Raw genomic sequence first — 272,943 nt, 5'->3', positions numbered from 1 at the left:
GCCCAGGAAACAGTAACCTGGTATGCTTGTGCCCTCTTCCCCCCTTAGCCAGCAGAGAGAGAGAGAGAAACCTTCCACATTTTGGGGGAGGAAAGGTAATTTTGAGACCCCAGATGCAAGGGCTTGCGGGGAGCGTTGCAGGTGGACTGCTAGCTATGTGGTGCCCACCTGCAAGGGAGGGCAGCCATGTGCCAGGAAGGGGCAACCAGGCTGGGGCATCTGGCCATGACCACACCAAGCTCACACAGACCCACGTGCTGGAAATGACAGCTGCTGGAGGTTCAGAAGCACCAATGTTCCCTGTGGATCATCATTCCTCAAAAACATAGCTCAGGGTTAAAAAAAAAAAACCAAAAAAAAAGAAACCAACCCAAAACCCTGCAGATTTTCTATGAAGTGGAAATCCTCCTTTTCAGTCCATGTGGTTAAAAGCACAAGCCATCCACACTTCATCTACCAGAGGGAATGCACAGGAAAGTACAGCGGGAACTGAGACTCTTGACTGGCAAGACCTCTTTCCTCATCAGCTGTGCTATGATGTATATTTTGGTCTGGAAACACCAGGCATGTTTAATTTCTTATTGCAAATGTACAAATAAAACACAATTGTGACACAGGCAATGATTTTGCTTAGACAAACTTCATGAAAACTTGCAGAATTAGAAGACTTTAAAGGATGTATTTTTTTATTATTATTTTATATTTCTGTGCAAAAAACTGACAGACACTGGGCAGCATTACTTTATTTTTTCCTAAGCAGAACACACCCTGAATTTGATTAAGTGCATACTCCAAAATCCTGGAAAGGCACAAAGAGCAACTGCAAAGGGAGAAATGATGATTTTTTTGTCATCATGCATAGAAGACAGCTTTCTTTTTTTAAAACAAAAAAACCCAAAAAACATGTAAACCTACCTGCTAAAGAAGGATTGCAGTCCTTGGAAACTGCCAGCACTAGCTTCCGAATCTGACATGTACCCAGTGAGCTTAAGGAAGGGGATGCAGTTGGGGAAGTTTTGTTCTCCCTCCCCAGTTTCTGCCCTGCCACAGTTGCAGTGGTGCAAAGGGAGGCAGGGACCAAAGGGGCTGTGGGGTGTAGGGGGGACCCCCATGTCTATCTGAAGGGAGAAGTCAGCCTGGGCAGGTGGCAGTGCCAGGGGAGCCTTGCTAGGAGCAGCAGCCACAGGTGAGCCACATGGCCATGTTGCAAGAAGAAGGTGTCAAAAAATTCTTGCAAGTAGTTCTATGAAATAGAGCCAGGCCGGGCTACTTTCCCTGCCTTTAGCATTCTGTAAAGAGGTGAAATCTCTGTTGGGATACAGCAGAAGACCACTCAATTGGAGTGGAAGGAATTATGTGATTATAATGAATCCATAGCATGGATTATAATGATCGCAGACCTGGCCCAGGGAGCAAGGATATAAACATCTGGGCTGAGGCTTTAAGGCTTGTTGTTGGGAGATGTCAGTCACAGTGCTTCACGGTGAACTCAGGATGGGCTCCTCAGCACTAGCTTTACCTTGTGCTCGATGGCTATAACTCAGCCAAGAAGGACGTGCCAAAGAACATATACGGCTTTGTTAGTATGAGGGGGTCCTCCCAGAAGCATAGAAAAAATGGCAGCCTGATGGCCCCTCTGCCTCTCCAGTGGCTCCTGGCCAGTGGCATTTCTGCCTTGCATTGCCTAGCCGGAGGGTTAAGCTGCTGTGGAAGAATCCGTCCCACAGCAGATACTACCAGCAGGATGTGCACATCCTGTGCTTTGCAGCAGGCTTTGGGATTTTCTTTCACTCCAGCATTTGAATAGCATTTTGGAAGTTTCCTGCAGCACAGCTGTAGCCAAGGTAGATGTTTTGTTAGTTAGCGGACACCAGGCAGTGGTGTAAGAAAAAACATCTAAGTCATCTATGCAAAATACAAGTTCCTGTTTTTTCTACCCATTTTCCAGTGCACAGTGGTATAAGAGAAAGCCTTTGAAGCACAGATTTCTTGTTTTATAATGATAGTGCTCTGTCTCTTTACTTGCAAGGCTAGCATTTCCCCAGAGCTATCTTGTAGCTGAAGAAGCACAGTTTTGGTAGAATACTTTGGCTTAAAGTCAAAAAGACTTTTCTTCCCAAGTGCCCTAAGTCGCTCACAAATGTGGCCGCTTCCATTTTGCTGAATACAAGGGAAGAGATGCAACTTTGCTTGAGTCAATATATCTGTCCTAGTCTACCATTGCTTGTGCCAGTACAGGTTATTCTCACTCTGGAACCAAAAAACTGCACTAGTAAAAGGCATCTTTGTTTCAGTGCCTTGTATTACTGTGTGAAGGTGCAACCATTGAAGGAAAAATACCACATCCAGTTCAGCATGCACCAGTGAAATTTTCTGGTGCAGGCCATGGACTCCTAAGTAGCCTAGACACTTTTCAAAATATTACTCTTCATCCAAATAAAGTACAAGAGCAGCCAATATTCAGAGTAGGTGGCTTTGCTAGTAATGTTGCTTAAAGCAACCTCCCACATGCTTCCACCTCGGTGAGTAACTCCATAACTGAAAAGTCTGGAGGTTGTCCAAACAAAACAGTGTGTTTTTCATTGAGTGGAAAAAAATTACACAGTGTATAAATTTGTTATGAAGCCATGTTGTTTGCTATGAACTAACAGTGACATACGTGTGATTTCAATAAAGAAAACCATGATTTCATTAGTTAACACTGTGTGCAAGTCAAGCGTACAATGAAAAACAAAGCAGATCCAGTCAGTCATCAAAGAATTGTTCATCAATAAAGCTACACAAGCCTTTGCAACCACACCACCAGACTGGGTGGGCTTCTGCCCCCTCCTTCTTCCCTAACTGTCCCCAGCCCCTTTGCAGCTGGGTTTGCCCCTGCGGCTGGCAGCATAGGGCTGTGCTGAGAAGTGCTGTGGCTGTGGTCCCACTGCTTGTCTCTCTCCCAGAGCTCAGTGCCCATGTATGAGGCCACCGCATGGTATGATGCAGCGGTCTGGTCACTGTACCATCCCCTGCCTTCTCTTCTGGTCCTGCTTCTAACACAGAGACCCAGGACACATTCAACAAATGCAAGGAATGATCAAAAGAAAGAGGGAATATAGCCAGCTGAGTAAAATAGTGCACCAAGACTCCAGAGGTAGAAATGATGCCCAGTTCTGCCACAGACTGTATATGACTAGGCAATTTCCCTCAGTGTCTGAGTTTTCCATTTCAGTAGGAGATAATAGATTTATTCTCTCTGCTCCCTTTCCACTGTGAATTCCACAGTATGGGGAATGCCGCTTTGTAATGTGTTTTTGCAGAACCCAGAGCAATAAATGAACATCTCCACAGGACAGTATTTCCACCAGGAGATGAGGCTGTTTCTGGGGCAGGACTCAATAGCCTCTCAGTTAAGTAACTTGGTCACCCAGCTGACTCATTGTCAACTCAGGCAGGAGCCGGTTAGTAATGTATTTACCTCATTCTTGGAGAAGAACTTGGACAGGAAAGCAGAAAAAGAGAATTATGTCAGAATGCAGTTGGACACCAAAAACTAGTAATGAAGGAAGAAGGAAAAATATAAGTTCAGTGATGATAAATCAGGAGGAGAAATGTGGAAAAACGTAAATGTAATGGACTAAATGTAAAGTTGAAAAACTCCTTGTGGTTAAGCTCTGCTGGACCACAGTCTGAAAACTAATGGAACTGCAAATCTTGATGTGCTGCAGGACTGGAGATGAAGAAGCCATCAAAGGACTTGCTGAAAAGTAGGATGCTGAAGTAGTGTCCAGCAGGAAATACCTGAAAGCCTGGAAGGCTTGAGTTAGTCAGCAGGTTTATCTTTTAAGCAAACCCAGACCCTTACAGCTGCTGAGGAAGGTTATGGCAAGTCACTGGGACCATGTGGACCTGTGGACTGCTGTTACAGATGAGCCTGTGGTGCTTGGGAGGAGAGAGAAGGGAATGGGCTTTGCCTGAAAAACAAGGAGCAGAGCCATACAGCTCCAAAATATGACTACAGCACAGAGCAGCATTTGTAAGAGCAGACTAACTTGACAAGAGATGTATTATGGAGGATATTGGCTGGAACCTACAGCATCAAACTCACTAGCGGCTGAGGTGGCTGTTGGATGGGAGCATGAAACAACAACACCCTATGAAAAAATATGACCTGGCTTTTCCTCTCTCCATTTTCCCTGTTTTTCTCTTCTGGGTCTATGGTCCTTTCATGCCTGGTAATTCCCCAGGGGAAACAAAGAGATTTCATTCATAAATACCAAGATTAAATGTCTAATCCAGGGAGGAGAAGGGCTCCAGTGACCATGTTGAACTGACCTTCTGTAGGCCAGCTGCCAGCTCACTGGGGCTGGTTTCCATCATGTTTTGTGCAGGATGGACCCCAAGCCCTCCAGCTGCCAGACCCTCTGTTTCCTGTTGTGTTAACTTTAGTTGGGATTCTTTCTTTCCTCACCTTTGTGAGAGCTGGAAATGTGTTCCTGGTTTCCCTCACCAAAGGCAAGGCCATGGCCATAGCTGTTTTGCTGAAACAATCAGCCTGACACTCTCTTGCCGAATTCTGTTGTAACAGTATGCTGAATGGATGTAGGACAGTGGCTCAAAATCTGCCTCCTGGCAGAGCACTCATGTCTCTGCGTAGAGACAGAAAGAAAGGCAGCATCGATTTTCTCTTGCAAGTGCAACCATAAATGAATGGGAATATAGCATCCAAGAGTGACAAGGCTGGTACCATTGGAAGGTATCTTCTTCTAGAATAACTGAAGTTACGGAGTGCTAACAGTCTCAGGGCACATGCAAGCCTTCTCATTTTAAGTTGTTTTGAAAGATCATTTTCAGGGGTCTGCTGCCTTCCCCCAGGCTGCTAAAGGTGATGGAAAAGAAGTCCTGCCGACTTCAGAGAGGTTTGTGTGGGAATGTCCCTGACGTGGAAGGAAGTGTGAGTCTCACCGATGGTCCCAGGGACTCAACACAGAATAGAACTTTTCACACTGCCCAGCAAGCTGCCTCACGGTGGGATGACTAGGATGCTCAGGATGCTAATACCCACCTAGCCCTTGAACATCTCCTTGGAGGCAAAAAAGAAGGTGCCACACCAGTGATTTAAGGAATGCACAACGCCAACCATTTGCATCTATTTCATAAGAGCATTTGTTCATTACAGCAAACAAGTGCTTTTCAGACAAGCCAGTGGCCATTCTTAGGAAGGAAACAGCATTTGTTTTCCATGAAGTCTCCATCAGTTTTGCTGCAGTGTTCAATATACTGGTAAAAAGTACTTCTGCAGTAAGACCATTAACTTGTTTGCACAGATTTGCAGGTCTCACACCCTGGAAAAATCAGTTTTTGCAGGTTAACAGCTTTAAATTTTTACTGAAATAGATCATTTAAGCTGTTTCCAGAAGCATACGAGGAAACACAAAAAGTGGTGTTACTGTCATCCATAGAATCACAATCTTGTCTCATTTTCCTGTTAAAGCCAAATGATCCTATTGCAATCAGAAAAGCAACTCCATATGCATGTCTATAAAACCAGAATCAAAACGTGGGCACTGCTTCTACTCTTCAAATGGGAGCGAAACCTGCCTTTGACAACGTGTAATCTCTGAAAACTCATGAAAATAAAAACAAAGGCTAAAGTCCATATTAACATTCAGGTCAGGGACCAAGTTCCCCTGTGATAAGGACTGGTCTCTGAGCTGTCTCTGCATGGAAAGGTACAAGTGTGACTGCAGGACACTGGTAATACTTGCATCAGTATTGTCTTTGAACCTTGATTTCCTACTGTCCTTATCATTATCCTCATAACATTTTTGCTTTTTTTTAAAGTAAAGATTAAGTTCTTAGCTTGAAATCGTACAGATACAATGGCTGAGATTTTTAAAGGAAAGATTTCCACACTATTTTGAACATCTCAGACAGATTTAGTGCTAATGATGGGGGGAAATTAAAGCTTGTTCACAACCAGTACAAATCATAAACTGACACTGCAAATGTGTTTCTGAGAAACATTCCCATCCAGCTTCACCATCTCCTACAAACCTGCCACTACAATTTGTGGGCCATTCATGTCCTATATGTTTTGGAGACTTTTCAGAGTCAGGAGTAAGAAAATTTTCTGGTTATTAAAAAACTGGGGCTCTGAATTCAGGTAGTGATCCACATCCAGTGGGGGAAATGCCTGTTCCCTGGCATATTATCCTCCCTGGATAAGCCCATGTGAACTCTTGGAGATGCAGCAACATAATGGCAAACTTGCCAATAGACAGGGGGTTGTTCATGTTTTCAAAGGTAGGTTTCAGAGTAAGCAGAGCAGCCTGCTTTTCCTGCAGCTCCTTTTAAACGCTGTGGACATTTAAAAGCTCATGTTCCTGGACTGTAACTGCTGAAATGCATTTACCTTTCAGTTTTTCAAAGGTGTTTCACTATCCGTTGCTCCTCTCAAAATAAATAAAAACAGCTGAGAGTAAAACTAATTACTATTTAGTTTGATATTTATTGGTTTTACCTGCTACCTAGCTGGATATTCAACTATAATAAATTTTACACTAGACAAAGCAATTTTCTTTAGGATATTTCTTTTCAAGCAAATAATTTGACATCCAAAAGAAAAGTGAAAAGGACAACCAGAAATACAGGTGCAATGTTTGTCCGGTAAGTCGCTTCTTCACCTGTTCAAAAAAACTCTCCAGTTTGGCTCTGCAATGGGTTATTCTCAGGACATGTCTGCAAAGTCTGTGCACCTACTCAGGGGCTACTCACTCCCCCATGCAAAAATCCTCACTGTGTTGTGATGTTTACAATAAACAGAGGTCATGGGGTGGTGTGGAGAGCTTAGGAAATGTATAGGAGACTGGCTGAAAGATGGTTTTGGCATATGCTTTATTGGCCAAAAGGGATGATCTTAAACAGCTGGGGAATGCTCACAGCTCCAGGCATGAAGATGGAGCTGCCTTTAGAAAATACCTAGCATTCTTGACCTCCAAGAATTATTTCTGGGAGTTGCAAGGCAGGGCCCAGTATATCATCAGCCTTTACGAATCCCAGAAAGTGCCTCTCCCAACTCCAGCTGCAGCAGGAGGGCTGAGGAGCCAGGGCTGCTCTGTGACCAATTTCCATTAGCAAACTCTGAAGCAATAAACAGCAAATTCTGACAGAGTGAACAGAAGTAATTTAGGTGAATGAAGACGTGCTGCTGGAAGTCTTTCCAGAAATGATCCATCATACATTAGCACAGACATGTTAGGAGCGCTGAATATATTTCCTATTATTTTGTGAATGAGCACTAGTAGCTGATGTGGGAAGGCTAGCAGTGAGCTGAACAATGATTCTAGGAAAGGGATGGCATGATGACATTCACAGTATGGAGAGGTGTTAACAGCAGGAAGCGAGAAAATGTTGGGAAAAGGAAGTGCAGGGGCTGTAAAGAGGAAATGGGAACTGAAAGCTGAACCCACATGGACAGAGGGGTTTCTGTCTGTCTGACCCAGGGAGTGGTGTCACTACAAAGGGGTTTCAGAACTAGTGCTTTGGATATTCCAACCCCGTGCATACACTCTTTGCACCCAGGTAAATACCTCTCTCATACAGCTGTTTAAAACAACAACCTCATGGTTCCAGAGGTGTCATTTTCCATAGCCCTCGGCACTATCTTGTCTCTGAAATTGACACTAAAATTCATGGTGGCTTCAAAGAGAAGAGTTAGCCCAACACTGGACAGTTCTCAAACACCCACCCCCCATGCTCTGATTAGCTATAGCCAGTGACATACTATGACTCTGTAGGCTTCAGTGGTAGTCACAAGAGCCAGGGTTTCACTAACGTAAACCCAAACAGCAGCAAAAACACAGTTGCTGGTCTATTCCCTCTTGTTTTGCCAAAGAAGAGCTGACACCCCCTCAAAATCCTACTTCGAGGCAGTCTTTCAGTGGAAGGTAAGCAGATAGGTACAAGCAGTACAAGCAGCTTCAGCATGAGGACACCAACCAGTGTCAAAGGTTAATAGCTCCACAGTTTGCTGAAAACCATCATTCCTCTTCCTGCTTCATGCACATCTCTGTTGTGTTAGTCTTTGTATGCATCACTCCTAAATCCTGGTGATCTTAAGCAAATCCTGGTTTTGCTTTAAGCAATGCTGGTTTTCTGTCAGTGCTGATCCTGTGGCAATGCACAAAGTTTTGACAGAGCTCCTTAAGCTCAAACAATATGTTGAGGCAAACATCTGGTTGGTAACCCCACCTGATACAATAGCCCACCTTAAAGTGTTTTTACGTGTTAGTGTGTAACATTGTTAATACACCTCCACACCTAGACAACTTGAAAAGCATTAAGTGATTATTGCCTAGAGGAATTAATTCAAACAGCACATTATTTTGTAAAGGTTAAAGAAAAGAAAAAAAGCTGACAAACGGAACAAAAAAGAAGCAGCCAATGTAGATTGACACATCAGTTTGACTTTTCATTAATAATCGGGGGGGGGGGGGGGGGGTGCACGTCTCATTCACTGTATTTTCTTACGTTTTATGACACAGAAGTCCCTTTCAGAATGCAACTTCTCAAGGTCTGGCTGGAAAAAGAGCTTCTGGTGGCTTAAAGACAGTTCAAAACAATAGGACTTGGAGAGCTGGAAGACTCATACATCGGTGTGGGCGATCCAGAGGCAGCATTTCTAGGAGCTGTGTGAGCTGCTGTTCACAGGTCCCCTGATGCCCCTGTGTGTGGAAGCACTGGAGATGTGGTGCAGTTGTTTGGTTGGATGCTGTGTCCTGAGGCTGATCCCTCTGCCCAGGAATGGGGGTCCGGGAGCACACTGTCCAGAACCCCGTTGCTCTGGCTCTGCTGTGCCAGCGTCTGCCGCAAGGCTATGTCAGGAGCCTATGGCCACACAGGGCTGCACCACGAAGGAGGAACAAGAGGCTTTCAGGGTATAAGGCAAAAAAACCCAACCCTTTCTGCAAGCCATAAACACAAAAACTGACAGGCAAAAACATGGGAACAACGTGTCAGCTGTGTTCCCCCAGAAGTAATGTCAGGTTCCACCACAGGAGTCAAAACCAGCAAAACCAGCACAAAGACCTTTATTTTCCTTTTTTTAGAAGTGTCATTCATTGGTTACTATTGGATGGAAACAGCTTCCAGCCCCTATGCTGACACAAACACCAGTAGCCAGGAAATGCTTGTGATCACGACTGAAACCTGAGCTACTGGCAGACCAGAGAGGGGGAAAGGCAGGCAGCATCTGTCCTGAGGCACCTGAGAGGAAAAAAGAAACATCAATGCAGCAAGGAGAAAATGTCACAGTCTTCCACTGAAAAACCTTTGCACCCCACAGGGGCCAAAGCACTTTACAGACCAAGTACCTGTATGCCAGCCCTCGGGGTGGTAATGACTGCAGACCATGGGGGGAACAGACCAAATCTTGTGTGTTGGTAGAGGAGGATCTCTTCATCCACAGCTGTTGTCTCTCTGTGGTGAATCAGGAATCTGGAAATCCATTAACATTGCGTATCTTAGCTCTGCGTCCAGAACAGGCAGATTAATCATCTAGCTTATCTTCTAAATTATCTTGAAGTTAATCAAAACATGTGATTCTGAGGAAACTTTGAAAAGCACCAGAGGCATGTGAGTTGTGCTTTAAAAAGATATTTGGGGCTAATCACCTTAACAAGTCTCTTCCCACAGCTGGAAAATCCATATTTCAGCAATGCTATGGCCAAGGGATTACTGGAAATTCTTGTGGGATGGATTCTTGGAAGAAGGGGTGTTATTAAGCGACCTTTTCTTCCATAAAAGTCTAGAGGTGGTCTGGAAAAATCTAACTGCCTGTAAAAAACTCAAGGCAGCTACAAGGTAGTTTGACCATTGCAGATGCAAAGTGTCTTCCTTGAAAGCAGCGGAGAATTCCTCAAGTTTCCACCAGCTACAGATGCTGACTGTTTCTGTTGCCTCTCCACCTTACCTTCTCCTCATCTCTCTTTGACCATCCTTCTCATCTTCCAAGCGCTTCCTGACTCAGTGGTGCTCTTGCCAGTCAGTTCTGCTCCCTGTTGTGTTACCTGCTTTGACCAATACTCCTCCAGGTTGCTTTCCATTAGCAAATTTCTTGATTTTCTGGGTCACACCATCTGCAATAGCAGGACTGAAGATGAAACAATACCCAATGTTCCTGTCTTTCAGAACTTCCACTTAAGGTACACCTCTCTCCATTTTGAGCTCACCTCCCAGTCTTGTGAAAGAAGCTCAGCTGTAGCTCCGGTTGTCCCAAGCATAATTCCTCAGGAACATCCAGTCTCAGCATGTCTTTGTGTCCAAGTGACAGGATAAGAGCAGAATCAGTTTGTATGAACTAGGAAGAAACACGTCGGCAGAAGATTGACTTTTGCTGACAGCTCTCAACAAATTAGCTGCACTTCTCTACATGAAAACACGCTTATATTACTGTCCTGCTCTCTCCACTCTCTCCCTGCCCTCTTGTTTCCCCCACCTGTTGCATGTTGTGATAGATGTGGAGCAAAAATATCCTCACCCTTGCATGTTTCTGCAGCACCTAGGACCATTATGTCCTAACTTTAAAGAGAGCAGCTGTGCATCACTCAGAATTTCACAGCAAATTTAGACCTCTTGAGTTAGAGTCAAGGGATATGTTTTGAGGATTTGCTCCAGCAGGAAGAAACAAAAGTGAGTTTTGCATGTGTGTAATGAACACAGCAAAATTATATTTTTTTTGTTATAGATGAGCCCACTTTACTGAAATAAGTATCTGACATGCTCTAGTCTGCCTATTCTTGATGTTAAAGTGAGGGAAGAAGTCTGCTGTCAGAGAAATGGCATGCTAAACTCATGACCTGCATACTCGGTGTAGTGGAATGTCACATATGAAGTTCTGTCTCTTTGTTTCTAAAGCTCTTTAAAATGCTTTTGGACAAATATACATTTACACCTTCAAGGACATTGATACAATTACAAAACAGTTTAATGGATTAGTGAATATATGAATCAGGCAAGATGTTTTCTGATGCTCTCTGGATTCCACAACTTGAAATAATTTTGCTGGAAAGAACAAAGTCAGGACTGTGGGGAGCATTTAACGATTTGTGAGGATATATGATAGATGTGTATTTCCTGGCCAGTTTTTCTTCCTCTTTTTTTCACAGTGCTTTCATTTTGTTCGTGCACATCAGAGTTTCTCCCTTTTCTACTTCAAGTTTGCCTCTTCTGTAGCTGTATGCCATTAACAAAGGAGCAGCAGCAGAAGAAGAAATAGTTGTGTAAATGGTAATATAAATATCTTACCATTTATCAGACTCATTTGACCTGGTCGTCTGTGGCAGCCAGTTATACTGGTTTTAGTGGGACCAAATGAGCAGGTAAGTTTGACCTGGACAAGGAGTCCCAGCTTGTCTCTGTTGTAGGTATGGAATCACTCCTGCAGTCCCAGATAGAAGAAGAGTGGTTGTGCGCACACAGGGACTGTTCAAATAATATGGAAAGTTTGGGGATTACTTCATGCAATTTATTCAAGACTATTCCCAGCCCACTTCCTATCAGCAGTCCTGTTGATGAATCAAAACTCTTTGAGCTGGCAACTGCTTTCCACAAAACTGTTCAGGGAGGAATTTTTGGCTAGTCACAGAGGCCCTTTAGTTAGAAATAAATTTTCTATGTGTATGTGAATTTTATCACGTTGCAGTTGTACAACCATATGCAAAGATGAAAAATTGTTCCCAAAGTGACTCTAAAGAAGGGAAAAAAACAGAATGACCCCATACCAAGTCACTTCTTACAGCCACATGCCTTGAAATCAAAACTTTAGGATATCATTAGCAGGTTTAGTAATAACCCCTATTACTTTTAATGAAAAACTGCTACAGGGCTACAACCGCAATTCCTATAAATCAGCATAGCCCCATCAAAGTCACTCTTCAGTTTCTGAAACCTGAGGTACTACCCTGGGGAAGATTACAGGAAAGGCAGGTCATCTTATCCTGTGTCATCCTAGTGGCATTGGTCGATTCTGCAGACCGTTTAAATATCTATCCAGACAGGAAGCACACCATGCGCTGCAGAACAAATGCAGTCATCACTTGCATGAAAGTTTTGCTGGAAAAGGTTTATTACAGGTTACTGCAAGATTTTAAATGTTTCATGACTAATATGTGTCGTGGTGGTTTTCAAGTAACTCTGAGGTAATTGATGGCTAGAGGCAGTTCATTGCCCTTTGGACTCCTTAAAAATTGATTGCCAGTGACTAAGGCAAACTATTAAGCACCTATTAATAACTTCTTGTAAATTATTTGTATATAAGCCTCAATGAACACTATGACTTACATTTAATTTCCAAACCTCCTTTGTCTGCAAAACTCCATTTTGCAGCAAGCAATTGCTGCCTTTACTATTTGGAGCTTGTGGCACAATTCACAGATTTCAAGGGAGCTGCTCTCCAAGGATAGTATAACTTACACTGATCAGGGAAGGCAAAATCTATCTCATATCCCCTGTTATTCTAAAAGATTTTTTTTTTCCATAAAGGAGAAAATTGGCTGTATATTCAAGAGGAGATAGCAAGCAGGAGAAGTTTTCAGCCAGTTGCAATGCAGGAGACAGAGCCAGGATGGGTGAGGCACTGCGCCTGCCAGGCACTGGGACAGGAGAAGATACATGCTCCTTCAGATGAAAAAAACACTTGCTCTGCCCCTGGAAAATGCATCTGCACTCTCACTAAGTCATTAAACCTACCCTGCCTTGTCGTTACTCCTCTGCAGTAAAGTAAAAGCAGCTTGTCCATCTTTGCAGAAGGAAAGAGCATAACAGAAGGCAACAAGGTAGTTTTAATAGCTTGGCTCACAAAGTTAGGAAAAACCCCAGCACACAATTAGGAAATCAGATTTTCTGCACAACAGTTCAAGTTATTAGAAAACGCTCTGCAGAAAGCTCATGAAGAGGTGTTTAGCAGTAAACTACTTTCCATCTTTTTCTATGCACAGCTGGGTGCACTTTTTCAGGACTTAACCATCTTGTATCAGCACAGCAGAGCACCAAGGATGCAGCTGGCCAGCGAGGACCTCCAGAGACCCACTGTGGGAAGGGAGGTGTTAATAGCAAAGGCTGGCACAGAGCAGCAGTTTTGTGAGGAGGGGTGTGCTTGGGGCTCTTGAGCAGCGTGAAAGGGAAGGGTTTTTTTCTCCTACTCATATTGTATTCAACTGTAGGTAGAAGAGAGGAGCTCCTGTTTTATTATGCTGCTTTTTCTGAGCCAAATCCCTCATTGAGAAAGGTGTTAGGTTTTTCTTTTCCCCCTTCTGTTTCCTACTCCTTTGTTTGTTTACAGTCCCTTGCATGAAAGCCCAGGAGCGCTGGGTAGGGGCGTTGCTGAGGAGTGGTCTTGCAGCTACACAGTATGGGGTTTTGCTCAAATTAGACATGAGGCATAGTGCTTTGGTTTTTTAGCTGCACCCTGCCTTTCATTCTCTCCCTGCTTATGGACCCCTCCACTGTGTGTCACTCGTGATCCACAGCTGGGCAGTCCATGCATCCAGACCTTGAAAAATGAGCCCCTGGCACACTGACTTCACACTGCCCCTGCTTGCCTCCCCCAGCCCAAAGTGGGCACACACCACCCTTCAGTCTTCACAGGTTTCTAACGCAAGCACCTAGAAATCATGGGGATACAGGCAGCCATTAGCTTCCATGTTGGGTTTTGATGGCCCTTTTTGTTTTCAGTTGGATTTCTTTCAGTAAAACTTTCCAGGGCCTGGAGAACTTGGAAATGGTAATGGCTTCTTTCCTCTTGCCTCTTTCCCTATATACACTTGCTCCATCCAAATGCATCCGAACTAGCAGGCAAACGATGCAGACTAATGTGACTTATGTCTTGTGAAAGCTGGGGTTTGGCCAATAAGCCACGTTCTAAAGCTTTTGAGAGGACATCTAGCTGGCATCGTGGTTAAACACCATGCACTGGCATGTTTTTTCCTGCTGTCAGAAATGGAACTGCACCAGCAAAAGCAGCAGGAGAAAACCTGAAGAGGAGGAAAAAAAAAAGCTTTGTACAGAAAAGGCCAAGGAGTATGAAGCACCTGGCTGCCTAGGACGAATGATCCAGGCCTTGCATATCATCTGCTTGTAATAAAATAATAGAGGTCCTGAGCCATTTGCCATGTTACAGAGCCTGGTGGAACAGCTTGGCCCTGCCATTTGGCTTTTCAGTATTTTTCTGCTCCAGTAATTTTCCGTATCTTGCCTCTCTTTGCTTGTATCTCTGCATTTAGCTTTCCCTCTCTTCTTTCATTTTTGCATTGTGCATGAGAAAGCATGGTGCAGAGCAAAGTGGGCAGAATGATGGCTGTGGCTCTTTCCCATGCAGGCTTGGTGCAATGCAGCCAGACAGCAATAAAGCTGCTGGCTTTCATGCAGGCAGATAAGTGTTTTGGGTTTTGTTTTTTTTCTTGGAAACATGTGGTAAGGTCCTGTGTGGAGTTTGCCAGTTGTGAAATTTCCCAAGCTGCTTTATACATTCATCTATTATTTTGTAACATACTCTTCAAAACTGTCCCTGGCTGCCTTTGCTGACTCCCCTATGATTTAAGTCAGACATTCTGAATAATGGGTGCCGGTGTTTTTTGCCACTGAAAGACAGAGCAGGGATCCATTTTTCAGTTGGATCATTCTGTTATTTTGGCCTTAGGCAAGAGGGAGAGAAGGGGAAAAGGAAAGTATTTGTATGTATGCACAGACTTTCAACCATTTTCTGTTTCTGCTAGGAATGTATCCTGCTACTTTTCACCCATCTCTGCACTCCTGCCATGGATTTGCCTGTTCACACTTGGCAAAGATGAGACACTTTCTTTGTAAGTGGCAATAAGATTGGGCCCAATGCCCTCCAAGTCAGTTCTGGACCAGCCCATTTTGCTGAAATAAGGACCGTTCTGGCGATGCACCAATATTTTTAGCTTCTCCAGATTTGCACTACATTCAGGAACAAAAATAGCTGTGGTTTCCCAGCACCACACCCCCAACCTTAATTTTCTAGGCTTGTTTATGGGTGAGACCAGAAATTGATGGAATGAAATAATCTGAAAGAGTAGCTTCCCTAGCTTGCATGAATCCAGAAATCACACACATACCCCAGAGATCAAGCACAGTCATTTATGTACATTTCTGGAGAGAACAAAGTTTCAAGTCTTCAAGGTTTTTTGTAGTATCCCTAACAATTTCCTGAATACCTGCTTCTTTTTACATTTTGTTTCATTTTAACACAATTGTTCAATATAACTGCAGCAATTAAATTGGCTTGGAACATGTGACCTTGTTACATCTTTTGAAATAATTTAGCACACTAAAGTTTGATGTGAACTTAATATTATTTCTTATTCACTTCCTAGCGTGACAAGAAAATATATGTGCGCTCCTGTGCTTTTCCTGTTCTGTCCCAAAGCAGTTACGTCAACATTTTTTTGTATCTTTGGCAACATCTTTCTCCAGCATTTTGTGATTTAATATTGATAGCTGCTCTGACATGACTGTGTGTAATGAATCATGGTGTAACTGTATATGCATACTGTGAGATACTTAAAAACTGGGTGAGCGAATACTTGAAGACATTCAAAATCTGTGGTGTGAAACTCAGCATTAAAACCCTGCAGTGTGCAACGGCATCTGTGGCTAATTGTCAGAGGTTTGATGTGAGATCACAGCCTCAGAGCAACAAAGACCATGCTTGTTACACACAAAATTTTTGGACAACCCAGAGTTTAATGCGTTGCTTTCATATCAAAGCTTAGTGGTAATTCTAGACTCAAATATCCACAAGTCATGGCGTTGCATTAAAAGCCATGAATAGTAAAACAAATACCTTTGGGGCCTGCTGGTTGTCCCTCTTCCAGGTATTCCAGTATTTTCCCAGCATTTTCCTATCAGTTACAGGAAGGTTCAGAGCTCATGTCTGGACTTAGACAAATTCTCAGATCTATCCTAGGGGTATCTGGGGTGAAGACTTTAAGACTTCAACGGCAGCATTTGCTGAATTTGTAGTCTGAAATGGAATGATTCGGGACCCTTGTATTTGAAACCAGATGGGGAGGTTACTTTGGGTTACTTTTTCATCTCGTCTGTGGTCTACCCCAAGTAATCCCTGCTCACTCAGATCCCCTGTAGTCTGAAGAGAGCTAGGTGGTCAGGTTTTACAAGCTGACTTGAGAACACCAATCTGTGCTTTCAAACTGGGCTCATTGTACTGTCCTTCACCAATGGCATCTCTGTGGCAGTCTACAGAGTCAGATAAAGGAATCCCCCTGACCCACCTCATGCCTTCACAGACTTGTTTATGGACAGGCTATCTTTGCCCTTGCATTGCTTGGGTTTGTTATGTAGCAGGCAAAGAGCTAAAGCACTGGCCTGAGGCAACCTCACTCCGCAGCTTGCAGACAGGGCATTTATTGCTATTTTCATAAGGTAACAGCAGCAAAGCCTTTACATTTGCAGTTAACAGCATCACCGAAGCTTTCCTCTCCTCCCCTGTGGGGCATGCCCATAGCTTGCAGCAGTGTGTGGTCCGGAACACTGTGAGAGGTGAAGAGGTGTCTGTGACTTTTGAAGAGTCTTTTTTGACCTCTGGTTTCTGAGAAAATGCTTTCTTCAAGACCTGGACACCAAAGCAGTAACAATACAGAAGTGGATAAACTGAGAGGAAACCCTTGTTTAACATGGAGGCTGTTGACTTGTTGTTACTCCTTGGGATTTGTTTTGGCTCAGCTGAGGTTCAATCCTCCTCCAACGTCCTGAACATCTCCTGCCAGGGATCGGGCCTTGTTTTGTTTTCAGCTGACCACAATCTTTTACAGAACTCCTGGAAAAATTCCCCCTGACAATATTGTTTAATTGTTTATTTGCAAGCCTCCCTTGGCCAGCGGGTAGGGAGCTGAGGAATGGAGGGTGTCCAGGACTGCAAACACAAGCAACTCAGCAGCCAAAGCTTTGTAACAGCTTCCATCTTCTGTTGCATGAAACACAATACATGTTCCCCTCCGGGAGATGTACTTCCTCTGCACAAAAGACATTGTCCCCATTGTTTGAGGCTTGTCATGTCTCAAGGCTGTGACCCTCCTCTTACATCACGGCCACCACTTGGCCATATGTGGGACCTGCCAAGCAAGGACTGCAAGGCCTTGTGCTTCTCGGAGCAGTGCATGCAGAAGCTCCAGTGTTTTACACGCTGGGCAGGGAGAGGCACTTCTTTTTTGCACTGAATAATGCAGGAGGATCTTGTCTTTGGTTTTAGGAAAGAGTTTCCCTTCCACCTGTAGCAGGAGCTGAGCTGGAAATTTTTATGGCATCTTTAATGAAAAAAAGGAGTTGGAACTTGACCAGGTACATGTGAACGAAAGGGTAGGCTGGGGGTGTATGACTTCCCAAGGTTTTGCTGGGTAAGTTACATACACACAGATGATGATGACCTGTAATGGAAATGTGTTTCAGAAACACGGGGCAGACCTGAGGACACTATGTTTCTTAAACAAATCGTACAGCGCCTCTATGCCCTACAGATATAATCTAACTCGGGGAAGAGCATTGACTGAAGACCAGTTATTTTCTGGTTTTCATTCTGGTTTGGGAAGTCAGTGATGCAGAAAGAAGGAGTAAGGCTTGAGTTATACCAGGTTGTCCTCTAAGAACTCCTACCTCTACCCTGTCTTTCTTAAGTCCTTTAATAAAACTAACCTGGTACAAATACAGCCTTAAATAGAACATATATTGACATTCCTGACACTTGCTTGTCCTGTGAAAGGTTTAAGTTCACCCTACAGCAGGCATTCCACTCCAGAGAGCAGGCACAGAAGCATTTGGTAAGTCTAAGGACATAATATTGCCAACAGGTTCACAGTCCTACTGCTCCACTGTAGAAAACAGAGGACATCTGGTCAAAGGCTGCACAAAAGCTCCCTGGGAGTGCTAGGGAGCCAAATGGGCAGAGTGCCACATTTCAGCTCCCATTTTCTGTTAAAGAGAAGAGCTTGATCCTTCACACACTGAGCAATTCCCATGGGGTGCTGGAGCAAATTCCTGGCTTTGCAAAAGCCCATGAGGAAAGCCCTGCTGGCTTCCCTGGTGCCAGGGTGTCACAGCAGTCTCTGTGAAGGTCAGCTTCAACAAGCAGTTAAGGCTCTGCACTGCTCCAACAGAGCATTGAAGCACATGGCTGAAATTAAAGATGCATTTCTGTGTTTTGCTGGGTAGGGAATGGCAGTAAAATTGGGGCCAAGAACTGATAAGGAAAAGGTGGTATTTTGAAGTATAATATAAAGGTCAGTTTAAGTCATTGAGTTACACAGCTTTTTCTTCCTTTCAGAAAAGCACTTGTATTTACATGTGATAGAGACAAACATGAGCATGCATTTCAAAAGCCTCTAGCCCCAGAGACCTTCAATAAATGCAGTTTTGCCCTGCTCATTTTGTTGTAGTTCCTGACACAGTAGTGAAATTAATCTGTGTCTCTTCAAGAAAGTGCATATCTTGCTTACAGATATTTCTTAGTTTTGCAAAATATCTGTTGTGTTCACCATGGCTCTTCAGAATTTTTGTCAGACATCTAGTTTTATCATTCATACATATCATTTTATCTTTCTCTGCCTCTGCAAGAACACTGGAAAAGAAGAATACACTGGAAAGAGACCTGTTCTTCTACACTTCAAAAGACTGAGTCCCCACCAAAAACAGTGGTATTTTTTCCTCTCTCCCTCAGCGAAGAAAAAGTAACATTGTAGTGAGTCCTTGCATATTGTGGCATTGATTTTTGTAAAACATCTTCAGCATTTTAAATATAACTTAATTATTTTCCATTATTTTTTCCACTTTAACATTTGTCTCCAAAATCAGTTATGAAATTAGTAGTTCATTAGCCCCACAGCATTCGCATTTTATAGTATAAGGCAAATCAAGAGCTTCGAAAGGAACATGTTGGAGTCTGCCTCAACATTCAGCATTCTCTCCTTCCCTCCTGGAGACTCCTGACCTCCCACAGAAGAGTCATCAGCAGTCTCTATAATTTACTGCCAGATCAGAGCAAGCAGAGTGGGCACACAGATTTTGACAGGAAGATACGGGTGGAGAAGTGAGGGGCTGACACACCCTCAGGACTCATGTCCAGGATGAAGGAATTGATGCCATGCGAGACAGGGAAGTGTGAGCGGTCACTCCATCTGTATAGATTTGGCCGTACAGGTGCTCACCTCTGCAGCATGCGGTAGGACGGCACAGCTGCTGGTGCCAGGCTTTTTATGCATCGCCTCAGGTGTGGAGAGCATGAGCAGGATCAGGTACATTATTGGCATGTGAAAAAATCTCATGTACCTGCTGCCTCCATTCTTGTTGCATCAGACATCGTAGAGACACTGGGCATCACTCATCTCATCTTGCTGGACATCAGAGTCTCATGTGATCCCTAGTGCAACGAGTGTGTGCATCGCTCTTCGCTCACAACAGGCTGGGGAGAGAAAGCGTAGTGAAGCTTCACAAATTCCCCAGGGTGGATGTGGCAGTATAAATTAAGCAGAACTCAGGATTTTCAGTGTCTGATGGCAGGGTCCTTTTGTTCCTAAACACGTTAAAAGGTCTCCAACACCTTGAGTTTCTGTTCCTTGCAAAAGTCACAAGGAAACTTAACAAAGCTGCTTCTATTCCCATATTATTATTTTTTTTAATGTAGCTGAGAGCTGAGAGCCAAAACAACCAGCTAAAAAAGTAGGACTAAAGAGTCTTTCCACATAGACCTGAAAATGTGCAGAAGCAGCACTGACCAAAATACTTCCTGAACATGAGCCATGGCTTAAGACACGTAGTTACTCCGCAAAGAGTGCCTAGTGGATAACGCACAGCAAGAGGCTGCTGCTCTCGTGCCGTGGCTGTGTGACTCCCAAGCCCAGGCTTGACTGGGATCACAGCTCCATTAAGCTGAGTGCTGGAAAAACACAGAGTAAGAGTCAGCCTCTCTCCAAGAAATCTTGTCTTCAAGACCTGATCCCACAATTAAATCTGTGTGGATAGAGGCTTGTGTGCCCCCAGATTATAGCTGGAGCATTGCATAAGGGAAGGTGACCCAAAATAGGTCAGTCAGAACAAGACCTAAGCCAATGCCACACGCTGGGCCAAAAGGCATGTTAAGGAAGTAGCAAGAGAAGAGCAACAACTGGAAAGGGAGCAACAGATCTTAGCTCCTGCATTATCCACAGGCATCAGGTTTTTCCAAGTCTGACAAAGCTGTGGACATCTGACCAAACCAGGAACTCTATGCCCCTCTTGATCCCTGCCACTGAGCTTCCTGCAGACCAGTGCAGACCATAGGCTCAGACTTTCGGGCTCTGCTGGTGTCTCATGTGGATTGGATCAGGGAAAATGAGGTGATCTGTATCAAGCTTCTAACTTCCTCATGTGCTGGAGTCTTTCACCTAGTCACTGTAGCTCATCTTTTCTTTTCCTTTCTATCCCTTGGATTACTGGTGTGGAGTACCCATGTTCAAAACCAGTGTGCCAAGCCTTGAGTTCTTTTACCACGTGGTCATTAAAAAAAATAAAAAACAACTTCCTAATTTTTAAGACTAAACTTGTACTAAAAAATCCATGACCTCTTAGAAAAAACCCATCCATTTAAATTTTGAGGAAGGTGTTACTTTTTCCAAGGACCTGTCCTCCAGGTATGCAAAGTTGGCTCTTTCAGACAAGGACGGCATCCAGCTTGCAGCAGCAAATTTCTGGTTCTGCAAAGGCCAGCGTAGCCTCCAGAGGCTTGATTTAGTGCCTGCAGATGTGACCCAGACACAGATTGCTCCAAGGGAGATAAGGAGCAAGCCCTTCCCAGAGACAGTAAGCACCTTGCTGTTAAGTCCCTGGACTGCCCTACCAAGAAGGGGAGAGCAGCATTTGTCCCTGCAGGAGATGTTAGACGTGGCTACGTCTCCTCGTGAGGAAGCAGGGAAGGTAGTCGAAACACTGGAGTGACCTTTGGGCCTCTACCATTGGCACAGGTCTCATTGAGGCTGGGGCTGTGTGACCTGGGGCTCTGGGTGTATTCAGGCTTGATTTCCTACAACACGTAAGGGTGTGGGAAGAAGTTCTTTAGCCCCTCTAAAACAGAGGTGTGCTTAAATATAGATCAAAAAATGCAGTCTCAAGGGTCATGTTTTGAGCAGTGCTGGATTTTGCAGCTCTCCTCCAAAGTACGCTGTTGCTTTATTTGTGAAGCAGAGAGCAGGACACTGCTTTCCTTGGGCTCATAAATGATTTTGCTGGGCAATTGCTAGACTATAATTAGTCAGGCATGCTGAAGCCCCACCTCCCATATTTTGATCAGAACTGTCTTGCTAACGGCTCTGCATCCCAGTAACTGACAGTCTTGTAAATATTTATAAGCTAATTCGTTGCCCCGAAAAGCAACGGCTGTTACTTCTAAGAGCCCCACAGATGCTGCATGTGGCCTGAGCCTGCTTGAGTTGGCAGACATTGCTTCCAACTTGCGAGCACACACACAGACACATGAAATGTGCTGGCAAAGCAAACTGTGGTGCAGAAACAAAGCATGAAATGAAAGCTGTAAACCTTTACAGATCCCCCCCTGGAAGCAGTGTTGGCTAGCCAAGAGTGAGTTTTGTCTCCCTTACAAGATGTACAAGTAGAACTGAACTGTAGGAGCTGGTAAATGACCTTCAGTCAGCTTCTACCTCACGACTTTTGCTTTTCTGGCTCCTCTGATTTCATTCTTCTCCCAGAAAAATATGCTGTGCTGTCTTTTCCCTTGTGGCAGCATAGTCAGTGGCTGTGATTTGAGTGTGCAGCATATTTTGGCAGACCATCATCCCCTAAAGGATAGACACACACCCCTGCCAAGAAATCCGACCTCCACAAACCTGTTGTTGCTTTCCCAGCCCTGCACTCTTTACACCTGCGCAGCTTGCTCTTGTGTGAAACTGCTCACTCCGTTGCAAAAGCCATGGACCTCAGCAGTTACAGCTCCTCTTGTTTGGATTTTTTTGGGGGGGTTTGATGGAGAAACTTATTTCTTCCTGGCATTTCTTAATCCCATATGGAGGGCCACAGATGATTTCTGTTTATATTATTTTTTTTCCCTTTGTGAGTTTCTAACTTTCTGTGCTTCCAGCTGATAAAGATGCAGCTTGTAGCTTTATATGCAACCAAGAGCTAGTGACTACTTGCGTGTCAGCCTCAACAAACCTCGATGCTACCGAGTGCAATGCTTAACCTTATCTTGTCCTCAAGCTGCTGTTGCAATAAGAGGAGGGAGGAGAGCAAAGCAGCCTGACCCAAAGAGGTATTGAGTCATGAGAGTTATTGTTTTGTTTTCTCAGGATCTGAAGGGAGGAGAGGCGAGAAGGTCTCTGTTAGTAAGGACTGAAAATTTTGGGCAAGCAGTGTGAGAGCTGATGAGTTGATTCCCCCCACCCCTGTTCTCTTTCCTTCAAACAAATAACTCTAAATGAGAGATAGCACAGAAGTGCCCAGCCAGAAGCGCTGTCTGTTAGTGAGGATGCAACCTGTGTGGTCCAAGGCCCTTCCAAGTCTGCAGCACTATTAATTTTGACCACTATTCATCAAACAGCAATGCTTTGTGCCCCAGGACACCTGCAGAAATTTGTCACTGCTTTGTCAGAGAAAGCCAGGGAACAGTCAGTCCCAACAGCCTGTAAAGTGATATACCTAAGAATGAAAGAAAGCAACAGAGATCCTAACCCTCTGCCTCCAAGACAGTTTCCCAAACACTATTTTATCACAGGTTCAGTCTAACCGATTTAGTATAGTACCTCTGTGGAATAAGTTGGTTCATTCCTAGATGAAGGAGCCCATGAAAGGGCCTGTTTCTTTGTGAAATAACTTCTCCCAGAAAGGTTCAGGCACACCTATCACCTTGCATCCCCAAGGATTCTAACACCAGGGGAAAACATCTATCATGGCACTTCTCATTGCTTTCTCAGTGGTTGGGTTTGTGTTTAACTTGACTACAGTTCACTGTGTACTGTAGCTGTCTCCCAAGTAAGTGTAATGGGACTTTTCAACTGACAAATGAAAGCTGGATCAGACCCCATTACGCTACATATAATAGATTGAAATGTACCCTATTTTTTTTTTTTTTGCATTTTACCCAGGATTGTGAGAAGACAAAAAAAAAAAAAAAAAAAAAACCAACAAAAAAAACCCCAAAACAAACAAAACCAGGAGCAGGGTGGAGAACATGGCTGAGCATGTTTCAGAAAGCTATCCTGTTTGTTTGGTAATAGGTTTTTGATTCCTTGTCAGATATTTATGGGCAAGTCTCTGTGTCAAAACACCGAACTTTTGTGCTCAGAAAGGTATAAACTGCACACACCCCTATGGCAAGCTCTGTTAAGTATTCTCACCTACTGGCTCCACAGGAGTACTCTCAGCAGCTTATACAAAATACACTAGCTTGATCCAGACCCATTCATGATAGCAGTAGAGAGTTTCACTTTGCTCACCCACAGACAGGCTATCCCATTTTGTATGAGCCTCATTTTATAATGGGTTGGCTCTGGTGGGTCTTGCAAAATTTCCATTATGCTACTGTGGGTGTAGGTTTGAAGCCTCTGTTTAGACAGAAATAGGAAAATGTTTTTTAAACAAGTCCATGCTTCACTGAACATTGCTGGGCAACTCACCATGGCCCTAAGGCCACCCATTTGCTTGTTCAGGCTAGAGCTATGCTAGGTAAAACTAAGAGTAATGTATCTTAGTGTCCCACACACCCTTCATCCACTGGGTCTCCCATGGGGCCAGCACTATACTCCAGCTGTCCTGGGACTGGCCTTCAGTTAATCTTGGGGCTGATGTTTTGCCTGATCAGAGCTGTGGGTTACAGCTCCGCCTTCCCACCACAGGTTTAGGTGACAACTACCAGACCTAGCAAGGTAGTTCTTGTCTCCTTGTTTTTCACACTTGCTCTCCTGCTGCAGTGATGAGCGCTGTGTCACAAGCACTAAAGAGGCAGCAGACATCCAGTACCCTCCTGTCATTTTGACTTGGGAGCCTCACAGCACGGATTTGCTCTGGTGTAGGTGGCAGGCGGCAGTGTTTTGACTGTATCAAGACATACGTTTGATTTTAAAGAAGACAAACCTTATAGAAAAGGCGCTTCACCGGAGCTCGATGTAACCTATTAATTCAGCCAGGCAGCAGGCACCAGGAGGCTATTCCTTATGAAAGTACCTCCAAGGCAAGGGGAAAGGGGAAAGAGGGAGAGAGGAAATTTTCTTTGTCCATCTGCTACCAAAAGTGTGTGTCCCTGGGAAGATGCTCCAGGGGCAGCATTGGGCTATTTGGATTCCCAGCTTGCCAGAAATTTCTGTATCTGGAATTTGCCAAACTGTTTGGATCCAAGCATAAATTTGTCACCAAGAGATCTCTAATTACATGCAGGAAGCTGCCAGGGGAGGTCAGGTGCGGGTCACTTGTATTATATAACTCCAGCATGAATATGCAGCAACTCAAAAAGCTGCATTACGTGGTCAAAACTGTTTGGATTCACATCAGCATAGATGTTATAAATCTTTGCCTTGCATAACCATTGGCACTATGAAAACCCTGCTGTCAACAGTGAGTGTGGCATTTTCAAGCATGCTCTGAGCAAGCCAAATTCTCCTGCTGGCACCAGAATTAAAAGAAGTTTGACTTCAAGGGCCAGTAAGCAGCACTAACTATGCTAGGGAAGGGTGAAGGACGAGTCTCATACTTCTGCCTCACTTTTCCTTCCCCAGGAAATTGAGCGGATCAGGAAATGATCCCTGCTGTACACCACCATGCCTGTTACTTGGTAATAGCATCAACACACTTGCTGCTGCTTTGCCAGGACAAATTGCATTCCTCAGGATGACGGAAAAGCCATCTCAGACCATCTCAGAAGCAGTCACATCCATCCTGGGGTGCCTTGCAGGTGTCATCCTGCAGTATCACAGTGTTGCTGGAAGGCATATTTGCAGCAGGATGGTGTGCCTGCAAGCCATTTTCTTTCCTACCGTTCAGCCAAGTGCTGAGCCCAAAAGAAATGGGAAGAAGCTTCTGGAAATGCAGGTACACCTGTGCCAGCAGCGGGGCTCACATCCTTGCTGGGGCAGCTAGCGCTGGGATTGCCCGTTTTCTTGGCTGTGGGTGGAGCTGCCTGCCGAACCAGGGAGCCATCTGCAGATGAATCACGGATTCCCTTGGAAAAAGGCCTGCCCAGGGGAGAAGAGGCAGCCAGCTGCTTAGATCAACAGTTCCAGTGTTTGGAACTGAAAGAATCACATTTGGCCGCCATCATTTGAAGCCAGAGGACTGATAGCTGGTAGTGACTGAATGGAAAGAGCACCTGCTAAGAAATGCCGCTGATGATGCTGTGTCAATGTTTACAAGTAATGGCGTTGCCAAGTCTGCAGGAAGAAAATTACTTGGCCCTGAAATGTTGGTGCACCAAATGAGTGCAGTGCAGGGGTAGCCTTAGAGACATGACCAGACTCTGGAAACCAGTGGTGTGTGCATTCAGCTTTCAGCAAGTTTCCCTATGGCTGGCTCAGCGACAGAGGTTCCTAACGCATGTTTTCTTGATTTTAACTTGGAAAGTGACTGTGTGCAATCCCAGTCAGCACAGTGGGACCACAGGGCTGGACTCCCTTTGCAGTGCAGGTACTAGCATGGGCAGCTGTACAGCTTCAGTGCTGGCCTCTAGCAGCTGACTGTGCAGATGAGCTTGGCTCCTTGCTCTGTATCCTCTGGTCAGTTTTTCATTATACCTCCCAGTTATTTCCCTTCAATTTTTAATACTGGTGCATCTTTGTCAGCTGGAAACATGGTGAAGGCTTCAAAAGCTGTTGACACAAGTCAGTGGGTAGCAAGACTTTGAGTTACACCAAGAAGAGTTTTTCTGATCCCCTTGACCCTGCAGAAGCACACAAGGCATTGACCCATTGAAGGGTGCACAGATATTTGTTCAGCAAGTATTATAACATTATCCAAGAGACAATAAAGCACTACAAAGGGAAACAGAAAGTTAATTTCTTTTTGTCCAGTTACATGCTTTATGTCAAGCTCAGACCAACCAAATGTCCTTCAGGTAGTAGAGATCCGTGATCTGAGCCCAGATTTTACAACCCGGGCCCTTTAGCAAATGAGTCTCACAATAGAAGTAGTAAATCAGGCATCAGAAGGTCAGACATTTGGTATCCTGGCTCCAACCGTCATCAGCAGATATTTTAAGAAAAGTACCAGATCAGGTCACACCTACATCCATAAAGTAAGTCTTTTGTCCAGTGTTCCTCTAAAAGCTTTGAGAAAACAGAACTGTAAGGCACTGAAACCATAAAATGTAATGAAAGTAGGTGGGCCTCCCCTGTGTGAATTTGTGGGATCCTTTTTTCTTTTTCTTTAAATTTTTTCGTGCTTTTGACATCTGTAGCCTCCTGCACATGTAGTGGTGCCTTGTGTAAGATTTTTTGCTTCCTTGTTGTTAAGTTCATTGGGGGCCCCTTCATTCCTGTGTTGGCAGAAGCAGTGAATAATTATCAGCCCCACTAAACTCTGAGTAAAGTTAGAAGGGTTGCCAGTGAAGCCAAAGAGGATCTCACAGTCCCAAAAGTATGAACTATGCATATTTTTTATCATAGAGAGAGATACTTTTATCTCATGTGTAAGATTCTAATCTAACATTTTATCTCAAGTTATTTTAAAAATCTTCTTGCTAACAGATAATCCTTTGTCTGGAGTGGCACAAAAGGGCAAAAGTGTAGTAGCAGCTACTTGACTGTATGGTAGCTGTCCAAGGAAAATATTTGTGCAAGTCTTGCTGAGTCAGGATATGTTTCCAAATAGGCAGTGTGTCCCTTTCATTGACAGGATTTATCTCATGCAAGCCAAATCCAGTACTCTGCTGCCCTGAACACCCAGGGAAATAATGCACCTTGTTTGCAAAAGAGACAACAGTGCTGTTCAGCACAGCGTACAAGTGTCAGTGCCATGTCTGCATGCAGTGTGTTACACATAAAATAGATTGGCCAAAAACTTTATTGTTTTGTCTAGACAGGTGCCACCTGGTTCCCAGACAGTATTTCAAAATTTTTCACATCCCAGATTAATGAGAGGACAGATCATTAGCATGCTTTGCTGTTGACTTGAAGATCTCACATGCAAGACATACAGATACCAAGTCATCTTGTCCGTTCCCCTGCCAGTCCACGACTGTCGGACTGCAGTGTGCTACTGACACCAGGCAATAAATCAGGCCAGTTTCTCTTGAAATGGAGCCGAGCAGCAGCCTAGCAGCTTGCGGATCCTCTTAGCAAACCTCATCAGGACAAGTAATGACACCCAGAAGCAAGTGGCTTTGCATTGCTGGAGGTTTTGATCTGAACATTTTGTACAGTCCTCGCCAGGAGCTCTTTCTAAACAAGGCAGAGCCTCCCAGCCCCATGGAGACTTGCAGCCGTATCACACGTCTAGCTCCCACCTGGGGCAGAGTAGCGCTGGTCTGAGCAGAGGCAGCCAACATCCCACCAAAGGAGTAGTGGAGACATGCACCTTGTTTGTCAGTGCTGCCCACCCCATGGACATGCACCTGCCTGGACCCTGCAGTCCGATGAAAGCAGTGCAGCATGGGGAGGTGTGAGGTTCAGGCTGTTGGTTGGAAAAAACAACAAAGAAGTGTGCTGAAGAAGGGAAACTGCCATTGAAGCTGTAAGAAAAGAGCAGGACCAGGCACAGGGCGAGTAGTTTCTACTTTCTGAGGCCCTTGATCCCTACTGTGGGTGTGTGATGCCTCGCTCACACTATCCAACTCAAACGGAACAAAACCCAAAAGACAAAACCACCTATCAACTAAGGAGGAGCACATATCCAGTGTTGTAACACCTTCGTGTTGTGCATAAACTGATAAAAAAGGCTTGCTTATCTAAGTTCTCCATACAAAAAACCTATGTGACTTCTAGGGTATAAAATCTTGGCTTCAGAGACCACTCGATGAAGCTGCCTCTCAGCCAGCCTGAGATTCCCTACCACTGTCACACTGTGCTTTCCCTCTGAGCAAGTCATATGTGTATTTACTTTCTTTCGCTTGTAGCTTACTATAATGTTTTGGTCAAAGCTGTAGTCTATTTCTTTACCTTCCTGTGTGTTGTTTATTTTAATACTATCCAGGGTGATCAACATATGATCACTGCCTCCATTATATTACTAGGGATAGTGATTTGCCTGTGGGCATTTATTTATAGCATTCAAGAAAGCAATCATATTAATCACACTGTGAGTCCTAGTGTTTGTTTGCACTGCCCAGACCCATAACCAGTGAAGCCGATTCCCTGCTCTGAGCAGCAGGTGGGGAGTCTGCCAGGTCACGACAGGAGGAATGGAGTGGAGAGGGGAGCAGGGCTGTCCTGCTGCTTCCATTGAAAGGAGCTCAAGGTGTGGGGAGTTCAGGGTCTTGGACCACCAAGACAGCTCACTGTGCTCCAGAACAAGAGGAACGATAGCAACGGCACTGGGAGCAAATCCCAACCAAATTTAAGTGAATTCAGCACAGAAATGAGCATGCCTGGGGTATCGCATCTCTCAGGAAAATGGCATGTTCCTCCGGTGAGGAACACGCCGTTCCCTGCTGCCCTTTACATGCACAGGTCCTATGTCATCCTGCCTGCTCCCAGCCACCCACGGGAAGTTCCCCATTTTCACCATAACCAAAGCCCTCCTGTTCTCCAGTGTCACTGCTGTGAAGTTAGCACCGCTTTAAATAAGTAGTTAAATATAGCACAGCATGAGCTCACCATTCAGAGGGTGAATTACCCCCATTCATTCATATGGCACTTCTCATTTCTGCACAGGTCCCCTCTTCCATTAAGTTGTTTGTTTACATAAAATTTTGCTAGCCTATATAAACTCCCAAGCTGTAATATCTCTTTTACATAACAGCCATGGGGGAGGGCAGGTAAACATACAAGTGCCTCAACGTGTTCACTCATGCCCAGTATAGCGTGGTTATCTCAAAGTAAACACATTGGCCTATAAATGGCATGAGATTTAAAGCATCACAGCAAACAGAAAAAAAAAAATCTTTAATAATCAATTATTTAATTGATGCGTGTTAGTCCAAATTCATCATAAAACATCCTGTCGATCAGCTGCTAATGAAACCCTTACTTAATCTTAAATTTGCAGGACACTAGAAGATGCTGTGCTAGCACAGAAATATGTCAGTGGTATAGAGCGCAACCTTCACTCCAGGCTACCACCTCCTGCACTGAGAAAATTATAGGTACTGGCTTTAAGGGCAGCTTTGAGCTCCTCAGATACTACCCATTTTAAGTTTACAGCTGGCCACTGTGCCACCAGTATGGAGCGCTACCTCTAGGGAAGGTTCTTGGCTAAATACAGCAAGACTATATAAAAAAGTGATTTTCTAAATATTTTCCAGTGAATGAGTGCATATTTTCTCTCCTAAGGTTGAGAAACTTGAAAAACATCCATTATGTTATTATAGCAGGTTCTATGTCTTTGTTGGAGGTGGTAAATTGGCAGGACTTCTCTTTTTTCCCCTTTTTTTCCCTTCTTGCTGATACGTAAAAGATCCTAATTCTGCATTTGACAACCAGTGTTGGACTCTGATTTCTTTATGAAATACGAAAGGCAGTTTCATATTTACTTCAGAGCTCCACACTGGCAGCAGAGGGGGTAGCAGCTCCCACATCGCTGTAATGTCAGGGACTTGGCAAAGGCCTGTTAAGACCTCAAGATTCCTTTGATGACAGCAAGATGTCATTACATCCAGCTGAAGATGAGAAGTTTTAAACAGAGTGGAAATGGGTGAAGTGAATGTTTTGAAAGACACAATGAGAAATTTGCACGGAAGGCTGACTGAAACCTCTTTCTCCCTCCACACAAAGCGTGCTTCCTCACCCTGTCCGTTCCTATACACACACAAACACAAGCATATGCATTCATGAGAACACAAATAAAAGCCAAGGAAAATTAAATAATCCATTACATTCCCAACCACATGTTACTCTCATTGCTTCATTCAGGAGGGCCAACGTTACTGCTGTACTATCCAAAATACTCAGGGTGACTCATGACATTGGGGACATCTGCTTGTGCTGACCAGTTCAGGTGATCTCAGAGAGATTTGGAGGGAGGAGAGCCTGGAAGTGATCACACTGCTGGAGATGACAGATTCTGTCATGAGGTTAACCTTTTAGCCCAGGCTACAAAAATGTGTTTCTAAAGATTCAAAGACCACTTGGTTTTGTGATGGGAAATGAAGATCCCGCTTCTCCTCACACCTTGAAAAAAGTTGGTGTGTAAGAGCCAACCTTTTCATTAGGATTCACCCCAACGGAAAGGACTAAATAGTAGCTTTTCCTAGTTCATTATTGACTTTCTCAGTGAGGACTGCATTTACAAAACACTTTTTTTTTTCCCTAAGATTTCAAGCTAGACTATTAGCAGAAAACATTTCACATCATATTTGGACCAAAAAAAAACAGAGAGAGAAAGAATATACTATATACTTCATGCTTTGCCTAGCTAATAGTAGTCAGGAAGTTCAGTTTTACTTTCCAGTTCTGATTGTCAAATATTTGCAATTAATTTTAAAATAGTTAAAATTCTCATAGACTTACTGAATGAGTTCATGTTCAAGAATCATGTGCAGAAAAAGGAGTTCTGACTTTTTAGGTAAACCCATCAGTGACAAACTTTTCTGTGTGGGGTTCTACAGACACCAAACTCAATTCCCTTTTGACTTTATACTGCACTTCATTCACAGGCACAATCCAGGCACAAACACCAGCAGAAATCAGGAGTGAGACAGATGTCATTCCAATCTTGAGTTGTCTCATTCAGTCTATAGTCTCCCAGTGTGTTCCTATAGCACACAGTTTAACCCATCAAAACCACATGCCTTTGAGCACACATAATAGGCTACCTTACAAGGGCAATTGCATATGGTATAACCACTGTGATATTAAAGCTGTAATAAAGCTGTTTCAATATAATGAAATGCATCCGTTTTCAGAAACAAATCCAGTGCTGGAGCAAGAAGAGAACAGAGAGATAAGACTTAGTATTACCCCTTTCTGTTATCCCTTTATTTTATAAAATATTGCATGCATGAATTACACAGTTTGGGATAATAAGAAATGTACATCTCTGTTTGGGTTGTCTTTCAAAGCCATCATTCATGAAATGCATAACAAAAAATCACAGAATAATAATTATGAGATACCCTTGGAGAAATGAGACCAGACAGTTAAATTTTTTCCACAGTGTGTTTGAGAGGCAATCCCTCTAAACCAAATCTGATCACATTGCAGGCAATGTCTAATCGAATACGAATCGAATTTAACACGTATGTTAAATGCAACTGTTAAATAGTCATGGGAAACTGAGAGGATTTCTGCACTGTTTAGTTGATCAAATTTCACATTATGTCATCCAGGACAAAGCTGTATACATGCTGCAAATGATCTAGTCAGGGCACTTGCAGAGGGAATGGGTACATCAAATGTGCTACAAATCTCTTCTTCTCCTCAGGGTTCTCATGCAGTGCCACTGACTGCAAGGCTTCCTCTGCCATCTGTGGGAATGGGAACCGAAGCACCAAAAATATTCATTTCTGGTTCATGGTCTTTCTCTATATGAATTTTAAAGCCAAATTAGAGACTGCAAAATAGTTTTTGTTTCCAAACGAATTTGTGAGTAACAAATTTTCCTTTCTCTTCTACTGTCTCACAATCCCTGGCTTTATTCCAATCCAAAATTTGAATTATGCTGTAGTTAAACAGAAAGTGTGTAAGTTTCTGGAGTAGCACACCATATAACATACACTGAAGAAAGCAGAAGTCTCAAACAAAAGGATGAGAAAAGAAAGCTGTGAAAGAAGGCAAATTATGAAAGCAATTCAACCTCCAGCTTTTAACAGGCTGAGAAGTGTGTAACAGGAAGAAACTGAGGCTAAAATCCAGCTAATACACCAAGGCAGCAGCAGGTCTGTCTACCATTCAATACTCAAAGAACATCATGATTTAGGGACCTGGATTATGATGCAGGAGCGATTATCATCCCTGGAGAACATGCTGCAGAGAGCTTCTCCGTGAGTTGATCTTGAAATTATGTCTTTCCTCTTACAATGCAGGAAGCATTTTCCAACCCAACCTGCAGTCACTTACTACCACACATTGCGGTGCATGTTTATAGTGCAAAGGCTGCAATACTGGACAAGAAAAACTGAATTTTCCACTCGTAACTGCAGGCCCACGTTGACCTGAACATGGGGTCACTGAGATAAGAATTTGGGCTAGGAAAGTGCAATGAAAAGGGCTACCCTTCTGAGTTAGTGGAAGTCCTTCTTCCACAAAGTGAGGGAAACTTCACAGCATGTGACATTACAGGCACATAACTTCATCCCACATGAAAACAAGAAGAAAACCATGATTGTGGTTTCAAAGCGGTCTAGCTGGGGGAAATGGAGAGCAAGCAACTGAGGAAAGCACTGGGATCCTAGAAGGAAGAAAAGCAGACTGTTCTTCAGACTGTAAATGAGTATGTTCACATTAGCATATGCTGCAGGTTTTGCCACCTGTTCTTGCGCCCTTTTCTTGGTTTAAGAGACTTGGCTGATTCAGAGGAGGTGCCGAGTACCTGGACTCACACCACTACCCACATACAAGGTCTGGCCATGCCCTCTCTAGAAAGAGTGGCAAAACCCCTGCTTCCACAAGCACTGCAAGGCTCTTGAATTTACACCTTCCATTACGGAGATGGAGCAGCTGCTGGACTGTGCAGTGGGGCTCAGCTTGGCAGAGGCTGCAGGCACCTCTGCTCAGCTGGGGATACAGCTCACCCCGCATCCATTCAGACTTGCCTCCTCAACCCTGCTGCTGCAGCACAGGGAGGACAGCCAGGTAACTGACAAAACCTAACAGAATTCAACACTGAGGACTGTGAGGCGGTCATAATGTGGTAACAGGAGCTATGTAAGGATCTCCGGTCACTATTTTATTTAAACAGAGGGCTTTGGGGTTCTCAGGGGGATATTTTTTTAGTATCTAAACCTCAGTAAGCTCTTCTGTCATAGTGGCATGATGGTAGAGCTGCTAAATGAGAAAGATAGCACAGGTCATTTTGTGCTCACTGTGCAGATATCCAAGCATTTTTAGCGTTTCAACATTTTGCAGGCCAAACAGAGCTTCCTCTTTCTTCCCACAGTCTTGGGTAGTTGTGAGTTCTTTGCTTCAAGTGAAATTGACACCAGTGGTTTGAAAACACTGAACTATGCTCTTGTGGCCACAACCAGAATGAACTATGCTTATTTAAAAAGAAAAAAGAAGAAAATAACCTTATGATGTAGCAGACAACTAGCTCACATTACAGTAAAACAGCAGAGGAAGGTGCATGCTTTCCAGTTTTGTTCTTCACGTTTGGCAGAGCTTTTCAAGCCTACCTTCCAGAAAACAAGGATACTCCTTGTATCCTACAGAAGCCCTACAGAAGGCTGCTCTTAACTGCTGTTTCTTGAATAGACTTAACCAGTGTGTCCCAGTTATGGAAGCCACACCCACCGCTCACTCACTAGCACTCCTGTTCTGCCAGGATAATGCACATCCCTGCCTCTGGCTATATTTCGTATCAGTGATGAGGCTCTGGGACAACTGCTTCTCACAGCCAAAGGAACTAACCAGCACAACCTGTCCTCAGAGGAATATAATTTTCTCTGGTACTGAAGCATCCATCATATTAGGAGAACTTTTAGCAGAGAAACAACATTTGGTGTTTGGGGATGGGCTGCGGACCATGTGTAATGAAGGCAGTCTCATCTTTGCCCCACAGATGAACAGTCTACAACATTTCTCGTGTAGAGTGTGAACACACCCCTTTCCACCTTCTCCTAACTGGCAGGTTGTTTCTGAAGGCAGCTGATGGCAGGCTTCCACCTTCTTTACTTCTGCACCTGTAAACTGCAGCACAAGGAAAGGTGGCCAGCAAACGTTGTAGTAGGAGCTCACAGGGGTTAGGAGCTACTGTCAGGAAAGGAAAACCAGAAACAGGAGGCAAAGACTGGAAAGGAAAAGGAGAGAAGTAAGTAGCATAACCTGCCACATTTCTGCAAGAGGGGCTGCATTTCTTCCTGCTTTGGATGCAGTGAGGACCATACTGCAGGCAGGCAAAGGCAAACAGATACAACTCAGAGATCTACCAGGTGCGGGACCAGGCCTTTGGCCTGAATTTCTCCCTTAACTCCAATTGGCTTTGTTGCAGGGGAAGGCAGTGAATTGTAGCCTCGGGGCTGCAATTCACTGAGGCAAGTTTTTGGATGAGATCTTAACAAACATTAAATGAACCTCGCTGTGGATTTTCCACTTTTGAAAACGTTAAGGCTCCATGCTTGACAGGAGTTTGCCTGTCCATGTAACATGAGATGCAGGCAGCTGCCAGTGGTCCTGCAGGCTCCTCTTTTTACTCTGTCAATGTTATGTTCATGAGTGTCAAAGAGGAAATGGAAGTTAAAAGGAAAAAGAAAGTGCCCTATGGCTTCAGAAACATCCTTTTTCTACAAAAGGAAGTAAGTACGAAAAATAAAATAATAACAATATCCCCAAAAAGACTGATTTCTGCAATCATTTGTTTGGTTTTTTTTCAAATAATACTTGAAAACATTTAAGGAAGGGAGGGAAAAGGTGAACGCCAGGACCATAAATGCAGAAGGATATGGAGGGACCTGTGAGGAAGGGAAGTGACACCAGCAAAATGTTGGTTTGCTTTCCCTGGGGAACTCTGCTCCTGGAAATGCCTAACGTAGGTAATGAGTTGGCACAGCCACCACCCTCACCAAACCCAGTTGTCCGGGTTTGGTGGCCAGGGGACAGCACTGTCATTTTGGAGGTACAGTTCCACTCAGGGAGGTATAGCCCACTGTAGTGGGGTGCAGTCCACACTTCTTGCTTGGCAAAGGAGAAGTTGTTTCTCCTCCCCCTAAAGCAGGGCTTTGCGTAGAGCTGCTGCTCAGGACCCCACAGGCTGGTCCGAGTCAGCCTGGATGGGTGAACCCAGGGACGTCCCCAGGTGCACCCCTCAGACTGACGGGGTGGCCACAGCCCTCTCGTACATGCGCTCCAAGATGCGGTGGATGCTGGCAAAGCCTGGCCGGTCAGCAGGCAGCTTGCTCCAGCAGAGGCGCATCAGGTTGTAGAGCTCCAGAGGACAATTGTCTGGGCAGGAGAGTACGTTCCCATCCCTCACGTAGTAGATGACCTCTTCATGAGCCATCCCATAGTAGGGCTGCATGCCATAGGAGAAGATCTCCCACAGCACCACCCCATAGGCCCATACATCAGACTCTGTGGTGTAGCGGTTGTAGAAAATGGACTCAGGGGGCATCCAGCGGATGGGGATGGCATCGTTCTCATTTGCTTTGTAATAGTCAGCCGAATACATGTTCCTTGAGAGACCAAAGTCGGCTATTTTGACTACCATGTTCTCCCCCACCAGGCAGTTCCTGGTAGCCAAATCCCGGTGGACAAACTTGCGCTCAGAGAGGTACGCCATGCCTGCAGCCACCTGCTTGGCAATGCAGAGCTGGCTGGTGCAGCACAGCGCCAGGGGGTTGGAGAGGCTGATCCGTGCATCCAGGCTACCATGCACCAGGCTGCAGAGGTTGCGGGGTGAGCGGTCACGCAAGTACTCATTTAGATCCCCATATGCCATGTATTCAAAGAGCAGGCACATTGGTTTCCCAACAGCACACACACCTGGAAGAAGATAGACACAACACACCGGTCATTTGGGTAGCAAAGTGGGCTCTGCTGTGCAAAACCAAAAAAAATCCAAAAACACTTACACAAAGGGGAGACTTTCAACAATGCATGATGGGACGGAAAGAAAGGTGAAGCATGCAAGTGCCACCAAGTTTGCATGCATCCCTTTGTGTCTTTGAAGCTCCTTCACCAGGGATCTAATGCTGAGCTCTGTGGGAGATGCCAATAAATCATGCAGTTGCCTGATTTGTCTGGACATCCCAGGAAAAAGATATACATTTGGACCTATGATTAGTTAAGACCCCAATCCTGCTTAAGCTGGCATTAATGTAAGTATTACCTCTCCCCGGGTGCAACTGGAAGGACAAACTTTAAGAAAGTAACCTTTATCATTCTGATCCCTGTACTTCTTAATTCTTTTGTTTGTTGCAATTATACTTATAATGATATGGATGTAGGGACTACACATATGCAGAAGACTTCAGGAGTAATCACAAGGGGCATGTTCAAGGCTTCAGTGGGTTATCTGAAACGCAAAGACATTCCCACTACAACTTCTTCTGGATTTTTCTTTTTTTTTTTAACATATCATGCAAAAAAATGTTTGTTGCAGAAATTACTTTTGGCATGACAGATACTAAAAAATTAAAGAAAGACAAATTAAAAACAGACATCAGGAAGGAGACATTTACCACATCTAATAGATGCAGAACCTAGTCCCAGTGAAGGACACATGCCTGACCCTACATCAGCTTTACCTGGGGCCAGAATCAGTACAGGACCCCGCTCCCATCAGTTTTACAGAGCATACAGTGATATGGCAAAAAATATTTGTCTGCTTATTATTAAATTGCCAACGAGCAAAAGCCAGCATTTAAAATGTATGTGTTTTGCTTTCTTAGGGCCATCATTTAGCAATGGTTCATCCAACTTATTGTGAAATCTGAAATTCTTGTCAATGACCTAATACTTGAATCTTTGAGGAAAAACAGATAACTGTTCCCAGTGTGATAAAATCAGGATCTGACAAGCATGAGGAGTGTATGTGAAAGTTTTATCATCTAAGCTGTCTTCAACAACATGGCTGTTTTCTCCACACTCCCACAATATGAAACCAGTTTGTTCCTGTACCTTTGCCCTTTCCGGACCTAAAATGTGTTGACAATAAACACAATGTTTATTTGAGTTTGGGGCATTTCCTGCTTTTCTTTTCTGTAGCCAAAGTACTTGTAGCAACCCAGCTTTCCCAAAAATGGGATTTATCTATTTCCAAATTTTGTGGAACCTCCTATTGCAATGAATGATGATCTCAGCTGCCTGTTCACAGGGTTCCAATCTGCACACAACAGCTTAAATCAGAATTGCTATGTGAAGGTGGCTAGCAAATCTACTTCAGTCAAAAACTGAAAACTGACTGAATTAAAATTTGGTTAGCAGCTTTCTTCACAGAAGAACACCCTATTAGCCAAGCTACATCATTAAGACTTTCTGAAATACCCAATAAACTGGGGTTTCCTTTCCCTGGGAAAGGAAGGAAGGGATAATTTTTGCAGTTGCCTTTTTCTGTTTGTTTCATTTTGGTTTTTTAATGCTAGTGCGTGTTCAGACATCACAGTTTTAAGTGGGGACCCATAAAAGTAACAAGACTTGTTCCTCGTCTTTTTTTAAGTATCTGAAAAATAAATCACAGCTCCAGGAAGCTCGTGCCTTCCCTGAAGATATCTGTGCCAATGTTATTAAACTGGAAGCAGAGCTAGGCAGCAAGATGGTCAACAACGTACTCAGTGCAGGACAAGGAGACTCCATTACAATGCAAGATCCTTTTCATTCACACAACAGTATCAGACCTACATTTTGACACTTGTGACAGACATTTCAGCAGAGCATGCACTAGCACATCGAAAAGCTCACCTCTTTTGCAAGAGGCATCTTCTCTCACAAAAAAGACCAGCACTGCCATTTGCATTAAGCGCCAAGCCAGTCAAGCATGTGTGTTTGCACCTGCACCCCCAACAACCCCACAGCGGATTTGCAGAAGGTGGTACCCTGTACGTGGGCATTCAGATACCTAAAAGTTTGACGATATTCGGATTGTCAAACTCTGCCATGAGGGCTGCCTCCCTCTGAAAGTCAGCCTGCATGTCTGCAGATGCTTCTTCCTTCAGCATTTTCACTGCCACCATTGTAAAAGGCTCATATGGCAGCAGCCCTGGGGCCCTGCAGGAAGAGAGGAGAAAGGGAAGCATCAGTGATGGATGCATATGCACACTAAATGTAGGCTCTGTTTCTGGTGCAAATGGACAGGCTGACAGAAAAAAAAGAAAACAAAAATGAAAAAGTGGAAGGCCCCAGCATCGAATGAAGGAACATGAAAGACCATCTTCACTCTTGGGCATGTCTGCATTGCAAAGTACAGAGACATTTAATTTAATTGAAGGAGACTAAACCCAATATAGCTTTTTTTTTGGCCACTGCTCTTTCTGCATACAGACTGTTCACCATGATTGGTAAAGAGATAAACAAATAACAGGGTGGTGAGCAATAGCATCTACCTGGGTTGGTGTCACATCAGAAACTTCATGGAGGTCAGGATGGACTCTTCAGTCCAAACAAGTTGCTTTTGAGGTGTCATGGCTGAGCTTACCAGACTTAAAAACAAACCTATTATATATTAGAATGTTGAAAGAACCTCTTTTCACTGTGTTTTGTCCCATGCCTGGCACAATGATGGTATTGGTACATCTGGCTACTATTAGAGTGAAAGTAACGATTATAGTAAGCATGTTTCCCTGGTTTTGTAAGGAAAATACCCTTTTGCCACTGTTGGCATATGTGTGTGCCTGTAATTCAACAAGTTATTATAAACCCGTGAGCTAATTCCAGCTGAATTTAATGTGCTGGAGCTGAGGTCTAGGAAACAGCTATGCTCCTGCAAGTGGAAGCAGATGACAGGACAGAGGGGACAAAGTATACATGTGTCCTGTCTGAAGAGCAATGTAACGTGTGAATAGACCCATGTTAAGACACTGGTGAATCTTCATCTGGAGCTTAGGGACACAAATCTATCAGAAACAAAGCCTCCTGACTTAAAGCGATTACAGGCTCACTTTGTTTTCTTATCCGCAGGTCACTGTGCCCTCAACAAGTTTAATTACATGGGCTTGCCAAAGATTTAGAGGTAGCTATTGCCAAAGAAGAGTAACTTTCCACTCTTCAAAGATGTGTCAAACCTCAGATGTCCATTTTGTTGCCCACGCAAATTCTTCCCAGGGGTCCTGCAGTTAAAACGCACTCCTTACAGGTAGCCAGCCAGAGCCCATGGAGAGTGACGTGCATTTACGTGTCATGTTACTACGCTAGCCCAACTGCCCACCATTGCTCAAATACCAGGTTATTTTACTGCTCTGTAGCTCCAAGAGGAGGTTCCGATTTCCAAAGCAAACTTCCAGTTTCCTTGTCATCTACTCCAGACATATGGCTGTCACAACAGTTGCACTTGGATGCTGTAAATGTCAAATGTCAGAAGATGGCAGGGTGCCCATCAAGAAAGGAATCTCACAGGTGGCCAGATCACAGCTGAGACACTTGGGTGAGGCGGTCTGGCAAGCCAGAACAGAGAAGCAGACTCCACACTTGTCTACTACTGCCTTCATTTACAGCAAAATGTCTTCCTTTTTTTCCCCCTGTGCTGGCAATGAGGTTCCAATCTAGTAGGAGGGGAGAAATAGTGGCATCTACCAGCTTCTGCCTAATCTCAGTCCATGAGCAAGTCAGCAGCAGCTGTCTGCAGAAACCGGTAGAGCATTTAAAAGTAAAATGAGGAGAGTCTTTATCTCTTCCAAACAGCCTCATCGTAGATTACCACTCATCACTGGCTAGCAAACCTAGTGCAGACCTAGTGCAGTGCCAAAGCAGGGGCAGGCACAGCCCTGTTTCACATTCTTGGAAGAAAGAAACTCACCCCAGGCTAACGCCTGAAGTACATCCATCCCTCTACTCACCATCCATCTAGTCGTCACTGAAATTCTGTAATGTAAATTAACCTAAATGTAATTTAGGTGAGATTAAGATGCACAAAGCCTTATAATGGGCCTTCAGGCAACAGCAAATAATTTCATCCTTGGTAACTCATGTGTTAATTCAGCCCAGTTCTTAGCAGACCTGGGAAAACCACACTGACCCACAACAGAGGCAGACTCTGCAGTCTTGGCAGAGAGCTGTTGAAGTTGAACCCTTTGGTGTCTAGAAGACAGTCTTTGCACAAAGGGCTAGGGGGCACATCTACGCAGGAGCAGTGGGAAGCTGCTGCTTTTGAAATTAACCAGGAAAATTCAGGCAGCAGATCAGCACGTGGCGTCCTTTCTAGAAAACAGGTAAATGTCTTCTAGAACTGGGATGCATCAACAGAAATTACCTTGGGTATTCTCTCTCATTATTATCTAAATGCTTACGAGAAATGTCCACGGTGCACAGGATGGACAGCAGCTGTCCTTGCCTTCTTCACCACCAATGGATTTGTACAACACTGGCAGCATTTGGCTTTTAGGTACCTGCCGTTCAGAGAACTAACCAGCGGTGCAGTTAGGGATTTCACCCCAAGCCTACCAACAGAGAGTCTGTGTCCTGTCCCACATTTTCCTTAGCATCACATAGCTTCCATATTAGACATTAAATGATGCAATTAATACCTACTGAGGCTGGTGGAGACCAACCTTTACCCTGTCCTTCGAAAAAAAATCGTATGTGGGCAGGAGAGTGCTCTGAATTGCTAGCGGCTTGTTGTGTTGTGGTTTGGAGAAACATGCTTTGCATTTGGAAACAATATGAGACTTCTGTCTGAGAAATTCTGACCTTAGGAACAGCTTGTCACACGCAGAGATGATGAGGTGTGCCTTTGCAGTGGGGACCTAGCAGACTGCTAAAAAAGACCCCCATACCCAGGATTTTAGGCAGTCCGGGGCCTCGGGCTTAGCCTGGACCATACAGCTCCAGCTCTGAGAAAAAACTTGCATGCTGGTCTGTGTTGAACTGTACAGGGCTGGTGCTCCACTGGTGGCACGTGGGGCCAGCATGGTCTTCCCACAGGCAGAAGACCCTAAGTCAGCTGGCACAACCCAGTTGGGACAGACCCGAACAAGGTCTTGAGTCTTGCTTTAAGAACATCTTAGGATAACTGGTTACTTCCTCATCCTTTCCACTGTGAAGCTGCCCCCAGTGAAGATGGCAGCCTCTCAGGAGAAGCTAGTAAATGATAGCCAGACACTTCCTGTCCTAACATGTTGCTTGACCCAGGAGTGAGTAAACACTGAATCAGGACTCACAGCAAGCCAATTGGCAAAGGCATCACTGGCACCATGTGCATAGCTGTGTTTACAGGAGAGGGAGAAACATGAGACCAGTAGAAGTAAGAAGGTTGCTAAACTTAGCTTGAGATGTCCATTTAACACATGTAGACAAGTACATATTATCCATCTGAGATGGGAAGGCAACAATAGTTGTGATTGTTGCAAACTGGAGGGATACACAGCTGGCACTACTGGATCAGCAGTCTGCGCTGATCTGCCAGCGGTGCACAGAAATGCCGTGCCTTAAATGTTTCCTGGAAATATAAGGCCTTGAAGGGACTTTGACAGAGATATTAATAAAAATAAGGAAGCCCTTTAGAAGCAATATTTCTGGGGCTCCTTCCCTGAGCCACAGACAGCGGACATTTCTCAGGGTATGGTACTCTTCACTTTGCAAATGCTGGCTAAGAAGATGTGTTGCTTCTCCCCCCTGTCCTTTTTCTCCTGGTTTCCACTAAAAATAGCAAAAAGGTTTAATTAAAGGAAATTGCAGCACTGGGAGGGATGAAATCCACATGAAAGGTCTTTACACCACTTTAGCACTTGCTTAACCCAGTGCTTTTAGTAACACTTGAATGCCCTTTGAGAGTTCCTGCTTGATGTGGGTGAGAGTCATTTCCAGCCCAGAAAGGTCTGTGCAGCACTTAAATTATAATGAAGATCGCAGTACAGAGTCAAAGACTGCCTGCCCTGCTTGTGCACCCACGGTGTGGTGAAGACGCCTGCTGTGCAAGCAGGAAGGTGACACTCTGCAGGGTGGCATCCCAAGAGTTGTGCTGAGGTTGGGATGAGGGCTGCACTGTGTTCCTGCATTGGTTAGTGTACAGCGCCCCGAGCGCAGCTGCGGCACAGTTCCTGCAGCTTTGTTCTCGTTTCAAGCTCGGATGCGTTCGACTTTGCCACCCAGGCTAACAATCAATCACAGGCTAAGTGTCTGCAATTTTCCCACTGCGTGCCCTTCAAACTTTGTTATTTTTAGCCCTCTCTGTATTAATGAAAAGTATGCCTTCATTTCTTCCATTAGAAAAAATGCATCCCTTCATTAGAAAAAAAATCCATCAGAGCTATTGAAACTGTTTCCCTGCTCTAACACATTTAACCTGTGCATAACTCATTTCTTAGCAGATACATCAACAGCATAACTATAAACATTAAAAGTATCTGAAATTATGACTGCATTTTGCAGGACAGTCCTTAGGGTCCTTTGTCTTTGAAGTCCATGGGACTGGTTCCACCAGGCAGGTCTTGGCCCAGTGGGACTTTGATACTCCCCTGGGTTTTCTGAGGTCATCATACACTACTCCAGATAGAGCTACAAAATCACCCACATCCAAGACTTGTTAACTGTAAAGGACAAAGAAAACTATCTTGAGTAAACATGAAACTGGACAGTCTGTCCACTTTCCTTCAAGAACTTGGGGGTGAGACTTTCTGAGGAGTAAAGTACTGGCCAAAGACTGTCCTGAAGAAATTACATGCTCTGTCAAGGCTAACTAGACACTCTCCATCCACTTCAGTCTAGGCAGCACTGGGTTCATCTCTGGGATTTTCAACGAAACATTTTTCACATATGAAGAAGTGTATGGTCTCACATCCCATGAGATTTAACAGAACTGGGATCTCATCTAATATCTTAAATTTAAAACAGGCAACGATGGCTGCAAACTCTAAGAATAAAAAATGAGTAACTAAAGGGGGGACACACAAAAAAATAATGTTGGCCTAAGTAGGTTGGGTATTTAGGAGATTTTTGGTTTGGTTTGGTTTTGCCACTGAATCAAATGGAAACCGGGTCAGAACCTAACTGTAGCATGACATTTATAACGTAACATTGCCCTCTGTGGTAATTACTGACCAGTGTTGTCATTATAATGGAGGATACCACACACAGACAATTTGCAAGTACTGGGAAATGCAGGAATTTCACAATAGGTCACATGTCACAGGCAATACTCTTGGCAAAACCAGTGATGATAAATTTAGGTAAGCTTTTACACCAGACTTCGGTATGTCAGTAAGACATTACATATACTAGAGAGAAGAACAGGAAAGCCAATTGTGACAAAAGTTTAATATCAACAGGAAGCAGTGGACAACAGGAACAATTATTCAAGCTTGAGTGTACTGTTTGGTACACATGCATTTGATCTTGATCTGAGTAAATGAATAAATGATTTCCAGTGCCCAGATAAGTTGTTGTCCAACTGCCAATTTTTCCCAGGTACCTCCAGTTAAAAAGGACTCATACAGGCTGCTTACCTTGCTTGGAAGACTCTCCCAAATGCTCCTTCCCCAATATCTCTCACATATTCAATGTTGTTCCTGGGATACTCCAAGCTGAGCAATTTTGGATTGAGGAGAAGGGGCATCCGCTGGTACATCGGGTTGGGATGCAGCCGGTCCAGCAGGAGTTCAGAGGGCAGAGTGGTGAGCGTTGGTGTCTCTGAATCTCTGAAATGACAGAGCAGTTTTCAGTCAGTGTGTGCACAGCCTTTAACTGGGAGATAACGATCTGCATTTCCTCCAAGGCTAGTTTCTTCAAGGATGGAAAAGGGAGGTGCAGCCGAGCTGTTGAAAGAGCCTTGCAACCAGGTGTCATGCCATGTCCCCAAAACAGTCACCAGACCAGCATCTAGTCTGCCACAAGGACTTGCCAGAGCTTGCACTGAGCTGCCACAGGCAAAGGGAGGGCTGCTCACACCCTACCAGGCATTTGCAGGACTGTGCTCTCAGAAACAGGCAAGTCCTCTTTCAAAGCAGAATTTGCTGCCTTAAGGCCCAAGCCTTACCTTTTTTTGGTTTTCCACTGCTTTCTCCGACGGCAGCAAACCAGGGTGACAATGCCGAAAATCACAACCAGGGCAAAGCTGGAGATGATTGAGATGACAACAGTCATGGAGTATGTAGGGGAAAAGGTAGGAAGAGGGGGAAGATTTGGAGTCTTTCCATTTGGTTTTCTTGTTCCTAGTGATAATGAAGCTGTAATGCAAAACAAATCAGAATGTTATGCCTCTGCTAGTTTATAGGGCTTTCTCTAACAAGTATTTACAGAGTCAGACTGATGTCCTGGAAATTACTGACATTACAGATACAGCCGTATGACTGCATGAGAGGACTATAGTAGGGAAGCCTGGTTTGTAGGAAGCAAAACCCATTCTGGTGCCAAATGCAAAAACCCAGGATCTGGTGAAGACCAAGACAGAGTCCCCAATGTGCTGCAAACACAGTTCTGGTAAGGAATGTTTGCAAGAGTTACAGATGAGAGTTCACATCTGATGATCTCAACAGTATTCAAATATAGTAATGTCTGCAGAGAGAAAGATCAATGGTCTACAATATAGACCACAGTGTGTTATCATGTGTCCTAAAAGGAATCTGCAGGAAGGAGAGTAAGACCAAGTAAGTACACAGTGATACTTTCCTGAAATATCCCCTTGCCTCAACAATTTGCATCTGTGTCTTTATGGGGCAAATATGGTAAACTAGTGTAAAATACATTTGGCTGTATCATTAGAAAAAAATATAATATTCAGGTACCTACCTGCTGAGTACTTTCTGTGACATTCTAGAAAATACTAATCTGTACATGCAATGATCAAGAACAAAAAGAAATTTAAACTCTTCTTTTTAAGGCCAGCTAAACTAGTACTGACTTGTGTTCCCTTAAGTTCACGGTACCCCTGTGTTCTGTGCAAGCATTCTTATTTCCAAACACTGAGATTCAGAAACTGTTCATCTTGAATGAAAAATGTTTCAAAAATTGTTCTGTTTTTTGAACAAGAAATAACAGAAAGACTTAGTTTCAGCATCACAGAGCAAAGATGTTTCCATCTTTTTCAGATTTGTTTTTAGTTAGAATAGTTTTTTATTATTGAAAAAAAACTGCCAGAAGCAAAACAGCTTTGGAAAATAGCCCAAAACCCTACTTTCCCCTCAAAACGCAGTGTGGCAAATCCATTATTCATAATAAAACAGGAAATTTTATTTCATCCTTTGGCCTTATAATCTGGGGCAAGGTGCTCAATTTGCCTGTCTTCATTTTTCCATCTTTAAGGCACATGTTATACCTTCTGATAAAAGATGCTGAGTGAACCCGTGAGAAGAACCAGGACTGGCTGAATCCAGAAGACAGAACAGATTGGTGAGGCCTCGAGCACTCAGGATGCAAACACCTTGCACGGCCCCAGAACAACCACTGTGTCAGTAACCATAAATTGCAATTGCCTACCATCTCCACAAGGAGACACGCTGCAGTATTCCCAGATCACAGATGGGTCTCTTGTGTAGCACCAGGGACGTTCGTTCTCACCTCCTGGGTTGCGGCAGTAATTCTCAGCATCAGACAGCTCAGGGAAAACCTGAGGAGTCCTCCTGTGCAAGTGGGGAGCCTTGGGAGAGGAAGCAAACTGGATTAGCGTTTTGGTGTAATTTTTCCCGCGGGTGTCAATAAAACAAAACAAAACCAAGCAGCAAAGAAAGGCAGAGGTAAAACAGCCTTTCAGTAGTCTGTCAGAATGACAGAGAACATGTCTTGCTACAGGAAGGGAAACTTGCAGATTGAAACAGGAACAGAGTGTGAAACACCAGTGAACTCAAGAGTGATGGTAACCTGTCCCCTGCTTAGCCCTTCCACTGGGAGTGGGCTGCTCAGCTCTGGGAAACTCTTTGGAAAAGCAGACCTCAAGCATGGCTCTCCATTTGGCGGGACTCACACTGATTCGTACCTGATCACTCCACTTCTGGCAGGGAATACCAGAGGCTGTGACGTTGGCCCAGCCCTGGTAAAACTGGCCATTGCCTCTGTAGCAAGTTCCTGGAGGAAAAAAACACCAGCATGGGGGTCAAGGCATCTACAGACCATGCCCTGCAGCAAGAACTCACAATAAACTTCATGTCATTACACGAGATCATGAGGCAATTAGCAACAGATCTGAAATGCATAGAAGAACCAGACAACGGCAGGCAAGGAACTGCTTAGCCTCCTGCACATACTTAATGGATTTTGACCTCAATACATAAGATCAAATCTGGTAAAATGATCACATCCATTCCAAAGAGGGAACTAGAGCTCTTTCAGACTGAGAAAACAGGCCGTGCACCTGCAATGGTTGTGTTGCACTTACCCAGTCCACAACACTTCCACACAGAAAGTGCAGAATAGAACCACAGTGAAGCCACCCATGCCAAACCAAGGCAGAAAGCAAACTGCAGCACTGGTTGCATGATTCTCAGCCTGCACTGTTACAGAGGTGCTAACAGGAAGACACCCACATTCCTGGGGTAGGTAGCAGAGGGCTGGGATTCATAAAGTCCTATGGTGGTATCTCTCCTCCCTGCCTCTGTGCAGTGCTTGTCCTCTTAGACTGAATGTTTGGAACCAGCTTATGTTTTCCAGCATGCATGCATGCTACGTGTTTTAACTTATGTTCACAGATTGTCCTGTTTCTCCGGTAGGAGGAACATAGTAAATGCATCGTGATGGCTATCTGCTCTTATCTTCTTGCATCACCCTCTGTGCTCAGGATGGCAGTTATGAGTCTTTTAAAGAGCTTAGCTTTCTGAACTTTCACCAGGCACCAGGAAGTACACATGGGTGACTAGAAACCCATAACAACATTTGCTCCAGGTGAGTGAACTCAAACATAAGAACAAGTTCTTGTAGTCCAAGGTACCCAAACACCTCAGTATAGGAATGGCCATGGATGTCACAAACCAATTAATCCACCACAAATGCAAAGTAAAATGCTCTAACTTGTACTTCTTTGATTGATATGTAAAGCTACCATGTTATGTCTCACATCCACAACAAGCTAGCAGCCCCCACATGACAAGAACTTGTAGTTCTGTAGAGGTGAAAACTTGTTAAGCTGCCCTGGAACTTAGTTGTGTGTCTGAGCTCAGCATTTTAAATGTCTCACAATCAGAGGCAAGGAAAGCAATGATTGAGTACTAACCAACATGAACAAAATTTTGCACACATCTGAAATAAACATTAGTGTGAAATCTTAGAGGAACCATGTTGAGAACTTTAGGGGCAACAGCAACACTGAGGAAGCAACCTGATTCCATAGTGGCCTGGGAAATGTAGATGCTCTCATACATGATCTTACTACAATGAGGACAGAGGGAATAAAAAAGGTGGCCCAAGTGGTCTTTAATGACTAATTTTGATGGGCAAGCTAGAAAACATTTTGGTTCGTGCTTCCCAAACCTTTGTGCACATAACAGTGGGAAAAAAGAGGGGCAACACTGCTAAAATGTTACTGTTATGTCTCCCTGATTCATGACTGAATAGTGCACATCTGTGCAACGCCACCCTGGGAAAATACTATGAAAGCTGAACAAAAAGGTCACACATTTACACAGCAGATACGGGCCATGTCCTGAACTTGCAAACACCCAAGAGGTGGCTGAAACCATTCTGTGAATACACCACTCATTTGCTGGCATTCCTCTCTTGTGCTTCTTTCCCTAGGGAGAAGATAGCTGCAGCTGTGGTCTGTAAGCATTGGGCAGCAATGCTGGAGTGCCCATGGATTGCTGAAGTGCCTGTCTTCCAGGTGTGCAGCACCAAGCACCTGGGGCTTGGGTGGCCTGAGGAGCCAAGGCCTTCCCATAAAAGAAAATTCCCCAAAATTCTTGTTTACACTTTCTTTGCTTTCTCTCTCCGTGCAGCACTGCCAGATCTGGAGACTTAACCTGCTCAGAAGCATGGCAGGAGGGAGGTTCTGCCTTTTTCCAATGGGCCAAGTTCAGTGGCTGAGCTTTAAACTTTTTGTATGTCAGCTGGAAGACCTGGGTGTGTATGTTTCAGCCATGACCAGCAGCAGGGCACGAGGCTGACACACGTCAAAGCAGCACTGTGAGGGACAGCTAGGTCTCACCATTTGTCATGGTGGGGACATGTGAGAAACAGCCAGGCTTCAGAGATGATTGGGAGAAGAGTGTTTGGCATTTTGGGTATTAAGGTCTTTCAAGACCAACCTGACATAGGTAAGCACATCATTAACAGCATATAGGGCTGGAATTACCTTGATAGCAGTTTCCCCATGCCTTGGATGTGAAAGGTCAGGCATTCCCTGGTAATATAACATTAATCCAGCCAGCCAGGACCAGAGCAAACCACAAAAATACTGTGCAAGATGCATTCTCAAAAAAGAATATCATGCCCACCTCTAGAAACACAGAGTCTGGAGCAGTCTACTTACTGGTTATATTCTCCTTCTTAAAATCTGTAAAAAGACAAGACACAATGTAAGGAGGGGTTTTCCAGGATGTAATATATCTGGATGCTTGTTTATGAGTGTGCTATGGGAAAAAGTTCCCTCCCAGTGGTGCTTAAGCAGCTTGTTCCTTTGCAATGGCACCTGAATGGCAATTTTGACATCATTAAGACTGATTTTGGCAATGAGATTGTTATGACCCTCTCAATAAGGAGTCAGGCCTTATTTACATAGGGGATTTTTCCTGCAGCTCAGTTGAACAAGACAGGCTGATGCGGCTGTCATAGTTCTGTGCACAGGCACTGACAGGATGGTACCCACCACCAGACTTTAGTTGTAAATTATGGATTACATCCTTCCTCCCACTTCCCTTACTAAGAACACAGCTCTCCAGACAACAGGCATCGTGTGCCACCTTACCAAAGAAAGGGATGCGGGTGCAGGTGCTGGGGTCCTGGTGCAGGCTGGGCAGCCTATTGCATTCAGGAAGATTGAGAAGCATCAGTCCTGGCTTGTAAATCCCCTTCTGAGAGTTTTCCTCCATTGAGAGCCATTCCTTAAAGCAGTAGAGATCCTTTACAGCAAGGCAATTCTCTCTACATTATTTCGCAAAAAACAGTGAAATACAGCAGTCAATGGCTTGTTAACAATGGCTGCACTTCGCAATGGTGTGCAGGGGTTACACAGGCTGACAGAAATCCATTACCAGGCTACACTTCTTTGAGTCAGACTGTCTGGCTCATGTACCATAAAGGAAACTCTGTATAAAATGTAACAGGTTCCTTTAGGAAACCCACAAAGCTGCACTTTTAATGAAGCAGGGTTATGCTCAAAACATAACACACACCACAGTCTGTGACGAGTTCATTCGTATCTTTTCCTACAGATTTATTGCCATCTTCTATTAATAAACATTATGTCTTGGAGTTATCTTAGCTTTTTTTCAGTACATTCTAAAAATCTCACCTGTCTTCTGCAAATTGCACATTAACATGTCATCTACAAAAGACAGGAGGTGAGCTGCAATTCTTAACCTTTTAAAACTAAATATTTGCCTGTATTTTTAACCTCACAGAATCACCCATCCAATTCTATTCTTTTATCCACAAAAAGTATTCAGTTCCTTTTTATCTCTCAGCTGTGTGCAGCAAAATTCTTACAGTGCCTGGTAAAACAAGATACCTAACTATCTCCTACCTAGTGTATTACCTCCATTTACCTCCATAACAATGTGAAACATTCACTGACAAGAAGTGCTTTGGATGTTTGAATGTTACTTAGGTCAGAAACTGTGCATGAAGAAGGACAGAGCAGAAATACCTGCTCTGGGGGAGGAAGACACTGTACCATACCGGAAAGTTTGAGAAAAGTTTGAGAATGAAGATTTGTTGCATGAGTGAGTCAATTTATCAGTGATTTGCTTATTTATGTACTCGTTCGTGAGAGGATGAGTCGCAAAACCATCTTTGAGGTCATGTGCAGAGATTACTTTTGCTGAGCTCAGCTGAAGTCCTTTGCAGATCCACATCCTTCCCAACTGTCAGTGATGCAGAAAGGTACTGCTGGGGTCTATGGTGAAGGTTTCAGCCAAATTCAACACCTCCTGTGTTGATGAAGTCTCTACTTATACAACAGCTTTGGCAAGAGCATATGGCCATGAGTTTTGGTAATGACTACCAACACCGCAAACCCTCCAGCGTGCCTGAAGGATGGAAGCCATTGGGAATTCTACCAAGGCAGCAGCTTTTCTGCAACTGCAATGGATGCCCTTCAAGTCTGCAGGCTGAAGCCATTAAAGCCCAGCTGCCCCATGCTTGGTTTTAGCCACTGCTGCTTTATTCCTTCCTCACTTCCATAAAAGCCAGGATGCAGCCAGATGGTGTAATTTATCTTTTTTATGTTAAACAACATGTGGAATAGGAATGACCTTCTGAAGTAAAGAAATGTTTAGCTAGAAAAATGAGAAAATCTTGCATTTGAAACACTGATTGACACTTGGGAGATCTGGATTACATTAGCTGCCTTCAGTCCTGAAGCCTGAGCACCCTTAAACAAGCTCCTTATTCAGTGTGCAACTGCAAAATGCAGATTGTTCCTCTGCAATCCTGTCCGCTCCAGCATTAAAGGCAGGTTATCTTCACCCACGAACCCATCCCAGGAGTGTGGCAAGGCAGCCAGAGGGAGGGATGATTAGTCTCCTTGAGCTGGGTTCATACCATCATTATAACACTTAATCCTGACCAGCAAGAGCTTGATGAGATCATATGCAAAGATTGCTTCAGATTATTATTAGAAATCTTATGTCATGTAAATGACAGATGGACAAAGAATAGTAGTAGCAAAAGAGAACAAGTGGGCCAGTAGCATTTTAGGCACCACAAAGAATTGTTTAAGAGGAAATGGAGACACACAGACCTGACCAAAGTGAGAAATTTCCCAACACGAGTGCCCACTGCAGCCTGGTCACTTCATATCAGCAGTGGTTGAAACAGAAATTGAGGGGATTTCTTTTGCCATCACAGAAGCAACCAGTGGTAAAAGGCAGATGTCATCAAGAATTCTGGGATGAGATATCACTTTCCCATTAAAATCAGAAAAACTCTAATTTTAATCAAATTGCATCCTAATTCACTTTAAGTGGATTTTTTCCCCATGTTGCTTTCTTCTGTTTCACTTCATCTTGTTTAACCTCCTAATTATTTTTATAAAAGCTTTATTCAGTCTGCTTGTCAGTTGTTATTCTTGCTAGCTAGCTTCCAATCCAAAATTAACATAAAAAATGACATGGGGAGAGAAAAAGTGGTGCAGAGAATAAATAACAAGACAAAACCACATGGAAATATGTCAAGGGAAATACGTCCCTCAAAAACTGGGAGAATTCTCTGGCCTCTGAGATAGATTAAGTATTTCAGCTGAAAACTGGCGTAGTCTAGCCAGTTTCTGCAGAGAGGTATGAAGTTGTCAGTTAAAAACAGATAAGATAAATAGAAAGTAACCAAGGCCATGTGAAATGTGTTCAAGAACCCCAAAAGGTCTCAGCTGTTCAGAAGTACATATTAAATGTCTGACTTATCACAAGGAGTATTGGGTTAGGGCTTTGCAAGAACTCTTGTCCAGCTGAAGTCTTCTGGGAACAGGAAACGGGAAGGATGCCATGCCAGGGCTCTTGTCATGAAGAAAGCTGAATTTAAATCTGCATTAAAACTACAGGGGAAAATCATTACAGGGAAAAAAACATAATGCTGGCTTGTGGATTTGAAGAAAGATGATGCCAGGCAAGTCCATTAAGATTTAGACATATTTGCAAATGATATGCCTGTTAGCTCCAGATCAAGTGCAGATTTATGCTGATTTATGTCACTCTGACTTCAGAAGTGCCCATGAAGTGCAGGCCTTCAGACAAATCACCATGAGCTCTGGTCCTGCAGAGTCACTCATGAGCAGAGGTAAATGAAGCAAGACCCAGATCCCCCTAAAATGCCTCATGGAGTGCTGTGCAAAATCCTTAGCTGACAAATGTGCTGTGCATGTGTGGCTCAGATATAAATACTGTCACACATCTTGAGAAAAGGCAGAGAGATCATGTACTGAAGGGTGCAATGACAAAGAGCAGAACAACAAGGCAGCAGGGAGGAGTTTGCCAGCAAAAAGCAAGTTTCAGTACTTGGCCGCACAATTATCTGTGGATACTTGCACATAATACTTCTTTCATACGATATATGCAGCTACTATGCTAGCATAGACACCAAACAGAGAACATAATGTATTGTCAAGCTTCATACTGGGATTTTCCTCTGTCCCTTCATTTTAGAGATACTGAAGGAGGACCAATGAGAAAGGTCCAGATTGTGAAGACAACATGTTTCTGATTGTCCTAAAAAAGTCCCTACATAACTGGAAAAATAATTGCCAGTAAACTACATCTGGCCCAAGTCCAGCTGGAAGCATGCTTGCCATGTCTGCAGAGAAGACTTGTATTTTAGTTGAGACACTAGACTTGGGACTGCTCTCCTGATAAACACAAATCTGAATAATCTGTTTTAAGATGTGGTTCAAGGAGGACAAGAGCAAAGTCCTGCACTTAGGCAGGGATGTCAGCTGCCTAAACGTGAGATGGGTAGTGACCAGACAACAGTCCCTCCAGGGCTGAAAAGGGATATGAATCAGTTGTGGCCAGCAGTTGTGTTAGGAAAAAAGAAAGCTTCACCCTGAGACATCTATGTGGGGCTGTCTTCTGCAAGGCACACCAAGCAATCATCATTCCATTATAGTTAACATTAACAGAACATGGGCTGGAGGCTGTACATACATACTTAGTGCTTAAGGAAAGATGAAGAGCAGAGGCTTCAGAGGCCAGAAAAGCAAGAGCTATGATCAGAGCTCAGAAAAAAAGTCTTTATTCTAGTCTGGGAAGTTGGGGAAGATGTAAAATCTCACTGCAAAAAGGAAGGGAAGAAATACATCTCCATGGCCACAGTGGAAGGACAGAGAGCAATGAGGGAAGGGCTGCTCAGAAGATTGCACAGGGAGGGAACAGTGTCCCTGTCACTGGGATGTGTTGCACAGACACCTGTCAGCAGTGGATTAGCTGTAGTGGGAGATGCTTTGGACTTCTCAGGGTCCCTGCCAGCCCTGTTTCTATGCACATTTCTCTTCATACAGGAGGACACAAGAGCCAGATGGGAGGGAGGTTTGGTTTGCTAGGTATAATTACACTGGCAGTGTCTTTGGTGTCACCTTTTTTTGTTTCATCTCTGTCATGACAGGAAGAGCTGAATGTTTAGTGTATTGCCTTGGTCAGATTTTTTGCACACACTGTAACCATATTTAGTCAAAATTCCAAAGAAGCAATTACATTTGACAGTAATAAGGAGTACATACTGACCTAGTAAGATTTAACTGATAACAATATGTTAATTATTTAAATCTATTATGTCATTCAAATGGATATTTCTTTTCAACACTGACTGCTAAAAGTCCAACATAACACAGATGCCTGGGTCTGAAAGTCAGTCTATGCAATGAGCACAGAGAGAGCTGGATCATGTCATCTTTGTGCATACAGAGGAGAGAGCAAAGAGAAAACCCATGCAAACCCAGAGGGCCCATTTTCGCTCTGTGTTACTGCAAGTCTGGGCAGACCCTCACCACGTCCCTGCTGCCTACACATTCCCATTAAATTAAAGTGAAAGATGAGCATTTTTTTTTTTTTCATTTACCTGCACACTGGTTTTGGAGCTGGCCCAGCTCCTGAGGGATTGCACTCCTGGAAGATGTAGTTACACAGCAGAGACTCAGCAGCCGGTTGGCAGAATGAACTCACCATTTTCAGTTCAGTCCAGACAGTGTGCACAAGCAGCTCTTGGGTCTCCTCTGGGTCAGCATAGGAGGAGTTGAAGAAAACAAGAGCATTCTTCGCCAAGATAGCATTACAGACCTCACCTCTGTACGTGCTGCAGTAGCCTGCATCACCCTTGTACAGCTTGCTGTCAAGGACAATAGCATATACACACGGTAAGTTCCCAACCCTAAACAGTTGCAGGAGCAGGATGTCTAGGCCCTGTTTCTGAATAAAATGGCATCTGTAAAGCTAACAGAGGGCAGAGGAGAGGGTAGATAGTTATGACTACTAAAAATACCTAATACCATCCATGAATGAAACTTCTGCAAGGAACCCCAGTGTGATCTCAGCACCCTTCTGGAAAGCTCCAGAGCTAAGGCTCTGGCCAAGAGTTGCTAGCATTATAAGTGGGCAAAAAGACTGAATGATCATGCACAACTGTGACCTAGCATGGCCGCTCACCCTGCCCCTAGGTCCTAATGGGAAAACGTTTTGTTTTCATGCTTCCCTGCAGTAGAGATCAGTGGTGCTGCCTGCTGCAGACCTGTGATAACTCAGGATATTTTGCTGTGCTAACTAGCAACAGTTTGATTTTGGATGGATTCAATAAGCAGGAGCCAGGAGAGTTCCACCCGACATGTGCCAGGAAATTCTTCCCAAGATCAGACCAGCCAAGATCCTACCTGCCCCTCCTCAGCTCCTACACCCCTCCCAACCCTGCTTCTCTTCTACATGCATTTGGGTGGGAGAACAGAGAGGTAGAGGCACAAGACTGCAGTTTTCCTTTTGATGCTTCCCTGCAAGGTCCAGCTTCTCCTCTGTTTGCCGTATCTCCCACTTCGAAAACTCCTGCCGCAAAGCATGGGGCCAGAGCTATGCTGGAGCAATAAAAAGCACAGCAGGGTCAGCTCCTTTCTGGGCTGTTTATTTATCTTGCCTGCATTTTTTGCCTCTAGCAGGAGACAGATGTCATCCCTCCCTCGCCTTCTTCCCCACAGCCATCAGAAGAGAGCAGTAGGGCGAGGGCATGCACAGGTCAGCTCCCATGGCCACCCCACGGCAGCAAGGTCTGCGGGTGAGGATGCGTCCTCTGCTCAGGCAGCCTGTGGGATGCAGTGCCCTCAGTGCAGGGGGAAACTTGGGAAAACCTCCTCCCCTGTGTGCAGGAGACAGCTGAATCGAGGAAGGAGGAGGGCTGGGTGCAGCTGTCCCCACTGCTCATTCGGTCAGTGTAGCTGGGGTCAGGGAGTTCAATTCACAACACGCCAACCATTTGGAGCAGCCAGCAGAGTTATTTGTATCTTTGACTTTTGTTTTTTTCCCTTGTCCAAATAGTCACCCATTGTCAACCCTGGGGGTGCTTGCTGTTTTTCTATAGAAAGCTGGAGGTACATGGACAAAAGATTATATAGGATGCTCAAATGTCTGCTTCTCAGATCCTGCTCACTCCAGATGACATTCTGTGGTCCTGGTTTATCTGCACTACTTTGGGCTCCGTGTCAAATTTTTTTCAATTATTTTTTCATATATGTCACAGTGGCTAAAATATACAGGAAGGCACCAATTCCTTGAAGTAGTACCAAAACAGCAGCGATGCTGTGACACCCTGCATCACCCAAGGCTTCATGGACACCCCTTCATGTGACACAGGCACCCTCCAGCATCCTGTACCAGTCCTACAGCCCACAGCCCGTGGCATCTCCCTGGCACAGAGCAGGTTTCCCCACAGCACTGAGCTGCTCCCAGCACACTGCTAGAGCTGTCCTTGGCATGGCAGAGGTCACATTATTCACATTTTCCTGATGATGCTCGTTGTGCTTAATCTGAAAAGTATGTCCTTCCTGAGCCCCAAGGGGCAAAAGAGGGCACAAGTGTGCGTGGGGCACCTGTGCTGCTGACTTCAATGGGCTGCAGAAGCAGTCTGATGAGCCATCAGTGCTAATATTTGTTTCCTTGCTTTTTTAAAACCTGCAGGGAAACATGGACCGGGCTGCAATGGAGTAGCAGACATGATTCTCACAACACCTTGTCACAGAAAGGGAATTCCGTGCAGCAGATGTTGAGAACAACTGTAGGACAAAAGGGCTGAGCATTTGATCACTGTTCCCACGCCTGTCACACCTACAAGTGCAGGTGTAAGGCATAAGTCTACCATCGTTATCGGCTAGTCACTAAATCACTTACAGACTTCCTGAATCAATCTTGCAATCCCCTGTGAGGGAGGCAAGGGCCTTTGCAGGGAACCTGTGTCAGCAGAGTGGCAAAGTCATTTGCTCAGACTTTCTCAGGCTCTGCTCTTTGAAGGCCAGTAGCTCGCAGCCCTCCTTACAGGTTAATCCTCTCATTTTCCTTCCAGACTCAGCTGCTAGTGCAGCATGTAGAAATACGCTAGAACTCTAAAAGAAAAAGCCAACCAAACTGTTCAGTATTCCAAAAAATACCAAGCAAGACTGCATGTATGATTACATCACATCACAACTGCATGTGTGGCTTTAGCCATCCATAACTCTGCTTGGAACCGATATCTAAACTTCTCTTGCCCAAACCTGGTGATCACCTAACCAAAATATATTTATTATTATTTAACTTGCAGTTAAACTTTTACCTGTAAATTTATAAGGTCAGTGCAGTTGCAGATGTGTAACTGTGAACAGAATTTATTCCAGAACATTCTGCTGACTACCATGTTTTAAACACCCTTACTCCTGTGCAATCCACTGCTTGCTTTATACAGAGGCATCCTTATCTATCTGGGCCCAGTCTCCAATCACGCCTGTATAAAGTTGAACGTCATCTGCATGCCTAGCACCCAGAAACCCACTCCCTTCATATAAGCCCAGTTAACCAAATCTCCTTTGTTCATCATTCTTCTTCTCCCTGGCCCAGAGAAAACTCTAAGGCAGCCACAGAAAGTCATTCTTACCTCCACTCTGCTGACAGGCACCAGAAACAGGAATTGTGATGAACCAGGAGAAAAAAGAAATGAAAAAGACATTAGTAACACTTCACTGCCCCCTCTGAGATATGGGGTGTTAAGATTGTCATGCTAGGAAATCTGTGTGAGACCTGTAAGCTGTCTGAAAAGGATGCAGTATTAATTCTGTCCTTAATTTTGCACCTTCTTGTGGGGAAGAAGAGTTGAGCAGCACAGGATGATGTATGGGGAAATGAAATGAGGAGGAGGAAGTGGACTGTTGGATGCAGTTCTTGCTGAGGTGGACCATTGCACCCCAAACACTTTTACCCATATCCTTTGGATCCTACATAACTAGCAAATAGCATCCTCTATTTAAGTTACCCATGCACCAATTACTGCAGGCAGCAGATGGGAGAAACCAGGGGTGGAGGATCAGCACAGGCAGATGGCCATGCCCCCCACTTGCAGTGCTGTGGGGAGTTGGGCTGTGCTGGCATGGGGAGGAAGTGCTGAACATTAGCCAGGGACGAGGACACCTCTGCCCTGGGACCCTTGGGAGCTGGGATGAGGCCAAGGCAGGCTCCTGCTCGGGTCTGGGGAGCTGCTGCCCTCTTGCTGAGCACACACAGCCTAGAAGGGAGCAATGCACCTTTTCCCACCAGCCTAAAGCATCTGCCCTCCCTACTGCACCTGTACCTCTGTTTCATGGGGCAGAGCCTTGCCTGGGCTAAAAGCAGAAGTGAGGATGTAAAATACAGTACCAGGTGCTGAGTCTTTTAGAGGGCAGAGCTTGCTGCTAGGTTTCAATGCCCAGTGTAAGAAAGGGCATGGTTATTTTCCCAACAGAAGCTGAGGCACAGAGAGAGGGGCAGGTGGGTGCCTGCTTAATAGCAGTATCACCTTATGTCTGGAGTCCCAGATGATTCCTCTTTCCTCTAACTAAGCACCCACACCTTTCTCTTGGTGTGACAAATGCTGTCAGCTAGCTTAGGCCATTGGTATTTCTCCTCTTTTGGACCATCCTTTCCCCATTTGGAGATGTCCCTGGGAGCAGAGGTTACCCCAGGCACGGCGGGCTACTGCTCTTACAACAACCTCTCTGCTTTCTGGATGAACACCCAGAGAAGCCAAACTGCTCACAAAAGCTATTTTCACCTTGCTGTTAGGTGATACCAGCACTGGGTCATGGCCACAACTTCCTCTGTATGGATGAACTTACCAAGTGTGCTTCTGGGACACAAAGTACAAGATGGCATCAAACATTCAGGAAGTGACAGTTGTGCCAGTCTCCGAATTGCAAGAATATATGAGGAAATAGCCTGGTGGAGGGTACACTTCTACTCAAATTTAGCCCCCTGCACAATGTCAGGTCTCCAAGGTTTTCCCTCCTCCTGTAGAGTACTTAATACCCCTTCCCTCTCCCACCACAGGGAAGCTAGAACTGCAATTGCAAGGGTAAAAAATTAATGACCCCTTCTTTCCCAGCATACCTGAAATGCTGATGGTTGCTGCAGCTTTTGCAGCTCCAAAAGTTTTGCTGTGTTTGTTCATGGCAAGACAAGTGAATAGGCCAGGTCGGGTGACATACACCTGCAGTCTGGAGTCAACCACTCTGTCCTTGACACTTTCGACTATAGACCCTGCAGAAACCTAAGACAGCAAAAAGTCCAATGGAGTGCTATTTCCAAAAAAGGCAAACAAACCGACAAACAAAAGGAAAAATCTAAAAGCATCAGCCTCAAACATTTAAACTGGCAGAGGAAGATGTAGCAAGTAGGTAGAAGTGGCAGAGAACTAAAGGTGCTGGTGTTATTTTGGTGCTTTCATAGCAGCTGACTTTGCAGACAAAAACAAATGTTAAAGACCTCTCGTATTTCACATTTCAGCAATACTTTTGCAATTAATTTTCTGTTCCAGAGGGCTTCAGTCTCAGCTTTGCTCATGTCATTGAGTTGGCTAATTACTCCAGGACCTCTACTAGTAGACTTTTTGCCTGTTCATGCCTTAGCAAGGAAACGCATCAGGTGGCTTTGTAGATCCTGGAGTTACAGACGGAGAAAATAAATAGTTGGGAAGTTGTTGATTCTGGATTAATATAACCACTGCCACACTTCCAAAGCAGTCATGAGCAAAGCAAGTGCTGTGACTCCAACACTTTGGCAGAAATCTCGTAGATTTTCTTATCTCACACCTGGAAATACGGAAAGGGCTGTAGCTGTGGTGATTTTGGCCAGCTCTTTTCCCAGATCAGAAATTTCCAGGTAAATGAGCTTGGAGCCTGCTAATTTTGGCCAATTGGTCTTGATTTTATCCTCAAATCTTTCCTGCTTATATGGAATTCATTAAAGTAAGAGGTCCAGCAAGAATCTACCTTGGCAAAGGCAGTGGGAAGGAGCAGCATTGTCTGCTCTATGCTTCATACTGGCAGGAATCATCAAGTGTAATCCAAGCAAGATGTGGTTGCCAGTGGGTCCCACCAGTGTGGCCCTAAGGACAGTGAGAGTTGTCTCCCTGGATCAGTCCCAGCAAAACATTTTACCTATGCATCTATCTGAGAGGTTGGAGGGATCTATCTGACTTCCCTGGAGATTAGTAGAAACGTTATTTCAATGGGTTCTGTGTCTGTTCCCAAAGTATTAACAGTAATCATTGAATCAAGAAGGGAAGCATCAGTGCTGTATCATGACTTTATTAAGCAGATTGGTTTTTCTCTGAAAAGAAAATGCTGAAAATAATATACTTGTTTTGCCTCACTCAAGCTCAACTTAGAGTTGTGGTGAGGGAACATGCATGGGACGAAATCACTGAATAACTAGACCAACACAGTTTGTAAATATTGTATCAGGGATGGGTGGTATGCCAGTCACTTTGCAAATGCAGGGACCAGAGATATTTTTTGGCCTTATGCTGTGAAGTCAGTTCAGGTGGATGGGAGCTCAGGAGGCTTTTTTCACAACTTTCTCTTTTAATACAGTGTTGGTCAGATTGATTTTTAGAATGTTTTTCTCCTCAGAAACTAAGCTCCTCAGCACAAAGACATTTCTGGGATCTTCCTAGTGGAAAGGAGGAATTTCTTTACAGGCTGCCCCTGCCTCTCAGTAACCACCCAGGAGAAGTGGCTGCTGACCTCAAGCCACTTGCACTGATCCAATCTTCTCTCACTCCCTAGTCTCAGGCCTGGGGCATATCCCATCCTCCTAGCTCCACTCCCAGCAGAACTAGACTTGTGTCTGACGAGCACAGAGAGCTAGGATTGCTCATCCTGGCCTTTGCCATGGGAGGAAAAGGGTGCTCAGGTAACTGCAAGCAGTACAAGCAGTATGTGTGCTCGCATGCACTGTGGGCAATCTCAGGTGAGTGTCACGTAGTTGTGCCTCGAAGTTCCACACTGGCCAGCTGTTGTTTTCTCTATTGGGAACCTCAGGCTGTTTTCTTCTGTTAATTGATTCCCTTCCCTTTTCAAATATGTTCCCTGAGATTTTGTTTCCAACCGGTCTTTTTTTTTAGCCTTTAAAACATTGCCTCAGCCATCACTGAAGCAGAGATCTTTTCATATCTTCACACCTGGATCAATTACTCTTTGTGGTGTGGAAAACTACAGTTTAAGGTCCATGATACCCAGTGGTGCATAGCAGGAGGAAAAGGAATTGTGTTTCTGTTTAGGTAGGCAAGGCAGCTGCTGAGCAGAGGAGTTTCCATCCTCCTCTTCAAAGGCAGCTCAACAACCTTCAGTAGGTTCCTACTCTTTAGACCTCAGGACAACTACAAGCTGGTGTTCAGAGACTGTATGGCCACAGTCATATTGCATCTTCTAATGACTCACCATTGCTTGCTTGTGAGCCAGCCCTCAAATGCACGTGCTCCAGTCCACCCACTTCTTGGCCTGACTTTCCCAGAGACAGGCTTTCTTTAAGATCTCCTTGCCATATTTAAAATGAGGCAGTCTAAAGCACCACTCTCCTGGGACTGGGCTTTGCCTTGCAGACAAGAGTGGGCAGAGCAGATGGCCCTGAGGGGGCTAAGCATTGTCTCACAGACAGCTCTGTGTGGGAGTGACACACCAGAGTGTCTTGGCAGAGTAGAGGTCTGTGCTCCAGAAATACTCTGCCATTGCCAGGGATCCCAGACCAGAACATTCCTCAATGGGGAAGAAGTCTTCAATAAGCACCTGCAATTGTCTCAGAATAATTATCACCAGAAACTACCAAGGACTCACAGGGCTCTGCAGAGGCAGATCTGATCCATTTGCTGTTCTGCCTGGCAACCTTGAGGGAATATAGAAAATCAGCCCTAATGAGACTGGAGGACACAATCAGATTTAGAGGAGATAAGGAAGGCAAGACAGCCTGCAGAGTAGTCCAGGCTCCTTAATAACGTATCTTAATACATGGGAAGAGGGGATACAGACCAGGACGGAGGTAGCCTCCTGAAGCTTGAGCAAGAGCATTTATTGGTCCTGTTGGACAAGCAAGTCCACAGGAATGGCTATGGTCAGCCAGTAACCAGAAGGATTTGACGGTGACAGGTTCAGCGAGAAAGAGCAGAGGCAGATTGCTGGCCTGCAAACAGCAGCTGCTCCACCTGTCTCCACAGCATCACTCCCTGGGGCTCATATCCTTAAAAAAGCTTTTGAAAGACCACAGAGAGTATATATATGTCCATATATATGCCCCATATATGAGGTATATATATGGAGTATATAGATGCCCATATATATCCATGCAGAGAGTATATATGTCCACCATAACTGAATGAATGCTAGAGGAAACCCTTGCAGAGCTGCTATGACTGTGGTGCACAGCTTGCTCCCAGGGAGGCAATATCAGATGTCAAGCTCAGTTCAGCTGAAAATAAGGTATTGCTATTGCCTATACCGAGACATGAAAACCAGATGAATTTAAAGCAGGCACCTATTTTAAATGGTGGAGATAATTAGACCATGGAACAATTTCCTGTGAGAAGCAGTTTACTTGCATCTCTTGGTGCCTGCCACTGGAGAGGGTATGCCTTTCCTGAGGACATGCTTCTAGCCAGAAATAAATTGGTGACATACTTCAGTGCATCACTTAGGTCAGTCTAGAAAAATTCAGATCTATTCATCTGCAAATATACTGTGTATATATGCTGTCCCACAGGTATTTTGCCTCAAGACAGTATGCTCTACCTAACTACCTCAGTTTGGTTTATTTTGTCAAATAAGCAATTTTGCCATGTTATTGCTAACACATTAGGAAAAGGTAGAGGAAAAGTGGTTGCAGAAATACCTAAACCTGTGATGAAGCCCTAGAAATCCTGGCTCAGAGGAAAGTTGTACACATCTAAAGCACCCTTCATCTCAGGCTTTCCAGACCCTAACAAATGAACCCATGCAACACCTGGGAGAAGGGGGGAGAGTGTTTTGCAGAGGACAATACTGCAGCAGGGAGGTGGGGCAGAAGGAACCTGATCACACAGCAGAGCACTAAGACAGGAATAGAAACCATGGGTGCTGGTTGGCAGCCCATATTTTAATCCCTGGGCTGAGCTTCCAGATGCTAACAGCCCTCTGGGGCCAAAAGAATGAAAAAAGAGGTACTTACAGCTTTCCCGTTTTCCAGCCAGGTGATGGTGGGAACTGGAAGGCCGGTCGCTGTGCACCGCAATGTCACCACAGACCCAAAGGTGATATTTTGGGATTCGGGAGCATTCAGGATTCTGGCAAAAACTGCAGGAGAAGACAAAGGTGCTAGCTGAACATCAATGTAATACTGAGGCTGGGGAGGCATGGGGATGCTCCCTCCCTAACAGGTCTTGAAATAAGCCATAGCCCTATGAATAAGAACAGAGTGTAGCACAGGCTTCCCAGGGAGCAACAGTCTTGGGAGAGGGACAAGGAAAAGAAAGGTGATCAGTGTGATTATGTTCCGCACCTTACAGACCAAAATTTTACCTCTGGAAATTTCTACATCACCTGAGTTTGATGTCTCAGAGGAGGTAATGTGCAAAGAACCAAGGGCAAATTCGTTGGTAGTGTGCAAATGGGATAGCTTACAGCAAATACACAGCAAGTTACCATGCTGCCCTGCCAAAGGTGTCTTCATGCAAAGCTTGTTCAAAACCATCAAGAAGGACCATCAGCACAGTCACATACCATGAAGGTTAAGGGTCAGATCACATCCTCTAGTGTGATCACAGTGATTAGAACTTACCATGGAGCGTCTCAAACCCCAGTATTTTCCATATCATGACAGCCTGCCCTAAGAGGTGAGAGTCTAACATATGGCGGAATGCCTGGCAAAGATTTCAGGAAGATGAGGTTGTGGGGGAAAGCAGGTTTTAAAGGGACTTTTCATCTCTACTGCACTTGCTTCTTTTGTGGTAATACAGTTACTGGGCAGTTTGAAGATAAGCAAGTGCCTCCCTGCCCCAAGACTTTTTTTATTTATTTTGTGTGTGTGTGTGAAAAGAAGAACTGAAATTTTTTTCTGAAAACTTATTTCTATCCAGAAACACAACTCTGATGGCCTTCACAAGCTGTATTTCATCTGCTGTACTTGGACCACATAGGGGAAAGCAGAGAAGAAAGACATTTCCCATATGGAACATTGTAGTTTGGACCAAAAATTTTTAATTGAGATGCCTGAATCTCTGTGCAGAAGCAGGCTGAATAGTTCTGTGCCATTTCTTATTCCAGTTTCTTATGCTTAGTGAGTAAGGCTTGCCCTCTCCTTCTGGGCTGCACAACAATGATGAAAAGTCTCCATCAGAAATTTTAGTAAGCAGGGGAGTTTCTCTTGGAGTTCTCAGACAAGCCTGATGCCTTGTTTGCCACTTTTCCTATCTGTATGGCTACTCTTACCAACATATCTGACCATGTCACAGTCTTCTGTGTCTCTGCCCAATGCACCTCTTGGCACTGGCCACTGGTTGCTTCCAGATGGAGACCTCCAACGCAAAACAATTAGAAGATCAACACAGTGACCCTTCAGAAACTGAACATCTGTCCCTGCCATTTGGATGGGAAGGCTTCATCTGCAACAGTTCAGTTGGAATAAAAAAATAAAAAAGTACATGCTTTCCACATAGTCCTTCCACCCAGTCCTGGCCTGAGAAGGTGTTGAGCCTAAATCCAGCTTCTGCTCATGGACAGGTGACACTAAGACTACATTTCAGTGTAAAAACGTTTTTCTCTTAGAAGCACAGCTATTCAATAGACTTTTGGGCAGGGGTTTTTAGGAAGATTAAATTTCATGATAGCTAAGTGAAAAGGGCAGGAGCATATATATTACATTCAGCTTCTTAGTTCCTCTACAGTCTCCAAGCAGTCCCTCATTGTCAATGTTTGGTGCCACTTGCTTAAAGTCAAAGCAGAGCAGTGTCAGGGCTGCTGCATCCCCCCTACCCCTCAGCAAGGCAGCAGGTATGAAGATACACCACTAATGAGGAAAGCTGCAGTTGCTAGCCAGGGACTTTTCTGATGAATAATAACCAAAATGAAACTTCAGGCCACTAACACCAGATGGTTATGAATTCAGCCCCGAATGCCTCGGGCCAAGCTCATAATTACTTTTATACTTAATTCAGGGAAATCCCAAACCTCTGGGCCAGTCCTGTGGCAGCAGTTACATGCCCATGTCTCCTGCTGAAGGCAGCACGTTAGCTCCCAGAACTGGAATTCAGCTCTTAGTGCTTTTCTCATGCTGCTGTTGGTTTCTCAGTGTGCTGTGAGGGCACTGCCCACCTGATGATTCTGCTGCTGAGATCCTGCCCAACTTAATTAATATAAAAGTGATGAATTAACAGCACCCCGTTAGCCAGTGCTAGACTCAGGCATGTATGTCTTCCTCTGTACTGCCTGCTCTCCCAAAATCTGCAACAATCATTCAGCTAGGAGGGAAAAAAGGACACTTTGAAAATTATGGCAGTTGCCCAAGCAGGGAGCAAAGCCACATTGAGAGCAGCAGCTGGTCCAGCTCATGTGCAGTGCCTGTGGGAAGGCCAGAAAAATACATCCCGCTCCCCAAGCTCCTCCTACCATTGTTGATCACTTGCTTTGGTACCCCAGCACACTGGTGGTGTGAGTGCTTGCCTGCCAGCATAGGGAAGGCAAAGGGTCAGGCCATTCAAGCATAAAACACCAAATACAAGGATAAAAAAATCTATTGATGGCTGCTAAGCATTCACATGTTTCTTGTGGAAAGTATTGCAGGTGTATTATCTAGCACAAGGAGGGACAGCTAAATAAAAGCGGGCCTACAAAGAAATAAGCTGATTTCCTAAGTGTGGAAGAATGGAAGATCCTACCACCCCCAGTGCCACGACATACATTTCCAGGAGTTTCAAAACTGAAGTTACAGATTTAATACTTGTTAATAAATGTTAATTTCAAGTACTCACATTTGCATGCTTTTTAAAAGTGTTTTACTGAAAGTTTAGCTATTTAACTTAAGTACTTAGCTTAGATGCTGTGAATTGAATAACCTGGGGGGGGGGGGGTGGTGGTGTTACATTCTTTTATTTTTGAGTAAGAAATTCCCTGGGACTTCTCAGATCCCAACAGGCTTTGTAGTGCCACTTAATGGCACACCCAGGGACACATTTTCCAAAGGGCTTTTCATCACTTTGGGAAACAGCATCAAATAAAATAACGTAAGCTATTTCTCATCCCCATCATCTACATCATCTATAAGTGGATGATCAACACGCCGCCGTTGCCAGCAAACTTGGGTGCTGCAGGAAAGCCAAGACAGGTTGTGTGAGAGTAGCCAGTGTCATCTTCCACCTGTGCAAAGTGGGGCAAGACCAGCAGGATGAGCTCAAGTTCCATTTTGGCAACTGGATCAGCAAGGAAGTCAGTCCTGTAGCTAAATGGAGGAACCCAACGCACAAAACTGTGACATTTCCCCACCCCCCCACCCCACCCCACCCGTATCTGGTAGCTTTCTAGGATGGGGTTGCATCTTTGGCAGATGAGGGAAGAGCAACTGATGCCATCTACCTTGACTCATGCAAAGCTTTTGACACAGTCCTGCATGACATTCTTGTCTTTAAACCAGAGAGACATGGATTTGAGGGATGAACCACTCAGTGGATAAGGAATTGGCTGGATGGTCGCACTCAGGGAGTTGCAGTCAACAGCTCAATGTTCAAGTGGAGACAGGTGGTGAGTGGTGTTCCTAAGGGGTCCGAACTGGGACTGGTGCTGTTCAATTTCTTTGTCGGCAACATGGACAGTGGGATTGAATGCCTCCTCAGCCAAGTTTGCCAGTGACACCAAGCTGAGTGGTACAGTGAACACACTGGAAAGAAGGGATGCTATCCAGAAGGACTTTGACAGGCTTGACAAGTGGACCCATGATAACCTCCTGAAGTTTAACAATGCCAAGTGCAAAGTCCTCCACCTGGGTTGGGGCAACCCTCAGTATCAATACAGGCTGGGCAGAGAATGGATTGAGAGCAGCCCTGAGGAGAAGGACCTGGCGGTGCTGACGGACAAGCTCAACATGACCTGACAATGTGTGCTTGCAGCCCAGAAAGCCAACCAAATCCTGGGCTGCATCACAAGCAGCATGGCCAGCAGGTCAAGGGAGGTGATTCTCCCCTTCTACTCTGCTCTCGTGAGACCCCATCTAGAGTTCTGTGTCCAGCTCTGGGGACGCCAGCATAAGAAGGGCATGGACCTGTTGGAGGGAGTCCAGAGGAGGGCCATGAAGATGATCAGGGAGCTGGACCTCTCCTACGAACACAGGCTGAGAGTTGGGGTTTTTCGACATGAAGAAGAGAAGGCTCCGAGAAAATCCTATAGCAGCCTTCCAGCGCGTAAAGGGGGCCTACAAGAAAGCTGGAGAGGGACTTTTTACAAGGTCTTGTAGTGATAGGAGAGAGCGGGATGGTTTTAAGATGAAAGAGGGTAGATTTGGATTAGGTGTTAGGAAGACATTCTTTCCTGTGAGTGGTGAGGCACTGGCGCAGGCTGCCCAGAGCAGCTGTGGATGCCCCATCCCCAGCAGTGTTCAAGGCCAGGCTGGATGGGGCTCTGAGCAACCTGGTCTAGTGGAAGGTGTCCCTGCCCATGGCAAGGGGTTGGAACTAGGTGATCTTTCAGGTCCCTTCCAACTCAAACCGTTCTGTGATTCTGTGATAATTCTATGAAAATACACAAAGGAAGAAGAGAGGCAAAGGTGAGGAAGAAATGGCAACCCTGATTGCACCGACCTAAGCAACTGGCAGGGAGAAGCAGGTGAGAATGCAGGGAAAGGCAGGAAGAAGGAAATGGCAATAAATACTTGCAAAATCCACATTGTTTGGTGGGCTCAGGACATCATTTTGTTTTCATTTTGCCTCAGAGTGAAAATTCCCAATAATCAGGTGATTTTTTGCACCTATCTTACTTGCCCTCCTTTTCCAGAGCCTCCTGAAAGTGGATTTTGCCAGGACCTTTGCCTGTTTACCTATATAGCCACAAGATTAACAACATTTACATCAGGACCCCCAGGCTCCCAGCACAGGATTTACTCAAATGCATGCCAAAAAGCATTTAAGAAGGGTGGGCAAAGAGGGCTTCATTTATCTTAAGTGGAAAACAGAGGAGCTGGAAATGAAATTCAGCCAGCTGAAAGCCAAGCCAGCACGTTGTTTCACTCCTAAGCCCCATAATAAATGTCATTTCTTTTACAGCCCTGCTAAATGATGTGATGTGCACTGCAGGGCTTGCTAGGAGGTATCTGCACTGTGGCCAGCTGCTCTCGTTTCTGAGAATTAGGTAATATCATCCAGTCCAAACAGTAGGGCTTTAATACAGTCACAAAATTTTTATACTATAAAAAGATTAAAGCATCCCTCACCCCCCCTCCCCCTAGCTTTGAATGGTTAACTCTTTCCAGATGACTATTTTTCCTGTCGCCTTTGACTGAGCTCTGTTTCATTTCCAGGGCTTGGGGCCTGATCCTGCAGTTCTGGTAGATGCCTGCCCTTTGACTGGGTAAGGCCTGGTTTTTTTGTTAAAGCAAGCTGAACTGGGGCTGTCACATCCAGGCAGCAGCTTGGGTGGCCTGGGACAAAGTGGAAAGCAAAAAGTGATACCCAGACATCACAGGAAACCATCATGCAGCCCCAGTGCAGGAAGATGCCCCTTTTAGCCAGGGTTTCATGAGCCCTAACACTAGCTTTGACACGCTGGGCCCAGTCAAGCACTGGTTTTCGGGTGTGGCATGGGTTTTTTTTATCCAGAGCCTCCACTACCTTTGGTGAACCCTGACTTTCGAGCACATGAGCAACACTTGCCAATGTACTTGAATTAAACCAGCCTGTCAACATCTGTGTGTATGCACATCCCAGACTTTCTTGCTAGCCCTGGCATACCATAAAGCATACCTAAGAGTCCGGACTGAGAAAAGGCTAATCTTGTGTTAGCAACCGCCCGGCAAGGATGAGTTCACGCTCTCTTCCCACAGCAGTCTGAGCCTGGCCTAACACATGAACTAGACCTGGCCTGTCCACACTGCCAGATCTGATACCCCAGCCTGCTCCACTTTCCTAAATTGTTTTGATTTTATTATGAAAAATGGCCTTTTGGGTGATTACAGCCAGGTCTTACACCAAACGTTTTTCCAGTTAAGCTACAAAACACGGTTGGTAAAGACAAAACCTTTCTGCAAAAGACGTTTTCCTCTGGTACAGCTGGTGACATGTGGAGAACCAATGTGTCTACATTGCTGGGGGAATTGATAAGTTACATGTTGCCTTTTTTTTGTTTATGTTCACCAGTGTTCCCGTAGCTCTTTCATATCTGAAGCACAACAGATTGAAATGACTCCTTCTCTAGAGAGGAGTTCTCTGGACTTGGACTTTGCTAACTAATCCGTAAAAAATCACTTACACTTGCCACCTATATGCTCTGAAGAACCACAAACTTCTGCCAACGTGTTCGCAGTCCTTTGCCAGTGAGATGTCCAGTCGTTTAAATCCCCATTCAGATTCATTCATCTCATATCCATTCACTCTTCCTTGCCAGTCTAAACCAGGCAGACAGGAGAGGTAAGAAGCAGAGGGGCTATATTTCCTTCCCACTGGTGAGAGATAAGGGGAGGTCTGACAAATACATTTATGAACACACAGAAAGCCACAGCATTTGTGTTTTCTGACATTTCAAATTAATCCGTGTAAAATCCCAACAATTTTTGAAATACCAGGGCTAAGACCAGGCCACACATCTTGCTCTTGGATCAGCAGTCACAGAGACAGCCACGCCAAGCTGTGTGCAGCAGCTAATTGCATGCCAAGAGCCAGGGCTGAGCAAAGGAGGAATAGTCTCCACAGCTGACACAACGGGACTGAATCCCAGCTCAGAGAACAAACGAATTATTCCATAAGCATGGACAGTAACTCCTCTCACAGTGACAGCAACCAGCACTGTGCATGGCTCACCTCACGCCTCCACATGGGAATGGCTCACATTGTACCTTTGCCACTGCTCAAGGCATGCTGCCACCCTCCCACACACTTCCAAAACCACTGGGTTAATAATTAAATCCCATGATAACTGCAAGGTCAGTTTCACTTTGATCTTTAAGTATTTCTTACCAAAACTGCAATATTTATCTTTTTGCAAGCCTGCTAAGTAATCACAAAGAAGAGCAAAATGCCACAGGAAAAGCTGATACGAGACACTTCCACTTATCTCTATGAAATTGCTTATCCGTTTTTATTTAATCGCTATGCAAAGATGCTTATTGCCAGAGAACCATGTGTATATAGATTATCAAAAGAAAAAATGGTAAAAATGCAGTAGGAAATGCATACAACCACTGTATTATTAAGGAACAGCACTGTTAGGTGTGGGCCCTGGAAAAGCAAGCTGCAGGGGCACTGTAAGTAAGCAGTACTTCATCATCCCCTTGCCCCTCACCTGGTTATCATGGTAATCCTCAGGGACAACCTCCCCAGTGCATTTGAAACATGAGTATTTTGTACAAAATCTCAAAAATCTCAAAGCTCTTCTGTCTCCTGATAGGCGATTTGTGAGATCTGGGGCTTCAGTAGTCCTAACACCTCATCCAGCACAGGCCAGACAGCATAGCAATACATTGACACTCAACCTAGAGCCTGAGGCTGTGAGATAGATGGCAGGAACAACTAAAGATGTGTGTGGAAGGGTGCTGGAGGAAACCACATCATCTCCATCCTGAACCATATGCCTTCAGATTCTATGCTCTGGTATCAATATCAAAGCCAGTTTTTCTTAGCAAGGCAATAGCTTTTCAAGGTAACCTTATTCTAGGGTGAGCTCCAAGGTTTATGGATGGTAGGACAATTTGCATCAGCAGAAGGACTTATATAATGTTAAATGCACCAGCCAGCACAGTAACTTCTCAGCTGTGAAAGAATTTGCATCACATATACATGTCTCTGGAATCCTAAAAGCAGACCTTGCAAATATGCAAAGCTATAATAACCAGGACTAAAATGTAAATAGATAGCTTATATCCTGTGTAACTATATAAAACCTGTTCTGTACAAGTGTTCATTTCTATATACAGAGCAAACACCAGATTCAAGGACAAGTGAGGATAACATGTTCAAATTACTTCCCAAGGAAATTCTTTTCATGTCAGTACTGGTCTTACATATGTGTTTGGTTTCTTTGAAGGAAAGACCCTTCTAAACCTCCCCATGCTATGGCTTTTCCGCAGTATGGAGACACATCGCTTAACTCTGCCATTACCCGTTATCACATGTGAAACTGAATAAGAACTTCCATCTCCTGAGTCAAAAAGCAACTCTTTCTTGTTCCAGTTATGATCACTACCCATTATGACCACTGCCGAGGCTACCAGTGTGCCTGCATGTACTGAAACCTCCACAGCTGCACCAAGTCTTGCCCTCCCACTCTCAGGAATGGAGCAGGCAAGTACATGAGGCACTGGGATACCCAAAACTGAGATAAGACCTGCAGCATCCTGACATCTGGTCTCCACCAATGGGTAACAGCAGTGCCATAAATTTAATTACATGCCATGTGAAAAGTACTTCCTTTCATCTCTTTTAAAGCGGTGCTAGCAGTAGCTGCTAGGATGTTTCTTGTTCTGGGGTGATAACAAGTAGCCTGTTCCTTGCTCACCTCACCATGTGTCCTTGGTCTTCAGCACTGAAAACTCTGCTAGTCCCTCCTAACAAAGAGATTCACCCTCATTCCCTGTTCTCAACTCACAGTTTGAGGTTCCCTTTTTGTGACAGTCTGCCTGGGGCTACATTCAATTTCAGAGGTGTGAGGGGACCATTCCTCCACACAGCAGCACAACAACAGTAGACACTTTCTGTTCCATAGTATAGGCACACACACCCTAGAAATATTGTGTGACACTAAAACGGGCATTAGTGCTAGAAGTAAAATCTTGAGATGTACAGTTTGGAAGAGTCAGTTACAGTGGAAAGAGAGGGCTTTCACCTCCACTGAGGCTAACCTGACTGAGAAAGTTGGAAGAGGTCCATGGAAGACAGAAGGCATCAGCCTTAGAAAAATGGTATTGATCCACAACTTACCAAAACTGGACTGATAAAGAGACTCTATTAGATTTCCAGGTTGCCTTCAAAATCGTGTCTTTCTGTGTCTTCAGCCCCAGCTCCATATTGGTTTTTCGATGTGGAAAGGCCATTATTTCAGGATGGTTGTCTCAGTTTGCTCTGCCCCCCTGTATCCGATAGCTATGGATATTCTCTATCCTCTACTCTGCTGTTGACAGGAAACACCTGCTTCCTAGCTACCCAACACAGTTTACAAGCCAGAGGGATTTTTGTCTGCAATATCTGTTTTTTTCCTTAAAACCACAATTCATGCAATGATGTAAGAAATTCATATATAAGTGTCTTTCCAAACTCTTTGTTAGGGGAAAGAGGTTTTTGCAAGAGAAAATAGAAGGACTCAAATTCTCATTAAAGAACAATTTCTCGTACATGTCTTGTCAGAAGCCTCATGCTCCAAGGAGACATGCTTTGCAGCTCTTCGGTGCAAGAGGCCACCCTATGCAAATTACTCAAAGGCAGCACACACCTCATGCCTATGTCACAGCAGAGCAAGCCTCAGGAATAAATTTATAGTTCACACTTTTTTTGTTCATTTGCTGAAGGTCTGGGACTGTTTTCTTTCTCCTGCAGCTTGCCCTCTTATGCTGTAATTAGAGCTATGGTCATATCTGCAGCATCTAAGAACCTCAGGGTGATGATGGTAGATGTTAACATTGGGTAGGAGGAGATTTAATGAGTTATTCTGGGCTTTCAGTTATGCCCATGCCACCCTGCTGAGTCCAGTAAACTACTCTGGTGTAATTACAGACAAGCTCAGTACTATTTTCTTTCCCTGTAATGCTCCCTCCCCACAAAGCCTTTGCAATTTTTAACAGCAAATTGCAGTAATCACCATTTACTGCCATAGGACACTATCTGCAGGTACATACACCACCATCACTGTGTGTAGGGAAGGCAATCCTTTCCCAAGGTTTCTGCCTCTGCTCATGGCAAAGCCAAAAACTCAGAATTAATATCAGAATTTCCCTGAGCAACTTTCACCCAGCTCTTAAATGCAAAACTGCAGACTTCTTTGTCAGTCTGCTGTTTATCGATCCATCTCACCCAAAACATCCTACCTCTGAGGATGGCACAGATAAAAATTCAGATTTCATATCCATAGCTGATCTATGGGAAAGGCAGCAAGAATCAGCATAACAGTGCTGACTGACTGCTTTGGTGGTCTCTTGGTATGTCCCTTTCCTCTTTTGTCTACACTAAGTACAGATGTGTTGACAAAAAAATGTAGAAAAATTTTTGGATGGCAATCTGGAGTCAGTTTTCATTTGAAATAGGACCCATCTCTGGAATACGGTCCATCTAAATTGATAGATCAGCTGGACTAAATACATACTTTCATTCTTGTTATGTGAATTGTGGTGTGGCTGTCTTGTCTTTTGATTTATCTGTGATGCAGATTTGTCCCAAGGTTACTTAAGAGGTTAGTCCACAAAACAGCTGAAAGAAGCTAGTGCTTTACACTTCGTGGGCTTTCTATTATCATCTAGTCTAGTGTCCCTCACTGCCTCTAAGAGTTAGACAGAATGATTAAAAAATTAAAAAAAAAAAAAAATTAAAAATCCAGACCAAATCTACCCATGTCCTGGCAGATCCTTCCCTCTGAAGGGATGATACTCCAAGGAAAACCTTCCTATTTTTAAGGCTAAGATAGTTCTCACAAGAGACTTATAGGGAAGTATTTTTGTGGCCTGTGGCAGGGTATTATTTTAGTAGCTAGTAATAAGCAATAAACTGTGGGCAGGAAAAGACTTCTGTCTACCCGGGCTGCAAAAGCAAACAATGTCTAAGTCAGGGGAGCCTGAGGAGCATTGCTCCTACCCTTGTTTTGCTTTGTTTGCTTTGTGTGCTCTCACACAGTAGCACAGGAGAAAGTGGAGCAGCAACACTTTGACAAATGAAACTGCCTGGATAAAGAAAGGATTAGTAGCCCTCAACAATTACCCCATTCAGCCAACTGGAAACTACAGAGATTTGATCCAAAAAGTTTATTAAATCCATGGAGAATCCCACTAGTTTCTTGATGAGCACACTGGATCTTTCGACACTTGTCCTAGCTAATTTGTTTGTATGTTTGTTTACTGATAGATATATGATTTCTGATTTCTAGACCTGCATTTGTACATCAATGACTTCAAAACTAACTCTTATCTCACAGTATACGCCAAAACTCCTGAATTCCTGAATTCCACAACCCTCTGGTGCCACAGGCTGGAGACTGAGCTCTGCTTCATGTAAATCACAAGATGGAGGTGCATCTAACTCAGTACACAACAAACAGTACTGTCTGAATACTCTTTTCTTTCATATTAGAGTCCATGTATTTAATTGCCTTTTTCTTTCTTCTTCAACATTAAAAATGTATGATTGAGGAACATCAGAGATTTCACTGGCTGGGTGCAACACCTAGAAAGACACAACACGAAGGTTGTTCTTCATCCTCATGGGAAGAAAAATCTTTTTTTCAGGACAAAGTCCTGCACACAAAGTCTCAGTATGCAAGGGTAAAAAGCACAACAGACAATTCAGACTGTCTTTCTGCAGCAGATGACTTCCATGCATGTGCTGCTATTGGAATGGAAGGATACCTCTCAGAAGAACAGTCTACCTCCAGTTGTGTCAGTGCCTAATCCACCACAACCCTTTGTACATTTTAATAACTCTTTTCATTTCTAGAAAACATTCTTTCCATAGTTGAAGCTAAAAATTAAGTTGATAAAGAAACATACAGTTTATAGCTTTATGTCTCATGTATAAACAGCTGTTACTTCTAACCTGTAAGCAATTCACAGTCAGCTTTTCAATTTCTTTTGTAACCTTTTTGTTTTGAAGAATGAAGAACATAAGAGAACAGGAGCCCATTCTATCAGTTTACCAAGTGGCACTTTCCTTCCCCCAGGGAGAGAAAGAAACATTCTCCAAAACAGAGAAAAGGAGTCTGCCAGAATACAGAGCCCAAGTCAGGCAATTAAGTCTGAAAGTCATCACAAAGCATACTTTTACTGCTGTTTTGCAACAGACACTTCTTATTTGGTGCAGGAATTGTATATACTTTGACTATTGGTTATTAGCACCACATCTGAAAAAGACAGTGAGAGTTTAAGCAAACCCATCCAGCAGAATTTATTGCACACATCAAAAAAACCTACCAAGCAGCTTCCCTCTGTGTCTGAGTGACAAGCACTCATAACAGGAATATTCCCATGCCTCTTACCAGGCAAGAGCTTGGGGCTATAAAATTATTCTTTGAATGTTATACAATGTATACATAATGGGTATGGAGAAGATCATTGTTACACATACCAAGCCATGGAGACCACAGGGGATGTACAGTTTTAGGCAGCAGGCCAAGAAGTTGAACCTGATGAGCTCTTGCATAGCTTTTGCTAAACTGGTCCTACTAATGGACTAGATCAATGTCACTGCAAATAGTAATGAAAACCAAAATTCCTCCTGTTCTACAGCCTACATTACGTAAACAGCTGTCCAGTGCATGAAGGAAGAACCAGGTTAATGTCTCACTAATGCTATTTATCATGCTCTACACATTTCAAATGCTTAGAAGGGCCAAGAAATACAATCTTGACACAGCCTAAAATTCTATACCCTGCCCTCAATTTTCACTGACATCAATGGGAATTTCTGGACTTGAGGACAACTCTCAACATTGCTGAAGGCAATAGATGCTCTATTTATTTCCAAAGGAATGATCTTCAGGTAAAATTAGAGGGAACATCTTAGCCATCTCAGCCAACATCTTGTCAACAATCTTCAGCCTTCAGACATCTGTGTGAACTATAGAGACCAGGTAAAGCAAACAAATTCTTCTATTCTAACGTAGTCCCGAATCTTGCAACCTTTCAGCCCCAGATTCACTTTGGGTATCAGTACAGCAATTAACAGGAAAATTGTATAAATCCTTTGGCAAGGTATTGCTTCACTGAGTGTATAAATGTTCTTCTAGGACTAGCAGAAGTGTTCATTATCAAAACTGATCATGTAGCAATTAAACAGCTAGTTAGCAATACTTTTAAGATCATAGAAAAAGAATACAAAACTGTAGGTCAGAAATGTTGCCTCCAGGAAATTAAAAACACGTTTCTTGGCAAACAGCCAAGATTATAGTATTGTTCCTTTATCTCAATGCAATTATTAATTCCTGTAGCCATCTCTGGACATACATGAGCAACAGGAAGTCATTCCCACATGCTAAATTTAACAGAACCAACAAGCTGATTATTGCTGATCATTTGTTTTGCTTTGCAGAGCAGTGTGATGAAGACTTGTTTCTGCTTATTGCAATCTGCCTCACACCAGTAGTTCTACTAGTCCTTTTTTCCATAAGTTGTGTGGGCTGTAACCGATTTTACAAAGGAGCTGAACAGGGGAAAGCTGACTCAATACACCCCTGCAGCTTCCACACAGCTGGAAACCAGAGCACTGGTGGAGGACCACTTTACAGTGACCCCAGCACATGTTGGAAAGAACCAATCCTGCTCCTCCAATGTGTCCCTGTGTGTCATTTTATTGCTACAGGATACCCTAAGATCGTAAAAATAGTGTACAACCCTCCTCCATCAGGAAGCCTGCCCTACCTTGCATGGTTGCTCGCTTGGCTTTCTTAGCCAATGCTTGCCTCTTGTGTTCCTTCCCCGTCCCTTGCCTCTGGTGCTCAATCCCTGGTCATGCTTCTGCCATGCTCTGCTTCTCCTTCTAATGCCCTCCAGGCACACCAAGCAGGCCTTCAGTGATGTCAATGCTGTCTGTGAGCTCAGCACAGCTCCCAGTGAAGATCCTGGCTCTTCCCACAGACCCAGCAGTCAGGTCTGTTATGATTATGTTTCCACCCTTCCTGCCTTTTAAGGAAAGGAAAGTGATGGTTTCACCAATCACTTGTTGAAATTCATGTGGGTTCACCCCAAACTTGGAGAAAAACACAGTCCAAAAGGACAGGGTTTTTTCAGCCCTTTTAATTAAATTCCTGATCCAGCTCATGAACAGATTAGAGTTCATCATCCAAACTCTGGTGCCTGAAACAAGCCCTGGGAGAAGAAGAAGGCTTCTCTGCCTAGGGACTGGTTTGTGCAGGGGACAGCACGCAGATGATCCTTATCTCCTTGCCTCCATTCACTGACAAAAGTCAGGAACAACTGAAAAACCCGTTCCACTAAGAGAACTGATCAGTTCCTCCATTGTTTTCTTTTTCCTGACAAGAACAGCACCTGAATTTTCATCTAAAATCTTTTCTCAAATTATTTTCACTTGGCTTTAAAAATAATAAACTTTTAAAATACTAACGCTGTGCTTTAAAAGTAATAAATAGAAACCAGTATTATAAAGGTTCAGTAAAGCCAACAAGGAATGTAGAAAAAATATTTGGAAAAACAAAATAGCAGCATTTTTTAAACTTATTTACCCTGAACTTCTGAAACCAGACAAGATGTAGGACTATAAGGCACCTCAGTGGTGCAAATTCTTGAGTCAAGATTATCATCAGTTTAAACAAGTGGAACCAACATACATAACTTTATGTATTTGAGATGCTGTAGTTTCTAGGCCCAGGTTCAACAAGTCATTTAACCGTGTGCCTGACCATACATGCATTAAGGAGCCTGACTGCATGCATGAGTCAGAGGTTCAATCTTTCAAGAAGTTAGACACCTCTGCACTTTGAGCAATGCCTGAAACTAATGGCAACACTAGCACTGAATTTGTCAAAATGGAAGCTTACAACAGAAAATTAGAAACCTCTTTCAGAAACCAGGACCTGCACGGTCTAGATTTAGCTAGGCATAAATATTTGCACTGCTCTTTGAATGGGCATTTGCTTCAGGGTTAAATATTCATAGTTAACCAGCCACGGTTACTCATTTTATTTTAATATTAAGCCACACTATGTAGGGTGGTAACTCCGGTGAATGGTAGCACCAAGGTTTAAGGAAAAACATTGTAGTGTTATTACAGGGAAGCAATAAAGAGTATATTTTCATAAGTTTTCTGAACATAGTGAATGCTCAAAGAAGGCTGACTGAAGTGTGATTTTTCCTTCATTGAGTAATTTTAGATTATTATTTACTTGGAGTTACTTTAAAAAGCTGCTGCTAAGGGTGTAGGAGAGGTAAGAGAGGAAGGATACTAAAAATAACAGTAAAAGAAGTGCATGGGGGGGATGCATGTGTGTGTGCATACCTGCATGCATACCTGCATGAATATGCAGGTATGTGCGTATGTATGTATGCTAAATATCCATGAGAACTAATCTAAAATACTGGAGGAAAAGGAACCTGTATACACAGCAAGCTGTAGTCAGGATTGTTACCTTTGGATTTTGGAAGCCAAAAAAGTAAAACAAACATGCACCAGTTTAGTTTGGGTGGCAGCATGAAATGAGGTATATTATATGGGTGTCCTACCAGAGAAACCAATGCAAGCCTGGAGAACAGCATTGCTTTGTTCACCCAGCACATGAATGGAACATGAGGGGACAGTTTGTGTGGGAGCACTGAGCTCCCATTGATTAATTAAGACCTAATCTCCCTCATTTCAACATGCGCACACACAAGCTTTCCTTTGCAAGTAGGATATTTGTGGATTATTTTGCCATTCCTTGAATTAACAGGCAACAGCATAATTCTGGAGACAGGGACAAAACCTGGTATGAATGTTAGCAGCCCAGATTTTGGTGCAGTTCCAGCCTGCTTTTAGATTCCCTAAATGGCTCTGGTAGATCTGGAGCAGTAAAATCCCAGTGTCTGAGGCCCTTCAGCATGGAGTAGGGGTTTGTATGCATGGCACCAGGTGTTTGTCATTCATAGTTAATTCTGGATGAGTCTTTGTCCACTGTCTCAATGAAGGGGCCAAGCCAAAACCCAGGACCCAAGCTGCCCACAATCAGATGCAAGTGTCTTCAGTCTGCCCCACTGCTTTTAGCTCAGGAGGAGTACGGCTCTGGATCTACATTAGGAATAGCTGTGTTCCTGTGTTAAAGGTATTTGAGGAATTTCTAACATACTTGAAGTCTGTACATGTAAATATTAAAAAAAAAAACAAAAAACAAAAAACAAAAAAACCCCCACAGAAACACCACCAAACACCTAAAAAATTAATGCATTTTTTATGGAAACAGCAGACCTACAGTAATTGGTAGTTGGATCTAATATACCTGATTTTGCTCCCATGAGAAAGTCAATGGTCCTCTTAGAAATAGGATTGCACCTTAAGTAACTTCTGATAGTCCCGAGCCAAATGTAACCTACAACAATCTTGTGAAGCTTACTAGGCAAATGGAGACTGTTCTCCACTTTCTATAGTACAGTCATTTTGAATAAGAAATAAAAATTTATCTACCGAGTCAGTCATCCCTCCTACCACTCCGCAAAACCTTGCATAACCTTATTTCTCTTATAGGTTTCAGGAACATTGAATGTCTCATTGCCTACATTTAGTTTCCCCTGCAGTCCACTGGTCTCAGCACTCTGAAACTGGTTATGATTTATACCCCAAAGCAAACACCTCTGCAAACAGGAGGAAAACACTGAGCATATAAGGAGCAGAGACTGAAAAATCAATCCAGTGTTCAGTTTAGTGGGCAGAAAATGTTTAAGTCCTCAAAGAGAAAAGCTCTATTTACCAATCTGAATCAACCAATTCAGTTGGAAAATCAGAGGAAATGGGGAGGGACATACACATAATGCTGCAAAATGCTTCACTGTTTGCAGCTGCAGCTCTCTCTGAGCTGGCTCTTTACAGCAAGTTTACAGGGCCATCAGCTTTCTAGTCCATCTCCACAAGCCATAATGAAATCCACTGGTCTGGTGGAACTTTTCAAACAAGAAACAAGCTGGCATCTTGGAAAACATCATTCAGAAGGAAAAACATATTTGGGAGTCCTTACTCAGACAATATCCCACCAAAGCCATAGCAGCCATGAACAAGGACCCTCCACAGATAGTCCCCTTCACCATCAGCCAGCAATGGGAGCACCTGTGGACAAACTTTCTGTTTATCATTCTGCTTTCCTTTCCTTTACCTTATTGTGCCTTTTGGGTCACCCTCTAGGATGTTTTTGTTGACATCAAAGTGATACTTCCATTTAATTCAAGTTAACCAGGTATGCACAAGAAGCTGGCACATGAAGCTGAAGCCCAGTGCAAGGGTTACTCACCTTCCACTACCACCGTTGCAGGTTTTGAATAGGCTGTGCCCAAGCTGTTCTTGGCTACACATCGATACTGTCCTGCATCCTCTCTCTGAACGTTGTGGATCCTTAAATTCCCTGAATCAAGGATAGCAATGCGAGCATTCTCCTGCCGGAGGAAGGAGCAACAAAGATGAGGGTTTTACATGCAGGGGGCACACAAGGAGCATCAAATATCCACTTGAAAAGACTGGGCTTACATGCATCAACATTATTTGTGTTGTCCTACAGCTGAAGGATTTGGGGCCAACTATTCCTGCTCAGCATCGTTATGACACACTCACCCATCCCTCCTTTTGTAGATCAGTGAATATAAGTTCAAAAGAGCTCTGGATCTTAGTTCAGAAGCTCTTATTTATAAGAATACTCACACATGCATTCAGCAGCATTTGACCATGCTTCATAATTATATATATCTGTGTATATATATATATATATATATAAAATGTAACATCTAGATACACAGAGAATGTCTGGTTTATAGGCAGAATTATTGCAGATGCAAACATTTATGAGATGAGCCCTGGATTTTCCAGATGCTTACTTCCTAGAAATTAGAACTTGCAAATGCTGTAATTATTGCTAGCATTTTAACATATTACCTTTAGCGAAGCTAGAATTACTTAGATTTCGTTCTCAGCTCACCTTTAAGACTGTTTCTCCTTTGATCCATGAAACAGAAGGTTTTGGATTCCCCATTGTAGTGCATGGAAGAACAGCCTTTAACCCTTCTATTATTTCCACATTTATAGGCGGTCGGGTTATTTTGGGTCCTAAAATTTTAGAAGTCAAAAATTAAAGTTGAACTGAAGATAAGAACAAGTTCAGAAATGACAACAAAATCTTTGCTGCTTTTTCTGTATATTGCTGAAAGATAGAAGGGTCTTAGTAGCTCATGGGCTGCCTTGGAAAGAAAAAAAAATTAAGCACAGCATTCAGAGTTTCAGTTTATGAACACAAAATCAGCTAGCTTGCATGGGTTATTTGTTTTCAAGAGTGGAGTTTGACAGTCATTTGAATTAGGGCCTGGGCTAAAATCCAAATCCAGATAAGAGTATTTCCAATATTGAAGAATGTTTGCATTCCAGGTTTTGACATTCCTCACTGCATAAACAGTGTCTTGTGTGAAAGCTCAGAGCAGGAGTGAATCAGTTTTGAAATAGTTTTAACACAGGCCTGACTCTAGCTCATTAAAAAGGGCATGTAAATTCAATTAATGTCCCTAATTGAAGGATTTATCACTGTTACAAAAAGGAGAAAGGGTCCTTAAAGAAAAAACAAGCAAAATCCTGCAAAGTTAATATGTGACAAATTTAAGTTAATTTTAAGCAAAGAAAAATATGGCTTAGCTTACTGTGAGCTGGGAGTAAAAATACCTTCATCTCAGTGTTGTGAGAGATAGGGAGCTTTGCCTCCCTTGTACAATGCCAAAGCAGCAAAAAATCGATATTCAGAAAGCAGGCCCCCACCTGCAGGCAACTGGAGTGCTGGAGAGCCCTAGAATTACCAGACCTGGAAGGTCATGCTCATTAGTGCAAACAAAGCCTTTCCTACAAACAGATGCTTTAGCCAGGATATATCTCAGCTGCCCTTTAAGTGTTTGTGAAGTAACTGCAGCCATGTGAGCTCGTCTTCACAGAGCTCAGCACGCATATAGCCCTTTGCAAGAACCAGTCCTCTGCCCTCCATGCGGGATGATGAGATTTACACTGTGGTGGTCCAGACCTTTCAAGATTGCTATTTAAAAACATCTGAACAGCATTTACTTGCTTTTGCCATCCTCAGGCATAAACCTGATTAGTGAAATCTTATGTTTAAAATTCACTAGGGATTTATGCAGTATTGCTACAGAGGTCTAATCTATCAAATTGTGCTGCTTTTACCAAGTTTTGTACAAAGCATCATTTTTTATCCTCTGCTATGCAAACAGTTCCTCTGATCCTAGCACAACTGTGCATTATTCAAAGTGAATAATCACAACTGCTTATAATTAAGATATGATCTGATATTCCATGTCTCTGTCTCAAGGGTCTGTACCCAGCCCCACAGGAATATGGGTCTGCCCAAACACAGACCCCCAGGGGCCATACCTGGGGGTCTGCTCAGGCTCTCAATGACACGCTTACACCATGTCAGGAAGAAATTACATTCCCACTTACGCATTTTCACTTGGAGAGCCCCACAGCTCTGCGCAGCTGCTCCAACCCCGTTATCCGCTGTGCAGCAGTACACCCCATCATCACTGTCCTCCACGCTCAAAATGGTCAGGAGCTGCCCGTTCCTCTGTATGCTGTACCGGGTATCAAACAGCCTGCAGGGCACAGCACAGATTGTCAGGGGCAGGGGGATAGCTGGGGACAGAGAGCGGGAATTGCATTTGTATCTGCAGACTGCTGATGGCACTACAAATGGTAATGTGTTTTATTTTTTTTATTTTCAACCTGCAAAGAGAAAGGAAGGTACTGAAAATGTTGAGATGGGCCTTAAAATTCAGGTTGGTCCTCACTAGACCATGCAGCTCCTGACTGGCAGCAGTGTAGTGGCAATTCTTCTTCCAGTCAGGTGTTGGTAAAGTAGGTATCATGGTTAGATTTCTGTCTGGCCAAGGACAGGCAGGAGCACAAGTAATCTTATTCAGCTTGGTCGCCTTCTTCAGATTCAGAAAAACAACAATAATGCTGTTTTCAATAAACACATGATGTTATGGGAAGATTTTTACTGTTGTGAACAATAAGACACAAACCAAAATTCAAGTATTTTTGTGTCTGCATCCTGGAATGGTTTTGTCTGTTTTTTAGAAGAAAAAAAAAAACCAAACCAATAAACAAACAAAGAAACGTGCTGAAGGAAAGAAGCCATCTAAAGATTAGAGGATGCAAAGATAGCTATAGTCTAATGACAGCAGGTTTAGATCTGGAGACTTCAGAGAACTTAAGAAAAGCCCTGAAACTGGAGCAAACAGAAGTGTGGGATATTGGAAGAAAGTCTGCAGAGAGAAGAGCAATTCTATATGTGAGCATGGGGTATGCATGCATGTGTGTGTGTGTGTGTGTGTCTGTACATGTGCAAGAGCAAGGGAGAGACAGAAAGAAAGGTGGTGAGAAAACTGAGGGCTGATCTCTGATTTTTATTGCAAAACTGGAAAAGTATAGTAAAACTTCAGTGGAACAAGATTTGCAAAATATTTCACAAATTATGTTTTATTTTTGCACATTCATTGATGTCTTTTGGAAGAACTTTCATGCAATTGGCCTTTGATTCTGATGAACAGTAACAAAAGGATCTGACTTGAGGATTGTCTCCCAAGCTATCACAAATACCTAACAACTAAGTATGTTCTATTTTGTCTTTTATGTTAAAAATCTCACAGCAGTCACCAAGTAATTTGAATGTGCCATTTATGGTGTTACAGACTTTCAACAGACTTTCACCTTTTATTCTTGTATCTCCTTCCTCTTTTTACCCTGGGAAGAAAAAGCACAATGAACTCATCCATTGTGTAAAAGGCATTCCTTTCTTTCCCTGAGGAAGGCTCACCATGGGCAGCCCTGTCCTAGGAGATGGGGCAGGTAACCATTTCACCTGGCACAGGGCACCTGCCAGAGTACTTGCACAAGTTTTGACACCAGGAGAGGAAACTCCAAAAGACTAGCGCTAACAAAAGCCTCTGTCCTGGCACTGTTCCCATTGAAGCTGAATGTTTACATATGGGTATGTTTTGAAGGGTAGCTTAGTCGTCTGTTCAGGCTGTTGGGACTTTGGCAAGAGAAGAAACTTTTGTAAACAAAATAACTGATATTTATTGTTTTCAGTAACTTGCCCCTTTGATGTTTGATACAGACACACAAATATATTTATGATTTTTTAAGAAGAAAAAGTCCACTGGTCTAATCCTTTCCAATTGTACAAATACTCTCGTCCATGTTCTTGGAAAGTAACAGAAATAATTTCAGCTTATCAATATCCCTGTCTTTGGTCTGAGCTTTTGTATCCAGCAGCACTGACTATTAATGCTAAAACAGCTTTGGGGAAGTTAAATAGTTGCTGCTATTAATGTTGCTCCAGAAGCCCCAGTAAAGGAACAAAGCACCTGAGCTCTCTGGCCTCACCAGCAGAGCTTTTTTGACTGGTATTCTCCTTTTTGGTCAACGTTGTGAAAAAGGCACTGTGTCTCAGAAAGAGTGGGATGGCTTTTAGAAAGGTGTACTGGGCTTCTGAAAGTGGGGATTGAGGCAAGAAACAATCTGGTTTTCCTATGATCTTAGGACATAGAAAAAGTGAAATTTTAAAGACCATGGGAAGAAAAAGGCATTTAATCTCTGTGGTCCTGCATAAATGTCTCCTCTACCAACCTTGATTTTCAGGCACAGTAATTTCATCACTGATAGAGACGGAATTAAAAGAAAGGTGACCTGATTTGAAAATAACATCTGTGGAAGTTCAGACCTCCACCCTACGACAAAGCTGGGGTCAGAGGGTTAGGACCAGGGTTTTTCTGAGGTTCTGTTGCAGGTAATGAAAAAAGATTTCTGAAGGCCAGTATGCACATTCAACATTCTGCTTTTCTCCTTTTCAAAAACGGTGTTCTTAGCAGTAAGACCTTCTTCTGCTGCTTACTTAATTGGAGTCTCCTGAGCCAACGGTTCAAGGGCTTTTTTTATGCTTGACTCCAACAGCAGGAACCATGTTTCAGGTGACTGTCTGCCTAACAGGGAAAACTTTTGTGGAGAATGGGCCTTAACTGTGTTACACAGAGTTGTTCTGTGATTTTCCCTTACAGAAGAAGTCACTAACAGTGATCTAGCATAAGAAACTAATGTGAAGCCATGTGCTCTCAGAGTTGGAAGATCACATACAGTTTACTTTGCAAGATCCTGTCTACAGCAACAGAGCTAAAGCAATGGTAGCAACTTCCGTAGTGTGCTTCCAAGGCTGCCTTCTTCAGCAGCACTATGATTCCTGGTGGTTAATGTCTGATAGTACATTACAAGAAGCCAGTTTCCTACAGTCAGATCCAGAACTAGAAGCAAACAAGAATGGTGCACAACCCCTTCCACACAAAGTTTCCAATCACAATGCAGACACTTGAGCAACAAGTCTGGCAATGATCCTTTTAAATATTACACAGCATCTTCCTCCTCCATAAATGCATAAACTGAGGAACAGAGCAGATTGCATCATCTGAAGGTGGAGAGCAAACTCCTTGCATTGCTTGCAGCAGAAACCAACTGTCTCTATGCTCAAGCACATGAAGTTGCAAGAGAACCCCCCTGGTGATTCTATCACTCCCTAGGGAACAGAGATTCCTGTATAATTACAGCCACCCACCCTCTTCCCTGCCACAGACTAATTCTGATGTTTCCAGATACCTCTTTCATCATGAAGGAAAGCACTGACAGTTTTGGCAGGAGGTGCTAGAAAGGGTTGGGGCTGATCCCTACCTGATGGGAATGCTGTTGCGCGTCCATGTAATCTCTGGCTCAGGGTACGACTCCACTACACAGACAAACTTGGCAACATCTTCTACCAGTGCATCCACAGTTTCCAGAGGAGTGCTGATCAAGGGAGCTGTGTGAAGGAAAAGAAAATGAGAAAACTTCCCAGTGCCTCCTGGAAAGAGGCACAAAGCCTGCCAGATCCCTTTGAAGGATGCAGCCATGTTCCTGCAGTGTCACTCCATGGCTTCTTCCCCAGCACAGAGGTGCTTTGCACGCCCTCCACACCTTCACTGTAACACAGATGCCTCTGCATTCATAGTTGCAGCCTTCTGTGTTTTGCTGCAGGTTATGCATTTTCCCTTGTTCTCTCTCTGTAGGGTGCAAAACAGAGGGACCCAGCATAGAGCAGCTCCAACAAGCCCAGTGTGTCCCTTGTTTCAAACCCTCCACTCCTCCAGGGTGCACAACACTGGGTGGCAAACTGTGAGGACACAGTTGAGGCTGCTCCCTGCTACTGGGGTGGCATTGCATCAGCTGGAAGAGCAAGGAACAGTACACACATTGAAGCCAAACTGACCTCCCCCAGGAGTGGGCACAGGGCCTCCTTATTAATGCACAATGCATGAGATTTGGGCTTCTTCATCATTAATAAGCAAATTGTTCCACTCAACTACTTCTATTAAAAAAGACAAAAACAAAACAACTGCTACATAGCACTGTATTTTTCAAAGCCAGGCTCACAAAGGCCCTTCAGGTCCTCCAGATTTGTGGCATTCTAGAACACATTATCTTTTTCTCACCATTTCTAACCAAGCAGCCCCAGGGTTAGAAGTCTAATAACTCTGCTTGATGCTTATTATTGCAGACCTGTCATCATACATTATTTGAATGTATCTTTAGAAACATTTTCCGTCTCCCTTGTAGAAGACTTGAAGCATGGCTGGAAGGGATCAAAGGATATGCCTAGTAAATTGCTTTCCCTGTGCATGCTATGCATTGCAGCCATTGCCTCCAAAGATGCTTGAGTGAGTTTTAATCTATGGCTGTGAGGGACACACATCCAGTATTTGTTGGACTGGATTTCATGAACAGCTGTGCTGAGATGAACTAGTTTCATACCATGTTCCTGAAACACCACCTTGAAAATGTACAGTGGATGCAGGAATCTTCCTGTTCCCTGATGACTGCAGCACTATCCAGCACACTGTGTCTTATCACAGGAAAATCCTGCCGACACTGTATCTGCTGGCCGTCCTCAGTACAATAAGATTTAAATACAGGCAAAAAATAAACTACACCAATTTTACCCCTCCCTCCTAAAAAAAAAGGCAAAATACAAGATGCTCCAATTCCCGTAACTGAGAATAATAGGAAGCTTTAACTTAATGCTTTTTTTATTTGGGAGTAAAAATTAATGTCATCAGAGTTCAGCTGGAATGAAGCTAGAGGAATAAAGGATTTGCTTCCACTGTCAGGTTTACGTAGAAGTCTTAAAGCTTTTTGAATGTCATTAGAAAGAGTCTGCCTCAATAATATTTATGAATTATATGACTTTAGATTGCATAATTGGTAACGACTATACGTACCTAAAAAGATCTTAAAACTACAGCTAAGGCAGCACTAAAAATTATATTAACTGAACATTAATTAAAACACACCTATGTCAGACTTGTTGTTTAAGATCACTGCTTCAAATTGTATCAAGCCTCAATTTACTGGGTCATTTTGAGTCACACTAGATAGAATTAATCATCCAAATTGCACCCAAGGTGAATCCCCTGCCAGTGAAACCAAATGGAAGATTTTCATATAGCCTAAATTTCCCTGCTACTGAAGGTTGTCTTAGGAGAATAACCTCCACTGATGGCTATCCTGTCTACTTCAAAGGGGACATTGCTATTTCGTGACAGAGTTCAGTATATTTTTGTGGCATTAAGCCTGGCTGAAATGGAGTTTTACAATCTAATTTTCTATAGTATGTTTTTATTGCTGTTGTCTGCATGGCTTGATCTCTAGAAGGTTGGTTTTTTAACCCTGAGAAATATAGATTAATTTCCAGTAAGCAAAATTCAAAGCAACCAATTTTATAACTGAGCTGTTACGATCTGTGGCCATTCTCACGAAGAGTAGAGTTAGATTTGTACCAGGAGCCAGTATACAGAACAACAGTATTTTATTCTTTGGGAAGACAAGGGCTGCCAGTTTCATATATTAAATACATTCTCTAGCAACAGTTATGTGCTTTTATAGCATCTCTTAGATTCAACAGATGACAGAATTATCTTTAGCAGTATTGCCTACACTGGGTCTGATCTGGCACCTCCTGAAAGCCAACACACAGCTCTTAGGGCAGAATCAAGCCCTATACTCACAGAAAATACCATCCAAACCAACAGCACTTCACCTGTGGTAAAAGCAGAAAGGGAACTTTGTTTTTTACAGCTGCTTCCCTAAGTTCTATATCCTCGAAAAGCAACCGTGACAACAACAGCGATGTGTCATTTTCTGGAGTGCTCTTTTTTACCTTTCTAATATTAAAAGTGAGCACTGGGCCAGTGGGGAGGTGAAGGCAGTGTGAGGCCAGGGTGAGGGAGCAGAGGGCAGAAGGCCGGAGAACACACTGCGTGTCTGCAGGGGGCAGCGAGCAGGCGAGCATGCCGCCATTTTGTCATAAGGCAGTGAGGGAGACCCAAAATGGCTGAGATGGTGCTTGCTTCTAAAAGCTGTCTGAAAGGCTCAGATGTTGGTGTCAGTCCACGTTTTCTCAGGAAAGCAATCGAAACTTATGAGGCCTTCATTACCAGGTTTTAACATGAGGAAATAAAATCCAAACAACGTACTGACATACATATACCAGCATATAGAAATGGCCCCGAGCCTTTCTGTGCACTTTACTGGGGCTCTCTGACATTTTTTTAGGTAGCCCTGTGGCTTTAAATAAATTGAAAATCAATTAATTTGTATATCTCTAAAGCCACATAGGTGCCATTTTACTGGATGTCAGCTGTAGTTTCCCGAGATAGCAAAATGACCCAAGGCCAGTCACGGGGCCCATGTGAAAGCCAAATCCCCTTCAATCCCCGGCCCACCAGAAAGTCCAAAATTGCTTGGCTTTGGTTTTAGATCCACACTTTTCAAACAAGACAAGCCAGGCAAACAAATCAAAGCTGAAAACAGAGGCGTTGTCCTCTGCAGCATTGCAGATGCCTGGAGACAGTGCAGCTCCTCTGGTCAAAAGCCGCTCAATCTTGTTTCCAGCTGATGCTGCAAAACCCCTATAGGGCACCACTGGCTAGTAGTCACGTTTCAGCCTCTCTCAGGGAGCAAGGCAATTCAGCCACCTGTGACGTTTTAGGAAAGGATGCGTATCTCTTCATTGCACTGTGCCATCCCAAAAAATCCATCCCCTTCCTCTTTCTTTCCCTTGTTTCTCCAATCCTGTCTTACTACAGCTTTCAAAAAGACTGGAGTTCGCTTTAGTAAAAATTAACATTTTTATTTCAAAAGGTTTCTATAAAGACCTTTCTTTTTCCATTTTGAGGCCAACCTGACTAACAATAGTAAGAGCACAGCCCTGAAAAAACAGCAATGTTGGCCTAACAGGAGAATACTGGCATCCTCCTTGTTTTTTTTTTTTATATTTTCCTGAAGCTGCAAAGTTTCTGGTATACTTTGAATGACTCCTGACAATCACCACACAGAAAAACCTTTTGTCCTCAGGCTTACCAGACAGTATGCCCAGAAGACCACTGTTGCACTTTGTACCTCAAAGACTTTCCTAGACGCATTTTTTTCAGTTCTTGCATTGGCTAGAAGTATGTGTGCGTGTAAGCATACAAGAGAGGAAGAAAGTATAATAACTTTTGTTATATGCAATACAAAACATGCATATTTGTATTTATATACACATGCTCTGTAATGACTTTCTAGCTGTTCTTCTTTGAGCTTTACATATTTTTAAGCATACATAGACATGCAGAACACCATAAATCTTGGACTCTGCAGCAGTGGGTGCTAACAGCCATTGAAACCTCCAGGCCCCCTTTGACATAAGAAATGTCCATCCTACCTAGGCTGAACCCAAAGGTCTCCCCTGCCCTTTACCACAGGACTAGGTGCTTTTCCTAGGCAATGAACTTTCAAGCCCAGACACAAGCATGAGATTATTTTCACTTTTATCCTTCTAAAAGCAGTGAAGCGATGACTGCAAGCAGCGTATTTTTGTCCTTTTCGGCAACACCACCAGACCACCCACCCCATTACTAGAGATGCCTTCCACTTTGCAAAACCTCCTTCAGCAAGTGGCAGAAGCAGAGCAGGGCAAAACCCCCTCCAAACAAACCTTTCAGAAGTGTCTCAGCCAAGCTCAGGGCTGCCAGGGTGAGGACATGCACCAGGGGCACCTTCAGCAGGTCATTCATGTTTGATCCGGAAGGCATCCGGCTCCTTCAGGTGAAGTGTGCAGAGCTCCCGGCTGGCTGCATTTTGGCTGGTGGTGTGCAAGCAGAGCTTCTCCGCTAATGACAGAGCAGAGTCTGCAGGATCTAAGTATAATCAGGAATTCTACCACCCGGCTGTGGTGATGGACATGGCCAGCTGGTGCGTATCCACTTTGGTCACTGTGAAAGCGTGGGGCTCATGAAACAAGAGAAAGCAAATCCCTTCTGAATTCCTTCTAAGCAAACAGAGAGGAGTACAATGGGAAAATATATTTCCAAGGCAGTACCCTACCCCAGTACTCCAAAGTCACCAGGTCTTTATTTCAGCACTGTGTAAGTGCAGTAGTGGGAAAAGTGCTTGCCATTGAATTTTCTGACAGCTTAATCCCCCTCTTTTTAATTTTTTCTCCTCTCTCTCTCTCTCACATGCATTCCCTCTGTCTTATTATAACCTTTCATGATTGGCTGCAATATGCCACCTGTTACCCTGCTGATAGCATTTCTTTTCTTAACAGATGTATTTGCTGGAGCAAGAACGGTTGGCATTGGTGGCTGGAAGTGCCCTTCTTTGCCAAGGAGGTTGTCAGTGTTTGAGAACTGCTGCAGCACAATGAAAAAGCAGAGTCTTGTCCTGGAAACAGACCCCCAGAAAAATTATTACCCACAGTGGGACCAACATTTATACCTTGGGAGAAAGGGAGAATTTAATTTCAACATCAGCAGAGCCCAGGGTATTTGGGCATAGATAGAGGCATTGCTGTAGGGAAATATGACTGTTGGGTACTGACATTATTGAATGCTCAGAAATATATTTTCCACTAGGTTTCAACCTAAAGTGAAAGACTGAAAGTCAGAGCTCATTTCCTAGGAAGATTTAGAGGACCATCAGACTTGAGGCGATCTCCTGACTAACTGTGTCTTGCCCCATCCTAGCACAGCAGTCTACATGACATCATCTTTTTCAAAAATTTCATTTGTACTCCCTTTTTTTCAAAGTAAATATTTATATGAAAAGTGTTTGCAATCAGTCCTACCACCATGGAAACACCAATGTGGGGGCAACACGTGCATGAGCAGAAAAGCAAAAGATGAATAATCATGCTGAGGAGGATTAAACTGATGTTGAAGCCCTGGGATCATGACTCCAGATACTTTTCATCATGTTATCAGAAGAATGGATATGAGCTTTGCGCTATAAGGCATGGTTTGAGGAAAGGGAGTGTGCAGTCATAACATGTCACGGTAAAAGATATTTTGAGATCTCTGGAATTTCCTTTATTTGCTGAACCTCTCAGTTCCAACTACTTCTTAACAGTCATTTCTGCAGTGAACATACATAGTTCGGCAGTGCTTTGTCTGAGGAGCACATGGAGTAAAGCTGGGCAGAATTGGGTGAATCTCAATGGTTTGGCATGGTGTGATAATTGCAACGGGGACATGCAATGGCTGATTAGGAGCAAAGAACCCTAGACAAGTTCTCATCTCAAGATGAATAAAGACAGAAGCACTCACTGAACATATGTTAAAGATCTTCCAGGAATTCTGGAGCTAGCAACAACAACAAAGCAAAACAACAACACAGCAATTGAAACAATAACCTTACCAGGGAAACAGAGAAATCCTGACTTACAGCTGAACTCACAAATATTTTTTTTGTTTTGTTTAAGTCCAATCACATCCAATTAATCTGTTCCATAGAAATGCAACTTTGTCTTTTAGGGTAAATTTCTCTCCGTGGAGGGACTTGACCAAAGATCTCTGCATCACTGAATTCCTGCCTGGGCTGTGTTACAAGGACGTTGAAAATGTACCATCCCATTCAAGTAAGAAAATTAATCTTTCCCTTTTATTTTCCATCTACAGCATTTAGAAATTACACTGACAGTGATGACTGTTAAATGTTAATAATTCCTTTGCATTTTTAGGATTAACAAACTACTCCTAACCTGTAATTTCCTCTGCTTTGTGATTTTTTTTATTAAGGACCACAGTGAGTTCACTTGCTCTAAGCTGGAAGAATGTAAATTATATTATAAATCGGAGTACACAGGATACACATGCACAAGGTGGTTATTTTGTTCTCCAACCATACAGCTAACAAACAATATATATGGGAAGCTGGTGGTGATCATCTGTGTCCATCATGGAAACATGTTTCTGTATAGAGTAGAATCAGTGGAAATGAAATACTGGTGACACCAAATTTTCAATGAATCCAAGCATTCTCCAGATTTACCTTATAAAAATAAAATACTCCTTTAATTTTTATTTCAAGTAGTTATGAGTTTGCTGTTTGTTGGTTGTTGGGGTCTGTTTTTTCCAACAAAGCTGAGATGCATGCGGTTTACAGCTAATTGTTATTTAAAGCTGTTGTTACTTGTAGTCATGCCCCAAGGCCTCTGCCAAAATGAGGTCCCAGCAGCCTACACAACTGGTAAGAGGAAGCAGTCTCTGGCTTCCAGGCAGGCAAAGTTTTGTTCTTACAAAGTCTGTGCATCAGCAAACATCTCCACAGAGGCTGGTTCACGAAGTTCAGTGCACAAAGACAAGGTGTGCTGGAGCATTCTCATTTTTACCCTTTGCAAATTATTTGCAGAGTGAGTTTTAAAAAAGAACATACTTTTTAATAAATGCATAAATACAAAGAAGAAAAAGTTAGATTATATTTATGACATTTTCCTGAATAATTTATATAACTGTCTTCCAGTTAATTCATTGCTTGGCATCTCCCCACCACGATGAGGGAAATGTTGCTCCTCACTGCAGGACAGGAGCATGTGGGACCTTTTCTCTATACACCTCTTCTCTTCCTCCTTCTTCCAAATGTTCTACCTGAGGCTGACAGTTTTACACACTAAATGCAACATGGTTTCACCACTGGAAACTTTGAAAACTGCCTTTTGCCCCTCATCACCATCTAAGATGTCTTCTCCCTATGTACTCCCAGATGTTCACCCATGTAGACAACCCAGGGCAGGTATTTCCAGCAGAAAGCATCCAGACAGGGAAAAACTCCTTCAGGGGAGGTACCCAATGAAGTTGCTTTAGCAATGACTCCGGTCACCCAGCATGTGCTGATTCACACAGAAATATCCAAGTCACGACTAACCCAGCCCGACCAGTGTCTTTTTTAATGCAATGTTGTGAATGTTGGTGCAGGTAACCTACCTAAGCAAATACAGGGGTCACCACTTTTCAACTTTGGTGCTACTGGTACTGCAGTTACCCTTTTGAATGCAACACAGACATAGTCTCTGAAGCATGAGACCAGATCTGCAGCCTTATACAACAGGCTATTTTATTTGCTTCTCAGAAGCAACAAGAATCCCTAAAAATGACTACTCTATAGTATTCAGGTCAATTTGTATATGGAACAATCAAGCCAGAAAAAGAAAAAGCCCTAACCTGCAGAGGTAACAGAGGAGTACAGACACAAAAGACAAGTGGTCTTCAAACCTCAAGATCCCACATCAGAGCTCCAAGCTTCTTCCAGTCAGCACAGAGCCCAGAAGGACATATACTGTGCGGTCTTTCCCTGAGATGTATGTATGCACATGCCCTTGCATGCACTAACCTTGTGTCTAGTGTGTCCTTGCTGCTCCCCTCCTCAAAGCTGCTTACCCTCAGATACAGGTGTCCTCACAAAACATTTGACAGTGAAACCCATCTGACCACCTGGGCCTGCATGTGTGCCTTCCTACACAGAAATATATCAAGGTCACATTACTGTAGGGTTATGGGCTCATCAGTTCTCACAGTCCACCCTGCCCACATTGCCAACAGTGCCTAAATGCGACACACACCTCTGGGTGTATGCCATGGAAAAAGCATCTCTGACAATGCATGCCAGCATTTGGGGAGGAGGTAAACATCATTTTAGCTCTTTGTTACACATTGCAACTTGCTTCTTTGCAATGATCCTGAGTGGAAGCAGCTGTTGCAGCCACCAGCTCCAAGGGATTTAACCAAACCTGCAACACACATATGGCCAGTAAGGTATAATTGCTTCTGTCAGTAACAGCAAATGCTGCATTCAGTGTAAAGTGTGAGGGAATAAGCTATGCTGCTGCTGTTCTTTACCCTGCATTTATGGGTTTTTTTGGGGGGGTTGGGATTTTTTTTGTCAAAATGAAGGGAAGACTTCTCTTTGAAGTCCTTTAAGAAACACAGACCCATCCCAAAGCCCCACTCATCACATTTAAGTTGCAGGGTTTCAGGCACACTTAGTTTGACCTCTGCCCACAGCCATCTGGACTAGTCTCTGATCTTCTACTAATATTTCAGTACTCACCCAGCTCTGATGCCTGAATCTAAAATGGTTCCCTTTTCTTCTCTTGAGATCTTGTGGGTATTGGGAAGCCTATGATTGGCATTAATTTCTTGCTATCATCTTGCTCTAAAGTTTCCTGTAAGTTTTCAGCTCACAGGATCTGCCTGTACTGACTAAGGCCAATCTAATCTGCTCTCCTGTGAGGCAGGGCAAAATTACGTGGTATTATGAGTTGTAATTACTGTAGTGAAATAGTGTAAATACTGTAGTGAAAGAGCAAGATCCCTTGTAATGTGGCTAGCTAACTGTGCACTGGTGTCTATAGCACAGAGTGTGAGCTGAATGCAGGTTTTTCATAATATATGAAATTAATTGCTCTACAGAGAGATCAGGCCTCTATTTCACCTCACTGCCCACAGCAGCCAGCCCCATCCCGTAATGTGGGAAAAGCTCCCACCCTCCATAGCCCTCTCCTCTCTGCAACAATAATGCTGTTGCTATGCTGAGCTGGGGGGAGTCTGAGATGCCCATGTTCAGCCAAACAGGGATGACAAAGGCAAGCACACCCTTTGCTCCCCAGCCTCTGACTTCAGACCTTTATCCTCCAGCTGCCATCAGAAGAGTGCAGTCTGTGGGGCCAGGGTGGCTGCCGACACATGAGACCTGCTCTCCATCACATGGTATCACAACCTGGGCAAGCAAGAAACAAGACCCGTATTTGGAAATTGTTATAGCAGAGCCCTGAGTGAAACCTCCAAGAAAGGTGTGGACTTCCAGGCCATAGGGACTGTGCAAAGGAGAACATCTCCCTACAGAATCCATTTCTGCAGAAATGAGGAGGTGCTTCAGGACAGGAATGTGTTAGGGATATAACATACCCTGTTCGTTTCGACCTCAGAATACTATACCTTGTTAAATCTCACTCTCACCAAGAAGTAAATTCAACTTCAGATTGATCCAATATAATGTTAGCAGTTACTACATGAATACAGGCACTACAAAATTGAATCTATTTCACACCAGAACTCCTGTGAGTAATATTTCGATTCTTGTCAACAAATCTTTAAAACAACCAGAACTAAAACCAAGGGAAATCACAATGAAATAAATCTATGTACTGTGATGCCTCATCTGTCAGGTGACTGAAAAATAACCGATTTTCAGGTTTTGATCATCATTATTTGTTGTTCCTGATTGCTGTTTTAGAGTTTGTAGGAGCAAAAGCCAAGAAGAAAGAGTTTATAGGTGTGCCACAAGCAAACAACTGGTTAGGTTTCAAACACACAGCCTCTAGCACAACTGGCTTCAAGTGGAAGATTGTGGCCCTGTACACAGCGTACAAATTAGCTTTGCTAAGTGATTTGTATTCATAGGCTTGTAAATACCTTTCCCACCCATCACTATGGCATCTCTGAAATGCCACAGCATCTGTCTGGAGCCAAATGGGATCTGGGAGGTGTTACAACATATGGGCGTGATATGAGGAAACGCTCAAGTTTCAAAAGTACCTGCACCCATGCAATAGAGTGTCTGCCAGTGGAACAGGACACCTGAAACGGAGCTGCCATGTCCTGCCAGCTGATGGCGGGTTGCCATGACCGGCTGCAGGAGGTGGGCAACACACAAGTCCCAGGGGCATCCTATTCCCTTTCATTTTACTGAACCATGCACAGCGTGCTGCAACATGTGAAACAGCTCCACAAGCTTTTTCTGGATGAGATAGTCTTTTTCTGTTGCTGTGATAGGAAGACGAACTTTGCAACTTGTGTAGCGCAGGAGTAACTGGTGACGTTTTTAGACACTGTACCATATGCTGAAAAACATTTTGGGGGGCTTCAGCCATATTTATTAAAAACAAGGAACTAAATTCTGCTCTGAGTTAACCCCAGGCAACCCCGCTGACGTCAATGGAGTGTAACTGAGAGCAGAATGTTGCCTGTGATCTTTATTTCTTAGAGTTCACCTGCTGCTCATTTGAAGCCATAATCCTTGGTGACATCCCAGTCATTCCTATGAAAGAGAGGCTTGCATTGCAGAGATCAGGTCCCAGTGTGAACTTCACTCAATGCAGCATTCTTGGCTATAGCGTTTTGGACCATCCCAATACCTACCTGCTACGGTAGTCTCATTGGCTGCTATTTAAACACTGCTGCCTATTATTTGGAAGCACCACAGTTAGCATGGCAATATGTGTGGATATGTCTCCTTAGTCAAATGGCAGGTCTTTAGTCAAAAGGTGCATGGAACACGCTCAGCGCATATAACAGCAAACACTGCAATAGTAACATGATGACTGACATGAGGCAAGAAATGAGAGCAGAACCAAAGATCCAAGCCTCAGGAAAATGTCCCTAGTGATGCACAGCCCTCCGTGGACAATTGGTCCTGCACCAGCTGAGGAGGGAGTGCAGCCGTGGCACTACTTTCTGCAGGAACCACTGTGCAGGGTTTCCTTAGGAACTGGTTTGGTTCTGAAAAAGAGCTACAACATAGAAAATCTGATCCTAAACACTGGCATATCCACAGGATTAGTCCTTTTAACTTCAGTGAACTTGGCCTGAGGCTCCTGTCTTTGCCTGTTGTTGATGTAGCATCATTAAACCTGTTTGAAACAAGGGCAATGTCTGCAGTTTTGGTGTCTGGCCCTACAGCCTAAGTGTTTGGCCAGCACTATGTGCTTTTGACACTTTAGATATTGTGAATAATTAATGAATGGTGGTGTTGTGGTTTAACCTCAGCCCACAAGCTGGCTAAGCACCATACAACCTCTTGCTTACCCTCTGCCCTGCCGGTGGAATTAGGAGGAGAATCAGAAAAAGGTAAAGCCTGTAGGATGAGATAAGAACAGTATAATAGTTGAATTAAGTATAAAAGAAATAATAATAATAATATAATGAAGAGGAGAGGAAGAGAGAGGAATAAAATCCAAAGGAAAAAAAAACCCACAAGTGATGCATAATACAATTTCTCACCACCTGCTGACTGATGCCCAGACAGTCCCAGAGCAGCAATCGGCCCCCTTTGGCCAACGACCCCCACTTTACATACTGACTATGACATTCTATGGTATGGAATATCCTTGTGGCTAGTTTGGGTCAGCTGTCCTGGCTCTGCTCTCTCCTGGCTTCTTCTGTACCTCCTCACTGGTAAAGTATGGGAAACTGAAAAATCCTTGATTAGTAAGCACTACTTAGCAACAAATGAAACGTCAGTGTGTTATCAACATTGTTCTCATGCTAAATCCAAAACACAGCATTGTACCAGCTATTAAGAAGAAAATTAACTCTATCCCAGCCAAAATCAAGACAGGTAGATCAGCAGTACAGCTGGTCAGGAGATGAGGGTCAAGGGGTTGCACCACAACCTAAACTGAAATTGCCTTGTGGCTAACTGCTTCACCATTCGATACCCACCTGTTGGGGAGGGAGTGGCAAAGGACAGAATTCATTATGCTCTGAAAAGATGGTCATAAAGCAAAATACCTTGACTCAAAAACCATACAGGTATGTAGCAGAAACCACCCTGGGTAATTCTGTGAGAGGTTGATACTCCAAAGATGGGCTAAGAGCCCTTCCCAAGAGCCACAGCTGCTGCTGCCAAGGGTTGAGTGACTTCTACATACACCTGCCCTGATGAGCTGTCCCCAAAGGGCAGATAGAGGGGGATGTTTTTCCAGGTGAAGATCCTTTTTCCCCTTCACCTCCTCCATCCCACCCTGGATGGAGAGGGGGCTTTGGTTGCTGCTTCAGCACTTTTCCACCTTGGACTTTCTTCCCCACCAACAGATTTGCTGCAGGTGGGTGGTCTCTGGGAGAGGAGGTCATGCTAGGGAAACCCACATGGGTTTAAGCAATGCAGATGTTCCCCAGGAGTGGTAAGATACCTGAGCATCTTTGCAGTGGTGGCCAAGACTGCCTGTCCCAGATTTCACAGCTGGCAAGGGAAACCAGACTCCAGGCCTCAAAATAGCTTACAATCAGTCAGCTGTGAGTGTCAGTGCTTCCATTTTTTCTGGGACATTTTCATAGTATTTGCTTTTTTTCCATAAGTATCAGTGGCAGCTCTGGAGAATCTGGATGAAAACATGCATCAGGCCAAATTAATCTCTGAGGTGTCTCCTCTGAACACCACAGCAGGTGGGCAGCAGGGCTGGATTGCTGAATTTTTCCCTCCCCAGAGCTGCACTTATTGCACCACAGCAGCCAAGCCGTGCCTGCTGGCATGTCGGGAGCAAGCAGGAGCTTTGCCACAGTGGGCTCCTCATCTCACTGCAGACCAGGTCCACCAAACTGCAATATTATTCATGCACACTTGGACAGGCCACACAGGTCCACAGGGTGCCATCAGCTGTGTCTTGGGGCCCCCCCTGCCCTACATAAAGGGATGGATCATCACATACCAAATCCATGATTCTTCCCCAGCTGTTCAGGGACACAGAAGATGGTCCACAAGGGGTGAGCAAAGACCTGGTCCTCCCTCAGCAGGGCTGGAAATCCCGCTTCCACTGACACCAGAGGCACAATTCTTACTGTTGTCGATAAGACAGTTGATGCTGCAAGACAGAAAAAGCAGGATGGACTTGAATTTCCACAAAACATCTGCAGACTTCCAGCTGATGTAAATTGTTATCATTCCCTTGGCAATAGTGGAGCTATGCCAGTTTGCCCTTGCTGCAGAACTGGGTCTGTAATTCATATTTGATTAGTATCACTGAGACTTCAGCTGTTTGTCTTATCTGCACATCAGAGGTTCCCTGTGCAGCTGCTGTGCTCTTTAAACTGCTCTGCTCTCCCGAGCCATATCTCCAGCCGAAAAAAGAAGTATTTTAGCCTATGGAGACATTTTAAATTAAGCCGCTGTGAAGATTGGTGCCACAGAGGCTGTGTATAGCATCTAAGTTACAACTTCAGTGGATGTATCTTCCTACTTCAACCAAATCATAACAGTCAGATTCTGCATTTTGAATGTGAAGTTTCTGTTAAAAGTCTGAATCTTTTATAACATGTTAAACCCATGTGTGAGTGTGGTGGGTTGACCTTGGCTGGATGCCAGCTGCCCACCAAGCTGCTCTACCACCCCATCTTCAGCAGAACATTGGGAGTAAAAAATAAGATGAAAAAATCTTGTGGGTCAACATAAAGGCAGTTTAATTAAGCAACAGCAAAAGTTGTGTGCTTGGAAGCAAAGGAAGACAAAAGAAGTTGCTCTCTACTTCCCATCAGCAGGTGATGTTCTGCCAGAACCCTGGAAGCAGGGCTGCAGTACACATAGCAGTTGCTCTAGAAGACAAATGTCATAAATAACGAATGCCTGCCACTCCCGGCCCCCCCCCCCCCCCCCCCCCATCCTTTCTCTTAGCTTTTATACCTGAGCAGATGTCATAGGGTGTGGAATATCCCTTTGGTCAGTTTGGGTCAGCTGTCCTGGCTGTGTCCCCTCCGAGATCTCACCCACCCCCAGCCTAATGGGGGCGGGGGGAAGGCTGAAGGGGCAGCCTTGGTGCTGTGCGAGCGCTGCTCAGCAGCAGCCAAAACACCGGCGTGTTACCACCGCCTTTCCAGCTACCAGTGCAGGCACAGCACCGTGAGGGATGCTGTGGGGCTCAGACAGGCCCAATACAGTGAGGCAAAATGCAATTTCTCTTCACCAGGTCAAGAAGTGAGAAGTCTCTGTCTTATAACAGCAACCGCCACCCACCAGTTTATATCCATGCTGTTGAAACACGAGGTGGACAAATGAACGACTGACTGCTGGTTAGGGTCTATCCTAAAACCCAGGCCACCCCCGAGGACTGTTTTAACATGGCCCGAAACTGTGCCAGAGTTCGTAAAGCATCAGATAGTATGGACCTGAAGCTTTGAGTGCTGGGCATTTCCTGTTGATGTGCAATCTAAGGTGTACACAGGGCTACAACATCCAACCAAAGACAGAGACCCCATTTTAGTGCAGCAAGTAAAGCCTAGTACTTCAGTCCAGGCAAAAAAAATATCTTTGGAGTATCTGTTTTTTTGGCACTTCCCCAGCCTATATGGACCCTAGAGCTGCTCTCCCACTCATGCCAGCGTGCTTTCCACAGCAGCAGGAGCAAATCTAGACAGCCTTTCACAAACACAGTCACTTTCCTTTCTACGCCCAGCTGAGTTGGGCAGTTATTAAGCAACTGTCTACAGCTCTCTGTAGAGAGCCTAGCCCTAGCTCTGGGGGCTGTTGTCACCAGTGCCATCTGGCAATGCTTGTCCATGCCATGCACTCATCCCAGTAAACCCCTCCCAAACACTGCTGCCTAACCCCTTTAGCCTGGAGCTCTAGCACAATAATTCATGGTGTCACATTTTGATCGAAGCACTTCTTCCCACCCAGTTCTCTCCTTTGCCTCCTACAAAGGAGAAGCATTGCACAGTCCATCACTGATTGCAAGTGGCAACACCACCCATCAGCACTGTCAGGCGTCAGACATCAGGGGATGCTTTTTATTCCAGGAGCCACCTCAGGGTAAGGAGGACATGCTTTTGGGGCAATAGACAGTACAAACTCCCCAGATACTGGCCAGCAAAAGAAGGAATCAATTGCAACTGTAAAGTCACAAAAGCATGTGGGATGGCTGCACATAAAGTCAATGTACCCATACATGGTACTTCACAGCTGTTGTGTCTGTGCTTTCGGACACTGGAAAAAGAAAGATCACTATCAAGGATGATAGAATTTGCATCGTGAAGAAAGTTTCATCATGGAAATTGTGCCAAAAGTGACATATCTAGCAACCACATTTTTGCAGACAAGCATGATTTTGAAACAATAAACGTGTAGTAGGACATTTGTTAAGGCACCTCCAACAACAGACTCATGTCAGAGGCTCCTGGGGGCTTGCTTCTGGAATGTCAGAAATGCATTACAGAGCTACAGCATTCAAAACATTCAGAGAAACAAAAATCCTTGAATTAGGTAATGTTGCCAGGCTGAAGAAATAAGAAATCTAGCCGAAAAGCTGAACAATAGTTGTACTTCTGAAAATGCACTAGGGTCCCTCAGGCATTCAAAAATTATGAGTCAGGTCTTAAAAAAATCCTAGTTGGTTTAAACTGGGGGGGAGACGGGGGGAACGGGGACACGGGGACACGGGGCGTGTAGTAACCTTGCATTGTCTGCACTATTGAGGGTTACATTTCTAAGTTCTCCTGGAAAAGCTAGAAAATTAACTTTATTTTGCAATAAAAGCAGAGATTCATACATAATCTTATAGCCCTAGAGGCTAAGGCATTAAGCAGAACATCAGATAATGTGATAAAATCCCAGTGGTTGGAAATGCTGGAGCAAAACTAGCTTGTGTAGCCCTGGCAATAGGTTTGGGACCTGGTTCAAGAACCCACATCCACACAAGTAGTGTGCTCTGGTAGAGTGATTCACAACCATAATTTTTCCAGGGTGCAGTTTTTGGATGGTGGCTGTCAGAAAGTACGTGACAGCCCTGTTCCAGTCAATGGAAAAAGTCTATCTGAATAAAAGAAAAGAAAAGCCCACAAGGGACAGACTTCTGCAGTGACAAATTAAGTAGCACAACAAAGTGTCGAGTTTCAAAGGACTTTCTGAGGTTTTAGGGGCTTTACAGGGAGAATGTGTCCCATTGTACTTCAATAGATGCACTGGGCTCCTCTAAAACTTGTCTCCTGTGTTTCACATTATGGTGCCATTTGTGTGTAGCATAAGGTTTGGCTCAAACACATTTACTTATTTGCTAACAATTTGGCTTTTAAGGGGACCTAAAGTTTTGTTCAAAAGCAAGAAAAATTCTCAGGTTCTGACCGTTCAACAAACCCTTACAGAAGCCCAGCCTGTCCTAGCACATATCAGAACTCTTTCCATTAACCAGCCCCTCATGCTGAAAGATGGCCTGGGAACCCTGAGTCTCTACCATCACACTGAAGATGGACCTGGAATGAGGTCCCAGTCCTTAAGGATGTCACCATGCCCTTTGCATGGGGAAGAACAGTTCCCATATTTGACTGGGAACAACTCCGTATTTAGAAACAATTGCAGCATGGACTTAGGCTGAGAATCACATCCTCCACATTTATTTATTTTACTAGAATATAGGTAACTATAACCCTCTGCCAAACCTTTCATTCACCCCCTCAAATCCACCCACCTTCAGTTGGCTAACATATGTCACACAGTGACCAAACATACAGCATGTTTTTTTTTTTTCAGAAAGTGTGTATCAACATTTCCAGCAAGTGCACTTCATTACAATTTTTTTGCCAAGTGGTGCTGCATCTGGCCATGGCTCTGTTATAAAAGACAGAGTACTATATTTGTTTGCTAAGAAAAGGGATGCGGCTCTTCCTTATCAGACTTTGCCTTTAAAAGCAAAGGTGCTGCCAGTAGAGCACTTGCAATGAAGCCATCCCCATCTACTGCTCCCTGCCTGTCAAAAGCACAAAATTACACAATTCTTTTCTGTGCAGCTGGTATTTGAGCAACTGTGGTAACGTCTAGACTCTCTTCTCTCTTACATGGTCTCAGAGGCATCACAGACACAGGCTTTGCCCCAGTTCAAGTTCTTGCAAAGCTTGATAAAAAGGTTTGTGGCCCTTCTTGTGTGCCAGCCAAGAACTTACACCCATCAATCCTATCCTCTGGCATAGGAGTCTTTAGACTGTCACATACAGTACCTCATATTCAGTTAGGTAAGAGAAGTTGGTGGAGGTCTAAAGAAGACCTCTCTGAGGCTGTAGTACCTGTCTGTGGCAGTGCACAGCCTTCACTGATGAGAAGGTGGAATGGGAAACACTCCTTTTGTCTCCATCCTGCAACTACTTGACCTCAACATCAGTGTTGGGGGAAAGGAACAGGGACACGTAACCAGAGATGAAGCTAGATATAAAAGTGCAAAGACTGAAGTAACTCTAGCTACTGCTACTGCCAGTGGCATACACAAGCTACAAACAGCAAGAAAGGAGTTAGTACAGGCAGCAGTAAAAAAAGCAAGAGAGAAACAATCCCAGCCACAGCAGACAGAAAGGGAATTTATGGATCCTAAAAGATATGGAGTTGGCCTGGGGTGTGGGGTGAAGCAGAGGTTGGCCTTGCAAGATGGAGACACTTGGTGGGCTGGAAGTAGGTCTTACAGACCAAGGAGGATTGTGCTAGTGGAGAGGATCAGTACTTGGTGATGTCTGGCAGAATGAGACTTGGTGTGGTTACCCTTACCTCACCACTGCATGGAACCTGCCCACTGTTTGGAAATTGCATCCCTAGAATGCAAGCAGGCTCATATAGACTTTCCCACCAAGTGGCTGCACATTGCACATTTCCAACTCTATCTGCATTAGGAAGTCAGAAACCCATGCTGAACACCACTGTAAAAAGAGCAACTTAATTTCTTCTTATCAAAAGTTCAGAGGGTGATGAAGAGAATTCCCTTGTTTGTTGCACACAAACTAAAAAGTATAACCTAGGGATCTCAAATAGAGAAACTAAGGACAAATCAAGGGTGCAAAGACAGTAAAAAGTCCATTACAGAACGAACTACAATACACCTTGTCCCTTTCTCACCATCTTTGTGCTGGCAGTCTAAGCCTGCTGCCAGCCTGCTGGCTTAGCAATACTCTTTTAAACCCTTGCTCCTGTATGGAGGCATTAATCTGTAAGTATCCACACCAAACACTGGGCACCAGCAACAACCAAGTGACTGTACAACCAGTCAAAGAGGCAATGATTAAATCTTGCCAGAATAATAGCTTCTCCATTTGTTAGCTGCTGTCCTGTAATTCACCTTGTGAGAAGCCATTTTAGTACTAGACAAAGAGCATGGAATAAGAAATCTAGCCAGAAAATCCCTGCCTGCTGTGGCCCGATGCATTTCCCTAGCGGTACCCAGCAACATGAGACAGCAGAACCAGAGGGCGCAGAGAGTATGCATCACACAAGGGTCACACAACACTAGGTGGGAGGACAGAGCAGCAATGAACAGGACCAGCAGATTTTAGCCCTGTTGGAGTTAACTGGTGACCTGGGAGCCAGTGTAAGTGGCTTGTACCTCTTGCAAGATTTTCCAGGGGACACCCTTCCCCCTCGCAGTATGGCCACAATGGTATGAAGCCTTGCAGTGCTACCCAGCATGGGAGGAGCTATATCACATAAAAAGCACACATAGTGAGCAAACCCTGAACCTGGACAAAGGGATAGTCCTAAAATGATTGCCAAGGTGCAAAGAATTTTGTTCTAGTGATGCAACTTAATTCTAATATCTTTATTCATTGTGAGTATATTGGAGAAGTTTAACACCTGTAATAAAAATAGGATAAGTTTTTGCTCAGAAATGGATTACAAAGATCTGTTCCACTTCTTTTGCAGAGATACGCATTAATTTCAAAAGGTTTTGAATTACAACTAGAAGTCATCTAGAAAAACTTTTCCTACATAAGTTTTTCTGCGCATTGAATATTGGTCCTATAGATCCTCATATAAAGAATTGGTAATGAATGAAAATGTAAAGAAAGTCTCCAGATTTTTGGTTGGATTCTTAGCCAATCTTCAGATAATCATTCTTTAATACTGTGTGAAGTGTCTGATTTTATCTAGATGCTATTACTTTTTTCAAGTCAGTTAATAGGGATCATTGAACATTGACAAGTTAAACTCTCCCAAGCACTAGGAAAAATAAGTGAGGACTTAAAAAGAAAAATGCAGTCTGGGACTAATTCCCGGGATATTTTTGGTATACAAAGCCTCTATTACCATCAAAGTACTGGTAATTCACAGGAATAAGCAATGTATAATCTTCCTTTGAAAGAATTATGGTCTGATTCATGGTAGGTCAAATCTGAGCTTGGGCTACTAAGCATCTGCAGAAGGGTTTCACGTTTGAGGAAAAGCAACACAAATGGGATTCCGTGGTGCAGTGTCCACTTGCTAATATGAATAATACCCTTACTTAGCACAAAATGCAACATCCCTTGTGGTATGGTTTTAAAACTGAGTCCCTGGCAATTGCAAGTGCAAAGGCTGAAGTAACTAACTCTGTGCACCACAATAAGGCAGCACCACAGGAATGTGCAAGCTTGCTGTTTCAGCAAGAAACTTCCGTGGTCAAGGCATCTGAATTTCCAGGGACAGAGGTTTGTAAGAGCAGTAAATTGGAGATATGCAAGTTACTGAACTAAAGACCATTTTAATAAGCATTGAGTTGGAGCTTTTGAGCACCAACTCAAAAGCAGGTGAGAAGTTCAATTGTGCAATAAGGTCATTTTGAAAGGAAAATTCTGTCTATAGCCACAAAGAGTCATTGCTGTGTGAGTTCCCTCACGTGTGCCTGTGTTGGCTAGACACGGACACGGAATAATCTGCTTCCTTTGCACATGCCGTCCACTACAAGGACAGGAATAGGGCTTGGATGTCATTAAATATTCATTAAACACCCAGAGAGCAATAAATTCATCTCCAAAAATGGATCAAACTTGGTTGAAGACATTTAACAGGGAGCGCTCAGACTCGGTCATGGTTTTGCCCTGTTAGGCATCATAGTCCTTAAGAAATACTGTTCTGTGATGTGAAATTACATATAGTCTGATGGGTGTTATAAATGTCTCTTTTGAACATGCAGTCTTAAGACCCTCCAGTAGTCCTAGAAACCAGCACCTGGCGACTGGATACTATTGAACATCCACAATAAAAGGATTAAATTTAAACTATTAAGATAATTGTTCTGGGGCCCTTTTGTCTCAGAATTGGTCATTATTACGAATTTTCATTAAGAAAGACTGTTTTCCTATGACAATTTCTTTGTCAGGGCATGTTCTGTTTAATTTCTTACTGGATGATCCTGAATACTCTGGTATGAAACCACAAGGAAACCCATCCACAGGCTCCAGCAGATAATTCTACTCCTCACGGCTGAAAAGACAGGGCACCAATGGCACACAAAATTGTGAAAAATTAACACAATTCAATAGGTCTAACAGGAAATAGAAAATCTTGGCTGTCGGGGCACCAGTTTCCCCCAATTTGCCATTGTAACAACATACAGGAAAAAACAGAGAGTTGACTTGGACTGCATGGGACTTTTTTGGGGACCTACTCTTGCAGTTTCCATCTGCGGTGGGCCTGGCAAAACAAGACCATGGCCTTTCTGACACTGAATTAAATGCTGCTGAAAACCTGGTGCAACTCCTTACTGGGATTTTTCATGAGCTGATTTCATGTCTCCATCTCGTGATTTCCTTCACATTCACAAGGCATGATTCTGGCATGGGCACAGACGGGGAAGAAGTCCATTCTTTCAAAAGTAGAGAATCTGGTGTGTTTCTATATTGCTGTTTATTTTATAACAGTGGAACAAAGCCTGTAAATGCTGTTAAGCCAGAGACAGTATTAGCAATGGAAATAATTACTACCACTTTAACTGACGTTTTGTTAATGTTACTGTAGTGCTGTCTCATGAGTCATAACAGGATGGAAATTAATCTGTCACTGCTGTAGGTCTCTCTACTATAGACAGTTTCTCCTCTTACATTCATCTGCTTGAGTGTCTGTAATAGAACTAATAAACCAAAAACATGCTTGAACATCCCTGTACGCGCTGCCTTCTTTGTGGCCAAGGCATTTTAAATGTCATTTTGCTTAGGTAATGGAACAGTGAAAACTGAGGCCCTGGAGAAGGCACCTCTGAAATTCATGGAAAGGCTCTGGACCCCTTCAGGCTTTGAAAAGATATATCTTTACAGTCTTCACGAAGAAAATTTGCTTCTGAAGACTTTGTGGAAAAAAGTTGTTCCTCCACAAAATGGAACTCATACTCTATCAGTTTACAGCAAAGCCAGCTGTCCTCTGCCCAAACTCACCTGCCAGCATGACAGCACATGAAGCCCATGTGGTCGCCTTGGCAGCTGGCAGCAGTTCTACATTCCTTCACATTCTTTCCAAGATGCTTCCTTCTTGTGATTCAAAGCCTTCTTGAAAGTCCAGTGAAACTGTATATAAAGAATAAGCAAAAAGCAAGGTGTGTATTCTACCTGGCGACCACAGGAAGTTCTGCAGTGGTTGGGGCTGGAGCGTAGGGCATATGAAGGAAGGTAGAGGGTGCTGGGCTGGTTCAGCCTGGAGAAGAGGAGGGCAAGGACAGACCTTATGTCAGCCATTCCATGGTACACAACAGGCAAGAGGACACAATTTGCAAGGGTTATTTTGATTTAGTTATTAAGGAAAGGTTTTCATCATCAAGGTGGTCAGTCACTAGTAAAGGAACTTGGAGATATTGCGGGATCTCCAGCCTTGGAAATACTCAGATTTTGGCTGTACAAGGCACAGAGCAACCTGCTTTAACAGTGCCTGTTTTATGCAGGTGGTTGCACAGCCAGAAGTCTCTTCCTACCTCAGATATTCCATGAGTTAATGAAGTCTTTGGAAGGCTTGCTGGTTTGTTTTTTATTTGAAGAACTGGCTTCTAATCCCTGTTTGGTTTCTCTGCCTTGAATTTAGCAAATTCACAATGTTTCAAACAAAGTCTTTGACCAGCTTTTCATTCCATATAAGGGGTTTTTATTCTAAAACATCCAGTAAGAGAAAATAGGTAGATTCCTAGACAAAAAATATTTCAAGCAAAAATTCCTCTTCACTTTTATTTTGCCTGTTGAAACAGGAACTTGTTCTATGTGTGCATCCGTTTTGGCATTACCTGTGGATGTGTTCAGTCCTTTCTGCAACACACCCAGACTTCAGCAGCCTGTTCAGTCTTTAGCTGATGGCATAACTTGCATTTCCCAGTGTGGGTTATAACTGAGCCAGCTGCAAATGTAGCCGACTTCATTTGGCACCCTCCAGATCTGTTTCCAAACTCTCTTTCTGAAGAGTGAATAAGTAGGAGTGCTAATGTTAAACTGTTTCTACTGAGGAGCTTTTTCTTGGGTTTGGAGCCCAAAGAAGCCTTTCTCTGTTCTTAAGTGATTTTATTTCATATATTAAATTTAGCCCTAACTGAAACTTGAATTTGTTGTAAGTTGGAGGAGCATACTTGTGGGGGGAGGGGTGGGTACGCATGGCATTTTAATGTCTGAAGTGATGCAGTCAGAAAAGCTGGAAGAAATTAGACTTACGATGAAAAACAACTTTCTCGAAAAGAAACTCCAGCAGTGAGGTCGGAGGAAGCCTGAGGCTCTTGTCCCCACGTGCAGGAATCCAGCTTTGTCCCTGGAAAAGTATGTCTACTTTCTGTGACCAATAGCTTTCCTGCTTTACACTTAAAGGGTAAGACCCAAGTCCACAGCACACCTCCATCTGCTACCTTCACCCAGGCTGGTGCACTGCTCCATGGCCCAAGCATCTTTGGGAAAATGATACTTTATTTTCAGCACCATGCTATACTCCCCTAGCAGCTTGCACACAGCACGTACACATCCGCCTGTGAAAGGACCTGTGGACATAGGAAATGTCAGACTTCTTTTCATTGCTTCAAACATGTAGTTTAACACTTAAATGTTTCATTAGCCCAGGATGTGCTTTGACAATACACAGAGGAAGTAACAGTGGGCTTTCTGTCTGCAAATTCCATTTTTCAGGTGAAATTTCAGCTCTTGAAACCAGATCCTATTGTGAAATTCCTTCCAAAGGGCTTTCTGCAAGACTGATGCATATTCCTTAAGTTCTGAAACAATACAATACCTGCCTCATGACACAGATAAACTACACCATTTTCCTCATTTTACCATGGCTGTCTGGTTTTTAACACTGCAACAATACAGATGCATATTTAAGACTTGAGAAAAAACAGAACCTTGATAGTCAGCACAGTATATTGGCCAACAACAAGGCTCTCTCTTGCATCAGGCAGAGCAGTCTGATCAGAGAAGGGCCTGAGGAGGGGAACACACACTAAAACGTGCCAAACACGGCTGCTCACCTTGGGGGTTAGGAGAAGCTGGCATGACTTCTTTCTATCCCAGCGGCAGCTTCATTTAATTCAGTTCTACTGGAAGATGTTTGGGGTTTGTTCCCCAAATTGCACAGTTTCTCTAACCACAGCCTGAGAAAAGCATGACCACACACAATGCCAGTATGTTATCCACAGCTTTCACAGCACCCACAAATTAAGACTCGAAAGGCATTTTCTCAGATTCGCTGAACAAGATCCCAAACAGCTGGTAGCAAACTTGAAAAGGCATCATATCTAGGCTGTTTCCTATCTCCCCCTCCATCTCTCAGACCTTCAGTCTCTTGACCCATAACTTTCACAGCATATACCCACATATCTTTTCCTAAATGAATGGATCTCATCATTTGGCAAAACAACACGTAGCAGAAGTGGAGGAAAGCTGCAAATGTCTTTCAGTAGATGGTGCATTTTAGCATCTGGGCTCATCACAGGTCAAATGTTATGCTGCAGTGCCAATGGAAGCCAACAGTGTGCCCCCATGAACACATGAATATTTGCTTAACTAAGTAAAATGAGGAAAGCTGAATTCTTCCTGTAGATCATAGGTGATTTCTGTTGACTTGGCACGAACTGCAACAAAGAGCTTTAAAACAAACAGGATTTGGCTCCTGACAGATTATTCAGGAATATATTATCTTGCCTCCATTAAATACAGGGGGGCTTAGCCACTCACGTATCTAAGCAGTATAGCTGAGCACATTCAGTCTGAGATCATTCCAAAAGCTCTTGAGATATCTGTTTTTCAGAGGTGCTTTACTTTTTCATGGGTGTATAGATGCTATAGGTGAATGACATATGGAAATCCGTCCAGTCAAGGAAAGCTCTCTTGCAAGTTTGACTAGACAAAATAAATAAGTCCTATTTGTCATCCTCAATTTTATCAACTTGGAAAATGTTCTCCTGGGTGAGAGAGAATAGGAGGACTGCCTAAGACATGAACAAGGTCTGCAATTGTCCCTATCGCTTCCTCAAGCTGCCTGTAAGCAAGCAGCTTGTTTTTTGTGACTGTCACTTCTTGGTTTCTTTGACACACTTGCTTTGGGTGTTTTTAGCAGCATTGATTTATGAGATCGGGGATTTCTGTTCACAAGGAATTACATGGACGTCTTTAAATCAAAGGCACAAAACACTTGTCAAATGTTAACAGTATCCAATCAATAAAATCTGATACAGGAGTGAGCCAGCAACCTGGAGGTCACAAGCATTTTCAGTGAAGACCAGATCTGATTTTCAGCTCTTCTTCTGGTTTCTCTTTACTTTCAGCCTTTTCATGGAGTATGAGCTATGGAGGGGAAGCAAACTCTTGTATTTTGGAAATAGCATAGCCACTGATTGACCTTGTCCCTGGGTGAAAACACAGGTGCAGTTGTGCTAGTAGCTTTCCCATGCGAATACTGAACAATTTTAATTCTCGAGAAAGAGTACGTTCTCTAAGACATGTCATATATAAAAGATATCATGCTAATACTAAACTTCTCAAAGGAAACTAAGCATCTGTTTCTTAGGGGTTTCTGCACTGCTGTTTGTTCCTTGTGAGCATACTGACATCTCCTGGTTGCATCTGAAACTGTGACCAGCTCATTTACAAAAGACTAGTTTCTGCATGGATACTCTTTTTACATAAATTCCATTGTTTTGGCTGATTTCAGGAAGACAGACCATTGAGAGGGAAAAAATTAGATGTGAAACTTGAAAAGGAGAAGGATGAGTTTTTTAAAGACAATTGTTTCCAAAGTGCCTGAACAGATTCTGAAGCCTGGAGTACTGCAGTCCAGGGATTCACAGTTCCTGGCAAAGCCACCAGTGGCAAGACTCAAATCTGTTACCACCCTTCACTGTCTTCAGATAGAGATAGGTGAAGTGATTGTCTGGGGGTTGCTGACTCAGTGTGATCTGGCTTTGTCCTTCTCTCCAGACCCTTGCAAAGGCACTTACGCGTGCTCTGACCCAGACCACTGGCGTGATCATGCATGCCTAGAAGATCAGTTCTGTTCATGCCAGAGAGCATTTCCAAAAAGTTGGCTAAATTGAGACAAAGGACAGCTGAGTAACATGCAAATTTCAACCCACAAATTATTCCTTTTGTCACTAAAACCTGAACTTCTCCAGACAAGGAGCTTTAACAAAGTCTGTGTTTGGTATGTAGATGCAATTTTTATTGTGGTTTTGGTTTCAGGAAGTTCCAAGCAAAACCAAAATCCCTTAGTGTGAACACCTGAAATATTTCATCAAAAAAATACTGAAAGAAGATAGTCTGAGTTTTCATCCTTCTTCTCTCTGTGTTCCTCATAGCAGAGCTCATACTGATCTTTAACTGCTTTTCTGGTAAGTAAAATGTCCAGACTTTTCAGCTGCTTTGTTATATTACTTTATTCGATCAGTAAATATACTCAGCTTCTCCATAAAGCATTGCTTAGGTCTAAACCTTCTAACTATGCCTGTCTTGGTTGAATTTTCTGCAATTCTAGTTAATGAAATCCTATTATGCAACAATTACACTGGAAGTGAGAAGAAAGCAAGAAATGTAATTTAAAACCCCCCACAACTCTCTGCATATAGGGGTAAGTCACATTCATGTAGCTAGTTCCCAGCCATTCTGTGTAAGATAAAAAAAGCTTAGCAAGCAGGCTGACTCTGAGCTCACCAAGGCATATTCACCACCTGCCCGGTGAAGGGCACTGTGGAAAACCTTCTTGAGTCTGACTTTAGTTACTTAATCTGTTTCAAGCAAATGTAACCATGGGAGCTGGTCCCTGATCATCTCCCATATGTCTGAGGGGTGGCTCTTGTCCTTCTTGGGGTTCCAGTGGTGCTGGAGGCTTGTAGAGAGTGAGAGAAGACTGAGATGGCCATATCTCCTCCCTCCGCAAATCCAGAAATAAGCAGAGCTGGAACACTGCGGAGAGATGAGGAGAGCACTGGCACTGATTTTGAGGCTGCAGACAGCTCAGTGAGGGATTTTTCACCAAAGACCTGAAGAGGAAGGCCTGGTTAAAAGGCTCTGCAAGAAGCAAGCCTGGGAGCTGATACGCTATGTGTTAGTGCTGACCCTCCTCTAGACCTAGTGCTGAGAGGGGCATTCCCACCGAGCAGCGACCCCAAGGGTGAGTCCCACAGGGATGGCCAGGCTTCCCTTTCCTCCCCCCTTGGCAGGAGATGGACTCCACAGCAATAACAAAAGCCAACACAGGACTGGCATCAGTGGAATCTGTCATGAAAGGGAATAGACAGGGATATAAGGAGGAAGCCCAGCAGATAGGACGCTTGGCTGTGAAAGTTGTTCACACGCTATTCATTTGTCATGGAGCTATTCCAACTCAGCCATGCAAGGTGTCTCTTGTGGACTTCATGGAAAAAGACCTTTTTCCCCATGAGAGTGGTACTCACAGGGAGTGGAGGAAATAAGAAATAGGGATGCTCTTAACACAAGCAAAGATGACCAATTTCCAAGACTGTTAAGCAGTAAAAAGTGGATTAAGTGTTCACAAAACAGTCATACAATATGCATGCAGACATCGTATAACAACAGCTGCTGTGTCCATGTGTGGAGCTTGTGGCTGAACAGCAGCACTTGGTAAAGACTAAGCCTGCGGAGGCTATAGCCACCCACCATGGGGCACAGCACCTCCCTTGTGGAGGAATGCCAAGCAATCAATGAATGGTTAGTTACATCTTTCATTAGCTAAAGGATATTGCCTGCCTCCCCAGAAAAGTGTATTCCAGCTGCACACAGTTAAAATTAACTATTCATGGCTGGAAAGGTCAAAGTATTTATCCCAGAGGAAAAGGCTGGATATTGTACCTCTGGTCATTCCTATTAGTGCTGAGGGTGTGTTGCTCTCAAGTCCAGCCTTTCAGAAGTTGTGAGGTGTATTGTACTCCAAGGAAGAGGGTTGCTGCAATCCCCAGCAAGATCTGCACAGTGCCTCAGATCACACCATGTCTGTTGCATCTTAGTTACTTTGTGATGAGTTCTCCTCACTTGCAGACTTGGAGAGATGTGAGCAGCCTTTAGAGGATGGGCAGGTTTCCCTCAGAAACATGTATCTTCTCTGTTTAAAACCCATGTTTATAACGTGTCACAAAATCCACCCCAGCCCCTCTCCCCAGTTTTCCTTCCCAGCTTGGCTGAACCTTAAAAATGCCCACACAGGAGAGGCTCTGGCAGGGTGCATGGCCACCCACAGCAGATTGCCATGTGTGGGCTGCTTTGATCTGGATGGTGGGCAGACTTTGTGACAGAGGGAGCGACAAGCAAATGTCAAGCTGTCAGCTCTGGCCAGAAATAAGCCTTGTGGGGAGTGGAGTGCGTAGCTGGGTGGAGAGGCTGCCCTGCAGGTTTGGCCTCTCTCGGGTCTCTGAGGTGCTTTCCCCAGCTCTGTAATGTAGTTTCTCATCCTTCCCTAGGCAATCTTACAGGCCTGGGGGGTAAGGAATCAAAGTAAATTTACTATGAAATGTTTCAACTCATAGTCCCTGAGAAGGTGAAAGTAAGAGCAGAAAACAGAAGTGTTACCAAATTGGGACTGGGAAATGATCTTATCTGTTTCAATGGATTTTGAATCAGCTCTTTAAAGCCCCTCATAACTAGACTTTGTCCTCATCGCTTTCAACATAATTACACCTAAAACATTGTGACACTACCATTTCTAATGGATATATCTGCTTGTTCATCTACCAGGGCCTCAACTGCAAGGCCACCTCCTGTGGCTCAGTTGTCATGCAGTTGATCATGGATGCTGCAACTGGACAGACAGAAGAGGGGATGAGAAAAGATAGGTATAATGTATTACTTTCTACCATCCTGAAATGGAGAGGAAAAGATCTCAAACTTACCATAGAATCACAGAATGGTTTGGGATAGAACAGACCTTAAAGATCACCTAGTTCCAACCCCCTGCCATGGGGGATTGCTCAGGTTGCTCAGAGCCCCATCCAGCCTGGCCTTGAACACTGCCAGGGCTGGGGCATCCACAGCTGCTCTGGGCAGCCTGTGTCTTCCTAACACCTAATCCAAATCTACCCTCTTTCATCTTAAAACCATCCCGCTCTCCCCTATCACTACAAGACCTTGTAAAAAGTCCCTCTCCAGCTTTCTTGTAGGCCCCCTTTACGCGCTGGAAGGCTGCTATAGGATTTTCTTGGAGCCTTCTCTTCTTCATGTCGAAAAACCCCAACTCTCAGCCTGTGTTCGTAGGAGAGGTCCAGCTCCCTGATCATCTTCATGGCCCTCCTCTGGACTCCCTCCAACAGGTCCATGCCCTTCTTATGCTGGCGTCCCCAGAGCTGGACACAGAACTCTAGATGGGGTCTCACGAGAGCAGAGTAGAAGGGGAGAATCACCTCCCTTGACCTGCTGGCCATGCTGCTTGTGATGCAGCCCAGGATTTGGTTGGCTTTCTGGGCTGCAAGCACACATTGTCAGGTCATGTTGAGCTTGTCCGTCAGCACCGCCAGGTCCTTCTCCTCAGGGCTGCTCTCAATCCATTCTCTGCCCAGCCTGTATTGATACTGAGGGTTGCCCCAACCCAGGTGGAGGACTTTGCACTTGGCCTTGTTGAACTTCATGATGAGTTTCTGAAATTTCTGAAAAACAGCAATATTGAGCTGAAACAGAAACAAAACCTTACTGATCTTTGAATGGAACTTAGCATTTGCGGAGTCAGATTCCCTTTGCATAAACATAATTTATAAAGTGCTAAAGTGTCACAGTCTGGCATTTCAAACAACAAGCTTTTCTGGGGAAGTTGCTTTAAACCATCTATTTTCTTGCTGTCTCAAAACAGGCTAATCTTTCTGGAAAAGACTTCGTTGTCAAACTGCCACTTATTGTTGTCTATTGGTCAGTGCAGGGCTCTTTCCTGCCTCCCAAACAATGAGGAGACATAAGATTATGCCTGCAGGCAGAAATGACTGGCTGCTTGGTTTATTGACTTCCTTTTCCTCATTTGTGCCACTTTTTTCAAATCACTGGTAGGTGGAATAAAAATGCTTGAAAATCTCAGTAACTGGTGGGTACTCAGATTGTGCTCAGAGCTCCTGAGCCCTAGAGCAGTTTCAAATGTCATTATGTCTATAGTATGCAAATATTTGTAGCCTGCATAATTTTAAGCCTTTCTTGTATCCATCTCCACACCTTGAGTCCTGGATATGCAAAAAGACCATACAGAATGCAGCAATATCTTTAAAATGCCTTTTGAATTTATTTAAGTATATTGCAAAGCACAGCTTTGAATTACTCCTTAATCAGTCTTCACCAGTAGATTCAAGCACACTCTGTTGCACAGAACCAGATGGGCAATCACATAAATTGGTCTTTTTCAGGTCTGGATCACGTTTTAAGTAAGCAATTGTGTTTGTGACCGCCCGAGAAACGGCCGTTGTTTGTAAATTGTCTGCAGTTTCAGCAGAGCATCACCAGAGGGTAGCACGACACTTTGCCGAGGTCGGCGTTCCTGGGGTTTGATACAGCCTTTGCAGCGCTGAGCTTGTACGGACCTCCCTTGCCCTGCATTTGTTCTCTTCATCCACGAGAGATATTAATTTCCTGAAACAGTAAACGTTATTTACTGTCTTTATTCTTTTGAAAGACAGCAAGGAAAATCGGGACAGAAATCCCCACCAGGAAAGTCTTAGTTGTCACTTCTGCATGGTAATTGTGCAACACCACTCAGCTTTAGTGGGTAGACTGTGTCTTCTCACCCACTAGCAACAGCAGTTACTGTTTTGCGAACTTCTAACTTCAAGAGCAAAATCACTGAAATAGGACTCTGTCTTCTGCACATTTCAGAGTTGCCTCTATGGAAAGTAGTTGCTAAAATGCTGGTTTCCAGGATGCAGTTTGCTACAGCTTTGTACAACTGCTGCTTAGTTGTGAGTTCTTGCAGGACCCAAGGTGCATGCATCTACACAACAGTGCAGATTTGTTTTCTTCTTGGCATTGACGGTCATTGAGGGCTTTCCAGCTAGGACCAAAGTGGTTCTTTCAAGAGTAAGAAAGCGAGCAAAAAAAGAAAGTCATGTATGTCCCTCAAGAACCTCAATGCACTTAAAACACTTTCCTCCCATTGGAAATAAAGAACCAGGGTATTCACAACTGCACTGGCATGTTTTTCTACACTGCTGCCTTTTCAGGCTTAATTTGGGAGTGTCTTAGGAACAGCTCTGCAGAAGGAGAGGACCACCCTGGGTGGAGATACTCACCTGATGTAGCAGCTACTATACCAGGCTGTGTGTGGCTTGGCTGGACCAAGTTCTTGGTCCTGCTGTTCTTTATAGGTAACCTTTTCTTCCTGGAGGAAAGGGGACAGTATTTTCTGCCCCATGTCAAAAATGCTATGTGCATGAGTTGATGTTTGACAGCTGGATCATACAACCATGACCTGAATAGTTTTGGTCCGGTTTCTATTAGATGCTACTGTAGCCACTCTAGGAAACAGAGGCCGTTCCTGTTACAAGGAGGAAAAATACATTTTTAATTTAACTACAAATATAGCTGAAGCAACTGTTTCTGCTCATCAATTCACATCCAAACCCTACTGTTCAATTTTATCCTTAGGGTACTCTAAAGTGAGGTAAACAACAGAGGTTTCAGCCCAGATGACCACCCAGCTACTTTACACTGAGGATAACCAAGCTTGTGTGGCAACAGACTTCCAGTGCTAGCCTGCAGTTCCAGCTGTCTTTCATCTTTTTACTTCCTTCTGCATGGGACATTATCTAGGGTATCCTAACATCAGAGCTTGGTGGTCTATTTCCATCTTATGTCTGCAGCAGCAAAGCAAGGCAGATGTAAAAAAATCCTGCCTCATTTAGCTGGAAGCTGAAATTACTATTCTGGTAAATATGTGATGTAGTAGCAATGGTATATAATAAATAAAAAGTAATTTTAGGAAAACAAACCCAAATTGTCATCTTTCATGTTGTAGTGGTTGGGGAAAAAATGAGAGGGAGGGGAGTTGTGCACACATCCTCTGTGGAGTCACTTTCTTAATTACATTCTCATTAAGAGTGACTTCTGCCAAATGCTGTTTACTTTTTGCTGTCATATCTGTCTGAATTAACCACAAGAAACTCGACTTGAAAGTGAGACTTGTTCTCCACTGCTTGCTGAGTGACACACAGACCTAGTGTGAGAAACTGCCTGCCAATGGCTCCATCAGGCAGCCTGCTTCAGTACAACATCTAAAAAATAAAAGATACCTTGCCAAGTCTCCACCTTAGCTCATGATCTCTCCTACTGCCCTCCCATGGATGCTGTTACATGACAGTGGTGTGGAGAAGGCTTTGGTCTACAGAATTCTCATCTGTGGAGCTGGTATTGCACTGATGACAGGTTCAGAAGATAAATAATGCAAGAATATTATGCCAGCACAGACTGGTCACACACATCTTAGGAATGAGAGAAATCAAGACTAGATGGCAATAGGGCACGTGAAGTCACACTGATGGACTAGGAAAGTATGAGGGAGTAGTACACCAGATTACATTAATTGTGTGTGTTATGAGCATCACGAAAACAGTTACAGGCTTTAATGTAGTGTATTCATGGGGTAGCTGGACTCTTAGAGAAGCAGACCTCGGGTCTCTCATCTTGTGACCACTACCCTTTTTCTACAGTATCTGGTCAGTATGTATTGGTGGTATTTACTCTGCCTTTACATATTAATTAAGGAAATATTTCTACCACACTTACTTACACTTACATCACAAAATACAACTGCCCTCTGAAACACAGGCTGTGGCTTTAGTTTCCCCTTCTTTTCTCAAGACATCTGAGATTAAGCCAAATGTGCTTACACCAAAGTTGACATGTCTGATTTGTCCTTGGCCTTCCAGGTACTTCACGGGAAGTAGTCAGATCCAGAGTTGGCCAGGTCACATGGTCAGTACTGTAACTTTCAGGGTCTGGTTACAGTGGTGAAGATCTTAGCTGACAATCCTCGATGATGTACAAACTCTCTGCTCTTGACAAAATAGATGACTTCTTGGTGCTCCAATTCACACAGCTGCAAAAAGTGAAGAACTCAAGTGAAAGCAAACCACCTTCTTTGAGCTAGTGGTCCCTGGATAAACTGTTGACAAATGGGAAGGAGATACAGTATTTTAAAACTGTGAACACAACAGGAGAAAATTATCATGGTCAAGTGACATCAGATGTTTCCACATGAACAGCCAAAGCAGTGCTCAGAAAGCACTTGGTTTCCCCTGTGGTTACATATGTCCTAGTCAACCACCATTGCTTTTTTATACCCACCCACCCCCCACGCACCTACAGCATAGAGTTCTGTGGATGGATGAATAATAGGAGAGAAAAGCTTTGGGCCAACTTCTCTCCACTTGATGCCCATGGGGAGGACATTACTATCTGTGTGCTGTCCCTTCCCTACCTGCCTGACTCCTTTCTTTAAAAGAAAGGAACAAAGAAACTTCATGAACTGACATGTTAATCCAGAAACATTGTCTCTCCATCAGGTATGTTACAGTCAGCAAGAAAATGCACACCTGTAAAAAAGGCTCGGGAGTATGTGGTCGAAAAAGAATTCCTAGCAGACAGAGCAAACAGAAGGGAAATATCAGCATGTGTCTGCCTGCAATTAATTGAATCACACCCTTTATGCTATTGCTTTTACATAACAGTGATATGGTGGTAGTAGTACTGCAAAAGTGCGTATAATACTTTGCTCTCTGAGCTGAAAAACAACTGTCCTCATGCTCTGTGTCCTCTGGAGAGAATCGCCAGCCCCTAAGAAATGCCCACTGCGAACACCATGTGTTTTGTTTTGCTGGGGGTTCCCTCTGTGCAATTTGGCTTCCCTGATGTCTAATAGAGGTTAAACTTGTACAGCTGTCTTCCCTTCTTCAGGTGTCTCATTGTTCCCATGAAGCTTACAGTAATTTAGTATCTGTTAGTGTCTTTGAGACTCTGTAGTACTCTATCATGAAGAGCTGTCCTCAGCTTCAGAGACTATGTGTGATGCACGCATGTTGTATTCACCTCCACTTAGTTTCCTTATGCTGAAAAGGTGATAAACAACATGTTAGAAGTAGTTATTGACTTCTTTATAATCAGAATGCGTGCAGTTCAGTTCCCAAAGCTGTAAGATGCATGCATGTGAAAACAAAAACCTGATCTTCAAAGCTGCTCATGATACAAGAAGTTAGTCAGAAGAGCTGATTATTGCTGTTGTGGCCCAGGGTGGAACATGCGATCTACATGTGTGCATGCTGGGAAGGCAAATGGACTAACCGCTAGTGAGGTATCTTAACATATGGCCCTGATTCTAGGCTGCAACCACACCACACCTGAAGTTTCACTGTCTAAAGTTGATAGAAATGGGTGTAATTCAAGGAGAAGTTTGCAATAGATGATGGATCATTTTTACAGCCAAACAAAGCAACTGTCCCACAAGCTCCTTTGCTTAGGTTGCAAATGAAGGGGGCTGAAGAGATTGCAGTTGGTAGTCCTTGGTTCTCATCATGGGGATTAACTGTATCACAGTCTTAGAGATCTAGGGGATTTTGCACAGCCATCCTCTGCCTTAGTGCTGCTAATGCTTTGTCTAAAAAATCCTTCTCAGTCTGACAGAAAGAGCTAATTCTATGCAAAGTTACTTTATGATTTAACTGACGCTAGTATGGTGAAAATCTGTTCTCTGGCACCTCAAAATCTCTAAGCCAAGTATCGTGGCTGTGATCCAGCAAAGTCTTTAGCATGAATGCTCTCTCTAAGCACATGCATTGTCTTATCAGATGCAAGCACTAGCAACAGAGCCATCATAACATAAATTGATTGCCTGTATAATAATTCACCTCTTCAAAATGGATGTTTAATATCCTCTTCACATGTGCTTTTCATTTTTCCTCATCTTGAATAGAAAGCTTCTTCAAGATTTTTTTGCAATCAAGGAAGTGGGAGCAAAGCTAAACAGATTAAGAAATGTTCCTGCAAACACGAACAATGACAATTTCAAGTTACCATGAACTTGTACACAGTCTGTACAAACCTTCCATAAGTTTGCATATTGAGGCTTGTTCAGTATTATTTTTGGAAGCTGGGTGGGGTTCCTCCTCTGTCAGGTATTTCCAAATCTCTTCTGCTCTCTGTACAGGGTTCTCAGGCTATCTCATCTCTTGGGTGGTATCTCTAGGTCTGTCTTCTGTCCCAAGGCTCTGGCCTAACAATTGTTATGTTTAAACAATGCCTCTGGGAGTGAGCTTTCCCCCTCTGCCTGTCTTTAAGATGGGTGGGAAACAGACTTTGAGCTCTCAGATATGCACTGTGCTCTGTCCTTGCTGACTCTGTCCAGGTTAGCAAGATGCACAAACACACTCAAGAACACAACTCCTGCAGCAGCAGCTAGATATGGCTTACAACAGAACATGTCCTGCTGCATTAGTAAGTGACTTGCTCTCTGATAAATTGTAAAGCTGCTTTGTCATGTTTGTTGTACTTTGAGGTACCTGAAGGAAACAAGATTTTCCATCTTGGCACTCTTGAAAAGCCATGATAAAAGTATTGACCTGCTTACAAGTGAGGAAACATTCCAGTTATGCAAACAGCAGAGAAATATTTTTTTTTTTCTCTGCATTCCTAGAGTAAGCTGGCTTTAGCTTAGTCCATAACTTCTGTGTGCTGTTCTCTTTGCTGCCTCCACACACATAAACTGATTTCTTTAGAACCACAGGCTGTTGGCTCCTGAAACACGGGGTTTCATTGCATTCTTGTAAATGCCAGCAGAAGATCTTGAAAAGATCTCAAGTGTCCAGCCCTGAAATGCATTTCCAAAAGATGTAAAAACTACCATGCTGGGTGAGGCCAAATGCTGCTGTGAGGAGCATTCGTTTCCAACAGTGGCTGCTAATGACAGGTTAAGAAAACCATACAAGAGGGAAAGTTAAAACCTCTTCTTTTTCTTCTTCTTGTAAAAAGCCTCAGCTTCCAGTGTCTAACATTGTAAGAACTTTCTGGAATGGCAGCTACGGAGTTTAGACTTGAAGTACTGAGTTCAATAGAGTTTAATATCCATATATAATTATCTTCCTTGGATCTATTGAACCTATTTTAACCCATTCATATCACTGTCCTCTACAATATTCCATGCTACATGAATTTCAGAGTCTAACTTGTGTAGTGTATATAGCAGAGAAGAGGTCGAAACCCAGGGAAGGAACTTATGTTTGTTGGTTTAAATTGACTGCCTCACATTTCAAGTCTGTTGCCTTTAGCCCTTGAATTATTAACAGTAGTAATTCTCAATCCTCTGCACTTAATGCTTCATATAGTTGCATTCTCAATCATCACATTCCCCGGAGCAAAGAGTTATTTCACACATTTGACATTTTTTCTGCTCTTTTGTTTAGTTTGACGTTGAGATGAGGCAAGAGAACAGGCATATAATAATATTGGTGTGGCTACAGGACAGGTCTATACAGGGCTGCAGTGCTTTTTATTCTGTTCTCTCTATATATCTACAAGAGGAAGCTGAATGGATTCCTTGCCACACACACCCCAACACATATAGGGACTTGAAATTAACGAAGCGCAAGAATATTGTCACAGCATAATGCATAGTGGGCTCTTTTTTCCGCTTTTCTTTCATTTGGACTGGACCTCCATCTGGACCACAACAGCAGAAGGCAGGTGGAAATAACACTTGAAGTAAAAATACAAATCTGAGAGTCATCTAGATTTCCATTTCTTCTGCAGCTCAGGCTCATTTCTTTACTCATCCATTCAGGAATGCTTTCTGTAATGGACACTGCAGCCAGTCCAATTCTACCTCCATCCAACTAAACTGACTGCACCCTGTTAACAAAGATGTCAGAAATTTTATGGTTCGTTTCCTTTTGAAAATCAGCTTTAATGAACAACTGCTGGACTCCTGTCCTGCAGTGCAGCTACTTCATCTTGTCTTCATTCTTTCAGATATATTTCAGGCAAAAGACAGAAAGCACAACAGACAGCTTAATTCACCTATTTGCTAACTAGCATCAGCACAGTCCTCAAACTAAGACTGCTCTGGAATGCCAGAGATAGTGAAAGCCACACATAACTAAACAAACAGCTCAGAATAATAAACTGATCCACGCAATTTCCTGCATTGTCTCTTTGGAGTCAGCAGGATCATGCGGCTCCTAAGTGAGCAGCAAAAGGACAACCAGCTCAGCCAATAAAAGAGGTACTGACATAAAGCAAACACTCTGCAAGAGCTGTGTTAGCTGCAGTGGGTGTTACTTCACCTTTTCAACCTTCAAACAAAATTGAGACTACCAGGAAAAAGCAGCAGTTCAGGAAGTTTGATGGATGTGGGTGTCAGATCATGCTCAGAAGTAGCAGTTCTACTTTAGCCCCAGCATTAGCATTTCTTCTGTAAATAAATGTGGACAATACATTATGAAAACCTACTTTTCAGGTGCAGACCAGAGGTTCATTTGGCATAAATATATGAAGTGGGGGACATGTTCTCAAAGGTTAAATATTGCCCTCTTTCTACTGAGGGCAGGGAAAGCTGCAGTGGTGGGTGCATTACTTCGCGTGATGGAGCTTAGCTGAGTAGCATGTAGCATTATATATGCACCTATTTGCACTGATCATTGCAAAATTCCTGGATTTGTGGAATCGTAGTGAGATGCTTCCTCCCTATGTCTCTTCTATTCCTGTTGGATTTTCTATTTAAAATAATTACATGACAAAAAAACCTGATCCCTTTTCCAATTTGGAGCTGAAGTCTGACACTTTTTAAAATTAGTAGTAAATGCTCACTTTCTACAATGTGTTCAGCATTTGGGTGTAAGACAGTAAACCTCATCTTCGGCTTAAGCTGGACATCCAGATAAGGCTGAATCTTCATTAAGAGTAACTTTCTAAACAAAGTCAGAAGAACAGCACGAAACCAATAGACCTGCAAGCCCCATGATCCTGTTTCTATCCACAGGCATGTTTGTTAATTGTTTGGTAAGCTACTAAGAATATTTCTTGGTTCATTTGAAGAATCCAGCAATATTTGTAAGGAGTAGCTGGCCATGTGAGAGGCACAGACTTCATTCAGACTCATCTGGGTGTGCGCATGTGTGGAACAAAACTAATTATGTCAGCACTCCCTACTCATGCTGCTGCTGCTGCCTTGCTCAATGCAAGCAGTTGTGTCCAAAGGGTCAAAAAGACAACATAGTTGTGTTATTTCCCAGCCTCAGAGTAACCACTTTTGCAACCTGAATGTATCCCTCAAACTTTTCAAGTGGTCTTAAATATAGGATTAAGGTAACAGACAGAGATTGCATGTTTCCCATGACTCTCTGGCAAAGTGGTGTGCTAGGCACAATATAAATTTTAAAATATTTGGAAAGCAAAAGTAGCAGCACCTGCCAGTGGATGACTGTTTCACAACAGCTCTCAAGGTTTCAAAACTTGTTTTCAATGTTTATTAGAGGAAAAACAAAGCTCTTCCAATGCTTTCAGGAAGTGGAGTCATGACAAAATGGCTCTGCCCAGACACAGAAGTCCAGGACACACAATTTCCACCTCTCAGCAGCAGATCTGTCACTTACAGTTCAAGAATCCTCTCAAATTTTATGTAAGACTTTATAAAAAATTATGTTTTGTTAAACGAGGACAGTATTTTCCTTATTTTGAAAGCCTTTGGGTAAACCTAGTGGATCTATCAGCTCTAAAGCAAGTGTCACCTTGTGGATCTGACAGAAACTGAATGTTCCAGCACACAATCCCTGACCTAAAGGCCAAAGTGACAATAGAAACACAGTAACTTTTCCAGGTTGTGAATTTTTCTTGTTATATTACTTTAAGTCTTAGTCACACATTCTGTTTCTTTTGCTGAATAAACCCCAAATCCTGTGACGAGGAGAGCATATAGAAAAATCATGTCAGAAGAGCAGAGCCGTAAGTTTTCCAGAAAGACACATGCTCTTCATGCTGCTTTATTAGTACTTGAAGTGTAGGAGCACAGCAACACATACATTTTCTGTGTTTGTACATTCATCCATTCTATGCCAGAACCTTTACTGGTGAACCAAGCATCTTGCCATTCAACCTTTTGCAACAATCATGCAGACTAACAATCCAGGCCAAGTAAGTTAATGGTTCTAGGCATACTTGTACAGTGATCTTAGCATTTTAATGTGTAAGTGGTCAACTCCTTCTATATTCAAAACCCAGAAAAATAAATGAGCTTTCCCATTTTGCTTCATCTGACCATTTAAGATTGTTTTATGAAACAATAACCAAAGTGACTTTCCAAGGTCATTTGCATGTTAGTGACAGAATTCAAATATAAAATGTCAATGCACTCTTAATTAGGTCAAGATGTCTGAGCAATATCCCTTCTGTCCAAAGCATCCTTTTTTTCCATGTGTAGGATAATTAAAATAAATTATGTTCATGAGAAAAGCTATGCTCTAACATCAAAATCCCATTTATCTAGATAACCTTCAAATCCCTCCTTGTTTTGTTCCGTTAAAGTTCATCTGTCTTTATTTTTAATTGATCTGACTTTCCTTAAGATTAACGCAATGGTTTGGGGGTTTTTGCCTCTGTAGCCTCTATGATTGGGTTTACATCATTGAAAAAAGGTATCCTTAGTCCCTTCTGTTTTCCAGCTGCCCTCACACTCTTCATCTTAACTCTGTTAGTGACCATATAGGCCTCTCTATTGGGCTATCCTTAAGAAGCAATAATACAAAGTGCCATCATCAAGTCCTTCTTCACCCTGATGTTATAAGGTGAGGCAATAGTTGATGGCAGGGAAACACCACAGTTTTCTCAAAGGTATAGCAGTGGACAGCCCACCTCACTCCAGCTGCACACTGAGGAGAAGGCTTGAGACAGGCAGCTGTGCCAGAGACAAAGGAAGAGGATTAAATGCTCCAGTATTTATTTTTGCAATAGATCCTTCAGTTCATGTTCTTCCTTTCCAATATTTACATTAGAAAGCCCTATTGCTTTCTATGGGATAGCTCATGAGTAGTAATCATATCCACACATAATGGTACATTCAACACCAAAAAGGATGGTTGGCCCTAGCCTTTAAAACTAGAAAATCATCGTCCCCTTCTTCACTATCACCTGGAGCAAGAAAACTAGCCTCCACACCTAAGGGAAACTGTTTCCTTTACCCTTCACAGCTTTCCAAGAATTCATCATCCTTCTACTCTGGATCTTTCTGAGCTGTTCTCTGTGGTGACTTTTTCCCCTGAGTTTTAACACCCTAGAAAAATGTTCCCTTACTGTAAACTTTTATATGCGCTTGCAGGAGAGAGAAGTAGAAGTAAATAGAGAAGTGAAAGGGATGAAACAAAGAAGAAAAGATATTTTCTTCCCTCTGTGTCAGGGGTCCTCAAACTACGGCCTGCGGGCTGGATATGACCCCCCAGGGTCCTCAGTCCAGCCCCCGGTATTAACAGACCCCCCCGCCGGGGGCTGGGGGGAAACCAAGCAGCCGCAGATGGCTGCCTGCCACTGCATCCGCGCCGGCCCCTGGTTAAACAGTTTGAGGACCCCTGGTCTATGTAATGGAAGGGGGAAAAATTCTAATGCTCAACTAGGTCCTAGCTACATTTGTTATTTTAAAAGGTTCTTGCTTGCTGGTCTGCAACATAGGCAGCTGGTAATAATAAAATTTAGAACATGAAATTAGCAAGTTTCAAACCTCAGACGATTATTTTATGGAAAGGAACATTTTTGTATTCTGTTACCCTTTCATTAAGGATAAAAAGCGACTTCCACTATTACCTCCCTCTCAGTTCTGCAGACTTTATTTTGGGAGTTGAAACTTTCCATTCTTTTTCTAAATCCAACTATTTAATGACTTCAGTGTGAATCTGAGCTGTCACAGAACTTGACTTAAACTTTGAGCTTTTTATCATATATGTCTTTCTTGACCAGGGTTACATACCTGAACTAGAGAATCAAATGCATGTCAATTTCTTCATGACCTTCTGTAGGCATGCTTGCAACTCCTGCAGCTGTGAGCTACAGATTGTACAGGACAGAACAAAGGAAAGAAGAGAAATTTATAATTTTGGTCTTCATCAAGCTACAACAGTTTAAGAAACATGTGCAGTACCATAAAAAATTATTTTTTTAAGGACACCACAGTAGTAAAACTCACTTTTAGACCTAATGCAGCATTAGGTTTCCTCTTCCTTCTTGTCTATATAGCCTTTTTTTCAATATTTGACAAAAATCAGGAAACTTTAAAAAAATATATGTGAATGTACTTTATGCTTCATTTTTTAACATTAAACTTTCCCAAACTGTAATAAACAATGTAGATTTGTGATATACTGTATTCCTTTTTCTTACATTTATTTAAACACAATAATGGTACACTGCTAGTCAGTTTATTTCTGCAAGTGGAACACAAAAGCCTGCAAAAGTTCCTGGTCATGGTAACTGCAAAATTCTTAGAAGGAACAAAATACTTTGACTTTTCATAGTTCCTGAGGGGCTTATCACCTAATGAGAAGAAATTTCCAGGAAAAGGAAGAATTTTTTTCCACTGATTATGGTAAGAGGTCTGGAAATATATTTGGCACTAAACTGCCATTTTTTTGTTCCTCTAATCTTAAGTAAATAGGATATGTTCTGAATTTTTTTAGCTAAATCACCATGTCTCCTTGGAAGTTAAAATTCTTATCAACACTGATGAGAAAGGGAAAGAGAGAGAAAGTAAACTTCTGCTAGCATGGCTCTAACACACAGAAGCTGAGGGGAAAAAGTGAACTTATCTTTCACAAAAAGCAACATTTTATGGTGGTGTCCTAGTGAAGCTGTTGTGCTTTAAGGTGATTAATTTACTTAAATGACTAGCTGCTACAAATACCAACTCAGTCAATTATCTTTGAAGAGTTTACATATACTGTGCTAATTTGGAAAGGTGGTGACAGTCACTGCTGGGAGTCTGCCCATTCTTAAAGACATTGAAGATTCTGTGTGGACCCATTATTTTATTAATAAAATAATCGTTTTTTAAAACGTCACTCTTTCCTTTTGAAATTTTTTGATGTGATACAACTTTTCAACACCTCAACCAGCTGTACCAAACAGGAGTGACCCTGACCCTATGGGCTGGCACTTGCACATGCACAAACAAAACAATGTAGCAATGAAAAGAGAAGCAATTCTTGTACTTCCAGACAAAAAACTCTTCTTTCTGGAATAATTTTAAAAGTATGTGCAAGTAATTGTAAATAAATAGGCAAAATCAGTGTTCATAAACAAGCAGCTTTGAGTGTAAAAGATACTTCAGTTTGGGGTGAAACAAGCCATTGCTTCTATTCACTAATAGAGGATTCAAACCAATGGCATTCTCTTATGACACTTCTGGTGGTGTCAAGACCAGAAGTGTCATAGAAGTGTCAAGAAGACATTTTAAGGACTGTATCTAACAAGGAATTCTGTCATTTCATTGGCTCCTTCTGTGAATAATGGTGTCTTAAAGGTATGAACAGAAATTGTCACCATCTGCTTAGTGTATAAACGAGAATATTCTGGGTCTGCTCCATGTAGAAGCCTGTACAGATGCCATCTGGTATTTGGAGACCCGAAGGAGTTCTTCAAAAGATCAGAATACAATCTGGTTATTGAATACTGATATCAGGGTATTACACTAATATGTGTAAAGGAAGAAGTAAAGTCTAGAGTGTGTGTTTTGTGTGTACATACAAATGATGAGGAGGGAAAATACAAACATTAAATTTGGAAGGAGAACTGAAACCATCAACAGGCAGGAAAGAAAATAACGAAAGAGGGCCAAAGTACCTCTTTACACACAGCGGATGATCCAGGACTTTCAGTTCCTACCTAATGGCTACTAACAAGTCCTGGTGTTTCCCTCCCAACGTGTCAGTAGGTATTTATAAAAGCTATTTATATCCTGTTGGATATAAACAACTTCTCCATACTGCCCTAAGTGATTCCATCCCATGTTTCTGGTAAAAACATGTGCTTAAAGCTTCACTCCTATGATTTTAAGAGGCTTGATCTAAGCCAACTTTAAGTTGATTGACTCTTAGAAGTCCAGGAGCCATGGTACTTTTATCAGGATCCACCAGGATATTATAACTCACCTAAAAAATAGGGCTGTGACATCCCTGATGATGAAGACTGCAAAGTTGCAAACAGCAGTAGATTCTAGTTGAAACTGAGCTTGGTCATGCAGTGGTATTTAGTGCATGGCCCTGACAACAGCTCAGTAACCTCAGCTGTCTGAGAATGAGACACTACTGAAGTGTGAATGAAGGTTCACTCTACTGGCTATCCTCAGCCAAAGCTTTTCTGAGGAGATCGAGGCACGGACTTCTGAATCTGACCAGAAGACCCTTTATTAGTCCAAAACCCATGCTTATATATACTTGTTTGATGTTCACGCGCAACACTAAAATATCATTGGTTAATCAATACTGTTCACACACGTCTTGACTACATATAACTGGTTAATTAATAAGATACAAACACACTGAACTTGTTATATTTTTTTTCCTCTCTTCTTTCTTCCCTCTGTGAGTTTCATGTTCTCAGCCAGCTGCCGACGTGGCATTGCGCATCCGCTCCAGCCTCGCTTCATATCCCATTTTTCTTCCAGGCGTTCAGCCAACCTTATCTTACTTTCTTTCTTCTTTAGCTTTCAACATCCTTCACAGGCATTGTGGCCTCCAGCACCTGCCACAAAGATCTCTACACTCTTCCCTCCCTAAGCATCTCTTTCCTTCCCCACAGCACTTGGTAAAGAGAACGTCTTTGCCTTCAATGGTGACAGAGACTATATCACAGCAAGAGAATGGAGATCCTTAGACAAAATCTATTCAAAAACCTGGTGTCTAATGCAAAGTAAATCATTGGATGAAGTCACATAAGCTTCAGTGAACAAAGGACTGAAGGCCAAAATGGAATCATAATTTCTTTAAAGCATAGTTTCAGTTAACTGTGCCTAAAACAAGAACAGAGCACCAAGGTACAGGTAAGTAGAACAGCCTTATAAAATGGAAGAGTACTAGCACTAAGTTGACTAGACATGACTCTCCAACATGACTTAATTCTTGCACAGCTCTAGTAATTGCGGCGGAGGGTGGGGGTGGGGAATTCATTTATTCTTGGTTAGGACAAAAATAAGCTTGTACAAGATACAGTAAAATATAAATAAATTTATTGTATGTCTTTTTCCCAAGATTTGTCTATGAGTGGTGATAGTGCCAAATTTTTTTCAGATTTTTTCAGAAATTTTTTCAAAGTAGTATGCGAGCTTTTAGTACAAGTTGTCTACGGACAAAAACTTCACAACAACCTTCATCTTCTACCATACACTCTGTAAAGAAGTAGTAATTAACTTCATTGTTTGCTTTTCTGGTTATAATTATCCTTGCTTCATCCCCTGTTACAAGAAAGGATGAAGTCTACTTCTTGGATTAGGAAAAGTTGGGATCATGAAGAAAAAGAAAGATCTGAATGTCCTTTAATGGAAATTGCAAGAAGCAGAGGTAGGCAGGTTTACCAGTCACAATATTCATTAACATACTTCTCTGAAGGTTGGAAATACAGGCAATATGTGAGAAACTCACTGTGTAACCCTTTAGAAGACATTTTCCCTTTATGTTTTTATTAAACTGTAAAAGTAATCAAATCTTACAAACTAATTCCGAAGTTTATAATAGTTCATGAAAAAGGAGTTGGTAATAAAATGTAAGAAACCAGGTATTTGTAATAGAATATAAAACCATGGGAAGCAAATTTTTAAATGGTCAGATTCTTCTTTTATTTCAGTTAAGGATCATGCTTTACTTCTTGAGAAAGTTCATTTAATGGCAAACATCAAAAGTGATAGAAGTGAGAGCATATGTTACTGAACTAGGTTCATCTAACTCCCTCTTCCTTTATAGCATGCAATACTGGTCTGCTGACACAAAGCAAATCTTTGTGACAATTAGACAAAATACAAGACTATGGAAAAGGTAAATAGCAAGATACATGATTGCCATACAGAGTCCAGGCAATGAGAGAGGGACGCACACAAAGCATCATGGTTCATCATGGTGCTGATGTGTCTTCATGTACCAGGCAAAGAGCCTTAGGGCCATCACTTACATGGACATACGCATGTCAAGACAGAAAGACAGCTTTTCCACTACACATCAGAATGAAGGTATAACATTAAGATGATATGCTTCAGACTCCCATTTGGGATTCTGAAATAGTGTCAACTATCATGGCTCCGCTGATTTCACTGATTTCCAGACTTAGTCCAGATTTTGGGGTCTTTCTTAGCCCTTTCTCTGTCAAAATTTCCATTGGTAATAAATGGGAATTATGCTTGAATATGCATGGAAGGATTAGGTCCAGGACACTCAGTCTCAGTTTGAATTCCCTGATGTTTATTTTTGGTTTGCTGAAAGTTCAGTATTATCTAGCTTTTGTTAAACAGACAGAGAAGGAGACGCTTTGGACTGTTAACAATAAAAGGATATAACCTGGATGTCACTTCAACTGGAAACAAAGTCTCATGAGCCAAACGGGTCAGACTGCTAAAAGAAGCACTAAGTTTAACCCAAACACTTTTTTGATATAACTGCTGCAAATATATACCATTAGTGTGATTTCAAGTGGGCAAAGGAGCCAAATCCAAAACACAGCACATCTTCCTTTCTGTTTGCCTTCTGGACACGGCAGGGTTGTATGTGTGACTTCAAACAAGTGTTTGTAAGCCCTTGAGGTGCTGAGTGTACCTGCTTTTAGGACCAAAAAGATGCAGCAGATGTCTGGAAAAGGAGACGATGGAGACTGATGCTCTTCCAGCTGTCCCAGTATCGTGACATGACTGTTGGCTGGGATGTCCCAATGCTGTCCTAGTTAATGTGCAAAGGAAGAAGTAACTGGACCTTCCTGCTGTTCTAGCTCTCATTTCAGGTTTTTCATGCTCCCATGTTAACATACTGAGCTCAGTATTAATTATTTCTGCTGTCCCTGAAGCTACTGACAGAATTAATACTTTTTTCTGCGGGAGAAAAGAGAGCACATTCTCTTCCCAATCTTGTATATTTTCTTTCTCTCGGCACTGTGTTTTTAAGAGCTCTTTGTCCTAGATGTGCATCACAGCAATTTTGAAAGCATTTCTACTTCTCATGTCTTCAGTCCTGGGTTGGCTTAATTTCAAAATAATATTTTGAGTAGCGTGTATGAACTCTCATACAGAGAGTGAGATTATATGAATATAGTATGAGCAACACCAGACTAGACTAAGGATCTGTCTATGTTTAAATCTTTTTAACTTCTGCATGTTAGGAAACATTTTAAAGCTAGGCAAATGTAGATAATACTCTCTTAAAATCTGGGATATGCAACTCCAAGTTGTCAGAGGTGGAAGAGATACCTTTGTACTGTGTTAAAACATTGGATGGACTTTTTTATCCACAGTTCTTCTGCATACTAACTTTTAGTAACCACTTTATTATTATTATATGGCTTGGAGTTCAATTGCTTATGTACACACCATTGTGTGAAGTATCTCCTTTTAAAAGGGGTCCCTGTCATTTTCACTTAATGGCATGTAATCTTTGTGTTGGAAACCATAGGGAAGTCACTCCGTACTCATCACCTCTTGTTTTTCTTCATGACTTACTAACATATTCTTTTCCGTATCACATTTCTTTTCAGTTATCTCTTTTCCAGGCTGAAGATAATTTCCTGTCTGAGAGTAGTATTTTCATCGTAATATCCTAAAGTAAAATATTTTCTACTCATAGGTGATACTAAAACTTGTGTGAATTTTAATGAGGAACCTAAATCCCTGGAGACTGGAGTCCTTTCTTATCCACAGGCAAAAGTCACATTTCTCCTACTTGCAAGTTTCAGTTGCAATTGGGAAGAACTGTTCCACGTGCCCCAAACCTTCTCTCCTTGACTCCTTAAACTTTGGTTCCTCTGGAAATGACAGAATTGAAATCCTCATTCAGAAAAGGACTTTCCAAACATGCTTTTCAAGACTGGTTCTTAGGTTCTTTGAGAGCTTTTTCATATAGGGAAGAGAGTTTAGAAATTTAATCTTATTATTCCAGAGCACCGTTCTACTTTGCTGGGTTAGAGCAGAACACCCTGTGAAGCAGATACTCACAACTGTGAAGCAGTACCTGTGCATTGTAAGCAAGCACAATCAAAAACTGCCAGTGCTTTTGTGTTTCAAGGTTACAATACACAGTAAGTTTTGAAAAAGCAACCTGGAATGGCCTGTCTACCAAACCTGGTTTTTAATTGCACCAGCTTATTCAGGAGCCAAAAACACCCTAAACAGACTTCACCCTATAGACTTTGCCTGTATCCTCTGACCTGCCACACCAGAGCTTTCAGTCTCCAGTTTCCCTGCATTTTTTGATCCCTGACTTTTATGATCAAAGAAGCCTTCCACAGTTTTCTCACATTCAATGTTTGCCTAGATCTTTACAGAAAATCGTATAGCACATACTTTGGGGTGTAGAATATGGCAAAATATACTCACTTTATCATTAATATACTAGGCCAACGACAGACTGACTTTGTGCTTATGGACAAAGTATGTTTCATGAACTCACATGAGCTTAACTTTAAAGTATATTCAACATCTGCTGTGCAGACAGTGACCAGCAGATGTTTTGATTTTGCCTACCCTTTTTTTTCATCTTGGAAGCTAGCCATATGATACTCTTAGTGTGCACTGGGCTTGTCCACAAGTGAAGATGAAATTCCTATGGCTAAACTTTGTCATTGTCTAAATACTGCAGAGCAATATGAATCTTGGTTTTCTTTTTTATAGCTTGAACTAATAACCCATAGCTTGGATCATTCAAATACTCGTTTGCTCTGCTGAAGACTAAAACACCCAGACCTCTGCCTGGAAGAGGAAACTTTTGGCAGAGTGACTATTCTCCTCCTACGTAATAATCTTTTTCCAAAGTCATGTGGACAGACATTTTGCTCTCATTTAAGAGCCATGTACTCTCTTCAGTCTGTGTCAGAACTCCCAGAGGTGTCAATGGGATTTGTATGTATAAATCAAAACTGACTGGTCTCAATTTGTGTGTGTTTAAACAATTTATGTGGGAAGTCTGAACTTCAAGTTTCTAGCCCTGAACAATTTATCTTAAAATAATTAAAGCCAGTGAATTATTGCTATTTGAAAGGATTGCAAACTACCTATCCTAGCTTTTAATGATGAAACAAGTGATAATTTCAGAGATTAATCTCCTTTTTTTTCTCATTTTTGAGAGTACTCTTTTTTACAGAAAATTCTTCATTTCCTCCATGCATGTTGCTTCATGTTCTGTTTAAGCCAAGAGCTGAGACCTAAAAGGGCCAAAAAAACCCACTCGTTTTTTATGACTAAAACCTTGACTGCCTAGCTTTGGTACCTCAATACCAAACGTAAAATACATCCTGATCTCTCCTCCATGCTCCTTTCGCTATTGCCACTAGAAAAATATTAATTAGTTGGAAACTGCTGAGGCTGCCTGTTCCAGCAACACATCCTACTATAGGAAGCTTTCAGGGGCAGACTGCTCTGCAGCAAGACTGCAGTCCTGCCTGGTCCTGGTCATGGTTTGGTGGCAGTGAATGAAAAGCAAGGCTAGAGCTGCAGGCAGGTAAGGCACTGGCAGCGCTGGGAGGTGAAGGTTCTCAGGGGTTAGGAGATTAACTCCCATGCCAGGACTCAGGAGCTGGACCAGTTCTCTCTGCCCTTCCTTCCAAAACATACAGGACGAAAGAGGAAGAAGCAACTTCCCAAAGCCCCTTCTTTTTTCTGAGGGCTGGCATTTTCTGAGAATGGAAGTATTTCTCCTCCCACTCTAGAAATACTATTCCTGCTAGCTTTGCTCCTAATAAAGACTCTTAAACACCCCAAGCTGAAATACTGCCCGATGTCTGCAAAGCGCAGTAGACAGCACAGAGCAATCCTGTACCCTGCCAATAGCTGAAATGGAAGAAAGAACTCTGGCTTTGCTAGCTCCGTGTTTTAGCTCTCTGAGGTTTCCCCAGATGGACGCTCTGTGCTTGAGCACAAAGAGAGGCTTAGAACAACCTTAAGTAACATCAGGTTCTGATTTCTGTTCTTAAGCTGTCGATTTATCTCTAGTTTAGATAAAATTTAGAATGCTGCAAGATCCCTTCAGAAGACTTAACATTTCAGTTGCAGCTGTGTTTCCAGCGTGGCATGAAGTCGCTAACAGAATATCTTTACTGTAAAAATAAAAATGACCTGCATTCCTTCAAAAATTGTAGGGTATGTGATACTGCGGCATTGTCTCTGCAGGCACAAATACTGTGTGGGTTGAGTACAAGGATGTATTCTGTCCAGCTGTATTTGGGGGAACATGAAGGGGAAGGAATATAATGCCTTTCTTCTCCATATTTGGAAAGATGCTTGGCCGTGTTTCATTGAGTAATTCAACCAAAAAGCTATTTGGCTAAAGGACAGCAATCTTCAGACTGTTTGTTTGCAGAAGGGTTTTTAACCAGGGGTAAAGATTTCCCTTTTGTTTAGTAAGCAGGGTGGTGTTAGATGACCATATGATCTTGCAGGGAGACAGTAAAGAATTACTGGAATTTGTGAAGTCTGTGGATTTTAATAAGACAATTAAAGAGATACAGCAGCGCGATTGTAAAAGCAGTTGAAGTACTGCTCTTAAGCTTTCCTTTTCAGGACCAGTCAGCCCTTTTCTGTCACATGCCAAAGGCAATTTATTCACAAAATCTAGTGAGTTTTGTTACCCGCCGTTTTGTAATGGAATAGAGTCACAGTCCAGCACCACCTTCTGGTGCACACTGTCATCAGAAGCCACAAGAAACCTGCATTTTCTGTTCAAGTAGCAAAACCCAGGGCAGATATTTTCACCTTCAGGGATGCCTGAAGTGGGAAACACTCCTTCTGCTCTCCACTTCCCCATCTGCTACAGATCACTATGAACCAAAGCACAAATAACATGCACAAATACAACAGGGAAAAGACCATCAAAAGCAGAGGGCTTAAGCGCATCAACATGGAAAGGATTTGTAAAGAGCTGGCAGGCAGGTCTGGAGAAGGCAATTTCATTACAACAGAGATTTACCCTGGAAATGCTGCTTTCAGAAAAGCTTAGCAAACATACAGCAAGCAAAATATTTGCTGCTTACACACACACACACGACCTCCACCATCTGAGAGATGACTGTTTCTCTTGCAAGCACAACCCCATGAATAAAATACCTTCCTGAAGATTTCACAGGCTGAATCAAAGCTTTTTAAGTTTCAGTTTATTCCAGAAATTATTCCGTATTTTTTTCAGATCACATTGGGAACACACTGGAATAGTTTGGATGCTCTCACTCTTTCTCTCATACCATTAGATAATGTTTATTACGGGTGCTGACACATATTTCTCATAGTATCTTGCTTATTTACTGTCCCCTCTCTGCACAGCTAGGTTGAATGCCAACGATGTTAAAGAGGGCTACCTGTGTTGTACACAAAGGAGAATATATGAGAAGAGTTAGACACTATTTACAGGTCACTGATTCTGTTTTAAGTCTTTTGCACACTAATAATTTATGGACTGAAAGGGAAGTTCCCATCACTACTTCAATTTTCCTGGATTTTGCTTCACATCAGTACCACACTAGGGTCTCAGTCTTGCATCCACAGTCTGCACTTAGCTGTTCACCTATTTTCTCCTTTTCTACTGTGAAGTCCCTGTGTGACAGATGTATTTACATCTTGGTGACTTCATGCTGCTGCCCTGACACATACAAATACAGCTTTCTGTTGAACCAGGAAGAGCTTCTGTGCATCATGACTGCAGGGCCCGCGTGACCTAGAAGAATATGCATTTTCACAAATTGTGTTAGTATCAAGGACTAGTTTATAACTGCCCTGTTATTTTTTGCATTCACAATTGTGATAAGATCACTAAGACTGAAATTGACTGCTGTATTCTCACAGTTAGTCATACCAGATTGCGGCCTCCCACACTGGCAGTACAGGAGGCACATAAGAAAATTGGCCATTGGCACGAATTGTTCTTCTTTTGCTAAAAATGTTTCAAATTCATCCTGCTTTCCTTTGCTTCTGAGTTCTCAAATGTGTGGCATTTACAAATCTAGGTCTGGTGTTATGAAAACATGGGGAAAACAAGGGAACTGACAGCTTTCCAACAAACTAAACCAGCCTAGAGAAAATGACTTTTTATGACCTGGACATTCAGGAATAACAGCAGCACATCATAACCGCAATGATCCACTTCAGTTAGGAGCACCTTGCAGAAACCAAGCATTTCCTCCATTTCCACCTTCTCTTCTTGGCTATACTTTTCCATTCTTTCACTCTGGTCTGTGCAGAGACTGACATGACCTCTAGCCCAGCACAATGTAGATGAAGAGCATTATTAGTATACTACTGGCATCACTCAGACCCCAGTGAATGCAATTATGGCATCATTTCTTTAATCCTCCAAAGACGAACAGTACAGATCAAGACTGAGGACCGTGGTGGTTGTAGCAACTTTAGTCTACCGCTTTCAAGACAAAAAGGTTACAGAGTAGCCCAAGTATGATGTTGTAGCCTTTATTTCACTGTCACACGCATGAGCAGAAACAGGTTAACTGATCCAGCCCATCAGCTGCCCATCCTCCAATACCAAAACTCTTCAACATATGCCTCTGAAAGTGTCTGATCGCTATCTTCTCTTCAAACACCAAGTGGCAAAGGTATACCCAAGAAACAGATTTTTGTGAAGCACTTAGACTACTACATAAATATAAAAGCATGTTGAAACTGTTTATTAAATACATAATTTCCCTAACTAAATAATATCTTTTATTACTTAGTCTCTTGGTATTTATCATGGAATTTGAGTATTCCTGAGAAGTCAAAGGGACAGTATTGGATCAGTTTTCCACCAGCTGACACCTCAGTGAAGAAAGAGTAAATAATTCAATTAGATGTAAATGTGGGGTTTGACTTGCAAATACATCAATGTACTCTGTATTCCATGGCACTGTGGAATGTCGCCAAAAGTAAACTAAAGCAGAGATGAGGACTAGAAATTCAATAAAGGAAGGAAAAATACCCGTGAAAGGCAAAAGTTGCAATCAACAGGTTTACACAGCTGATCTATCCCAAGAGAATTTTTCTGAGACATGAGTTATTCCTGGAAATGGAGTTGACCAGCTAAAGAACTGTTTAATACTAAACTAGTGGCTAAAATGAACCCGAGTTATTGCCTCACAACAGTCTAGAGAATTAAATCTGTACAGAGGTTGGCTGAAGGGGGAGCGGGTTCTGAATTTGGGCAGGAGGTGTCTTTGACACTGTTTCTCACTCCCGAAGTGATTCACAGCCAGCCAGCCAGCCAGCCAGCATGGGAACCCTTCCAAGCAATACCTTGTAACCTCACGCTTGGCTACCCTGAATTTTTCACAAGGACAAAAGATATTGTCACTGTTGATACATTCATGCATACATGTGTTTACATATACATGTAGATGTACGTATGCAGGTGCTGTCACTGCCTTTCATGCACCGACCCTTGCGCACACTCTTCCCATATATCCAGACACCTCGCCATTGCTTCAGTGAGATGCACATCAGTAAGGTATTGCTACATCGTCAAAGCTGGAAAACTGAGTCCACAGGCGGATAAAGTGGCCCCTTGAACAAGACAGGGAGACGGTCACAGAGCCAGGAGCGGGACCAGCGCACACCCCCCCGCAAAACAACGGGCTAAATTAACACTGATTAATGTAGCACGTGTCAGGACGAGCCCTTGCTCCGTCCCTGGGAGCAGCAGCTCCGGCTCCCGCGGCGGGGGAGCGGAAAAACCGCTCCTCGCTTTTGGGGTTTCTTCCCGCCTACCCCCACCCCCCCCACCCCCCCGGAGCCCGGCACCGCGCCGCTTCGGCTCGGCGCCTTTCCAGCGACCGCCCCCCCCCCGCTGCCGGGCTGGCCCCCGCCGGCCGTGCGGGACCCATCGGGGCGGGACGGGGCGGCGGGGGGCGGGGAGGGATCGGGGCGGGGGGGCCGTTACCGAAAGGCGAGGGGCCGGGGGGGAGGGGGCTGCCGAGAGGGGGGCGTGCGAGGGGCAGCGCCTCAGCCGTGGGGGGATTAAAGGGCGCGGGTACCTGCGGGGGCCGGCAGGCGGGCGGGCAGGCAGGCCGGCCGCCCCTCCGAGCAGAGAGGAGGTGGGGCGTCAGGGGGCGACCAGCCGCTCTCTTCCCGCGGCTTGCCGGCGTCTCTCCGCGCCCGCCGCCCCGCGATGTGGCCCCTCGTGGCTCTTTGCTGCTGGGGGGGGCTGTCGCTGTCGTTGTCGCTGTCGCCGTCGGCGCCGCAGGGGCGGGCGGGCGGCCCGCCGGGCGCCCTCTCCCGCGCCCCCACCTTCGCCTCGCCCGCCCTGGCGGCCCCGCCGCTGCCCGACACGACGGAGAGCAAAGTGGAGAAGCTGGGCCGCGCCTTCAAGCGCCAGGTGCGGCGGCTGCGGGCGCGCAGCGGGCGGCTGGAGCTGGTCTTCCTGGTGGACGAGTCGTCGAGCGTGGGGCCGGCCAACTTCCTCAGCGAGCTGCGCTTCGTCAAGAAGCTGCTCTCCGACTTCCCCGTGGTGCCCGCGGCCACGCGCGTCGCCATCGTCACCTTCTCCTCGCGCAGCAACGTGGTGCCACGCGTGGACTACATCTCGCGGCGGCGGCCGCAGCAGCACAAGTGCGCCCTGCTGGGGCGCGAGATCCCCGCCATCGCCTACCGCGGCGGCGGCACCTACACCAAGGGCGCCTTCCAGCAGGCGGCGGTGAGCCCGGCGCGGCGGGCGGGAGGACGGGGGGGGGGCGCCGCGCTGTGCGGAGGGCTGGGGTGCGTAGCCGCGGGGTGCGGTGAGGAGCGCCGTGCGCCTGTGGCTGTGAGGGAAGGGGAGCGGTGCGAAAAGCGCCGTGTGTGTGTGTGTGTGGCCGTGAGGTGCGGGGTGCGGTGAAGAGCGTCGTGTGGCCCCTGAGGTGTGCGGTGCCCCGTGTGCCGGCTGTGGTGCAGGCCGTGGGGAGGCCAGGTGTGTGGGGAGGGCCATGCGGTGGCAAGCTCTCAGCGGCCAGGCCTGGTGGCTCCGTGCGCAACATGGCAGGGTGGCTCCGCGTGCCGTGCGGACAGTGTTCACTGTCAAGGGGTGTAGGGCTGTGTGGTGGGATTGAGACGGCATGGCATGGGATGTGGGATAGCCCAGTCAGAGCAGCTAGTCACCATCTTCCTGTGCTGTCTGCGCCAGCGGCTCCCATGTTTTCCACTGCCCTTAAAACAAATGTGTGAAACTCACTCTTTGAAGGGGCATGGAGCCTATGTCCTGATTTCAGAAGTGGTATTTTTGAGTCAAGTTTGGCATCTGAAATGCCTGCCTTGTTTCTTGTCAGCAGGACTTGGGTGCCCGATAGCTGTCAGCAGTCAGAGATATCTACATACTGTCGCCAGGTGACTCTTTTAATTGCTGATGACAGACAAAGCATGCACAGCTGTTGGGCACCTATACCAATAAATAGAAGCATGTCCAGGAATGTTTCCAAACACTGGAACACAGTCATCTGCTGTGTTGTTGCACTGTTCCAAGGCACAAATTTGATCTGGGCAGCTCCTGGGCACGTGTTAATACTTGAGCATGCCATCCCAGTAGATGGCTTATGGACAGCCAGTCTGCTCTGGAACGTTTTTTACAAGGCTAGACAGACAGCTCCTTGCCATTTGGCCACTGTGTGTGGGAGCATTCCCCAAGCAAATACAATCTTCTGTTACTTTTATGTGTAATTTCTAGTCATGTGCTATAGCTGAGCATTGGGTGTACTTCTCTTGAAACATCTTACGCACTCTCATTTGGAGCTGATGAGTGAGACAGCAAGAGGTGTGTCAGTGCTGGGCATATGAAGCTGGCAAAGATTGCTCTCGTCTTTATATTTGGCAGAAAGCAAGACCATCGTCTAATGTGCTCAGAGTTGCACATGGAAAACCTGCTTTAGGAAAACACATCCCTGTATTGGATCTTCCACTGTGAAGTCGGGTTTTAATATAGATCCATCCTAGGGGTGCTGTGTGAAAGTTATTGATACAAGTTTAAAATAACAATTTCAAATAAAACATAAACTTAAGAAATACTGTTTGTTTTCTTGATATGGAGTCTTGACTAATCACATCTCTCAAATTGAATAAACAAAAATTCACTTCAGAAACATACAATTTACTTTCACAAGCCCAGCTAAACCTTGCGGCTACCACTGCATCACTGTCATTTTACACTGTGGTCTCATAAGAATGCAGGAAGAAAAATATTCTCATGGTGGCAGGGCAAATTGCAATAGATGACAAGGTTAAATTTCAGGCTGCTTGGTGGCTCTTGGTTAAAGATACTGTGCTGTGGTTTTGTTCGGTATGTCTTCTTCATGTGAGACAAATTACAGCTTCAGGGAATACCCTTCTTTTTTAGAGACTCTTCAGAAAACGACTTATAAGTAGTTATACTACTACTGGAATAAATCTAGAGAAGTATTTAACAGAATTGTCTCCTCTGGACTCTTAGGCTGCTGTCCTCTGTTTTTAACTGACTTTTACTGAAACTGCAATTATTTCTTCTTTCCTTTTTCTAAAACATCTTTTCTTTCTTCTTACGCTTTAATGTGGGGTTTCTTCTGCTTCTAACCAGAATTCTCTGCTTCTTTTCCAAAACCAAAAGTGTCTACAAAGCATGACAAACTCCCAGGAATAGTATCAGTTATGTGTTGTAGTAACAAAGTGAAGGAAAGTGTGTTGTTAGAATAATCCCAGCACTTAAGCTGTCTTGCAGCACTCTTCATGGGTAGGTCTCACAGCGATTAATTCAAGTCTGTGACAGTTCTACAGAAGCTATGGAGGCAGAGAGATAAGTGAATTCTGCAAGGTCATCAGGCCAGTCAGTGGCTGACCTGGAAATGTCAGTGAACAGGAGCAGGATTTAGTTAGCAGTTACTGTTTTACAACCTGTGGCAGTAAAAACATCCTCCTAAAAGAAGAGCTACTCAGTTTGTCAGGCTGTTGTACATCCATGCAATGCCCATCTTTTTTGAAAAAACAAGTTAGTTCTTCTTGGCACTGCAGTTTTGCATTGTTTCCAAAGGTGCTTTGCAGAGTGGTTTACTGTGGAGTTTCTGTGTTTTGTCAAAGCTGTCCATGCTTACCTTTGCCCCAAGGAGCACACTTTGACATTCCTGCCCAGCAGCTTAAAGATAAATTATATGAGGTACACAGAAATATAGAGGATGCATGACAAGAGACAGTGGCAAGAGACAGCGCCCTGATGAGGAAGGCTGAACTGCTATCAGTGTTCAGTTTTGTGACTCTGTTTTGGTATTTCATGCCACAGTTGAGTGAGGAAGTGCTGATGTTCAGCAGTCTTTCTTTTAAACACTCTTAGATTTGTAAACAGCCTAAAAAGGGGGAAGAAACTAAGCTCATTTATTCAAGACTCTTCAGCTTCAATTTTTCACAGAATGAGTTAGTGGGACAGCACAAACTATATGTATTTTATGTTGAACAGATTGCTTATTGCATTATGGAAAGCTGCAGAGCTGTTGTGACAGCAAGCGAGAACTGAAGCAGAACTGAAGAAAGTACAGAGAGGTTTGAGCAAGCATTGCTGCTGATGATCAGGGAACTCATCTAAAGCCCACATTGCTCGGTAGTGTGAAGTGCTGAATTTTGCAGCTGTAGGCACCTGGATTGGATCTTCTGATCCTGAGAGAGAACCATAGCACCCCATTGCACCTTGTGAGAGGGATGTGCATTCATTGCCAGATCCATAATAAAATAGAAATGAGGGATTGTCCTACAGCAGTGGAAATTTAATGGTGTGTTCTTGTCTTGGCACCCAAGAGTCATAGTTATACATGTGCCAGCACTGATGTGCCATCTTTGTTGATGGACAATTTAAACATCCTGAAACTGCAGTGATGGTTGTGGGGTAAAAAAGATGAAAATATAAATTATTTAGACTACTTTGTGTGGCAGCCTCTTGACAAAATAATAATGGCTGCTTCTAAGAAGACTGGGTGGTTTCTGTCTTCCAGTGGGAAGACTTTTCTCAAATGGGAAGTGTTTCTCTTCAAAACTGAACTTGGAAGTCGCAGGTGTGCACTACTTTTGAGCTGAAGTCAGAGGTAGCACGCAGGCAGCCTTAAACAGACAAGTCAGTAGTTCTAAATGACTTGGCAAAGCAGTAGCTGAAGGAGGCTTTGGGAGTTGCTCTGTGTTATTGCAATAATTGTTGTATTAAAAAGCCGGTCTTTTTGTTTTTGTAATTCATCTTCACTCCATTGAACTAAGTGATGTATTTAAGTGGAAAGTCTGTCTGTCCCAGCATCTATAGTGCTATGTACACCTATAATGTACATAGAATCAGGTGATGCGTTTTCTGAATATCTGGTCTTTAAAATCTGGCTTTTGTATCTAATCTGATCTTGAGGGACCATGATGAATGGCCAACCAACATGTTAGATTCAGCGTTCTGTTGTCGTCCATTTAACAAACATGAAAAAACTGGCTCTCAAAAGAAGCTAAGCACATACCAATTTAGTATAAACAGTTCTAATGCTTTTATTTAATGCTTCTTTAAATAAGTAATTATGCTTTTGTTTCTTCTGTATGTCAAAAGCACAGAAGTGCAAGATGCATCATTGTTACTCACTAGAATAACCAGCTTTAATGTCAATGCATTTTCAGATTCAGAATCTCATTTTGAAATAAAAACAAAAGAATAGTTGAAACAAAATTGAAAATCTTTTCTTACCATCTAAGAGGTCTAATTATTTTTATTTGAAAATGTAGTACCCTTTTACTGAGAAGATGGGCATTTAGCATCGTGTATGTTGTCTGTTTATCAAGAATGTGTTTATGGAGTTTTATTCCTATGATCTCTGCAAAATCAGCAGCTAATAATAAGAAAGCAGCAGATTCTAGCCTATCTCCACCATTGTGCTCTAAATATCTGATGATGGCCTAGGTCAGTCAGAGCTAACTGGTTAGTAGAAGTGAGCCTAGGTTCTGATATGGCCTTGGAGTTTGTATTAAAGATTACGGTGAAAAAAAATGAAGCCAACCTGATGTGCCTCTGTGGTCACCTTTGAAATTGCAGAGCTGGTAGCTAACGATTACTGAGCAAATTGAGAGTGGAGTTCCTGTCAACCACCATTAGTGTCAGCTCTGAATCACCACTTTTGATCAGCGTAGTGTTTGTGAAAAGTTTGTCCTGCATGCCGCAGTCCTGCATAGGATTTGCTCACAAGATTTAATATAGGAGGGTCAGAGGCAAGGTACACATCTGCACATTGTTCATTGTCTTTAAACCTAGCCTGAAATAGGGCTTAAGAAGTTACTAAGTAGTTCATTTTTCTGCAGCTTTTTGGCTGGGACAGACAAAAAGTGGTCTGTTTAGCATCATATATGGGGCTAAGCAGGGTTAAGATTTTCTTTGGTTGAAAAATCTAGAAATTGATCTGTTTGTGCTCCCAAAATTGTGTTCTGCATTTTGGTCTAAGCAGAAGTGTGTGGTTTGGCAGTCTGGTATTTAGCAGATTAGCTATTTACTATCTTCCCTTCAAATGAAGTGTAATTTGTGTTTAAAATGCTAAAATACTTGCCTTACAAGAAGCACTGTAGGATATAGTCCTGTATAGCCTTTTGCCTCATTAATTCAGCAAGGCAAACTGTGCTCATCAGTGTGAGGTACAGAAGAGAGACAGCCTGGCTTTGGGAGACTAAAGTGCCTCATCCTGGGAGTCTGTATCCCAGTGGAGACCACTGGTGGGGTCATCCCCATGTGCAGTGCCTCTACATGGCAGTTCTGCATTAGGTGTGCTGAAGTCCTTTATTCTGGTGTCCCGCTCTCCTTGAGTACGTAGGAAGCTGTGCATGCATAGATACACCTCCTGACTCTATGTCAGGGGTCCTCAAACTACGGCCCACAGGTCGGATACGGCCCCCCAGGGTCCTCAATCCGGCCCCCGGTATTTACAGAACCCCCCGCCCCTCCCCCCGCCCCCGCTGGGGGCTGGGGGGGAAACCAAGCAGCCGCAGATGGCTGCCTGCCGCTGCATCCGCGCCGGCCCCTGGTTAAACAGTTTGAGGACCCCTGCTCTAGACCCTGAATTAAACACCTGCTTCCTCTCCCTTACTGATGTTCTTTCTCCAGTATCCCTAGAACCAATACACTTGGTAGTTCTGATTTAAAAAGGGCAAAAATACCTAGTGAGTATTTGGTTCTTCATTTGTTTTTAAAGAATTGTTTTCCATGTCTTGAAAAAGTCACTTGTCAGTACTCTTCAACAATTTGTGCTGCGTGCCCTCCCAAACCATAGTTTTTCTACCTTTGAATATATTCCAACAATATGTTCATGCTCACACTAGGGATAAGTACCAGCAATGCAAAATGTTGTATAAAAAGAATTATCGGATGGAATGGTTTACAATATTTTCATGAAGAGTTTATGGATTACTAAAACTTGGCTCGAAGGCATTCGGATTACTGTCTATGCTTGTGCTTTTGCACAATTCCTGGCCAAGCAGTTTGCTCATACCACTTGAGAGCAGCAAATGAGCCCACAAAAGAACTTGAAGTTACGGTTCTTTTTTCGTTCTTCAGGTTTTGATGTGCTCATTTTGGCATATAGTTTATTGCTTGTTGCACTACTGTGAGTTTGATCAGCAGTATTCAAAGATGTTTGGTTTTAGGCAGCAGAAGGTAGAATTTTGAAGACATGCTAGATTTAATGCATTTCCATGAAAATCTTGGAAGTTCCATGGAAAGTGCATCAGGTCCTATTAGTTTCCAGTTGACTGACTGTGCTTTCTGAATGTCCTTCATGAAGTTTTAAGGCTGAAATGATCTTTATGAGTATACTGTTTGATCCTGTGCATAACTGCATAGAGTGCTTTATGACTTCCACCTGTAAAGAGTACCTGTTGGTGATGCTGTGTAAGACTAGTTAAATGGTACAGTGATGAGCTGATGTTTTCTGACTTTCCCATTCGCTTTGAACAGGGGATGCCATATGTGCACTGGGAGCTGTTCAGGAGACTGTTACAGTGTTTAGGTGACATCCCAAGGGACTGTGCAAATGGCCAGTACATTTTAGTAATGGTGTAGGTTGTACTAAAGTTTTGGAAGTCAATCATCTGAAGTCTTGTTTTCCGTTTCTATAAAAGACCATTTCATTTTGATCCATTCCACCAGTGTTAATGTATTCTAGCCTTGCTGATGTTCTGAAGTCGTTGTTACACATAAAAAGGAAAAGAACTATAACTTTCTGGAAAAAGGGGGTAGTTGTAGGAGAATATGCTCCTTTCAGCACAAAGAGAATGTTCTGAAGAGCATTCTGTGTGTCCCATTGCTGAGTTGGGCACTACCAGTAAGGAAAGTCATATTACTGGGTAGTTGTTCTGTGTCCTGCCATTGTGTACCTGTCTCAGCCTGTTTCCCTGGACTACAGGGAAAACATGAAAAAAAAAAATCATCTTTCTGTAGACATAGTCCATGAAGTTGATGGGGACTAGTTAAATACATGCACTGCATAGTGTATGGCAACCTTCCTGACCCGTCTGCTGTCAAACATCCATGCACGAGCTAAGGAGGTTTGGGGATACAAAGAGAGGTGTTCTACCATCCACGGTGTTGCCTATCTGCCAAGACAGGCCTCCCTTAGCTGGCACAGTCTTTATTTACAGCATAGTACCACGAAGGCTTTAGCCATTTCCCTGTGTATCATACAGAGGCAGAGGAAAGGTGAGAAACATGAGACATTGCTGCAGGAATTAACACAAATCTTACCGATACAATAGCAGAACTAACAGTGCACTGAATGAAACCTTTCATCACTATCCTATCTGGATGATGTTTCCATAAATATTTCAGGAATAGAGATTACTTTTCCTGAGAAAACCAATTTTTTTTGTCCTCTTGTCTCAGAGCCTTTGCTGGAGGGGTCTGACAGTTAGTCCTTTAGAGTTAGCACCTTCGCAGGGAAATAAGTCTTAGCACGTGCTTTGCTCCAGAGATACAAAGACAAACCAGAAAAGCCACCTGGCTTTGTTCCAAGAGTAGGAAATAGAGTCCAGGCATTAAAATTCTGAATAAGGTAGGACTAAAGAAGTTGTTTTATTTTTAGACCATTTCCTGGACTTAAGAGAGGCCTTACCAGCAAAATACACCATATTTAGCAGTATTTCCTGACATGAACCTCAGCATTAATACTCTGTATGTAATAGGTTTTGCACATTCTGTGACACATTTTTAACATTTTTCCTCCAGTTCCACTTGTTACTGGAATTTGAAAGTTAGATTTTGCAGGCGAGACAAAATGTTTGTGGTATTCAGAATTTTCTGACTGTCCTAGGTGCAGAAGTTAAAAGCATTATTGCTTGCCTTTAGCAACAGGTACACTCTTTGGGTGACCAGGACCCTGTTCAAATGTTTGAGCTACTTACTTCTCCATGAGGTTAACACAATTCGAAATGGAAGCTCCTGTTAAAATTGTGATGTTCCCTCTGAGTCTCTCTGGTAACCTCACCCAGTAAGAAGAACCTCCTTGAATCTGACAGGCAGTCTGAAAAAGCTTTAGCATTCAGAGCTGTGGCGCTCTGCTGAGTGTGTGCAGCATAACTAGTGAAGCAGGGAGTCCAGCTGTCTGTCCTATTTCTCTCCCAAATGCTCCCCCAAAGCCATTTGATGTGGGACAGTTGTAATCAGCACTAACTATAAGATTGTGTTGCTCAATTCTAACAGTTCTGGAGCAAAAGAAGATATTCAGAAAATAACTGAGCAGTGACAGCTGGCAGTAGACAGGTCAGGTCATTAATTGTGTTTGCCCTTTTGGAATTCATTATTCTGTTAGGCTTTTTTCCCTGCTTTTTTGAAGTAATGAATGTTTAAAACAAACACAAAAGAAACAGATATTTGGCAGATGCACTGGTCAATAGTGGTGCGAGTGCTTGGTCTGAAAACACATGAAGATTAATTACATATTTGGTAAAATATTTTTTAGTCCCTTTTTTATTATTAGGCAAAGACCAGGGCAGTATTGGAGGAGTAAAGTAAAGTCTTGGTTATATTAATGATGGAATTTGCTCACACACAAAGAAAACTAGGATGAAGGCAAAGGATGAACTTCGCAAAAGGATTTAGCATTGCCGTTTTGCTTTGTGAATGACATGCAGGTTCACTTCTAAAGCCATCCGTAAAAAATAAAGACATACTGTTTAAATATTCTGCTGAATATATAGATCAAATCTATGCAATGATTTTTGTAATAAAGTATGGTTTATTTTAATACACATTTAATAGTGATTATATTGTATTATATGGTTATATTAATTCTGTAATATTGTAAGATGGGAACTGTTTCTTTGATAATGAATAAGTGATCGTCTGGGAAAAAAGAGTTGCCTTGTTCTACTCAGAGCTCATCCCATGGTGTGGAAGTTTGATGTAATTCCTAAGGTGAAAACAAATTCAGTGTAAGTGGTCTACTGGTATAGCAGACCTGAATGGCTCTTTAATAGAGGGCCTTCTGGTTTGCTTCTGAGGTGCAGAGATGGTTCTTCGTGACCTATAACAAATAATACTCCCTTTGTAGCCCTTTGATAGTGTATTCCCTACAAGGTATACAAGGAGCAGTGTAGTTTTTGTGATGAATGCTTGGATAATGTTGTTTTGAAAGCTAGATTCCAAGTTAAACCTTTTAAGGCAAGCTTCTCCTGGCAAGGATCCTGGGGCTGTCTGATGTTATCTAAGGCTTAGTTTGTAAAGTGAGACAGATTAACCCGTTTCAGTTTGTTTCCCTTTAGACAGATATATGAATAGCTAATTCTGTATGGTCATAATCTTCTTTAAAAGCCAGACACTGAGTAAGATCAGGCCCAAGATCAAATGTTTACAGATTAGATGTAGAACATGTACTGGAGGCAGTAACTGAGAACCTTTGATGGCATCGTTGCTGTGGCTAGCAAATGGCTGAAGAAGTTTTTGGTCTTGGATGCTACTCCGCCCCTGATTTTGTTTTACAAACTCAATATTAAAAACACAGAAGTTAGAGGTTTACCTGGTTTTGTGACTGTACTGATAGGATTTCATTTTGGTTTACAATAGTGAATTTCTAGAGCAGGATTTTGTACAACTTTTTTGTTGCACAAGACTTCATTTTTTAATTCTAAGGACAGTTATTGGCACAGAGAAAATGGCGAGTCTGCCAGATATTTGTACACACTAAATAGAGACTGAATATAATACAGATGTTAATAACTTTTTGCTAATGTGAAAAGAATGTTTTATTTAAGATCTGGTAGGATTACCTACCAGATTACCAGTAGGATTGACTATCTATCACTCCCATGAAAGAAGTATAGACAAGAGAATAGGTTCTAAAACAGTCAAAAATGAGGTATTTCTCATGGCCTCATGCATTTTTTTGCAATCATAAGGAGCATTAATTGTTTTGTTTGTACTTATCCATTATTATTAATTTATAGTAGTGATCAAATGGGCTGTGTTCTCAAACAGGTCATTCAGCCCCTTATTTTGAGTTATGTCTGGTGCTTAGTTTCATTTGATCGTAAAATCGGAAGCAGATGTGGATGTTTATACCAAAGAAACAGGTTCTCAGAATTTTTTCAACTTCTAAGCACTGTTTAGTGGGCTTCTAAGCTTTATTTATGGAAGAACCTGACGATTTACAAAAGGACTGCAGAGTCTTGTCATGAAAAAAACTCATCTTTATGTAGACATAGTCCATGAAGTTGTTGGGGACTAGTTAAAAACATGGAACCACCTCTGTATGTGCTTGCAAGTTTAGGGGTTAAGTGAAGAGATGTTTTTAAATACATTAAATTTCTGTTGGGGAAAAAAAACGGCTTTCAAAATTACTTTCTGGAGAGGGAAGGAAAGACATGTCTTGGAATAGAGGAATGTGAGTCAGGGTTAAAGGAAACAGAAATGATGTGAAATGCCACACAAATGTTGGAGAGAAAAGGCAGAGCAATGCAGACTGTTACTTGGATTGTCTGCAGCTCTGGATGTTGGCCTGTCCCTTATGTCGCTGTGATATCACGGAAAGAAGCAAAACACTAACTGGACCACTGGACATACACAGATGATCAGATAATTTAAAAATAGGGTTACGTCTTCACCCCCACCCCACCCCAAGCGTTGGTTTCTTTCCATTGTTCTTCTCCTCTGCTGTTATACAGCAGGGATTCTGTGTCTAGGGTTACAGCTGCAAGACATGAGGGCCAAGCTGTTCAGTGGCTTTGTTTTGTTTTGATTTCTAGGAGCAATATGTAGCAATCTTGTCTGTTCATCTGTTTCTCTACTGAGATCCACTGGTGCCTGAATATTCAAGTCTATGAGGTAGCAGGAAGACAGCTTCATGCTCTCTTACTTGTTCGCTCAATTTGTGTCTGTGTGCCGCGAAGAGGAGAGTGCCCTTTCAGATGCAGAGAACAAAAGAGCTGTTGGCTGCTTGTCGTATCTCAGGGTCATGTAGCTAAGGGATATTTGCCCCTCTAAAATGGTCTTTTCCTGATGCTTCCCACTTACTCTAACCGATGACCCACATTTTTAAAGCAAACCAGGTAAGCTGTTGTTCACAGGACCCTGCAGCCAGGGAACCTTTCTCGATCTCACAGAAAGCTGGTGAAGGGTTTGTGTACTCTGCACAGCAATTTCAGAGGGCATTGGTGGAGTCTGATTTTGTAAAGCAGAGATCCCTCCTGATTTGCTGATCAGAATTAAATAGTCTGTTCTGAGATGTGTGCTGTCCTGGATAGACTACCGGGGCTTAAGATTGTTCATTGGCCACGCAGATATGTCCCTGTATTTAGGGAAAATGTAGAGATTTGATGGCTACCTATTATGAGTATTACTTGCTGAAAAAGCAGGGCAGTGTGTAATGATGTCCACTGCCTTCATCTGCAAAGTCTGTGCATCTTTGTGCTATGCAGAGGGAAGCAGTGCTGAAAGGGTATTACTGAAATTGCAAAGCTATGTCCTGCAAAATTAAGCTTTGTTCCCCTTTCTGTACATATTATGACATAATTGCAAATTGAAATCATGTTCTGCTAGACCAAGCTGCGTGCAGGTGGGATCTTCAGAGAATTGCATTGGCAATCTCTGTTATGTCTTTTAACTCTGTGCAAGTTGTGATTTCTTCCTCAGTTACACAAGTTCCACAACTTGCATGTACTTGGGGCATGTTTGTCTCCCTTTATTACAAATGTGATTTGCAGATTGAAAGTTCCTTGTGCAAAGCTCGGAGATGCTAAAGTTGTGAAAATCAAGTAAGTATGGATGGAGCATAGGTTTTTCCGTGTCTTGTTTTTCGAATTAAAAGCTATTTTCACTGAAACAGCTTGAGGCAAATATCCTGAGTGTACAATTTCAGCCTGGATACTTAAGAAGTTGGATAGAAGTTTGTTGCTTACATTCTATTTTAAAATAGCACAGTTAACTCTAAATATGTTATTTATGCGTGTTAATTGTGAATACCTGCAGTGCCACTTGTCTTGGAGCATCTGTTTCAGAATGCATTTTGAAATCAAGCATTTTTATTTTTTGGCTACTGTTTGTCAGCATATTGTCTTTTGCTTTGTATTCTATCTTCCTGATTCTTTTCATTCTAGTTTACCACTTCGTTCTGGTTTTCCACTTACAACTTATGCAACATGAGGAACAATAGCTTTGGTTTGTGAAGGGTATTTGTGTCTGCAAGAGAATTCGGTTTCACTCCTTTTGGGTTTTGCATACAAGTAATAATAAAATCAAGCCCAACAGCAACACATTGCTTGGCAGTCTTTCAAACCATGGTGCCAATGGTCTGTGCTTTGGTTTGTGGTGTGTGTGCTTGTTTTTGTTTAGTATCTACCTGAAATCAATGAATTGCCAAATCAAAATAAAATTGTCTTGATATCTGGCCTGGCTTACTGAGAAAGTCAAAAGAACCTGCAGAGATTTTATAGCCTGGGCTAACTTGCATGCTTTTGATTGAGCTGAAAGCCAGACAATGTAACTGTTTAAGTCTTACTTCGAGGTTTTGTAACAAAACTACTCAACTCAGTTCATCTCCTTTTTGGAATTTGTTGAGGGTGGCTTAAATATGTTTAGTTCTCATCATACAATGATCTGATTTTTGCAGCATCATTCAGAGGTCTGTTGTACTGATTGTAGCATGGTGCAATCTATTATCGAAACAAACATGGTAGTAATTTGCCTGCTACCAAGTTGAAAATCTGCATCTAATTCTTTCTACATAAATTCACAGAGGAATGAGAAAGTACATCTTCACAATCCCCTCCTTTAGGACCATCCCTATTTACTCACGCTCGGACAGACTGTGGCCAATCATGAGTGCGCTAACTCCATAGGGTGGTTTCTAGTCCACAGCACGTTAACATCACACTTTTGCAGGTGCTTTGCCTGTTGGCTAGTTATGAACATACCCGGGGAGTAGTTAGCTCTAGTGCACTGTCGAACTGCAAGAATGAAATGGGCAGGAATCTGTGGGGGGTATCTTCACTCACGCACTACTGAGTGTTGTCACAAATGTTTTGTATGAAGTATTAGAAGGAATGACCCTTAAATCTGTAAATGGCAGCAGGATGGAAAGGACTATGGGGCACTTCTTGTGGTCAGGACAGACAAGCTACAGTGATCTTGGAAAAATGCTGTAAGGGAGAAAAGCACAATTCAACAGGGACAAATGGGGAATGGCGTGCTGGGGTTAAAATAACCATAATCCAAATGCTTTTGGGGAGGAGACTAGCAATAAATAGGAAGTGTGCCTTATAATTTAGTGGGTCAAAACATAAAGTGAATTAGAATAAGTTAGATCATATTTGTTACCTCAGACTTGCAAGAAAAACAAGAATGTTTCACCAGCAGAAAAGTGGTCACCACCGTAAGGATTTTGCTCTTAGGAGCAAGCAGTTTGTGCGCAATAAAGAAAACTAAGTGTTCTTTTAGTCACTTTTTTCTCTTTCTTCAACTGATTACCTCTGTTATCCCAAATCTGGGTTCTTCACCTGTGTGCAAGATCCAAGTCACACACAAGAATCAATACACTTGTTTGTTGCATGTCTGTGCAGAGGTGGGTGCTATGTGGTAGGTCCATAAAGCTAGCACACCTCTTAACATACAGTAGAACATTTAATGCACTCTGAACAATTGTTTATAATTACGTTTAGTCATAGTTAATTGTCATTGTCTCTTACCGGCCTCATCTCCATTTAAAGGTACAGCATTCTTTTTTCTCACTGGCTTGTTCTGTGGGGAGGGGGCTTTGTTAGTAGGGAGCTTTCTTTGCTCTAGAGTGAATCTTTTAGTATGCTAATTATGACAGTTCGCACATAGTTCCAGTAATTTTTGTTTAGTGTCATTAACCATTTGGTTCTCCTTGAGCTTGTCTTGTGCCCCACCACATATCTATGGTGTCTATTCCTTCACGCACAGCCATGTGTTGTTAACTGTTTGTATGGATTTAACTAATATCCTCTGTTTTTCAAATTATTTCTTGTTATTCACTATAGATATTTATATTTTTCCCTCTCTCTTTTTCTCTTTTTAAAGTAAATAATTCTTGTACCACCTGGTTAAACCTCCTAACTGTTGTCTCTGATCTGACAATCAATCCTTGAATGCATGGTACTATAGGAAACTAATGATTGTTGTCACATTTTGGGTTTTGTTCTCCATGCAAAAAATTACCGGTTTGAGGACTTCTTATTTTTCCAGGTTCCAGCTTCCAAGTGCAGTTGCGCTGGCAGCAAAGATTCAGTAGCTAACTGTAGGAGGCATGCTGAGGGTGCGTTTAGGGAAGCAAGTCACCCTGCGCATGGTCACTCTTTTGAAGCTTGTTTAATAGGATATATACCCAAAGTTTTGGGGTTTTATTTATAATTTACTATCCTGGCAATTCGTAGGAACTTGTTTCTAACTGATTGCATGTTCTCATCTGTTTCTAAAACCTGTTCAACTTTCCTTCATAGTGAGGCTTATGACTCCTCATCGGGCACAGCTATATTTTTGCATTACCCATCAGGTATGTGAGATGCTTTTTTTTTAAAGACTAATGTTCCTGACAGAACCTCTTCCATCTCACCAGCTTTTCCTTCATACCCATACAGATGTATGTACGTGCTCTGTGGCATGTTCTCTGTCTGTGCATACACTACTACGTTTCTTGTGGTCTTACTGGGTAAAAACACTTTTTTCCATTTGCCTTACATGGGAAGAAAATGACACAGCCACAGTTTTGTTTTCCAGAGGTTCAGTATATTTCACATTTTAGAAAGGAAATGTTAAGAGGGAAGGTGGGAAGGAACATGTGTAACTACAAAAGTTGTGGGCTTGTGGTCAGATAACCACACTGAAAGCTTTAACTGCTCATGGATTCCTCATAAAAGTTGACACTGTGTGTGAGAGCTGTTTTCAACATAGCTATTTGTGGGTTTGACTGATTCTTCACATTTCATTGATCTGTCAGTCCCTACAATTTTTCCAATAGATCTGTGGAATTTTTTGAGTAAAATAATCCTTAATAAAATACTTCTTGTTCTTAGTTGACCCTTAGAAGCCATATAGGATTTGTCCATAAATGACATACTGAAAGACATGATAATGAGAGCAGGTGTGCCACCATTTGTAGGTACATTTGTAGCGCATATTCTTGGTGAGATTTGCTAAGTTTTTCACCTACCTGAATGGTCAAGCAAGTTTGGAACTGAATGTCGTTCATGTGCTTGAATGGAAAAGCAACATGGACCAAACTGGGAGCTGATAGGTTTCCATATCACTCCCATGGCACTGAGACAGTTGGCAGCATCTGAACTTTGGTCCCACAGATCTTGCACTAGATTTTCAATGTTTGTATTACCTGTTCAAACTGCAGTCTGAATGAAGTTGCTAAAGCACTGATGAGGATCATTGCTGTCTGAGGCATGGGTGACTTTATCAGTCCGTGTGCAAGTGTCTCATTTCAGATCCTGTTATGATTTCTGTGATTGTGCAGACTGACCGTCTGAAGTGCGACTCAGTGGTTGGCCATGTCTAACCAGAGGCTCTGCTTGCAGGTGGTTGATCTTCATTACAGTGGGTGGTCTTGCAAGGACTTAGTCTAGCTGCATAATTCAAGGAAAAGGAGCCACGTCATGGAGGAAGTAGTGTACAGATCAACGACTGCTACCCTTTGCTGAGGTGTACAATTTCATTTTCTCTTCCAGCAAATATTACGGCATGCCCGTGGAAATGCCACAAAGGTGATATTTCTCATTACTGATGGATATTCCAATGGGGGAGACCCAAGACCCATTGCAGCATCCTTGCGTGAATTTGGAGTGGAGATCTTCACCTTCGGGATATGGCAGGGGAATATCCGAGAACTGAATGACATGGCGTCCCATCCAAAAGAAGATCACTGTTACCTTCTTCACAGTTTTACTGAGTTTGAAGCTCTGGCACGCAGGGCTCTTCATGAAGGTATTAATGTACTAACCTTAGAAGTCTACAGAGAGCAGAGAGGTCTGCACAGAAACATCTCCAGTACTGGCTTCTAATTACATTTCATGTAGTGTTGATTCCTTCTTTCATATTTCTTTTATTTTTCATCTTACTTTCTAGCAGAAGTGTTCACCCTTCAGGTAAAAGGATAAACTGTTTGTTTGACTAACTGATCAACAAAATGGGAGCCAAATTCTCATCCTGATATACATTCTTTCCATTTTGTCCACAAAGAACAAGATCATGGGCTTGGCCTAGTGTAACTCTGCTTGAATGGATGAACCTTGTAGTCAGATATATGGTTGTCCAGAAGAGGTGTATAGTACATACCTTAGGACTAGCCTTAATACGTGTTGGTATTTTACACAGCAACAAAAGCCAGCCTGTTCAGAACTGATCTAGATCTTTGTATACAAGGGTAAATACAATTTATGTTTATAACATAATACCTTCAGTAAAACTGGAAAGAGCAAGGAGTGGGAAGAGTTTGGACTGTTGTTTTATCCTTTTTTAAATCTACCATATACTAAAAAAAAATAAAAAAATTCTTCCTGAAAAATAGAGTAATTTTAGACTAGCAAGTGAGGACACATGACTAGACTTTCATTTGTAAGCCAGTGCATCAGACTAGCCATTAGTATTTATTTGCTATATTTAATTTTAAAAAGCTTACATAAATGGTGTGGTTTACTGACATTCTGTTTGTTTCCAGTAAGGTTTAATTGGTCTATGTGAATGTGCCAAAGGAAAGATTTTTTTTTTTTAAATATAATGAACTGGTTACACATGCCATGACCAAATGCGCTCCTGATGCCAAAGATGGCATCCACCAAAGCTGTCTCAGCAGCATCTGTTGGGAGTGAGACTGCATTCTGGCGGTGTTAGACTCAAATGAAGCTGAGTGAGAAAATCTGAGGATCTTTGCACCATGGATTTCGGTGACCTTTTTTCCAGAATAAGAACACCAGTGTGGTTTTTGTCACACTACAAGTGTGGCAAGGCTCTGCTTCATGCTGCCATTACAACTGCTTAGAACTGTGATGTACGTTTTTTAAGAAACATTTCACTAGTCACATAGTATGAGACTGTGGGGGGAAATTTGTTTGGATTTTTTGTTAATAAATTGATACTATTTCAGATCTGCCCTCTGGCAGCTATATCCAAGAAGATATATCTCATTGTTCCTATCTCTGTGAGGCAAACGAAAACTGCTGCGACATCATGGCAAGCTGTAAATGTGGCACTCACACTGGCCAGTTTGAGTGCATCTGTGAAAAAGGATACTATGGGAAAGGACTACAGCATGAATGTACAGGTGAGTCGCACATCTCAGTGCTCTGCTTTCTCTTGGTGTCCTGAATACACGGTTGATCTATCTGAGAGTGAAAAGTTCTGTTTGGGTTTATGGCTATGAACCTGGATCATAATGCATTTGAAGCTGTTGAAAACTCTCTAGCTGAAGACATAGAATAGCTCTAGCAGTCAAACTCACGTCATACCTTGTCTCCAAGGTATGGCCCAAACTGATGCACAGAAAAGAAGTAAGAATAGGGCAAATGTTCTGACACAGTAAAACTTCCCTAAAACACAGCTCACAAGTAATTTGTGATTAGAGTTTACCAAGTATGAGGTAATGACTTCTGTTTTTAGTAAATTTTCCTTCATTGGTTTTGTTGATCGCTAGTTGAACTTCCATAAACTTTCTTGTTTGGAGAGGGGCTGTGTTACACAGGTCTCTGCAGGATAAATCCTTGGTGAACCTTACAGTCAATTAAATGTTCTTTAATTCTCTTTTGTTGACTTTCTGTTGCTAAAGAGAAAGAACACATTTGGATCACTAAACAGAAACTTGTCACATTTTGCTAAGATTGTTGTTGTTGTTACTGCTTTTTGGACGTTTTTTTACTAGTGTGCTTTCAAAATCTACAGTTGAAATAACAACAATATACAGTTCTTTATTGTCAGAGAAGGTATGCAGGTTTTATCCAACTCCATTGATTTTTCTAGGACAAAAGTTTCAAAATTGCTAGAGCATATCTGAACTCTGTTACATTTGCTTTGTAAGCTGGACAAAAGGAGTATTTATAATCAAGTATTTATCAACTAAAAACAAAATACAGTATTTATATTAATCTTGTTTGTATTTGCATGTTATCACTTACATTATGCATATCACAGTTCTCATGGGATGTTTCCCCATGATATGTGAACCCAGTGTGCTGGATATATGGATTATGGTTGTACAGCTGTTTATGAGGACCATGCTGCTTTTTTAAATGTGATTTTCATTACATGTAGGGAGTCTCTTGATGTAACTTGTAAAGAGTTGATAGTTCTGTTCAGAGAATAGACACAGGCAGGTTTATGGCTAAGAAGCTGAAGAATTCCTCCAGGGGAAGGTGTGATGGAGATTGTGATGGCTGTATTCCTGCACAAGGAGGATTATAAGGATACACTGAGGGATCCAGACTTTACATAAGCACATGACAGGGTAAAGGTGTTGTCTGTCACCAGGGCAAGAAAGGTCTGAGATACCCCAGTGTTTGTGTTGGGAAGTTGACCATTATACTCCCTACCAATTCACAACTTGTAATTCACGTTGTGCCCTTGGAGTATCTTTCTATTGTTCTGTATTAAGAGAAGTAGGTAAGCAGGAATTCGTTGGGTTTTGAGTGCAACATGAGTAAAGGAAAGGAGAGTCAATCTCAGCACTGACACATTGGATCAGATTTCTGTTTTATGTAAGTGGGTGCAGCTTCCTTGTGTGCTTAATTAAGTCTAAATGAAGATAGACTGTTCCATTTTGCTTATTTTCAGTTGTAATTGTTTCAGACAAAATAAAATTTTCATCATAACTTTTTCTTTTGTATTTCAAGTAATTTCCTCCACCTTGAGTCCTCTAGTAGCCTATTGAACAAAATAAATGCAGCACTTCTGCCTTTGTCAGTAGTTTGTATCATTAAATATTGTTCCGAGCTATTCCTAAAGATAGTGGGCCTATCATTTTAGAGTTACCCTTTCTACATGAAAGGATGTTTTGATGGGGTGAGCATACCTTTTCAGTGCCATCAAAAATGATAAAAGTCTGATTTCTTTAAGTGGGTACTCTGCAGCTGCAGAGGAAAGTTTCATTTTGACAGGTGCTTCTAAACTAATTTTGTAAAAGGGGTTGGTACTAGATACACAGCAAATAAGCTGATGATTGCAGCCATCTGTTGTATATTTGAAGATAATTGAAGATGCATACATATATTTTAGGGAAAATACAACCTGAATAACTCCAGCCCATTCTTTAAAATGTGTCTGCTTTGCTCAGCTGTTGTATTCTCCTTTAAGACAGGCAGAAACAAAAGGTGTTCCTTAAACGATAAACAGCATATTTTGAATTATTTTATTCTGAAAAGCATTCCAACCTTTTTTTTAAACATTTCTCAGCTGAGCATATCTGTGGATTTGTAAAGCATGAGGAATCTTAAGAATGCATCTTAACTTATCTTCACTATATAATGTGCAGGATGACTTTTGGCAAGTTAACAGTGACAGGACTTACATTTTAATTGGACTGCTTTTAGCTTTTGATTGATTAAACTGTGGTTTACTATGTTTACCTAATATAGTACGGCTTTTTTTAAGGAGTTTTCATTAGGACAGGAGAATGTTCTTCTGCAGTGTATCTGTTGTTTTTGCTATTTTAGTTATTTTCTGTATGCTCTTGTGTATACCACCTCACTGTTTGTGGTTTTGGATGTGAGGCATCAGGGTAACTATGTAAAAATCTTAAACAGTTTTTTAGTTTCCTGATTACTTGAAAACATTGTCTAGAAAGCCTCCATAAAATAAACAGGAGTCACATACTTTGTTTAGTGATCCAAAAAGCAGAAATGGTCTTCAGTGTCCCCCTCCTGTTTTTTCTAATATTGTTGATGATGTGCCACAGAAAGAAGAACAGACTGACTGTTCTCTACTTTAAAAAAGCAAACCATACAAAAGCTTCTTGGCCCATGCTAGGAGCCTCATGCAGCAAGAAACAGCTGTGACAATGTGACAAAGGAAGGGAGGAAGAGGAAGAACAGAGGCAGTGTCAAAACCGGTCCCAAGTACTGTAGAGTACATGAACACCTCCTCTTCAAAACCACTTTTTTTGACTCCTTCCTTTCCTTGATTACAAATGTTGACTTTCAAACTAGAGACAACCAAGTAAAAATAAGTCTGTGATTTCCACTAAGACTTTGTATTCCATTCCACCAATAAAAAGGTGGGCTGCTCAAATCAACTGCTTGTTCCATGGTAAAGTAAAACAAATGTCCAGATCTCCGTTTATATCTTCTTCCCTGTCTTAGGAAGTTAAGGAATATGTCTTTAACACAGCCCTTTCACAATTTTTTTTCAGCAAGATTCCAGAGAAAGTTCTTTTTTAAGTGGGCTCTTGGGTTGGATGGCCTTTTAGATTCATGATGATGCAACTAAAGGATGCACATTGTGTTTCTCATCAGTTACATCCTAAGCAGAACAACAGTTACTGGGGAGTTCAGAAAACTGTTGTCTTACAACCACTTCTTCTACAGTTAACAACTTTACAATCACTTTCTTTTATCTAACATGTGGACCCCATTTTTTGAAGATGATGTGCAGTTGGTGGGGCAGAACTAATACATTAAATGCTTGTAGTCTATTTTAGTTATTCCTTCTATTATTTATTTTTGTTCCTCTACCTGGGCATAATTACTCAAGTGTAGAATTTCACCATATATTTGAGTATTCAATAGGCTGCCTAAGCTTTGATTTAGGAGCATGCAGCATACCAGTTATCATCTGCACAGCCACTGGGGCAACAGTTTTGTCTACAAAACAGCACATAAAGAACCTTTCCAATGAAAATTGAAATAACATGAAAACTTTTACGAATTTTAATTCAGAACACATTCACTGAAAAGACTTTAAACTCTGAGGAAATTTAGATCCAGCAAGGCAGGGGAGATTTGCATTTTGTGGTTTGTTGGATTTTGGACCCAATTTTCAGCTGAGCATTTTATTCCATGAAATTTTCAGGATTGTTCCTATGGAGAATGCAAAACAAAACCTGATGTTCATGAGTTGGATAGCTTTCTAGTTAGAAAAAGAGTATATAGTTTTTTATTTAAGATACTGCTGCAAGTTCTTTTCTTAGTCAGACAGGAAGCACTTTAATTCTAGGGGTGATTCTAGTGGCCTAATTAAAGAAAGCTAAACATCTGTTCTGCCATGCTGTATCCTTCCTCCCTTTTCATAGGAGGTTCTACCCCCTTTGAGTCTGGGTCACCCTTTCTCAACACTCTGTTTCAGGAGGTGTTTCTTTAGCTACCCTATAGGAATTACTAGCTTAATGAAGCTTTGCTAACCATCCTGAACTTGTCATAGTATATGTGGAAATTCTTCATAAGTTTACAAGATCTCTCCAAGCCCCAAGGCATCCAGGATTAAGAACACATACCATAACATACACTATGCTCTTCAGCAGGTGCCTGTCATGGATCTGAAGGAGAACCACCAGGAACACTCTGAGATTCCACTAGTAGTTGATAGACAGGGAGGGGAAAAAAGAGCAAGAAAGGGAGTGTGAAAAAGATGGTGTATAAAGTTTCTCCAGCTATGGTAAAATCTTAGGCTAAATTTGCCTGTTGAATGTGAAGGTTTGAATTGGTTCACAGAACCGCACATTTTCAAGCAGTAGAACTTAGTCTTGCTGTCTCACAAGGCAGTGCCATTTCATGTTTTCTTCTATTGAATCTGCATCTTAAAACAGGACAGGAGTTTGTTTTAGTTTGTCTTCTCTCATTTGTTTTTAATTTCTAAATTTTAAAAAATACTTTTCAGTTTTTGCCTAGCTCTCACAAAAAGAAGGCTTCTCCTGAGACACACAGCCATTAAAAACTGGCTAAATCAAAGGAGCATCTCCTTGAGGAAAATGTCAAATGGTTGCTAATGTGTTTTGTGCCACATCAACCTGCAGATCTTGATAACCAAAAGAAGAAAGTAAATAAGATTTTTAAGCAATTAAAATAACTTTGATTACAGCTGGACAAGGAAGCTGGGATGTACACACGTAAGGAAGCATTAATGCCTATAAAACCTGAGCAGTTTGGAGAGACTTGGTGTTGGACTCACCTACTGTAGAGACAGAAAAGCTTGACTGGAGAGTCTTTGCTCTGTATACAACACCTGGCAGTCCATAATTCTCCCCTTTTGCTTAACAGCTCTCTAATAATGAACGCTTTCTGTAACCCGTTTGGAGGATGGGATACCTTTGTATATGTTACTCTTTTATTTTTAATTAATTTTAAAAGTGCTTCTCCCAAGTGGAGCCTTCCTCTGTTACAGCCTCTCTTCAGTGGCTTTTTGTTTGTGATAATACGCACAGGTTCTATTGTGAATATATTGTGTTAATCATGACTGGCTGTCATGTAAGAAGAAGAGAAAACAAGAAAGCAGGGATCAAAACCAGAAGGAAGGATGCAAAATACCCATGACTAAGCAACAGTGAATGGATGTTTAATTAATACTGGCAAAAACATTCCTTACTGGCATTCTGTATAATTTTTCTTTTTCTTATAAATCTTGTTTGACTCATTATGGGTAGCAATTTGAGCATAACATCGTGATGGTTAAATACAGAAGAAATATAAATAAGTGTGTTTTTCTAGTGAGGTTATCATAACATCAAGAGGGGTAAGTACAGGAGAAATGTAAACTGATCTGGTTTTCCACTGAGGATACTGGAAGACAAGTAGATGAGGAAGGTAGATATAGGAGGCAAGTGCTATAGAAAAAGCTGTGGAGATTTATTAGGTTAATTATCCTTAAAAAAAACTTTTTAAGACTCCAAAAAATTATGCAAGAATATTCATAATTGTTGTTTGCACAAAGACTAAAGGAAATGGCTTTTACAGCTATTTTGTGTGGAAAATAAGTAAGTCTGGAAGCATGCAGACATACTCCTCCAGACATTTTTACATTGAAATCTGCTTTCTCAAAGATTTCTTCCTTGAAGCCCAGTATTTCCTGTTTTGCTTTTGAACATCCAGGTAGAGATTCTCCTACTTGTTGCTATAGGAAGCAAAGAAAAGGCTGAGTGAAAAATGGATTTGGGTGCTGCAAGATTTTTCAAAGAGGAGCACACAAAGAGGAGATAAATTCTTTGTTTTGGTAATTTAAAAGTATGATGTCCATAAATTCTTCATGTCAGGAGGGGTTTTTTGGTAGGAATGACTGACTCTGAGGTTTACGTTAGCTTGCCTGATACTACAGTAGTTTTGTTTGCATTTTAAGTGGCTTCTGGCACCAAAGTATTTTGTTTCCCACCTGTACAACCTGCTTGATGAAGATGGGACATTTCTGGCAGTGGAAGCTTCTTTTGTTCCTTGAAGCCTTATGACTTTATACCCACAGAGTGATACTGAAAAGGTTCCTGAGACACAGTGTGTATGAAGCGATAGATTTTGTCAGGTACTGAAGTGTTTCTTACTGCACTGTGAAAACCTCAATGATCTGCTTTCCCCATGTGAAACCTGTGAAGTGAAACAGTAGCAAAATATTTTTTCAAGTATATGTTTTATAAATATAAGTAGGAAAAAACCTGATGAGGTTGGGATTTTATTTATCTTTCTTTAGGGATCTAAGTATTCACAACTCAGGTGGAGCAAATCATGAGACTTGCTTGGGGTTTTTCCTTCGTTTTGGTGGAGTATTGTTGTTTTGTTTAAGATTGTGAAGCTCATCATTTCCAAAATGGAATTTTAATCCAGATACAGTCCATCAGAAAAACTCTTTAATAATCTCTAGAGTGAGGCAGGGAGCTTTCCAAACCATCATAGAAATGTTGAAGTTTTAAAATCTAACCAATGGCATTGCTTGCAAAATTGTAGAAAAAGAGCTTTTCTTCATCAGTTTGGTACAAGTTTTTTCACCTTAACAAATGACATGTCCAGCTACTGGTGTTTTTTAACCGTATCCATGTTTTTGATAAGCCTGTTGAAGTGAATGAGTGCTTCCTCTTACAATACTGTTAATGAGTTTTGGATCAAGTCCTTGGAAAGGAGTGACTCATTTTTCTGTCTTCTTCAGGCTTGATGTGTCAACTTATACATATCTTCTGTTGCAAAAATAAATATTTTAAGTAACATGATAAGTAATATGGATAATTATTATTTCACTGATATATGATTTTTCTAACTCTGCATGATATAGCTTGTTTCCTTTGCATTTAAAACTGAACTGTCGTGAAGAAAGAAAACCCTGAAAACCTGTGTATACAGGCACCGTTTCTGAGGAAATCCTTTCAAAACAAAGTTACAGGTTAGAGATTAAAACCCAGATTCAATTTTGACATGTGCAGACCAGAAAAGGAGAGGTGTAATTTTACATCTGTATACAGTATTGAAAAACATCTTGTCCTTTGCAACTAGATGTCATCTGAGGCTTTAGAAAATAAGTCTCTGTGCTTTCTTTTGTATTCAGTACAGAGCTATTTCTGAAATAAATTTGATGAAAAGTTGGAAAGTGATGCACAAGTTACCCTTTTTTCCTTATCTTGGAAGTGACTTGTCCTGGTCACCTCAGGATGAAAATAATGCTTCTGGCAAGTATATATATATACTTTATATATATATATATATATATATATATATATATATATAAATACATATATAAAGTATCTGGCAAGTTCATAGGTGCAATTCAAGGAGAAAAATCAACCATGTGGAGGGCTTGAGAGGAGCAGAAACTGTGCTCTGAATAGAAATAGACATGACATAGGAATAGTCTCTAGCTTTGTGTGCCTTAGGCACAGACTTAGGCTTCCCCTTGAGCGCCTAAGCTTTCCTTTGGCCACAGTGCAGCCATTGCAGGTGGCCATCACAATGAAAAAGGCTTCAAGTGTAAATACAGCACCAGCTAGGTTTAGCCGTTAGTTAAATGACTGTAAAACCTCTACCGTTAAGCCTGGCTTTGCCTTGAGTCTCTAGACAGGATAAAAAGCAGGCTGTCTTACCTTACCGTGAGATTTTACATGGTTTGAAAACATCTTTCCTTTTCCAGCTGTGCAATCCTTTAATAAGCCTTTGTCTGGTCTTGCAGATTTGGAAATCATTTTCAAGATTAGGACTTGCATCATACCAGGCACTTACTGAAATAATTGTATGTCCATGGAATCCCTTAATTAAAAGGTTTTTACTGCAACATTCTTTGGTCACCCCTATGGATTACATGGTGTCATCTTGCCTTCAATACCTTTTCAGGAACACATAGCCAGGATGTTTTCACAGGCACACATGCACACATATTATTCCTGAACTTGTGCCAGTTTTGCAAATTAAAAGCAGACATTTTAGCATTCTGTGAACTTTTAAGTAGCTTTTGTCCTGGAAAAGGAAAACCAAAAGTACTTGAAAGAGTGCATCACGGATAAAATAAGATGGCAGTATACAGCAAAGGGTGTTAATTACTGAAATGAGGAGAGAGGTTAAGAGACTTAGAGCTTGTTTTAATTAACTGTTTGGTTCCTAGTGGCTCTTCAAGGCTCCAGAGCATCACCTTTAAGTACTTAAGTCATTCCCAGGATGTAATTTGCACTACAATTAACTCTAAAGGTTTAATAACCTTAGTGCCTGTGCCTCTGAGGTTGTGAATAGGTATCAGGATTCCTAGGTTCTTTAAGTTGCTCACAAAGTCTTGTCAAAGCTGATCCATTTAACCAGAATGGAGCACAGCACTCTTAAGGTGACAGACTCGTGCAGTCACTGTGTCCCTGCATTTGGAGTTTGATGGATTGCACATGGTGTGTTTGTCATTTGATCAAACAAATTTGAGTCTTAGCTCCCAGGATCAGTTTCCAATTGAATGTGGAATGTAGGATTTTTTTAAATTTTATTTTATTTTAAAATCTTTGCCTTGATGTGTGCTGTGATAGTTACTCAGCCCAGGCCAGTGATTATTGCAGAGTGTGTTCTCTGTAAGAATGAGTACTATTCCTTTCAGCATTATAAGTAAAATTGTCTATTTCTCTTCCAATAGGAAGCAAATACTTTGTATGAAATGCAGCTTGCATAATTTAGCAAATGTTCAGAAATGGTCATTTGTTAATTGCCGTGGGTTTGCTGAGGGGGAGAAGAAAAATGTAGAAGCAAAGGTGCTTCTACACCTTCTATATGTTCTACATGTAGAACAAAGGTGCTTATCAGGTCATAACCCACAGCTAAATAAGTCTTTGGAGATTTTGACCTAAAGAAGGTCTTTCAAGGGATATTTACCCAAAAGGCAATATAGATGTTGCTTCTACTACCTTCTGTTTGGCTGCCACCATTATAAAACAGTAAAGACAGTAGCAAGAAGGGGTATGATGGCTTTTCTGTTGCCTCTCCTATTCACTCCTGTCCAGCTGCCCTGTGCTCTGTATGGAAGATTGGCAGGTTCCACAGATCATTTCACAGTCACTTCCCCGGGAAGAAGCCTTTTCTTTGTCATCTGCAGCTATGCTCCTCACTTCTCCCACTGTGCAGATTCTATGTTTCTTCATTCTCAAGGGTCCAGAAGTACTTCAGATGCTGGTACCAGTCCAGCAAAGGCAGCAGGCAGCCAGTAGAGTATGCTGGAAAAAACACCGTGATGAAAAGATGGCAAAAGCCTACTCAGCTTGGAGAAGAATTAGGGCAAATAGATTGCAGACATTTTATGATAAGCTCAATCTACCTGCCAGATATTCAACAGCCAGAATGGACAGGAGCAGTTTCGTCTGCTGTCTTCTAATCAGCCTCATTTTCTTCTGTCACTCTAAAATCTACTGCAGATGTTCCAACCTTCTCACCCAGAAACAGTGCTGACTGCCTGGTGGAGTGTGACCAGGTTCCTTGAGAATGAGAGAGCAGCAACACAGATCAGTTTCATCAAACAGGAAATTGGTTTCTTCTGGTTCTTGTTGGTGTTTTGATGAAAACAGAAATCAGGACTTTGCACAGAAATGGGAACGTCTTCAGGCCAAAACCCTAGGGTTTAATTTGTTACCATGCAAAACAAAGCCAGACCAGCAACTCACACTTCCAGTGCAGATGTTTTAGTAGGGCTGACATCTGAAGGTAGTTTGAGGAGTTGAATTTTTCTCCCTGTCTGAAATCTATTAAGTATAAATTGTTTTCCTCCACAAGAATGGGAAGAATGAATGGACCTTTTTTTTTTGGGGGGGGGGGTAGGTGGGGTAACATTGGGGTGGGGGTGGAGTTGAGAAACATTGATTTTACAGAAGTGTGTGTAATATAATCAATTGGTCTAGTTATAATCATGTTGTTTAGTTTGGACCTGACAGATCTGAAACAAAACCCAATACAATTAAGCACTAAGTTGCAGTTTTTCGTTGTTGAAAAGCATAGCGGAATGGCAAAATCTCTATCTGTGTAGGTGTGTGCAGCTGTATTGATTTTATGCAGAGTTGCACCCTATTGTGACAACCTAAAATCTGGCTCCTTCTCTTGGCCATGAGGCAAATCTGCTGGGTTTTTCTCCATGAGAGCAAAAGAGACATTCTGAGGATAGATAAAAAAATAAGCAGATTTTTGGCCCCAAAAGTTCAAGCAAAGGGTGTTCCCTTGTAAATGCCATAGTAAATACCCATGCAAAGTTTCCATCTTCTTCTGGTGTGTAGTTTGTTTCTCAAAAAAGAATGCCAGAAGATAAAGTACAAGAACTTTCCTACATTGGGGCTGCTAATGCTGCATGGTTTTTTTCTCAGATCATTGCTATTAATTCCAGCCTGTTTTGTTGGCTGGGGCTTCATGGAATAGTCTAGAGTATAACATTCCTATTACTATTCTCAGGCTTCTCTTCAGCTCCAGTTTTTGTGATTTTATGACAGAAAAGTGCTTGCTGTATTCTGACTGTGTTCCCCTAGAAAAACTCTTTTATCTGGAAATACACATAGGTGGTATTGAAAACGGCTAAGAGATAGAGACAGGAAATGCCAGTGTTCTGGTGAAATGCAGAAACACCTACATCTACACAGGCTGGGAATACTCTTTAAGTCACATTAATTTAAAGGCATATATTTATATTCTGAGTTTAATGTCTGTAAAAACACCTGGAGCTTTGGAGGAAAATGTTGACCCGTTTTTTTTCTTCCTGTGCCTTGTTTCACACTTTGCCCATCTGCTGCCCACAGAGCATCCCACAAAGCCTAGTAGGTCTGGGAGCAGCAGTCTGCTAAAGCCTGCTGCAATAACTTTAGCATCGTAGGAGACAAGCCCAGTGGGTCTTAACAGTAGCGATGGTGTGTGTACTCTGGGGAGTCCAGGCCAGTGTAGAGGTACTCTAGTACCTTTAAATACAGCAGCTAACTAATTTAAATCTTATGCATCTTTTTTATATCTGTGGCACAGAGGTGCCGTAGGTCTCAAGACAGACGGTATGGGAGAAAGGGTTGCATGCAGGAATATGAAGTGCTGCAGAAGATGCTCTTTCAAGTAATTGAGTTCACAGGACTAGGTGTTTCGAAGTGCAAAAAGGAGAATGGAGGGCTTAGTAGCCTTATTCTGAGGAGTCTTGGTATCAACACAGAACATAAGGAATGCTTGCCAAACCTTGTGATTATACACCAGAAGAGCTACATGTAGTTTCTTTTGGACTTCCATTACTATCTGTCTCACAGAAGCATTACTTTGTACACCTAAATATACTCTGGTCCTTTAGACCTGTCAGCTTAGCAAAGAAATATCACCTGAGGTGCAAATACATAGGTTCCCTCTTTTGAGAGTTTATGTCTCTGCCTCGGCATAGTAAGGATCAAAACATGCTGTCATTTGCAAATTCCTTCACTTCAATTTTTATGTCATAGTGAATTGTAGAGGAGTAAAACACGTATGTAAATATTGCTCTTTTATTTCTGAGTGGAAATTCAAAATATAATGCCTTACAAAATACAACACCATTTTTAAAACATGGCACTTCTGTGAGTACCCATATTCTTCCTGGTTAGCCAAAAACACTTCAAAAAACTGTCCCAGTGGCAGTGCAGGGGTGGTGGTTAGGTCATGGCATAGGAGTACACAAAGGCAAGGGCAGCTGGTCTTCACTAGTGACTTGATTTCAGCAGTGGGAGTAGCAAAGTTATATATGGCTTTTTTAGGTGGACCAGTAGCCCACCTTGTGTCCACAGTCCCAACTCATGAGAACAGAAGTAATGTGATTACAAAAAATGAGGAGTATATCAGACTCGGACACTGAGGCACCATCTGCCAGTGTCTCTTCAATGTAGCAGTAGCTGAGGGTTACCTACATTCCTATTTTTTCCACCACTTAGCACTGACGCTCCTTTTCAGTACTTATCCATGATAATGGTTGTCCTAGCCTAGGTGCCAGTTTGGCCTAGAAGCAGTACTAAGCTGTGCTATGGCCCCAGGAGCACAGTTTGCATGGCCCTCAGTTCCATTTGACAAATGAGATGTTACGTTCTGCCAGCCTCCAGGATTCTGCTGTCTTCACTGTCCTAATAGCTTTTCACCATCACCAGCAGTTCTTCAGCAGCTGCCTGAGCACTTCCCACTATGTCACAGGCAAGATGGCAAATTGTACCCTGAGAACATAAGGGAAGCCCCTTATTGTACTTTGGTTGCCTCACTCCTTTTTAACTACCTATCCCTCAAGATGCAGGTAATAATTACAGCTGTTACTTGTCTGGTTTTTGCCTCAAGGCTGAAGCACAGACAAGGATGAAAGCTAACAAGTTCAAAGTCTGTGAATGTGATGCTTCACAAAATTGCCTGTAATGCCTTAAATTTCACTCCCAGTGATGCTGGTTTAATTTTTTTTCACTGCTTTTAAGGTCATTTTTGGGAGGCCTCCTGTGTTGAAATAGAAAGTGCAGTGCCTCATACATTCCTACATCAGAGAGATAGTTTGTCATCTGTTGCTTGCATCCCTCACTGTTTCACAGTCTGCAAAAGTGCAAGAAATTAGCCAAGAATTTGGCTCCAGCTCAGGAGAAACTGGGGTATTTTTAGACAGCGTTAATTATCTGTGAACCTAACTAATTGGAATCAAGCGCTGTTTAGGAATAGAATTTCTAGTTAAAAATCAGTGGGTTTAATAATCATAAGTCCTAGGTCCATTACACAGTGATTTAATTGTTACTGCTGCTTGCCTTTTCTTCGGTTTTTTTTTTTTTTTTTTTTGCTTCAGGTTGCAGTTAAGAATGTTTCTCCTCCTTATTCTCCATCTCTGCAGGTGTAGATGGCCTTGTTTATGGCAGAGGAGATCAGAAAAAAGGCATGCATTTAGAAACAGTAGGACCAGAAGTGTGGCAGACCTTTTTCCTCCTGAAACATACAAAGGATCTCTCACTGCCCTTTAGAAAAAGAACAGGTGATTCTGCTTCTCCAGGGTGTAAAAATACCTTTGAAGCTGCAAAGAGGATACAGAAGTGGGACACAGAGCACAGTTTCACTTTGTTGTACCTTGGGAGTTCTTGAAAGAATCTCACTCTGCTGTTTCTCTGCTCCCTTTCTGGCAGCAGCAGCAGACTATTTCGTTCTAGTTTAAACAACTGAACTTCACTAAAGCCTTCAGATGTTACAGGTTGCTACTTTAGCAAATGTTTGGTCAGTACTGATAGCAAGAAGAGGCCTTATGAACACATGACTCACAAGCCAGGGATACCTACTTTATGAGAGAGCTCCTGCATTGCAGAAGGTTATTTGCAGAGAGGCTAAGCAATGAAGACCAGGTCAGTGCTCTTCAGTGTGGGATGCAAACATGTTGTTCAGAAATGTTTTAATGGAGGTTCTTGACGGAAGGAAGCTTTGTTAGACAGAGGAGTAAGGCTTTGTGTAAGGTTGTGGTACTGCAACGTAGTATTTTTTGCCTTTAATCTTTTTACCATAGCTTTTGGAGTAGCAAAGTTCACTTCCTTGGCAGGCACAGGACTTAGTACTTAAAACATGTTGCTTCAGTTCAAATCTGAGATGACCCTTTTGCTCGCAGCTGACTTGCTTTTGCAAGAGTCAGATCCATCCTTAAGAATTTGCTTTATGGCTTGCAAAGAAATGAGAGAGGAGAAGGAAAGGGAAAATGGGGGAAATGAAGTGAGAAGCAATCACTTTTCCAAATGTTTCTTAAGCAAGCAGCAGTTAATAGTGAGCACAGTTATCTAGTTGTTCTCTCAGTGCTCTTGCTTTCTGTAAACAAGACTCTGTTTTGATCTGCATATTGAGATAATGTTGAAAGAATTCAGGAGATCCTGTCAGTTTCCATAGGAGTTTTGCATGAGGAATGGAGAATGGGATTTATGGCATTTTTCACAGTAAGTCATGGGTATCAGTAGTGATTCCAGGAATCAAGTAGAAACTATAACATTGAGATTACAACAGTTTACTGAACTCTGCATGGGGATAGCTGAGCTAGTTTCACAATATGTAAAAAAAAAATAAAAAAAATTGGCAAACCAACCACTTTTTATTGTCTGATTACTGGCCTGAGCCATTGCATGTGCTTCAGTTCTCTTAAGTTAATCAAAAACTGTCTGACTTCTACCCTGGGCTGCTAAGTAAATAAACGTGGAAATAGTGACATATGTTCTCCATCTGCACAGTCATGTGCTATATCTTCAGTGCTCAGAAATGTTACTTAATAGGAGTATAATCACTGTTGTTGAAAAGTATATTTAATGATAAAAATAAGGGATGTGGAAAAGAGGCCAAGTTTGGCACCTAATGCAGTAGTGACAGTTTATTGAGGGTCTGGCAGAAATGGCTTCACTTTCCTGTTTATAATAGCTTTTACTTGCTGCATTCCCCATCTGTTATTCAGCAACTGGAACTACTCTGATCTGCAGAGAAAGGAGACAGGAATAGGTATCTTTTTTTTTCCTTTTCTTCATGATCATATATACTGACAGCTGGTGAGAGTGGGTGTTGGAGACAACAGCAGAAAGGGAGCATTTCATATTAGACTAGGAAATAATTCAGGACCATACAGGGTTCTGTTAATATTTTGCCAGAGAGCATATTCACAATTTGTGCTTGGATGCGAAAATCTGAGGATGTGGAGTCTCTGACTTCCTGGATTCCTCATGCAACTTGCAGTTCTCAGGAAGGCCAGTTTACTGATTTAGTTTGACCAGAGAGTCATTTTTAGTTACACTTTTAAGTTCCAAGAATCATTGAACACAAAACTGTTCAAGTTGCTGAGCAGGTGAACACAATGGATATGGATCTTGAACCACCAGGCATATTCTTTACTGCAGAAACCTATCAGTGTTGTGAAGCTTGGGGTGCTTTTGTTGACTTCTAAACTCTAGTCCCTAATAATTACCTTTCAAGGTGTCCCAGGAGAAGGTGATCTGCTGAGTTATCTCTGTAACTCGAGGCTGTTGCTCCCTGCTTCTGGAGTAGAGTGTAGGCTGTGCTGAGCAAGTGCTGCCTGAGTTGTGGTAAAAAAAAAAAAAAGCATGTCCCAAGAGTTGTAGACAGTGGAGCAGATTCTCACTTCTGTCCATCTTTCTCTGGGTGTAACAGATCAGGAGCTGTTAACCAATTGTTTTTTACCCAGCCCCATCTCAGATGTCTCTCAGATCTCCAAGTAGTCACTCTTCCCAGTTGTGGATAAAGGAGGACTATTTCTTGCGTGCCAGTGTGTGCATCTAGCTCACGTGAAAGTTAACCAAGCAGCCCATAGTGCAGCCCAGATGGAGCTTTTTCACTTTTCTGATGCATGTAACTAACATCACTGGAGATTTGGTCTACCAATAATTTTGGCTCTTTGGGCATCTAGTCCAACCTGTTAGGGAGGTGATGGACTGGTGGATTTGTTGGTACAATGAGTAGTAATGAGAAAGTAAGAAAAAGTATGACATGACTTTGCTCCCTGCATCTGATTTGAATCCCTACCCTGCATATTCATCGTTTTCTTGGCCCTCCCTTTTCCTCCTTTACCCAGAATCCTTTTTGTCAGCTGAAAAGAGGAGTTACTTGTTACATGGTACGATGGTTGAACCAGGCCTAGAGAAAACTGGGCCTGCAGTGCCTTCATATGAGACAGGTACTAGATCTCTGAAACAGCTATTTGCTCATCTCTGTGTAGCACAAACTAATTAAGATTTTGGGGTTCTTTTTAATGGCACTGGCTTTACTTCAGCCTGTCTGTATTTTTTTACAGTTTTGTAAAAGCAAAAATATAACTTCACAGCAAGTATATTAAAATCGCAAATAAGTGCACCTAGGACAGGATGGTGATGTTCCTTTTCAGTGTTGATGAATTTAAATAGCAGGAAGCTATCCAGAGATGCAAGTAATTTTTAACAGTACTATTTAGAACAACATGTGCTGTCACATCAGCAGTGATCAAGGTTTACTGAGGAATGTGTGTCTGTGATTATGGTGAAGACCATGTCCAGAGAAGCCTACTATATAGTAGTTCTGCTCTGAGCAAAGCATTTTCAGAATTTAATTTCCACTTGTAATTAAGGGTCTGATGGTGTGCAAACTTTTGGACCCAAAGTCTTCACTTGCATGTAAACTCATAAATAATCTCTAGTTGAATGGCAAACTTTACACAATCAACTAAGTTTCCCAGAAGGACCTTTTTGTATTTTCAGAATTCGTTGTACACTTTTAGCATGATAGGTTTTAGAAATATGCAGGGACATGAGGACATAAATAAGTATCCAAGCTCTAAAATCAAAAGTGCTGGTATAAGCTGATATCCACAGCTAATAAGCATATTTATGTTTGTGTTGGGTATGCCCTCCGAATGTGTCACTAAGGCTAGATTTGATGTGTATGCAAACAGCTCACCTATAAACACTATTTAAAATGCCAGTGAAATTTAAGCCAAAATAGCTTCATTTTAATTCAGTACATGAATGCCATTTGTGTGTATACAAATTGCACAAGTTGTCAGGATATATCTTGTAAATTTGTGGCTTGAAATGAAGCATTGGTAGGCTTCTTTTTAAATTACAATACAGTACATGGAATCAGAATTTTCTTTTTTTATTCCTGAGTAAGCCCCATGCTTTGGAGACAAAGAGAGAAGTTACCTTCTGTAAAAGTGTACATGGTAGTCTTTATTTTTATGTTTGTAAAACATTTAAAATAGTTTTCAAAGCTCTGTGTCCTTGCAATGGACATGTGTGGTTGAAGGATGACTCTGTTTAAGGCAGTCACCATGTTTTTAACATATATTAGTTGGTCTGCTTTTTATAAATTTTAAAACTGGGCATAAATGGTTTCTTTATACATTCCCAGTACAACTGGTATTACCAAGGAGGATATTTTGTAGTCAGAATCATTGCTTTGCAGTGATCCTGTCTAAATATGCTAGACCAGGGGTCCTTGAACTATGGCCCATGGGCTGGATACGGCCCCCCAGGGTCCTCAATGCGGCCCCCGGTATTTACAGACACACACACCCCACCCCCCCCGGGGGCTGGGGGGGAAACCAAGCAGCCGCAGATGGCTGCCTGCCACTGCATCCGCGCTGGCCCCCTGGTTAAACAGTTTGAAGACCCCTGTGCTAGACCCAAGCCTACTCAAGGATGGTCAGCACAGTTGTGGCTCACAACCAGATCTCCCTGTGAAAGAAGGTCCTTTTTGGCATCCTAACTTTTACAAGTTGTCATATCTTTTGGGCTTATATACTTCAGCAGGCAGATTGTTCCCCACACTGGGTATGCTTCAGGTACTGAGATAGGATGTTCACCCAAGGGACTACATCTCCTTCCAGGCAACTTTGCAGTTCTGTCCCATGGGAGAGGATCCAAATTTCTCATTTTTACTGTGAACAAGTTATTGCTGCTGAAAGTTTGTTGTGATTGTTCAAATTACTTAAAGATCTAGAGCTAGATCATCTGAAAGTGGCATTCCAAAAGCTGCAGCCTACTTGGTAGTAGAATGTTACAGTTTTGATACCTGAAAACTCAATAAAAATATTTGAGTGAACCCTTCCCTATGTATCATATCTATAGCTAAACTTTGGACTTATTTCAGCCTGCTGTCCCCAGTGAGAGGAAATTTGTAAATCTAATAAAGACATGGAGTAAAATACATGTCTTCTCTGTTCCTATTTGATGTAGCTTGTTAAATTGCTAATCATGTTGCTGTGAGAAGGGTGTTTAAGGAATACTGACAAAGAGCAGATGGATGAGCAGGTTCAGTGTTTGAAATTAATGCAGAGCACATGCTGGGGATAACAGGAAATACTAAAGACTTAGCAAATCCTTCCCTGATCTCCACAACTTAAAGGCAAGCTCAAGGTTTTCCTTTACAGTTCCTTTCTTTGTACAAGTCTTACATGTCAAATATTTATTTAACTAAAGCCACATCTTTGCCTATTTTTTGTAATCCTAGCATGCTCCTGACTCATGTTTTCTTTTTATGGCACCATACATGTTGCAAACTGCAGAAAGGTGGATTACAGCATCTGCCAAAGGTTTAGATTTTTTTTCTCCTTAGCTTTCTGAAGGCATTTCATGGGCACAAAGTGCCTGTTCTGACAAAACTACAATATAGGAGATTTAAAAAAAAAGTACCTTCCCAGATAATTTAAATGTGACAAGAGCTGTAGCTTCTGGAGGCAGTCTCTACACTAGAGACCCAGAGCGTGGAAAGTCTTTGAGAAGCACGCTTAAAGATCTTCATGTTCAGGTCCAGTGAGGTACATTCCAGAGGCCAGGGTGGACTGTTTTTCTTCTGGCCCAAGCTGAGTATTTACTGGCTTGTTTAAATTCCAGGAGAGAAACCGACAACTGGTTGATTGTTTGGTTTAGTAGAATAGACCTGAAAATTACAGAATCCTGTATTTTTGCAGATATTCGCAGAATACAGTATTTACAGCAATAGCCAAGAGTTATCACTATGAAATACATGGACAGGGCAGGGACTGCTGAGTTTCGTGCAGTCATGGTTTCCATTATGCTTCCCATGTTATTCATGTTCTTCCCTTGCAGAGGCCACTCGCAAATGAACTGTGCAGCAGCAGAAGAATGTTTTTTTGAGGCAGGAAGGAGGGTTGGGCAGCACTGCATGCTAGTACTACAAGACATCCCGAAGTCTTTCTCATCTGCAGCAACAGGTGGAAAAGCGTCAGGAAGTCTAGCTGCTTGGTGTGGAACAGGGACCTCTGTTTCTTCCTTGACACCATGCATTATCTTTGTAAAGCGTATTCTATTTGGTAGGCCATTGTCACAGGGAATACATAACAGCCCCTTGTTCCTAGTGCTGATTCTATAGAGGGTACATGCAGGCCTTGGACAAATCTGATTGTGTAGTACATTGTCATAATGAAAGACACAGATACCAGGGTAGAAAGATGCAGCATACGGTAATGTACTGTAACTTCTTTGTACTTCCTTCCTCATGAAAGTTTTTTACTTCTATTTAGTCAAATAACTAAGCTTTATATAAAGGCCCATTCATGGCGGCAAATCTAAAGCATAGCTGATGGCAAATACACCTACCACAGCCCTTTTTTCACACACGTGAAGATCAGAGTGACATATTTTCTAATTTTCGTGTTATTTTTGCTGTTGCCAAGGCGTAAGAATCTTTGATGAAGTAAAGCAGAGGGAGAAAGAGCCCTCATCTTCAGGCTGTAGTTCTCCTCCAAGGGCATAAATGTAAGTTAATTTGAGGGTTTGGTTGTCCTGATGTTGTGGACTATAGTTTGAAGTAGTTCTAGGCACACAGTGGATCTTCCACATAACTTCCAATGAATGAATGAAAGTACAAGACCGCATATGCCAGGTCAAAAGATCCACATCAACAAAAATCTCCTGTCCTAGTATGTTGAGTAACAAAAACTGAGGAAATAGGGAAAGAACTGAATACAACACCCAGTAATTGTTGTTCAGAGATTCTGTGACCTGTGGATTAAATCATTTTAGTAGACACCAGCAAACCAAAATAAGAACAGATATTCATGGTATACTCTCTGACTGTGGGACAGGTTTACCGCTTCCTTAGGCTGAATGTGTATCCGTGTAATCAGTGTCATAAAAGTAATTACAGTAGCGTGAAATCAGTTTGATTAAATGGAAGACTAGGCTTTCTTCCTCATTTATAAAGTTTGAGGATTGAGTTATAAAGTCTATTTATATATTTGTAATTTGCATCATGGTGTCATTTCATTTAGGCTTTACATATATGGGGGGAAAATGAAAATTAGAGACTACGGTCATCACAGTAGCAGTGTATGAATAGAGCTCAGGTTGATGCAGGAGACAGCAGGATATTTTCTATGTGATTCCTGCCATATCCCACAAAAGATAAACCATTAATCGGATCCTTCATTAGCATCAAGTGTAGAAAAAAATGCTCATGCCAGGGATTACTTAGTATATGTAGTTAGCGGGAGAAATTATGCACCGAAGAAAACACAAAATCCCTCAAATTAATCTTTGAAATACATGGAGTTTGACTCTCCTCTGTCTTACATTGGAATCAGTGAAGAACAGTTCCATTTCAGTGACTTAGATACACCAGAGTAGTTGGAGAGGAAACTGAGCTTGCCTGCTCTCCCAGGATTTTACAAGATTTACATTTTTAAATACATACAATTTGTACTTGTACATTCAGAGGAATAGTTGTGGTCCTGTGTCTGAGTAGAATCCTTTGACACATGATCTCTACCTGTTTAAATCCAGACTAGAGTCTTTATGCTGTCGAGTGGGTTCAACACCGCGTGGCTTAACTTTGCCACTGGCTTTAGTATTTGCAGTCTAAAAAAAGCCAAACTGGATAATACAGGTTAAGTGTTTGGTGAATCTCTGAAATATCCTTTGTTTTATGTTGTCACTTTTACGATACTAAATTCTTCTTGCTTGGAGATTATAATATGAGATTTGTTATTATTGTAAGCAGGCAGAGCAGAAGAATTTCACCTGAATTTGAAAGTGTCCTTTGATGTTTGGTGGACTCTCCTGATTTCCCATGTCTATTGTTCAGCTTCAGGCAATGTCTTAAACATACAGTTAATGCTATCAATACATATGTGTTGACTGAAGTGTTTTTATGTCTACCCTTTGGGTCTTTGTTTCTAGCAGACCTGTGTCATATTTCCTTTCTAGTGATTTCTTTTGTACACACAACTTAATTGTTTTTGATAGATAAAAGATTAAGAAAGTGTATTCCATTGGTGGCCTAAGAAGTCATCAAGCCCTGTAGTGCTCAAAACCAGAAGAGACCTGCTGGATTTTCTTCCATTTTTTCAGTTAGTTGTATATCCTAGGAGAGCATAACCGAGGAAGAAAGTGCAGGAGGCATGCTGAAGTAAGCCTGTATTATTTCTTTCCCATTTCTGATCAGAGGGTTATTGTACTGTCATTAACATGGACAACAGAATCTGCATGTTGGTGAGTATCTACCATTTCATTAGAGCAGGTTATTGTTGATGACAGCTTCAATGTGAGCCACCTTTGTGTGCGTGAGGGAGTTTGGGGCTTGTGCTTGTTTTAGTTAGCACACTAATCCTGCTTCCAGATATCCTTTCATTCCTGTATCAAAGAGGTAATCCTCTGGTGTAGCTCAGTGTTCACTATTCTGGTCTCAAGAGGAGAATTACGTTAAAGAATAAGCATTTCCTTGCGAACAATACGGTTCAAATACAGGCAGTATTTAAATCTTTTGTTGAGAAGATCATACATGCAGATATACATATAAGTGTCTTCTCTGTTTAAAGGCTGATACCGTTTCCCCATTTTAAGATTCTTGCCTTTTTTGTCATTCTTGACAGTGCTGGATTGATGCTTATTTACACTGGGGTTCATTTGTATGTGTTTTGAGCCTTTTTATACCATTGCATTGTTGGCAAGGGGAAGCAAACCTTGAAAAAAAATTAAATTGTTTTTACAGATTAGCACTGGAGAACATGATCTCTCCCTGCAGTCAGGTTTTGTGGGTATAAAGGGATGTTAGTGAGTGCAAACCGGTGACTAGAATGCAATGAAAATTTGGCACTGCTTGATTTTCTGAAGACACCCTAAGGAGACACATGTATGATCAGTCATGGATATGGCCATGTGTGCTTTTCAGAGTGCTTGCCCCTCAAGTTCTTTCTTGCCTCTGAATGCATCGCTGTCTGTTGACTTGGGCCATGCTGTAGTATTTTCTGGAGCAGGAGGGGATGGGTCTGCACTCTGACTGGGTCAGGTATAGACAAGTGCAGACTGCAGCAGATGACCAAAGCTCTGCTTTTCCATCAGTGATTTTGGATGGTTTTAACCTAAGCTGTGGCCATGCTAACCATGCTAATATGGCTCTGATGAAAATGCACAGAGGTCAGCATGCTTATGCTCTGTTCTAAAACCAGTCAGGATAGATTGTGTGATCTCACACACTTAGAAATAGTTCTGTAACCGAGTGTTATCTTGTGGAAATTCTGAATGTAGGTTGCGTAGAGTTTTGTAGCTAAATATATCTAAGGGATAGGTAAGGTCAATGAGGAATTCCAGAAGTCAGGCTTGGAGACAATTCTACATAAAAAGCCAGGATAGGATGTAATTCGACTTTTTGGAAAGGCAGTGGGAAGCATTTGAAGCATACAAGAAGAGTCAGGACATTTGCGGAAACTTGTCTTTCCCAGCAGACATAACCATTCTAACAGTATTATTTGCCTCCTGTTGCTTCACTGGAAAGAAGAAATTGTAAGTGTAGTTTCAGAATGAACAATTTTTGTCAAAGCCAGACTGATTCAAAGCCCTAAGTATATTACAGGGTTTCTTGTTAAAAATGCCCACATCATAGAAAGGGTGATTATTTTTATCCCATAGTTTTCAAAACAGAAACAGAAAAGAGCTGCTGCTTCTTCATCTAAGGTGAGGTTGCAAGAAAGAGAGAACTTAGGGGGTTTTTTTTGTTGTTTTGTTGGGTTTTTTAATTAAACACTTCTTTTAGATGTCATTTTTTATGGCGCTTATAGAACAGAAGAGACTGATTGACTTCAGCTGGCACATGGAGAGCCACTTTGTCATACAGTAGGTCCCTGTATGTACTTCATCACTTTGTGCTAGATAGAATTAGTTTTTAGCAAGCATGCACAGAGACTTCCACAAAGTGCCACAGGGAAGTATTTAATACCTCTGATATTTAGACAGTTTGGAGGTGATCATCTGAAGCATGAGAGAGTGTTTTGGAGAGATCTAATGTCCAATGCGGGATTTCTGCACAGAAGAGAACAAAGAAGCGGTAGCAGTCCAAAAGGAATGTCTTGGGTGGGAAAAGCAGATGAGCTATAGGAAAGGAATCTTTTTGCAGATGCTTTTCCAAAAGTCTCAGAACAAAAATGAAAAATTCCCAGCTCTAATTCTGTTTGGATTTTTCAGCCCTTTTTCCTTCCTGAAATGCTTTGATTTGTACTTATATCTTTTACTGCCTAGCTTAGGCATTTTCACTGTCTTTTTAAACATGAAATCTTTTAAAAAAAAAGATTTGTAAAGCCAATTTACAGCACACAAAATCACCTTTTAACTGCTAGCCACTCAGTTGCTTTCTTCAAAATAAAACTGCAAATTTTTCTGAAAATGAAACAAAAATAACATCTCTGGAAGCCTTTTGAAAGAATCTGCTCCTTCTGGAAAAAAGTACTAACTGTTCATATGGGTTGATTTTTTTTTTTAAGGTTTAATTCATAAAATTTGGCTTATGAAAGTCAATTCTCCCATGACAGGTGAGAAAAAGGAGGTTAAGGTTTCTTTTGGTATCGTTTTTTGGTTGGATTTTTTTTTCCAGTTGTCTAGAAAGCAGGAAGTTGTTTCCATTATTAAGACAAGAGTTAGAGTATGTTAGCAGTCACAGAACAAACAGAGCTGGCCCAATATCTACCAAAGAAAAGACTGATACTGCCAGGATCTCTGAACTCCAGGAAATATGCCTCAACAGGAGAGATTTTCTCCAGAAGCCAATCACATCTGACTATGTAAGGAGGAAGGCACTTGAGAGTGTTTACGGTTGGTCAGTTCTTTATACCACCCAGAGCTACACCAGATGGTACAAAGTGACTGTACTGAGGGGAGGAAATAAGAGGCTGACTTGCAGTCTGCAAGAGAAAGTGTGGCTATTAGGAAAATGCATAGACAGTGAAATTAATGAAATGAGAGCTTTTTTGGCTGGATTTCAGTGTTAATATTGCATAACCTTCTCAAAATATTTCCTGAACTTTCCTTACATCAGGAGGTCCTTTTTTCAACCCAGCTGTCTTTCAGTTCTGTTTCAAGTGGTAACCTGATCAAGCAATACTTCACTTTACCAGCACCTGTTGATTAGTCACTCCCCTGTTTCTTACATCATCCTTGTGAAATAAACGATTATGGTGGTTTCCTGGAGAATAGAATTCAAGGCAGAGAGAGATAAGACTCAGACTTATCCAACCAATCTGAAGTTCTCAGGTGAGAGGGCCTTTTCTCTATGCATTTTCCCTGTCTCTGAAGACATCTCCTGAATCTCTTTAGGGCTTGTGCGTTAACAGAGTTAAAAATATTAAATGGGATATAAATGAGTGCAAAATCTTCAAGGAGCAGTTGCTTTGATTAATTGCTTCATTGTTTGTGGTTTCATATATTTTAGCAAACGTAGTGTGTAGATCATGTATAATCACGATGTATAAATCAAGGGCAGGGTTTTTTGCTAGCTTCTGTTAGCTTGTTACTAGAATTTGAATGCATTAAATGTCAGTGAAGTTTTAAATGGCAAGGATTTTTTTACACCTCTAAATCAAAAATCTCTTCATGAGGTCAGCACAGCTTTTATTAATGAAAATCTGGTGTGTGTTCTGGGACTGGGCTTCTTTTCAAGAAGATTAATCATGGACTTAATATTGAGTCTCCAAGACAGTCACTGGAGGGACCTCCACCAACTTTGGTGGGCTTTATTCAACCCTGTAAGCATTCTACAGCACTTCAAGCAGAGAAAGCTCCTGCCCTAAGTAACACTGGACATATTAGGTAAAAAAAGTAGTAAAACAACACACCTGAAAAATTATGCTACCTGCGAAAGTTGTCTATCCTGAACTCCTTTCTGTCATGTTTTCTTTTGCTCAACAGCTTGCCCACCAGGAACATACAAACCTGAGGGTTCACCAGGTGGAATCAGCACTTGCATCTCATGTCCTGATGAGAATCACAGTTCTCCACCAGGAAGTACCTCTATTGAGGATTGTACATGCCGGGAGGGTTATCATGCTGTAGGACAAACCTGTGAAGGTAAGCGTTTCCATCTAGGAACGGAATAGCCCGGGAACGCACAATGCAGTACTGGGACAATGTTTTTATTTGTGTTTGCTCTGTGAAGTACATGTCAGCTTGCATGCAAGTTTTCTGTGTCATTCCAAAACAACAAAAGTACCAAGATGCAAGTTGAGTTGAAAATGAAAAAAACTGTTTTCCTTCAGCAGCCTATTGCACTCCAGCTAGCATCATAACTCTGTTGTGGTTGTTTAATTATTTAGTTGTTCACTGCCCTGAACTGAAGCCCCCTGAAAATGGTTACTTTGTCCAGAATGTCTGCAACAATTACTTTAATGCTGCCTGTGGGATCCGTTGCAAAGCAGGATTTGATCTTGTGGGAACCAGCATCCGGCTTTGTCAGCCAAATGGCCAATGGTCTGGATCAGAGGCTACTTGCAGAGGTATGGGTGCTGGGTGTTTGAAAAGTCTTTTTCTATTGGATTAGTTTGTTCTTAACAGTGGTTTTCTCTGCTCACTACATAGTTGGGCATGCAGATCTGATCCTGTTAACTCCTGTGTGAAAGAAAGTTCCAAAGGTAAACTCTCACTCCAATCACTGTTTCCCTCCTTCCTAAAATGGAAGGCAGACATCTACAATAGAAAATGCAGAGTGGTATTTACTAGGCAGACAGTTTTTTGCAAATGAATCTTCATTCTCTTTACGTTCTTCTTCTTTAAACCTCTCTCTACCTAATTTCTATGAATTTTGTATCTACATTATGTAAATCCAGTGAACCTACCAAGCAGTCAAATATATAACAAGACCTTACCACATGGATGTTTTAGAGTATCCACCAGTCTCCTGGCACAGATGGGCATTGGAGTTGGGAGGCAGTAGCAATGGAAGAATTCCATCTTGCTTTCTTCCGATTCCTTCTTTGGGATTTGGGCCTTGAGCGCAGTCTTCAGAAGAATTGAGTGGAGTTTCACTAGGGAACAACTGGTAGTATCCTAGAAGTTCACTGTAAAAGAATGTCAGCTGGAAAAGAAATAAACAGGTGTGAAAGGGAGGAGACAGGGGAAAGACCATCCTGAAAAACATTATTTCTCAAGCTTTTACAAGTACATAGGAACACACTTTTGTTATCACTTGTGTCTGCCTGAGGTTGGGTTCTTGATGATTTAGAAGGGGAGCAGCATCCCCATGTAGTTCTATCGGGTATGTCTTCCAAGGAGGGCCTAAAAAAACAGGTAGCAGCCCTCACCTCCTTGGCAGCTACAGGTTGTAATTCAACATGTTTAACTTGAGTTGAATGCACTTGACATTGGTAAACTGCACTGGAAGCTAATAAACAAGAAGTTTGTTTGAGTTCAGGGAAAGAGTCAGGATAGATCTCTGGAGGCATTAGCACTATATGCCACTACAGCAAACACTGAAGCCCTTAAAGAAATAGCAAGTCATGTTTCTGAAAGGAGGCATCTGAGATAAAGATCCATTGCTCAGGACATTCTTATATAGCAGTTCACTTGTGCTTACATTGCAGGACTTTCCTTCAGATAATCCTGGAAAACTTTTATAACTTCCAGTAACAGAAGGCAGGAAGAAGCTTTCAGTAGGAAATAAATGGCTGGCCAGTACCTTGTGGGTGTTGAGAAGCTAGACTTCAAGCTGTTGACATTCCAGCGGTCAAAACATAGACTGAAGATGCATGCTAGTTTAGGTAAACTGGGATACTGGGGAAGAGCACCTGTCAAATCTTGTCTGACAGGAGTCGCCGGTGCAAAAAATCTGGGGAAAGCTGCAGTCAGCCACAAAGAAAGGATCCTTCATCCTCGTTTTCTGTAGAGAAGTGGAAGATTTTAGTACTTGGAGAACTTTCTGGAGCACTTAAAAATATTCACCTATTGGGTGTTGGTGCACGTTCTTCCTTTAACAGGGAATTTGTCTGGAAGTTTGGGGAAAAGTCTGTCTTGATAATGAGTTAATATCCTTTGAAGCACTGAAAGGATAAGTTTTTGCTTTTCTTCTGCCATTCTTCATCATACTGAAGACTTCCAGTTAAAAAAAACACATTAAAAAATCCTACCTTTACATTTGCTGGATCTGCTCATCTCAATTCACTCAGACTGCGACAGGGAGTGAGATCAAAGCCACAGTTTATAGCTTTCTTGTTAATCCCAGGAGTATTTTATCAAATAAATTAGGAATGGAGAGTGAAGGAAAATCCCTTCGCACTGCTTTGGATTTTGACATTAAACACTCCTCAGTTGTTCTGCTAGCTGGAATCTGCTTTGTGTATTGGAAAGTGATTAATGCGGTCGTGTCATGCAATTAACAGTGACCCATGAAAAAAAAACAACTACAAAGCATGTATTTAATCCAGAAATATTTATTAAGACGTCTTACACCAGAGGAGGTTTAGATTGGATATTAGAAAATACTTCTTCAACAAAGGAGTGGTCAAGCATTGGAACAGGCTGCACAGGGAGGTGGTGGTATCACCATCCCTGGAGGTGTTCAAAAAATGTGTAGATGCAGTGCTTAGGGACATGGATTAGTGGTGGATTTGGCAGTGTTAGGTTAATGGCTGGACATAATGATCTCAAAGGCTTTTCCAACCTGAATGATTTTATGTTTCTAGGAGAAAACGCAGAGCAAGCAGAATATACCGTTGTTTTCACTGGCTTTATGGAAATACTTCTTCATCATGGAAAATACCTTATTCACAAGGGGATGGTTTTGTGTTTAATACATGGAACCATAACCAGAATGACATGGGCTCAGTTACAGGTTCCTTCCAGAGCCATACTGAGACACTGAGTGTTTGAACACTGAGGAGGCAGGAGCACTACAATTATGCATATTCTGGACCTTCCAGAAGAGATGGCTAGACTTACAAGGTAGTGGAAGGAAGTGCCTTCTCTGTAAGCACATTAACATTTCTGAGAGCCTACTCAGTGCTCTTAATTCATTCAGCCTTCCTCAATAATGCCATAGTTTGGTAGGATTTGCTTCCTTTTACCACAGATTGCGTATTTAAAGGCTTCCATAGAAACCATAAAAGAGAAAGCCTATTCTCTTCTGTATAAAGCATGTGTGATTCAGCTGTAAAAATGTTTTTCTTGCTCGTTCTACTACAGTTAAGATACAGCATATTAGGAAGCTGCTCTGATGCTCAGAATGCCTCGTGCAAGATGGAAGTTTCAAGTACACTTCCTAGAGGATGCTTGTGTATATGCAAGCACAAGAGGAATAGTACTTTCAGAGAGTAAATGTGAGACAGTGATAATGCAAAGATATATGAGGTACATCTGAATGGCTTTTTTCTTTCTTTCCTATCCAATACACATAGGTTAGGTTTTGCTACAGACTTTTTTCCATTCAAGTGCCACTATACCTGTTTTCAAAAAAGACATTACTTAACGTGTGGGGATTTTGTAGCTTAGAGGGGTGTGTGGTTATTGGCATTTATACAGCTGGCTTTCATTTGAGGAGGGAGCACTCAGGGTATCTACCCATTTATTAGTTTGAGGGCGTATAGGGATCAGTTCAGTCTGTGTGTCCACTTACAGTTGTGTCCTGTCTCATCAGCATGCAGAGTAAATAACTGCTAGTATATGTAGAGAAAGCTGCCAAGCTGACTTACTTCCAAATGCATTTGGAGAGGAGCTTGTGGTTTGCCCCCTACCTGGCAGCAGCAAGGATGGGTTAGTTGGTAAATCTGGCGTCCCAAACCACAGTGGAGAAGTCATCCAGATCTCTGAAGCCACCTGTCAGCAAAGCTTGCCCTGCTGCCAGCAAGGTCAACAGAAACTGTGAAAAATAATCCTGGGAGAATAGAGTTTAGGGAGCTGCAGTCTTCTTCATTATGCGTTTGAGCGGTTACGCTGTTTGCCATTGTGTGTTTTTTCTCCCCCTAATAACTATTGCGTATACCGAGCAGTATCTACCAGCTTCAGCTGAGGGCAGGGTTTTCAACCATACGAGTTTTCCGCTGGTTTTAGAAAATCAGTAGCTGGTTATTGAAGAGAGGCACAAATTATTGAAGAAAAAGGTGCACTAGGACCCCAGCAGGCATCTACACATTTGGGCTTGCTATCAGCCAGTTGTCATACTTGTATTATCATCTCATAGTCATGACCAGACAGTAGGTGGGTACAGCTTAGCTGTTGAAGGGACCCAAAGGCCAGGCAGTGTCTGTGTAGCTGAGAGTCTTGTCCAGAGGTGAAGAAGGGGACAAATGCGAAACCATACTGGCTGAAAAGGAGAGGTGGAGGCAGTGCAAAGGAGAGAGGTCGTAGTAGAAACCTTGAGGTTATGACTGAAACAAAGAACACAAATCCAGGCTGTACCAGTGCTACTACTTTTTTCTTCTGTTTTGGTTTCTTCAGCTGTTTTGGTACAGTCTTAATTACAGTATAGCTTTTTGTTAAATTGCAGCTTCAGGATTCAGTAACAAAACCATAAGACCATCTTGAGGATCACTGTCTGTGCCCCCCTTCCCTTTCTGCACACCTGTCCTGCAGAGGACTGCATTCTCCTTGGCATCACACTGCTTGCAGCATTTGTGAGACATATCAGGAGAAAGACCTCTGTGCTGAGCAGTGGCCAAGACTGTCTCCATGGGAAGCCCAACACTTGAAGGGTGTTTTTTGTCTCAGCGACAGCCTAATTTGTTCCTTTTCATCTCCTGTGGTCCTGTTGTCTATATCAATACCTTGTAGTCCTTCTTCCTCTCTCTCTCCCTCCTACCATGATGAATGCTGCCATTCTGATTTGTGGAGGCTCACGTGTGTCTGTGTCTACATCGATACACTCCAGAGCACCTGAAAATGTTCTTGAGCACTGGGACACTGTCATCTGCCCTGTTAATAAACTTTTAGCTTCTTCCCTGTGCACTTAGTCCATATCAGGCTACCAGCTGGAAATCCCCCAAAGAAGTCTCAGGCGTGGCTGGGGGATTAGAAACTTCCAGAGACAAACACTTTTCCACAAGATTCCATTTGCCTGTACCTATCCCATTTTAAAGGCTGATAGACATTACTAGCACAGGTCACACATTGTGTGCCAGATGCCTTCCATGGCTAGGAGCATTTCTGAGCACAATTAGTTTGCTAGCCTGGACTTATGTGAGCTTGGAAGCGTGTGTATATAAGACTGCTTCAGGAAGAGGAAGGCATCAGCTTTTGAAAAAATATCAGCCCTGTTCCAGCCCTGTTCCCTAGATCTGTACAAACTTCTGTAACTGGTGTACAACCCAGTAACTGTCTCACCCCTGAAAACCTGGGAAAACTAGTGCAACTCCACAGTACTGCAGAGTTAACTGGTGGGTTTTTTTCCCTTTGCAGTTCGAACATGTCCCAAACTTCAGGCTCCTGAAAATGGACACATTAATTGTTCAACAGCTGATATCTCCTATAATACAGTATGCTTTGTGACCTGCAATGAGGGCTATGAAATAGAAGGAAACACCAAACTCACCTGCCAGGGAACCTCACAGTGGGATTCAAAGGAGCCAAAGTGTGTGGGTAGGTATCTGATCACACTCTTGTCTGTTCGTGTCAGTGCCACCTATTTTGACATGCTGTCATGAGTGAGAAACTCTCCCTTTGGTAAAGCTGAGATCAGGATGAGGATTTTTCTGTGGATGTTTTATACAGGTCTTAGAAGTTGGGGAGGGGCAAAGAAATTTGTAAATGGAGAAAGGGGACATATTGTCATTGAAATCAAGCACAAACAGCTGGTAACTAAAAGGGTGTTGCATCTGGTGAGTGTTAAGACACTGTCACACAATGCATTGTAGGAAACATGCAAGTTGTCCGTCTATAGTGTGAATTAAATGTGAACAAGCAGGAGTTTCAGTTACCATCTTAAAGCTAAAGTTGACCTCCAAACAAGGACTAAGGTATGTTAGCCAGGCACTGTGAGTGCCAAGCAGAGATGTGGTAGTTGTCCCTTTTGCTGAACTGCCAGCAGGAAATAAGTTTAGGCAAGTTAAGGACCAAGCACCTCTAAATCAGGATTCAGAGGTCACACCACCTGTGCAGGGGTAGGTAAGCATATATTGCTGTTCCAGAAATGAAGGATTGTAGATTTCAGAAGTACCCACTTAGAACTATTGACAAGTATTAAATTAACTTAGAAAGGTAAGAGGAAAAAGTACAGTTGAAATAATTCCAAGGGTACAGAGCAAAGAAATAGCACAAGCTTGAAGTCCAGCAATTTGGAAGCCAATGCAGCACTGACTAAAGTCAGGGTGAAGTATATGTCACCTGGGCCAAGTAAATGTGATGCCAGTACAGTGACTCAACTTGAACCTATGGCTATGTTTTACTGTTCTACTGCAGGCTTGAAAATGTGGACTTTGTGTGAGACAAGAATAATTTTCTAATGGTAGATGTTTTCTCTTAAATGATGAAAATAATCCAAAAGTATTAATTTACCAAGAGAGTTTGTTAAGAGATCCTAATCTTTCTTCTCTTGAAGTCAGTGGAAAAACTTCAATTAACTTCAAAAGGAAGGGACTCTGAAATCCTGTTGGAAGATTATAATTGGAAGATTAACTGTATTCATCAGTTGAATTCATCCTTCCTAGCTTAGCATTTTGATTATTAAAATCCAGCTCTACTGTGTATCAGAAGATTTCTTCACACCATGGAATATTGCCTCCATTCCTGGATTACCCATGGCAATAGCTTATTTTTGCCGAGTCTGAAAATCTAGTATAAAAGTTACCTTTCATTGTCACAGAGGGAAGAGTGTTAGCTGGAAAATGTCTCTGATGCTTCTTCTTGTGGCTGGTGTTTAGAACAGGCTTGCTGGGAGTCTTGTTTAATATAGATGTGCTGCAGAATTTTATTCAGGGAAGGATGCAAATCAGAAGACTAAAACTGTGTCCTCAAAAACTACCCTTTGTACTCTTTTTCTGAATATTCATCATTATCGTGGAGGTATTCTCCATTTATTTTTAGTCTGTTCCGCTCAGATTATTTATCATGTGCTACATGACAGATAGGAGAAATTCTGCTGTATTTAAACATTTGTAATTGAATATTTATTAATTTACTACCCTTCTGTTACAAAAATGAAGTGGAATTGGATGCAGTATCTTACCTTTAAACAGATTTCTTGAATGAATCTCAGGATACTCTCCTTGCTCTTTTTCTGAATGCTAAAAGTAAGCGCATTAAGACTACTAAAACCATCTGTACTCATATAACTGACAGTGTATCATAACATAGCTTGGAATGTTTACAGTCACTTCTGAGAGTTCTGTTGTCAGTCGCTTCTGTGAGTTCTGTTGTCATATGCATTTTTTCCAAGAGACTAGAAGTTAATGCAAGTTTGGCTATTACAAATTTTTACATTTTTTTTCTTTTCATGAGAGATGCTGTTAGCAGAGTTGCTTTTGAGCAGGTTACATATGTAACAGATTGCTTACAAACAAAACATCTGCTGAAAAGGGATGCTTTGTTATTTGTCGAATTTGGGGGGGGGGGGGGGGGGGGGGAACCCGCCAAAACTCCACAGTCATGTTCTTGTGTTTGCTACCCCATTGGCAAAAGACTAATATCCAGCACGCTAAAATCAATGAATTTTGCAAGACTGTTCTTGCTTTGTTCAGGGATCGGTGAAGAAAGGTAAAAATACAGATGGCATCCAGGGTGTTGATGCCATCTAGTGCTGAAAGAATTAATACGCCATACGTCTGAGCGCAGCTGGCCAGTCCTTTCACTGAAACATTGTGTTTGCAAAGGGATTGAAGGAAAGAAGCATGATTTGTTTGGTAATCTTTTCATTTTTTACAATATTGAAGGCCCTCTTGATGTTGAGAATTATAACACGATGTTGTAGATCATCACAGGCAGTTGCAGATGAAAGCAGATTCTTGTCTTTCCTTAGAACTACTTTTTTTTCCTCTTTCTTTATTAATTCTTTATCCATGTGACTTACATGGAGATCACTCTGCTCCTCATGAAGTCCAGACTTCCTGGGTCAGCTTGATCAAATTCTGGAATTGAGCACAGTTAAAAGAGCTAAACAACACTGTCCAAAGGGGTTTTCTTTCTGGTAAAAACCTGTCCCACTTAGAAGATATTCCCTCAGGCTAGCTATATCAAAGGTTATCTTGAATGTTTGCCTAATGTTTCAGGATTGTGCTCTACTAGGGTTTTGCTAGTGTAGTTGGAGGTGTCTCAACCAGGAGGGCTGTTACTGATTCCTGAAGAGCTGTAGTTTTCTCTGGTTTACATGCTTACACCTTTCACAGCCTTTATTCTACTTGTTCCATGACCAGTATACATTTCAATGCTTTTACCTTGCCTTTTTAAACACTGCTTTTCCAATTTCTGATATTTCTGCTATTAGTCAATTACCATCCTGTGGAGAGCAACCAAAAGTTAGGGGTTTGGGTTTTGTTTCTGCTGGAGCTGTTTTACATTGCATAGCCAAGTGTCTGCCTGAAGCGAACAAATGTGTGAACATTTGTGATCTTTGCATCCTGTTTAAATGAAGTGCAGTTATTAATTGCTTGGACTTTAAACACAATTTCAGTATTGATAGTTTAAAAGGCAGGAAATACTTAGAACGTTTAGACTCTTCAAATTTTATTTCACACAGAAGAACCAGTTTTAAGTTACTCCATATTTTGGGGAATGAAAGGAAAAAGATATTACATGTTCTATATACAAATCATTTCCGTGTCATTAAAAAATTGCTAAGAGATGAACAGAGCTTTCTCTTCTCTAACTAGGCTGTTCTTTTTGTTCCCTTTGTGTAAAGACCTGTCTGATTTCTTCATTTGACTAGCTAAAGAGATACAAGTCTTCTCATTGGCTAGAAATAATGATGTATTTTTCTCGTGTGTTTGTCTATTATCTGTTGTAAGAAATACTGCTGAAGGTCTATGAACTGCATTCATGGGATATCCCTTTTTGCCCTGTTTAATGCCTCCACGTTTGAAGTAAAAATAACATTCTTTGCTCACATGCTAAAAGCAACAGCTCAAAAATGAAACAAAGCTTTTGTGACATTTGAACTTGTTCACATATATTGTGGTCTTTGAAAGTTCACACTTTGCAAATGGTCTTCACAGTTTGTAGTGAATTCTCTCAATAAAATTGTTCAAATCTTCCATTTTAAGCCTGTAAGCAACCATCAGCCATTCCTGACTTTACAGAGGTCAGCTGCCACTTACAGTGGCCCTGAATCTTTGCATCTGCATTTGAACATAGTCAAGCCCAAGTCCAGTTTCATTCAGTTTGGAATACGGTAGGCAAAATCATATGCCATGTCCCTAACCTACAGTGAGCTTATGGCAGGATGTCCTTTTTCTTCACTCTATTACTTCAAGAGACAGTGCAAAAGCTGTAGAAGTCAATAGATACAGGACTATCACCTCTCTCCTCCTATGAAGGTCTGGTTTCCATAGAAGGCAAGGGAATGCGGCTACAAAGCAACCATGAAAAGTGAAGTTATAAAGGAGAAAAAAAAAAAAGAAAAACCACCCAAAAAATGGAGAGACATAAGATACAGTGGAGCCACATGAAAAATACCATCCTTCTGTCCCAGAGAAAAGTGTGAGCAAGAAAACAGAAGACGTGATATCCTGGGTGCTGTTCACTTCAGTCAGCATTGGAGTACAAAGCTTCACCAGGTCTTACTCTTTTGATGATGCACTCATAGCACATGCAGACTCATTAAAAAGTTTGTATATTTTGTGTTTCCTCTGAGTTGACATATAACTTTATTTGCAGGTTTTTCTGAAAGTATACTTCGTGTATGTCAGTTAAAAGACGTCTTACTGGTCTCTCGTAGAAATGCGTTGCCCCATCTTCCAGAAACCAGTAGGTGTAACAGTTCTCCCTCCCAGATGTGGGCTGGAGCCTGCCGTTCCTGGGACTGTGTGCCAGCTGAGCTGTCCTCAAGGATTCATCTTGTCTGGAGCTAGAGAAGAACTAAGGTGCATTTCATTTGGGAGATGGAGTGCAAACATCCAGGAGGCTCTGTGTAAAGGTAGAGACCAGCACAAAATCATTTCTGTGTACATATGTGTGCAGGGTTGAAGGCAAGCACACAGCAAATAACTGAGTGAAGGAGGACAGATCTGAACTGCAGAAAGCATGGTTTAAACAGCCTGTAAGAAGTGTTGCCTATACCATTATAGCTTGGCCGTCAGGCCTACTTGTAGTTTGTAAAACAAAAAAGTGGAATTCAGAGGTTGCTTGGGTGCCATCTTACAGTGCACATCATCAACTGTCTCTCCATCTCATAAGTCTGTTCTTGGGAAGCTGCCTGCTAAAAGGCCTGATGTGCAGGTAAATTTGAAATTTCAGAGTAGAAGTGAAAGCTCTTGGCTTAAAGATAGTCAAAGTGGAAGTCACACTGCTGGTAAAACGATGATAATACTGGTTTAGCACAGTTTTATGTAAGCCCTTTAGTCAGAACAAATCTGTAAACACTGTGTAAATTCTGGCTGGTAGACAGACTATAGAGGGATGATTCATTTCAGTTGTCTTTGAACTGACTATGGCTGTTGACATGCCCCAAACAACAGTGCACAAGTCTTAAGGCCAAAACTGGCTGACATAAGCACACAGAATATAAAGACGGGCAGAAGATGGTTATGTGCATTTATGTATGGTTCTGCCATGTTCACCCACCTCTTCTAGTACTATTAGGTTATTTATTCCCTTACACATACACGTACACTGAATTGTAAGGAGTTTGGCTTTGGATTATAGGAGGATATAAGCAAAAGTGCAGTTTGTCTGGGAATATGTTACTTGCCTCTTCATGAACTATTGTGCTGCTAGAGCTAATGCTTCCACCCCAAACTGGGGCCCTCACTGGCCACTGAGTGAAAGAACAGTACAGTTATGGCAGTCATTGTGCCAGGTCACTAAAGAAACTGAGGTGGGAACTTGTTTCTCTGAAATGACGAGTAAGATTTTATCCCTCTCTTTAAACATATTATTTCCCACTCTGTGATGTACCACATTGTTTTTCTGAATCTTTTGTGTAAACCTGTGCCAAATCACAGATTTTAATATTTGATGGGATCCCAGCACAAGGCTACAAGCTGAAGTGTTTGGATCAAGATAAAGCAGCATGGCTTGTGTTCAAGCTTTTAGATATTACCAGTGCATAAACCCCTAAAATAAGAGGCACCAAGAAACTCTGAAGATTATTCTTCTCTAGTTAAAATGAACAGTTGCATTCCGCTTGCTTTCATTCTTGTTATTGTCTCCCTTTTGCTGCCAGCATATTTGGCCAGTTCAAAACAGCCATTTTCTTTCTGACTTATTTATTAGTCATTTTACAGAATTTCACTTTTAAATGGAATTTGCCCCAGCCTGAAGGTTGTGGTCAGATGAGTGTGAACCATAACTGGTGGTTATCTTATAAAGTGCGTTCTAATACAATTTTCATCAGAATGAGTTCAGAGGAAGGCAAAATCACTTGTATTTATTGCTTTGCACTCTTAATTACAGAGGTTTAATTGCCTGAGTTATGTCTTTACTGGAACTATTTAGTAATAAAAATATAACTGATATCAGTTCTGAGTTGTTTTAAGGCCTCCTGGGCATAGATGAGTTCAGAGCTGAATGCCTCCTTGTCTCATGAGTCTAGAGAACATTTATCAAACAACACTACAGCAATAAAACAACCTGACCACAGATGTTTTGGGAGGCCTTGTGCCAGGGAAATGAAGTATTGTAAGTTTGTCGTACAAACTTGAGGCTTAAATTTTGGTGGTGGTGTTACCCATATTGTACCACCAGTCCTTTGAAACCTTGCAGCATTGTCATATATGTCACAAGAAGACTCCATTTGTCCTACATAATCATAAAATCATAGAATGGTTTGGATTTGAAGGGACCTTAAAGATCATCTAGTTCCAACCCCCCTGCCATAATATCTTGTAGCAGTAGTTTATTAAAGAACTTCTCCAGCAGCTGCTGCCAGGAATCTTGCCATTGTTTCCTTCAGATTGGTTCCATACCATGCTCCAGGGAACTTGAGAGTCACTACTGTCTTTTCATAGTATATATATCATGTCACAAATACTTTTTTTCTACATCACTGATAATCAGAAACAAGTGTTTTCATCTGTATGTGTCATGTGTGTGGGCAGTGAAAGAACAGAGAAGCCATTCCTTCTTAATGAAGGATGTGTGTAATGAAGGGATAAATAACAAGAGAAACAAATTCATTCTGTCTTATTTATCCCTTGTTTTGTGGTTGCATGTAGAAACCAGATCTTATTCAGTGATGTACAAAAATGCAGCAAAAAATAGTCCTTTGCCCAGGAGAATTCACTGTTTATGTGTGAGCCTGTAGGCAAGAACAGAAAAGGGGCAGAGAGAGGAAGTTTGCAAAAATATGTGCATTTGTATTCCAGGCAGCATAAAAAACAGTGGTTATAAAAAAACTGCAGTCTAACCATTATAGAGGTTTTATTTCTATAATCCCACACATAAAACTAGTTTGTCTTTTTCTGGATCAGATATTGAAGCTCCTCAGATCCACTGTCCAGAAAATATTGAGACTGAGACTCTGGACCATCATAACTCTGCTAATATCAGCTGGCAGGTACCAACAGCTGAGGATAACTCTGGAGATGAGGCAAGTTAAAATCTATACACTTGACTGGAGGCAGTCTTTCTGTAGCTAGCTATCTCATATTAGTTTTATGATCTGCTAGAATTTCCTTCTTCTGATAAGCAGGAATAGAAGAAAAAATCTGCTGAAAACTTTATATCTTGAGAATTCAGCTTTTTCTGTCTTGGTTAGCATTATGCAGTCACAGGACATTCTGTATGGTGTTTAAATGCATAAAATCTCATATGGTTATGTGGTCAAAAGAAAGAATGTGCCCTTGTTTACAAGATGGAGACAGCTGCTTTAAAAATGAGCTCTTAGAATGTGAAGAAGTTTAATAAATTGTTCTCAGAAGGAAGTAAACCAGTTCATTAATCTAAAAGACTAGCAAGAACACACTGTGATAAGTAAAAACTCATTTCAGCTTCTCAAGTGAGAAAGGAAAATCTCATTTTCCTATCCAATGCAAAGATCAGACATGGGCCTTTGATTACTATGGGTTTCAGCAGTCTGGAAGTGGAGTTACACGGAAAATTGCTCCAGAGCTGTTTCATAAAGACTAGCATTCCCTACACAGGCTCAGACATGATCAAGTTACAGCAACAGCTTTATCATGAGTCAGCAGAGGAACAGTGACTCTGTGTGTGCTTGTAATTTGTTGCAAACACAGGAGATTTGCACTTGGAAACTGTGAGGTATCCCAGTAAAAGAGGTTTAAATTCACACTTTTTTTGCTGTAGCGTAGCCTTGGTCAGGTACTGTAGCTCTGCTGACACAGGGTCATTCATTGACTGTAGAAACCAAGTGCCTTAGCTCTTATTTGTAGCTGGTTTGTTTAAGCCACAGTTGTCAGGTAAACTGCTTTGTTCACATGAAACCAGCTCTTCTAAAAAGAAGTTCCTTCAGACAGTTTCAACCCATATGAAAGAAACACAGAAAGCATGCAAATGTGATTTACTCCAAATCTAGTGTTTCCTTGCCGTGCCAGAATGTTTTGAAGTATTTTGTAGTGGGCGATTGACTTATAAACATACATAGATTAAATCTGGATATGTAAGTACTTACAGCTCACAACTGTCTGCTCCACTTATCTCCCAAGTCTGCTGCACTTGCATCTGGAGAGCTGAACTGCAGACAGAGCAGGTTCTGAGCCGGTGTAGTGTGTGATCAGTTCAATGAGACAAACAACAGTCAGTCTTGAGCTTTCTTAACGTGCAGTGCTGTAAGCTGTAGCAGGTCAAGGTCCAAATCTTGACTGAGTAAATCCCTGTTGGTATAAAGAAGGCAGTCTTGAGAGAAGGGGAGCAGAGCACTCTGTTGTGAAGTCTGCCCTCATTACTTGAAGAGGCCATTTGCATTGAGTAGGTTTGACATTGAAGGATACTGTTTTGTGCCCATTTCTTGAAACATGAGTGTCATGATCAGTAACCAGCTTTGTTTTTTAAGTAACAAGTGTTTTCCTATAAAAGGTCTCAGTTCACGTTACCCCAGCTTTCATACCACCGTTTCTTCTCCCAATTGGCGAAGTTGCCATTACTTACACAGCAACTGATAAGTCGGGCAATGAGGCAAGCTGTACGTTCAATGTCAAGGTTATTGGTAAGTGCTGGTAAAAATCTGGGGAAGAGTCTGTCGTGGTTGAAACCTTCTAATTCTGTGCAGAAAGAGACTGTGAGTCACTGTGACCTTTGTGTGTGTCAGTACAAGCCCAGGAGTAATACCATCTCCGTAAATGCTTTCCTGGTCTTGGGTCACAGTTTGCCTAGTACACAGTCATTGCTCTCAGATGTTCAGTTTGGGTTGTGTTTTGTTCTGTTGTTCATTCTGAATGTTAAGATTTCTCCTCACGTTGGTAGATTGAATGCTTTATTGTGTTGTCACTTACTGCCTTCATCTCAGATATGTTTGGGGTTTTTTCTTGAAAAACTCCAAGAAATTTCCAAGGTTCCCACACACTGCTGATGCAAAACATTGTTCAAGTATTTCTGTCAGTCAGTTGCATTACTCAGTAGTCCCATTAAACAAAGTTTACTCTGTAGAAAGCACACAGAATGCAGAAACCATGAGTTCAGTGGAAGAATTAGTCTTGTCCATTCCCTTAGCATCTACCAGTAGCAGCATCTTAAGTGTGCACCTAATTTTGTTGTATCTTCTGATGTGAACTTAAAACTGCTGTTTCCTTGACTTCTGCTGACCACAGATTTCATTTGAGTGTGGTGGCAGTTCAGTAACATAATGTCATGCCATCCCTTCAAATTCTGCAGATGCAGAACCTCCTGTAATTGACAGGTGCAGATCTCCTCCCCCCATGCAAGCAGTAGAGAATGAGTACCCAGCGACATGGGAAGAACCTCAATTTTCAGACAATTCAGGTAAGATGGTACACCCCAAAACATGCATGCAACAGTGGAAAGCTAGGGAACTCCAACCCATTCACCCTTGATCCCTTGGAGTTTAGGACTTTTTGAGGGGTTTTTTACCTATTTATTTTTAAGAACACATGATTTGGAAGATATGCCATTTCCTTCTCCATTTGTCAAGGTTGGGTATGAGCAACCCTCTTTTACTTATTGATGTTTTAGGTTGTCTTTTAACTCTTCTAGGTGCTCCACTGACTGTCACTAGGAGTCATGCACCTGGAGATCTCTTTCCCAAAGGAGAGACAACAGTTCAATACACAGCGGCGGATCCCTCTGGCAATAACAGGACATGCGAGATCCACATTGTCATCAAAGGTTTGTTGTCTTAATTTTCTGGTCAATAGTGTATGGCATATCATATCATAAAGGATGCAATGCTACTCCACTTTTTCACTTAGTCTCCACTTTTAGTTATTCCCATTTTATATTGGAGTAACTTGAAGGCAGACAATATTTGTTAGTACCAATGAATAAATCATCTAAGACTGAAGCAGCACAGCAGTGAATTTGGTCCTATAAATTCAAATTAGGTGTAAAAGCACTGAAATTATGATTCATTACACAGTAAAATTTACGGTAACAGATCCATATTTTTTTTCTCACCAACAGATGCCATGAGAAATGAATTAATAGGTGTTACTGAAGTCTTGCTTCAAATCTGTAGTTAAAAAGGAAAACTATGGGAATATTTCTGTAATGCCCTACAAAGATTGTAACAGATAGCAGAACACTCTTCAGATTTTAGAAGCTGTCTGTACCTATAGATATACTGATGCATTGTGTTTATTGGAGAGACACCTTTTCTCCACACTTTACTTTCTTCTTTAAAGGCTGAACAGTAATTTGGCAGATAAAGTATTAAGTATGAAAATTCTATTTCATCCCTGAGCTCTAGTGATTATGTCTTAGTTAGACATCTGTGTAAAAAAATGTTAGCAAAGAGATAATTTAAAATCATGCAGACTGGAATTTTAGTAATAGCTTTTAGAAAAGGTAAGTTACAAATGGATGTGCTGACTTCTCATTTACTATAAATGTTAGCAGGAGCAAGCCAATGTTTAGCATTATTTCAAGTTCTACATCACCTCAGACTTTAGTGACTCGGTGTTTATGTTTTCAAACATTCATAATCTCCTTCACAATTGGCCTGTAAAATAAATCATAAGTGAGGTTTTGCAGTCAGTTCCTCCTAAGGTGATTCTGACAAGTCATGTGTTGTTGCAGTAGTGCGGAATGGATGATACTTTCAGAATTCAAAATGTATTATAGTTTACTAGAATTGATTGCGTGAAAGTTCATGTAAAAATTTAGGTTAACGTTTTGTATTTTTTTTATAAGTACTTGCTTGAGCCATGCACCTTTGCAGAAGATGTGCAGAAGGGTTTGGGGTATGCATTTCTGAGTTTTTTTAATTTCTCATATGTATTACGAATAAATTTTCTTAAGTCTTCACATTTCTGGATTTCAAAATCCAGTGGCTACGTTTGAGAATAACTACTGCTGAAAGTAACCTGCCTTTACGGAATTAACAAATAATACTTACACAGACTTCAACAGAGGCAAGATCAGGTTGATAATAGGTACTTTTGGAAATCCTATCAGTGCTGTTTTCCTCTGTGCTTGCTTACTTCACCAATTTGATCATTATGTAAATTTTTGTATTTTTCATAGGTTCTCCTTGTGAAATCTCCTTTGAGCCTGTGAATGGTCATTTTACATGCATCTCAGATGAAGTGGGAGTTAATTGCACATTGCACTGTTCAGAGGGTTACAGCTTTTCAGAAGGATCAAGTGAAAACTACTATTGTGCATATGAGGATGGTGTCTGGAAGCCACATTATTCTCCAGAGTGGCCTGGTTGCTCTTGTAAGTCTTACTGTTACTAAAATGAAACTGAAATTCATCAAACACTATGTTTAATGAAGAAGTAAATGAAAATATCTTAGAAATTATGACTTCTATTTAATGATAACAAATCTTCTCTGTCCTCTGCCTCCAAATTGTTACAAATGCTATGAAAGAATGCCTGGAAGTCCCTAAATGTGTTATTTCAGAAGCTGTCTAAAACATAAAAATGGCAGTGAATTTTAATCCTGGGAGTCACGAAATAGCAAAGATGGCAAAGTAGACAAGGTTTGTCATTGTTTTGAATCAGTATTTGAAACTGTTTACAAACACTGTATTTTCAATAGGAATTTCAACAGTATTTGCAACTTACTGATCTAAATGCACAGTGCATTCTGTACTAACATATCTAATTATCACCAAATCAGAAGCATTTATCTATTTTCTTTGAAGCGGATGCAAGCAAAACGTCAACTGTGGAATTTACCAGCTTTGGTGACATCTTAATAATAAATGTTTTGGAGTAACTTACGAAGTCAATCTTGGCACCATGTTTCATCCACTTCCATCAGAGCAGATTTCTTCATTTCAGCAAATGAGAGCAGTGGTTCAGCTAATAAGCAAATGAGAGTTCTGTTTCAGAGCTATCTGTCAATTCAAAATCTGTAACTTGGACACTTAGGAATGTTGATTTAATTAAATCCTGGATGAGAATTTTTCATACTTAGCCTAGCAGCATTAGTAGTAAGATTTTAAATCTTAATTACTTCTCTCTCAGTAAAAAGCAAGCATGGAGTTTAGTTGACAGTTCACAGGTTTCTTCCATTATGAAAATGCTGAAATAGATATATGACAGATTTTTTTTGATGTCTGTTAGCTTTCCGAATAAAGTTGATGACTAACAAGGGTTCATATTCAACTGCATTGTCTGAGGTATGAGTGATCCATTTTCAGGAACACAACGCTGGAAAATTAGGTTGTTGATTTAAAGGCAATAATTTTTAGCTTGGTATATTCCAGTTTTAGCCTGAACGATTGTGCTTTTAGCTCTGAAACTCTTGCACTGATCAGTAAAAATGTATTTCTCCAACATTTTTCAGTAAATCGTTTCGCAAACCATGGGTTTAAATCTTTTGAGATGCTCTACAAAGCAACACGATGTGATGACAACAATCTTCTAAATGGCTTTACTGATGCATTCCAGAGTGCACTTGGTAAAATGGTAGGTTAGTAAATACTCCTTTATTTTATGTACTTTTTAAAAAATATACCTCATTTTGCTTTTCCTGGCTGATTTTATTTATATAAGGAAAATACAACAGAAACCCATAAACGAAGTGTGTGCTTTTTCAGAAGATGACAAGTCTCCTTTAAAAATACAGATGGGCATTTTAGTGTAATTCAGTCTTCAATGTGGAGTTATATAGGACAGAATTTACAGAAGCACCCAAGTAGCTTAGGGATGTGGCACTCAGATTTTCAGTAGGCTTTCAAAGAGAACCTGTACAGTTTTGAAAACTCTAGTTGTGCCCTAACCTCAGCTTTTGAAAGTTGGATGTGATTATAAAATATACATATTTTAAGTAGACTACGTATAGCATATAATATATATCAATACACATGTATTCAAATAGATAAATTCCACATTTGGTGCCTAAGTCCAGGCACTTAAATGCTGTAGCAGTGATTTAAGTAATTTCCTTGAGTTTCTGAGTTCACAGTCATGGTAAGAGCTACGTGGCGCTGAATTTGAAGAGGTACTGTGTTCCTTCTCTGACATGTCTCTTGCTTTCCACTCCAGTATCACAGTCTGCCTTTGTAATCCGCAAGTCTGTCCTCAGCTGCATATCAGAAGCAGCAGGACTTTGAGTTGTGGTCTTAGGAGTGGATGTCCAGGCTTAGTATGATAGAATTGCATCAGAAGAGAAAGTGGCCATTTACAGATGTTTTGCAGGCCAAGGCCCATATGCTAAAAGCTTCTCTACTAACTAAAAATCATTGTTAGCACATGCAGCTAATGGACAGACTTCTGCAATTTAGGAATATATGTCAGTATCCCTTGTCTGGCTGAAAACTTACTTAGCACTTCAGGCAATTTATGACACTTGGACCTAAATATGTATTACTCACTTGCCTGGCTTCAGTTTTGTTCTCTTCCAGTAAAGTAATCTTGCCTGAATTTATTTCTGTTCCTTTCCCCTAAGAGCCAGCTACCACCAGGTTCCAGTGCTTAGGCTATTATTAGCAAGCAAAAGATAATGAAAAAAAGTTTAGTGACCTGCCGAAGCAGTTACATAAAAATGCAACAATCAGGGAAAACAGTCAAAAAGGCTGTTTTGAATAGGCCTATTCCTATTCACAAGAATTTGAAATTCTAGCAGAGATCTGTGAAGTGGGGAGGAATCAGCAGGAGCCATCTTTCCAATGGAAACAGATACAGAAAAAAGCAAAGAACTCAACTTGCTTGAAACCTTTCCGGAAAAAGCAAGAAATACAGATTTTATAAAAGATCATGCATTCATCTGTTCTTATCTAATCTCCACTGCTTTTGTAGACAGAAGACATCAACAATACCGGAAAGGTTTCTGTCAAGTTTTCTGTTCTGTGGTTTCTGTCCTTCTCAGATGATTTTCCCTGTCCTGGGAGGGGGAGAGGTGGGTATGAAGAAACAAGGTTTGAAAACCAGAAACAACGTAACAGCATTGTTGTAAACATGACAGAAATGCAAGTTACATGGTGGAAAAACCAACGTTTTCCAACCTGTGAGCTCTGCTGATAATCTTCGGCAGAGAGAAACAATCCTGAACTTACTTCTGTATTTTGGAATTCCACATGCAAGAGTGGTTAACTGAATGGACATCTTCCCTTATAAAAAACCTTTTCTCTAACAGAGAGCTTTTATGCCTACAAGTTGCCTTCTTATTTCCCAGCTGTTATCAGTAGAACATACTTCTTTCAGCTGACCTTGCCAGGATTATAAGAGACATGAAAGTTGAAATCTAGTGGCACTGGCAGGGCCAGTGCTTTACATTGTAACTAGAAATCTTTATAAATTGCGGAGAGGGCTACCTGGTTTTATTTTTTTAATGTTACTTTTCTTTGTGTTGGAAGGTCCCATCATTCTGTAATGATGTTGATGATATTGACTGCAGATTGGAAGACAAGACACAGAAACACTGTTTGGAGTATAATTACGATTACGAAAATGGATTTGGCATTGGTAATTATTGATTGCATAAATTCTTAGCTATCCAGGTTTAACGCGACATAATTCTTTTTGTTCTGAAATACAGAATGTGTTGTGTGAAACGTTTTTTAGAAATAATTATAGAGCCCTTAAGATAGTAAGCAATTACATAACAGGTTTTATAACAATAGATACTATTCGTAGTCTGATTATGATACTGCTTCCCATATAGTGTAGAGGAAAAGTTTACTGAGATGACTTATGATAGGGAAAGGGAAAAAAAAAACACACAGAGAATCCTACAAACCAGTTTGGTTAGCCTGGAAGAAAGCAATTTTGTAAAAACACAATGTTTTGAACGAAAATACTGAAAAGGTACAATACATGATTCTGGAGATTGTTGAGAAAATGAGGAACATCCTTGATGCTGGTTCAGATCAGCACAAAACCCCCACAGTGTTAAAGCTTAAGTTTGCCCATTAGCTGTGCAATTACTTCCTGTATGCAAGGGCAGAATTTGCAGGATGACTGTGACTATATCAGAGTGAAAGCCGTGACAGTCCTAGTGATTGCTCCCACTGTGCTTGATGCCAAGTAAGTTGTTGTTTTCAGTCCATTTTTGAACAGGTTAGTGTCTGCGTTGTACTGCTGTTGTCCTTGGCATTTCTGAGTCCATGGGGGTGCCCAGAGCATAAAGGCTAAAAACAGGTAACTTAGATTAGCTGTCTGCAGGAGGCATTTTAGCAGATCAGCATCAGAATATGTACCCTGTCATAGGACTGTGGCTCTTTTACAGGTTTATAGTGGAGTTAGTTGGTTCCTACTTATTCTTACCTTTTAGACACGCTTCACTGAGTCTGAGAGCACATTTGTTTGGAATCAGACACAGGGGGCTGTGTGTTCAGTTTGCAGTTGTCATCAGGGTAGGGATGAATACTGACGACAGCTGGATCTGACTTGTAAAGGCACTTGGAGGAAACAGTGTTGAGGCCATGGGATGTATGATCCTATTCTGTTGTGGTTCGTGTCAACCTCTTATCGGAGTTACGTTGTTGCTATTTTTCTGGAGTTTCTCGTGATTTTATACTGGAGAGGCAGAAGAAGAGAGAGGACTCTCCTCAGGTCGTAAGAGACAGTTTAGAAAACTAGTTGTGGAATACTTGCACAGTATTAACCGCAAAGCTGTGGGGTTGTTTTGCCCTAGTTTCCACAAATAAAGTGTAGGCTAGGTGACTGCTAACAGATAATTGGCAGAATTCTTTTCTGTCTTCATGTTTTCTTTGAAAAGAGCTAGGTCATTGAAATAGACCATGCACTTCTACATTTAGTCATTATGAAAAGGTAGATTATGTGCAATTGTTTAATTGTTTCTGGTTGAAATAGTTCTGGTGTTATAGGTGGAAGACATTACACAGGAGGTGAATTTGACTCACTATGTGTAACAGGAAATGTCTGTCAGGGTGATGCTACCAGCTTTTTCTGAGAGGGCAGATGATGGTAGAACTATTCAGGAGTTGTGAGAAGAAGATGCAGTGGGGACATGCAGCATAGGCAGTGATTTCTGTAACTGAGCAGGAGGAGGAAGAGAGCAGTATGAAGATGTTCCTGGGAGGTGAGGGTCCATGCAAGACAGGAGAAGAGAAAGACTTGCAACCTGTATCTTTTGTAGAAGTATTTCTTTAATGTTTCAGCTAACTGCATGAGATTCAGGATCTCTAGGATATCAGTTAAGTGTGAAGCTGGTTTTTTCCTTTTTCTTTAGTCAAAGAACTGGTGCAGTAGGCACTTGTGCAGAGGCAAAGCCAGCACATATCATCTGGAGCTTCAAACAGACCCCATTCTACTGGGCATGTATTTTAGAAATAAGTACAGCCTATTCTTTTCCACATGGCTTGCTTCTCTTTTTGTTCTTTCTTAATGCCTCACAGGACCTGCCGGCTGGGGGACAGCAAACCAGCTGGATTATTCCTATGATGATTTTGTTGATGCAGCGCAAGAAGAAGACTTATCCAAGCATTTCTCTGCCTCTGTAAAGGCAGCACCTGCTCGAGTCAAAAGGCATAAGCTGAATGTTCCAATGACTGACCACAAAATCAAGTTAATATTTAACATCACAGGTGAGAAAAGTCAAAATACCCTCCTTTTCCTGTTCCTTCTTTTTAACAAATGTTTTGAATATCTCAGTAAAATTTAGCCTTCAGTTCACAAAGCCTGCTGGAGATGCAGGTGATAGTTTTCTGGAGACATTCATAGCCCTGTTTCATCACAGACGTTCTGCTTGGGGGAAAGATCACAGCCTCATGCTCAAGGAGAGCATTGTGCGCATGGCCTACTTTCCACTTTCCACTGGCAAGTTTGAGTGTTGTACTCTTGATATACTCCAGAGTATACTGAAAGTGCTGACTGTAAAATCTGTGTGCTTTTTTGTATTTTCTGTTTATATCCCAGCTAGCGTGCCACTGCCTGATGAAAGAAATGATACGCTGGAACTGGAAAACCAGCGACGGCTCCTTAAAACTCTGGAGATGATCACAAACAGACTGAATAGGACTCTCAATAAGGAACCCATGTATTCTTTTCAGTTTGCATCTGAACTCATTGTAGCTGACAGCAACTCACTGGAGACTGAGAAGGCCTTCCTTTTCTGCAGGCCCGGTTCTGTGCTGAGGGGGAGGATGTGTGGTAAGCCAGATTACTTACTCCTTACATGTATTCAGAATCCTTTGAAAAGCAAGGTTTTGGAGGATGTTTGCAGAGGGTTATGGTTTGACACAGTCCAGTGCTTGTGGTCTCGCAGAACAATAAACTGCAAAAATGTGCAGTTTGACTTCCAGAAGGTGTTTATGTTCCTAACCAAGGCCTGGGGAAAAAGGACACTTTTGTAACCAGGATTCCACTCCCATGGGTTAATCAGGCATATAGACACATGGTGATACACAGGAAAACAGTGCTTGGTATGCAGTCTTTTAACCCTATTAGTCTTGTGGGTGATGTGTAGCTGAGATAGGGAATTGGATTCCATTTCCTGTGTGAGCTTTGCAGTGTTCCAGAGAAATACAACATTTGCTGAGGAGCAGATCCACATTTCACATAAACAAGGTTTGACTAAATGGGGACTCCAGAGGCAAGACAGGTATGTATGATTGTGCAGTCTGAGGGGAACCCACTCTGAGGGGAACCGTATGTTTCCAATGTTACAGTCAACTGCCCTTTGGGTACCTATTTCTCCCTGGAGCATCATACCTGTGAAAGCTGCTGGACTGGATCCTACCAAGATGAGGAAGGGCAGCTGGAATGCAAAAGTTGTCCATCTGGTAGCTATACCGAGTATCTACACTCTAGGAGCATCTCTGAATGCAAAGGTGAGAACTTGGTCTACTTCATACAGCCACTTCTGTATGTCTGGTGACATCCTTTTGGATCCTGTGGTGGGACGATTGGAATGAAGTTAGCCTGTGAAATGAGGAGCAGTCCTAACTGCCCCTTCATGCATATGCAAAGAGAAAAATCCAGGTTTTCATCAGTGCTGTGGCATCCAGGATGCCTGGTAGATGTTTTAAGAAGAGTTGGCCTTTGAAGCTTTGTTGCATTTCTGTCTTCATTCTATGAGATTGTAAGCCCATTTTACAGGGACTAATACACTTAAAATAACGCCACTCTTGCCTTTGCCAATCCTCTTCCTACCTCAATCAAAGATAAAATGTTTGCATCCTACACTACAGTGCTGGGACACTGAGCACCTCAGCACCACTACTGTGACTTTTTCTGAAAAAGCAGTTGCTAGTTTTATTTCCTGTTTATTGTCTTTTCATTAATTTTGTTGATTAAAAATGAGTAACTGAGTTGCAATAAATCATCTGTGAAGCTGATTGGAAGATAATTAACTGGTTAATAATTCACAAGTGCACTATCTGTAACTTACCCCAATTCTTTTTTTTTCACTCTTTTGCTCTTTGCACCCATGAAGTCCTTCAGAGTAGAGTAAACTCTAGAAATAAAAGTTCTTGTGATGTGTGTTGTTATTTCAGCATTACTTTCAGATGTCAAGAGCCATGTTTCCTGTTGGACATTGCTTGATATTTATGAATTCTTCTGCCTTATAGCTCAGTGCAAGCAGGGAACGTATTCACCTAATGGTCTTGAGACCTGTGAAACTTGCCCACTTGGCACATATCAACCAGCATTTGGATCCAGAAATTGCATCTCTTGCCCAGAGAATACATCAACAGTAAAAAGAGGTGCAGTGGATGTCTCAGCTTGTGGAGGTTTGTAACAAAAGGGGCTAGACTTTTTTTAATCCAATTCTAAATGCTTCTAAATGTTGCTTAAACATCAGCTAGTGTAATCCAGTTCATCTGTCTGAGATTGAATTCTACTTCTGATTGAGTGTGGACCAAGCAGCATTTCCCAGCAAAATGATAGGTCATTCCCTGGTAGCTTATTTCAAATGCCTTCCTTCTGATGTCCAACATGGATTCTTTTCTAGACATGAATAAAATGAGACATGTGATGGTTACCTACATGAAAATGAAACTTTTTTTCTTACAGAAGAGAAAAGGAATGACAGGATGTTTCTCACTATTATCTCCAGAAGGGGCTTCCACATCTTCTGTACAAAAATAATGAATTTTAACAGTATTTGTTCCATCACATTTTTCAAGAAATCATCTTCAGCTGTCTTTGGGAAGCTTTGTCAGAAAGATTCCTAGAGGAAATAGTCTGCAGGGATTAATGTCCAAAAATCACTTGTCTTTCATCCTTTACTCCTTCTTGAAGGGAAAGGGGAAAAAAGAGAGAGGGTGGGGGGTAAGTGTGGGTAAGGTAGTGATAAACGGGAAAGGAAGTTGCATTTGAAAGCTGCCCCCAGAGCAGCACAACAGCAAAAGGAATAGACAGAAATACTTCCCAGATATTTCCATAGTCCTTTGAAAAACCACTTCACCTAACAGCACAATTTAAATAAGCTTCTCCTAGAGTTGTGAATTCCTGGCAGGTTTCATCCTATTCCTTTAAGTCTGAGGAGGGACTATGAGGGGAAGAGAGAAAATGATCTGAAAGAGTTGGGGGCAGGTAGGGTGGCAGTGCAAGTGATCACTCCAAAAAATTTCCTTTTTTTCTTGCAGTACCATGTGTTGCAGGGGAGTTCTCTCGTACAGGTTTGACACCTTGCTACCCTTGTCCCAGAGACTACTATCAACCAGACCCAGGAAAGTCCTATTGCTTGTCTTGTCCCTTTTATGGAACAACAACTGTCGTTGGTGCCAGATCCATCACAGATTGTTCAAGTAAGCCAAATTATCTCTGCTGGAGAAAGTGAACAAACGGAATATCTAAAGGATGACTGCCAGTAGTCTTAACAGAAAACATCCCACTGACTCTCCTAACAAATGCAGACCTTCCATTTCAACCAGTGAAGTTCACAGATGGTTTTGCCTACTGGTTGTTGCCTCTGTGTTATGTAGGAGTGACAGTGTGATACATGCCAAGGCTCAGTAACAGTGTATACATATACAGAGTGTGGATACACAGACACACACACACAGAGCATATTTACTATATAGATACTATACAGAGTTTTATATATATACAAGTATGTATATGCATGTATGTGTGTAAGTATAAATACATATAAAACATATTTTATGTGTATACCCACATGTATGTGTCTTAGAAACATATGTGCTTAAAAATATATATTTGTAAAATATATATATTCATATATACTATGAATATATATGGTATATAATATAATATATATATAAAATAATACTATGGTTACTGTAAAGTTTGCTTTTTATTCCCATAAATTCACTTTCTTCAGCATATCTTTAGATACATTACTAACATGCAATTATTATGCCTTCACAGAACAGGAACATTGCCACAGAGTGTTGTTAACAACCTTTCATATCGTTCCTCTTTAGGTTTCGGCTCTACTTTTTCAGCAGCTGAGGAAAGCGTAATGATGGTACCAGCCTCTCCAGAAAATATCAGCAAGCAGTACAAAGTCAGCAGTCAGGCAAGGACAAAATATATTTTCCGATGTTATCTCAAATGAAAGAAAGAGTGTCTTATGCAACAGGATATGGCTATGGCCTTTTTAAATGTAGTCGTTACGCTGACTATTTCCTGAAGAGATGAGAGCGATGATCATGAGGGGAACACTTAAACTCTCTTCGTAATCATAGAAGCACTCTCACTGAACAGAGGAGACTGCATCAGCTATTAGCAATCTTAAATTCTGGACTTGAAGCCTTCACCTGATATATGAAATATTTATCACACTTACAAAAGAAATGTAAACTCCATGGAGGAAGTTCAGCTAGTCTATAAAATGTAGGTTGACCACACTCAGTCATCCGATGTCTTCCATATGCTGAATTCCAGAAAAATGCTACCAGGCTTCTAAGTCCCGGTTGTAGAATCTTTGTCCTACTTACTGCAACACAGATACACTTGAGAGGAGGCAAGCGGAGCTCCCTTCTGCTGCAAGTACCCAATTTGAAATACAAGCAAGTCCTGATGAGAAAAAACTGTAGTGACATTTGCCAGAGATGCTCCCTTACCCCAGCCATCGCCCCCCCCAGCCTGTAACTCTGGCAAGACTGCTTTGTTTGAATCTGAAGTTAGGAGATGGTATAAACAGAAGCAAAGTTGACTGATGATAAATTTGGCCTGAACCATTATATAACACATGGACAAGTGACAAACTGATCTCCTGTGGCTTTAGTTGACCATTTACTGAAGGGCTTTGGTGAATTCAGATTTGCTACATTAGAAAAAACAGTGAAGTTTGCCACCAGCTCACCTGATGACTAGCAGCAGGAAGTGATGAGCCAGTGTAAAAAGATAAGAAGTGAGAACTCTCATAGAAAAGCATAGTATAAAATGTCACCTGTGAATCATAGCTAAGACAGTTCTAAAGAAACAACTGTGATGATCACATTTTGCTAAGTAAAAGGTCATTTTAAAATAGTAATTCAGATTCCTGGTATTTTTCTGTAGAAGGAAAGAATGGTTGGTTTGCTGAGGAGGCAAAGAGGAAGAGCTAGAAGTTAATGCCAGTGACTTTTTTCCCAGCTTTCCAAAGTGACTATAGGGCATGCAGTTTAAAATTAGAATATTTTGTTCTACCTGTATTTCCACCTTTACTGCAATTGCATCGTTCTTGCCTCTGGCAGGTCTTTCATGAGTGTTTCCTGGAACCATGCCACAATAACGGGACATGCAAACAGTTGGGAAGTGGATATATCTGCATATGCCCACTTGGATATACAGGTAAAAAATTGAGAAGCAGGTGGAGGAGCTAACATGTCTCCATGCCCTTAACATGAGCAAGCATAAAGGAGCAAAACATTTCAGTGCAAGAATATAGCCTAACTAATTGGAATCTCCACCACAGATTTAACATACATAAGCATTACAAAAAGAAATAGTTTCTCATGTTCTCACTGAATTATATTGTGTTTAGCAGAAAAGGATTTTGCATGGGGTTTCTGTTAGTGGAGTTAGTGGGTTTGAAAATCCTATCACTTGGCAATATTTACAGTTAGAAAAAGCTGGGAATTTGCACTCTAAATGGCTAATTCCACCAGATCTGTCTGTACTCCTCTTCAGTGTTAACTTCCCAGTTGCTTCAAAGCAAACAGGTGATTTATTACTCAGCTACTATCAAGAAGTGATCTCTGTTACTTGTGATAAGTATTAAGTGCCACTGTCTGGAACTGGTAAGTCAGTTGCCCAGTGTGCATCATACCTTTCTAATAACATTTTATCTCAGGTCTGTGTTAAAACACAATCTAAAAAGAAGATATTAAACCTGAATGTCTGGTAGCGTATGCAACTAATGCATCGTGTTTTCCTAGTAGTCATGGATTCTGTGTTTCTGAATAATTTCAAATTTTGTCTCTCTATTCTCAGTCCTTTATTTTGCATTCTAGGCTTGAAATGTGAAACAGAAGTTGATGAGTGTAAATCATCTCCTTGTCGCAACAATGGAATGTGTAAAGATGGCATTGGGACCTTTGTTTGCCATTGTCAACCAGGCTATTCAGGTAATCTGTTTCACTTCATAGCTCTTCTTCAGACAGGCATTGTTTCTATGCCCAGTAGATAACAAAAAACACAAGGGCTGTATAATTCCACAGATGTGGAATTATAACAGGAAAGCAATCTCATTTACAGGTTAGAGCAAGGTTCCACTGTATGTGAACTGGGTTTGAAATAAAAGGATGAGCATTCAAGGACAGTCGATGTGCATGTGTGTGCCTGTATGGCTTCTGTTTTGTGACAGTTCTGGAAAGAAATGAGGTTTGGGGAATTAGTACATACTCACAAGCGAAGTGCTTATGCGACTGAATATGGCCTGACTAGACAGATCATTTACACAGTTGCTTTACGGCAGCCCTGTGAGTGAGTGGAATTTTTTTAGCTTTTTTCTCTCTGTTTTTAACTCTCACTTGTATGTACGTTGAAGGTATTGAAATCTGTGCAAAAACTGGCATGCTTGAGTACTTTCCCAAAACAGCACCTAATTTCTAAATGTTGAAATAAACTACTGAGGAGATAACTTCATGTGATTAAAAAAAAATCTCTATTTTTTCCACCAGAAATGGTCTCCCTCCCCTCATTTTTCCTGTTTATGGCTATACATTTGTCGACAGCAACCCATGCTGGATATTTTTTAAATAGTTGGAAGGCAAACTATGAACTTCACATCTTTCACATCCCAGCATCTAAATAACACAGCTGATCTCTGTAAATGTTTGTAGTAGTGCAGTTAAACATGGAATTTTACCGCCTGCTCTTGGAGGCATTTTGTTATGCAAGCAGTATGGTGCTGTTCTGTCTTCCACGTTCAGTCACTGCACCATGCAGACCTTGACTATGTCTTGATCATGCCTTGTAACCCTTGCTGTTTGAAGGTCTCTTGTGTGAGGAAGACATAAATGAATGTAGCTCCAGTCCATGTTTGAATGGGGCCCATTGTGTTGATGGCAAGAACAGTTACCGCTGCACTTGTGCAAAGGGGTTTGCAGGTACACATTTCTCTGTTTAAGTCAACCCTCACTCTTTCAGACCAAAAAAGATGTCTTCCTTCCATGTCTAGAGTATTTCAATCTCTTTGCTATATATTACAGTTGATATGGATGTCCTAGATTCCTTAGGTTGATCTCATCTCTCAGAGTCCCTGTAGCGTAAGTGTGGCTTCAGAAGTAAATGTCTTTCAGACATTTCAGACTTTCAGAAGTAAAAAAAATTTAGTAAATGATTGATCTTACTGATTTTGTCATGAACATACTGTGTGATATTGAGGAAAGAATAAGGACATTCATACGGGTGCAAATTGTTATGTTTAATTTTATTTGGAAAAGAAAAATACTATTACAGTAAACAAGACTATTTATATTAAAACTACTCTTGATCCTCATACTCCACTTCCTACTGCTTTCCTAGATTTATGTAACAGCTAGGCATATCCATTGATTATCATGTTGCCAAAGAGCTACACCCTAAAATCACAACGCAGTTTTTTCATTCTGCAGTGCTTGTAACATAGAGCCTCTTGTACAGCAGAAATCCCAGAATCATGTGTTTTCTGGCTTTCATTTTCTGCCTTTAGAGTTAAGGTTCCAGCTAAATGTCTTTTGTAGTAGCTTTTCATTAGTAGCTCAAAACAGTTTCTCAGGGGATTTCCTGATTCAGCCCAAATTACTCATATAATGGACAATATCCATTTAAATTTGCCACCATTTGCAAAGTGTTAATTTCTACAATTGCAAAGATCGTTCCTGTAATTCTTCTATGACTACTTAACCTCAGTTAATGAGTAAATCCCAGACCTGCAATGGCTATTCAGAGCAGAGCTGTGACTTTCTTCTTTTCTTCTCAGGTGCTCACTGTGAAATGGAGGTCAATGAATGCCTTTCAAACCCGTGTCTTAATAGGGCTATTTGTGAAGATCGAGTTGGCAGTTTCTCCTGCAAGTGCCTCCCAGGTTTTACTGGTGTCTTATGCGAAAGAAACATGGATGAGTGTCTCAGCAGACCCTGTAGGAATGGAGCTACATGCAAAGATGGTATCAACAGCTTCAGGTGAAAAACAGATGTATGATTAATGTAATACAATGTGGAAAGTCAGATCTGTTGTGGTGCTTCAGCCTTCTTAGATTTCAGCAAAGCATTTGGCAGGCTGATCCAGTATGAATTGTCCCCTTACGGGCACTAAAGGAGATTTTAAAATGCAGGAAAATAAATCCTCATGTCCTCACTCTTAAAAAATTCCAAGATAGACAGCAAAGAAAATATACAGAGTTTGAATTGTAAGCATGGTAGGACTGCATGGTTTTAATAATCATCTTCCAAAAGAAATCCACTTTCCCAAGCCTCAAGGGCTTATCTGATAATATTACATTTCTATACCCTAGAAGACAGGGATATCTGTACATATTGAGAATATAGAGATTAAAATACGAATGCTGATGTAATCTTCTGAATATTTATTATATGCTTTAGGGTATCTGGACTCCAATCAGAAGTTACAAATACCAATAGAAGTGTCATATCCTAGGTCACTGCAGAGATAGATGTACCAGCTGTTACTGCCTGGGGTTAATAACTCTCTCCCTCCCCAAAGCCCCAGAAGTTGTGGTGCCTTTCAAAAACCTTGGTTTTCCAAATACCAGAAGTTTTGGTGCCTTTCTACTGCCTTGGTTTTCCCTCTATGTAAGCATACCTGCCTGAAAAGTCAAGTACCTCTTGTCTATAATTCTGTGGACCTAAAAGGCATGCTTCACTCACGGGATTGCAATGATTGCCTCTCCCAATTTCATATGAAGAAACTCAGGCACTTTGTTTAAATATTGTATTGTCTTTATCAAGAAGAACTACTACACAGCTAATAGAATACAAGCATACTTAAAGGATCAATGAGAATAAAATGACATTAATTCTGTAGTATCTCTGCTGTTGATATTTTATTTTTTTTTAAGTATATGTCATTCCCATTGGCAGATCTGACCTCGTGGCCAGGATTCTTTGTCATGACAGCAGCCACCTTTGAAGTGTGCTTTTTTCCTCTGTAGGTGTCTGTGTGTGACAGGGTACACAGGACTAAACTGTGAAGTGAACATCGATGACTGTGACTCCAGTCCCTGCTTAAACCAAGCCACCTGTGTGGATGCCTTGAACTCGTACATTTGTAAATGTCCCCCTGGCTTTACAGGCAGCAGGTGTGAAACAGGTACACAGGACCAAGTGTCAGAAAAAGGTGGCTTGACTAAGTCTCTGGGCAAGATTTGCACTGGCTGGGCTGGTTTCATACAGCTTTGCCAGAATACAGCTCGGGTGGGGGGACTCTCAGGGGCTGAGTGGAAGCTGTGTGACGGCAGTGTTAATACATGTAATTGCAGACTAGTAACAGCATGTGTGCTATGTCATATTTACATTCATTTTTCTAAGGAACAGTTCTTGCTTTTATTACCTGGTGGGTCTGTCAAGTTTTATTTGTATTTGCCATGTATATTTGAGTTAATTAGCTCTTTCTGTTTCATGTGTTCCATGTAGGGGTTTGCATCACAGGGTCAGAGATTAGTATGTGGTAGTCTCGGCTTTAGAAGTTGAAAAGACATAAAGTTCCCTATGGTTGAGCAAAGTAGGTCACAACTACTGCAACTTGCTAGATGATGCTGGAGTTATGCGACGCAGCCACAAGGCTCAAATCCATTTGTCCTTTAGTCCCTCCATGAAAATGATGAAGTGTTACACTAGTAGCTGGTGAATCTTTAAGCAGAGGCTGAAGAGCCCATGTTGGTTTTACAGAGACAGTGGAAGGCATACAGGTCGATTAGACTTGCTATCTTGTTTTAAAGTTTAATAACACCCAGCTTTCAGGAGAGGCTGCATTTGATAGGTGTACATGTAGTATCCTTGTAAAGCATGTCACTCTGTATTGAAGAGCAGCACAGAAGTCCTGTTCCATACCAGTGCAGTGTATTTCAGTAAGTCCAGAACAGGAAAAAATCTTGTGGGTTTGGTGTTTTGTTTTTTTTTTTTTAATTAGACTGTTGTGAATAAAATGGAACCAGCTGATCGCATCTCTTTGGGTTATTGGATGGCAGGTGGATATGTCATTTCATTGATAGTGTACTAAAAAGCAAGGTTCATGTTCTGTGTTTGTTAGATAATCAGCTTCTTTTCCAGTCATTTGTCTTCAAATCCTGTGTGTTTTCTAGACTCAGAAAGTTCTATATGCTGGCTGATGTTAGACTGCTATACATTCTGTCTACATCTGATCAATTTAAAGTGAATAACTTTTACAGATGGGTTGCAATCCATTTTATTGCATTTTCTTAGATTCAGTTTGATTCTTTTTTGTAGGTTTTCAGGAATATAGCTCTGAAAATTCTTTGTCTTTGTTGCAGAACAGTCCTCTGGTTTCAATCTTGATTTTGAAGTCTCTGGTATCTATGGGTACGTCATGCTTGATGGTGTTTTCCCATCTCTTGGTGACATCACCTGTACATTCTGGATGAAATCCACTGACACTACAAACTATGGAACTCCCATTTCTTATGCAGTGGAGAATGGAAGCGATAATGCATTTCTTCTTACTGATTACAATGGGTAAATCACAGTTTTGCTTTTCTGTAGCTTACAGATGTGTTGAATTGGTAAAGGAAGTGTAGACCAGAAGTCTGAATATCAGCCTTGCCTACTTTGGAGTAAAAAAACCTGCATCCAAACTCAATGGCTGGAGTTGTCTCTCTGTTTTGTTTTTCTCCTTCGTTTCCTTCACTTTTTGCCAAATAGAGTAATGGCAAGAAAGAGAAGTTTAGAAAGCCTGGCATTTTTGTCTGGACTATGTTTACATCATATTTGAATGACACATTGAGACAATTATTTGATAAAATGGAGCTCAGCACTCAGAGTACTTGTAATGTGACTCCAGACACAGGGGTGGACCCAAGGGGCAAGTGTAAGAATCCATTATTCAGCTGTGACTAGAGTCTTGGTATAAAAACACATTACTTATTTCACCATGCTTTGGATATGATAACCATAACTTCTAAGTTCTTTGAGAGACACATATCTTGTACGATGATCTTTCAAGAGATATTTCTTGTATAATGTAGACAGAGTTACTTCAGCAAGTAACATTTCTTTTGAGTCATGTGGGACAGGCTATGCTTTTAAAGTTGCTGTGTGCAAGTGAGTATGCCTTCATCTTCCTTCCATGCAGCTGGGTTCTTTATGTAAATGGTAAAGAGAGGATCACAGACTGTCCTTCAGTGAACGATGGTAACTGGCATCACATTGCAGTCACATGGACGTGCACAGATGGGGCATGGAAAGTGTACATTGATGGAAAACTGTCTGATGGAGGCAGCGGGCTCTCTGTTGGCTCAAAAATCCCTGGTATGCTTTATTTATATTACACCAGATCTGTTGCCTTCATTCTGTTTTTATTGCAGAATTTGCTGTGCCTGCAAGGAAATGTTTATTTTGGTGGTTTTAGTATGTTTTCACATTTTCAAAGTTTATGCAGGGCTCACATTTGCTGTTCTTGTTTATGAGAACAGTTCCCTCACTGAGCCTTGCTGAAGACAAAGTGCACATTTCTAAGGCAAACTAGTAAGTAACTTGTTTGTCAGAGTTTAGTCCAAAGGAGCCTGTGCTGAGCTAATTTTGGAATGCTTTGTGAGAACAGGTTTATCATGCAACAGACTTAACTGGCATTTCCCTTACAAATCTGTGCTCAGAATTGATTGACTTAGCCTTCTCCTGTCACTTTCAGACATGTTTTTAAAGTTATATTTGCATTTTTTCCTAACAAGGAAGATTTTGCTATTTCATTGTTTCCTGTGATCAGCAGTCTTTCCAGTAATATCAAAGGTATGAAAAGGGATACCTTCAGCACTGAAGAGTTGTGAAAGGCCTGACATTAGATTGCTGCAAAGAAATTCGGTTTTGACAGTGTTTTCATACTACCACCATCTGGATTTACATAAAGTTTCAGAAAGCTACCATATTAAAATAAAGAATAAAATAGTGAAGTTTTAGTCTGTGTACTTTATGCTTGCCCCATCTTTCCCAATTATATTGGATTTATCTCTAGAGATGAGGCCTAAGTCTGCAGTCTTGATTACTTTTTGCCCTTGTCCACACACCCTGTGACATACAAAATGCATGCCCATATCATCTGTGCTGCTGGTTGAGGAGAGGAAATTGAACCTGTGTGGCATGTCAGAATGTTGACTGTCTAATCACCAATGTACTTCTGAGGATTTTGAATCAAATTTGTCCTATCTGACTTTCTACATTTTTGTTTAAAGCTGGAAGTGCAAGCTAGCATTGAAAAGTATGCCCCGCCTGCTCAAAACTGCATTTGCATTGCTCTGTAATATGCTTCAAATACTGAGCCTAGAAGTGGTCTCTTAGAGGCAATGCCATTCCTGAAGTAGCCACGTGAATTTTCTGCTGTCATCGGTATGAGTTTAATATTAATGTTTATTTGAGAATCACTTACAAATTGTTACGCTTACTTACCTCAGTCTAGTATAAAGCTTCCCAGAGGTTTTTTCTGAGACAATTTGTTGAAGGTGCCTGGTCTCCTGCACTACAAAATCTTAGCAACATAGAGTAGCAAAAGTTTGGGTTTGCTTAGTTTTTGATCTTCCTATGGAGTTCCCTGCTGTAAGGCTTTGTTTCCCATCCCTGGTCTCATTCTCTCTGAGTCTAGGTGGTGGTGCACTTGTACTGGGTCAAGAGCAAGATCAGAAAGGAGAAGGGTTCAACCCAGCTGAATCTTTTGTGGGCTCCATCAGCCAGCTCAACATTTGGGACCATGTCCTGTCTCCACAGCAGGTAAGTGGAGCTGGAGCACAGGGCTCTGAGTGTAGGATGATTCCAGATTAGCATACTGGATAGACCTCTGTTCCCACCAAAGTGTGTGGGGACCAGATGAAGCTCTGGTTTAGGGTAATAAGCTTAGCATAGTAAGTAGATAAGATACCTTTAAGCAAAACTAGGTGTGATAAAATAGCAGTCACCTTCTATTTTAACTGAGCCTTCCTGCATTATGTAACTTTGAAATGAAGGTGTGCACAAAAGCTGTCAGTCCTCTTAAAAGAGGGAGGAAACCCAATGAAACAAGCTAAGGGCTTATTTTACAAGTTATGGTTCCCTCATCCTGCTGTGTGAAGTCACCTGTAAAACTTCAGAAGAGAGGCATCAGATTTTCTGTCAATGCATTAGACACTATGAAAAATCAGACCTGTATGGTCCCAGAAAAAGTCTGAATGGGCAGCTTAAATGACTGTCAGGCTACTTTTATTCAGGTACCAAGAATAAAGTTTGGCACTAAATTTTCACAGAGGTAAAAGACTAGTGAAGATCAAAAGATGTGTGTAAGTTCAGTGATCCCTCAGCTTCTCTGGGAGACAAGCTTCAATGTCCAGCTATCTTCAGAATGAGGGTTTTTTTCATTGTAACTAGTTGGGTTCTCCCACTTCTACTGATGACTACTGTTTCTGGCTCCCACCATGCACTGCTGTGAAGAGCCTGACTATATACTTGCCTACCTCTCCATAGGTACCAGGGACTGCTGTTAGGTGTCCCCAAGGCTTTCTCTGCTCCAGGCTGAACCAGCTTTTTTCCCACAGTCTCTCCTCACAGTTTAAAAGCTCCAGCCCATCATCACCTTTCTGATACCCTCCCCTGAACTTGTTCCAGCTTGTTAATGTCTGTCTTGTACTGATGAGCCCAAAATGAAATTCAGTACTCCAGATGTGTTCTAATAAGCACTGAGAAGAAGGAATAATCCCATCCTTGGTTTTCTGGTTGTGACACTATTCACACAGCCAAGGATGCTGTTGGTTCTCATTATTGCCAGGGTGCACAGCTGGCCAGTATTTAGCTCACTGCCTGCCAGAGACCCAGGTCCTTTTCCACAGAGCTGCTCCCTCTCCAAGCTTTCCCCAGCCTGCATTCCAAGCTTTCTCCTTCCCATTTGTTCTTGTTGAATTTGATGACATCTATGTTGGCCCATTCCTCCAGCTTGTCAAGGTCCCCTATAGATGCAGCTCTGTCCTTAAGCATATTATCACCATTTGTAATGCATGATTCAAATAAGAAATAATGAAATTAATAGACAATAGAAGTAAAGCAGAATCTTTGCTGCCAGCATCCAAATGTCTCTTCTGCTTCTCTTTTTCTCTGCTACTTTGGCTTTCTGCTACATTTAGAACAGCCCAACAATCCACTACTCTTCCTGGCTTTTGGGGTTACAATTGTTGCATTGCCAAGTCAAATCTTCAGGGTTTTGTTCCCTAGCAGTTCTGAAGCTGATAAGCATGCATGTGATCTTACAAGACACACTGATGAAGAGGTTAAGTGTGATTTTCTGAATCTTTCTCAGTAGTCACCTGTCTTTAATGACAGGCTTGATTAAATTCCCATTTGCTTCAAATGCAGTACAGTTAGGACAAGGAAGAAAATCATGCCTTTCATTTATGGTATCTGTAGTACTCATCTGAAAAGACAGATATGAGACCAGACAGGGAGCTAAGCCAAGTAAGCGTCCTATTAAATTTTTACCTCACTCTTTTCAGAGCTTGAGATAGTAAATCACTATCATTATATGTTATTACCAGTTTTGTTGTGGCCACCTGGAACTATTCAGTAAGTCTTACATTCCTCTTCTCAGCCATAAAGGAAAGCAGGGTGATAGAATATGTAGCCCAGTGAGTAACATAAAGACAAAGTCCGTTCTTTAAGATTTTTATTTGTGTACTTTCACTGCTCATGCACTTGCATATTGATTTTATGTAGGTAAACCAGCAGTCTTGTTGGTCTGTTGCTGAGTAGACAGCAGCAGAAATATGAGTTGTCTATATGGGACTGCAAGGTCCTTTCTGGCCATCCATTCTCCATCATACGGCTGGGAAAGACTGATTCCCAAACCTACCTTTCCCACACCAAGGAGGTTTTCCCTGCAGATTCCTTGCAGCTTGTTTGCAGCCATTGACGTAAGCAGTTTCCATCAGTACATACTGTTGAAATGAGATCTTCGAAAAGGCCTCAGAGTAAGTAAAAGCATGTTGTTGTCTTCTCCAGCTAAGCTGGCTCTAGAGGAGTCTGATCCACCTCACTGAAGTCGGGGGAATGTAAGAGCAACTCAGTCTGAGGTTCATGGCATACCTTCCTTCTCACAGACAGTATAGCACGTTATTCTTATAGTTGATTTCATCCACTAGAGACTTAACAGAAGCCAGGTCACCCTTTTAAGAATGGCAGTTTCTCAACCGTTTGGCATAAACTGGGCACACCTGTGCTTTCTTAACCAGTTAGCTGTGCCTTGAAGGCATGCTACATGTATTGTATGGGTAGGCTGACTGTGCTGAGATGTACACAGCCCACTGGGCTGCTCATCTTTGTTCTGAATTAATTTTTTCATGCTGATGAGGGAAACATTCTCTCTGCCAGGGAATTACTGGAATGACCCTCCAGCACAGAAGAGCCAAAGAGCAAGAAGTAGTCTCCGTAGCCCAATTACTAACATGTTCTCTTAATTGAATAACCATCTTTCCTCCATAGACTACTTCCCTCTTGTGATACCTTAAAAGAAAAGAAAATCCTTAATTATCCCTTTATTGCGCGTTTATCTTCCTCAGGGCACATATAATTTCTTCCAGCAGTTCATGGCTGAGATATGATTGCATCTACCCTGATAGGGAGAAACATAATGGGGAGTACTGTGCCAATAATCCACCTTCGTCCCAGTCACCTCTGGGACTATGTTTCTATTTTCCTGGAGTTACAGTGAACAAAGGCAGTGCAGAGTGAATCCAAAGCCCTGGTCTTTCATTTGCAGTTTTGAAACACTTTCACGTAGCAGAAATCTCCCTGAGCATCCAGCAGAACTGGGAGGCTGCCTTTTTCACAAATGTTGGGGTCAGGACATCCAGGCTCTTTCCAGGGGACCACTATGGAATATTGATATGACATCCCACCATTAAGGGTCTGTCTGTGTATACTTACTATTGCATATAATTTACACTGGGGTCTGAATAGCTTCCAAGTGCTGTGCCATCAGGGATTGTCATCCCCAAGTTCCTTGTATTGGTGGCCAGACAGAAATATAATGATGTTACTATGTTTACTAGATTCTGAGACTCAGTGAAGAACCTTATTGAAATACATACTTTTTATAGTAAAGTACAGAACTGAAACAGCTTAAGAATTCCTCTTTGCATTTCAGTTTCTTGTAGTAAGAATGCAAAATAAACTTCTAGTGGTGCCATTAAAGGAGTTATGTTTTAAATGGAAAACTTTTCCATCGAAGGTATTTGACTAAGTCTGTTCTCAAGATACTGATCTGCTGTTGATCTAACAGTGTGTTGCTTTCTCTCTCCTATCGTTAGTTTGCCCATGTAATTCTTGTTTCGGTACCTGGTTAGTTATGGCCCTGTCCTGCTTTGGTGAAGTCCATGCCAATTCTATTTTTAGTATTGTTGTGGCTAGGCCTTGCGTGCAGTGTTTTGACGAGCCTAGTGCATTGAATTCACAAAACTCATTTGTGTTTCTGCTCCTTAAATGCGGTGCAGTGCTAGCAGAGTTTGTGGAATGCAGATCTTCAACATTAAGTTCCTTTTGGCTCCTTTTTGATATTTTTCTGCAAATACATCAAGTTTTCCGATTGCATTCTTCTATCTGCCTTTGTCTGTGACATAATTTTCTTTCATGCTAAAAAAATCAATTGTGTTTTAAGAACTATGTTTTATATTTTGCTTGTATAACAAGTATTCCTTCAAGTATTGCCTCAGTACATGCCTGTCCACAGCTAGCTGGCTTCTAAGTAAGTATAACAAGCAGTTCAACCAGAAGCCTCTTGTGCTAGAAAGGATGAATATCACTTATTCAATAATTTGTTGTAGTGTTGCATGCAGACATGGAAGGAATATTTTTTTACATTCTTCTCCTACATGGTCCTTAAACAGCACCTAATCAACTGTTTTAAATCCATAGGTAAAATCTCTGGCTACATCCTGTCCAGAAGAACTCCAAAAAGGAAATGTACTAGCCTGGCCAGATTTCCTGCCAGGAGTTGTTGGAAGAGTGAAGATAGATTACAAGAGTATATTTTGTGCTGGTTAGAACTTTATTTCCTAGAACCTTTTTTTTCTGAACAGTATTATTAGACTCTTTTACGAGGTCAAACATGCTAGCTTTCAGCCTTTGCCCTACTAACCTTGAATAAATTATTTTGATAATTTGACAGTTAGAACATTCAGTCCTTCATTCCTTGAATTCCAGGGTTTTGTAACAAAAGTTCAATGGAATCTCTGACAGAGATTTATTGCTTCCTGAATTGAGATGGGGAAAGAGTGAAGATGGTGGTGGGTCAGAAGGAAATTTTTCTTGTCTTTTATTCTAAAAATAATTGAATGGTATTAAAATAACTACTGCTTCTTCACCTCTTTTCCTATGCATTCCTTTTCTGATGGTACATGTTGATGATTCTCAAAACCCTTTGAACCCGAGCAGGTTCAGTAACATACATAACACTTCCCAAAGCTTTCTCCTGGATAAATACAGGATCAAACAGTCAGATAACAAATTTATTCATTTCAGCACATAGCTGTATCTCTTACTGTATGCATATATTTTGTCCACAGACTGTCCATCTTTGCAAGGATCCATACCACATCTGCGGGCCTCTTCTGCTGATTTAAAGCCAGGGTCAAAAGTGAGCCTTTCCTGTGACCCAGGCTTCCAGATAGTGGGAAACTCTGTTCAACACTGCCTTAACCTGGGACAGTGGACACGGCCTTTTCCCCGCTGTGAAAGTGAGTTGTCTCAGTGGGCTAGCAGGATTAGGAAACCCTAGCTTTTATTTGGACTCTGTCACTATTTGTGGCCTGTTTATCCCTGCAGCTGTGAGGCACTTGAATCCATCCATGTTACAGCATATACATACATGCTTAAAACTAAACTTATGTTTTACTGAGCAGGAACTACATTCTGCCACCTTTTTCAGTCAGTTTCTAATGCTCGTGGCAGAAATTAGTCTATTTGGATCAGCAATCTGATATTCCAGACTTTCCTCCCTCGTGGCACCAAGAGTGTGGAAGATGCACAAGAAATGCTAGAATATTTCTGTGATTTTTAAGTGTAACTGAGAACATCTGGTTTGAAGTAAAATGTTATAATTTCTTTAAAGGTAGGTAGTAGGTATTTCTGTCAGGACTTAGAAGTGCTCCAAGACTTACAGAATTTCTTAAGAAACTGGGCTATATACATTCAGGTTGCCAAGGTTCTTTGATTCCTGCTCCTGCCTTCTCCTTTCCTTTGTTTTTTCTCTGCTGTGACTGCATAGGTGACTGCAGTTGCATGTGTTGGAGCTGACTAGTAAATCAGGTCCCAGAGTAGGCGTGGCATGATCCCAAAATTGATCAGTAGTTAGGGGGAAATCATCAAATTAATTATAAATACCTTAAACCAGTTTGATCTAGATTTGATGCAATGTTTGTGCCTTCTTCTTTATTCAGTTGTTCATAGCACAAATCCAGGATCTGTCTCCTGTTCTGCGTAAGGAATAGCATGCATGTGAGGATTCACCCAAAAGCAAGTCCTGCTGGGCAGAGCATGAGTTCACTGACAGAGGCAGCTTTGCTTTGCCTTGCTTTGTTATCAGTGACAAGCTGCCAGAATCCTGTTAGTATTGTCATCTGATTTCTCTGTATCCAGCGAGGCAGTTTCACCTGTTGAGCACAATGCTCAGACAGGACAGGGTTGACCTGCCACAAATATGCTAAGTGAACTAGGGCCAGACTTGCCCACTGGCCTTGTTCAGCCTGTTCCACAAGTACCTGGTGAATGAAAGTCAGTCGGAGATCGCTGTTTCCTGCAGAAAGAACTACAAGGTTTATGGTAGAAGGTATGGTACAGGAAAGGTTCTTCTACGGACTGAATCAGGCTCATTGTAATCACTGCTTTCACCCACCAGGATCGTTTTCTGCTTCCTGCTACCAGAAACATCCAAAACCACAGGGCGCCATCCCATGACAGCCTGTCTTTGTTACAGGCTCTTCAGTTCTATCACTCTACAGCAAGTACTCGGCTCCTATTACTAAACATTTCACAGTGTCTTACTGTGCAATCCTTGCACATGGCTGATTAGCAAGGAGTTGCTACGATCCATGTAGTTGCAAAGATGAGCTATGTAGCTGTTGCATTAAGTTCATGTAATGTTGATTGAAATGAAGATGCACAGAAGCAGCTCTCCTAAAATAAATGGCAGCCTCCGCCAGGCGGGTACGGTGATGCCTTCTGCTGGCATAGCTGGGGTCAAAAGGGCTTATTTACTATATTTGAAGTCAAGGTGATGCCTAAGGTTGTATGTGAGATCAGTTCCCATCTCTCCATTGTTAATGCACTCTCTGGTCTCATACCAGTACTGTAACCTCTTAGCAGTAACCTGTTTCCTAGTTTTGCAACACTGAAACAGTTACATTGAACTTGTCTTTCAGTGAAGGGAAATAACAGGAACTTCCACGGAGGCAACACTTACTTTTCATTTTTCCTTAAAACTCACCAAGGATCATTGATAGTTAGGGGAGGTGTCCTGTGACTGAAGTGCATCTGCTCAGATCTTGGTGACAGATGTCTCCTCCAGAGCTAGCAGAATAGCGGGAGCTGGAGAGTCCGGCTCAGTCTCTGACTGACAAGTGACCACAAAACAAGGCACTCCACAGGACCTGGAATTAATTAGCAACTTCAGAAATGGTCTGGGCCCTCTTGCAGATGGGATTCCACAGTTGCAGACAAAAAAATCTGCAGTGCTGGCTCTCATGGAATTACTTGATCTGTGTATTCTCTGCTAACTTCTGTGCCCTCTTTTCACTCATGTTGCAGGAATCAGCTGCGGAGTGCCTCCATCTTTAGAAAATGGATTTTATTCAGCTGAGGACTTTTTTGCTGGCAGTACGATTACCTACCACTGCAACAATGGCTACTATTTGTTGGGTGACTCCAGGATGTTGTGCCTGGACAATGGGAGCTGGAACAGCATATCACCATCTTGCCTTGGTGAGATGTGCCATACATGTGGCGGCGTGGGCTGGCAGTCTTGTACTTCTCCTGTGCCCTTGGGTTTGGGTGGGATTTCATTCTGAATTTGTGAAGGCTGACAAGAGTCTCAGAAATCACACTCCAAAATATTCACAGTTCTGAAATACTGTGCTCAGCATTATGTGAAACCAGAACTACATTCTGGCGCCTTTCTCTGTCAGTCCTCTTGCATGCCCCGCACTCTATACTTAATAAGCCTGCATTGTACTCCCAGCCTCTCCCCTTCCAGGCTCATTTAGCCCTGGAGTCCCTGCATTCTCTGCTTCTAACCTGTGCATTTTCCTGTGCTTCAGCACACTGTCAGTGTCCCATACTGTCTGACCAGGTTCTTTTAGGAGTTCATTACACTGGAGGTTGTAATGTTTAATATTAACTTTACTTATTTGAAGATAGTTGATGCTGCACAGAATTTCTGATTCAGAAGAGTGATACAAAATATTCTGTATAACACAGCACAAATAATTGCAAGTTACACTTAGCAAAATATAACAATTTCAGTACACAGTTCAATCACAAAACCGATGTGTTTCCCATTACTAGTCTTTATAATATACTCACCACCATGACACTGGGAATCCCCAATAGCCAGGAATGAGTATGTGGCTTGAAGACAGCTCAAGCCCATTGCTAGTTGTATGGTTTTTATACACCACGTTGGCCTGAGCCATGTATTCAGTTCCCCCCTCCTCGGTGCACCGGCACCGGTCTGGCTGATTCGAGGAGACATTCATACTCTTCCAATGAGCTCAGGGAGAAGCATTTATACCACCAGTTGATCCACTTAGCTATTGATAGCTGTTTACCTAAAACAAAGGCCACCTTTCTGTCAGCTTCTTTGTAACACCAGTGGTCAGTCACACCTCGTGTTATTCCCTGGGCTTCATGGGCAGGTGACCTTTGCCCATCTCCTCTGAGCCTTCTTCCGTTGTGAGGGTTTATTGGTCAGTCACACATGCCTGTCAGCAAGCAGCTGCAGCGCTGAGGGGTCTGGGAGTGCACATACCGACGCAGTTCATGTAGTTGCCACACTATAACTTACTTCCTGGTCACCTGGGTCTGATGTACCAGATGCAGCTGCAGGAGCTGAAACGTGAAACAAGCCAGCATTGTGCTGTGTATGGGAACTGGGTGTGACTGTTCTTGTAGGGCCATGTCTCCAGCAGGCCCCTTCTGGAATCCACTAGCTAGTTGTACTTGGATTGCTGTTTAGTCATGGGTAACATGGGAGTTGTGGGGTGACAACCTGGCAATGCTTGTGTTTGGTTTGACTCTTAATTTTAAGTAGGTATAGCACATAATTTTTTCAGTCAAGACAAGTAAAAGAAAAACCAAGTCTTTTAGTTCTGACAGAATTCACTTTGGAGTAGGATCCATCTGGTTTCATAGTGTACTGTCTATGGGGACTCCATCAGAACCTCCAAAAAGACCATCCATTGTGTTGTTCCTCTCTTTGCTTTTCTCCTTTGCACTTTACACCAAGGCCTAAAGATAAGCAAGCTCAGAGCAGATGCTGCAAGGCTCTCCACATAGTTTGACATCTGTTCATCAGGAAGCATGATGTTGAGAAGGAAAACCCCTGTGCCTTACCTTCCAGCTCACCTTGTCTCTCATGCAGTAAAGTAGTAGACTAAGGGGAAAATGAAGACAAGAATGGCTTTGCTACCGTGACCCAACCTTTACCTTTCTAATTCATGCTCCAGGCAGGTGCTAACAAAGCCTGGAACACCTATGCTCTGGGGCGTTCCTTTTGCCCTGTTATGGATCTGGTTCATATTGTCCTTCCACTGTTCCTTACCTTACAAGACATTACAGGAGAAGCAGTCATTCCAGTTCTGCTGTGGTAGCACTTTGCATTCTCCTGATGCTTGTGTAATTGGCAACTGGTTTGATTTTTACATGCAGCTTTCATTCTGTATGTCAGAAGGAAACTCCTTTTCAGAACACTGTTGTGTTCTTTTCATGCTGGCTGGACTCATTCAACAGTGAAGAATAAACACACCAATTCAGGAAATTTTGTTGCTTATTTAACCAAGTTGCTTTTTTGCTTGGAAATGGGCAAAGAAGATGTCTGCATGGTATACCTAGTTCGACAACTGCCCTGTAGCAGGGCTTTTAAATGAAGAATTGTTCTTCTCTAACAGTCCGGGTTATATAAAGAATAATCCCTGAATCTTTCAATTAGATACTTGAAAATGACCCTTTGCAATTTATGATTCATTGTTTACATACCAAGGACACTTCTGTAGAGTCCGGATTTGAAAACTGATATGAAGTATTCTGGAGTGAGGGATTATTTTTTTTTTTGCTGTACAGTACCAAGCCCCGTGGAAAATAAGTCATCAGTTGGCATTTCTAGGCACAACTGTCATGGAAGTAGTTAATTATAATAACTAATATATTTTGAACTAATTTTAAATTTTGCGGCAACTGCAGACACTTCTCATTCCTTGTCTAATATATTTCTCTTCAGCAAATGTGGGGTTGTAATCATATTTTATGTTCAAAGTGTTTCCTTTCTTGGCTAAGTTTTCAAGTCTTACAGGTGGGAGGTTTGAGATAAAGAGGTTTTCCCAAGCAAACGTTTAATGCAGAAGTCTTCCCTTATAGTCTCTGTCCAAACTAGTAGTAACAGCATATGAATTACAATATCTGTTCTTTTACTACTTGGAAACAAGATACTTTTTGTGGAAGTACTGACTGAAAGTTAGTAGGATTTGTCTCTAATTTTCTCACATTTCACAATACTATATAGTAATTTGTATAGAAATCATAAATATTAAATAAAATATTCGATTTTTAATAGTGCATCAAAAATGTGATTGAAGTAAGAGTGATTTTTGATTATACTAATTAAAGCAATTCCTCTTGAAAGTTAGTGAGACAGAAATCTAAAGCGGGTTCTTACTATAAATAATACCCTATAGACACCTTTTTTGCATTTCTTTTTCATAGATGTTGATGAGTGCGCTGTTGGATCAGACTGTGATGAACATGCATCTTGTCTCAACACAAATGGATCCTATGTTTGCACTTGCATCCCTCCTTACACAGGAGATGGTAAAAAATGTTCAGGTATGGATTAAAAATCAGGCTAGTGTTTCCAAGGTTCTGTATAGGCCAGTATCCTGCCTCCCACTGTGGAAGACAGTTGCCAGTAGCTGATATTTAGGGAGGGACAGAGCAGGCATGCTTTCATCTCCAGATCACTTTGGCCTTGAATGAGGCTGTGATGAAGTGTCTCCTTTTGTTTTTGGGAACTCAGCTCTCCCTGCGGAGACAGCTGTCATTGGGATTCTGCTCCAAGACATAAATACATGCAAAATCCTCTTGCACATGGAACATGTGTGCTGGAGACCTGGGAAATGAAGAAATATTTTAATACAGGCATCTGAGTAGGGCTTGAGCTGCCTGGAAACATTAAGCAAGGTAAATTTGCTTGAAGATAACAAGAAAGTGGCATAGGCTGCAAGAAAAGGTAGCTGAGCTGTTGTAGTGTTCAAGGCTGGACATGCTGGAATGGGCTTTCCCTCACAGAGAGAAAAATGACTATGAGATCTGTTTGCTTCTGACAATGAATGCAGACTCAGTTACAAAAGACTCTTCGATATCAAGATTAGCTTACTTGCATAAGCCTTCAGTGCCTGGCACATACAGAACAGAGACAAGCTGGTAAGGCTGTAAGCTACTTATGAATGTTTTCCACATGCTCTGCCTTCCTACTTTCAGAAAACTCCTGAGGATATCTCCTGCCACTTGTTTATAAAACCTGGTACTTAGTTATGTTATTGATAGTTTCTCTCTTCCCTCCCAGAACCAGTGAAGTGCCGTAACCCAGGAAATCCAGAGCATAGCCATTTATATGGGGACAGTTACAGTGTTGGCAGTGAAGTAACATTTTCCTGTGAAGAAGGGTTTCAGCTGACAGGAGTGGCTAAACTTACATGCATGGAGTCTGGAGAGTGGAGCCACGCAGTACCGTATTGTAAAGGTGTGGTTCCTGAGGAGTGGGGAGATTACATATTGTAATGTTGTTGTTAGAGAGACGGGAGGGGGAAAGTAGTAGTGTGGAGCCTTTAAAGACCATGGCAGCTAATGAAAACCTGTCCTAGCAGACATGGGTCTCAGTGTAGAAGTATCTGTTGTCTTAAGAGATACAAGCCCCAGTTGAAGCTTTTCCAACAGTTATCATATTCATAGTAGTATTCTCTTATGCAGATTGTCTGAAGTGTCAAAGGTGTAGACTCACCTCATTTTAATGCAAGTATTAAAAGTGTCTTTCTTTTGCACCTAGCTTCCCATTTGCAAGGAACTTGTGGGAACATAATGTCTGTAATGGATCATTAACTGTGTTTCAGTGGATAAAAAGCAACCAGAGAGGACAGGCTATTGCATGTAGATATATATATGATATAATTGCAGAAAATTTTTTGTTAGAAACCCAGAATTAAGAAGATGAAGCAACAGGTGACAGGTGAATGAAGGGGTGACAAAAACAATGTCAAAAAACAATTACTTTGTCCATAATGGGGGTTGTGGTGAATATGGAGTCCTCTTGGTAGTCATGTGCTTTGTAGAACAGTTCCAACTACCTGTTTCCAGTTAGTCCAATTTCTCAGTAAAGTCAGATAAAGAGCCCTAAATGTCAGTTATAGGTTAGTCAAGGATCCAGTGTCATCTAGGGCTTTACACCTCGTCAAACCTATTTAGAGAAAATAAGGCAAATCCTGATTTTCTGTTCTTTTTTGTTTGTGTTGTATCAACCTCTCTTCTGATCCTGTCTTTTTTAAGCTATATCCTGTGGTCGTCCAGTTATTCCAGAGAACAGTACCATTTTGGGCTCAAATTTTACATACCAAAATAAGGTGCTATACAGGTAGGAATTCAGTAAGTTTCAAGTGCTGTATTAATAATCGCTTGAGAATCTGGCAATGAGAGTATGGCTGAATTGAGAGAATGGTTGAAATGAAAGAGAGGAACCAGATGGGATTAAAGTAATGGAAAGACGTTTGGTTACAGCTGTGGCTATTCACTAGCAGAACATACTCCAGTACTGCTCTCTATGCCCTGCAGAGTGAGGTGTTGTATGCAGGTGTGAATGAAGAGAGAAAAAGGGTGGCTGATTACGCTGTGCATAAAAGGCTCAGTGTTTGATAGCAGTTCTTTTCTTTTAACTCAGATGCCATGATGGATATAACTTAGTGGGTGAAAAGGAAATTCTGTGCCTTGCTAGTGGCATTTGGAATCATCCTCCCCCTTCCTGTGAAATGGTGACTTGTCCTAGCCCACGGGATATCAGCAATGGAAAATACACACTCACTGGCACAACCTACCTTTCCTCTGTATCTTACACCTGTGAGAATGGATACAGGTAAATGCAGGAACGTTTCTGAACCAAATGCAGGCGGCATGCCTGCTGGCAGGTCTATCTTATGTCTGAAAGAGATAAAGCTGGGATCACTGCTCAAAGATAAAATACTGAAATGGAATTTAAAAAGATTTCTTTATATCTTGAAAGTATTTTCTGTATTTCGTCATAAATTGGAGCAGTTCAAGAAGGTAATTCAGGATTTTACATAGATATAGGTATAGATGCAGATGTGCAATGCTTTCATTTTACCATTAAGCTCAAAGACTTATTTTGGATATTGAGAAAAATAGTTGTCATTTTTGAAAGCTCTTATTTGTCTTTACAGCTCTTATTTGTCTTTACAGATTGTCATACTCCTACAGCTTCAGTACATACCCAGTATTCTTTTTGCTATTGTTCTACGATGTCTTTGGTGAAAGAACCTTCTAGAAGTTACTAATTTCCTCCTTGAACTCTTTGTAGTAGTAATCTATTCTAGGCTTTTATTCTGTTTTCCATTTGTAAGCAATTATATTGGAAACACGTTTTTAATATGCTGCCATTAAAAATACAGTAACGCTATATCCAAGGATATGGCTTTAAGTGCAGGTTTCTGCCTCTCCTGGTATCTGCTTGTACCTCTAGCAGATTTACTCTGACATAAGCGGTCTCATACGGACCTCTTGAAGTCTGAATTTTTTCTGTATTTTCCTGCTGCAAGCATTCCCTTGTCCAGATGAAGGCAGGTAGGTGGGGTGTGCTCATTTGGTGAATGTTTTAATCATGTTAATACAAATGCATACCTTGGCTGCATACAATGTACTGTTAAGACATAGATCCACAGACCCACAGTGTGAGCTTATGTGTACCCCGCTAAACCAGGTAGTGTTCTTAGCAATGTCAGCAAGTTTTTTGACCATGGACTTAGGACATACAGGCAGCAAATACCACATCAGTTGTGACTCTTTCCCTTTACCTGTCTTCTATAGCTTGGTGAGAGATGTCCTCTCTCCTGTGGTGACCACTCCAGGGGAAGCCCTCCCAAACAGTGTCCCTCTTATGCATTATTTCTGGACCTAAATGTGGAACCAGTCTCTTCCTTCAAGCACCTCTTATGTGCTTTTTGCCTTAACTTATTGCCACAGGTAGGCAAAGCCCACTGCCCTGACAAGGGCTGGTGCCATATCTGTACGGGCTTTACAGGTCAGTGTTGTTCTCTTCCATTAACTCCCAAGTTCATTTCAGTCAACTAAACATGGGGGTCTAATACTATTTGAGACAAAATTGTAGGAATCAGAGACACCTGTGTAAGGCTCTCAGATATGACATGGGATCTACTGGGAATCCATAGCCAGATGACAGCAGCTGGAGGCCAAGGCGTTCACCCTGGACATCTCAGGGTGGTGTGGAATACCTGTTTAGACAACTGAGTGACACCTTCTGTACCAATGCTTTGCTGTTTCCTCAGCTAAGGAAACAAAAAAATACCATCAACTTCAAATGTATGTGGTCATTTACTTAAGCAATCCTTTACCTCCTGAAGGAACCAAATGCCTTTTTGTAAACAAACCTGAAAACTGGAGCATTTCCTTCAGTTTTCTGAGAGAAGACAGTGTTTAAGACCTTGAGTGAATCAGGTCTCAGGCTGAGGTCTAGTTGCTAGTCTCAAGATTGGCATGGTGTTGATGGCATACAAGTCAGTCTTTAAGCTTAAATATTTCAGCACCCAGTGAGTTTCTTTTGTGGATCAAAGATGGGCAAAGCTACAGCAGAAGTTAGGTCTTATCTGCACAGTGCACTGAGGCCCCGCATGAATTCCACCAGCTCTCTCTTCAAAATCTGAAGACCAGCTTTTTTGACAGCATCAGCAGTGCTTTTTGATGAACAGAGGGTGAGATTCTGGCCTTTACTGAAGTCAGTGAGAGACTCCCCTTGGTTTCACTGGGGCCGGGAAGTCAGTGAGAAGCAAAGCACCTCTTTCCCTCGCTGTTCTTCACCTGGACTGAAATGGCAGCCTTAATAATGGTCTTTGTGTCTCAGCCTTCAGGGACCTTCTGTACTTGTCTGTGCATCTTCAGGGAACTGGAACAGCACTCCTCCAGCTTGCAACATTGTCTCTTGTGGATCCCCTCCTGCCATCAAAGATGCGGTCATCAGTGGAAATAACTTTACCTTTGGAAACACGGTCTCTTACACGTGTAAGGAAGGGTATGTAGATTAGCACTACTGAACTAATAGTCAGGATGAGTAAAACCGGTCCATTGCTTCACAAGGCCTTTATAACTGCACACTAATTAATTTTTACTGCTTCTGTCTTAACTTTCTGGAAATTAAATATGATGGACCGTCAAGTTAGTACAGGACACATAGACGTGCCTTAAAGTAGCTTCACGGCAGCTGAATACACTCTAGAAGAGAAGAATGGAAAGGAGTTGTGGGGAATAATAGACCAATTCAGTAGGAAACCCTCTCCCTTGAATTTACTACAGAAATAGTACTTCTGTGATAAATTCAAGGCCCTGATCATAAAGAATTCCTTATGTCTCCTCAGGCTGTAAGAAAGCTGTGTGGTGTGTTTTAAGAACTATCTGTTCTAGTGTTATAAATTCAGCTTCCTTAAAACTGACTCCTCATTTATTGAGGTGAATTATTTTTCTTTGATTTCTGTCTGCTCAGTGTAGTGATCATTTCAGACCATATTCCATCAAAGATGAGGCTCCGTTTTGATGATTTCTAACGTGAATGTAATGCTGGACTCTGATCCTGCAAGAACCTTTGCACATGCTTATCTCTACAGCCTGTGAGCGGTCCCATAGAATTTCTTGAAACTGTTCTGTCCAGAAGGCAGAGCAGGTATACAGAGATTTTGCCAGGTCAGGCCCTAAGCGACTGGAGGATTTTCGGCTCCTACTTGCTGTAAAAAGCTAGATTGATAAGACAGCATTTTTCTTATAAATGGGCTTTGCAGTATTATTTGAAACATAATTGAAGCAAAGCATCCTTATTCTGTTTTTTTGACTGCATTATGATTTTAAAAGCTGCTTCTCTTTCCTATAAAAGCATTTTAAATGGGATAAGATAGCATCATTTAAAGAGGGTCACAGCTGTCTGTGTCAGTGAATAGAGTGGATCATATTAAACGATGACACATAATAGGCTCTTTTTCTGGAGTCCAGTCGTAAGGCTTTGAAAACAAATCCTGCAAACAAGCCAAAGCACTTTTATAAATGTTGCAATCAAAATCTGGACAACCAGTTTCCAGCTGAAAGAGTCACTGGGAATTTTGCAGTAGTTACTGTTTCTTTGCTTTTTGTGAGAGCACACCACAGAGATTTCAAAACTGAGGCAGGTAGTCACAGGTACTGTGACTCCACTGTTGCATGTTTAAGCAGCACGGTTCCAAGTGGGGTGGTGAGCAGCTTGTAGTAATGCTGTCACTGTATCCAAGAGACAGAGAAGTACAACTACACTGACAGTAATCATGTGGTAGAATTTCATTGTAAAAAGTGATACTTTTTTTTCTACTCAGCATTAATCTTTTTTATTGACTTTTATAACAGTTTTTACAGTGTTTTTTTAGGAAGTTGTTATAAAACATCCATGTGCATTATTGGCAAGAGCATCTCTGGGTAACTCAGTAAGGAGTTTCTCATTGCTTGCAAGTATGAAAATAGATTGATAGGGCTGATACAGGAACCCAAAAGGCCTTTACGGGCTTTTCATCTCTTTCTTCTCCATTCAGCTCTGCTGAAAGGGAAGAATTTGTTGGTGGGATCATTTCTTTGAGGATTGTATGGACTGTCACAGCATAATATTAGGTTTGTTGTAGTAGTTTCAACCAAAATGGAAGTTCAATAATAGTAATCAGATGGACAGCTGAGAGACAAGCAATATACACAGGTGTGCTAGGCTACCCCTAGTTGTGACACCTCACTCATGGACATGTAGGCCCTAGAATTTTCCTTTTGAAGTTTATCATAGCTTTTGTAAAGGATCCTGTTCTTCTGGGTGCTAGCAATTAGGCTTGTACTGCAGGGGCTTCAGGAAACTGTAGGTAACATTAGACAGTGCTTGTCTTTTTGACTTCCTGTGTGGTTTCCTTATCCACAGTTACACGTTAGTTGGCCCTGCAACCATAGAGTGCTTAGCCAGCGGCGAGTGGAGTGTGAGCCACCAGCAGTGCCTGGCAGTATCCTGTGATGAACCACCACATGTGGAAAATGCATCACCAGAGAGTGGCCACCGCCTCTTTGGCGACGTAGCTTATTACTTCTGCTCGGATGGCTACAGCCTGGCTGATAACTCTCAGCTGCTTTGCAATGCAGAAGGGAAGTGGGTGCCTCCAGAGGGCAGGGAGATGCCCCGTTGCATAGCTGATTTCTGTGAAAAGCCATCTGCCGTCTCATACAGCATCCTGGAATCCATTAGTAAAGCCAGGTTTGCAGCTGGCTCCATCGTGAGCTTCAAGTGCATGGAAGGCTTTGTTCTGAACACTTCTGCCAAGATCGAGTGCCTTCGAGGGGGCCAATGGAATCCTACTCCTTTGAGCATCCAGTGCATTCCCGTTCGCTGCGGAGAGCCTCCCCACATTAGCAATGGCTATGCCAGTGGGGCCAACTACAGCTTCGGAGCAGTGGTGGCTTACAGCTGCAACAAGGGGTTCTACATCAAGGGAGAGAAGAAGCGGACCTGCGAGGCCACTGGCAACTGGAGTGGCAGTTTGCCCACATGCCACCCAGTGTCCTGTGGAGAACCACCACAGCTTGAGAATGGCTTTATTAAGGTACAGAGTAAGTTTTCTCATCTGCCTGGTACCATAGCAAACCAAATGTCTGTCTTCATAATTGTTGCTGTTGGAGTTTTCTTTCTTCTGTTTTGCTCTCCTAATAAAATTGAGGAAGTATGTGGCTGGATGAAATAAGCAAAGGGAAAAATGGGTGGATTTCCAGCAGAGCCATGTCTGGAAAACATGAAGACCTCCAAGGAATTTCCTGTCTTAAAGTGGGTTTTCAGTTAGGAGACTCCAGATGCCATTTGACAATCAGCTGATTTCCTTAATGTCTTCCTTTTCATTTTTTTTGGTTCATGGGTGGTTTTCCGGTGCCATCTAGAGGCATTTGCAGTACCGTTTCCAGTTCACAAGCCTTGCTGTTTTCACTGCTATGAAAAAAAATCTGATGTGCGACAGAAAAATCACCTTGGGATAATTTCTCTCCTTTCAACGCAAGCACACTTTACTGAAGCCCCTTTCCTTATCAGATTACATTGCAACAATGCCTGAGGTCAAAAATCTCCTTGTGGCAGCCCAGACCTGTAACAACTACTTAACCTATGTTGTGCTTTGATGCACAAGGGTAATACTGTGGTAAGGATGATCAAAACCACTATTGTAAAAATTTAACTTTGAATTTTTAAAACATTATTCTTCTGAATACCCCCCCTCGTTACATCTGCAGGGAATCGGCATTTGCTGAAAGTTGGGGGTGGGGGGTTGCATCCCAGTTCCTCCATTGGTTTCCAGCAGTAATAGCAACAATTTCTGTTCGGACTTCCACACAGGTACATCCTCTAATTAATGCATATCACTGTGTGTTGTCTTTCTTAGGTAGGATCACTCCTCCAGATCTTCCTTCCAGTTAGAGACATTTTTTAATACCTCAGTCAGAGCTCAGCCGCAACTTTACGAGGCTCCTCAGCTGCCTGCTCAAGACCCTGTGGCTGCATATGTGGCACTTCTAAATGTCTCTTAGTGGCAGTACATCTGGGGGCTCCAGCCTTGAATACACCTGTAAGCTAAAGAACCACAACAACAATAGGCCATTTCATGGCAGCTTCTCCTGAGCCGTTTTTTACTTCCTGTCTACACAGCTTTTGGCCTCATATGTCAATGTCAGAAAGGGGTAAAGCAGAGCAAATATTTTCTAGCTTTTACCTTTTAAGCCCTAAATCCTCTATTTTGTTTTGATAGTGCTCTCGGAATTCCTAACAGCAGAGTGCATTGTTTGAGGGAAGACGTTCTGTGTAAGTTATTTGCATTCATTTCTTTGCAGACAGCCTTTACTGCTGTCAGGGATGCAGCTAGAAGGTAGACCAAGAGAACACAAGGAGCTAAATCAGTCTTCTATTGCCACAACCATGCATCTTCATTTCAGACATGTCCCCGTCTTACCTGTTTTGCAGGAAACAACTGGACACTTCTTTGAGAATCAAGCAAATTATCAGTGTGAGTCTGGCTACCAGATGGTTGGGAGCTCAGTGTTTACCTGTCAAGCCAATCGGCAGTGGTACAGTGAATCACCTCCTTACTGCATTCCCCTCAGCTGTGGAAAACCACCACCCATCCAGCATGGCTACTCCAAGGGAGAAACTTTTGATATGGGATCCAAAGTTGATTTCTTCTGTGATGAAGGCTATGAGCTGATTGGAGATGTTTCTTGGACGTGTCAGAAGTCTGGGAAATGGAGCAAAAAGCAAAGCCCAAAGTGTGTCCCAACAAAATGTCCAGAACCACCCTTGGCAGAAAACCAGCTGGTCTTAAGGGAAGTAACTTATCAAGTTGGTGTTGTACAGTTCTCCTGCAAGGAGGGTTATGTTTTGCATGGCTCCTCTGTACTGAAGTGCTTGCCTTCCCAACAGTGGAATGATTCCTTTCCCTTCTGCAAGGTTGTACAGTGTCCTGCACCTCCATACATCCCCTTTGGTGACCCCTTGACTTCATCCCTTCATTTTGGTAGCACTGTGAAATACATCTGTGTAGATGGGTTTTTACTGAAGGGTGAGTCTATCATCAGATGCCAGGCTGATGGCTCATGGAGCTTGCCTTTGCCAGAATGTATTCCTGTGGAGTGCCCCCACCCAGAAGAAATTCAGAATGGCATTGTTGATGTGCAGGGCCTCACCTTCCTCAGCACAGCTCTCTATACATGTAAACCAGGCTTTGAACTGGTGGGGAACACAACTATTCTCTGTGGAGAAGATGGTCAGTGGCTTGGAGGAAAGCCAGCTTGCAAACCTATTCAATGCTCAAGGCCTAAGAAGATCCTCAATGGCAAATACTCATTCACAAATTTCCATTATGGGCAGAGTGTCAGGTATTCTTGTGACAGAGGTTTCCAGCTCCAAGGGGAGGAAACGCTGAGGTGCCTAGAGACAGGGGAGTGGAGTACAGAGGTTCCCTCCTGCAAAGCTATAAATTGCCAGCCCCCCCAGCCCATTGAGAATGGCTTTGTGGAGGGTGCAGATTATAGCTATGGGGCCATGGTCATTTACAGCTGTGTGCCAGGCTTCCAGCTGTCTGGCCTTGCCATGCAGACCTGTGAAGAATCAGGCTGGTCCAGCTCCACACCAACCTGCCTTCCAACAGACTGCGGCCTGCCTCCTCACATTGACTTTGGGGAGTACGTGCAGGTGAGACATGGGGAAAGACGTTCTGACCAGGAGAGTGTTACAGAGAGTTCCTCCCTTTCACATATGTTACTGGCTGACAATTTTAAAGACTTCAAAAGTTCCTTGAAGGAGGACAGTGCAGTGCAGCTCACCACTTTCTTATTTGGAACTATCATTTTATACACATGTTACTCTGGCTATGAGCTGCTGGGAAACCCAGTTCTAGCTTGCCAAGAAGATGGGGCTTGGAATGGCACTGCCCCTGCCTGCGTTTCAATAGAGTGCACCTTGCTGTCACCCCCAGAGAATGGTTTTTTACATTTCACTGAGAACACACTCGGTAGTGCGGTGCAGTACACTTGTAAGCCAGGGTTCACGCTTGTTGGCTCCAACACACGACTATGTTTGCCAAGTCGGCAGTGGAGTAACACTACTCCATACTGCAAAGCAATAACATGCAACTCGCCTACCCAGCTTATGAATGGGAACATAAGAGGGGAAAACTACACATATGGGAGTGTTGTCTACTATGAGTGTGATCCTGGATACCAGTTAAATGGCCCCACAGAGAGGCGATGCCAAGAAAACCAGAAGTGGGATGGCAGTGAACCGATTTGCATTCCTATTTCCTGCAGCCCACCACCAGTTTTGGAAAATGGTCGGGTGACTGGAGAGGAGCACACATTCCAGAGACACACAGAGTACAGCTGCAATGAAGGTTTCCTGTTAGATGGAGACAGGATTAGAGTCTGCCTTGCAAACGGAAGCTGGAGTGGAATTGCTCCAGTCTGCAAAGCTGTGGCCTGCCCTGTGCCACCACCTCTTCCCAATGGGAGAACTAGGGGCTCCGATTTTGGCTTTAAGAAAGAAGTGCACTATTACTGCAATGAAGGCTATAGCCTGCAAGGAGTGTCAATGCTGACCTGTCAGAGTGATGGTACCTGGGATTCAGAAGCTCCACACTGTAAGCCAGTTATTTGTGGACCTCCTGAAGACATCTCCCATGGCTTTCTGAATGGCTCAGGCTTTACCTATGGGGAATTTGCCGAGTATGTGTGCTTCCCTGGTTATGAGCTGCATGGCAATCCTTTACGGCAATGTTTGTCCAATGGCTCCTGGAGTGGAAGCCTTCCATCTTGCCTACCCTGCCTGTGTCCTACACCACAGATTCAAAATGGGGTGGTTCTTGGTACAGATTTCAGCTGTGGGAAAAGCGCCCAGTTTCAGTGCCTGGAAGGCTTCAAACTGCTAGGGCCTTCTGAAGTCACCTGTGAGGCAGCTGGCAAGTGGAGTTCTGGGTTTCCTCGCTGCGGGCAGATTTCCTGTGGCTCTCCACCCATCATCCCCAACACATTTATCAATGGGAGCAGCCCTGCAGATGAGAACACCATCATCTATACCTGCTTGACAGGTTTTGTCATGCGGGGGAGTCCAGAACTGACTTGTGTGGAGACTGGTGTCTGGAAGAAGCCATACCCAAGCTGTGAGCTGTTAAGCTGTGGCCCACCACCTTCTGTCCTAAATGCAGAGGTTCTTGGGAACACTTACACCTATGGGAGCAAGGTCCAGTACAGGTAAGAATGCTGCTGCCATTCTGTTTCCATCAAATCTCTGAAGGAAAGAAGATGGAAGGTGCATGCACCCTCAGTGCAAGTTTTCAAAAGGCCTGGAAGAAAAATTACGCCCTGTCACATGCTCAGATTCACAAAGCCATGTTCCCATGTACCCTAAATATTATTTGGTCCACTGTCAAAATTCCAGCAAGGTATTTCAGCCTTTTGGGCTGCACTCTTCCATTGCCTTTAATTTCCCATTCCCTTTTGCATTCCTCTTCTCCTCCTCTGTAACACTGTTCAGGACATTCAGGTTTTCTTTGCAGATGGCAGCAACAGTCGGCAGGATGTGCGATTTTTCGCCCCTTTTGGCACCCCATTTACATCTTCCTACTTCAGGTGCCTGTTGTAATACAGAAGGGCTGATCTCCCTCTTGTCCCATTTTCTGCACTGCAACACTGCACTGTCAGCAAGTGTTGCTGATGCAAAGTTACTCCTTTGTCAGATACAAGAGAAAGGGGGTTTTGTTGATTTCCTGAAGTGTGCACACTGGAGATCTTTCTCCAAGGTGACTTCTTTGGCAGAAGGGGAGGGTTTTTTAGCAGTAAAAGCAAATGGTAGTATGGGATAGAGTCTGGACATGGCATGCAGATTAATTTAGCAGTATCAGTCATTTCCTTGCATCTTTAATAAGGCAAAGGGGTGCTTGAGTCTGCCTTTTTACAAGTGAACCCACTTTTGCGAGCCAATTGAGTTGCTCTTGGTGAAGGTCCATGTGGAACAGAACAAATCAGCCTTAAATATCTTAAGTAAGTGCCCTGTGGTCAGCATAAGGCTTGGTTTGTTCTTGGAAGAGAGTGAGATCATCTTTAAATTGCTTGGCAGTCACATACTGTTTACCTAACCAACAGCACTCCTTGCAAAAGGGCAGCACAGGAGCTACGCTAAAGCGTTCAGTACCCTCCCCCCACTAAAAGCCACCAACTCACTTTCCCTTGTGGTGCTGCAGCAGCATGAGGCAGCTGGAGATGAAGTCTGAAGCTTCGAGCTCTTGCAACAGAATAAACTCAGTCCAGACATGCTTCTGGGTTACCTTGAAGTAACAGAGAAATCCCAACGTGTGCTTACAAACAACTTGTGCTGAAAAATGGCTGTCTGACTTTGTAATTTATGGGTTAGCTTATCCCTAGCTGTGTGTCTGTGGTCAGGTCTTCATGCTGTGTTGCAGATGCCTGGAAGGCTACACAATGGTGACAGAGGTGGATGTATGCATTTGCCAGGAAGATGGACAGTGGTCTCCTCAAAATATTTCCTGTTGCCCCAGAAAGTGTCCCCTCCCAGGAAATATCACCCATGTAATCGTACTTGGGGACAACTTCACTGTGAACGCAAACATCACTTTGTCATGTGTGGAAGGCTATAATCTGGTGGGAACAAGTACATCTGCGTGCAAGGTATAGTGTTATTTGCAATCTTTTGTTTTGCCAGCTTTGTTGAATTCAAGAGTCCTCCTCATGCCCTCATTAGCTTTTGGCCCTTAATTGCACACAGCAAAAAAATTTAAAGCATGTCCTGCAAAATATAATGTGCTTCCTTGCTGTCCAGTAAGAACAATTACTAGTTTTCAGAACTAGAAATTACTGATTCCTTCTTCCATTGAAAATTAATGTTGTCCTTTAGAAAAGCATTCCTTTTTTCACATTTCAGGGAATAAATCATGTCCAAGAATTTAAAAAGATGTAGCTAAGATTTCTAATGTATTTTGAGGGTTGTGTGCAGAGCTCTTTTTCTCCAGAATAACAGGCAGCACACATTTTAATCCGCTTTGCAGCTGTAGAAACTTGAATCTACAGTATGTTAAAGCGCAAACATCTTCATCAGTTCTGCTACTAACCTGCTGTCACATTAGCTGTGGACAACCTTCACTTAAGCTTGTAAATAGACTCTTTGAAGTCACTAAGTCCGCTTGTATGAGAAAAGCTGAGCATGTGTGGTTTTGCTCAATCAGCACTTCATAAGGAGAAGTTTTCCTGTTATTTTGCTGTTTCAAAAATCTGTGGAAGTAGGAGTAGGTGCATTTGATGAGTGTCTCTTCAGGTATCGGACTTCCCTTGGAGAGCCTGGGAAGGCAGCTGGAGCACTTAGTCATGCTGTTAGACATGCAGCCAGGGGACAACTACAAGTACAGAACATGGTATCAGGCATCTGTAATTTCATTCTTCTGGTGTGTTCCCTGAGCTATTAGGTAACCTTGTACAAGTGAACTACCCTTTCCAAGCTTCTGTTACCCCATTTACTTTTTCTTCCTTCTGTCTTGTAACTCTAAGCTGAATGTTTCTGCCAAAGCTGAGCTCCTGTCTATGTTGCCATCTTAAAAGTGTTGCTTAAATTACTGAGTTTTATTAAGGATTGCACAGATAATACTACATTACCCATATCTGTACACCCACAGCCATTGGATGCTTCTACTATGATTTTCCTAACTTTTTCATTTAAACATGAATTAAGCATATAAAGTGGTGCCTTCACACTTCAAACTACATCTGTTTTTCAGGAGAGTGGATTTTGGGTGCCACCATTTTCTGATGACATCTGCATTCCTGTGTCCTGTGGGACCCCAGAGTCTCCAAAGCATGGATTTGTGGTTGGCACTAAATACAAATACAAAGATGTGGTTATTTATAAATGTGATTCTGGCTATGAATTACAAGTAAGCAAGCTCAAATCTTCAGTGCTCTAAACCTTTAGTTGTCATTTTCAGTTCTTATGTGATTGCGAGAATGTATTATTTCTGGTCTGTACTGATATATTCCCTTAACTGCCGCAGAAGTTAGGTATCTGCTGTTGTTGTTATTGTCTGTAGAAGGTTCCTGGTATGTCTGGGAGAGTACTTAAATGACTTAAGAGTATATTTGAAGCAAATAGAAGCATCCTGTTCAGAGATACATGTTCAGCAGATACCTTTCAGTGTTGTTTTTTTTAAATGGAAAGTTGTTTCAAGCCCTTTGCAAATACAGCATTATATATGCTTGTGACCATAAACCATGGAAGAATTAGTTTTTCATGTATTGCTCTCTTGAACGGGTTCTTTGGCCAGAATTAGATTGCATTCTTCCCTCTATTTCATAATGTCCCAAGCATTATGTCTGCTGCATTGTGCCTTTCAGACACAAAGCTCCTGAAAAACTCCGCTGCCCTCAGTTCTATGACATAGCTAGATGGTACCAAAGTGATATCTCTTCTTTTAGTAAGGCAAAGGGATTCCAGTTTGTTCAATGGCAGCTTTATTCCCTGACAGAGAAAGGAACAAAGTTCGTTCCTGTCCAGTACTTTTTATTATGAGTATTGGGCTCTTATCCCCACCTGAGCCCTGGATCAGCACTGCAGTCCCATTTCAGGACTCAGGCTAGCCAATTTAGAGCTGCCTCAGGTGCGTTTTCAAAAGCTGCAGTGAATTCAGAAATGAAAGTATGTTGCTGAGGCACAGCATGGCCTCAGCCATCCCCAGGTGATGGCAGAGTACAGCCCAGTCACATCCAGAGGCATGAGGTGGTGGAGGTGTCACCAGGACAGAGGCTGGCTCTTAATGCTATGTTTTGTGAATACTAAGCAGAATGCAAGTCTGCTTCCTTTGTGCTGTTGTAAGACCAGTAATAAAGTGAGTACTTTGTGAATGGGAATTTACCCAGTCAGGAGGGAATTCACTCAGTATAGAATAAAAAAGAGAGTTTAGAGAATGCTTAGGTAACAATAAATTTAATTTGCATTTTGTTGCCACGTATGTAATATCACTGAGGATGGAGGGGCGGGTTGCTATTTAGACAGATAGGTAGAATTGTTGTTTCAAGTAAATTTTGGAGGTAATAAGCTAGTGCTTTCATACCGTAAAAAGTCCTTCCAAGCTTTGTATTCCCGCTTCGCCACCTAGCGTCAATCTGTCTCCTTGAAGTCCTGATTTTTTTCCTTTGGGAAGCAAAGTCCATTGGGTGTGATGCCATATGATCCTCATGTCAAACAGCTGCCCTTGTCAGTGGGTTTGCTTTGTAATGAAAGTACATTAGTTCAAGGGACACATTTGGATGTTGTTCTCCATGTCTTGGAATAAAGTAAGAAATCAATTCTGGGCTATTACACTGGCTATAAAACCGGTACCTAAGAAAGGTTATTTATAAGCAAATTTAAAGAATTGAGTGTTTGGGATGTGGTTAAAATCAGTAGGTTACATTTATAAAACACAAGCTTGTGCTGTTATTGAAAAAAATGCTAGTTAGATTTTCTGTGAGTGAGTCCTGGGAGGAGAAAATCTGTCATCATAACACATTCCTGGGAACAAGAGTGGTAGAACTGACAAGAAAGATAATATACCAGGGAGAAGGATGAGAGAACTGACTAGCTGGCCCCACAAACTTTTGATTTATAAACAATACCCATCACTTTGCAGGAAAGAGTGCTACCCTAAACTCTGCTGATAGACTTGGGCGGCAGCATTTAGCTGTCTCTTTTTGTGGGTTGCACTTGGAGGGAAAACGTCCTGGCCTTGCTGGGTACTAGAGTTGATGGGAGAAAAGAACGGACTAGGTAAAGTTGTTCTTTGAGCATTCTCTTTTGTTTCACAGGGTGACGCAGAGCGGACTTGCCAAGAAGACAGGCTTTGGAGTGGCTCAGTGCCTGTGTGCAGAAGTACGTTCCACCTCAGTTTATCACTTAGCGTTGGTCAAGGGTGATTTTACACAACAGAAAACACTAATACTTACTTTGCTTTATAACTCATACGGTCTGCATTTGCCTAAAAATTTTGGCAAGTACCACTGATAACATCCTTGTAGAGCTGCAGAATAGCTGGTGCGTGCAGGTAATAGTGTGAAGGAAATTACTACACCTTGCTGCTGTATCCCTAAGAAAGCTGTGCAGGCAGCTTCCAAGTTGAAATAGGTCTGACAGTTGATGTTATGATTTCTGGGGTTACTGGGGACCTCTGAACACATTAGTTGCTAGCAGTCACAGGTACTTAGCATCCTCAAAAGTGGATACTTGTTCCCAAAGGTGCTTCACTTCTGTGAGATGTCTGATGCCCACTGACTGCAATGCCAAAATAGAAGTTGTCTGCATAAGTATTTACCAGCTGTTGGGTGTAAGTGGCAATAGTGGACTCTCCCAAGACTTCCTGCCAGCATAGCCACAATAGATTTTTGTCTTTTAGTAGGAACTGGAAGCAGAAAGCATGATACTGTTCTGCTGCTCGGGGGTAAATATCTGGGAATGCCCAGATACATGCTGTGTTCTTTGCCCATTTCTCAGAGTAAAACCTGTGGAGGTAGGTCCTGAACAGGGCAGGACATTATGGCTGATAGTAACATATTCCTTGTGTTATAGGAGTATCATGTGGACCCCCAGACATGATAGAAAATGGATCAGTTCAGGGAGAAGAGTTCCTGTTTGGCAGTGAGGTTTTTTACAGTTGTGACCCTGGCTTTGAGCTGCAGGGACCAAGCCGAAGGATTTGCCACGTTGACAAGAAGTGGAGCCCCTCCACCCCTTCGTGCACCCGTAAGTAGCAAGAAGAGCAACACGGTGGCAGTTTTCCAGGACATCTTGGGAACAAACAGAGTGCTTTTGCTGGCTTCCTCCCAGTCTCCCCCTCCAGCTGGAGGGCTGTAACAGGAGGAGCCAGAGGAGAAGCCAGCAGAGAAATTGTCATTGGCAGTTCCTCTCTGGTCTGAAGGGAGCTCCTTTTGGCACATTAAAATGGCATAAGCATAGAGTTGTGCTTAGGTCGGTAGGGGAGGAGTGTGTCTTGCTGTATTTGATTTGCCTTGCATTGCAGTCAGGGGCCTTGGACATCATGTGCTGTGATGGTTAATCTCTGCCATGCCAAGGATGCCAAGGCTAATATATCCTGGCCACTCTGTATGTCTGGAGATGGAAGACTGTGCTCCCTAGTGACAAATCTTGGCTGTCTGTGCAGCAGAAGGTCATTAATGGTAGGAACATGGAAGGAAGGATTTATGACTTATTTCATACAGGTTATAAATAAAATGCTAATATTTTATAATCTTTACCAATAAATCATTTTTCATCTTCTCATGGTGATGTCATAGTCCTAATCTTTGCATTCTTCTCTCTCACCTCTCACGAATTTGCCTTGTCTCCACAGTAAGTGTGGGACAGGGGGCAAGATCCTTCTTAACCACTGTCATTTTTCTTGAGGACATCTTGCGATCACCTTCAACTGTAGAGGGAGCAAAGGAGACTGCAAATGCAACCTCTGGCCTGCTCAGAAGAAACAATCTGGATCGCTGATTGAACACACCTCATAGCTCACAACACCATCAGATACATTTGGACACGTTCTCTCTCAGGTGTCCGAAGCCTGAACCCCAAGAGAGAGGGCAGGCAAGGCATCATATAACCCTTCGCCATATAATACTTCACTGCTTCTTTCTTCCTATCTTTCCATTAATTCAGTGTGTGAACAGAGCTGTCAGACAGTGTGTAACAGATAGAGAGAATGGCCTTCATTGTCTGTAAAAAAACAAAACGTTTTCTCTTCTAGGAATTACTTGTGGGCTGCATCCCTCAGTAGAAAAAGCAGAGGCCATTTAAACCAAAACATTTTCTCTTCTAGGAATTACTTGTGGGCTGCATCCCTCAGTAGAAAAAGCAGAGGCCATTTCTACAGGAAGCACATATAGAAGTAATGTAACTTTTGTGTGCAACTCCGGATACCATCTTGTTGGGCCCCAGAATATCACATGTCTTGCCAATGGGAGCTGGAGTATACCCTTGCCATTGTGTGAAGGTAACCGTTTCATGTCTAGCCTGGCACGTTTCATGACCTAGCACATTCCAATCTGGGATAAACAATATCTCCTCCTTCATGCATGCATATCATATGATCCAGGGATTGAGCTGATTTTGGGAAATCATTCTGTAATGTGCATTAAAAATGGTGCCTGAAAAATGAGATGTGTCACCATGAGCACTGCCTGTTACCAAGCCAGAAAGAGCTTAGACACCATTTTTCCTAAGGTTGCAATCTGCAGTTTAACAAGTTTAATGAGAGATGAGTTTACTTGCCATCTCAGAAAATCAAACCCCTACCAAAGGTAGTAGCTGCATGGACAAGTGACTTTTCGCCCAGCGGTCTCCTGTAGTCAATTAAGTTGATACTCTTGTTTCTGAACTTTGGGCCCCAAAGACAATCTCAACAGCTCAGCCTTTAACCTCCACTCTCCTCACATGAACAAACACCATGAATGTGTACCATTTTGCAAATCACCACTTTCAGGTGCTCCCTCAGCAGGTCCTGTCACTTGTGTCACAAAGCAGAATGAATGCCAAGTGAGAACTGTCTGTGTCACATGGAGTGTGCAGTGGTGGGTGGAAACAAGGCTGTCAACACATAAAGAGAACAAAAACTTAAGATCACGAGTTTGCATAGATAGCCAGTGTTGTTGGGTGATTGTTCAAAATGTAAAGCATATAGAAGCTTACTAAATTGCAGTGTCATTAACTTCTGAGTGCACTTCATTCTTGGCCTCTTTGCCATAAAAACACAAAATCTGGGCTTCGTGCTTTTCTTTTCCTTGAAACACACTAACTTGTTTCCTGCCCATCTACTTCCTTTCAGGCCGTTCTTGTCCCTGCTGCATATACCTCAGGTCTCCCAGGCTGAACTGTAGACCCAGCATCCTGCTTGCTTTTCATAGCTGCTCTTGCCACTTTTACATGGGGCTGACATGATGATGTCTCCACGCCCAGCTGCACACACAGATTCAGAGGCAACCAACATGTTGTGACAGCTTCACCGAACTAAGACAGATAATGATCTTCCACTCAAGACAGGTGTTAGGTTCCTGTCACCAGAGCCATGAAAAGTGCATGAATGCTAGGGATCATCAGGTGTGCAGTGTTGGGCAGCCACACAATGCACAGATCACTGTGCGCTACAGTGCCCTGATACTTTACAGACCTTATAGCAGCAACCTGGAAAGCTGATAGGGGACATCCACATCAGAGAGGAGGTCTCTAGCACCTAGCCAGCCACCTGAGAAAAGTCACACACTAGCGGTGCTGAAAATACATCTTGAACAGGGTTGAGCACAGCCACTTCACCAACTCCTCTCTTCCTCTCCTGATGACCTTATGTCTGTCTGATAGTTTAATCTTCGGTCATCCCATTACACAGACCACCTAGGAAAATCAACTGGAAAATGGGATGCAGAGCAGAGTCTCTTTTGTAGCAGTGGTAACCCAGCTTGGACTGTTAGCCTGACAGTGTCAGAAACACAGCTGAGATTCTTAAGGGGAGCAATTGGTAATGTCAGTGTTGGCATCTTGCACCAAACCCCCATCCTTCATCTCTCTGGTATTGTCAGATGAAAAGGAAGGTGCAAAGGGCTGCAAGTTTCTGGGGTATCTCTCAGTGGCAAGAAAGAACCATGTCCATGTTCTGCGCCACTTTGATATGAAGTCATAAATGTGTCCTCTGCTCTCCAGCACTGCCACATTTTGCTGACCTGAAAAACACGCGGCTGTGGCTTTTTTCTGTCACTGGGAGGAGCTCCTTTCCTAGCTTGGCTACATTTCCTTCCCAGGGCTACTGAACTCTCCTTCAATGCTCTTCATGATTAATTGTTCTGTGGCTGCTACTTTAAGCATACTGTGTAATGCAGGAATTGTTAGAAGTCCAAGTCTAATATCCAGCTGTATTAATGTGAGTTCTTCCTTTGCAGAGACCAGATGCAAAGTTCCAGTTTCCTTACTGAATGGGAAGGCGACTTACGAAAACAATACAGTTGGCAGTACAATAGCATATTTCTGTGAGAGGGGATACAGCTTGGAAGGGGAACCTGCAGCAGAGTGCACAAGAGATGGAAGATGGAGTAATCCCTTGCCTCTCTGTAAACGTGTGTGTTTTCTTTGTGATGAAAAATTGGTCTCAATTTGTAAGCACTGAAGTCTAGGCTGCTTTTCATTTAAACTGACAGAAAGAGAGAGCAACTTCTGCAGATCTCTGTGGAAATGTACTGCAATTTTCTTCTGGAGTGGCCATGAGCAGATTTTGTCACTTGTAGTTTAAAAATATGTAGTTTAAAAAATTGGTTTGGCCTACATGAGGAGATTTGTTGGTGTGCATTCCATTTTTACAGAGGAACAAAGGGAGCAGTTACTAAGATACGTTAAAGCATTAACTTGTCTGAGTGCGGTTTTGTGACAGTAGAACAACAAAGTGTGTTCTGCCTGGCTTCCCGTAGTTGGAAGGTTGACATAAAATGGAGTCAATTGTAGTCAACCACTCGATATATAAGGAGCAGATGAGATAAAAGTTTGGAGGACAAGGCAGAAAGGCGACTTTATTGTTGTCTATAGCTGACTGTTGGGAGGGTGTAAAGAAAAAGAAGCCAGACTCTTCTCAGAGGTGCACAGTGGTAGGATGAGAGGCAATAGACACAAGTTGCAACAAAGGAAATTCCAGTTAAGTATTCGAAGAAACTTTTCACCATCATAGTAGTCAAACACAGGAACAGAGACCCAGAGAGGACACGAAATCTCCATCCTTGGAGATACTCAAATCTCAGCTCGTCAAGTCCCAGAGCAATCTCTGACCTAGTTGACCCTGCTTTGAGAGGGAGGTTGGACTTAACAGCTATATAAATGATTCTGTGATTCTGTGAAATAGCACCTCACATACATGTGCGCTGTGCCACACACACACAGTAGCCTTCCTTGTTGCTCTGTGTCTGTAACAAATTTTAAGATCTGCTGTAGTTTTAGGGTGGTTGATTTGAGATATTTATTTTTTGTATTACAAAGGACTCAGGATTTTAGTTTTCAGGAAACTGGCCTCAATGTCTGCTGTATATAGAGTCCAGCCTTTTCCGCAATCATAATGAAATCAACGGACTATGCAAAAATAGCTCAGCAAGCTTACAGCCAGCAATAAATAAGATTATCAGAGAAATTCTAAACTCTAGTGCAGGGGTCCTCAAACTGTTTAACCAGGGGGCCGGCGCGGATGCAGTGGCAGGCAGCCATCTGCGGCTGCTTGGTTTCCCCCCCCACAACCCCCAGCGGGGGGACGGGGGGGTCTGTAAATACCGGGGGCCGGATTGAGGACCCTGGGGGGCTGTATGCGGCCCGCGGGCTGTAGTTTGAGGACCCCTGATCTAATGGATGTTATTGTTAAGTCTCTGCTCAAACACCTCGGTTTTTGCTGCTCTTCCTTGACCCAGCCCCTCAGAACAAGAAATAGGATAGGTCTGGGTCTTTTTTAGAGTTACATTAAACAGGAAGGACATGAGCAAATGGTTTGATAGTAACAGGTAGGATATTTCCCACTTAAATACTTGATATGTCTTCTACTGGCATCAGTAGAGTATGGTGGCAAGCTATGTGACAGCAGAGAATCAAACAGTAATAGTAGCAGTAGTATTTTATTACCTTAATCTCATAACGTTACATCGTTATAAATTGGACTTGTGTGCAGCATCTATTTCTATTGCTTTTCATATTATTTGATTTTGAAGTTTGCAGAAACTATTCTAAAGTATTTGCTTCCTTCCTTCCTTTCCTTTTCCCTCCCTTCTCCTTTTCCCTTACACCCTTTCTTGGAACAGCAAACCCTTGTCCTGTGCCTTTTGTAATCCCAGAGAATGCCCTTCTTTCCGAGGTGGATTTTTATGTTGGTCAGAATGTATCCATCAGGTGCAGGGAAGGCTACCAGCTGAAAGGGCAGTCTGTGATCACCTGTAATGCTGATGAGACCTGGACTCCAGCAACAGCCAAGTGTGAAAGTAAGTAGCTGATATACAGTTCCACAGGGGTTTGGTACTTTCCAGAGGGCTGGTGACCACAGCTGTATCACACAAAAGTGTGACAGCACAGATGTGTCAGCAGAGCTCTCCATCTAGATGCAGTTATTCTGGAAGCAGAGAACTTTTGTCAGCTGTTGCCATTTGGAGAGGTGGGTTGGTCCAAGAGATCCTGACACATAAAGGTGACCTAAGAAGCTCCACAGAAGAGCTATTTGATTTTCTTTCTGACAAAGTTGTTTCTTTAAAAGGATCCAGAATATACCTATGTGGGTTGATACCCCAACAGCATTCATCCTACTGTCTACTAGGCCCTACTGTAATTTTATTTTCAATTTACCTTTTGCAAGCACTGGAGCTGGGATTAGCTGTTGTATACACTAAATATCCTGAGAATGATTCCTGTGAGATTATGGGTGATGATGAGGGTTGTAGGGACATGCTGCCTTTTATTATATTTATTGGCACTGACAGAAGGCATAGTGTCTTTTTGCAGACATGTCTGAAAGCTTTTGGCTTCTTGCAAGCAGTATTGATTAATTTGAACAGTGACATCACCTCACTCTATAAATCCAGTATTATGAATATCCTGGGACCATCTGAAAGTTTCTGGTCTATGTGGTGGATAGAGCCATTGTTGCATTACCTGAAACTGCTGTTTCTGGTCATCTCAGTGTTCACTGCATGTACGTACAGGTTCTCCCTGTGAGTGTCTGCACCATGAAGAAGTCCTACTCACTAATTTCCCATTAGAAGTGTCTCTCTGGCACCTCGCAGGTCCTTTGTGCAAAGTGCTGTGTCCATGGTTAGAAACTGTATCGTGTAGGCACTGCAGCTTACCAGGCTCTGGGTGGTTTCTTTTTGTTTAGAGATATCTTGCGGCCCCCCAGCTCACACAGAGAATGCTCTGATTCGTGGTAGCTTCTATCAGTATGGAGACATGATCACCTATTCATGCTACAGTGGGTACATGCTGGAGGGGCCCTTGCGGAGCATTTGCTTAGAAAATGGAACATGGACAACACCACCTACCTGCAAAGGTAAGTCTTTTTTATGAACAGAAGCATATCTTAACTTGCCATAAGGGCAGACTTATCATCCTAACTGCAATAAAAATGAAAATGAATTTTTGCTAGTTTCAGTGCAGTCACAATTTCACCCAGGGCATTTAAAGTGCAGAGTGTTGCTTTATTTCCAAGTGAAACAGAAGGCTTCCACAATTTTTCTCTTTAGTCTTTTCTAACCTTAGAGTTTCTTTTGCTACAGTGTTGTATCCCACACCTAAGATCCTCTCTCCTCACATCTTTTTTGAGAAAGTGATGGAACCAGTCATCTTTCTTACATGCTGAGCTCTTTCAGATAAGCACTGCCACTCAGTCATTCCCAGTCAAAGATCAAGCACTGCCGAAAACAAATGAGATGAGTGCTTAGTCTCTCACTGTGTCTAGAGCTTGGCAGCTTCTGAGAATTGTTTTGCAATATAATATTTAAGGATATGTTGATCAGCTCACTAAATAACACACACTAAGTACTGCAGAAAAAATACCAAAGACAAAGTCTAGCCTTTCCACCCTTGGTATGCTGGCAGGAAGATGTCACTTCTTGATTTGTTGAGCTAAAATTCACCTGTTTAAATTACAGAATTAACTCTTCTACACAGAAGATTGAAATAAATAAAAAGTTTTGAGCAGAAGATGGGGGAAACTGTTAAAAACATATATGAGCATCTTCAAACAGTAACTTAAAACCAAGGATGAGGCATAGCAAAGGGGTTCCAGGGTCACAGGGCTTTGATGGAAGAGACCTTGCTATGTGCCATTTCTGCATCAGAAGCTTGACTAGCCTTCTGCCATGAGGTAGCTATAAAGCTGTGAGTTACCTTCACCCTTAGGTCTTACCTCAGATGGTGTGACAGCAACCATACTACAAACTGAGCCTTAGGTATTTTGTTTAGAAATTTAAGTATTAAAAGCAATGAAACCTTAGGGCAGATCTGTGGCCAGTCATAAGCAGCCCCATTGCCTAAGCTTGAGAACTCCCACAAAGAGGAAAGGTGCCAGAATGCTCTGGGAACATTGCATCCATCATCAAAGTTGTCTTCTCCTTCTCCTCCTGCAAGTCTCAGCTCCCTGTGTTGAAAATGGAAGTGACAGTACCTCCTCTTGGAGATTCTCTGTTTAGGTTAGAAGCCCTTTGGAGATGGAAGATTCTATACCGTGCTAAGCCTGACTAATCAGGGTCCTCTCGTCAGTTTTTTAATATGAATTCTGTCAGCAAAATACCATAATGTTAAGACATAGACAAGCTGAGTTGTCCTACACTATGAAAGCACACACTCTGTTGAAATGCTGTATCTAATAGTTATAATGGCCTTGCCTAAAAATCATGGATCAGTAGATCATTTTGAGGAGACTCAAAACCAAAGAAGTGGGCTCGTAACTCCTGAGTATTTCAGGAATAGAAAAGCTGCTCCTGAAAAAGAGGTTTCTCCTGGTTCTGTGACCATGGCTTGCAATTGCCATGAAGAATCACCTGTCAAGTAGCCAATTAGAGAAGATTTACAGTAAAACCACCTCAGTTACTTCAGATGTCAAGAGGTATCCAAAAGTTATGCTAGAAATTTACACCGCCAGAGCACTGAGACCTTTCTGAAAAGTTTGCCAAGTATCTTGTCATGTCTTTCTAAACTGTGGTGGCTGCAGGATTCGAGGGATCTCTGGATAATAGCTACTCTATCTAGCTAGAATTCATTAGCAAAATTATTTCAATATTGTCTCTTCAGATTGTAACACTTCTGATTCTTCAACTGCCCCTTTAATATTGCTAGCTTTACTTTTTATTCTTATTTAATATTTCTTAGTTACACAGAACCCTACTTTATGCCAAAGGCTGTAGGCTTCTGCTGAGGAAGGTTCTTGCCACTGGTTACTAGGAACCTGGAAGGGCTGATCTGAAAAGCACTGTCAAACATGTGTCCTGTCTGCAACACCATGGAGTCTACTGGGACTGTTCAGAGGAATAAATATTAGGGAAAATCATTTCAAAAAATGAAGTGGTGAGGTAGACAGATGATCAAGGTGTAGTGTAGGAAAACAAAGAACAAATAACGTGCTTTTTTGTGTATTTGGGGAGAGGAACAATTTCCCCCACTCTTTTTGCCTGAAAGGGGAGCTAAAAAGGACTAAAGATGTTTCTGAGAGGACGGACCTGTGTTTTCATGACACATGTCAAAATAATCTTTCAAAACTGCTTTACAATTCATTTGGGGGATTTGCCTAACAAAAGGCCTACAGGACCCAAGCCTTTGTGGTCTACATCAGAAGTGACATGAAAGCACTCTTTGTAGTGACTCATGCTGCATTTCTTGTTTTTGGCTCTGTGAGTTGATTATTAATGCGTTCTAAACCTGCTTGAAATGTTCTGGCCCGGTTGAACAGGTTAGTTAATGCAAATTTTATAATTAAAAAGCAGACTTCGTTAGCTTCTTTGGGAGAGCTCTCACCACCGCTGCACTTGCCTGAATCAGTGCTGGTTAGAGGTTGCAGACCAGATTCTGATCTGAGTTTCAGGGGTGAGAAGTGTTAGGCTGGATCTGCCAGTCATAAACACCTGCAGGACTCAGCAGGCTGCACGCAGCTTGTTTGACACCAGTTTTTTCTCTCTGAAATGCTCTAAAATCTGTGTTGTCTGTTTGCCCTCTGCCTGCACCTTGCTGACTGGGAATGGTAGTGTGGGGACCTGCCAACCAAAAAGTTCATAGCCCATCATCAAACAAAAGCATTGCGAGAGGGCAGCTGAAGCATGGAGGAAATTGTTCACTTGCAACCACAGGGAAGATTTTTGGCAAAGCTGAAAACAAATATCAGAAATTATTTCTTCCCCTTATTACCGCTGTTTGTCTTGCAGCAGCACAATAATTTTGTGTCCTGTGGAGATAACTCTCAGGTATGGATTTACAAGAGGATCTCAAAGATGAGATTGATACCATGGATGTGAGATTTACTACTACTAACTGAAGTCATGCTTAATGGTTCCCGTTCTCTCCCCAGCACATCAGGACTGCATTTGCCATGCTTGCTTTTACAGTAGCATAGAAAGAGAATGAGATCCCAGCTTAACTTCCCACCCCAAGCCTTTCTGTAGTCTTATCCGTTGAGTGAAGAATAATCTCCACAACTACAGACACAAAGTCTCTGCCCGCCTAAATTGGTGTGTAACAGGTACACACGTAGTGAGATACTGTCTTACTCATTTTCACAACCAGGGCCTGGGCAGTAATCCAGGAAGAGCCTACCTCTGCCCAAGATCCTGGATCGCTGAGCGGGATGGAGTTGCCATCCAAAGCAATTTCTGTAACTCATGAAATATCTACATCTTATCCACTGACAGAGGGAGAGAAAATACATTTCAGAGACCATGGGCTTTGAATTTAGGGTGGGATATCATTTATACACAAACCTTTTAACTCCCATTCCTTTATACTTTCATGGAATATTGTTTCAGTGGTGTGGATCACATAAAGCTTTAAATGGTTTTTGATTAAACTTTCATAATATTTCATTGCACAAAGGACATCTGGTTAGCACACTTTTCTACTTTAGTCAGCACGCGGAGACAAGCTCTCTGCATAGTCATCGCTATCTTTACAACAGAAATTGTTCAAAACCTGTTAAAATATTGCAAGTTCTCTGAACCTGCCAGGGTCTAAGGTCTCTTCCCATTCTTATTATTAGCTGATGTTTGATGAGAAGGCTCTTGAGACTGAAAAACAAAATGGCAAAAGCTTTGACCTCATTTCAACAGATCCAAGCTGCAGCTCGCAGCTTGGATCTGTTAGCTGCAAGAGTGACTCGAGTTTGGCTCTGTCAGAGGAAGATTTGCACTCTTTCCAATGTTGAGCTCAAGTCTGAATGGTGTTTCCATGTGCTAAACCACTGTTTGTATTTAATACTAACACTGAACAAGATATGAAACACTCAAAGCCTAAACTCACATTTTGCTCACCTAGTAACTAATTAAAGATAGGATGCAATTAACAGTTCAGACTGAGTTTACTGTGGTTACTCTGTGTTCGTAGCTACCACTAATTAGAAGTTAGTCTGATTACTTACTTGTACTGTAGTATCATCTCGAAGCCACAATTTTTGATCTTCTGTATATATTATGTACACCAACATGACAAGGATTATACTTCCTCCAATGATCTTTAAGTCTACCATGTTTGTACTTAGCTTGCCACCTGATTTTGTAAAGTCATCCAGGTTTCCCTGCATGTAGTAGCCAAGATGCAGTGCAGTGTTATAGAAGCAACAGTGAGTCCAAAGCCTGTCCAGTCCAGGCAACATATTGGGCTAACGTGACAGAGTCCACTTCAAATTCCTCACTGCCGTGATCGGAGGCTTATTACAGGTGTGCAAGCCAAGGAGCACCAGTCAGCGTGAATGCTAACTGAGGTTTATAATCACACTTTGGGTTCCACAGGTGAATGTTTCACTGTGCCACTGTTGCACCCTGTTGGTCACTCCTCCTTATGGTGGATGATAGTGCAGTAAAAATTGCTCATTTTACCACAGCATTTAATCTTACTTTTGACGAACCCTATATTATGCCAGATGATACTATCTTGGTGTTTCATACCAAGGTTAGAAGAAAGCTTGATTTTATTTTAGAGTTAATTTAGAAGAGGGAGGAAGAAAAGCTTAATAGTTTTTGTTTGGGGTGGGTTTGTTTGTTTTGTTTTAAAATATGAGTGGGGAAAAGCAGACAAAGGATAGCATCAGCTTTGAAACATCATGCAGATAATTTACCCGACTGTACTAAAAACTTTTAAGTTTTCATTCTTGCCATGGACAATTTTTGATTCTCTTGATATTGTCATACTCTTGCTCACAGTACTTAGACACACAGAGCCAGAAAACAATGTAGCCCTTGAAATCACAACCATGTTTCTATAATTCACTACCTTTGTTTGTTCTACTCTAAACTTTACAACTGCACAGATCTGTGCAAGATACTGAATTATTATGCTTCTAATGAACCATCTTGAGTTTGTAATGAAATTTTATTGTTTTCAGCTGTCTGTCGGTTCCCATGTCAGAATGGTGGCATCTGTGAGCGACCAAATGCCTGCTCATGTCCAAATGGCTGGATGGGTCGTCTCTGTGAAGAGCGTATGTACATCATCCCTAAGCATAGTTTTAAGTGTGTTGTAGGTAAGACAAGTGAATTTAGTGCAGTGAACCAGGTAGGAAAATTACAAAGGCATAAGAACGAAAAACATAAAAATCATTGCTTTATTCTGCTTGATGAATTAGAGGGAGTAAAAAGGCCAACTTCTTGCTTGTTTCTAGACAAAAAACCATCACCTGACATCTCCAAACCAAAACAAGCACTTTTTTTAGTTGATGCAATTTTGTTTGTGGGTGCTCTTTCACTATGGTTGAAGAACAGCCTGCTTCAGTGCTCTGAAGTCTGGTTCTAATAGCAATACATGATAGTTTCAGGGGGGAAAATGGGCTGGAACAGAAAAGATGTGTGTTCTGCTGGTGACTGCATTTGTTTCTTGGCTTCCTTTTCTATCAGTCTCTGGTTATAAACCTGATCAATTAATGGTCAAATAATACAGTTGTGTCACCTTTTCCATGCTGTCCTTCCTGACCTGTGTACCTGTACCCCACAAATTCTGGCCTGGTCTTGCCTCGCCTGGATCCCTGAATAGTTAGAGAACTGGATCTATTCTGATTGAAAAGAGCCAAATCTGACTCTTGAGTCTCTCTGAGATTTCCTGAGGAACACTGGGGATGCGGGTTTGTGCTGTGTTTCCCATCTTCTTTGTGATGGTTTTAGTACAAGGAATTTGAGAGGGCTAACCCTTTCATGCTGCCATAGCTGCTGTATGAGAAGCCTTATGACTGCACACATAGTTAGGCATGGGTCTGTGTGGATAGAAAAGTATTTAGCCTTGACATAAAGCTTTCGTGTGTCCAACATGTAGCTGAGGTGGTGTCACTGTCCCTGGCTGTGAGTGTACATGGAGATCTACAAAAATATGTGGCACCTCCTCCTGTAGTTCTTGGAGAGGAATGTGGTTCAAGCATTTTGCTAGGTAGATGTATCACATCTGAAAATGGTCCTCTGAATCTGCCTCTGCAGCTTTCAGGTCTTCTCTGTGGCAGTGTCAGTTCCACATGGCACAAGTTAGCTGTGGATACAGAATGAGGAGAAGAGATCTGGCAAGTTTTGTCCTTCTGCATTTACAGAAACTCCACCTACATGGTGCATTCACATAGCCCTTCTTTTGCTGTTCCTATGCCTCTCAGTACCACCACAGCCAGACATGCAAGCGCAGCCCTGTATGTATCCCAGTGTCAGCAGAAGAGGACTGAGCCCTGTGTCTGGCAGAATTGTGGGTTTTGTATGCCACCGTTGATTTCCTTACCTTACCATTAGTAATGATATTCTAATGTATACTTCAGGACCAGAGGATATATTTTATGCCCCCAGCCTTTTTGTTCTGTCAGCCCATTTCAGACCCTGTTTTCCTGTATGAGGAAAGTGAACAGACAGCTGACAAGCCAGATCACTCTTCATGTGGATACAGGCACTAGCTCTCTCTTTTTTTTTTTTTTTTTTTTTTTTTCACTTTAGCATAGGTATTGAGGAGAGAGGAAAAGGATTCCCACAACTGGTTAGTGCCACCTCAGTTTTCCAGCATTATTTGTCAAACAAGGTGCACCAGTGAACAGAAAAGATAAGTTTAATATTTGAAGTTGAGGACCTGCTGTGGAAGTCAAAGGGATTTTTGAGTCCTAGCATTGAGCACAGATCCAAGTGTTCCTTCTGCAAGTGATAGAGGAGCCAACGAGGAGAGGTGCGATCTTGGACCTTGTTCTCACCACCAAGGAGGGGCTGGTGGGGAATGTGAAGCTCAAGGGCAGCCTTGGCTGCAGTGACCATGAAATGGTGGAGTTCAAGATCTTTAGGGCAGTGAGGAGGGCACACAGCAAGTTTGCAACCCTGGACTTCAGGAGAGCAAACCTTGGCCTCTTCAGGGATCTGCTTGGTAGACGGCCCATAGGATAGAGCCCTGGAGCAAAGAGGGGCCCAAGAAATCTGGTTAATACTCAGATTTCTCCAAGCCCAGCAGCGATGCACCCCAGCAAAGAGGAAGTCGGGCAAAAACACCAGGAGGCCTGCATGGATGAACAAGGAGCTCCTGGACAAAGTCAAACACAAAGAGGAAGCTTACGGGGGGTGGAAGCAAGGACAGGTAGCCTGGGAAGAATAGAGAGAAAGTGTCCAAGCAGCCAGGGATCAGGTTAGGAAAGCTAAAGCCCTGATAGAATTAAATCTGGCCAGGGATATCAAGGGCAACAAGAAAAGCTCCCACAGGTACGCTGGTGATAAAAGGAAAACTAAGGAAAACATGGGACCTCTCCAGAAGGAAACAAGAGACCTGATTACCCAGGATGTGGAGGAGGCTGAGGTACTGAACAACTTTTTTGCCTTGGTCTTCACCAGCAAGCTCTTCAGCCACACTGTCCCAAGTTGCAGAAGGCAAAGGCAGGGACTGGGAGAATGAAGAACCACCCACTGTAGGACAAGATGAGGTTTGAGACCATTTAAGGAACCCGAAGGTACACCAGTCCATGGGTCCCGATGAGGTGCATCTGTATGTCCTGAGGGAACTGACAGATGAAGTGGCTAAGCCACTATCCATCATATTTGAGAAGTTGTAGCAGTCCAGTGAAGTTCCCACTGACTTCAAACAGGGAAACATAGCCCCCATTTTTAAAAAGGGAAGAAGAGAAGACCTAGGGAACTACAGGCCAGTCTCACCTCTGTGCCCAGCAAGATCATGGAGCAGATCCTCCTGGAAACTGTGCTAAGGCACATGGAAAATAAGGAGGTGATTTTTGACAGCCAACATGGCTTCACTAAGGGCAAGTCATGCCTGACAAATCTGGTGGCATTCTACAATGGGATTACAGTATGGGTGAATAAGGGAAGAGTGACTGATGTCATCTACCCGGACTTATGCAAAGCATTTGACGCTGTCCCGTACAACATCCTTGTCTCTAAACTAGAGAAACATGGATTTGATGGATGGACCACTGGATGGTTGCACTCAAAGAGTTGTGGTCAATGGCTCAATGTCCGAGTGGAGACCAGTGATGAGTGGTGTTCCTCAAGGGTCTGTAGTGGGACCAGCGCTGTTTAACATCTTTGTGAGCAAGAGGGACAGTGGGATGGAGTGCACCCTTAGCAGGTTTGCTGACAACACCAAGCTGTGTAGTGCTGTTGACACACTGGAGGGAAGCGTTGCCATCCAGAGGGACCTTGACAGGCTTGAGAGGTGAGCCTGTGTGAACATCATGAAGTTCAGCAAAGCCAAGTATGAGGTCCTGTACCTGGTTCGGGGCAACCCTCAGTATCAATACAGGCTGAGCAGAGACTGCATTGAGAGCAGCCCTGAGGAGCTGGGGGTACTGGTGGACAAGAAGCTCAACATGACCCAGCGATGTGCGTTTGCAGCCCAGAAAGCCAACCGTCTCCTGGGCTGCATCACAAGCAGCATGGCCAGCAGGTCAAGGGAGGTGATTCTCCCCTTCTACTCTGCTCTCATGAGAACCCACCTGGAGTTCTGTGTCCAGCTCTGGGGCCCTTGGCATAAGAAAGACATGGACCTGCTGGAGGGAGTCCAGAGGAGGGCCATGAAAGCGATCAGAGGGCTGGAGCACCTCTGCTATGAAGACAGGCTGAGAGAGCTGGTCTTGTTCAGCCTGGAGAAGGGTCTGAGGAGACCTTATAGCAGCCTTGCAGTACCTAAAGGGGGCCTACAGGAAAACTGGAGAGGGACTTTTTACAAGGGCTTGTAATAGGACAAGGGGGAATGGTTTTAAGCTGAAAGAGGGTAGATTTAGATTAGTTATTGGGAAGAAACTATTTACTGTGAGGGTGGCGAGACACTGGCACAGGTTGCCCAGAGCAGCTGTGCATGCTCCATCCCTGGACATGTTCAAGGCCAGGCTGGATGGGGCTTTGAGGAGCCTGGTCTAGCGGAAGGTGTCCCTGCCCATGGCAGAGGGGCTGGGACGAGATGTCTTTTCTGACCCAAACCATCCTATGATCTGTCAGGATCAGGCCACACTGAGACCACTCAGCTCTGACAAAATTCGGTCACCTAGTAGTTCACAGTGCATTTCACAGATAGCAAGATAGATTCATCTTCCTGAGAGAGGCCTGACCACTCTAAAAAACAGGCATTACTAGTTTAATGACATAGATAATTACTGTTGATATGGCTTAGTCCTGTGAGCTCTGTGGAAGTCCGCTATTCTTTTCTTATCCAGGCTGACTGTACCTGCTCAGCTTGACCTCTGCTATGCAGCAGAAAAGGAAGAACCCCTGCACCGGTCCCCCACAGCCCCCCATCCACCCTCCCAGTATGAAACTCCATTGGAAGTGCTACTTAGGGGTCCAAATTTGAGACCCAGCTCAACTGTTGCTCTTCTTAGAGCATCTTCACACAAGTAGTACTTCATTCAGTTAGGGTAGCAGAGGTGGCAGTTTTGTAAAGGTGCTTAAGTCGTGAAATTGTGCACATTGGACAAGTGTGTAGATCTGCTCACAGAAGCAGTATAGCTTGATTGGTGCTCAGTCCAAAGGCCATCAGCTGCTTGGTAGCTGCTTTGTTCCCTCCCCAGAGTTTCCAGCCACAGCCAATCTGTTGCATCCAAAATGCCTTATACCAAAGCTGTCTTTCTGTGGCAGGCTTGTGGTGTCACCTGTCTCAGCATGTTTTCATGGGCCCAGATCAAGTGCTTTTCTATGGGTAGTGCATAGATGAACACGTTTTGCATGTTACATTTTGGGACCCCAGGGAATCGACAAACAATCCAGTTTTTTGTAATTAAAGCATGAACTGGGTTTGTTAGCCACCATCACAGAAGTGGGTAGTGTCTGTGGGCATTATGCATGAGAAGCAAGCAAACAGCCCTGCTCATTTCCAGTGAGCACAGAGCCTACAGGCATCTGAAGGACTCTAGCAACTGCACCAGTCTGTGCATTTGTTTGTCACCATTCCTTCTCGTTTCTGGCAGTTATGCCAGTTGTATTTGTTGCTCGTGCCTTGTGGGTAGATGCTACTCAGCTCTGCTGATACTGCATGCAAACAGTCAAGGGACAGTAAGAGTTTCTAATTAAATGTAAGTTCTTTTCTTGCACACTTTATTCTTTGTTTTCATGGAGGTAATTCTTTTCACTGGTTCTCTTCTCCCCTTAGCGATATGCATTCTGCCATGTCTCAATGGAGGTCGCTGTGTGGCCCCTTACAAGTGTGACTGCCCCGCTGGATGGACTGGATCACGCTGCCATATAGGTAAAACTCCTTTCACCTGCATTTTTTTTCTCGCTTTTTGTGACTGCTGTCAATACCTAGCACAGTTCACTAAGGACTCTGTAGAACTACTAAGCTTCTCATAGGAAAACCCAGGCCTGCAATAATATTCCTGGAGGATTTACTGTCCCCAGCTGCAGACTATTTTCCAAGTAGTCCCTGATGAGTCTTTCAAATCCTCGGAAGAGTTTGCTCCCAGAAAGGACAGACAGCCTTCACAGGAGTGCTCTCTGCAAAAAGCAGAGAGGAGAGTATTTCCAAACAGAATAAAACTAGATTGTCCATTCCAAGAAGAGTTTGAATTTTATTTTCATCTTCAGCACATGCAGATCACCACAACTCACAAACAAGCTGCAGGTACTATAGAGGTTTTTCACCGCATAGCTGTCTACTTTGGGGGCTTCCCACATACTGCTTGAGTTCTGAGCAGTGCAAGGATTTGTTTAAAGATGTCTGAGTTTAATGGGTACGTGGTACCCATGTAAGGTACTGTGTACATGGTATGTAGGTACCTTACATCAGGTATCATCTACATTCTCTGAACAAACGCAACACGCTCTGCATTTTACTAGATCTCTCACTTGCACCTAACCAAGGCTGAAGGGCATGTAGCACACCAAAACAGCGAGGGGAGTGATTCTAGGCTCCAGACCTGTGTTCTGGCAAGTCATCTTGTGTCAGATGAGGCTGGTTTGCAGTTAGGGATAATATTTGAACCCAAGTTTGGGATATACGGTTCCACATCAAGACTAACCAATTTTTGAAAGGCTTGTCCCTCTGTAAATAGACAGTAAAACTCATAGTATTTGAGTGATGATTGAAATGTCTTTCCATCATTATCTAATCTCATATTAAATATTTTTTAAATTGTTTTATGGTTTTTGCACTGTATTTTTATTGTCCAGGTGCACCTTAACTGATTGTTGACAGGACCTTAACGTGAAAGCCCGGTTTTGCCTTCCCGCAAGACTTTGGAGTGGCTGGTTGGGTGAACTGGAGGAGGATTTCATGCTTTTGTTAATGAACGCTCATATTATTTGTTCATCTGATAAGAATAGTGAGTCGGGGCGTTAAGCTCTGTGACACACTGCAAACCCAACTGTCCTTCAGCAAATTGAAATTCCAGAATGAACAGTGCCACTCAGAACTGCTGTCTTTTAAAGGGACACTTGCCTAGCACGTGTATCATTTCTTCTCATATTTCACAAACTTTGCAACTATAACAGCATAGGTAGTAGAGGAGGATAAATGACTTCTTCACTTTTGGACCAGCCATTCAAATCTGTTCAGGCTGATATGCTTTTCAGTTGCTAAAGAAAAAGTTCTAGTGAACAAGTGCATCTGTGCCAAAGCCTGTTCATAATAGCTCATAGCCACTGCTTATGAAGCTATTAAACCAGTTCTCATTTTACTTACTGGGTTTGACCTTTTGCCATGACAGAGCAAAGTGAAATGAGAAATATTTGGATTAACTACTGGTCCCACAGGAATAATGATGCGCATAAAGAAAGAGCTAAAGATGTTTCATTCACATGCTTCATTCCAGAATCAGAAGTCATTTTCAACACAGCAAATTTGGTGCACTTAATGTCACAGGGATGGTCCATCTCTATAACCTCCTGCCATTGTTTGTTGATGTTTGGCCCGGAGGAATCAGAGTAGTGTATTTCCGTATCCTTTCACATTCCTGTGGTTGTTCAGTTCCGTTTCCTGTAATTCCATTTTATCAGTGTTTCCTGATAGATATTCCTTCGAAAAGTATTACGCAGCATTTGTCCTCACTGGTATCTTTAGGTCCATTCTTTAGATATAGCATTACCTGCTTAAAAGACTTAACGTATTTCAGCTTTCCTGTGATACAAATGTCTGCATTTGAAGGACATCACTAAGTGATCTCTAAATCTGTTCTGTAAATTGTATGATGCTTTGTCTTCCAGTCTCAAAATTGATAGGAAGACTTGAAGGTTTGACTTTTGTTTGGTTACTTGATATTCTTGGGTTAGGCTGTGTGGATGTGGCTGTGCAGATGTGGCCATTTCACAGCTGGCATGGCACAACCCTATCAGGCAGGCTAGTGTTTGTTCTCTAGTTCACATGTCCTGTTCCACCTAGTAACATCTCTTATGGCTATCCAGTTTCTTTCAGGAATGTACTGATGTTCTGTGCTTCCTTTCCTTGACTCTATACAGGTGCCATTGTGTAAAGTCTTACTGCTTGCCTGCCATTGACCTGTAAATGGCTTTCTGACCTTTACTTTCTCTGTTTATGCTGCCACTTTCTGTACTGTTTTACCATGCCTGGTGTCTGCTTGTCCTGAGTACGCTTAACCATCACATTCCTTTCAAATAAACACCCACATTTTCTTCCTAGAAATAAGGCCTACTCTCCTGTTGGTCTTCTGACTCTGCTCTTCTAGTTCCTCCACTTGCTTCAACTTGAGACAGAAAGAACAGAGTTTTTAAGGCAACATAAAATAATATACTGTCTGTTTCATGCGGGTTATACACTGTAGCAGGTGGCAAAAGCAGCAGAGAGGGTCAAATGACGTACAGCAGAGATGTGCTTCTAAGGCTGCACTTTCCAGAACAAACTGTCTTTTACGGCAGACTGACAGCTGATGTTTATTATTGTAGTTTTGAGAGTAGTTCATTCTTAACAGAATAGTGCAGGCTGGATTTTCAGTGCTTTGTTCCTTAGCTTGTTGTGGGTGTGCTCATTAATGCGTCTCTTACGTGTGTGTATTTCTATGCAGCTGTTTGCCAGCTGCCTTGCTTAAATGGTGGGAAGTGCATACGACCAAATCGGTGCTATTGTCCCTCATCATGGACCGGACATGACTGCTCTAGGTAAGTGTTGCTGAGCACTGTCCCATAGCTAGGCTGAATCACACTAAATCTGAAGAATATGCAATTAATTTTGCACATTTGGAGAAAAATGTAGATCCTATAAATCAGTAGTCGTTGGATGGCTCGTCATTTGTGGACAGCCTGGAAAGACCTTAAAGACTACTCTGCAAAATGATTGCCAGACTTCTAGAAAGCTCAGAAAATGGTACATTTATATGTAAGGAGACAGGCAAACCTGCAAGGTTTAGCCTTATTTCTAATGATGCAAATGACAGTGTTTGTTGTGGTGTAATACAGAATGTTCTTCAGGAAATTTGGGTGGCCTACTGTGTACAAGTGTTCTTTCTGAACTGCATGTACCTCAGGTGGGTCCAGGTTTAAGATTAGGGTCATGCCACAGATGTTATAAATAATAGTTCATTTTACACCTAGTGTTGAGTGGTGTAATCACTTGAACACAGTGCCTCTGAGTCGAGTCCCAGTTCATCTGGCGGTGCAGTCCATGTATCAAGAGCCCCAAGGACTGGTCTTAGATCTGGTTCATATGTGCTCTCTTTTAGAAGAGTGTTACCAGTGCTTGTGTTTTGGTTTGCTGATTCATGTCTAATGCGGCAAATAGCGGACTACGATTTCAAATCAGTGAGCCCCATCAACATGCAAGGCAGCATTTATAAGTCTTAATTGTAGCTTTGGTTTTTTGAAGTAAGCTTGTGAAGTTTGGGTGATTGGCTTCAGGGACAGTCTGAACAGGACTCAGTTTTTCTCTGGAAACCTGTTTCATTTCATGCTGCCATTAAGACCCACTTACAACCCTGAAGAGGGGAGGCAGGTGGAATGGTGATGATGTTGTTGTGGTCAGGAATCAGACACAATAACTAAATATACAGCATAAGTTCTCCTGCTCTGCGTATGAAATATTAATGAAGCTATGAAACACATGCTAATAAAAATATTTATACCTCAACTCACATAGGCTCCTATTGAATGCATTGGTCATTATCCTAGAAAGTTAAATAAATAACAGCTGAATATTAGTGTTTTTCTCTGGGATACAGACAAAGCCTGTTAAATTGTACATTTTTTCTAGTCTTCCTTCTGGACAGGTAGTGACAGACATTCTTCCCTGTCTTTCTGATACACTGTGTATCTTAAAGCTGCAGAAAAGATGCTTGAGAAATTACATTGTCCAGAATAAATAGTTTTCATTTGTCAGCTGTGATTATATATGCCTAACTGAAGCAACTTAAATGTACTAACAGTATCCTGCTTTAGACTGAAAGCGACACATCTAAAGTCTGGTAGTATTTCCATTTAGGACATGAAGCAGAGAAGCCCAAATCCAGTGGATTTAGCAGCCAGAAACAGAGTTTATCTCCGAGGCAAAGTAAAGTTTCAGTCTGTTACCAAACTGAACTCATGTTGGTTTTGGGGTTCCTTTGTCCAAATCCACAGCTCTGTGCAGCATTGTGAAGCCTGAAAGAAGGTGGATCATTAACCTTACAGGCTTGCAGTCCAGCAGCTCATCCATCCAGGAGCTGTTTGAGAGGAAGTTTTCCACACAGAACTGGGAGGGTGGAGAGCAGGGGACAGAATCAAGCACTGAGATCTGTTTGGTGTTTTGTTAAACTCTGGCTTCAGCACTGGTGGGCCTTTATGGGGTACAATACTATTCTGAGGACTCAAAAACAATACAGCCAGAACAGGAGTAGGTGCCATGATAGCAAAGATTTGCTGTTGCAGGTTAACTAGGTGTAATTTATAAGGGGAAGCTGAAAGGGCCCAAAGCTTTTATCAGCATCCAGGACAGGATTAGCTCCAAGCCACCCTGTGATGAGTCATGATTTACATTAAATGCAAGGTATCTCTATTCCCAACACCCCCCCACTTCCCTTCTCAATAGGCCGCCTTGAGCTTTTGCACTCTAATCCTGGTGTACTTCAGACACCATCCTCTTGTGCCTCACTGTTGATCTTGTTTGGTATGTTCAGTAATATGATTTTATTTTCTTTGGGGTTTTTTTACACAGGAAACGGAAGGCTGGATTCTACCCCTTTTAACATCAGAGCAGCAGTTCTACATTCAGATATCTTTCTTCAGCCTAGGCACCAGGGCTTGGAATCTAATGCATTGTAAATCAAATCCATTGCATACCTCCCCCCCAGCTCCCTTGTTTTGTATTTTATTTTGTGATACACTTTTACTATACCTTTTCATTTTTAAAGAAATCCTCTGTATTTTTCATTTACAAAAGTATTATCAAATATATGCTGCTACACATGCAACATACACATACAAACGTTAAGATTTCTACTGTCCACTGAGGAAGTGGTTGTGTAAAGTGAAGTCCCTCCCATTTCTTACATGTAGTAAGCTAATTAAACCATATTATACTGCCAACTGTGATTAAACAGAATGTGGCAATTCTGGTTACCATCTGCCAGATCATACTGCTGTCCAGCAACTCAACAGTAAAGAATAGTTAAGCAAGGCTAACAGAGCTGCTAAACTTTGCAATGGGCCTGTTTCTGAACTCATGTTGATGTAAATTAGAAACACATGTGATAAAGTCCATGTTGTAACTACAGGTTCTGGTGGGCATAAGAAGAAGATTCTGTAATGTATATTATGTGACGTTAACATCATTGGTGAGTGACTTAATAGAAGGCATCAGAATGAATTTTACCTGAGATTTACCGGTAAAATAGTCAAAAATGTAAAAGAGATAAGAGAACTTCATGTCATTTAGGGAACGATGGACAAAGTTGAGCCCACAAGGCCTTTTGGATTATGGGCAGTTCAGGTGTAGCTCTAAAGCTGAATAATCCAGGATCCAGCAGTGGGAAGCAGGCAGACAACTGAAACTTGTGCTTCCCACTTGCTGTGGGACTCACCACCATCCTTTTTCTTGTGTAAATTATGAAATACATGTCTAGCAGCTGTCAGCTAGGTGAATGTTTTTGATACATAGGGTTTGAGTCCCAAAACTAGACTGCCCCTAAGACGGAGAGAGAAGGCACCAGTTATGTTTACAGGTGAAACTTCGCTATTTGCCTACAGAAAAGTTGTATTTGTTTTATGCAGACCCCTCAGACAACTAGAAAAGGCCTCTTTTGAGTACATGCTTAGGCAAAAATGCTTAGCTGAGTGAGAAACACTGAGAGCACACAGGCTGTCAGATTTCTCTTTTCTCAAACCGTTGATCCCATTGCATTTGAGGATAACACACACCTGAATGCTGTCATTAAGTCATGCACTAATGAATTGAGATGCTAAGATTTACCTACAATTAAGCAGCATGGTGGGATTACAAGATAGAAGTCACACACATTTTTTGAGGTCAAGTGTTTGGTAATTATAGTCAGTGAGCAAAAAGTCTGATCTATAAGAGAAGATGTTAGAGTGAGAACCTAAGAGTCATTGATCAGAAACTCCATTTTTCCCAGTAATAACAGAAAAGCATGACTTGCAGGCAGCACTGGGAAGAAGGAGCAATAAATTTTACCTTCTGTAGCATTCCTGCTTAGTTACCCTCCAGATTAAGAGTGTGCACAACCTGCCCAACTCCTCCCCCGTTATAGGTTTACCTTCCTTTTATGAATGCATGAACTTGGACACAGGAAAATGGGATGACACCAAAATGAGCCCACACCAGGGCACTAGTAAACACTGACACATAATTGATGGCTGTTAGCCCAAGACCAGAAATGCGCAAGAAAGAAACAAGCAAATTTGTGAGTCAGTAAGAACTTTCAGCCAATTAAAAGAAAAACAGATAGGTAAAGAATAGGAGTCATTAGGGGATCAGATTAATGTGAATGTAGAATCCTTCCCAGGGGGAGCTGCAACAATCTGGTTGTTTCAGCTCCCACAACCTTCTTTTTCTAATGGACTCTGCTAGCACGTAGCAACAATCTTCTTGTCTCCCAGCTCCACAGCCATCAATGTTTACAGCTTTGACTGAAGTTAGTGTTCATTAAATAATGTCTGCATTTCAACCTGTAGTCACCACCATTTGTAGGCACTTTGTTCCTTAACCTCATTGCTGCCTTAACAGCAGTGAGCAACACAGGACTTCTCAAAGGAAAGAGTGCATGGGTGAGAAAAGCAGATCTTTGTTTGTATGTCACTCTCGTGTTTTGGTCCCTTTTCCAGTGTGCTTCCCTGGTGTGTGCCCTCAGTCTGCCCTGGTGATCTCCAGAGCAGAACACCAGTGGTGATGACAGTGCTTAGATCTGGCAGGACATTTTTGGAGACTTCAGGGCTGCAGAATGTCTTTTAGCAGTCCAGCTTCACACTAGTGACTAGTACATGGAATCCTGGGACCAATCCAGTCAACATGTTTCATAAGGAGATGTGGTGGTAGGACAGAGTAGCTGAAACTAGAGGCTGTTACATTAGTGCTGTTTATGATGTTTTGATACTTGCTGGAACACTCTCCCCTCCCTACCCAGTACTGTATTGTCATTTATGTCACTGCTTGTTGTGTGTTTTAAACAACTTCTGTGTGATGCACTTTACACTGTAAATAAAGTTGCACCCTGTTTAGTACCCATATAGAGGCAACATTGCATTCTTAATGACTTGCAACAAAAAATCTTGACCTGCCCTTCAGGACCTGCTGGCAAAGCCTGAGTATTAGGGAAAGGGAACTCCACTCAAGGGAAAAGACAAAATAATTGCCAGGAATCTTAAAAGGATGTGCTGGATTCATCCAGGTTTGATCTTCGGGTAAGAATGCAGTTAGCACGTAATTTTTCAAATTCTTTCTGCTGCTAGAGCATATTCTAAAACGTATAAGGGCTAAATTCACCACTGACATAAACAGATACATTAAAACCTGTTTCACTCACTGCTCAGACCAGATGAAGATACGGCTTGTTTTATTCGGCACCCATACTAGAATTTTTAAAGCTATGGAGACACCTATATTCAAAGACAATTGAGGTGAGAAATGGAGTACTGCAGAAAGAAAACTTTGTAACTCAGCCACCACTCCTCCAAACAAGGAGCATATATGACACAGCAGTCAAAATATTTAGGGTATGGGAGTTTTGAAGGTAACATTAGTAAGCCTTTCAATGTTTTGATAGACAGAGGTAACTTCGACGTTCAAACAGCGATCAGTGTCTCAAAGCCGCCCCAAAAGCCACCAGCCCAAAACATGGTGTGAGGTTACAGACAGTGCTGTTAATGAAGCCCTGAAATTTGATGTGCGTGTGATAGAAAAGATGCAAATTTACATCTCAGATTTACAATCCTGCAAATACTGGTAATAATCCTGAGTGGAAACGTCTGGGCTGCCTTTGCACGTGGACTCAGATGTTGCGTAGACTGCAGAAACACAGAGCCCTGATTTATTTAAGAGAAAGCATGGTAAGAATGGGGCTTTTTCCCTGGCCCTGTCCTTGTTGCCATGATAACTGAACAAGCTGTAAAGCTGAAGGGAGTCTGCTGACATCTAAGTCTCTTTGGTCTTGGAAGTACAGTGGTAAAGGTACAAGTGTCAGCTCTGATCTCAGGTGATCGCTGGACAGGGTTAGTGTGTGACAGTGGTTGTTACTGTGAGGAGTTACCTTTCACTGTGAGGACAGTTTGAGCACTGATCTGTTTTGTATCTCAGTGCAAGAACAGTTTGTGCATCTCAGGCTTGTCTTAGAGCAGTTTGGATCTTCACTGCAGAAGAGATCCCTGCTGCTTTTACTGCACTGCAGATGCTTTTCTGGGAGAACATACCCTGACCACGCATGCTAGCACTGAAGAATGCATTACAGTACCCAGAGGCAAGCCAGGTGGAATATACAGCACCATTATTGATCTCTTTCTCCAAGGTTATTTCCACTCGTGCACATGAAGCAGAGCACTTCACATATCGATTCCATGTACAACAAGCTCCTCTCCCAAAACCAGGACTGCACTTCTATTACGCTTGCTTTCTAGGCTGATGTGTTGCTAGTGCCTGCCAATATCAAGGTCTGTGTGCTTGTCACCTCTCCTAGATGAGCTCAAAGCACTATAAAAGCTGATTCTTTTCACAACCTGATTGATAAGGTTCTTTGGTGCAAGCTGGTCCATCCTGCTGGACATTACTCACGTGAATGGACCAGCATGATCACTTTGTGCTACATGAAGCACCATACATGGCCTAGTGGATAGGACACTGAGTCTCTCCCAGCCAGTGGCAGTCTGTCTCACTGTAAGAAAGTCACTTCAAGTCTTCCTATTTTATGGGCCAGTTGAGCCCTTCCTTTTCCACCAAGGTGCTGCACATGAAAGCAGAGAGATGAGATTTAGGTCTTACCATCATTATTAATGGTAGCCCTTCTGCAGATGTCATCCACAGACCTCATTGCTAGCCCAGTGGACCAGCACTACCCTTAATCTTCCCAGTCAAGTCTCAGCTAAAGGTAAATCTTCTTCCTTCATATTGTTGTTTGCAAGCAACAGCTGCTGAGTAGATCATCCTGGAAATGTGAATCCCCTCTTTATCTCCAGAAGATTTGAGGCTATGACAATGTCAGCCAGCCCAGACCAGTGCCAGTGCTGGTTGCACCCAGAGCCTGCATGCATGGCTGCATGCACCAGAGCCTTCTGGGGAGGGATGGGTTGGCTCTGTGATGCTCCTCACCTGCATCACCTGGCAGGCCAGGAGCATGGTGAGGACTGATCATGTGCCGCTGCCCAGCACTCTTCTCTCCTTGATGATGATTTTACTGTATTTCATCCCAGCAACCTCAGGAAATCAGCCTGTCCTTATGCAACCAGGTGGCAAAGAACAACCACTGCACTTCCTCCTCATCCAAGCCCTGTGAACAAATCCAGGGCTTTCCCAGTTGGCCCTTGGCCATGCCTTCCCCTCCTTTCCCCTTCATTCCCCTCCTAGCTGCTTCCTCAGCATAGTCCATTTATTTTGCTTTGTTTTCAATATCCTGGCTGTAATATTTAAGTTTCTGTTGGAAAAGGAGCCTCAAGATTTTTGCAGCCAAATCAGAAGTGAACTCATTTGGCATGAAACCAGCAGCCTCACTGGAGGCAGGGAGGAGGCACAGTGTGCAGGGTGATTAAGCTGTGCAACTGCTGGTGCAGGCAGGGCTGGAAGCACACAGCGGCAGCCCTGTGGAACTGAGCACTCCTCCAGCTGCTGCTGCCTTGCCTTGCTGCCCCCTTCCTCTTGTAGTCCCTGACCGTGCTTCTTAGTTTACAGATACAGGCAATGCTTGCAGCTGCCTGGGATGGAGGCTGGCCCTTGCATTTTCCAGGCAGATACCTAAAGCATGGACCAGAGGCGTATCCAGATCAGCTTGCAATAGGTGGGGAGAAGATGCTGCTCCCTCTCCCCCTGTTCCGCAGCAGACTGGGATCTCCCTTGTCCCTGGCACCGGCTCCACTGGTATGACTCACAACGGATTTCTGCATCTGTGCTTGCACAGCTCCGAGCACAGGGCTGCTGCCTGATAGATATGGCCATGAGCAGAGTCCTGGGCTAGTACAGGAGGGAACAGGAGTCCAGTGATGTGCAGACACCCTGCCCACCTCATGCATGCACAGTAGGCTGGTCTCAAATATTGCTGAGCACCAAGGGAATTATAAAGGGAATTACTGCTCTCGCCTGTTACTGGAAGGCTATAATGTCAACTGGGAGCTTCCAAGCCACACAGAGCATCAAAGCCAGGCTGCACGGCCATCCCCAGCTGATTCCCCAGGCAAACTCCAGGTTTGCAGCACCCTCTGCCAAAACCAAAACCTTGCATTGGGGCCTTGTCCTGGCTCTGCTGCTGCCTGTCCACTCCAGGAGAAGAGGGGTGTAGCCAAGCACTAATGGCAGGCACCAGGCATGGGAGCCCAGGAAGGGTCATCTCCCACCCCCTGGGAGAGAGGTGGGGGAAAAAATGCCTGCAGTTTTTACTGGCAGTGTCGAACAGGAGCAGCCCCAAAGCTCTGCCTGGGGAGAGCCTGGGAACATCTCCAGACCCATGTGACCCAACACAGGGCATTTGAGGAATTCTGGTAAGGGGAGCACCCTGCAAATACCCTTTTGCCATGCTGGAAAAATGGGATGGCAAAATGGGAGACCATGTGGTATGACAACAACGGAAACATCAATAAAGCTGCAGTTCAGAAAGCACTTAAGTATATATTCATGTCATACAGCCATTAAGAGTACTTAGCTGCACCTATGCAGTTAAAAACAAGTTTAAGCGCTTTTCTGGACTGCAGCCTTAGTCATTATGGGATTATAATAAATACAAAAAACTGTGCCTGCCCTGCAGACACTGGTGAGATGGCTACTAAGTGCCTGGCACTGGGTATTTGCTGTCACCTGAATGCAGAAGGTTGATAAAAGAGGCAGATGCCCAGTCAGGTGTTGCTAGGCCAGATGTCTGATTTGATTTTATTAAATAGCTTGGTTAACAATGTGGGGTAAGGGATAAACAGCTCATTAATTAATCCTGCTGCTAATAAGCAGGGAGGTGCTGTAAGCACCTGTGGAAATAAATTACATAACAGAAGGATAATCATATTAAGGGAAATGACATGAAATTAAAATTAGAAATGATAAGTCAGTGCTTCCTGAGCAAAAAACCCAAAACAAATGTGCCCCTGGGGAGGGAGGGAGGGAGGGAGGTGTGAAGGCATGCTGGTGTCCTAGCTATTCCCACCCTCACTGGGTGTGGGTTTCCTGCTTGGGAAGAAGCAACACTGGCAGAGTTCGAGGCATGAGAGAGAAGAGCAAAATAAAGACCAGCCCGCAGCACAGCAGTGGTGCAGCAACAGAGCCTGTGTGGGTTTTGGTTCATCTCTGTTTTGGTGCCAGCAAGGTTATGATTTCTGTCTGGCCAGCACCAGTGAGATAATGTTGCTGCCATTCCTGTGTGTGCTGGCATATGAAGCAAGTGGCTTCTGGCAGCTGGCTTCTGCACAGCAGGAGGAATTGGCTGGAGGTGCAGGGCTCTGAAATGGCAGATAAATAAGCAAAGATAAATACAGCCAGGCATGGGGAGCAGACCCTGCTTGTGCCACCAAAGATCATGCTGCACAGCACAACTCGGAAAGCCTGCTTCTGTTGAGAGCCTGGGCTCTAGCTTTTCCCTCCTGCTCAGAGTGCAACTTTGCAACCTAAATGTTCTGAAAGTATGGGGTGCTCCTGATGTCATGCCTGGCAGGACTGCCCAAGCCAGACACAAGTGGCTGTCATGTATAAATGCCATGTCTGAGAGGAGTCGCTCAGTGTGCCTCTGGGGATATATAAAGAAACAGGACTGAAGACAAGTGAAGCAGGTATTCCATTGCACCAAAAAGCATATGAGTTTTTTGGGATACCTGTTAGCTAGGCTCTCTCTGAGAAAATCCTGGAATTCATCAGTTTACTTAGTGTAAAACTAGGTGTGATACAGCATGATGAACACATTGTACAGTCCAGAGAGCTTGCTCCAAAAAGTTTATTTTATTTCTGTTCTCAAGAAACTACCGGAGGGGGGGGTGGGGCGGGGCGGGGCAGGGGGAGCAGCAGAGGGAAGGGCAGTTGAGTCTTTCAGGTTATTCACAGAAAGATGCAAAAGTAGTGAATGCAGACAGTCTGCCTGGGGGTATGTGACTCAGGCTACACTGACACTGGCACTTTGGAAACCACCAAACACTTAAGCACGGAGGATTAAAACAAGGAGCCATATCCATCCACCTACGTTTGCAAGAAGAATTAATAACAGGGCCTTAGGGCAACAGAGATAAAGCTGAGCAGCAAAAGTGAATCATAGAATCATTTATGTTGGAAAAGACTTTTAAGGTCATTCAGTGCAACCATTAATCCAGGACTGCCAAGTCCACCACTAAACCATATCCTTAAGCACCGCATCTACATGTTTCCTAAACAACTCTGGGGATGATGATTCCACCACCTCCCTGGGCAGCCTGTTCTAATGCTTCAACACCCTTTCAGTGAAGATATTTTTCTTAATATCGAATCTAAACCTCCCCTGGTGCAACTTGAGGTCATTTCCTATTGCCCCATCACTTGTTACTTGGGAGAGGAGACTGACCCCCACCTGCCTACAGCCTCCTGTCAGGCAGCTGTAGAGAGCAGCAAGATCCCCCCTGAGCTGCCTCTTCTCCAAGCTAAACAACCCCAGTTCCTTCAGCGGCTCCTCACCAGACCTGTGCCCCAGCCCCTTCCCCATCCCCGCTGCCCGTCTCTGGACACGCTGCAGCCCCTCTACGTCCCTCTTGCAGAGAGGGGCCCAGACCTGAACACAGGGTTCGAGGGGCGGCCTCAGCAGTGCCCAGTGCAGGGGGACGGTCACTGCCCTGGTCCTGCTGGCCACACTGCTGGGGACACCAGCCAGGGTGCTGCTGGCCGCCTGGGCCCCCTGGGCACACTGCTGGCTCCTGCCCAGCCGGCCGTCACCCAGCACCCCCAGGCCCTTTCCCACCAGGCCCTTTCCAGCCGCTCTGCCCCAGCCTGTAGCGCTGCGTGGGGCTGGTGTGACCCAAGGGCAGGACCCGGCACTGAGCCCTGCTGAACCTCACACGACTGGCCTGGGCCCATCGCTCCAGCCTGCCCAGGTCCCTCTGCAGAGCCTCCTGCCCTCAGGCAGGTCAGCACTCCCCCCAGCTTGGTGTCATCTGCAAACTGACTGAGGGTGCACTCGATCCCCTCATCCAGATCATCGATAAAGATATTAAACAGCACTGGCCCCATTACCGAGCCCTGGGGAACACCACCTGTGACCAGATAGCAGCATGATGTAACTCTGTTCACCACCACCCTGTGGGTTCAGCCACCTAGCCAGCTTCTAATCCAGCATACAGCACACCCATCCCAGCCCTGAGCAGCCAGTGTCTCCAGGAGAATGCTGTGGGTGACTGTGTCAAAGGCTTGACTAAACTCTAGGTAGACACCATCCACAGCCTTTCCCTCATCCACTAGCTGGGTCGTCTTGTCATAGAAGGAGATCAGGTTCGTCGGGCAGCACCTGCCTTTCATAACCCCATGCTCAGTAGGCCTGATCCCCCAGTTGTCCTGCATGTGTTGTGTGATGGCACTCAGGATGATCTGCTCCATAACCTTCCCCAGCAGCGAGGCCAGGCTGGCAGGGCTGCGGTTCCCTGGATCCTCCTTCCTGGCCTTCTTGCAGATGGGTGTCACATTTGCCAACCTGCAGCAACTGGGACCTCCCCAGTTAGCCAGGACTGTTGATAAATGATGGAAAGTGGTTTGGTGAGCAGTTCCACCAGCTCCCTCAGTACCCTCGAGTAGATTCCACCCA

The 272,943-nt window shown here is 42.5% G+C and overlaps 2 protein-coding genes across 6 annotated transcripts; one reads left to right on the top strand and one right to left on the bottom strand.

Annotated features, from left to right (window-relative positions):
• Nucleotides 1–33,780: 33,780 nt before the first annotated feature.
• MUSK (muscle associated receptor tyrosine kinase) lies at nt 33,781–89,224 on the bottom strand. Of its 5 annotated transcripts, XM_005239287.3 has the most exons (17): nt 89,146–89,224; nt 84,807–84,933; nt 81,525–81,676; nt 80,011–80,138; nt 79,333–79,474; nt 62,189–62,313; nt 58,100–58,259; nt 56,616–56,622; nt 53,571–53,837; nt 48,772–48,947; nt 48,337–48,360; nt 45,853–45,941; nt 45,357–45,516; nt 43,918–44,107; nt 43,388–43,579; nt 37,852–38,000; nt 33,781–35,777 (listed from the first exon to the last, which is right to left on the bottom strand). In XM_005239287.3, exons 1-17 carry the CDS (start codon nt 89,222–89,224, stop codon nt 35,101–35,103), a joined length of 2,844 nt encoding a protein of 947 aa, XP_005239344.3. In that variant the 3' UTR covers nt 33,781–35,100. The 5 variants fall into 5 exon arrangements, with proteins under 5 accessions (XP_005239344.3, XP_055647033.1, XP_027645117.2 ...); XM_055791058.1 differs by lacking the exons at nt 45,357–45,516; nt 45,853–45,941; nt 48,337–48,360 and adding an exon at nt 71,335–71,339 and having other exon boundaries at nt 62,189–62,334; nt 79,329–79,474; XM_027789316.2 differs by lacking the exons at nt 45,357–45,516; nt 45,853–45,941.
• A 48,328-nt stretch (nt 89,225–137,552) lies between these two features.
• SVEP1 (sushi, von Willebrand factor type A, EGF and pentraxin domain containing 1) lies at nt 137,553–266,236 on the top strand. The gene is made up of 50 exons (XM_055791245.1): nt 137,553–138,228; nt 153,705–153,960; nt 155,120–155,296; nt 180,029–180,187; nt 180,433–180,612; nt 185,501–185,680; nt 189,969–190,166; nt 192,661–192,779; nt 194,225–194,354; nt 195,020–195,127; nt 195,359–195,490; nt 196,847–197,041; nt 198,121–198,242; nt 200,132–200,240; nt 202,136–202,324; nt 202,656–202,889; nt 203,408–203,569; nt 204,311–204,472; nt 205,331–205,492; nt 206,132–206,226; nt 207,389–207,485; nt 208,148–208,261; nt 209,132–209,245; nt 210,100–210,301; nt 211,291–211,448; nt 212,629–212,830; nt 213,447–213,622; nt 214,947–215,071; nt 219,233–219,356; nt 219,883–220,053; nt 222,122–222,295; nt 225,290–225,409; nt 226,149–226,325; nt 227,126–227,210; nt 227,514–227,705; nt 229,725–229,892; nt 231,795–232,467; nt 233,865–236,644; nt 237,853–238,078; nt 239,179–239,334; nt 241,241–241,304; nt 241,998–242,171; nt 243,250–243,423; nt 245,360–245,533; nt 247,244–247,420; nt 248,308–248,478; nt 253,513–253,608; nt 258,723–258,818; nt 261,589–261,682; nt 263,709–266,236. Exons 1-50 carry the CDS (start codon nt 137,704–137,706, stop codon nt 263,737–263,739), a joined length of 11,079 nt encoding a protein of 3,692 aa, XP_055647220.1. The 5' UTR covers nt 137,553–137,703; the 3' UTR covers nt 263,740–266,236.
• The last annotated feature ends 6,707 nt before the right edge of the window (nt 266,237–272,943 follow it).

The sequence above is a fragment of the Falco peregrinus genome, chromosome Z (assembly GCF_023634155.1).
Source record: "Falco peregrinus isolate bFalPer1 chromosome Z, bFalPer1.pri, whole genome shotgun sequence".
Taxonomy (NCBI): Eukaryota; Metazoa; Chordata; class Aves; order Falconiformes; family Falconidae; genus Falco; species Falco peregrinus.
This window is presented reverse-complemented; position numbering and strand designations above follow the sequence as displayed.

Bases quoted from the DNA above. Each gene is read 5' to 3' on its own strand.
- MUSK (XM_005239287.3), bottom strand. From the start codon at position 89,224: ATGAATGACCTGCTGAAGGTGCCCCTGGTGCATGTCCTCACCCTGGCA. The intron at 80,139-81,524 runs GTAAGTGGGAAT...CTAAAATTTTAG, and splicing joins GGCTCTCCAAGTGAAAATGC to GACCCAAAATAACCCGACCG. The intron at 48,361-48,771 runs GTAAGGTGGCAC...GTCTTTTTACAG, and splicing joins CACCCGCATCCCTTTCTTTG to ATTTTAAGAAGGAGAATATA.
- SVEP1 (XM_055791245.1), top strand. From the start codon at position 137,704: ATGTGGCCCCTCGTGGCTCTTTGCTGCTGGGGGGGGCTGTCGCTGTCG. The intron at 185,681-189,968 runs GTAGGTATCTGA...GGTCTCTCGTAG, and splicing joins AAAGGAGCCAAAGTGTGTGG to AAATGCGTTGCCCCATCTTC. The intron at 226,326-227,125 runs GTGTGGTTCCTG...GTCTTTTTTAAG, and splicing joins CGCAGTACCGTATTGTAAAG to CTATATCCTGTGGTCGTCCA.